The sequence below is a fragment of the Puma concolor genome, chromosome A1, assembly GCF_028749965.1.
Source record: "Puma concolor isolate L17-30 chromosome A1, mPumCon1.1.hap2, whole genome shotgun sequence".
Classification (NCBI taxonomy): Eukaryota; Metazoa; Chordata; class Mammalia; order Carnivora; family Felidae; genus Puma; species Puma concolor.
In genome coordinates this window covers 125,147,518-125,371,344 of record NC_141667.1, presented here as the reverse complement: position 1 = coordinate 125,371,344, position 223,827 = coordinate 125,147,518, and the positions used below count along the sequence as shown (strand labels likewise).

The following is a 223,827-nucleotide window of genomic DNA, read 5'->3' as shown; positions in this document are numbered from 1 at the left end:
ATATTTAGAAGACCTAGCTTACAGAGAGCTGATAGACTGAATGTAAAGACTAAGGGAAAGAGAAGAATCAAGAGGCAGGCCTCTAGGTATCTGAGTTGAGCAAGCAGATAAATGGAGATGCTACCTGGAAAGAACTGGGTTCTAGGATTGTACAGGGAATGGTGGGCAAGGAGAGTCAAAGAATCAAGAATTCTGTTTTGGACATGTCAAGTTTAAGATTCCTATTAGACAAACAAGGGGAGATGTCAGGTAAGCATTAGATGACTAAATTGGGAGCTCAAAAGAGAGGTCCAAACTAGAGATATAAACTAAATGTCTTCAGAATAAAGAGTATTTAAAGCTTGATGCTAGAGAAAATCACTTAGAAATGAGAGTGGTAGGAAACAGATCCCTGGGACCTTGAACAGGTAGAGGGCATGAAGACAGGAGAAGGAGCTGCCAGAAAAGCAGGAAGAAATCCATGAAAGTGTTAGTGCCCAGGAAGTCAAGTAGATAGTGTTTCGTTTATGTATGTATGCATGTATGTATTTATTTATTTATTTTTAACATTTATTCATTTTTGAGAGTGAGAGAGACAGAGCGTGAGCGGGGCAGGAGCAGAGAGAGAGGGAGACACAGAATCTGCAGCAGGCTCCAGGCTCTGAACTGTCAATACAGAGTCTGACTTGGGGCTCTAACTCACAGATCGCAAGATCATGATCTGAGCTGAATTCGGACGCTTAACTGACTGAGACACCCAGGTGCCCCAAGTGGATAGTGTTTCAAAAGCAAGAGTGGGGAGGCATTTGGGTGGTTCAGTTGGTTGGGCTTCCAACTCTTGATTTCAGCTCAGGTCATGATCTCATGGTTCATGGATTCAGTGGGACTCTGTGCTGACAGTGCAAAGCCTGCTTGAGATTCTCTCTCTCCCTCTCTGTCTGCCCCTCCCCTACTAGTTCTCTCTCTCTCTCTCTCTCTCTCTCTCAAAAAATAAATAAAAATAAACTTAAAAACAGGAAGGGTGGGACCAACTAAGTCAAATGCTACTAAGACACAGAATAAATGACTACTGAAAACTGACAAATTGATACAGCAAATGGTTCCAAGGGAGAAGCTAAGAAAGGTGAGGAAGAAGGGGTGCCTAGCTGGCTCAGTCAGTAGGGCATGTGACTCTTGACTTTGCAGTTGTAAGTTCAAGCCCCAAGTTGGGTGTAGAGATTACTTAAATAAAAATAAATCTTGAAAGGAAGGAAGGAAGGAAGGAAGGAAGGAAGGAAGGAAGGAAGGAAGGAAGAAGGAAAAGTGAGGAAGATAAGCACCACCTTATCTGTGGTTGCTGTGCTGCTGTGTTGCTGGGGGGTGGGGGGCAGGGGCGGGGCAGGGGAAGCCAGAATATAATCCTTAATTGGAATGGGGAAGGGAATGTTTAGAGAGAAAAATGAAAACCTTCAGACTGTCAACATCAAATATTTGTATCTTAGGCCACCAGTCCAAATGGGCAATTACTAAATCTTCAGACTGGAAAGATCATCGCTAAGCACAAAAATCTCTCCACATCTTCCAGGGAACTACACCTAAATATGCAAAGAGAAGGGCTTGCTGGCTAAGGGACCATCCCAGGATTTTATTCCTTCATTCATCAAGTATATATGGAGCCCCTACTATGTTAGGTGTCAGGTAGTCTAGGCTCTATGGAAACAGCAGAGAATAAAACAGACAAAACTGTCCACCCTCTGGAGCTGATAGTCTCCTGTGTCCTTGCACTTTCCTCTAGCCTTCCACAACCAGAGGCCCTGAAGCTATAGGACACAACTGTGCCCTGGCCTGTGCCATCACCCCCCTGAGCCCTGAAAGGACATGTAAAACTCTCCTTTTCAGAAAAAGTAAAGAGATCAGCCCCCTTGGCAGAGGGTGAAATTTCCCCAGGGCCAAACCCAGGCTGACAGCAGAGGCCCCACATCTGGAGCGCCATTAGTTTGGATGTCACTGCAATTATCACGTTGGCTGCAGACAAAGCCAAATCACAATTGAGGACAGGATTTTAAATCACGACTTTCCAGAGTCTCATTAGGTAATTGATGCTGATCACATTGCTTAATGGGGACCCATAAAATGCTTGCTATTTATATTACAAAGGGCAGAGAAAAGGCTCAAGTAACCAGATAATTGACGGATGATATGAGGGACTAGGGTGAAGGGGTGGGAAGAGACAGGGAAACCTGGTAAAGTTTCCCTGCCTGCGGATTTTAGCTTCTTATTGGTGGTGACTATTTGGCTGGATTCAGAGAAGACTCTGCCCTGGTCTTCACAAAGCCCAGAGCTGCTCTTCCCAGGAGCCAGGGACTGAGATAAGAATTGTCATTTAATAGGATTTTCTACAGCAGGCTAAATCGTTTGCTAAATGAGCAATTTCAATCATCCCTTCTCCATCCACTAGGAGGGAATTAAGCTCATTTCTCCAGCCTGTATCCCCACCTCCCATACCCTTACTCCCTCACAGCTTAGTAAGAAGGATGGTCTGGTTGAGATACAGAAGGTACAGATTATAGCAAGACACTTTGGGCCCACCTAAATTCACCAGATCATGAGGCTATAAGAGATCTGCAGCCCCATTCCCCACCCTGCATGCCCCCAAAGTATCCATTAAGATCCATGCACACCTGTCATATGCCAGTCTCTCCAGAAAGGAGATCTCAGGGCAGGCTAATTTCCCTAATACTCACCAAGAAAGGACTATAGCACTTCTTACTGCAGAAAAGTGGGGGGGGGGGGGAGGGGGGAGGGGGGGCACGACATTCATTTCTTTTCATTACTGAGATTTGGGGCTTTTTTAACAGGAACTTCCATTAAATTCCACAAATCAAGCATATAAATCATCCTCATATCTTCTAGTTATTTGGAAGAGATCTTAGGGAAAAGAAAGAAATGTCTTGGGGAGGAAGAAGCTGTACCATTTACTAACATATGAACTGAAATTGGGTTAATGGAAGATGCACCTGGTGATGGAGAATTCAGTGTTCCCAAGATTCTGTTTCTTGATTGACCTGGGGCCTCCCCACATCTGGATTCATTTCTGCTTATTCCATATGGATGACCACTGCTCTTCCTTAATTCTCTTCCTCCTCTTCCTCCTCCTCCTCTTCCTCTCCTCTTCTCTCTCTCTCTCTCCCCCCATCTCTCCTCTCCCTCCCTTTCTCTTTGTCTTTCTCTCTTTCTCCTCTTGTATGATTTTTCTGTCTCCTTTTGCATTGTAAGTGATAGATGGTGTCCTCATTAAGAGTGAGGGCTTTCTCTCCAAATTGATTTACAGATTCAACACAATCCCTATCAAAATCCGAACTGGCTTCTTTATAGAAATTTAAAAGCTAATCCTAAAAACACATAGAAATGCAAGGGACCCAGAATACCCGCAGCAATCTTTAAAAAAAAAAAAAAAAAAAAAGAACAAAGTTGGAAGACTCACACTTTCTGAATGCAAAACTTACACAAATCTGTATTAATCAAGACAGTGTGGTACTGATATAAGGATAGACAAGTAGATAAATGGAATAGACCTGAAACGTCAGAGTAAACCCTCATATTTATAGTCAGTTGATTTTCAAATGATTTTCAAATTTAGAGTCACTTGATTTTATGTCAAGACAATTCTATGGTGAAAAAATAGTCTTTTCAACAAATGGTTCTGGGACTACTAGATATCCATATGCACAAGAATGAACTTGGATGCCTTTCCTCATACCATACACAAAAATTAACGCAAAATGGACCACTGACTTACACAGCTAAAACAATAAAACTCCCAGAAGAAATTATGAGCAAGTCTTTCTGACTTTGGGTTAGGGAAAGCCTTCTTCGGTATGGTAACAAAAGCACAAGTGACAAGGGTAAAGGAAAAAGCTAAGCTGGATGTGACTTAATCAAAATTAAAATTTTTTTGTGTGTTTCAAAGGATACCATCAAGAAAGTGGGGGGGGGGACACAAAATGGGAGAGAATATATATCTCAGAATTATATATCTGATAAGGAACTTGAATCTAGAATATATGAAGAACTCCACATCTCAATAACAAAAGACAACGCAATTTTTTAAATGGGCAAAGGATCTAAATAGATATTTCACTAAAGGAGGTAGGCAACAAGCACATAAAAAGATGTTCAAAATCATTAGTCATCAGAGAAATGAGATACTATTTCACACCACTACAATGGCTATAATAAAAAAGATTGATAACAACAAATGTTGGATGGATGGAGAAATTGGAACCCTGATGCACCTCTGGTGGGATTGTAATATGCTACAGCTGCTTTGGAAAATAGTCTGGCATTTCCTCAAAAGACTGAACAGAGACTTACCATATGGGCCAGCAATTCCACTCCTAGATATATACCCAAGGGAACCAAAAACAGGTGTTCATACAGAAATTTGTACATGAATGTTCATAGCAACATTATTCATAACAGCCATAAAGTGGAAGCAATCCAAATTTCCATAAATTGATAAATGGATAATGTATCATAGTATTGCATGGTATTTCCATGCATATCCACACAATGGAATACTATTATTTCATTTCACTAATGTTAATGGAATATTATTTGGCAGTGAAAAAAATGAAGTATTGATAAACACTACAACATGGATGAGCCTTAACAACTTTATGCTAAGTGAAAGAAGTTAGTCACAAAGACCACATATTGTATGATTCCATTTATATGAAATGTCCAGAGAAAGTAAATCTAGAGAGACAGAAAGTACATTAATGGTTGCCTAGGGCTGAGGATATCGAGAGGAAATGGATAATAACTCCAAATGAGTACAGGGTTTCTTTTTGCAGTGACAAAAATATTCTAGGATTGATTGTGGTGATGGTTGCACAATTCTGTAAATATAACAAAAACCACTGAATTGTGCACTTTCAATGGGTGAATTGTATAGCATGCAAATTACATCTCAATAAAGATGTATATTTATATGTATTTACATATATATGAAGAAAAGCAACAAGAAATTCAAAAATCAACTAAAAATGCTGTATCAAATTGTTACAACTAAGTGATCTCATTGTTGTATTTTTTCAATGTTTATTTATTTTTGAGAGAGAGAGACAGCTAGAGACAGAGGCAGAGAGAGAGGGAGACAGAGGCTCCAAGCAGGCTTTGTGCCGACAGCAGAGAACCTGATGCGGGGCTCAAACCCATGAATTGTGAGATCATGACCTGAGCTGAAGTTGGAGGTTTAACTGACTGAGTCACCCAGATGCCTCTCATGGTTGTATTTTTTTTTTTTAATAATAAAAAAAAGACTCTCAAAACAAAAAAATCTGAGAGCTTTGCTAGCACATTTTAGTTCTGGCACCTGTTGACTCTGTGACCTTGAACAAGTTACTGAATTTCACTCAGCTCAGCTTTCCCATCTGTAAAGCTTTCTCATCTAGGGCAGATCACTGTGAGGATTAAATAAATTAAGATGTAAAGGGATCTGCCATATAATAAGTACTCAGTAAATGGAAAACATAAAGAGTCAGGGAATAGCAGTAACTAGAGAGCGAAGAAAGGAGAAAAAATAGTTTTTGTGGGCCAAGGCCACATCCATACATTTATGTCTAATGTTTGGCTGGGCTCTTGGGACATAAAGAAGTCCCTGACTTTGAGGAGCTGGAAGTCTAAGGAATCAGGCATTCCGGAAGAAAAATAATCCCAACAAAATGAGCCAGGCGCTATGATACAGTTATAGACAATTTGCTCAGGGTCAGAGGCAAAGACTTTTAAGGGAAATGAGACTTCAAGGGTTGTCCAGACAGCAAAGGGACAAATGGATCCTTGTCCCTTTCCCCACCATTGGTGACCAAAAGGATGTGAAGTACCCCTTTGTGGGGAAACTGGATAGAACCAACCCAACACAGGCAAAGGCAAAAGTCAAAAGAGCAGTGGCCAGGATGGGCAGTGAAGCTGGCACAGGAGGTTGAGGCTAGGGTCTGCCTCCCTGGCCTTCCAATAGGTGAGCTGAACCTTAGGAGCTCCTCCTCTTTCCCCTTGTTCCTAGCACCTCTCCACCCCTAAGCCTCGAGATCTCCTTTTCCCTCCCAACAGCCCTCTTTTGGGGAACAGCCCAGTGATCTGTGGGCAGAGCATGACACCTCCATCATTCCTCCCTCTACTGACTCATTCCTAAGACTGGGGGTGGCAGGAAGTGCCAAAGCCCCAGAGCTACAGCCCCATCCGGATTCTGGCAGCTTAGAGACATCCTATCTTTTTCCCCTCCTCCCCACTCCCCCGCCACCTCCCTTCCCAGAGCTAGAAGCTCTGACTCTTGACATTTCTGGGTAAGAAACACCCACCTCCCCCAAAACTCTTCTTTCCTTTCCATTGCCTCTTCTAGTCCCTCAACTCCAGCCTCTATGGGGCTGCTGGGTTCCCAAGAGAAGCAGGCACAACCCAGACCTAGGTACCCTTTTCTGGTGGAGGTGGTCAGGCAAGGTTTATATCCCCATGGCCAGGCCTTTGAGGAACAGGGCCTATGCTGTAGAAAATCTTCCAAGCAACACTTAAAATCACAATAAAATTATTTTATGACATGTTAAGTGCTTCACAAGTTTTGTTTCATTTATTCCTCCCAACAACTAGATGAGAAGATACTATTATCACTGTCATTTGGCAAATGAAAAAAATAAGGGAGAAATAATTTAGAAAGTAGCAGAACGGGGATCGAACCCCAGGACTCAGATATTGGGCTCTGAACCACCAGGCTCCTCTGCCTGTTTTGGGATGGAGAACAGTGTAGGCCTCTTTGAGCAGAGCCTCTGAGTCTTCTAGGGCAGCACATGCATCCCTGAAACTCTCTGTACAGCTGCCCTGAGGTCCAGAGGGGTAGAGGGCCTTGACCCCGGCCTCGCTCCTAATTCCCCATGGCTCTTGCCCCACTTTTTACTCCTGAGTGGTGAAAATGTGGTGGGCTACTCAGGATTCTCATCCCTCTCAAGAGGTTAACTTCCTATTAAACTCCTAGGACAAACATCAATGAGATTCTTGGGTTCCCAGGGGTTACCTAGAAAGAGGGAAAAAAAGGAGCATTGCTTATAGGTTCAGGCAGCAGAAGGAGGTTACAGATACCCAAGCATGGGGTCAGTCCAGGCTTGCAGAGAGAGCAGACATCTGTCACACCAAAGAGGCATGGAGATGGCCCACATGACAAGAGAATAATAATACCCTTGAATTATGTAGTGCTTTAACATTTCTCAGGCACTTTACAAAATTTGGTCCTCGAGATGACCTCCTAGGACCCAAGGAGGAAAAAAAGCATCTTTTATAAGCTGTCACCACCTATCAAGTTTCCCCCCTAGAGAGGGAAAGGCAGGAGACACACAAGGCAGTGAGTGAGTTAACCAAACCCAAGCTCCACTGGGTAATTGATAGTTTTTATGGTGTCTTTATCCTCAGACTCCTCAGATATCATATTTCCACTGGATTACCACATTTACATAACAGTGCAGAGTGAGAGACCCTGATAAATCTTCTCTGCACGGGGATGAATACAGTGGAAATGTACTTTGTTGACAGCAATTTGTTTTACTACACTACTGCCCTTCAATTTAGGGAGGAAAGAGCAAGGCTATTGCCCTATGAAGGGAGGGTGGAAAGGAGGGAAAGGAGAAAGGGAGGGAGGAAGAGGAGAGATCTGAAAAGACAGATGAATGAGAGGGAAGACACAGGGAGAAAGGGAGAGCTTTAGGCAAGATGGAAGGAAGGATAGAAGGAGGGAAGGAAGGATAATAGCAATGAGAGCTCACTCTGTACTAGGCACTGTGCTAATCGCTTCCATGGATTAACTCCACTAATCCTCACAGCAACCCAGTGAGAACAGTCTGTTATTATCTCCATTGCACAGATGACAACACCCTAGTTGGGGGCAGTCTCCCAACACCCCATTCTGTTACCCCCATTTCATTTTCTTCATAGTATTTGCCACTATCTCCAATGGGGTTATTAACTCACTTAAGTACTTATTGCCTTGTTCACAGCTCTATCCCCAGTACCTTGAGCAGTTTCTGACCCAAAGAAGATTCTCTTTTTTTTTGTTTAATGTTTATTTATTTATTTTCAGAGAGACAGAGCACAAGCAGGAACAGGGCAGAGAGAGAGGGAGACAGAATCCCAAGCAGTCTCTGCACTGTCAGCACAGAGCCCAACATAGGGCTCTATCTCACGATGCATGAGATCATGACCTGAGCCGAAATCAAGATTTGGATGCTCAACCAACCAAGCCACCCAGGTGCACTCCAAGTAGATTCTTAATAAGAATACTTCTCATAGGAATGAAGGGACAAGAAGCTCCTGGGGAGTACCACCCTGCCTCCCACACAGGGTGATGTGATGGCAAAGGTGGACTGAGGGCAGGTACTGGAGGTGCTCTCTCTTGCCATACACACGGAGGGAACTGTTATCAGCTGCTGTGTATTTAGTGAAGAAGAAATGCATTTTCTCCTCCATCCTTTCCAGCTGTTTTCTTTTTTTCTTTTTTAACTTCCCTCAGATGTTCCGCCCCTTTCTGTCCCACAATTAATTCGGCATCCACTAATTGTATCCTCCTCACTTTCTGTCTCTTATTCTTTTCTTTTTTTCTTCCCTCTTGCTTCTCTTTCCCATGCTTCTCTTGAGAAGAGCTCATCCAAATGAATTGAAATTGGTAATTTCAGAGGCCAACTTCTACTGTTGCATGTCCAGTCTTGTCCCAAAGCCTTCTCCCTGCAAAGGGCATTTTTCTCCATCTATAAAATGGACAGAGTTTTTTTACAGGGTTTTTGAACCAGTGCTGGTGGGCCTGTGAGGGAAGGGTACCAGAACCACAGCACTGACCCTCCTACATCCTTATCCAGAGAAGCCTCACCAAAGCCTTGAGGCCACAGGAAGCTATTACCCAACAGAGAGCTATTTCCTGTCCCAGCGTATATGCTATTTAATGTTATTTGCAGTAAATATGAATTGGGACATAACAAGCCTCGCTTTCCCTCTCTCTTTAGGATCTTGAAATTTCCTCAATCCATTGAATAACAGCATCTGCTGAGGGTATAAATGTCAAGGCCAATGGATAAGTGTAGGAGGACCATGTCACCACAGGGCTTGCAGTGTATCAAAGTGGCTAGGAATGTGGGTCCCAAGATTCAGACAGCTTCGAGTTTGAAGTCTGGCTTCTCTATGAATACACTACAGGTGGCAACGGTGGAAGTTGGGTGTCAGATGAGTCCTATGGTATTTTCCCCAAATCAGGCATTCTTGCTAGGCCTACCAGAGCCTCCTGTACCAAATCCTTGTAGCACTTGGCAAGTTGAGGTGGGATTATTTCTTGCAGGAAAGTTCAACCCACCAGAGTATGTGCTCCTCAAAGTCAAGAACTCGGTTTTTTCTCTGTATCCCTAGAGCCAGGCCACATGCTGGACATAAAAGAAGGACAATGTCCAGACTTTCCTTTTCTTCCAGAAAATAATTACTTATTTTCTTCCTCAAGGACACTATTCATTGAGACTTTGATATGCTTAACACCTACTGTGTGCTACATACCCTAACTATGTTATCTTCTTTTATCCTCATAATGGCCCTTGAGTTAGGGACTGAGAGCATATGCATTATCTCTCCCCTCAACTATGGAAAGAGGCTCCTTCTGGAAGAACACTGAGTTCTTCTTCGTTTGATACCCAACTTCTGCCCTTCCCATCTGCGGTATATGCATACAGCAGCCAGAGTGATCCTTTTAAAGTCATGTCACTGTTCTGCTCAGAACCCTTCAATAGCTTCCCATTTCATCAGCATAAAATCCAAATCCTAACTATGTCCTACAAAACCTTACATTACCTCCTTAATCCCCAGTGCACAAGCTTAATGACCTCATGCCCTACCATTCTTCCCCTTGCTGCCTGACATATTCTCAAACATCGCTGTGTACACTCTTGCCTCAGGCCCTCCTGGCTGTCCCCTGTGCCTACAAAGCTTTACCTTGATCTCTCCATGGTTTGGCCCCCTGCTTATTTCAAGTTTTGTTCAAATGTCACTGTATAAGGGAGGCCTTCCATGACTCCCCTGTGGTGATTTTAAAATATGTCCACAAAACCTCTGAGACTCCTCCCTTCAAGAGACAGAACTTCATTCCCCCCCAATCCCCTTGAGTATTGGCTTGATTTAGTGTCTACTTTCTAAATAATAGAATACGGTAAAAGTAACAGCATGTGACTTGTAAGACAAGGTCATAAAAGGCATTGGGATTACCCTAGTCTGGCAATGAGAAACCATCAGGCAAACTCAAATGTGGGGACATTCTACATAATACCCGATCAGTACTCTTCAAAATTGTCAAGATTATGAAAAACAGTGCTTGCTTTGGCAGCACATATACTAAAATTGGAACGATTCAGAGAAGATTAGCATGGCCCCTGCACAAGGATGACACGCAAATTCATGAGGTGTTCCGTGTTTTTGCCATCAGAGAAATGCAAATCAAAACTACAATGAGATATCACCTCACCCCTGTCAAAACGGCTAAAATCAACAATACAAGAAACAACCAGTGTTGGCAAGGATGTGGAAAAAAAGGAACACTCCTGCACTGTTAATGAGAATGCAAACAGGGCAGCCACTGTGGAAAACAGTGTGGAAGTTCCTCAGAAAGTTAAAAATAGATCTACCCTACAATCTGGCAACCTCATGAATTGGTATTTATTTACCCAAAGAAAACAAAAACACTAATTCAAAGGGATACATGCACTCCTAGGTTTATAGCAGTATTATTTACAATAGCCAAATTATGGAAGCAGCCTAACTGTCCATCAATCGATGAATGGATAAAGAAGATGTGGTGCGTATATATGCAATGGAATATTATTCAGCCACAAAAAAGAATGAAATCTTGCCATTTGCAACATTGTGGAGGGAGGTAAAGAGTATTATGCTAAGCAAAAAAGTCAGAGAAAGACAAATACTGTATGATTTCACTTATATGTGGAACTTAAGAAACAAAACAAATGAGAAAAGGGGAGAAAAGACAGACAAACCAAGAGACAAACTCTTAACTATAGAGAGCAAACTGATGGTTACTAGGGGGGATGTGGATGGGGGAAATGGGTGAAATAAATGATGGGGATTAGGTGTGCACTTGTGATGAGCACCAGGTCATGTATGGAAGTGTTGAGCCATTATACTGTACACCTGATACTAATATTACACTGTATGTTAACCAACTGGAATTAAAATAAAAACTTGAAAGAAAAGACGATGAGGGGCACTTGGGTGGCTCAGTCGGTTAAGCGTCCAACTTCATTTCAGGTCATGATCTTACAGTTCATGAGTCTGAGCCCCTCATTGGGCTCTGTGCTGACAGCTCCGAGCCTGGAGCCTGCTTCGGATTCCGTGTCTCCCTCTCTCTTTCTGTCCCTCGCCTGCTCATGCTCTGTCTTTCTCTCTCTCTCTCTCAAAAATAAATAAACATTTAAAAAAAAAGTTTTTTTTAAAAAGATGATGAAAAAGAAAGAGTAGGAAACTCTTATTGTTGATCAAAGAAGACTAAAGAAACATACTGACTGAACACAACATAATCTCCTGGACTGGGTACTGGAACACAAAAGACATTAATGGAAAAACAGGTAAAATCTGAATAAAGTATGTAGTTTAGTTAATAGTAGTGTACCAACATTAATCTCTTGATTTTGAGAAATGTAGCATGGTTATATAAGATATTAACATTAGAAGAAGCTGGGCGAAGTATGTACGGGAACTCTCTGTACTATCTTTGTAGCTTGTCTGTAAATCTAAAGTTATTCCTAAATATTAAGTTTTTTTTAAAAAGACATTGTGTCTTCCCCCTTGTTTTCCATCTTAGGAACGCACGTGCTGCCATGTCACCAGGATACTCAAACAGCCCCAGGAGGAGGGTGAGCACCTGAAGTGTCCAGAGAACAGCCAATGGAGTGAACCATCCTGGAACAGAGTCCTCCAGCCCCCTGTTGAGGTTTCAGGTAACTGCAGTCACATCTGACATTTTGACCGCAGCATCAAGAAAGTCCCTTAGGGGCGCCTGGGTGGTGCAGTCGGTTAAGCGTCCGACTTCAGCCAGGTCACGATCTCCCGGTCCATGAGTTCGAGCCCCACGTCAGGCTCTGGGCTGATGGCTCAGAGCCTGGAGCCTGTTTCTGATTCTGTGTCTCCCTCTCTCTCTGCCCCTCCCCCGTTCATGGTCTGTCTCTCTCTGTCCCAAAAAAATAAATAAAAACGTTAAAAAAAAAAAATTAAAAAAAAAAAAAAAAAAGTCCCTGAGCTAGAATGACCCATCTAGGCCATTTCTGAATTCTTGACCCTCAGAAACTGTGAGACAATAATTTATTGCTGTTTTAGGCTTCTGAGCTTTAGAGTAATTTGTTACGCAACAATAGGTAACTAATACATCTAGATAGGGGCGCCTGGGTGTCTCAGTCGGTTGAGTGTCCAACTTTGGCTTAGGTCATGATCTCATGGTTCGTGGGTTCAAGCCCCACATCGAGCTCTGTGTTGACAGCTCACAGCCTGGAGCTTGATTCAGATTCTGTGTCTTCTTCTCTCTCTCGGCCCCTCCCCAGCTCGTTCTCTCTCTCTCTCTCTCAAAAACAAATAAGTAAATCTTAAAAAATTAAAAAAAAATACATCCAGATAGTATACATTTAGATAGGTAACTATCTAAAATAGCCTCCTTCTAGTCACACTCAACCCTCCTTTCCAACCTCAATTTGCTTTATAGCACTTACTTAGCAGGTGACACCACATAACATGTTTATTTAACTTTTGTCTCTACCCTAGAATGTGAGCTGCATGCAAGGGGAAACTTTGTTTAGTTTATATCCCCTGCACCTAGAACTGTGCCTGACACATAGTAAATGTTCGATAAGGAATACTTGCAGTTATTATTTTTGGATAACAAGGGGTTAGGTAAAAATCCTTCTCGATCCTCACCCAGAAAAGACAAAAGCAAAAACAAAAACAAACCCAGCCCCTGTGGGTGGGGCTGGAGGATGGGGGCCAAAGTGGTTGAGGTTGAGGCAAAGTAGAACTAGGAAATGTGAGCAGAGACAAGTCTGAAACTCTGAGATCTGACTGAGTTCTTCATCTACCGAGAGACCTTAGACAAGCCTCTTCTTCCCTCTGGGGCTCTGTTTCTCCAAACATAAAATTCGAAAGACTGGGATGACCTGAAAGATCACTAAGATTTCTTTTAGCTCTAATAGTCAAAGATTCTATGGACTATCCCAGGGTGGGTTGGGAGGAGGTACAGGAGCTCAGTTCGGGAGATGGAGAAATGGAGAAGGATGAGCTCCTTCCTGGAGCTCACCTCCTGGAAACCTTTTCCCGTGTGATAATCTATTCCTTTGCCAAGGCCCAGCTCCCTACCTCTGCAAAGCCCACAGGCTGCCAATAATCCATTAACCAAGTCTTCATAACACGTTCCCCACACCGTATTATAACTCGACCTTTGTATCCGGGGGTGTCAGCTCCTAACAGGAATAAGTAAGCCCGTGGGCAACACACTCAGGCTTGCAATTCCTACCTTGGGAACTTAGATCCTAAAGGAAGGAAGGAAAGAGATAACAGGGGAGGAGGCAGAAGAGCAGGGATATGCAGGTCTGAAACCCCTTAAACCTCTGCCTTTTCTCTCCTCTCCTCCAGTCTTGGCCTCACCACCACGAGAAGCATGCACATCAGCCTGCCCACCCCTTTGCCTCACCTAAGTACTAGGTCAAATGCCATTTATTTGAACCATATTAACTTTCCCCTGCTCTTCCCTCCCTTAGCCCCCCCACCCTTTCCCCATAATAAACATACCCTGAGTCCCTTCCTAACATCTGTTCCAGGTATCTGACAGCTTCCTGATATTTAGTATGAAGACAGGTTTGAGGGGCATTTTTTCTCCCTAACAGCTCATGGAAAGGCTTCAAGAACTTGCTATGTTCTGAGAATCATAGGTGGTGGGATTATGTTTAGGCTGTAAAGTGAGGTTGGGAACAGTGGGATGAGGCAGGACAGGTAGGCAGGAATAAGCCTTGGTAGAGGATTTTGTCCCATAGGCCATGGAATTCTGAGGAATTCTGCATAGACTGGAACTCACTGCTCTTCCATTCAGCCCTCCTTACTTACATCCCTTCCTATCTCTCTCTGCCCCCAACCCCTGTCCCATTTGTCTCATACCAAAATGTTAATAACACCCAAGATTTACCGAGAACTCTCACTGTGTAAGTTTCCTGTTCACATTACCTCATATCCATCGTTCAGTACTGATGAAGTAGGCATTATCATCCCCACTTCACAAGTAAGGAAAATGACCCCAGTAAGTGGTTTGCCCTATTGCAAACTAAGGAAGAAGCAGAGCCCAACTGCTCAACCATTACACTGATTGGTCCCTGCTCTCTACCTTTTTTCTAATCTCTTCTTTGGGGGAGATGTCTGTAAGAAGGTCTTTGAGGCCTGGAGGCAGAACTGGGAAGCGCGAGTACAGGAACCAGACAATGCTGGAAGTGGGATCTCTGGGTTCTGATGGGACCTATCTCACCCATCCTTGCTCACCTCTCTGCTTGGCAGGAAGTGTCTCCCATTGTCCCCATTTCCTGACTTGACCCACTTGCTTACTCCAGTTTCCACATCCTTTTTCACCTCCTGACATACAGTTTGCCCTTGTCTTTCAGTTTCTAGGTGACACATTTGTTCTGAAAATGCCTAGAGGGACCAGGAAACTCTGGAACCTCTGCAGATAATTCAGATGTCTGGAGAGTATGGCTATACCTACCCTGTCTTCCCCCAACTCTAACAAAATGGGTGTGGACTGACCCTGGGTTTCCCAGGCTCTTCAGCAAAGGTTAGCTCCTCTCTACCTCATCTCCCACTACCTACGCCTGTGCCCTGTCACAGGCTACGTATATATATAACCCCATGCACTTCCCCAAATATGGCAAATTCTTGAAATCTTTGCATGTGCATTTTCTCTCTTTGGAATGCCAGCATCTTCTCTACTCCAAGTTTTTCTTCAGGAAAACTCCTAATTATCCTCAAGCTTTGCTCAAACATGATCTCCAGCCCCACTGATTTCATCATCACTCAGGCCATCATTTCCTGCCTGGACTGCTCCCTCACTAGTCTCTAGGATGTCTCCCTGGCCCTACACCATCCAGTGCCCACACTGCACCCACAGTAACCTTTATAAAATGCAAACATGATCTTATCACTTCCCTTCTTAAAATTTTCAAATAGTTTCCCATTTGCTGAAGGTAAAGTCATAACTCAACCTGGTTTGGGTGCTTCTTGCACCCCACTCCCACCCACTTCTCTTGCTTCGCATCCTCCAGCCCTACCCACCACCCTACTGGTAATCCAGCCAGATTTCCTGACACTTTTACTCAGGTCCTTGAAACTTGCCTGTTCTCTCTTGACTACATAATGTTCTCTTGGCTGGAACTCCCTTTCCTTCCTTTTCCCCCAGCTGATTTCTACTCACCCTTGAGGCAGATCTTGGCCTGGACTCACTTCACCACAGAGCCTTCCAGAACCCCCCTGATGAATCAAGCTGCCTCTGCTTTCTTGCCCTCACTGCCCATTATTTCCCCTACGACAGCATTTATCTGGTCCTTTACTACATATTTGTTTGCTCATGTGTTTCCCACAGTCAACTGGGCCCGACCTTATTCCCAGTTATAACCCAGAGTCTAGTGCCGGTAGACTTTCCAGAACAATTGTTGAATTGGTGAGTGAACAAAGCCTTCCCTGTCTTCACAGTGCAGACTCAGGCACCCACTGCAGTCTCTGCTACCACCACATCATACATACTATTCTGGATTATGGGTGATTGTTTCTCTGGGTGTTCCTCTCTCTTTATGGATGGGGATGGCACCTTGAATCTACTCCAAGGCCTAAAACAGAGGTCAGCACTCACCTTCCATTGTCTTCCTCTATTTTTTATTCTTATTTTTAACAAGTTTTTATTGAGTAACTACTACATACTAGATACTTTGGATACAGCAGTGAACAAGGTAGCCAACACCCTGCCCTTAGGCTCACATTCTAGTGTCATATATGGGTGCCTAGTGAACAGGGGGTTCAGGGGATCTCAGTCCTACTGGGAAGCCCCTGAGGGCTTTTGTGTCTGCAACTACAAAGCAAGGAGCACAGCCTCAGGGGAAAGAGAATATATTTTCTTGGTGACATCTGGACCTCCCTTTGTTTAGGTCTCCACGAGACTAGCCATCAAGCAGCAGCAGGAAGTGGGGGGGAGAGAGGAGGATGGAAGATGGTCTTGCAGCCCAGTGCCTACAACCACTTCATCCAGGCAACTGGCTTTTTTCTCTACCCTGGAACAGAGAAATAAAGAGATCCACAGAAGGAAAGACATAAATGGATAGAAATGACAGAGGAAAAGGTAAGGAGACAAAAAGTCAAACAGAGACATGAGGACGAAGAGGAGTCAAACACGTGGACAGGGAAGGAGATGAAGGCAGAGATAAAAAAGCCTGCAGGATTGAGCCCTGCCTGTCTCATTTGGGTCACTGGGGGGAATAAAGAGGATTCAATTTTGAGCTCTTGGGATTCCCTGAATGATCCCTCAAGTTATCTCTGGCCCCATCTGGCCTAGGAGGCTTCTGCCAGGGACCTACCAGCCTTCAAACCAGAATATACTCCATGCGACCCTCAGGAGTAGGGACAGGCAGTGATGAAAAAATACAGTTGCTCTGGGAACAGCAGTCCCTTATTTTCATCTTTTTCAGTAAAGATCATAGAAAAGACCCTGTGTTCACCATCTGTTTCCTAACTGGGGGCTCCAGGCTTTGCTCCCTGAGATGTGGGCCTGACAATATCTCAATCTGCAGGCACAGCACAGAAACTCCTCTGAGCTGAGAGCTGGGGAAGCATCCCCCACCCCCAGGAGCCCCCAGATGCCAAGCACGAGCCTGAGTTGCTAATAGTGAGTGCCCTGCTTTTGCCAGCAGCTTCAGCTGTTCGCTCCTGAGGCTGTGATGCCATCTGCTGCTCAATTTAGGAAACTGGATGACTCTGTCTGCACAACCAAGGGAGAGCAGGGCAGTTGGGAAGGGGGCCCACCTAGGTCTCAGAAGAGCCACGTCTTTGTCTCTGGACGGACCCAGTAACAGGCCTCCGTGACAGAGCAATGGTCTGTTCACTGTCACCATTCTCCTTAGACAAGGCAGGATGCCTCTCTTTCACAGGAAGGTACCTAAGGCTTCTGGAGAGACAAGGAGGTTGGCTCTGCCCTTCATCAAAGTCCAGTGTTGTCTTAAGGTTAAATTGCCCAGAGGGGTCTCAGCCTGCCTTTGAAGTTCTATAGCTTTCCTCAAAACATTTTGTTTTCTTTGCAGGTTTAAGTAAGATTATTCCAAGTTATATTAATTGGGTGAATGAAATAATGAGGCCAGGCCTAAAGGAAGTGGGGCTTTGAAGAAATGAGCTTGCTCATGCAGAATCCAAATAAGGCCTTCAGACTCTCAACGGGTTTCTGAAGTTCCTGCCGTGTGGTACCTTTTCAGGCCTCAACCAGATAGGGTTGTGAGCTCCAGTGTTATAGGGGCCACCTATAATGCCTGGCAGCTATTTTTGATATTTCTTGAAGTAATGGTTAGCTTGAGATTTCCCGCAAATCAGTTGAGGTAGCCAACCTCGGAGGTGATCCCCAATGATCTCCATGTCCTGAGAATCACCCACTTATAATCACCCTTCCACAAAGTACAAGCATTAATCCATGACCAACAGAATAGGACAGAAGTAATGGTGCGTAATCTCCAAGATTAGATTAAAAAAGACACTGTGGCTCCCTTCTCTGCGGCTGTTCCTCTCTCCCTCCCCCTCTCTCTGCCTCTTTCCCTCATCACTTATTCTGAAGGAAGCCAGTTGCCTTGTTGCTAACAGCCCTATGGAGAGGTTCATGCAGTAAAGAACTAAGGCCTTCTGTCAACAGCCACATGAGTGAGATTGGAAGCAGATCCTCTTAGGAAGCCTTCAGATGACTGCAGCCCTGGCAAACGGCCTGACTGCAAACTCATGAGCGACCCTGAGTCAGTTCAGCTGAGTTATTCCTATTTCCTTACCCTCAGAAACTCAGATAAATGTTCAAAGTTTGGGGTAATTTGTTATGCAGCAACACAATAAATCTGTCATATGGTATTATTATTATTATTATATCATGGTGTATCATCTGCATTATATCACTCCATTTCCTTATAACATCTAATATGTGGACCCCACCCCCTCAACCTCTTTAACCTCATCCCTTACTTACCCCACCCTCTCCCCAGCTCAGCCTCACCCAAGGCTCACTCCTGCTTCACTCAAGCCCTTTGAATTTGCTTTTCTGTCTGCTGGAGCCCCCTCCCAGCTACCCCTAAATCTCTGCACGATTGCTCCCTTATCTTGTTGAGGTCTTGTATTCACATGTAGCCTTTTATTTTTTTTTCTTTTAATAAATGTTTATCTATTTGTTTTGAAAAAGAGAGAGAGTGTGGGGGTGGGGGGCAAAGAGGGAGACAGAGATTCCCAAGCAGGCTCCACACTGTCAGCACAGAACCCCATGCGGGTTTCGATCCCACGAATCTTGAGATCGGGACCTGAGCCAAATCAAGAGACAGACACTTAACCGATTGAGCCACCCAAGTCCCCCACATATAGCCTTTTCAAAGTAGCTTTCCTTGACCCTCTGCACACCTGAACTACAGCTCCCATGTGTGCCTATTCTTTTCCCTAGTTTATTTTTATCCTTTGCCCTTATGATTATATAACATATATAATAAAATATATTTCACATATTTATCTTCTCATTTCTATCTCTCCCCTTGAATATATGCTCCATTTAGGCAATAATTTGTGTTTTTGTCTATTTTGGTCACTGCTCTAGCCCCAACACTTGGACTAGTGATTAGTGATACACATAACAGATGTGTACATACTCAGTTGAATAGGGACAAAATGTTACAATTCATCAATTGTAGTATGTATATCCTCTAGATGCCTCATATCACATGTCATGTTATGATGTCACATATATATTATCTTAAATGCAGTGTAAGGCAGTGCAGAGAATAGAGCCACATATAAGGAGACCTAGCTTTGTTGCTTGCTGGCTAGCTACATTACTATCAGCAAGGCATGTAACCTCTCTGAGCTCAGTTTTACTCATTTGTAAAGTGAAGTTATTATAACCTCCCTGTCCTACCTATAATGTAGATATAGAAATCAAATAATGAATGTTATAGTATTTTTTAAAAATCTAACACATAATATAGTTTCTGAAATGTTTTCTAAAGGTCATGTCACATGTCTCAGGATATGCTCTTGGGGATGGGGGGAGATAAAAAGGTCAAAGAGGTTTGGGAAATTTGGTTCCAATATTCTTTTTTTTTAATGTTTATTTATTTTTGAAAGGGGGGAGCACAAGCAGGGGAGGGGCAGAGAGAGAAAGAGAGAGAGAGAATCTGAAGCAGGCTTCAGGCTCTGAGCTGTCAGCATAGAGCCTGATGCAAGGCCCAAACTCACCAACCCGTGAGATCATGACCTGAGCTGAAGTCAAACGCCTCACCAACTGAGCCACCCAAGCGCCCCATTGGGTTCCAATACTCTAATGACTCTTCTTGGACATTCACACTATTAGCATATGAAAGGGTCTGAAAATCCTGCATGTAAGGTCTTTCCCAATGCACCTGGCTATACTTGGTCTTGATCTCTGTAATACATAATACACCATCTTTGTCATCAGGATAACATTGCTCCTTTAGAGCAAGAAGGAATTCTAAAGTTCCTAAAACAAATCCCAGTGAGGTGGGCAATGAGATCCAACAGGTGAAATGGAGACTGGGAGGAGGGAGGAGGAGAAGAAAAAGGAAAAGGAGGGAAGAGAGAGAGGGAAATCAAGAACAAGGGGAAGGAAGAGGAAAAAAAATAGTGAAGGAAAAAAAGGACAACTAAACTCATCCCCTGTGAAACGAAAAGAGTTCTGCAGAACAAAGGCAACCTGAAATTTCCCAGGAGTGGATGGCAGGAAGGGATCGGAGGGAGCTATCTACGAATTCTGATGCTGCCCACGAAACCCAGTTTATTCCTTTGAGTGTTGCTTCTGCCAATTTCCACAGGTGGAGCTCGGGCTTCCTTTTTGGCTCCAAGGAACCTCTGAAGCGATTTCTTCTTTATCAGAGAGGAGGAACCAGGTAAACCAATTGCTTCTGCCAATTTCCACAGGTGGAGCTCGGGCTTCCTTTTTGGCTCCAAGGAACCTCTGAAGCGATTTCTTCTTTATCAGAGAGGAGGAACCAGGTAAACCAAAACAGCAGCTTCTCGATTTAGTGTACTCACTAAGTGCCTGAAATGGCAGCTGCCATTTTTCCTTTCCTCACAAGCAATAAGCTTTCTTGGCAGCATCCATCTCCCCAGAGCACGCCTGACTTCAAAAGGAAGAGGAACTGCAATTCCTCCCGCAAAGATTCCCTAGGCTGAGTGGGAGAGGAAGAGGCGGGCAGGTTTATTCTTGACCTCCAAGTAGGCCTACCCTAGCCCAGTCCAGACACTAATAGAAAAGGAGATTCTGCAGCGCCCTCTGGCATCCACTCACACTTTCAGCCCTCATGGCTAGGAAGTCCTTTGTTATACCTCATTTCAGTCTTTTCCCTGTAACTTCATTTTTTACTGCCTTTGCCTTACCCCAGAAGAAGGGAGTGATTTGACTGTCATAAGTTGCATGTATAGAACAATTTACAGTATAACCAGTATAGTTATAACCCATATCTTTGGGCATATGATTGGTGAATACTATTCGAGGAACTTCATTTCCCACCAACTCAGAAACTGGGCTCTTTTTTTTTTTTTTCTTAATGTTTATTTCTTTATTTTGACAGAGAGAGAGATAGAGTGAGCAGGGGAGGGGCAGAGAGAGAGGGAGACAGAGAATCCTATGCAGGCTCCGCGTGATGTGAGGCTCAAACTCACAAACCGTGAGATCATGACCTGAACCGAAATCAAGAGTCAGACACTTATAACTGAATGAGCCACCAGGTGCCCCTCTTTTTTTTTTTTTTTCTTGTGTGATTCGTAGTGGGCTAGGGAGTCATGAGAAAGGAAGTGACATAGGTTGAGCACCTGCCTGGTCCCTTATATATGACATCTCGTTTCATCTTCACAACAACCTAAAATGTAGAGACTCTAATTCCCATTTTATAGGTGAAGGTACTGAAGTCCAGAGGTCACTTAAAGTCAAACAGCTGACAGGTAGGTGGTGGAGCCAGAATCTCATCGACATCTCACTCCCAAATCCATGTTCTCTCTACCTAAGGGGCTTGACTAGATCACACAGAAACCTGGGTCTTTGGTTGCTTTGCATTCCTTGTGAATATTAGGTTTATCCCCTAGCCCTACAAACATGCAGGGTACACTTAACATCAGAAAAGTGCAGGGGCACCTGGGTGGCTCAGTCAGTTAAGCATCCTACTTAGGCTCAGGTCATGATCTCATGGTCCCTGGAGACCCGCTTAGGGTTCTGTGCTGACAGCTCAGAGCCTGGAGCCTGCTTCTAATTCTGTCTCTCCCTCTCTCTCTCTCTCTCTGCCCCTCCCCCACTTGCAGTCTGCCTCTCTCTCTCTAAAAATAAACATTAAAAAAAAATTTTTTTAAAAGCACAAGTAACTCTCAAGTCTTTGCTGCGACCAAATCTGTACTCACTCTACCTGATGTCCACCTGCTTCACCAGATTGTAATCTCCATAATGGTAAGGATCATGTCTATCTTATTCATCATACTATCCCTCCCTAGTGCCTACCACGCGGCCTGCTACTTGGTAGATACTCAGTATGTGTTGACTGAATGAATGATGACAGAAAGAGAAGACTCCATAAAACAAGGTAAGAGAATGTGAGACAAACATTTAAAAGGCCAACATTCAATTTAAAGAAGGAGAAAAGAGGTAGCTAGGAAGAGGGTGAGAGACAGCAAGATAAGAAAACTCAGCACAAACAAGCAAGATAAAAATAGCCTCTTGCCACTGTCCTTTTAAAATTACTTTCTATATTTGAGCCTAAGTGACAAGTGAAATCTCCTCTGTAATTTCCCATGTGTTCAGCTTAATGAATTTCTGGCAAATGGTTTCAGCATCGGAGGGCCAATTTGGACATCATGGGGGTGGAGTTGGTGAGAAAATGAAGGGTATGGAAATAGACTGAGTCTAGAAACCAAATGAAGAGGTGATTGGAGGCATGTGAGGAGGGAGTCAAGTCTTGGAACTTGCTCAACATCAAGAAGGACTGAGAATTGGTCTTGCTCTAGCTGATGTCATTGTGATGTCTCCCTACATGCTACAGAAGGAGTCCAGAATCCCAAGATGGCCTTGCAACGATTCTTTGTGTCACACTGCCTATCTTCTAAAGAGCTTTATTTGTTTATATAGAGAGCATTATATTAATGATTTAATTTTAGCCATTGAAGGGAATAAAGAAACTGTCTTTTTCATGTCCATAAATCTTGTACACAGTAGGCATACCATAAATGTTCAACCAAATCATTATGAGGGAGTGAAGTTAGGAAGTAGGACAGGAATGCATAGTCTACTCCTCTGAATCTGTTCAGACTGCCCACCCGGATGCATTAACTTTCTCTGTATACTAAGGAAGGAGCTCTGAGGGGCCACAGGACCCAGAATAAAAAGTTTTTTCTAGTCCTTAAAATTGTAAATGACCATGCAGACCACAATTTTAATCAGAATGCATGTCTTTCAGCTCCCCAAGTATGCTTTTTCGTTGTAGTTTTAATAGCTTTATTGGTATATGTCATATATCATACAAGTCACCCATTTCAACTATAGAATTAATGGTTTCTTATTACACTCACAGATAAGTGTAACCATCACAATTTGAGAATATTTCACCACCTCAAAAAGAAACCTATAATCTTTAGCTATCACCCCCTCTTTTTTTTAATGTTTATTTTAATGTTTATTTTTTAATGTTTAATGTTTTTTAATGTTTGAGAGAGAGAGAGAGAGAGAGAGAGAGAGCATGCGCGTGCGCGCATGAGTGCGCACATTAGCAGGGGAGGAGCAGAGGGAGGGGTAGAGAGAATCCCAAGCAGGCTCTGCATTCTGAGTACCACCTCACAAACCATGAGATCATGACCTGAGCTGAAATCAAGAGTCAGATGCTCAACCTATTGAGCCACCAGGTACCCCAACCCTCCTCCCCTTTATTTATTTTCTGTCTCTACAGATTTTCCTGTTCTGGAGTTTCATATGAATGGAATCAAACAATATGTAGTTCGACGTCTTTAACTTAATGTAACATTTTCAAGGTTCACTCATGTTGTAGCATGAATTAGTACTTCATTCCTTTTTTTGACCAAATAATATTCCACTATATAGATACTCCACATTTTGCTTATCCATTTGTCAGTTAGACATTTGAGTTGTGTTTTAGCCCCTATGAATAATGCTGCTACAAAAATTTGTTTTTGTATGGACACACATTTTCATTTTCTTGGGTATATACCTCTAAGAGTAGAATTGGTGAATCATAAACTAACTCTATGTTCAATCATTTGAGGAACTGCCAGACAGTTTTTCAGAGCAGCTGCACCATTTTACATTCCCACCAGCAGCGTATGATGATTCCAATTTCTCTATATCCTTGCCAATCCAACTATGCTTTTGAGAAATAACAAGGACAACTGCAGGGATCCACTCTGATCTAGATAGCTATTACAGAGAAACAGCAAGAGGAGTAGAGTCCAGGGATGGAAGAGGGATCCCTCTTCTCCTGTAAGCTCTTAGGGACATCCAGAGGGAACACTGCCATCTTTAGTACTCTCTGTGATTCCCTGGGCTGGGTTAGCTGTCTTCTGACATCTGCCAAAGGATACCTATACCACTGTCTCTTTTCCCCACTAGATTGTAAGCTTTGGGCAGGCAGTGATCTCTAGTGCTCTGACTTTATCTGCAGCACCTGAACAGGAACTGGCAAATGGCAGATGTTCAGTAAATGCTAATTGGCTGACTGACTGAGTAAACGATTAAACATTTCTTTACCTGTGATTCTTGTCCAGGGAGGAGAGGAATGGATCAACCTCAGGGGCAAAAGCCTTCAAGAAGGGAAGCAAGGAAAGAATAGATGGAGGAGAAAGGTAAAGTCACACAAGAAATTTAGAGACCTAGTGTCCCTTAAGGCCAACCTTCTGATTATTATGAGGTCAAACTCGGAGCTAATGGACCTACCCTAATCCTTTTTTGCCTTTCATCTGGCTGCATTTTTTTTCTAGAAATTTCCCTTTTTCTTTTTTGTTATTATTTCTAACAATTTTGTCTTTGCAAGGATAAGAAAGTATAAAAGTAGTTGCTATTACAGGTAAAAGACCACATAAATCAACTCACCAAAACAAATTCAGAATTTTAAAGAATGGAGGTTAAGAAGGTTGACTATGAAGGATTTTTTTAACTAAGAAATGCAGAAACCATAATCTAGGTTTTCCTCCTTATCACACTGAAAGCCCTATATCTAACAAAGCTGACTATATTTTCAGTGACATAACAACATGACCCACCACTCAGCCTTATCCATGATGGCTGGCCTTCTTTCCACACAAATCCTGCCTCTTACCTGACTAATCTGTGTCCAGTAGTCACCAGGTCATTGGGTCCCTCTCTCTCCTTAGGTCCTGTATCTGTATAGCCTGAATCACTTCCTGTCTCTTCTCTGAAAGCACAGACGCATGCATATATTCACACAAACCTCATCTTTCCTTTTCATGAATCCTCAGGGTAGGTCTCCTTCTCCATTTCATGTGTTTGGAAGAAAAGAAAGCAAAATATATGAGATGCCAATGCAATTTCTCCTTTAGCAGAGCTTCACAGGACAATACCCACCCAATCTGCAGGGTTTTATACCTCTCATAACCATCCTTTATGAATATATTGTGACAGCCGGATGCGGGCACTGATTATGGCAGCAGTCTTCAGCTACATTCCTATTTAACAAAGCAGAGCTCCTGCCTACCGGCTCAACAGTGTTCATGTGCCTTTTTTTTTTTTTTTTCAACGTTTTTTATTTATTTTGGGGACAGAGAGACAGAGCATGAACGGGGGAGGGGCAGAGAGAGAGGGAGACACAGAATCGGAAACAGGCTCCAGGCTCCGAGCCATCAGCCCAGAGCCTGACGCGGGGCTCGAACTCACGGACCACGCGATCGTGACCTGGCTGAAGTCGGACGCTCAACCGACTGCGCCACCCAGGCGCCCCATGTGCCTTTTTTTAAATTATTGTATTTATGTAAGTCTTTTTTTTTTTTTTTTAATTTTTTTTTTCAACGTTTATTTATTTTATTTTGGGGACAGAGAGAGACAGAGCATGAACGGGGGAGGGGCAGAGAGAGAGGGAGACACAGAATCGGAAACAGGCTCCAGGCTCTGAGCCATCAGCCCAGAGCCCGACGCGGGGCTCGAACTCACGGACCGCGAGATCGTGACCTGGCTGAAGTCGGACGCTCAACCGACTGCGCCACCCAGGCGCCCCATATGTAAGTCTTTTTCCAACCAGAGCCTAAGTCCAACTTCATCAAACTCGAGGATTTGGGCTTGCCACTTCTCCAGTCTCTCTCTGGCCTTAGAGTCTAGTGTCTCTAGCTGCAATCAATTTAGCACTCACTCTAGCCTTTCTCAGCAGAGGTCTGTGAGGATTGGGGTGCATAGGAAACACATTTTTTTCCCATTATGATCGCTGGGAGAAGATAAGAAAACATGTTGGCAGATGCCAGGGGCAGTGGCTGATTCCTAGGGGTTTGCCTGGCAAAGGTGTCAGGTGCAGTAGATGAGCAGGCCTGGTAGGATGCCGTGGGGGCAAAGAAAGGGAGGGACTCCAGCTTTCCCCACCGTTCGGCAGGACATAATAGTATTGACTCCAGCTAATGAGGAGAGGAAGTTTTAGTGTTCAAAAGAAATGCTGGTAACCGGCAATCTGTCCACCTTGAAAATGTAGCTTCTTGGGCTGATTGTGCCACGGTGCCAAGTAACTCCGGCAGAGGAAGCGAGTATTCTTTAAATACTGCAAGTCAGCGAAGGATTCTACTTCAGGGCACCAGAGATGCTGTCCCACAGGGTTAGGCTGTAGGAGTGCCAGGCATAATCTACCCGAAAATCTCCTGAAAAGAACCGAAAAACAAGGCGACCTGATGGGCAAGCCATCAGCCGAGGGACAACCCTACTAGAGAAAGCCGGAAAAAAGATCTGCGTGGGAAATGAAAAAAGCTTACGCTGCACTTGCAGAAACCGAAAGGTGCCACACTTGTACGGTGAACCGGCACTCGGTGTGGGCAGGCAGAAAGCACGGCCTCCCCGGGACACTCCAGGTTTTGTCTTTAGCACGTCCAAACCCAGCGCCCCCTTCCATACGTAAATAACAAACGGGATGGTAGTCAAATACAGTCCTCGTTAGGATTCCTACACTTTCTACGCTGGGGCTCTAGCTTCTGTAAAGAGTATGCTCACCTCGGCCACCGCTCCCGCATTTTTCTAACTCGGCCTTTCCTGGGCGGAGCTTCCGGGCCCCGCCCACTGAGGGCCTGCTCAGCGTCAGCCCCGAGGCGGGGCTCCCCTCGGGTTGGTGCTGTCCTTTCCCCTGCGGCCTCTGCTCTGGCGGCAGTACGCGGGCCGAGCTCTAGACACGTGCGGGTAAGTAAAGGCCAAGTGGGCAGAAGCCTTGGACGTTTACTAGTTTGGGGCGAGAGGCAGCTGTGGGGAGGCTTCTTCCCAGGCACAGGACGAAATTGGGGTTCGTTCCATCATAACCCCGTGTTTGGAGGGCATCTTGAAGAGTCGCTGGGAGATGGTAGCCCTAGAGTCGCCCCTTGTTTTCTGCCAGCCCTCTTGTCCCTGGAGAGTCTCCTACCGCTGGTCTCCGAGATCCTCGCTTCCCTGGCGCCAGAGCCCGGAGCTTGGGAAGATTTGTGATGAGCACGTGTCCGGGTGGAGCTCGGTCAAGTCCTGCAACCCAGTCCCCTAAAAGGGGCAGGCTGTGTTTAGATTAGTTTTTAGACCTGGACAATGAGCCTATTTTACCTTTTCTCCCAATTGTTTGGGGGTGGTTAAAAGTGAAATTAAAGGATGGCTGGAAAAACATATGGTCTTAGATACCCTACTCTTATTATGTAAATAAGGTAAATTATAATTGTGAATGGGTAGGAATGTTTACTAACATTCTTGCAAACACTTGAGTTACTGCTTTCAACAACAGTTGAGGTCGTTGGTAGGAATGGCAGCATGTCTCCGTTTCCTTTCATACCCATTACTGCATCTTGTTATTTTTCTGGAGTACCGCTTTTATTGTGCTTCAAAAGGTCTCCTAACCACGTTTTCTCCAATCTAGTTTTAACTAGCCTTTCTGATTTGCACTGCCCATTGCTCTACCAAGGTAACATTTCCCCTTTTACTCCCCCTATTTATCATATCCTTGTCTGGAATGTAGCTTTTTATAACAGCAAGTATTTATTGACCACACACTCTAAAACATATTATATAGGCTTATATAAGCTTCTTAAGCCTAACAACCATCTTTTGTACAGGGTACCATTGATAACATTCCTATTTGACAGATGAGGAGACTGAGAGGTATAGAGAGGTTACTTGTTCACTGTTTCGTTTTTTTTAATTTTTTAATGTTTATTTTTGAGAGAGAGGGAGACACAGAATCTGAAGCAGGGTCCAGGCTCTGAGCTGTCAGCACAGACGCGTGCCGGGGCTTAAACTCACAGTTGTGAGATCATGACCTGAGGAGAAGTCAGATGCTTAACCAACCGAGCCACCCATGCACCCCACTTGTTTGTTCACTGTTACATAGTTGTTAGGTGATAGTTTATACTTGTTGACTAGACCATTAATATGCTCCTGTTGAGGGGTTCCTGGCTGGCTCGGTTGTAAGAGCATACAGTTCTTGATCTCAGGGTTGTAAATTTGAGCCCCCCCCACCCCCCGTTAGGTGCAGATTATATAAAACTTAAATCTTTTCTAGGGTCACCTGGGTGGCTCAGTCAGCTAAGAATCTAACTCTTGGTTTCTGCTCAGGTCATGATCTCACAGTTCATGAGTTCAGCCCTGCACTGGGCTCTGGGCAGACAGTGTGGAGCCTGCTTGGGATTATTTTTGCCCCTCCCCAATTTGTGCTGTCTCTCTCAAAGAAATAAAACTTAAAAAAATCTTTTAAAAAAATGCTCCTGTTGAACTGCTGTGGTACATAGGTAAAAAACATGTGAAAATAAAGCTAACCAAGGGAAAGCTTTTTGTTTTATTGTCTATTTCTCTGGCTCTGAAATAAGTTATGGGGTTTTGAGGGTAGAGGTCTTGAACTTTACACAAGTGTTCACTACTGTTAGCTGCCTAACCCGGAGTACTTGGATTGCAGAGGGGCCAGCCCTGGGCTTTGGATAGATGCAGCCCCAGGTGAGTGCAATTTCATTAGCCTGCCTTTGGCCCCAGCTGTAGGCAGCTGCCTAGGTTGCTGTGTACCTAGGCAAGTGTTACGCTGCTGGGAGAATAGCAGCCGTGATAGCTGGTTGGCATTCTGGGCCTGGTTCATTCCAACTCTGTTGTTAACTATACCAGGATGCCAGCATAATTGTTCATTCATTAAGGTGAAATCTGTAAGGGCATGACTTGGCAGGGAGAAACCTAAAAATCCAAATCTTTCTGAGTGGTTCTGGTTCAACAGGTTTGTCTAGTTGAACTTGCTGGAAACAGAACAAAGGTAATCAAGCCATGAAGGGATGTAGAAGTATAGGGAGGGGGCAACTTTTTATTTTTTGAGTACCTACCAAGTGCTCTGAATCAGGCTTATACAGGGAAAAAGTGCATGGGATTTTTGCAATTTTCACTGAAATCAAAGTGCATATCCCCCACTCCACCATACAAAGCTAGTCTCTCTGAAGGGAGTTCTATAGCTGCAGTGATCTATAGGGATGCTTTATTAAGGAAATGTTACGTGAATTTGCTTTAAAATTCTAGGCATTCTTCTCTAGCTCTTTAATAAAATATAAAAATACCAATTGATTGAGAGGCTTTACATAGTAGGCCTAGCTATAACCGTACTAATTTCTGCTTTAGGCTGACAGTATATTTGTGTTGGTTTCCCACAGAGTTGTTGCCCCTTCGGGGCAGTAAAATAACGAGTCCCTTTTGTAGTGATTTTGTTTTGGATTGCTAATTCTCTGAGAAGAGATGCTTTTCAGTTCTAGGCAAACACACAGCACTCATGGTGGTGCTGGAGATTGTCCAATAGGGCTGACTTAGTTGCTACTTCTGTGAAAAGTGCCATCCTAGTTTCCATAGAAGGAACTCCTGAGGATGTTGGGAGGTAGGGGAGTTATTTATAAAAACTAGTTTTGTTCCAACAATTGGCTTTCCCTAAAAAGAGTTCTCTTAGTTAAATGTTGAGTTCCTTGTGTGAATACCTCAGATGTTCATTGTGAACAGCCTTTAACATATGGGGTTTTAAGAATACTAGTGATACCTAGAGGATTTGGGGGAATGGTTAGCTTTAATGGTAATTATAGGCAAGAAAAAGACAATAGGAAATAAAATAATTCTGGAGGTATTGAAAATAGGGTAAATCGTAAATGGCAGGCAGCACTGCTTCCATTTCTACAGAAAAGAGGTTTTAGGAGCTGCTGTTTTAGTTAACACTGTTTAGTGTTCAACAGTGAAATCTTTTTCTTTTTAGGATGACTTGAAAGTAGGGCATCCTTGGCCTTACGGAAGAGAGTAAATTCACGACATGTGGACGGTCTGTATGGCGTTCTCAGGTAAATGTCCCTATTAATTCCAACACTGACTAATGCCTATGTGGCAGGCCTATTTGCTAGTTGGTATCCATTAGGAAACAACTGGGAGGCAAAATCACCTGTATTTGCCCCTGACAAATTCGGCCTCTTAGCAGTGAAAGGCTAAGTGGGATTTTGGTGGTTCTAGTCTGAAGGTGTATAGGATCTTTGAGATGATCTGTATCGTTCCATCTGAGGAATGTACAAGCAGATTATAAAGCCCAGGATAGGAAGGATGGCATATCTTGCCTGTTTGCAGCTAGATCCCAATCATGGCACCTGGCACATAGCAGGAACTCCTTGAATGTTGGACAAAATGACTAAAAGCATGGGAAAGGGGTTCCTGTTTCCTATTTGTCTAAAAGGCTTGGCAGCAAGGTCTGCTATCAGTGCTTCCAGGCTTCTGTTTTGCAGTCAACGTTGAATTCATTGGGATACCTGTATCCATAACTTCTACTTGGGGTGCCTGTGTATCTGAAACAAAGAAAGCTGTTTCAGGAATCATCCAGCGGTTGTCAGCTATCCAGGCCAGCATGATGCCTTGGATGGTGTTACACTGTTGGAAGAGCAAACGCTGACCTTCTTGAGGTCTGGCTTCAAGCACTGTTTTGGTGTTGTGGCTGATACTCTTGGGCAGTGTTTTGCACCTCTGAGAGTGGAGTAACTCCTCCTGTGGAGTTGGTCCTAGTCTGGGTGCAAACAATTTTTTTTTCTTTGAGGAAAGGACCCTGTCTTAAGGATACTTTATCATTCCTTTCCTCTTTGAATCCTAGATGCCTTTATCTGAGTGAGAAATCTGCCTCCATCAGAATCTCAGATGTCTGACAGCCCTGTGTGACACCAGGATAGGTAATATATACAGTCCTTTGTCATGTAGGTTCTAATTAACTTTCAGCCTCAGATGGGTGGTGTGAAATAATAGAAAATATATATATTGGCCTCTGCTCCCATTCTTGGCACAGAGCTGCTAAAACTCTTGAAATTCCCTAAGTGGTAAGAACACTAGGAGCATCTTTTGTTCTAATATTTGGTTTTTCATGTTGATGCCTGACTGAGCTTTTAAATCTAAGAACTTCCTGGGTGATTTAAATGTCTTGTTCTAATGAGGTGGTAACTAGAAAGACCAAGCACTGATTAGAAACTTGGAATTTTCAACCCCACTTCCATTCTTCAGAAAGGGGAAAGGGGCTGGAAATGGAAATAATTGATTATTCCCACATGATGAAGCCTCCATAAAAATCCCAGTAGTATTGGGTTTAGAGAACTTTCATGTTGGTGAACACATGGAGGGGAGGTGCTGGGAGAGTAGCACATCCAGAGAGGGTATGGAAGCTCAGCAACCCTTTCCACATAGCCTTGCCCTATTCATGTCCCATCTGGATGTTTATATCCTTTCCCATATCCTTTAAAAAAATTTTTTTTAATATATTTTTAAATATTTATTTATTTTAGAGAAAGAGAGTGCAAGCCGGGGAAGGACAGATGATCCAAAGAGGGCTCTGCATGGACAGCAGAGAGCTCAGCGCGGGGCTTGAACTCATGAACTGCGAGATCATGACCTGAGCTGAAGTCAGACGCTTAACCGACTGAGCCACTCCAGCACCCCTACCATATCCTTTTAAAATAAATTGGTTAATTGTAAGGAAACCGTTTTCCTGAGTTCTGAGAGCTTTTGCAAATTTATCAAACCTGAGGAGGGAATTTGGGGAATCTGTGATTTATATTGGTCAGAAGTACAGGTAACAAACTGGACTTAACGATTGGCATCTGAAGTGAGGGAGGAACAGTCTTATTGGACTGTGCTCTTAACCTGAGGGATCTGATGATACTCGAGGTATATGGAGAGTCAGAATTGGGCTAAAATGTACGACACCCAGCTGGTGACACAAATTTGCTTGGTGTGGGAGAAAATCCACACACATCCGGTGTCAAAAATGTTGAGAGAGTGGTAGTAGTGTGAGAGTAAAGGAAAAATACAAAGTGAGGTTTTCTTGGGGCACCTGGCTGGTTCACTAGGTAGGGCATGTAACTCTTGATCTCAGGGTCATGAGTTTAAGCCCCATGTTGGGTATAGAGCTTAATTTACACAGAGGAAAATCTTCTAAAAAGTAAGGTTTTCTTTACAGGTGGAAAAATTTACAAGTTCTAAAAAATTATAGGAAATATGAGAACATTAGAGAAGAATACTAAATCAAAAGTCCAAGGCTTAAACTAAGCTCTTATTTTCTAGAGCTCTGCAGTACAATACATGAGGCTATTTCAACTGACAAAAATTGAATCTGTTTTTCCATCTCAGTATTTAGTGACTGCCGTATTGGACAGCTCAGAGAACATTTCCACCTGTGTGGAAAGTTTTATTATACACTGCTGTTCTAGGGCAGGGGTTGGTAAACTTGTAAAAGGCCAAATAATATTTTAGACTTGTGTACCATATAGTCTCTCTTATAACTACTCTCAATTCTGCAGTTGCAGTATGAAAGCAGCCATAGTCATAGAAAAGTGTCAACAAATGAGCATTACTGTGCCCCAGTAAAACTTTATATTTTTTAAATTTTATTTATTTTCAGAGCAAACAAGCAGGGGAAGGGCAGAGAGATGGGGAGAGAGAATTCCAAGCAAGCTCTGCGCTGTCAGCCCCAGAGCTTTAAGTGGGGCTCAATCTCAGGAGCCATGAGATCATGACCCTGAGCTGAAATCAAGAGTCGGATGCTGAACTGAGCCACCCAGGTGCCCCCAATAAAACTTTATTAATAGACAATGAAATTGGAATTTTGTAAAATTTTTGGTGTTACAACAAAAAATTTTCCACCAATCATTCTAAGCTTGAGAGCCTTTCGAAAACAGATTGGCACGGGGCGCCTGGGTGGCGCAGTCGGTTAAGCGTCCGACTTCAGCCAGGTCACGATCTCGCGGTCCGGGAGTTCGAGCCCCGCGTCAGGCTCTGGGCTGATGGCTCAGAGCCTGGAGCCTGCTTCCGATTCTGTGTCTCCCTCTCTCTGTGCCCCTCCCCCGTTCATGCTCTGTCTCTCTCTGTCCCAAAAATAAATAAACGTTTGAAAAAAAAAATTTTTGAAAACAGATTGGCAGGCCAAAACTGGCCTGTGAACTGGAGTTTGCCAACCCCTGGTCTAGAAAATGAAATTCAGGCCTTGGGAATTGATAGCTCATTAGTAACAGGCTGAAGCTAGTACCAACATGTCTCTGAAAAATTCCATGTTACCAATACCTTTGCCTTATAGCAAGCCTTTATCATATGGTATTAAATACCTTTTATTATTTTTAAATGTTTATTTTGAGAAAGACAGCAAGAGCACAAGCATGAGTGGAGGAGGGGCAGAGAGAGGGAGACAGAATCCCAAGCAGACTCCTCCTTGTCAGCATGCAGCCTGACCAGAGGCTCCATCCCATGAACAATGATATGACCTGAGCCAAAATCAGCAATCAGGCACTTTAGAGGAGTAAAATGACTTTAGTAAATTATCCAAATAGAATGGTTCTCATTTTTTGTATTTGGAGTTCGTTGTGTATACTTTTTACATGGCTTACTTCTGTCATAGCAGTTCTCTTCATTTTTAATGTACACCTAAAGGAAAGGTCCTAAGAAAGAACACCAGTCTTCAGTTGCAGCAGAGCCTGATCACAGTTTCAGCCCTCGGTAGTGAAACAAATGGTCCCGAAGAAAAGAGGAAATCTTTATGTCATGAAGTCAGAGTTTAAAATCTGGGATCACTGGGTTCTTGGGTAGCTCAGTCGATTGAACTTCTGACTCTTGATTTAGGAGGCTCAGGTTATGATCCCAAGATTGTGAGATCAAGCCCAGTGTTGGGCTCCACACTGAGTGTGGATCCTGCTTAAGATTTTCTCTTTTTTGGGGCACCTGGGTGTCTCAGTCAGTTAAGCGTCTGACTCTTGATTTGGGCTCAGGTCATGATCTCACAGTTCATGGGATCAAGCCCTGCTTGGGATTGTGTCCCTCTCAAACTTTAAAAAAAAATCCCCCCCCCCACCTCAAAAATACAAAAAAAAAAAAAAAAAATCAGGGCACCTGGGTGGCTCAGTCGGTTAAGCATCTGACTTTGGCTCAGGTCATGATCTCATGCTTCATGGTTCTAGCCCTGCATCTCACTCTATGCTGACAGCCTGGAGCCTCTTTGGATTCTGTGTCTCCTCTCTCCACTCCTCTCTTGCTCAAGCTCTGTCTCTCTAAAAAATAAAATAAGATTTAAAAAAATTTTTTTAAATACAAAAAAATTAAAATATAGAACATTAAGTAAATAGATAAATAAGTTAATTAATTTTAAAAATCTGGGATCACAAGTTCCTGTGAGCATACAGATTGCCTTCCTGACCACTGTAAGTCTACCCAGGTGCAGAGAGGGGGTCCCTTTGTTGCTACTTGAAGGATAATTCATTGAAGTCAGTGACTGTATTCAATACCCCAGGAGGTTTCAGTGGCTTAATCATGCCCATTAAAGTAATATAATGGGATTTCCTAGTTGATGAGTGAAGTTAATTAGTCACCTACTACTCCCTGTTGAGTTGATTTTTTTTTTTTTTTTAATTTCCTGGTAAGGAAAGAAAAGATGAAGTAAAACATTTCAAAGGACCTTTTTAACCCTGAGCTGCCACCTCTTGTCATAGGAAGCAGTAGACACAGTGTCCCTCTTCATTGCTCTGCTTCAGTTTCAAGCCTCAGACCTGTACCATATCAAGAGGAAAAACTAAAGCAGGATGGGTAGGGGGCTGAAAGTATTGAGTGCCATTCCTGGTGCCTATCAATAATTTACTTCCTTTCCTTCAGGGTTGAAATTGCTGTCAACAGACTTTTGAATTAAAATTTTGGATCACCTCTCAAAATTTTAATCAGGAAAATAAAACCCTGGAGAAATAAATTCTGCAGGCCCCAAAGGAACATAAAAATGTGGATCAGTGCCTAGGAATTCACACAAAAGAAAACAATTGGGGAAGAGCAACTAATTAAGTACTTAAAAGAAGGACAATGACTTCTTGAATCTTGTTGCTTAATTAGGGTTTTATGAACAGCTCCAGTTAATGGACCTGTCAATATTCTCTTGGAAAACAATTTCACTGAATTAACAAATCAACGGTAATACTTAGAATGTCTGCTTAACAATTCTCTTTACTGCTATTTAGAAGGCCTGTTACTTTGGCCCTCCTGTACTCCAATAAAGGGCCTTTAGAATATGAGAACATTCTGTACTCCTTGTTAAGGGTGACTTTACTACTACCTCAAAAAAGGCTGATAAAATGGACCTTAAAATAGATTATAGAATAGTTGTAGATTTACAGGAAAGTTGTAAACATAGTACAAAGAATTCCCATGTACTCCACAACCCAGTTTCCTTTCATAAGAACATTTTACATTAGTATAGACATTTGTTACAATTAATGGGCTAATATGAATATGTTATTAACTAAAGTCCATACTTGCAGATTTCCTTAGGTTTTACTTAAATGTCTTTTGTCTGTTCTAGAATCCCATTGAGGATATTACATTTAGTTCTTATATATCTCCTTAGGCTCATTTTATTTTTATTTTTAATATTTTAATGTTCATTTATTTTTGAGAGAGAGCATGAGCAGGGAAGGGAATGCTCTAGTTCTCAGATGATTTGATTACCCTATGAGCTCACAGCAAAGGATGGGAATTTTTATCAGATGCCTGTAGAAGGGAGTAGCCAAGCCCAGACAGGCCCTAGAATCATAATGGGTTAGAGTGTGGAGATGCCCTCAAGGCATAAAGCCTCTGAGTTATAATCTGGAAAACTTAAGTCCTACCTTCTACTACCTCTACACTCCTGGCACTCTGTCCTTTTCTACACTAGGGTTCCATTTCTTGCCCCTGTATAATAGGACCTAATCATGATCTATTCCTCCAAGGAATCTTTATATTTAGTTTCTCAGATCCCTAACTTCTTTCTTCTGTAATCTCCAGGGCTGAGTTAGAGGAAGAGAATGACATATGCTAATCACACATCTTGTCAGAAGACTATTTAACCCACCCTTTTTATGAGTTTAGAGGCTTTATTAACTGAACTCCTAGACACTGGGGATAACCGATGAACAAGACTTAGTCCCTGCTTACCTTAACATGGCCTATCAGGGCATACACAGTCTAGCCCTTACCCCTCTTATCTTCATGTTTACCACCCTCAGATTCCCTTCAGGCCACACTGATTTCTTTCAGTCCTTGATAAGCCTTTTGCTACTAGGTCTCTATGCTTGGTATTTCCCCTTCTGGTTCCATCTTTTTTTCCACTTTGTCTCCTTTGAGATCTCAGCTCATATCATGTGTAGAGAAGCCACCTTCCCTGGGTATCTGAGTAACCATTACATGTGTCATTGCACCTGGCCTACCACAGAGCTAGACAGTCAGATGCCATGTGTCCTTTGAAAGGTATTATTCACACCAGCTTCTGTGGGTTTACATAATTCCCATAGAGCCAAGCAGCCTCAATTGTACTGACAACTAAGGACCTTCAGCTAGCTGATAAATACTACCTATGCGTCAAAATGTATCTAAAATATAGTAATGCTATAGGCCTATCTATCCTGCTTTTCAATAATTTGCCAGTAATTGAGAGTATGGACAGCACTGGTTTTATTCTTTAATAGTTTGAAGCAAAAATACCATGAAAACAAAGATGTCCAATTTCCAAAGCATTTTCTAGTGGACTCTGAAGATGTAACCTACTGCACAACTATTTAAAACTCAATTAAATTTCAGGGGCGCCTGGGTGGCTCAGTCAGTTGAGCATCCTACCTCGGCTCAGGTCATGATCTCACGGTCCGTGAGTTTGAGCCCCGCGTCAGGCTCTGGGCTGACAGCTCGGAGCCTGGAGCCTGCTTCAGATTTTGTCTCCCTCTCTCTGACCCTCCCCCGTTCATGCTCTGTCTCAAAAATAAAACATTAAAAAAAAATTTTAACTAAATTAAATTTCAAAAAGTATTGAATGAAAATAATGGATTTGCAGAGGATTTGTTCCAATTTGAAACATGCGTTAACTGAAATATATGTGTCGCCTTTTGTTACTTTTTTTGGTAATCTATAAATGTCTTCATAATTAAAGTGTGTGAAACAGCTTTGTGTGTAAATTATAACTAGAAGAACTTCTCTTACTAGCAATCCTTACATTAACAAGTAGGTGCCAGCTCAAAACTTATGTTATGACCAGACTTAAATGGATAATTTTAACAAGTGTACTCTGGGGTTTTATAAAAATAAATAACCTTTGAATCTATGGTTTTGTCATTTTAGGATATTCATGTAAATATACTGCGGCACATGTGGTGCTCTACAACGACAACATTGCATGTTGATCATGTGCCAGAATTGCTAAACTCATTCTATATATCTGAATCCTCTCAACAGCCCTACAAGGTAGTGCTGTTACTTGCCCAAGGTCACACAGTGGGTCCAGGAACTACTGTGTTCAATTAATCTGGCTCAGAAACTGGTATTTGATTTGAAACTTTCTTTTTTTTTTTTTTTTATTTTTTTTTTTTTATTTTTTTTTTTCCAACGTTTTTTTAATTTATTTTTGGGACAGAGAGAGACAGCATGAACGGGGGAGGGGCAGAGAGAGAGAGGGAGACACAGAATCGGAAACAGGCTCCAGGCTCCAGGCTCCGAGCCATCAGCCCAGAGCCTGACACGGGGCTCGAACTCACGGACCGCGAGATCGTGACCTGGCTGAAGTCGGACGCTTAACCGACTGTGCCACCCAGGCGCCCCTGATTTGGAACTTTAAAGTATGGTGCCCCAGGTCTTCCCAACTAATTCTAATAATTGCTTGCTTTCTTTAGTCATCAACCTCACTCAGACTAACGAATAATGTCTTGCAGGGACTACTGAAATGGCTGTTTCCATCTGGTTTCTTAAAACTATTTCAAGTGCCAAATACCTTCTTTCAGGCTATCAGCATCTTGGCCACTCTTGCTGAAGCTTGAGCTTCCTTTTGCTCCTGACGTTTAAAGAACAAATACAGCCAAACCCATTAGCCTGTTTTTAGCCCCCATCTATTTCATTCTGTCATATCACCTGTGAATCTCCTAGATTTTTTAAAATGTCCCTCTCTGGGTGCCTGGATGGCTCAGTCGGTTACGCATCCGACTTTGGCCCAGGTCATGATCTCATGGTTGCTGGGTTTGAGCCCTTCATTGGGCTCTGCGCTGACAGTGCAGAGCCTGCCTAGGAGTCTCTCTCTGCCCCTGCCCTACTCGCTCTCTCTCAAAATAAATAAACTTAAAATGTTCCTTTGGAAGGCCTTAATGGGTCACACATTCCCACACACAGGTTTGCCCTTTGATAGAATTTCTTACATTTTTATTAAAATTATTCAGTGCTAGCACTACTAAACTATAGGTTCAGTGAGGGTCAAAATAAGGATATCAAGACCTTTAAAAATTCCTCAAAGGTTTACTTTTTTATTTAAGTTTATTTATTTAAAGTGAGAGAAAGAATCCCAGGCAGACTCCGCACTGTCAGTGCAGAGCCCACTGTGGAGCTGGAACTCCTGAACCGTGAGATCATGACCTAAGCCAAACCCAAGTTGGACACTTAATGGACTCAGCCACCCAGGCACCCCAAAGATTGACTTTTTTATTTATTTATTTTTTTTTTTTTTTTAATTTTTTTTTTCAACGTTTATTTATTTTGGGGACAGAGAGAGACAGAGCATGAACGGGGGAGGGGCAGAGAGAGAGGGAGACACAGAATCGGAAACAGGCTCCAGGCTCTGAGCCATCAGCCCAGAGCCTGACGCGGGGCTCGAACTCCCGGACCGCGAGATCGTGACCTGGCCGAAGTCAGACGCTTAACCGACTGCGCCACCCAGGCGCCCCATAAAGACTGACTTTTTTAAAGGATGGGATTCAAGTTGGGTTCTCATTTTAGTTATGCATATATAGTAGTATACTTGCTAAATACTTGCATAAAGACTTTATAGATAAATATAAACAAATTATTACATGCAGGAAAGTCATTCCTAGATTATTTCAAGAATAATCTCCCGGGGCACCTGGGTGGCTCTGTCGGTTGGGCCACCGACTTCGGCTCAGGTCATGATCTCACAGTTCGTGGGTTCAAGCCCCACGTCGGGCTCTGTGCTGACAGCCCGGAGCCTGGAGCCTGCTTCAGATTCTGTGTCTCCCCTCTCTCTACCCCTCCCCTGCTCATGCTCTGTCTCTCAATAATGAATAAACGTTTTAAAAAAATTAAAAAAAAAAAAAAAGAATAATCTCCCTACATGCTAAAACCCCATTTGCTAAAATTGGTGAGGGTCAACATTCCTAACCTGTTAAAAGTATCTTACTCTAAATGGCTGTGCGATGCTTAACGAGGAACTCTAGAAGTGATCTTATTAAAAAAAGAAACCAGCTTTGTTCAAAATTACTATCAGAAGTAACTAGCATGAGAAAATTATGAATGGGGAAAGAAGTAAAATAAAAAAAAAATCACTTGTATATGAGGGGCGCATGGGTGGCTCAGTCAATTACGTGTAATACTGACAAGACCTTAAATGTAAATCCTGTGTTCAAGAAAGTTCAACATAAAGATAAATCTCCTAAAGAAAACTAAGTTTATAAAAATTCCACTGTAACAGGATGGAAAAGTAAGAATAACCATAACTATTGTTAAAACTTAGTAATAAAGTTTAACTAGCCGTATCAGATGTTAAAATGTTACAAAAAGAGTAAAACAGTGATACTGGCACTTGGATTACTCAATGAATAGAACCAGATAAAAGGAAGTCCAGAAATAGACTCTGAAACAAATTAAATTTAGAAAGTACAATAAGAAAGCACAATTTTTCCTTTATATAATTGCAAAGTGTAGTGACTTTGCCTTCTAAATTAAAAACCATGAGGAGTACTTAAAAGGAACGATGTGACTATTTTTAAAATTCTAGGGGCACCTGGGTGGCTCAGTAGGTTAAGTGTCCGACTTCAGCTCAGGTCATGATGTCGCAGTCCGTGAGTTCGAGCCCTGCGTCGGGCTCTGGGCTGATGGCTCAGAGCCTGGAGCCTGCTTCCGATTCTGTGTCTCCCTCTCTCTCCGCCCCTCCCCCGTTTGTGCTCTGTCTCTCTCTGTCTCAAAAATAAATAAATGTCAAAAAAAAAATTTTTTTTAAATAAAATAAAATTCTATATATACGGGCAATTTGCTGACTTATTTAGTAGAGCAGGTGACTCTTGATCTCAGGGTCATGAGTTCAAGTGCCAGGTTGGCAAAGAGATTGCTTTTATAAAAAGTAAAGGGGCACCTGAATGGCTCAGTCCAGTTAAGTGACTTTTGGCTCAGGTTATGATCTGTTTTTGAGGTGGAGCCTGCTTCAGATTTGGTCTCTGTCTTGATCTCTCTGTCCCTCCCCCACTCATACACTGTCTCTGTCTCTCTTCCTCAAATATAAACACGCATTAAAATTTTCTTAAAAAGTCACTTCTGTATTCTATTGGTCAAAGCTGTTTCTATTTACAGTGCCCTTCCAAATGCAGATAGAGGTGAAATTGATTCCATTATTATAAGAAGAGGGGCAAAGAATTTGTGGCCATCTTTGATAGCAAGCATATATATACACACACATTTATATATATATATATATGTGTATATATGAATGTACACACATTCATATTCACATATGTGTATATATATGAATGTGCATACACATAAAAAATGTTTCTTAATAGAAAATCCTTAGAATACACAAGAGATGGTTGATAGGTGGATTGCCTTTATGTTAGGGGAACAAGTTGGGGAAAACTGTTCTCTGAAACTTATTACATGTATACCTATTCAAAAATTCCTTCTTAAACCCCCTCTTGCTGCCCCTCCAAGTAGACTACAGCTCTGCTGAAGGCAGTACCATATAATGCTCAGAAGCTCTGGGTTTGGACTTATATAGAACTGGGTTCAAATCTTGCTTTTTGTTGCTATTTAGCTGCATCATGTGCAAGTTTTTTAATCTTAGTAAAACAAGAATAATGGTACCTTACTCTCAAAATTATGGTAATTATAAGGTATTATGAGCTGCTTAGTGATTATGTGGCATCAAAATGTATGTCCTCAGTATGTCTCCTAGTCAAAACTGAAAGGTCTTCATTATCAGCTCAAATCCAGGCTCTTTCCTGGTATTAAAGTCATGTAACATAGTTGTACCAAGCTTGTCACTTAGACCTTTCAAGGTCTTAGCAGAAATTCTTGCTTTTGCCTCATTATTTACCACACCTGGTGCACACCTCACCCACTCCCAAGTTACCCAAACCAATATAGCGCTCTTGGTCCATCTCTACTCACAGCCAGGCCTACCTTGAGGCCAGATTCCTTGTCCAATCTCCATCAAACTACGATCCTCAAAAGGTAGGCAATTTGTCGTTGAATCCACATCCTTGTACTATGTCCTTCATGAAACAGGCATATGATAAGCTGAAACCTTGTATTAACTTTGGTTTCCAATGTGTCTTTGCTGGTGAGCCAATAAGCAGATCCTCAATAAATAATTACTCAATGAAAAAGTTTGATTTTTCTTTGTATGATCACCAGATGGCATTACAGCCTTATACAAAAGCATGGGTAAGTGTGTATCTTAGTGCTAACATGCATTCATGTTTCTCCATGAGGAGCAGAGCCTCTTGTTCCATCTAAGAGCTGGAAACAACAAAGGGGAGTCTTAGCCTTTGTTGGAATCAAAGGCTCACCAATTAGAAAGCAGATGTGGTTTTGAATGGAAGGAAGATACAATATTCACTGAAGAATTTGGATCCCCCAAAATTTCATTCCAGAGCTAACTAGTAGGCTTAAACATTACTTACTCAGTTGTTTATTTATACATCATACATGGAGATGTGGGATTATAGTTCCACTCTTCATGGCTATTTAAAAGTTTCTCTTGTTTGACTCTAGCCCTCAGACATAACTTAGTCACAAAATTGAAGTCACCTAACTATAATTCCCAAGTCTTCAACCAAATCTAATGAAAACTCCACACCATCCTCTCTGCCTCTTGTTAAAATAAAAACATACCTCCTTTTATCTGGATCGTTTTCTTTTAGGAGTGTCCATTATGAAGGGTCCCTTGTCTAACCTCTTTTTTCAACCAAACCTTTCCTAAAATACCCTTTCTGTCAACATTTTTTTAATGGTTAACTTTGTTTATTTTGAGAAAGCAAGTGTGAGTGGGAGAGGGGCGGAGCCTGATTTCACAAACTGTTAGATCACGATCTTTGTGGAAATCAGGAGTCGGACACTTAATTGACTCAGCCACGCAGGCGGCTCTGTTCTGCCGTCATTTTAATTGTGCTCAAAACTCTCATAGGAAAACAAAAAATTCAACCCTGCTTTCTCCAGTCTCTTCATAGCCAAACCTTTTCTGCACTGGGTAATTTCCAGCTTCCTGTTTCAATACATTAAGTACCTACAGTCTGACTTTCTCTCACTGGAAGCAAGTCCATAATGTTAAGAATGATGTTCACGTTGCTAAATTTTTTGTTGGATGCTTTTAGTCCTAGTCTTCCCTATTGATAGCATTTCACCCTGTTGATGACTTGGTCCTTTAAGTATTTTGGCTGTTAAGGCAGTAAAATTTGTGTGCCTTCCTACTCTTCCCAAACCTTTCTGCTTCCCCCCCCCCCCACCTCTGTTCACTTGGGTCTCCTTTGCCATGCAGCTCTACCTGGTTAGTTTCTGAAGGTCCTAAGGCCTCTTTTTTCACTGGGCTATCTCCAGCTTATCTTTCAAATATCATTGCTTCATTTATACCATTTACTCAAGTGTGCCAGTAACCCACACTTTTTCCTCCATGAGCTCAAGACCCATAAATGCCACTCCTTTAAAATTGATGCCAAACATCTTAAGCCTGCCCTCCTGGTACTCTTCCAGAGCCAGTTAATTGCACTGCTAACCATACAGTTGTCATTCATCCACGACCCTTCCGTCCCTCAACTTCCATATTCAGTCAAATTGACAAGAGTTGAGTTCTGGCCTAAACTACTCTTCAAATTTCTACTGGTCTCTGGTCTTCATCTTTGCCCTCTCCACTATCTTCACAGAGTACCCTGAATGATTTTTCAAAGATGCGAATCTGATTCAGCATACTGAAGATTTTAAAAATTTGAGTGCTGTTAATTAGTATTTATGTTCACTTATTTACCTCAGCCATCTGGTGACTGCCTGTCCCTCTGCATTTAATTTTGAAAACCCAGGGAATTGGCCCTTAACTCCAGCTCTACCTGCAATTTCTCAGTCTTAGCTCAGGATTTTCACATATGCAATTCGGGAACCTCCATCAGCCTCAGGATTGTTTTACCTTCAGTCAAATTCGAAGTGGCGGCGGCGGTATGTTCGATGGGCTGGGTTCGCTATCTTCCGCCTCGATGACGCTCCACGGAATTACTGAGATTAAAAACAACGAAAATGGTATGGGTACCCTCGCCTGGCGCTTGCTGCCACTTGTCGGCAAATACGGAGGAAAATAATCAGAAGAGTAATCAGGTCTAACTAGTCACTCCTGCGACTCGCTTCTAACACATACCCTTATTTAAATTTTGCATCATGCAGTTCAAGGGTTAGGGGAAAGCCTTTATGGGAAATGGGACTCGAACCTGTAAACAGGTTCTCTATCCATTTCCCGCCACAGGCGGGCTACAGGATTAGAGAACAACGACCGCCATCGGCGCGAGCAGTATACGGTCACTGAGTAGGAGGAGGGGCCTGGCGCGCGCAGAAACGGGACTTGAGAGGGGGTGGGGTGGGGGAGAACTCTCTCGCGAGAGCGGGTTTGTTCTTGCAGCCGCTCCTGCCACCTCTTACCCTCGCCGTTGCTGCGGGGGATTGTGGGAGCCTCCGCGTCCCGCTCGCTAGGAGAGAGGTATCTCTCCTTTTCCCTCTCCCTTTCCTTAAGGTAGGCGTGAAGCGGGTAAGAATCGGGGTGGGGTGGCCGGGGGCTCTCCGCGTCCGCCGGGAGGAGGCAGCGACGGCGACAGGGGCCGTGGGGAGCCGGCGGCGCGCCTTTCTTGCTCGCTCCCGCTCGCCCGCTCTGCCTCCCTCCTCGCTGCGTATGTGAGCCGCCTGATCGGCGGCCGCCATGTTAGGAGCGCAGTGGCGGCGCAACCAGCCTCCTCGGGCGGCGGAGGTGAGCGGTCTCGGGGGGAGACACGCGGCCAGCCAAGGGCCGGGGGTGCGGCGGGAGAGTCAGGGGGCGCAAAGGGCAGCAGATCGACCGAGCTTCCCGCGTCCTAGGCTTGCTGTGGGCGGGGGCGGGACGACGAGCCCGTTACACGCGGACTGCAACGCTAAGGCGAAGGGAGGAGCGCTCGAGGCCTGAGGGACTGACTGTCCACTGGGGGCCTGCCGTTTGGGGAGAATAGTTAAAGCAGAGAAGTCTTGGAATAGGGCCAGCCCCAGATAGGTGTCTGTTTTGTTTTGTTTTTCCTGTTTGCCCCTAAAAATGTGCCGCAAAATGGAGGATTTCGCAGACTCTGAAAAGCTTAGTCGTTTGAGGAGCGTTTCTTTATTCTCTTGGTTCACGGCCTTCCCTGTGCTCTTCGCCCATCGCTTCATAGCGCCCTCTAAGACTCCCCTGTCCCCCGCCCACACACATGCGCGCGGGATTTTAGCTGGACCTCAGAAACAATTCCTCCCCACCCCCATCGCGTAAAAATGGCCGAAAAATGAAACGTTAACGCTTGTTTTTCGTATTGCGTCGTGGAGAAAGCCTCCTGCAGTAGGCTGCGACCCAAGATACTTCTTCTTGTTTAGAGAGTCACCTAATATTTCTTTTCTCTTTATTAAAATATTATCAGTCTGCGTTTATCTAGAGAGGATCGTATGTTGTGGGACCTTCCGGTTTCCAGACAAAGGGTTTGGAGTACCGTGGTGTAGGCGCATCGTTGTTCTTTTCATTGCTAGCTTTGTGCCTTGTTCGGTGTTTTACAGGGACTTTTCCCATGTGCCATGGAATAATTCTAAATGTTTTTCCTGCTCTGTGGCCCTATTCTGTGGAATATTCCTGTTGGATCAGTTACAGTTTTCTAGCCAGATATTTCTAGAACGTTTATGGCGATTCCGAAATTTCTAGTCTTCAAGCGCGCTGGAATAATGTGAGAATCGTTGATTCCTAGGTCTTAGTCATGAGATTTTGTCTTGATGATGCGTTCTGTGTGGTGACTAGAGCTTGGTTTAAAATTTTTAAGAAGTCGATAAAAGACAGTTTTCTTCCAGTTAAATTGAAACAGTTGTACTCGGCGGGAAAATTTCTATTTTAGACTATTTAAATAAAGGTTGAAAATATCATTTGGAAAAGTCAATGGCTCAGTCATATGCGCGGTCTGTCGTCATAATTTTTCAACGGTAATACTGTCAGAAATGAAAGTACAGATAGATTTTGTTGTTGTTGTTACATAAACTCTGTATTCCTTCTGCACTTAACCTGAATCTTTTTGCAAAGTTGAAATTGAACACAATTGAAGTGCTAAATGATTGTTGTGCTTGGTTATGTAAGATTAGGAAGAGATCTTGAGCCAGATGCTGTTTGTGGTGAAGTGCTTTAAATTTACATTTCTGCCCTTGAACTTAACATTTATGTGGTTATAACATTAACGTGTGTTTTACCCAGAGAGGAAATTTTCCCTTTATCTTCACATAACTCCCTTCTCAGCTATATGTAAGTGAAGTTGCCTTTACATAGCCTTTTGAACTAATTGGAAAGGATTTAACCACTCTTGACCTGATGACTATGTACGTTAAAGGAGCCTTTAAACATACTCATTTTATTAACACTTTTAGGGAAGCATAAAGGCTAAGTAATAATACAAGTCTGCTAATGATAGGCAAACAAATTTTAACAACTGAGGAATGTAAGTAAATGGTCTTACATGACTTCAGAAATAAAATGTAATTCAAATCTTTAATTTTATGAGAGAAGATTAAAGCCCAAGGAGGTGGTGGTAATAATAGTCAAATGGGCAGTGCTGTAGGTTTATTCTAGAACACTTGCATCTTGATTGGATATGTGATTCAGACTCACCTTATAATAAATAGGCTTGAAAATGGAAGGGCTACAAATGTCCATTGATGGATGAATGGATAAAGTTGTGGTGTGTGTATATGTGTGTGTGTGTGTTTGTGTGTGTATATATACACACACACACATATACACAATGGAGTATTACTTAGCAATCAAAAAGAATGAAATCTTGCCATTCGCAACTATGTGAATGAAACTAGAGGGTATTAGGTTAAGCGAAATTAGACAAATACATGACTTCACTCATATGAGGACTTTAAGATACAAAACAGGTAAGATACAAAATCAGATGAACATAAGGGAAGGGAAGCAAAAATAATATAAAAACAGGGAAGGGGACAAAAACATAAAGACTCATAAATATGGAGAACAAACAGAGGGTTACTGGAGGGGATGGGAGGGGTGCTAAATTGGTAAGGGGCATTAAGGAATCTACTCCTGAAATCATTGTTGCACTACATGCTAATTTGGATGTAAATTTAAAAAATTAAGAAAAACTAAAAATAATTAAAAATAAACTTAAAAAAGTGGAAGGGCTATACTTACAGGAATTTATTCTAAGAGAATAGTATGTAAAAGATTTGTGCACATATAGAGCGCCTGAGTGACTGTAGGTTAAGCATCTTACTTCGGCTCAGGTCGTGGTCTTGTGGTTCGTGAGTTCTAGCCCCGTATTGGGCTCTGTGCTGACCTGCTTGAGATTCTGTGTCTCCCTCTCTTATCTGACCCTCCTCCGCTTGCTCACTCTCTTTCTCAAAAATAAAAAATTTTTTGGGGGCGCCTGGGTGGCGCAGTCGGTTAAGCGTCCGACTTCAGCCAGGTCACGATCTCGCGGTCCGTGAGTTCGAGCCCCGCGTCAGGCTCTGGGCTGATGGCTCAGAGCCTGGAGCCTGTTTCCAATTCTGTGTCTCCCTCTCTCTCTGCCCCTCCCCCGTTCATGCTCTGTCTCTCTCTGTCCCAAAAATAAATAAACGTTGAAAAAAAAAAAATTTAAAAAAAAAAAAAATAAAAAATTTTTTTAAAGATTTGTGCTCATAAATGTTAATCTATGCTATTAAGCTTACTAAAACTCTGAAAGATTCAACACTTAGAGATCTGCTAATTACAGTGTGGCCATCAGATGGAAATCTATATAGTTTTTTAAAAGAATGTTTTAGCAAGAGTAATCATGGGAAAATGAATATAATATTACTTGGAAAGAAAATCAAAATTTTGGTGGTCCCCAAAATCCTTTTTTTTGGTTGTTTCTTAAAGGAATTTAGGAATAAACATAAAAATAGAGATGTACCAAAATGTGTGAGTTCTGGATGTTGGTGTTAGTTTTATGGGTGATTTATATTTCCTTCAATTTGTTTTTCTGAAATTTCCACAAGAAATTACACATATTTTTATATGGGGAGGGTGGTGAAACTTTTTTGTACATGGTAGACTGCTTAAAAGACCAATACTTTGTGTTTTGTTTTTTTAGGACCTCGTGTATTTTTGAGGGGAATTAAGATAAAAGTGAGCCAGCTTCTTGAAGTCTGAAGTGCAGAGTATTCAAAAGTGACAAAAAGTGGTGTTTATTCTGTAACATACTCTGGTTATTATGTGTAGACAAATGGAGGAATCTTAAGGCATCCTTATGTAAGAATATTGAATTTACCTTTATAGAAACTAATGGTAATTAGGTTACAATGTGAAGTGCAGCCATTAAACTATTTTAAGAATGATCAAAACCAAAGAATTGGGTAATGGTTTCTTAGATATTACTCTTAGTACATTTTTCAGTTAAAGATACTTTTTAAAAATATGTATATACTTTTTTTTAAATGCATACTTTTTTTTTAGAGTTGCATTAAAACTGTCCTACACTTGGGGCAACAGGTTCTGAGTGGACTTGACTTTGGGATGGACAGTACTGAGTTTGTTGAGGGTGGAGTGGAAGGGTTGTAGACAGTACAGATTTGCAAGTTTCTTCATACATAAATATATACACACATGGTTATTCCACGGATAACATTGCAAAGAAACAAAGCTCTGTAATTTATAATTCTTACCTATATATCGGGCCTTGTTGGATCATTAAAATTAAGAGTTCTGAAATTCGTGATTTAAAAATAAAAGTTTACACGTAGAAAATCTTAGTGGATCATTAAAACTAGAACAGAGAGAAAAGCCAATGGTTTGAGAGAATTGTAGGGATGTGGCCTTTAAAAGATACTTATAAGTGGTTTTTAAAGTTCTCTAGTTTTTGACTCACTGTAGCATGTATCTATTATAAGCATAAATATAAACTTATAGTACAATAGGAGTTGTATGATAAACTGCTATGTTATCTTTCCTGGCTTAAATACAATTACTGTGGCAGATCTGAGTAGATAGAGTGCCTTTGATGTGATGCAGCTTCCTTATTATTTCCAGCTGTCTATCTTTGATGTTCTGTGCATATATAAGGCTCAAGACTTGGAAATTAAAATTTATATGAAGTAGCAATGAAATCTTAAGTTTAATTTTTTTTTAATTTAAATTTAATTTAATTAAAATTTTTGTTTTAGGGGCACCTGAGTGTCCGTTAAGCGTCCAACTTCTCAGATCATGATCTCCTAGTACGTGGGTTCGAGTGCAATATTGGGCTCTCCGCTTGTCAACGTGGCAGCCCGCTTTACATCCTGTCTCCCTCTCTCTCTATGCCCCTCAAAAGTAAACATTAAAAAAAATTAAAATTGTTTTAAGTTAAAGAGGAGGACTGAGGCTTTTCAGTAAGGTTATGGCAGGAGAGGTGTAAGGCCTTCGTTTTGAAGGATGACAGGATAATTTAAAGGTAGATTGGCCTTAGAGAATGAAGGAGGAAGAGGAGGTTTAATTTGTTCACTTCCTCTAGCATCTGGTTCTTTTCTTCAGTGTTGTTTAGGTGACTACCAGTCTTTAAATCTGGTGTCATTTAAAGTTAACATCTGATTCAGTAGCAAAATTCAAACATTAATTCAAATCCAGCTTTGAGTAGAGATGAATGAGACACTAAAGTTGATGTATGAAACGGGGAGTACAGTGTATGTGTAAGGTTTATAAGCTCTTTATTGTCTTTGGGTCAGTCCTTTTGCATCTGAAGTTTTTCTCATTGGTTGTTAGGATCAGATGATGTTACATCAAAGTAGATGATTATTACGGTGCTAACCATGTGCCAGAAACCATTCTAAGTGTTTTATGTGGACTAATTTATTAAATGTTTACAGCCTTGTGAAATGGGTATTGTTTTTATTCCCATATTATGAATGACAGCAAAACAAATGTTAAGTGACTTGTTCAAAGTCAACTATTTTGTAGTAGGACTTGCATCCAAATCAAGGTATTTGGGCTTCAAAAATCTCAGTATATACCAAATCAAAGAGTTGAACAAATGTTTGTGGAAACCAAGAGAATAGAACATGAAGAGTGGAAGGAAAAATCTTAAGAGTGCGCAAAGGCAGCTTGAAAAAACCACTCGTTTTGCTTTCTCTTTTTCTTTAAGTTTGTTTTGAGAGTACAAGCCAGGAAGGGGCACAGAGAGAGAGTCCCAAGCAGGCCCTTCAATGTCAGTACTGAGCCTTACGTGGTAGGTCGATCTCGGGAACTGTAAGATATGACCTGTGCTGAAATCAAGAGTTGACGCTTAACCAACTGAACCACCCAGGGGCCCCTCATTTTGCATTTAAGTAGAGAAGTAATCTAAGCTAGTGTCAAAAGCAAATTGAATCCAAAATGGTAGGTAAATGGAATAACTTTCTATCCTGTATTGCTTTAATCTGAAAATGTTTAATGTGTGATTGAAAGTTGCTAAGAAAAAATTTTAAGTCTAGGAAGAAGAAAAATACTCTAACCCTGAATAGGAATCCCTCCTGATTAACATGTTTTCTATTTTAGCAGCTGAAGGCACTTTGCAACAAACACTTTTATCATTAGCCTAAGGATCAAGAAGTGGGCTAGAAGTTGAATCCAGGTCTGTAAAATGGATTAAGAATGATAATCATAAAGGATCTTTAAAAGGTTAATACTGGTTTTTCAACCTTCTCAGCACTACATTTTATAATGTTTTGTTTTCCCCTGTTGTATGAGGCACATGCTGCTTTACACAAAACTGAAATGAATAGAGCCATTACTTTATTTCCTGAGAATTTTACTATTCATTTTATTTTTTAAAAACCTTTAAAAAGTTACTCAAAGGTAAGCCATACTAAAGTGAGATTGTGGCACTGAAGAGCCACAGATTAAAGTATAAGGTTTTAAGTGGTTTAAGCTCTCTATATAAAAGATTGAATGGTTTCTCAGATACTAAAATATATTACTATATATATATTAATTTTAAGTATGTTCTACACCCAGTGTCGGGTTTGAACTCATGACTGTGCCATCAAGAATTCCATGCACTACTGACTGGGGCGGCCGGGTGCCCCTAAAATCCATTTATTTATTTTTATGGTTTGTTTATTTTGAGAGAGGGGGGAAAAACATGAGTCAGGTAGGGGCAGAGACAAGGACGGAAAGAGAATCTCAAACAGGCTCCGCGCTGTCAGCTTGGAGCTTGATATGAGGCTGGAACTCATGAACCATGAGATCATGACCTGAGCCAAAGTCAGACACTTAACTGACTGAGCCACCCAGGTGCCCCCATTTTTTAAAAATCAAACCCTTAAATGAAATACAAATTAGAAAATTTATTAAGAAAGTATATAGAGATGTGAACTAACATTAAAATGAAAATTTACTAACTTTGAAATGGAAACTGTTAGTGAATTATAAGGCCATTATAAAATTAATACGTGAGAAACTTCTAAATATGGAATCATTAACCTAACTCTATACTATAATTGGCAATGAGTCAGGTGCTTGGTTTAAAAATTCTGACCACAGGAATCCATGCTTCTGTGTGATTGATGACAAAAGTTAAGCAGCTTTCCAAATAATGCTTCTTTGAAATTACTAATGGTGAACTATCCCTGCCATCTATCTATTGGTGACATGATTAGGATATTTTTGCTGTGTTGGTAGTGTTGGTTGCTAGCTTAAATGTTATTTGGTGTATTTCACATGAATAATTTAACAAATCACAAGGGTGTTTCCTTCCATAGAAGAAAATTTCTTACATCCCTTTCGTGTTTTTAATTCAGAAGGGGAAAAATACTATAAGAAGCTACAGTTTTCTAGCTGTTGCTTATAAGTTTTTATAGGATTAAAGGTTTAAAATAATGCCAATATAAAGGTTTTCTTTTCCTGAGTATTTCTACAAACTTTTAGGATTATACTTGTGTTAAAATTAGTTTTTAAGAAGCGATTATTGCACAGAATTGAGAATATAGCTAAAGTTCCATATGGTAGTAGTTAGATATCTTTAAAAGAGCATTTAAAATTTTTGAATTTAGAAGCTGAAGGCTTTTTTCTATGTTTTAAAGAACTGAAGACCCCTTATGCTCATTTTAGTAACCCTGCAAAATAACCCTCTGAATGAATAATAGGACTAATAAGAAATTGTTATTTTACTTAGGAAATCTAGATGTGGAACAACCATTTGCTTCCCTTCACCCTGAACTAAAGTAAATCTAATGAAGATGGTTATTCATCGAAGAGGGACAGTTGAATGTTACTAACTGAAACTTCTTAACCATACATACAGTTCTTTGTTCAGATGTTGAACATGAAGTTAACATTTTTAGTAACATTTACACTTAGATCATGAACTAGGCTTAAACATTCTAGCTTAATTATTTAAATTATTGATTATTTTATTTAAATCAGGTTTCCTGATTTTAGGGTAGAGGTACTACCCTTTTTTGGGAGTGAAAGGTTTTTTGCATTGATGGGCATTGAGATTTTAAATGGACATACTGGATTTTGACATCACATTCTAGATTAGTTATCTCAAACTACTTTGAACTTTATTAACATCTATTGTAGCGTACTATGAAAAGGTCATTTTGTAATTATGGGGAAAAGACATAACAGTACAATAAGCTAACCTTTAAAAAAAAACTTAATTTAGTAAACTTCTCAGTGTTGTGCTGACTTTAGTAGGCAGTAGGTCTTGTTTAAATTTAAATTAGCCTTTTAAAATGAATTGTCTTTTTATTACCACTGACCACAAAGATAGTAAAGGAACTGTTTTCGTAAGTGCTCTTTGAACAGTGCTGTCATGTCTGATTTCTCTCCGTTTCTTTGTTCTAATTTTAAAAAAATAAGAATTTCACTCAAAAGTCTGACTTAAGTCACTTTTCACTTATAATGTCTCATGTCCTTGTGTGGGGCTACATTTAAGTTCAAACTCTGAATCTCAAAAATATTAAGGTTATTCTTACAAGATTACAAGTTGTCATGGGATTTACATTGTTTGTCTTGCTCTTTTTCTGAGTTTTTCTGACATCCATTTTCTGTTTTGTCTTAAGGTTATCTTTTACCTTCTCTTGTTTCCTTTTTGCAGATCTACCCCTTTCATACATGCTACAAAGAAAAGTAACAGATATTTGTAATCTAACAACCATTTCTTTAAAGTGTGATCAATTAAATTTTTACACATTCACTAATATTATTGTATAATTTCCCTAAGGGAAAGTAATAGTTCTTTAAAACAAACAAAAAAAACAACTGGTTTTTCTTTATTATGCAGCTTTGGCTGTAACATGAACAGCAAATTAATAGTAATGTTGATGCTTTGAAATACTGATTTTGAAAAACCCTCTAATGGTTTTGACCTTTTAAGAGAAAGTATACGTGAAAATTTAGAGGGTCCTAAATGTTTACACGGTATTTCAACTGCCATCCTGTGTGGCGTTTATCAGACATACCAAAGAAACTCATCCAAAAAAGTCCACTTACTCTTGTCTTTATTTTGTTATTCTTAAAGCAGAAGTAGTTTACATTGTAGATCTCATCAAGAACTAGTTTCTTTAGTATCTTTTCTCAATTTCATCTTTCTTGGTGTGCAAAAACATCTTCTGTAATTCCAGTCACCTCTGATAGCATTTGTGTCTTTTTAACTTTGTTACATCTTTTTGTAAAATCTAAGTCTTGCCTGCAACTTTTTTTTTATACTTCCTCTACCACTGTATGTCCAGTGTTTCCTTGCTTTATTGGATCATTGGTGGAATTGGTCCCATAATAGACTTGTAACTATTGAATATTGCCCAGTTTTTAATGTAATAAAGCTTAATAATATTAAACCACCATTGCTCAGGTGTATGGGTGATCAAATGTGTGAAACTTAACAGAGCAATGCTTCTTAATAGAATTATGTGGCAAACAACTTGAGTTAATCTCTGTATATAGTTGTGATTAGAGATAATTGTTTCATCAAGAACAATTGTTACGTGCATCGTTTGATATTTAATGAGAATCATTTGTAAATGCTTTGCAAATTCCTCTGTACCAATTTCTGAGATAAAATAATGATTTAAGGAAGATAATGAAAGTAATTTCATCCAGAAACATGTCTTGGGGGATTGTATTCAGAATTTAAAATTTCCAGGTGATTGAGCTGTTCTTGTGAAAAGTTAACAAATCTATATAAGCACAATATCATTTTCATTTTTATCTGTTTTGAGCTCTGGAGGTTCTGTAGCCGTGAATATTAAATGAGCTTTGATGGATGCTAACTTAGGGGGGAATTTCACTTCTTTAAATCACCTGTACTTCCTGTACCTGGGTTTTTTCTTGGGAGTTCTCCTATTTCTACATTGACCCTACTTAGTTCTCCTTACTTTTTTAAGATTAGAAATGAAATATGCACTGCCTGATATAGGATGGACATTAAGGAAGGCATTTAGTTATATGGCTTAAATTTGTGCAGAAATCCTTAAAGTAGGAAGTCACTTATTTTCCTTCACATCTGTCTTTACCTCAGATTGATTTTGCTGCATAAAAGTCTCAACTATTATGTTTGGTCTTAGATCTTATACTAGGTACTTGACACCTAAGCTTCATTTACTTGTGATTTTACTTGGTTCTTTCTGATAGTAATAAATAGGTCTCATTTTCTAAAGCAGAATACAACTGATTCATCTTTGACTTGCGGACCTTGGTTTTTTGTTTTTTAGTCTTTTCCTGAAACTTAAAACATCATACTATAGGGTGTATTTTTATTCTTCCAAAAGAAGAGACCCATCTATATTTTTATTTGAAATTTTGATGTGCTCAGACATCTAATCCTTCAATTGAAATGTTTTTAAATTCAGTATGAAATTCCCTTTAATAAACTTTAGCATGAAAGACTACTTTTTAAATATCTATATGCAGGCTCTGCATACATCTGGAATCTGTTTAAGATATGTAATAAATTCCTTGTAAGTTTGAGATCTTAAATGTTTTTTTTTTTTAATCAACATGATGCATAAGTTTTTTTTCTAAAAAAAACAGCATCTACTTAAAGGGATTTATGACTAAAACTGCTTATTTTTCTACAGAGTTGTCTGCTGGTTCTCAGCTTGAAGAAGATTCTACAGTCCTTATTGATCCTTTTTCTTGGCGTTACCATTTTTTGAAGCAAAGTTAACCTAGTTTGCTAGTTTGAGCTTTCTTTTTGGCCATCTTTAAAAAAATTTTTTTAAGTCTATAAACTAGACAAGAGATAGTTCTACAATGTCCAAGTCATTCCAGCAGTCATCTCTCGGTAGGGACTCACAGGGTCATGGGCGTGACCTGTCTGCAGCAGGAATAGGCCTTCTTGCTGCTGCTACCCAGTCTTTAAGTATGCCAGCATCTCTTGGAAGGATGAACCAGGGTACTGCACGCCTTGCTAGTTTAATGAATCTTGGAATGAGTTCTTCATTGAATCAACAAGGAGCTCATAGTGCACTGTCTTCTGCTAGTACTTCTTCCCATAATTTGCAGTCTATATTTAACATTGGAAGTAGAGGTCCACTCCCTTTGTCTTCTCAACACCGTGGAGATGCAGACCAGGCCAGTAACATTTTGGCCAGCTTTGGTCTGTCTGCTAGAGACTTAGATGAACTGAGTCGTTATCCAGAGGACAAGATTACTCCTGAGAATTTGCCCCAAATCCTTCTACAGCTTAAAAGGAGGAGAACTGAAGAAGGCCCTACATTGAGTTATGGTAGAGATGGCAGATCTGCTACACGGGAACCACCATACAGAGTACCTAGGGATGATTGGGAAGAAAAAAGGCACTTTAGAAGAGATAGTTTTGATGATCGTGGTCCTAGTCTCAACCCAGTGCTTGATTATGACCATGGAAGTCGTTCTCAAGAATCTGGTTATTATGACAGAATGGATTATGAAGATGACAGATTAAGAGATGGAGAAAGGTGTAGGGATGATTCTTTTTTTGGTGAGACCTCGCATAACTATCATAAATTTGACAGTGAGTATGAGAGAATGGGACGTGGTCCTGGCCCCTTACAAGAGAGATCTCTCTTTGAGAAAAAGAGGGGCGCTCCTCCAAGTAGCAATATTGAAGACTTCCATGGACTCTTACCGAAGGGTTATCCCCATCTGTGCTCTATATGTGATTTGCCAGTTCATTCTAATAAGGTGAGTTAATGCAACAGATACTTCTAATTTCTTTTACATTGTAGTGCCTATTCTGTATTTACCTATATCTTTTACTCTAATTCTGTAGTCTGGTGACACTGAGTTGATCGAGAATTTTTATACTTTTGAGAACACTTTATTTGGAAAGTAATTGTTTTTGAGCATTAAACCAGGGCTTTACATTAATACAATCTGCCTAGATAACTTCTGGCCACAAAGCTGTCATCCACTGGAATTATCTTGTTGGTTTTTGGCATCAATATGTTCTTCTTAATCATATATTTAAGCAGGTTTTTTGTCTGCTTTGTTGAATTGTTTTAAGTATTTTTATTTTTTTTTGCAGTCAATGTGCTCTGCCATTCAGGATGCTAGATTTCAGCTCTCCATCTGTCTTGATTGCTGATTTGTATGTAGTAAAGATGTATTCTTGAACAATTCTCTTTTTTTCCTTATCTGTGGCTACAGGGAAAGAGTTAATGTAGAGCCCTGGTGTTTGTTTCAGTATGTTTCATATTTTAGATTAGTTCATTCTTCTTTTTTAATTTCCCTTTAACCCAAACTCTCATACTATGACTGAAATTTTTCATCATTTTTTTTCTCCTTTTCCACAACTTTCTTAAACATGCTTCAAAACTCACTTTTTATTATCCCATGTTGCATCTGTCCCTTTAGAGACTTGGAAAAATCAACTACTGCAGTATCCTGCTCTATGTTCCTCATAAGCATATTCTTTTTCTGACTAGGCTTAGACTTCTGGTTTAGTCATTTGAGCAACAAAAAAATATATATATGTATATATATATATATATATATCTAATTCTCCTTTGCTTTAATTATCACATCCAGCAAAATGGGAGCTTTTTCAAAATGCCCTTTTAAATATGTTGTCCTTTCTCTTTGAATGTTTTCAATATTCCTCATTCTCACCAAGGTTTTTTTTTCGATATACAGTGCAGTTGACTTAAAAGTCAACAATTTAGCACTCCACTAGCTTGATCTATGATCTCTGACCGTCCATATTTCCTGATGTGCTGTATAGTTATTCTGCTTCACATGTTGCTACCATGAAATTGATTTGATGATTACGATGACAGGGTTTTTTTCTTTACAGTAACATCTGGAAGGGTCATTTCCTTCTCATATGTATCCCTTTAAAATGCATTTTTTAGTGACTTGATTTTTGAGTAAACTAAATCACAGATCATGAGTGATTTTGTTTTTAATATTCTATTTAAAAGTGTTACCAGTCACTCCCTTTTCTGTATTTGGATCTCAGTATTTTTGCCTCAGATAATTAAGAGACTTACTATATTTGAATTTACAGAGTACTTTAAAAAATATCTTTAAGAAGTTAATTCTTAGGTAAATATGTATTTCTATAATACAGAAGTCTTTCGTATTAATGTGTAAAGTACAACACAAAGAACATTTTAGTCTGCAAATAAAGTGAATTAACATTGAATGCTAAATTTAAATTCATAGATTAATTTTCAATGAAGACCTAGAACCCCTTCAAAAAAAGTTAGGAAATTTATTTGATAGGTGTCTTTAGTGTTGTCTTTTTTCAAATACGTTGAATAAAGTTGTCACCCTGGTGGGAGTTGATTTAATGAAATGGTCCACAAAACTTTGGTGACTCCGTTTTTTCTGTTACTTGTTGCCTTTTGCAGAAATAGCAATATGATCATTGTTCTCAGATAGGATCTCTAAATTCCAAGGAAAATAGCTAGTTACAGTGTCTCAAATGACAGTGATTATAAAGGACTTAAAATCTTAGCTAATGGAGTCATCATACATCAAGAGCTGTTTCTGGATATCTCCTTATTCTGACTTTGAGCAGTAATTTGCCTTTGTTGCTTGCACATAGAAAAAACAGTAAAATGACACAAATGCACTACAAGAAACTACAAGAGGGCTTTAATGAGAGAAAAGTTTCTGTTACTATATGTGATTATTCTTTTCTCCAATATTATTAACAAATAACTATAGTTAAATGGATCTAAATTAACAAAAGAACATCTTGAAAATATCTGATGAAACTTTGGATTCAAGAGTAAGATACCCTAACTAGTGCAAGAGGTATTTTTAATTTGTAAAAATGCTTAGGCCCTAGCTAGTTTTGGTATTCTGTCACAATATTGGGGACATTTAAGAATTACTTGAGGCTCTTTGATTGATTGATTGATTGATTTACAAAATTTGTATTTGTAAATTGAACCAATTTTAAGAATTTTAAGCATTTGGGTTCTCTTAATGTATTCTAGTTTCCTTAACATAGCTGATGTTTTCTGGGTATCTGCATTATTGAAAAAATTATTTGCCTTTAGTTGTGGTCCTTTCTCATTTCAATGACTTGAGAGAAAATTCCTGTGGTGAAAGTAGATAATGAAAATTTTTTAACATTTCATCCTGCTCTCTGGTATTGCTGCATAACTTGGAAAATCTGTTCTTTTCACTTAGTGGTAATAGTAAATAGCTTACATGATCAAAACTTCATCTTACTGTGTGAAATAAACTTTTAGGTTTAAAACTTGATCTAATTTGTCATCATTTGATATTTTAAATGACTTTCAGTGATGGTGTTGCTTTTATTTCTTTCTAGGTCAGTTTAGAATGTCAAGTAGCTTTTCTACACAACCTCAAAGTTCCCTCCTATTCCTTTCACTTAAAGAAAAGTACCCATTACAGCCTTTTCACTGTCTTGTCACTTGAGTTCACATTTTTCCTTTTAGTATTATTCTAGAAGCCCTTAAATTATTCTTTATTCTGCCATTCCAGAAGTGCTTCTCCAAATTATCCTTTCTTTGTATAATTTAGTTATCTCAAAGACATCAAGGCAAATATAGTTTTCCTACAGAACTTCTGCATTCAAAAAGGGAATCCTTTTTCTTTATTAATCTGATGTGAAAATTACCTCAATGTAGAATCCAAGGATACAGGTTTTTTTAAAAACAATTTCGTCTCTTAACCCTCACCTTAAACCAAAGATGGGGTGTCATAGTGCAGGTTAGGAATGGGTGGGCTTGGGAGGTACCTAAGGCTTCTTTGATCTTGGCCTGCCTTCTAGTGCTTTGAAAGACCAACCACAATTTACCATAAATTTGAACCTTTAAAGAGCATAGAGGATTCGATATAAATAGTTTTCTGTTCAACTGCATACCCTTTCCATCTCCTGAAAATTAGAAGTGTGCCTAATACAGTAACTTTTACTCCTCTCCCAGTACACTATTTCTCAAGGACATTTTAAATAAAATCTGAATATTTTTAGTCCAGAAAATTCTAAGTTATTTGTTTAATCCCTCTTCTGAATTGGGTGAACTTTACTTATGGTGCCTCTTGCTTACAGCCATTTTTAAAGTGTCCTCCAATAATTCAGTAGTCTATTGTTTTGCAAGTACAAATTTTTTATATCCCAAATAACTGGTGGTGGAGCCAGCTGGAGAGATTTCTTCAAGTTCCTTAGGTATTAGACATGATTTTTAAGAGACAATCTAGCTTGTAGAGATAGTGTCCATACTTGTTTCATGGGATTTTAGTTAATGCTATTAGGGAAGAGGAAGTATGTAGACAGTTGTAATAGACTTTTTTTTTTTTTTTTTTAAGAAATACCATTCTGAAGCTTTCCAAGAACGTATGTCTTGTAATTTTGTTTCTTGTTTTAGTTCAGCTCTAAGTGATACCCCCTTTTAAAAACATTGCCTGTATTTTTATGTTCCAAATGTAATGTGTTAGGTAGTGTGGATATTACAAAAATTGCCTCACTTTGTGGGAATTTATGAAACAATACTTTTATAAAGCAGGAATTCTAAAATAAGATAGCTTTTAGTACACTTTTTTCTTTTTTGAGCACTTCTTATGTCCCTGGCAATGTTCTGATAAGCAGTTTACTTTTATTAATTTACTCATTTTTCACAAAATTCTAAAAGAATATTGAATCCTAGCAAATTTCAATAACATGTACCAAGGATTCATATCTACTAAGTGACACCTTGATAATGGATCCTAGGCAGTCTGGCGTCAGAGTCTACTTTTCTTAACTCTCCTTGTCTAAAATGTTGATCATTTATATGTGGATTTATAACTAAAGAAAGTTTATTTGCTTAAAATAGGAAAAAAGTTAATCCCTTAAATTCAAAATTACCACAGAGGAGTACAAATACTAAAGAACATAATGTTTCCCTCTCTAAAATTTGGAAACAGAAATTCCTGAAATTTGCTTCTTTACTTTTGGGAAATAAAATAGCAGCTTAGTTTTTTTTATAAACGGGGTTTTTTTGTTTTATTTTTTTGGAAAAGCCATTTCTGTTGAATCTTACCTTTTTATGGCTGTAATACACTTGGAAAATGCCTCAAGTCTGGATTAAATGAAATATTCTATTTTTAACTAATTGTTCACATAACATTTCTAGAAAAGTAGAAGCATGGATATTTTATCATATTTAGAGTTTTATAAAGGCAGTTATATATATAATCCAGTTTGATCCACAGCAAAGATTAGACTGTCTAGCTGATGTCAAGGTCAGTTATTCTTGATCTTTATTAACTCTGTCTTTTCCCTGTCAGGTCTATTAGTATGTTAACTAAGTTATCCAGTTTTTCCAAGAATGTGCATGGCGTATTTGAGGGCAGGATCAAGCTGCAAGGATTAAGAGAAATGGTTTTAAATTAATTAACTGTGACTAATGAATGGTCACATGTTTCTACAGCCTATGATACTGCAAATAGATTAACTTTCTAGAATTTGAATGGTTCAGATGAAAATATTTTAGCTTTATTTTTGTTAATTCTACTAATTTACTTTACTGCAGGAGTGGAGTCAACATATCAATGGAGCAAGTCACAGTCGTCGATGCCAGCTTCTTCTTGAAATGTAGGAGTTTGAAATACCTTTAAAGCATCCATACCGTGAATCAGAAACAGCCATTGATTGGTTTTGGGAATTCATCATTTGCTTGTAATATCCACATTGTTATCACTGCATAGTTGATATCGACCAGGCATTACTAATTGAAAACAAAATGTTTAGATCTGGAATCTCATTTGAAATATTAGGTGCAGTGATAGTGGTATTTTATTATTTAATACTACTTGTAGGGCAAATAAACCTTGGTTCTTTTCTACAAATTGAAAGAATTTAAAATAGACTTAAAGATGGGCTTGGATGTGTACAATAGACTTAAACATTTTCAATAACCATGATACATGCTCTAAAAATAGTAGAAAAGGGGAAAAGTCATTAGAAATCACAAGTTAGTTGTCAAACAAAATCCTTCAAGATGTATTTTTTGCTTTTGACTTACCTTTGGTTATGATTTAAGCTGCTGGAATGGAATTGGATTCCTAAAGAATCTCCCTGCCTAAACAGCACACATAGCCATTCTTCACTAGAGTGCCAGTTTTCACATATGTTAGCTCTGTTGGGTTTTCTTTTCTTTTGTAGTGCCACAGCTCACCTCTATAGTGGGTACTGGTATTTAATATTGGAGAAGGAAAATCTGTGGTCAGTTCTCATTTCCCTGTAGATGCACATTTCCAATTCTCCATGCAGTGCTTTCCTTACTTACGACTTACCAAATAGATTAAAAAATTAAACTTCAATATATATTACCTACTTTTGCAATACTGAACAAGATTATTCTTGTTCATTTGGATTAATTTGATGTTTTTGGAAATATCTATGATGTTGTAAACTGTGATATTTCTAACACTTAGACTCTCATTAACTCTACTAATAAATAATCTCTTGTTTTAAAGGCCAAACAAGGCTATTTGTGAAAAGGACAGTTTTATTTTAAAGTTAATTTTCTGGTCTCTTTAAAGCTACCCCGAATGGAATCCTGACAATGATACAGGACACACAATGTAAGTTAAAATTTTTAAGCTGTTGTTTGTAAAGGAGATCATTATAAGGAATTCAGGTTAAACTTTCAAAATTTATAAACAAAAAATATTTCATGAATATCTTTATCGAATATGAGAGTTTGGTAAAAGTCACTGGGTAAAAGATTCTTTAGAAACTATATTATGCTAGTAATTTTTATTATGTTATTTTTGTAGCCTTTTCCCCAGTTACTTCACATAAAAATGCCTACAGAGATTGGAATTACAATCATAAAAGGGGTGTTTTAACAATAAATCTTAATTACTTCTGATAGACCTCTTTGTCATTTTTTATATTTTATGTCTCACATTACTAGGGGTGATCCATTCATGTTGCAGCAATCAACAAACCCAGCACCAGGAATTCTGGGACCTCCACCCCCCTCATTTCATCTTGGGGGACCAGCAGTTGGACCAAGAGGAAATCTGGGTGATTATAAAATTTGTTACTTTTCCCTAAGAACTTTCACCATAAAAATTAAATGTAGTGATTAGAGGCAAAAGAAGGCTCATTGAAATGTTATTAGAAAATAGCATCACATTAAAAGACATGGTTCTCCTGGTATTTTTGATAAACTCTGGTTTGTGTTGAAAGATGGCCAGTTTTCATACTTATTATAAGACTGAAAAAAGTAACTTTTTCTCCATAAAGGTGCTGGGAATGGAAACCTGCAAGGACCAAGACACATGCAAAAAGGCAGAGTGGTCAGTAATACAGCTTTTGATTTTACTTTATTTGCTGTTTGGGGAAATGTGATTTAACTTTTTCCCCCCTTGAGAGAGAGAGAGCCTGAGTGTACACATGGGGGAGGGGCAGAGGGAGAGAGAATCCTTAAGCAGGCTCCACAATCAGTGCAGAGGCTCCATCTCACAACTGTGAGATCATGACCTGAGCCGAAAATCAAGAATTGGACAACCCAGCCACCAGGCACTCCTTGCCCCCCCCCCCCGCCTTTTTTTTTTTTTACTTACCTTTCAAATCCTTGTGTTTTGAATCTGTGTTGTAATCCTTTATTATAGGGAGACTGCTATAATTTGAAAATAATCAGCCTTTTATATGACTTTGATAAACGTTTTCATTTTCATATACCCATACTATAGAGATTACACCTTGAGTGTAACAAATTTTGCTATCCAGTTAAGCACACAGTATTCTTTTTTAAAACCAGTCCAGAGTCTGTTTTCTGAATCTTCAAGATATACTCCAGTGAATCTGATTTCCTGTGTAGTTACAAAATTCTCTAGAATGCTTTGAGTTGTTTTAAATCTATTCTGGTTAGACTATGAAAGTCCTTTCGTCTTGATTCTAAAGAGACCTCTTGACTTGATTTTTTTTTCCTAATGGATAGGAAACCAGCCGCGTTGTTCATATCATGGATTTTCAGCGAGGGAAAAACTTGAGATACCAACTATTACAGTTGGTAGAACCATTTGGAGTCATTTCAAATCATCTGATTCTAAATAAAATTAATGAGGTATGAGTTGAAATCAGTGCCGTATTCATTACTAATATACTTCTTAAAGGTTTTTTTTTTGATTTTGTATTTGAAAAAGAGCTCCGTGTATTCTTAAATCATTAACATGGAATGTGATAGAGAAAAAAGCAAATAGTTGATGCACGTCAATAATAGTAAATTCTAGTCCTAACGGATTATTGAGTAACTTTATTAATTGTGATCCTTAAGCAGTTAAATTGTCATTACGTTACTATACGAGCTATAAAAGGATGGTAATTCTTTGAGAAGTGATTCCACACTTTTATCAAAATAGTGCCAAGTTATTATTTCAAATCCAGTAGACATAATAAATCACAGTTGAATAGCATGAAGGTAATCTGAGATGACCTTTAATAAAAGAGCAAATAGCAATTTTGGGATTTTTGTTCTTTCAGACTCTTAAAAATGCTTCCTAATGATTAAATATATCTAGAAAGACTTGGGTGGTGTTTCTGTTTTGTTTTAGAAGTATTAATTTTGTGCAATTTTAGGCATTTATTGAAATGGCAACCACAGAGGATGCTCAGGCTGCAGTGGATTATTACACAACCACACCAGCATTAGTATTTGGCAAGCCAGTGAGAGTTCACTTATCCCAGAAGTATAAAAGAATAAAGGTAATAACAATTCTTTTCCCATTTGTACCACCAACATTTGTACATCATTTTAATGTTTATTAACTAGCTATTTTAAGTTGCTACTAATAAATAGGATTATCTTAACTGTCAGTAAGTAAGTATGGCATACCTACCAACATTTGACTTGCCTTTTGTTTGTTTACCTATTGTTGTTTTCTGTTTATTATTTAGAAACCTGAAGGGAAACCAGACCAGAAATTTGATCAGAAGCAAGAACTTGGGCGTGTGATACATCTCAGCAATTTACCTCATTCTGGCTATTCAGATAGTGCAGTTCTCAAGCTTGCTGAACCTTACGGAAAAATTAAAAATTATATACTGATGAGGATGAAAAGCCAGGTAATACCACAGATAAAAGGTTTTTAAGATTACTTTTCAGTAAATCTCACTTTTAGGGGTTTTTTGTTTGGTTGTTTCTTGTTTGGGTTTTTTGTTTTGTTTTGGGTTGTTTTTGGTTTTTTTTTGGTATATATTTTTAGTGAAGGGGGAGGTAATTAAATTCATCTTCTCATAGATAAATTTTCTTTTTAAAAATTCAAAAAAAATTTTTTTTTTTTAATGTTTGTTTATTTTTGAGAAAAAGAGAGGGAGAGATAGAATATGAAGCAGGTTCCAGGCTCTGAGCTGTCAGCACAGAGCCTGACACAGGGCTCAAACTCAGGAACCATGAGTTCATGACCTGAGCCAAAATTGGAAGCTCAACTGACTGAGCCACCCAGTCTCCCCTCCTAGATAAATATTCTTAGCCTAACTGATAATTGGTGATTTCTTTAAGTCCTACTAGATTTTCTTAATGTATAAAGATAAATACTGAAAATTATAAAGTGGGAAGTAAAGATTTCCTTCTCTTGCCTAGACTAGTAACACTATTTGTTTTTAAAGTTTGCTTTCAAAAATATTAGTTTGTGTATAGTTATGCTGTTTTTTCTTCCCTCAAGTGGTATTATATCATTCCTTGTGTGGATTACATTGACTAAAAACTATAACAAATTTAACTTCTTGAGTTGGTGGATATTTAGAGTTGCTAGTTTTTTGGACTGTACCATTGGTGTTGCTTTGGACTTGGCAGCATGTGAATTTTTGCATATTCAGATCATATAATTGAAGGATAAAATTTCAGAATTAGACTTTTGGATCCTGATGTCTTTTTTACTTTGATATTGCCAAATTGGTCTTAAAAAAATAGTACCAATTTATAATCACACCATCATTATCCAAGAGTGCTTTAACTCTGTAGATGTTTTAGACTTCAAATTAAGTGAATTGAATGGGTGAATTAAGTTGTTAACTTGTATTTTTCATTTTAAAAATCCAGAGTAAGGAGAATGTTTATTTTGTTAACTCTTTTTTTTTAATATTTTTTAATGTTTATTTTTTAAACATTTATTTTTAATGTTTATTTTTGAGAGAGAGGGAGGGAGAGACAGAGTGGGAGCAGGAGAGGGGCAGAGAGAGGGAGACAGAGAATCTGAAGCAGGTTCCAGGCTCCAAGCCGTCAGCACAGAGCCTGACATGGGGCTTGAACCCACGAACCATGAGCCAGCCACCCGCCAAGCCAGCCACCCACACCTCCCCTTAATGTGTATTGTTTCTGAGCGAGAGAGTACGCACGAGCGGGAGAGTAGTGGGAGACACAGAATCTGAAGCAGGCTCCAGGCTCTGAACTGTCAGCACAGAGCCAGACATGGCGCTTGAATTCCCCAACCATGAGATCATGATCTGAGCCAAAGTCTGACACCCAACCCACTGAGCAACTCAGGTTCCCCTGTTGTTAAGTCTTTTTTAAGGGCATTCTGAGTTTGTATCTTTCCAGACTATTTTTTTTATTGTTTTAATGTTTGTTTATTTTTGAGAGAGCACAAGCAGGGGAGGGGCAGAAAGCAAGAGTTGGGTACTTAACTGACAGGTGCCCCTGTCCAGACTTTTTATTTTGAGAGAGAATGTGACAGAAGGGTCAGAGAAAGGGAGAGAGAATCCCAAGTAGGTTCCACACTGTCAGCACAGAGCCTGACGCGGGGCTTGATCCCATGACCCTGGGATCACAACCTGAGCTGAAATCAAGAGTCAGACACCGAACCTACTAAGCTACCCAGGTTGCCCCCATACTTTTTTAATTAATTTTTCTTACAGTATTTTGAGTAATAGCTTCTAAGCTAATTACTTTATCTTTTTATTTATATTACAGAAAACGTACAGAAAACATATAGATGTTTTAATATTTAGTGCTACTTTGTAATTGGGTGATTTTTAACTTTTACTGGGGTCTCTATTAAAAAACTAAATTTTCCTAACAGATGGATTAAAAAAATAATCACCAGAGTTAAATGCAGTTCTTTGAAAACTAATGTTCTTCTTTTTTTTTCTTTTTTCTTTCTTTTTTTTTTTTTTTTTTAAAGGCTTTTATTGAGATGGAGACCAGAGAAGATGCAATGGCAATGGTCGACCACTGTTTGAAAAAGGCCCTTTGGTTTCAGGGGAGATGTGTTAAAGTTGACTTGTCAGAAAAATATAAAAAATTGGTACTGAGGGTATGTAGTACTGGATTTGTCATCATTATAAAATCTATCTCACATATTTTAAGCCACAGCATTTTTTTTTTTTTTTTTTTTTTAAGATACAGAACAACACCAAGCTGAGGGCGAGGGGGCTGAGAGAAAGGGAGAGAGAGAATCCCAAGCAGGCGCCATGCTGTCGGGGAAGAACCTGACTCAGGGCTCGATTCCATAAACTGTGAGATCATGACCTAAGCCAAAATCAAGGATCAGATGCCTAATCAACTGAGTCACCTGGGCGCCCCACGCCATGGCATTCTTATAAACATTTTTGTTTGCTAAGAATAAAGGATTTGGTTTTTAAAAAAAAATTTTTTTTTAACGTTTATTTATTTTTGAGACAGCATGAACGAGGGAGGGTCAGAGAGAGGGAGACACAGAATCCGAAACAGGCTCCAGGCTCTGAGCTGTCAGCACAGAGCTGGATGCGGGGCTCGAACTCACCGCGAGATCATGACCTGAGCTGAAGTCGGCCGCTTAACCTGACTGAGCCACCCAGGCGCCCCAGGATTTGGTTTTTTAAAGATACCAACCTTTTTCCCCCCTGGTGTTCTTCAGAAGTGTTTTGTTTTTTTAATGGTATTGTGTAAGAAATGCCTTTATTGCTTTATTCTATTTAAAGATTTTATTTGAACAGAGCTCTGCTACCAAAATATTTATTATCCACTGCTCTGCTGCTTTGTTGAAATGTTGATTATAATGAACTGCTGACCCTAAGCAGCTTAAATTCTAAGGTACGGTTACAGAGCTTGAATAAGCTTAGTTGGTGATATAAAGGATGGTTATCAAATGTTAGTTAATTGGATAATCATATAATCTGCAAATGAACATATTCTAATATATTTATTTAACTTCTACAAAATTTTGTCTTGTAGATTCCCAACAGAGGCATTGACTTACTGAAAAAAGATAAATCTCGGTAATTTTGTTTTGTGTGTATATACGCTAGTATTTTAAACTTTGGTTTTCCAACTCAGAATTAATTGAGGGGTATCCTTTTGATTTCAGGAAAAGATCTTATTCTCCAGATGGCAAAGAATCCCCAAGTGATAAGAAATCCAAAATTGATGGTTCCCAGAAGACTGAAAGTACAACTGAAGGTAAAGAACAAGAGGAGAAGTCAGGTGAAGATGGTGAAAAAGATACAAAGGATGACCAAGCAGAGCAAGAACCTAACATGCTTCTTGAATCTGAAGATGAGCTTCTTGTCGATGAGGAAGAAGCAGCAGCACTGCTAGAAAGTGGCAGTTCAGTGGGAGATGAGACAGATCTTGCTAATTTAGGTGATGTGGCTTCTGATGGGAAAAAGGAACCTTCAGACAAAGCTGTGAAAAAAGATGGAAATGCCAGTGCTTCAGCAGCTGCAAAGAAAAAGCTTAAAAAGGTAAAGGGAGATTGTATATTGACCTGTTTGAACAGAAAACTAGATAAGATAAATGTTTCGTATTTACATTAGCAGGGTCAGATTAAAGAGAATTAGTCACTTATATTCGAAAAAATCAGGTAAATTTTTAAAAGTAAACTCTGCAATAAGTAGGTTAAGTAACTTTTAAAATAGATATAAAAAGGGGCGCCTGGGTGGCGCAGTCGGTTAAGCGTCCGACTTCAGCCAGGTCACGATCTCGCACTCCGTGAGTTCGAGCCCCGCGTCGGGCTCTGGGCTGATGGCTCAGAGCCTGGAGCCTGTTTCTGATTCTGTGTCTCCCTCTCTCTCTGCCCCTCCCCCGTTCATGCTTTGTCTCTCTCTGTCCCAAAAAAATAATAAATAAACGTTAAAAAAAAATAAATAAATAAAATAAAATAGATATAAAAAAGTGTCAACTCACAGGGAAATTTTTAGCAAGGAAGGAAATTGACTTTTATTTGTGTACTGTGGTGGTAGTGTGTAAGTACTGGTAGGCAGCCTGGTAGTCGAACTTTTAAAAAGATGGGATGTGAGTTTAAGTTAACTGACCCAAGATACTTAAAACATTCAGCCACTCATTTAAAAAGTGTTAGACTTGAAGAATTTTCCTATTTGAGAACGAAAAGCTTGATCAGATAATTCAATATCTGAAGATACTCAATATTTGAAGACCTTTTTTGAGAACACATAAAAGCATTTAAAGTGAACTCAAATAGACAAACATATGCATAGCATAAAGAGGAGTAAAACAAGAGACTGGTGTACTGAATTACCTATGATGAGGATTGGAGTATTAAAATGCCTTTGCATTAAATGGCTGTTACAATGAGATCTCAGTAATCTTGGTCCATTGGTTTTTGTAAGCAACGTTCCAGCTATTAGAAAACGAATTTTTATCTCCAGATGTTGATGGCTAGGTCAGATAAAGTTATTTTCCTTGAAGTGGATTGTTGCAGAATCCATTTGCAGTCTTAAGAGCTGATAATTATTGAGCATTTATTATATGCTATAAATTTTGTAAGCTCTTTTTATATGCTAATTAATTTAGTCCTCAAAGTAACTGTAAGTAGTAGATACCTTTGTTGACTCCATTTCATGAATGAATAAATTTGGCATAGAGAAGTTTAATAAATTGTCTACAGTCCTCCTGCTTGTAAGTGACAGAATCTAAACTTTAAACATAGGTCATGCTCTAGAGCTTGCTTTTTTTTTTTTAACCACTACACTATTTTAGACTGCATATTCTCTAAACAACAGTTGTATCCTAAGATACTGTCTTCCAAAGGATACCATTGAACTACTTTTATCAAATCACATTTTTGATACATAATCCCTTGTAGCATAATAGTTACAGCAAGTGTAGAATATAATGTCCTTATTTCATTTATTTTCTGCTCTTTTTGTGAGGCAAGCCTTTATTTAGTTTTAAAACTAAGTTTTTTTGTTTAAAAAATCTGATTTTGGGGGAGCAAGTCAGTATTTTGAGAAAATAAATAAAGACAAAGACGCTATCCCTTTCCCTTCAAGTAAAGCAAATGGAAGGGATGCTGCAGGATAATTGTTGCAGAGTAAATTTGTCTTTCTTAACAGCGTCGTTTCCCAGGGAGTATGGAAGGTTTTGTCACTCTAGATGAGGTTGGTGATGAGGAAGATTCGGAACATCAGAAACTTCGTAAATCGGGCATGACATTTAAATCTGGTGACAAAAATGATGATGGTTTGGTTGAAATTAAGGTGGACAAGATCGAGGAACTTGATCAAGAAAACGAAGCAGCGTTGGAAAATGGAATTAAAAATGAGGAAAATACAGAACCAGGTGCGGAATCTGCTGAGAATGCTGATGATCCCAACAAAGATACAAGTGAAAATGCGGATGGCCAAAGTGATGAAAACAAGGAGGACTATACAATCCCAGATGAGTATAGAATTGGACCATACCAGCCCAATGTTCCTGTTGGTGAGATTTAAGGCTTTGTTCTTCCCCTCTCACCCTCCCCAAGTTCTTATTAAATAAGATTTTTAAATTGGTCTTACATAAACTCTGATACCATTTTAAATCTTTTTCTCTGCAGAACATTTTGTAAATCTTAATACATTCTTCTCCACTTAACCAACTCTCATTTTGTATTATCTTTTGTTACCATTTCATAATATATTCTTTCTCCGCATAAAGGTTTCTGAGAACGTCACATTGCTTTTTCTTTATCTTTTGTATTTCTGCCTTTTTAAGAATGCAGTTAGGTGGGACCTTAACTGTCAATTGAGTACAATTAACTACTGATATCATGGCTTTTGTTTTGTTTTAGCTTAGGTTATATTGGACTTCTCACCAATATTATCTTGTTCAAATTACATTGACCGGAAAAAGAGATTTGACAACACTAATTAAATCTTCAGTTTACTAAATTTGTAAGAATGTATGTTTGTGTTCTAGGTATAGACTATGTGATACCTAAAACAGGGTTTTACTGTAAGCTGTGTTCACTCTTTTATACAAATGAAGAAGTTGCAAAGAATACTCATTGCAGCAGCCTTCCTCATTATCAGAAATTAAAGGTAAGGCTGAACCTAAAATAGAAGGGTTCTTTTATGAAAACTAACAAATTATGTAAATTTGTATAAAGTAAAATGTGTGTGGTACTTTCTGTAGACCCATCCTAGAGATGACACATTTACTTCTTTATTGATGGGCCTTAAACAGTTTAGTGGATTCTAGAAACATCTCTTGAGCCTTTTTCTATGGTACATTCAATTGAATAATTTTCTAGCCATGTTCTAAAATTCTGATGTAATTAAAGTTACTTAAATATTCTTTTTTTTTTTTTTTTTAATTTTTTTTTTAACGTTTATTTATTTTTGAGACAGAGAGAGACAGAGCATGAACGGGGGAGGGGCAGAGAGAGAGGGAGACACAGAATTGGAAGCAGGCTCCAGGCTCTGGGCCCTCAGCCCAGAGCCCGACGCGGGGCTCGAACTCACGGACCACGAGATCGTGACCTGAGCTGAAGTCGGACGCTTAACCGACTGAGCCACCCAGGCGCCCCTTAAATATTCTTGACTAAGCGTTGTGAGAGTGTAATTTCTCTAATTGGGAAGATCCTGGAGGCCTGAAATCCCAAGTGGAATAATGAAAAGCTTTTTCAACTTCTATAAAGTGCCATGTCTCTTTATACTTAATGATGTTTATATCACCTTTAAGTTGTTTATTAATAATGATATTTTGTGAGTTATATGACCAATGAGAGATAAAGGTAAAAGGATAAATGAATAAATAATAAGCATAACAAATTTCTCTTACTAGATTTTGAAATTCAGTGTTGTTGTTAGTGACTTTTTTAAGGACTATTGAAACAGATAATGGTATAAAACTTGAAAGAAGTTAAAGAACTGAATTACAGATAACCTGGTTTTTTACACTGCTTTCTAATACAGAGCTCATTGTATACTCAGTCATCAAATGTGCTCTGTATGTTGATTTAGATGGATAAAGATAGGCTTGAATTTAGGAAATAATTCCAGTTCTTGGCTATGTCACTAGTTTTAAATGTAAATGTTCTTTGCTATCTGTATGTATCTTCCCATTATGCCTATGAAAAAAGAATGGTGGTTAATCCCATTAGTAGCAGCAAACAAATAATACTTGTTTTGGTATTTAGCTGTATGGAGGCAGAAACTGTTACAAAGAAGAGTATTAAGACACAAGTTGTATCCTGGTATTTGATACTTTATAAATGATAGACTTGTAAATATTTTCTAGCTATTACAATTTTCTAGATATTTGTTCTATTGGAGGTGTTCTAAAGAGAGGTGGCTCTCTTTATTCTAAAGGAACTTTGTCAACTTCATTAAAATTTACCATGCACTACATTTTTGCTGATTATGATAATGACTTGATACTTTCCTGAGTGTTTTTTCCCTTAAGGATATAGTGGCTTTTAACCCTCTCAGCAATTTGGAGAAACTGTGATAGAGTTGAGAAATTCTACCCAAAAGTCAAAAAAACTTTGGATCTTTTAGATTTGTTGAGGGAAGGTTACTTATTAATGTTTTAGTATGTCCAAGAACCCTAGAAGTTACAGGTGTGTAATACAGGGGCCACTGCTTTTGTAAATGAGGTGTTCTGGGGGAACACAGTCACAGTCATTCAGTTAAGTACTGTTAATGGCTGGTTTTATTGCTGTAACAGCAGAATTGAGTAGATGAAATAAAGAACAGCCCACAGACTTAAAATAAATACTGCTGGCTGGCCCTTTAAGAAAATGTTAGTTTAACGGAAGGCACACTGAATAAATGCATGTTATTTTAACTAATCTGTGTTTTTGGAGCAGTGGCAGTTCTATGCAAGTATGGTCTTTGTTTTCTTAACTGTGTGAGTTAATATTAATTGCAAGTTGAAATAATCTTTTTTTCACATTTTATCATTCTCCCCCATATATTGTGTACTGTGAACTAGTTTAGTTTTGTACACTGACTTAACAAGAATAATTGAATTTGTAAAATATTGGTAAGGTTGTAGTTAAATTACACTCAAATTCTGAATAAACTTGGATAGAATATTTCATTTTGGAATTCACTTAGGTGTTTCTTACGTGATTTAATCCCTGTAATTTTTTTTTCCTTTTCAGAAATTTCTGAATAAATTGGCAGAAGAACGCAGGCAGAAGAAGGAAGCTTAAGATGTGCAAGAAGCTTAACAATTTCAAAGAAAATAATGGTTCTTTGTTTTTAATGTTAACCTTTTTTAAATACAATACTGGTAGTTAGAAGAAAACTATTGTACTCTTTTGTTTTAGTGGAAAAATATTAGATGTCTGTTCATGTGTTAAGTGTTACAGCAAAAATACATATACGGTTAAGTTAATGAAGAATTGTTTTTGTTTTATCAAAATGGTAACAGACAGAAGTACTTTGTAGAGACTGACTTGTAAGTTACTTAAGACAACTTGCACCACTAAGAAAAAAGAGACCTAGAATCATTCAGAGAAATGAAATTTAGTTCCACGCTTCAAAGAAATGTCAAAACTTTTGATTCCATTCAATAAAGAACAAAACCAATGGTATTTTTATTACTTTCATCTGAAACATTCCGCATTTTAATCTGAGCCTTTTGCAGACTTCTCATCATTTGGAGTTTGAAGGTTTTTGGTTGCGTTTTATTTGGATATCTTCATTAATATGAGATTGGCAATTACAATGCAGGTGCAGTTTTCTTTTAATGTCATGCTGTTGTTTAGGTAATAAGAAATACTAAGTAATTGGCTTTAGATTTTTGTAATTTTTTTCCCCTAAGTTCCTGCTAGATTTCGTATTCTAGTAGTCAATGTATTTTCAGTGAAATGTAAAAATATTCCCGTTCCCTTTGAGCAGTATTAATTTCTTGAGATCTTATTGCTTGTCACTTGAATCCTGTAGCTGTCATACATCTGGTATAAGCAACATTTGATTTTTGAAGTGTGTAGACCATCTCTTCATATTTCAAGATGTAATTTTACATTTCTGCATTTTAAAAAGTTTGGCCATAAACTAGACGCACGCTTCTAATTCATATACCTGCACATGTGACCTTTGTGAACAGAAATTTGCATGTATAATCTGTGTTTACTTGTAACTTTCTGGTAATATACTGCTTATATCTGTGGATTCAAGTTTCTGAAGTGAATACCAATAAAAAAAAAAAAAAACCTAGGCCAAGTTCATTGGTTATACATATTTGGAATGTTAACCAATATTTTTGTCAGTTGTGGTTTTTATTCACTGTTACACTCTTTTGCATGCTTTAACAAATTATTACATTTTTAATCTAGAGTGTTCTAAAGACTGCTACTAAAGAACTGAGTTTTAAAGTTTTTGGTGCTGGTGGATTTCTTGTTCCTGTTACATGACAAAAAGTGGTGTGTGGAATGGGGCTTTTAAAAACCTTTGGACATTAAAATGCTAAGGGTGAAGAAATGGTAAAAGCTTGTGTTTAGGCTTAAGTATAAAACAGTAAAGTTGGGAATAACATGGAATATCAAGAATTAGTTCTACTAGCTTTTCAAAATCTGTTGGGATTCTTGGTATAAGGGATTTATTACCTATTGTTAAAAAATAAATTTTTAATTTTAAAAAATACAAGAATTTCTAGGAATTCTTTGAAACTCTTAGATCCAGGTGTATTAAAAGATGAATCAAAATTTTATGGTATACTTCTCAGAGGCAGTTAATGTTTTTCTAATGTGACATGTACAAAAAATCCTTGCCAGTTTACTTCTGTAGTTTAATTTTGGCCTTTACTAATTACCAGCTTTTAATTCCAACTTAACTAACAGCAAGCAACCCAAAGTATTTTATGTGCATTGGAATCCCTAATTGTTTCCTGTCAGTGATAGCTTTTTTCCATAGGTCCTACTTTGTTGGCTGTACCAGGCTGTACAAAAAAAATTTAATGTCTTCATTTGATAACATTTAGGAAGTAGAAATTCTCATACATAAATTACCAGTGATAGATAAATCTGTAACAGCTATTTCCCAGATTATGGCAAACCTTTTTTCATGGGAATGTTTCCACGTAAACCTGCTGTCAAGTTTAAGAACATTTTGCCTGACACCATTTTAGCCTTTAGGTAAATCCTCTGTGAGGGAAAATTTTAGAAACCCCTTAAATTTGTAGTAGTAGTAGTATTTTTTAAGCCTATATAGCTCATAAATGTGGGATCTCAGAGTGACTCTGATAAGGCTTTCATTGACTAGCTGTAAAACTGATTAGGGTACCCTAAAAGTTTCATTTGAAATTTTATTAATGAGCAGAGTGAATTTCTGGCCACCAACTACACCATCTCCTATAGTCTAAATAAGGTTCTAAGGAAAATTTTAAGGTACTCTATTCCCTGAATTCCTTCTTAGAGGTTTCCTCGTGCCCCTCTTTTAGGGTGATGGGGAACACAAAATACAGCCTGTTAAGTGTTAATGGTAGGTATTAGAGTTATCAAAGAGGAATAGACTTTATTTTTTGCCTAGCTTTGTTCATGATGGGTTTTCAGTGGGTTTGAACAGTAAAATGTAACATTACTGAGTAAAGAGAATGATGTGTAGTGGAAACCTGCTGGAACACTGCAGAACATTATTTTAAAACAGTGGGGTGCCTCAGTTGACTCAGTGGAGCATGCGACTCTTGATCTTGGGGTTGTGAGTTCAGATCCCACTTTGGGTGGAGAGATTCCTTTAAAATCTTAAAAAGGGGTGGGGGCACATCCAACTTCAACTCAGGTCACCATCTCTCGGTGAGTTCAAGTGATTGCATTGGGCTCTGGGCTGACATCCTGGAGCCTGCTTTCGATTCTGTCTCCCTTTCTCTCTGCCCTTCTGCTCATGCTCTGTCTCTCTCAAAAATAATAAACATTAAAAAATTTGAATCCTGAAATGTTAGGTCCAGTCAGTGTGGGTTATTTAAGATCGCTTGTACTTGGGCTGGGAGCAGCTCTGTGTGGTCTCTTTTATTGGTCTCCATTATAGAATATAGCTTAGTATAGCTGAAAGCTCAAGTATTGAATGGTAATGAGTTTGGGATTGTGTTCTCTGGCAACCCTGAGCTGTTTGTTAGCTGGGGTTAAAATGCCCTTCCAGGGACACCTGGCTGGCTCAGTGGGTAGATCTTGTGACTCCCCCCCCCCCCCCCCCCCGCCATGTTTATTTGCAAGAGAGAAGGAGACAATCTGAAGCAGGCTCCACACTCAGCTGCCAACACAGAGCCTGATGTGGGGCTTGAGCTCACGGATTAGGAGATGTGACCTGAGCCAAAGGTGGAAGCTCAAGTGACTGAGCCACCCAGGTGCCCCTGAGCATGTGACTCTTGATCTTGGGATTTTAAGTTCGAGCTCCACATTGGGTATAGACATTACTTAAAACCTTTTTAAAAGCAGAATGCCCTTCACTTTGATGCTAGTCCTGTGACTGTTAGGCGTGAGGTCAAGACTTTTTAAGAGTTGGGGCACTTCAGTGGCTCAGTCAGTTGAGCATCCATTTCAGCTCAGGTCATGGTCTCAGTTCATCAGAACAAGCCCCATGTCAGGCTCCACGCTAACAGTGCAGAGCTTCCTTGGGATTCTCAAATTTTTAAAAAAGATGCTTAGAGTCAACACTAGTAACAAAATGATAGTGTGAATTATTTTCCTTTAGTTTGGTTCTCAAATGTTAGCATGCATCAGAATTACCGGGAAATTTTGTTAAGACGTGGCTGTGGAGCACCTGGATGTCTCAGTTGGTTAAGCATCTGAATCTTGATTTTGGCTCAGGTCATCTCAGGATTCATGAGATCAGGTTCTGTGCTCACAGCTTGGAGCCTGCTTGGGATTCTCACTCTACCCTTTCCCCACTCAAGTGTTGTCGTGTGCTCTTTCTGAAAATAAAATGTGGCTGGGTCACTAGTCACTAGCTGGGTTAAATTTCTAATTTGCTAGTTTAGGGGTAGTCTTGATAATTTGCATTTTTAACAAGTTACCAGGTGATGGTGATGTCACATAAAGAGGCCACACTTTGAGAATGATTGTCTTACCTGTAGCTGAACAGAAGTATTTTGGTTAAGCAGTTGAAATCGAGCCTGCTTTAGGAACTCCTTTGGAAGTGCTGCTTTTGCTACTGTTGCAAACAACTACCATTTGGAAGCCTGTGCAAAGCATTTTTATAAAAACTAATGGGAGATACTCCATTTCAGAACCCTAGATTACTGCTTTCCCAAGTGTGTCTTTTATCTTTTGCTCAGAACATTCGAGTCGTAATTTTCTGAGGACTTGGTACAATCACATTTCAAGGAGAGCTAGTGCGGCAGAAACAAAGTCTTGGGAATTCACTATTTTGCCTAACTGGATGTTTCTTTTCCTTTTTTCTCTTTTTCCACTGTGAATTACAACATAGTAACTAGTGAAAAAGCTTAGTAACAACTAGTTTGTTGAAGTTTCAAGTGAATAGCAAAATGAAAATAGCTACCTCAGTCCCTCAAGTATGTATAACTTGCTGATTGATTAACTGTCTTTGATACTGGGTGAGGCTCAAAGTGCTCATTATTAGGTAAAAATCTGAAGGTAAAAACAGGTATCAGATTACAGAGATTAAAATGAAAAAATTATGGGTGAGGACTGTTGGAATGTAATACTAATTTTTAAGATTATGTTAACGTACTACAGGATTTATCTTAAGATTTTTAGCACTGGCCTTTCTATGAACATAAAATTCTAGCCTTAGTTTATAATTTCAGCATAATTTAAGAACTCCGTAAAGCCAAATGTACAATGAAGAATGTGAAAATTAATGAAAAGGAAAGGCAGTCTATATTGGATGTGGTAGACAAAAAAATGGACATTAATGCCCACCCCAGTAGCATATGTAAACTTGGAGTGGGATGGCATTAAGTACAGCTTTGAAGACCTCTGAGCCATGATGTCCTTTTGCTCCATACGTGGTAGCATTGATAATGAAGTATTGGCCCCAAAGACCTGATGCAAAGTGCGATGTGCCGAGAGCACCAGGGATGTCCTACCTTTGATACAGGACAGTACTCAGGTTTCAGTCTTTGCACTTGTATATACAGTGTTAAAGCAGGACCAATTCCTATTTGCTCAACTTTGCTAGCTTTCAATCAGAAGTAGGGGTTTCTCGGGGTGCCTTGGGTGGCTTATTTGGTTAAGCGTCCAACTTCAGCCCAGCTCGTGATCTCACAGTTTGTGAGTTCCAGTCCCACAACGGTCTCTGCTGTCAGCACAGAGCCCGCTTCCTCTGTCTCCCTCTCCCTGCTCCACCCCTGCCTCAAACTCTCTTTCAAAAGTAAATACTAAATAGATAAAAAACATTAAAAAAATATTTTTAAAAAGCAGTAGTTTCTCATTGGCTATTTGACTCCAGATTTAAATGACTTTTGTGGGGCGCCTGGGTGGCGCAGTCGGTTAAGCGTCCGACTTCAGCCAGGTCACGATTTCACGGTCCGTGAGTTTGAGCCCCGCGTCGGGCTCTGGGCTGATGGCTCAGAGCCTGGAGCCTGTTTCCGATTCTGTGTCTCCCTCTCTCTCTGCCCCTCCCCCGTTCATGCTCTGTCTCTCTCTGTCCCAAAAATAAATAAACGTTGAAAAAAAAAATAAAAACATATTGGGAAAAAAATAAATAAATGACTTTTGTTCCATTTCTAAAAGTTGGCTATAGCAGTGCCTGGCTGGCTCAGTCGGTAGAGTATACGAGGCTTGGCCTCAGGGTTGTTAAAGTTGAGCCTCACGTTGGGTGTAGAGATCATTTAAAAAGTTTTTTAATCTAGTTGTTTTTGAGAGAGAGCACGAGCAGGGGAGGGGCAGTGATGGAGACAGAATCTGAAGCAGAGTCAGGCCCTGAGCTGTCAGCACAAAGCCCAATGTGGGACTCGAACTCGTGAACCGTGAGTTCATGACCTGAGCTGAAGTTGGACGCTTAAACGACTGAGCCACCCAGGTGCCCCAAGGGTGTAGAGATCATTTAAAAATAAAATCTCCTGGGGCACCTGGATGACTCGGTTGAGCATTGGACTTCGGCTCAGGTCATGATCTCGCAGTTCACGAGTTCAAGCCCCACTTAGGGCTTTGTGCTGAAAGCTCAGAGCCTGGAGTCTGTTTTCTGATTCTGTCTCCCTCTCTCTCTGCCCCCTCTCCCCCCACTTGTGCTTTGTTTCTCTCTCACAAAAATAAAACAATAATTATTTTTTTTAAGTTGGCTATAAACATCAAAAGGCTTTAGCAATTGGATTACAGCTACTTTCTTGGCAACTACAAATCTATATGGACTTTCGTTTTCTATTTTTATTGCTCCTGTTGTATCAGGATAATCCCCAGTTTATCCTTTCTTTATGTGCATTCTGTAGTTTATTTTGCGGTGTCATGAGAGCCTGTGGGTGGGAAGGTATTGCAGTTCATTAGTGTGATGGATGGTGAAGCTGTAGTGATACCTCTTAATTCATTTTTCTGATTGTGGCTACTTCTCACAAGCAGCAGGTATATCTCTGGCCTGGCTTTTTTTTTTTTTTTTTTTTTTTTTTTGAGAAAGAGCACAACCAGGGGAGGGGCATTGAAAGAGAGGGAGAGAAAATCCCAAGTAGGTTCCACACTGCCAGCATGGAGCCTGGCACGGGGGCTCAAACTTACAAACCATGAGATCATGACCTAAGCCACAACCAAGAGTCAGTTGTTTAAATGAGCCACGCAGGCACCCCATGACCTGTCATTTTAAGCAGCAGCTTTGAGCTGTGTAAAGCAAGCACAATGGGTTTGGCCAGTCTTAGGGGAATTGCCTCTGCCCTTCCACCTTCCAGTATTCTGTAGTATGTAGACACACATCCACCTTCTGCAGAAACCTTTACCTACTCTGCATCTTCACCTTACTTTCTAACTCCTGTTCATCCTGCCTACTCAACCTATACAAATTTGATCCTCCTTTTAACTAAGGATAGGTTTTTTTTGGGCGGGGGGGAGGGGTAAAATCTATATAACAATTTATCATCTTAACCATTTTTAAGTATACGGTTCAGTGGTGTTACATTCACTTTGTTCTGCAACCGTCCTCCATCCCCATAACTCTTCCATCTTGTAAAACTGAAGCTATCTATTAAGCAATAACTCTCCACCCCTTCTCCGGGCCCCTCACAACCATCGTTACCTTGTTTTTAGGATTTTGACTCTCGTGTTTAAGTGGTATCCTACAGTATCTGTCTTATTGTGACTTATTTCACTTAATGTACGTAGGTTTCATCCATGATGTAGCATATTGCAGAATTCCCTCCTCAGAGACTAATACTACATTGTATTTATATGCCATATTTTGCTTACCCACTAATCTGTTAATAGGCATGGGTTCTTTCCACATTTTAACTGTTAGTAATGCTATGAACATAGGTGTACAAATAATGTCTCTGAGAGCTGGCTTTCAATTGTTTTGGATATATACTCTGGAGTGGTATTGCTGGATCATATGGTAATGTTATTTTTAAATTTTTGAGGAACCTCCATGCTGTCTTCCGCAGCAGCTGTACCATATTACATTTCCACCAACTGCACAAGGGCTCCAGTTTCTCTACATTCTTGCCTTACTACGTTTTGCCTATTTGATAGTAGCTGTCCTAATGGGTGTGAGGTGGTATCAACAACTTTTCTAGGAAAAGATCATGCCAGTTACTGCCATGTGATGTCTATGTCTAGGACGCTTCTGGCACATGGTAGGTGTTCATAATTTGTTGCCTGATGCTCTTGTGTCCTCATCTGAATTATAAATATTCAGAGCAGGGGCCATTGCTAACCACCACAGTACAGTGCTAGGTCCTTTCTAAAGACTCGGTGATGCTGGGGTACATACTCTTCCCAGCTTCCACACGATACAAATGAGCATAGGGACAAGACCATTACCAAACTGCTAAAGGAACATAAGATAGATTTTATTTAAGGTGTGATTTTTTTTTTCTGTTTATAAATGCAATTGAGAATTCAGACTATATGGGGCACCTGGGTAGCTCAGTGGGTTAAGCGCCCGACTTTGGCTCAGGTCATGATCTCTCAGTTTGTAAGTTTGAGCCTCATGTCAGGCTCTGTGCTAACAGCTCAGAGACTAGAGCCTGGTTCGGATTCTGTGTGTCTCCTCTCTCTCTCTGTCTCTCTCTGCCCCTCCCCCCACTCGTTCCCTCTCTCTGTCTCAAAAATACATAAAAACATTTAAAAATAGAAAAAAGGGGCGCCTGGGTGGCTCAGTCAGTTAAGCGTCTGACTTCGGCTCAGGTCATGATCTCGCGGTCTGTGAGTTCGAGCCCCGCATCCGGCTCTGTGCTGACAGCTCAGAGCCTGGAGCCTGTTTCGGATTCTGTGTCTCCCTCTCTCTGACCCTCCCCCGTTCATGCTCTGTCTCTCTCTGTCTGAAAAATAAATAAACGTTAAAAAAAAATTTTTTTTAATTCAGAAGACAGTAAATCTTTGGAAATCTAAGGTACTTTTTATTCTAAGGTTTTGAAATCTAAAGAGACTATTACAGATACTGATATGCCATCAGATATTTGCATTTATACCCACATACACTTATTCTTAAATATATAATTTTAGAAGCTTATGTGTGCTATTTTGCAGTCTTTTTTTAAAATCAAGTATCAAACCCTACCAAGGGATATATGCATCTTTTTTAAATTTTTTTTTCAATGTTTTTTTATTTATTTTTGGGACAGAGAGAGACAGAGCATGAACGGGGAAGGGGCAGAGAGAGAGGGAGACACAGAATGGGAAGCAGGCTCCAGGCTCTGAGCCATCAGCCCAGAGCCCGACGCGGGGCTCGAACTCACGGACCGCAAGATCGTGACCTGGCTGAAGTTGGACGCTTAACCGACTGCGCCACCCAGGCGCCCCATATGCATCTTTTTAATAACTAATATTTTATTGTTACACCATAATTCATTTAAAGTTTAGAGTGGGAGCTTATTTACAGCCATCCTGGGACTTCATCACTATATTCTCTTCTGGTTCCTACTTAGATCTCCATCTCAAGTTAGTATTCATTTTACTAACTAAACCAAATAGGTTTCTGCACTGTATTTGAACTGGACCTCTAATAGTCTCATTGAAGTGTCTGTCCTTATAATTGGCAAAATGTTGATAGTGTCTGCTCTACTAACAGCACTTTGCATTCATAGATCATCACCACCACTATCCAGACATAGCATGAGCATTTTTGCAAATGAGCAGAGGGTCCTTTGAAGGATATCCAGAATATATCAAGGAAGTACTCTGGGCCCGTCAAGCTTCCTCAGCCACGATGGTGAACCCTCACTGTGAGCTGGGAATAGTATTTGAACTATATTCCCAATTTTTTTGTCTTTAAGTAAGCTCTATCCCCAAGATGGGGCTCAAACTCCCAAATCACAGTCAAGAGTCACATGCTTTTATCTACTGAGGCAGCCAAGTGCCCCAGGAATTGAAATCTTAACCCCTTTGTGTGAGAAAGACAGTGCAAGCCTTTAAATGGTTCAGATTAAAATAAACCAGGATTTACTGGAGTCCCTGGGTGGCTCAGTCGGTTAAGCATCCAACTCTTGATTTTGGCTCACGCCAAGATTTCATGTTTTGTGGGTTTGAGCCCCACATCGGGCTCTGCACTAACAGTATGGAGCCTGCTTGAGATTCTCTCTCTCTCTTTCTCTTTTTTCTGCCCCTCCACCACTGTCACGCTCTGTCTCTCTCAAACAAACTTTTAAAATAAATGAGAATTTATCAAAGATACTTTTCAATATTACTGGTATAATCAAGTAGTTTATACAAAGTCACAAATTCTAATATTTTGTGATTGGCTTCTAAGTGTCTGGTTCAACTACAGATTATATAAACATCTATTTTGGTTTTGTTCTCCTCACCTGTTCATGCCTCTTCCAGTCTCAGGTTGATAGTTTATCTTTCAGGTTCCTCGGATGAATCATATTCCACAGACCTGTAAAACCACACCATCTCCTTCTTCCCAAAGATGTTTGCCCAGCAAGCAACAAAGCCAAACCTTTCCTCCCAGTTTAGACTATAGCTCTGAAAATGTAGAGCCAAAGACGTTCACCCAGGGGCTATGGCAGAACAACTGTGTTCACTTCTTTGGGGCTTTGGATTGACCAAAAACAGAATTTTTTTTAAAGGTTTATTTATGTTTGAGAGAATATGAGCAGGGGAGGGGCAGAGAAAGGGGGACAGATGATCCAAAGCAGGCTCCACACTGATGGGAGTGAGCCCAACATGGGGCTCAAACTCACAAACCCTGAGATCATGACCTGAGCCAAAATCAGTCACTCAACCAACTGAGCCACCCAGGTGCCCCCCACCTTTTTTTTCTTAAGCAGATCTTCAATGAGTGAAATGGCCCTAAACGTGAGTAGCCCTCTTCTAGATTCCTTCCCGTGGAGGGAACTTTTTTTTCTTTTTTTCTTACTTTTAGTAGACACTAAAAGCATGTTGGGGTTTTTTTGTTTGTTTTGTTTTGTTAAGTAAGCCCTATGCCAACATGGGGCCAAACTCACGACCCCAGACCCCCAGGATCAAGAGTCGAAACCTCTACCAACTAAGCTAGCCCAGGCACCCCTCTGTGCTTTAAAAATTTTTTTTTCTTTACATTTATTTATTTTTGAGAGACAGAGTGAGACAGAGCATGAGCAGGGAGGGACGGAGAGAGGAGACAATCTGAAGCAAGCTCCAGGCTGGGAGCAAGCGTTCCGCACAGAGCCCAACGCGAAGCTCAAACCCACAAACCCACGAACCATGAGATCATGACCTGAGCGAAGGTGGACACTTAACCCACTGAGCCACGCAGGCGCCCCCGGTCTGTGCTTTTAATATTCAAATTTTACAAAAGTAAAAAAGTAAATCTCAGTCCTTTATCTTCCTTCCCCAAAGGTAAGAAATTACTTTTTGTGCCTTTCTAATACAGTGTATACCTATTCAAACATCCAATTGTTTTTACACATACCATACACTATACATTGATTAGTATCAGTAAAAATATATATGTTGAGGCTTGCCAATGATGATTGCAAGGATTAATGTATGGAAGGCAGTGCAACCAGGATAATGGAAGAGGAAACTCTTGGACCTTGAGGTCCCACTCTTCTATATTATCTCTGGACAGAATATTTCCTTTCTTAGCTACAAAGAAGATTTCATATATTGCCTGGGGATCATATACACATAATTTGCGACTGTGCGCAAAGATCTAGCTTCAGAGTGTGTGTATGTGTGTGCCTGAACCTGTCTAAATGCAGATGCTTGTAGACGAGTTAGTATCCTTCTGTTAGTTTGTCTTAGCTTATTGTTTCTATATATTTTTTTAAAGTTTATTTATTTCGAGAGAAAGTGGGGTAGGGGCACAGAGGAAGGGGGACAGAATCCCAAGCAGGTTCTTCTCAGTCAGTGAGGAGCCCTACCAACTGAGCCACCCAGGCGCCCCTGTTGTTTGTTTCAGGATCTCTGGATGTCATTGGGTGGGTGTCACTGTTAGTGTGACACTGTGTATCACATACATACACCCAACAAATGGGCTGTTGTTATCTAGATTAGATGTTCCTGTTTCGTGTCAATGTATTGGAGGTAACGTAGTCTGTAAGGTGTATTCTTCAGTCCTCAGCTCCCCCACTCACTGCACGCCAACATTCTTGAAAGACGGGTGTCCGGCACAGGCTCGGCCCAGCTCCAGTCTCCCAGAAAGAATGCGACACGATTTCCCGACTTCCAGTATACCCGTGTGCCAGGTATGCAGAAGAGGTCGTTGCGCATGCACAAGTGTGCAGCCTGGGATATGAAGGGAACGTTGGAGTCGCTCGTTCTCTCGCGCGCTCTCTAGTGGCTTCAGAGAGCAGCGTTGACAGAACGAGGGGGCGGAGCCCACGGCGGCGGAAGTGAAGTCACTTCCGGGCTGGGGTGTTTGTTTGGACTGGAGAAGGGAGGCGGCGGGCGAAGCGCGCGTCGAGCGGGGGAGCGGCGCTGCCTGTGGAGATCCGCGGAGGCCGACCGGATTCGTTGGCTGCCGTCCCCGCTGCCGTGCACTGGGTGAGGGGTTCCCTCGGGCGGAGCGGCCAGAAGGGTGCGGCGTCCCCGGCGGTCGAGGGACAGCACCTTGGCGACGGTTGAGGGTCCCCTGGGTTGTTGGCCACCAAGCCTTGTATGGCTTCCTTACTCCTTGCGTCTTTCAGTCGGATCTGAGGGATGAGCTGGGACCGACTTAGACTCTTTCTTCTTTGAGAAATGGCCGTCGCTTTTTTTCTCATTGTCATTATTATTTATGATTTGGATCTCGCAGCACTCTATCCGGGTCCTCGGTAGCGCGCGAGGGTTGCCGGGATAGCACTTTCTCGTGGCCCCCCTTCCTCCCTCCACTTTCTTCACCTCCCCCCGGGTACCCTTTTCCCCTGCCCCCCACTGCCGCTTCGGCAACAAAGCTCATTGTTTCTCCCCAGTTTACGCCTGCGCGTCGCCACGCGCAGCCCATACTTGCTGCGCGTGCGCGCTCCTCCCGTTGCCGGGGTTGGGGAAGAGAGGGGCGGAGGGACTGGCGGGCTGGCGAGCGTCCGAGGGGAGCTTTCTACAACAGTCCACTGGCCAGTACCTTTCGGATCCGCTTTCTCCCGTTTCTTCACCTTTCCTTACTCCTTATTGTTAGTTATATTGTTTCCCATGCTCCTGATAGAAGGGCTGGAATCCGTGCTCCGGAGTATTGGAAACCAGATGAACTTCAACGGCCCGTCTAATCACATTCTTGGATTCCGGTCCCCCTTTTTAATTTCTCTTCCACTATACGCTTTCTCCCCACTGCCACTAAAATTATATGGCTTGCGGTGAAGTTTGTTTTTTCAAAACATTTGTTGAAGCAGCCGGCAGTGGTATTTTCTGGTGACTCAAAAAGAGGCCTTTTCTGCTTCCTTTTGTTGTCTTGCACTCCCTGATTTTGCAGCCCCATCACCTCATGGAAACCACAAACTCTAGAAAGAATTTGGCTTTCAGTTTGCCGTGGGAAAAAGTCTAACAGCTGACAGCTTTTGACGTTACAACAGAAGACAAATACCCATTTTCGTGCGCTGGCTAATCTTGTAGTCTCGTGGCATGGTTTTTCACAAATTGCAGTTGAGCAGGTGTTGGTTTGCATTTTCAAGTTACGTTTATAAATAAGAAAAAGGTTTCTGTAAGGATTTAAATATGATTCCCAGTGTTTTCTGGTTTGTGCTTCTGATTCCAATTTGTGAAAGGATATTTGGGGCAAATTAGCTTGTTTATGGTGCTTGTTAATTGTGAACTTGTACAAAACTTAATTTTTTCTCACAAATAAGTGTCTACGATAAATAAAGATAGGTAACTTTGCAAAAATTACTGCCTATTTATCTCTTTCTTTAAAGGATGGTTGTTAAGCAATGGAAGTAATGTTTAAAGTCCTGGGAGCTTAGAGAGTTTTTTTATAATGTATATTACTGCTTAGGGTAGATGATCTCTACCCTCTTTGGAACAGAGTAAGTTTATCGTAGGCTTTTCCTTCAGTAGGCACTGTACACCTTATTCAGGTTTCCCCCTTTCTGACTGTAGAGAGTGATGCTCCACTTTTAATAGAAAATGTAAACATTTATAAAATGCTGTTAGCATAGCAATTTCATTGATAATGTGGGAGGTGAAAGAAGGTAGAAAATAAGGCTTCAGCCCCCTTTCTTTTGTGATTTTACATATTTTTGTAATTTACAGACTTTATTATAACCTGTGAAAAAGGCAGAGCAAGTTTTATCTTGCCCATTTTGAAATTGAGGAAATACAAGTTTGAGAAATTATTTTATTAGGCACATATTTCCACAGCACTTAGTAATGCCAAGCATTGTTCTAAGTGTTTTTACAAGTATTTAATCTTCACCCTCCCTAGGTGGTAAGTACAACTGTAAAATAAAGCTAACAAGTGAGAGATGTGAATTAACTTGTCCAGTGTACACAGCTAGTAAGAGCTGGAATTCAAACCCAAGTAGTCCAGAGATTATGTGCTCTTAACCATTTTACTGTTTAGTGACATACCCAGGATCTGGTAGGTTGTTAGTGGCGTATCTTAGTTTCGGACCCAGTGCAAGATTAAAGTTGCCCAGGCTATACCCTCTTGCATAGGTACATTAGTAATTTGCATGTGATACAGCCTAAGTTTCAGTTCCAGTAACAGTCTTTTTTTTGTTGTTCTAGATTTCCTTACTGTTTAGAGCAGTGCTGTCCAATAAGTACTAATAGCACATGTCTGTTGAGCATTTGAAATGTGGCAAGTGCAGCTAAAGAACTAAATTTTTTATTTTATTGAGTTTGAATTAATTTATTTTTATTTAGCCATACATAGCTGTTGGCCCCACCACATTCGATAGTGTGGATATAGAGGTTTGAATTCCTTCTGCTTATTTTTTGTGTCAGTTTTTATAAATAAGGCTGGTGTTTCTGATGTTCTTTGAGCTTTTATCCAGTAGTGATGATAGGCAGTGCTGACCCATCCTTACTCTCACCAGATCACCTTTGTTATACCTTGTTAAGATTACAATTATAGTCCTCCTTCCGGCACATTGTTTCACTCCTACAGGTTTTTGGACATGTGATTTTTTTTACCTTATACCTTGCTCTAACAACCTTTAATTGCTATAAATGTTTAATAAGCCCCCAAATAGATAATACTGTTATGTGCTAGGCTCTATGCATAGATACTATTATTATTACCATTTAATAGATGGGAAATCTGAGACGCTGAAAGGTTAAATAACTTGCCCTTGGGTTCCAGAGCCATTACTTTTAATCATTATACTGCCAAACATTAAAACAAAAAATTCAAAGCTGCTTACAACCTTGAGTGGAAAACAAGCAGAAGCAGAGGTTTCTTTATCCTCTTTCACTGCTGGAGAAACAACTAATTATAGTAATGTGTGTGTATGCAAATAAGGTTAAGGAGTCACAATTGTTCAAAATAGAGTCCAATGGAATAAGAAAAGGTGTCTGTGGAGTCAGATTAAGGAAAGAAGAGAGAACTGTATTTGAATTTTAATGTGAATACTTTAGAGATGAAACTAGGGAGAAGTTTCTAAAACTCAAAAGATTTCTATAATTTAAAATTTCATAAAGAATATAAAAGAATGGACATTGCTGGAAACCATATTTATTTGTTTACTTTAATGTTTATTTCTTTAGAGAGAGAGGGTGACAGCAGGGGAGGAGCTGAGAGAGAAAGGGAGAGAATCCCAAGCAGGCTCCACCCTCAGCTCAGAGCTGGATGCAGGGCTTGATCCTACAACCCTGAAATCATGAGCTCAGCTGAAATCAAGTCAGATGCTTAACCAACTAAGCCACCACACGCCCCATGAGCAGGATCTTTGCAAAAGAAAAACTAACACAATGAAAGCTGGAATCTTTGCAGATAATAGAAAAGACAGAAGTCTAAGTCTGTCCCATTTAATATTATTTAAATAGAAAAGCAAAAGACATTTTGAGACATGCAACAGCTGAGAAATTAATACTTTTGCATGACCTTTTGAAGAAATATTAAAGATGTCAAGTTAGGGGAAGATTGTGAATAAAAGAAACAATGATAATAATCTAGTAAAAATACAGACAATAATGTTAATTGTGTTTGGTTAAAAAATTCTAAAAGATCTATACCTAAAGAAAAACCAAACAGTATGGAACTAACACTGCTTAAATTATTTCCACAAAACAAAGGAGATGGAGTGGGAGGAAGGAAATGGGATAAGTAAAATCATTCTAAGGTTCTTTCCTTGTCTGGGAGCAGGGATTGGGTTGGAGACCCTGAACAAGGAAAAGCATTCTAAATGTCTTGAATTGTTTGGAGGTGTATAGAGCATGTTTTTAATGAATAGGAATCTATGTAAATCTATTTTAATTTCACAATAGATGTAAGTCACATTATCATGCTCTACACTTTAAACTTACAGTACTGATCTCGATTATATTTCAGACACGGGAGAGAAAACCAACTGAGATTCCTTAGTAGTTTGTAAGTCACAGAAAATAAATCTGATATTTTTTAAAATATGAGTTTAGGGGCGCCTGGGTGGCGCAGTTGGTTAAGCGTCTGACTTCGGCCAGGTCACGATCTCGCCGTCCGTGAGTTCGAGCCCCGCGTCGGGCTCTGGGCTGATGGCTCAGAGCCTGGAGCCTGTTTCCGATTCTGTGTCTCCCTCTCTCTCTGCCCCTCGCCCGTTCATGCTCTGTCTCTCTCTGTCCCAAAAATAAATAAACGTTGAAAAAAAAAATAAAAAAAAAAATAAAAAAAAAAATAAAATATGAGTTTATTACACTCACTGGTATGCAGAGTTCCTAAAAATAGGAAAATAAACACTACAGGAATACAATATGAGAAACTATAAGAAAAATTTAAAAATTATGATGGAAGACATAAAACCAACCTTCAGTTATCAAAAATGATAAATCTCTGAGACTGGTTCAAATAGTCTAACTCTTAGAGTATAGGACTTGAATAGACCACTTTCAGAATTTAACAGATCAAGTAAAAAAAAAAAAAAAAAGACCATTTATGTATCTATATTTAGATTTAGATATAAACGTAGATATGTAAATACATATTTTTTTGTACCTTAGAAATAGAAGTCACACATTTCTCTCTTTAGACCCAAGGGGTTTGCAAAAACCATAGTTGTCTGCAAACAACAATAATAAGCCCCAAAAGTGAAGGTTTTTCTAGCTGCATTTTAAAATATTTATTTTTGAGAGAGAACACAAGCAGGGGAGGAGCAGAGAGACAGAGGGAGGCACAGAATCCAAAGCAGGCTCCAGGCTCTGAACTGTCAGCACAGAGCCTGATTTGTGGTTTGAACCCACTAACCATGATCTCATGAGCTAAGTCAGACTTAACTGACTGAACCACCTAGGTGCTTCACTGGCTACATTTTATAACATAATGAAGTCAAACTAGAAATCAGGGCATCAAAGGGTAAACAAAAGAACCATTTGGAAATGTAAAAATATTCTTCGAAATAATCTCTGGCTCATTATAAATTGAATAATTTGTAAATACCTAAACTTGATGAGAACTAAATTCAAAATACATGGAAAATTTATAGATACAAATCATTTATTAAATGGAAGGTTGAAAATAAACACGTTTGTCGACTTAAAAATCAGAGTAACAAATTGGTAGAAATTTAGTGAAGGGAAAATAAAGTGAAAAAACAAATTGATAAAATAAAAATATGTAGAAAAAATGAATTAAAGTAGGGGCTTTGTTTATTAAAATTGAATTTTTAATAGGTATCCATTCAAAATTCAATGGATGAATGTAACAGTGTCTCTCCCCACCCAGTTATCTCTGTAGGCATTGAGTGTTGTTTTTTGACAGTTCTCTTTTTTTCTTCTTTAATGTTTGTTTATTTTTGAGAGACAGAGACAGAGTGCAAGTGGGAGAGGGGCAGAAAGAGGGAGACAGAATCTGAAACAGGATCCAGGCTCTGAGTTGTCAGTACACAGCCTGACATGGGGCTGGAACTCATGGACCGTGACATCATGACCTGAGCTGAAGTTGGATGCTTAACCAACTGAGCCACCCAGGCGCCCCTTAACAGTTCTTACTGAGCTATAATTCACTGCCTGTAACTCATTTAAAGTATACAGTAGAGTTGTTTTTAGGATATTCAGAGAGTTGTGCATCCATTACCACAATTTTAGAACATTTTTGTTACCCCAGAAAGAAACCTCATACTCCTTAGGTGTCATACAGTATGTAGTGCTTTGTGACTGGCTTCTTTCACTTAGCATAATGTTTTCAGTGTTCATCTATGATACAGCATGTATCAAGTATTTCATTTCTTTTTATTGTCAAATAATATTCTGTTGTATGGAGATACCACATAGTATTTACCAATTGGTGGACCACTGGGTTTTATTCACTTTTTGGCTATTATGAATAATACTGATATGGAAATTTGTGTACAAGTTTTGTGTAGGGCATATATTTTCATTTCTCTTGGATGTATACTTAGTATAAATATCGGGTTCCATGTTTAATCTTTTGAGGAACTGCTAGACTTTTTCAAATCAGCTGCATCATTTTAACATGCCCATCAGCAGTAAACGAAGGTTCCAATTTCTCCACGTTTTCACCAATACTTATCTTTTTTATTACAGCCATTCTAGTGTAAAGTGGCATCCCATTGTGATTTTGATTTGCATTTCCCCCACGATTAATGATTTTGAGTATTTTTTCATGTATTTATTGATATTTGTATGTTCTTTGGAAAACTGTTGTTTGCCCATTTTTAAATTGTGTCATTTTTATTGAGTTGTAATAGTTCTTTATATATTCTAAATACAAGTTCCTTATCAGATATGATTTGCTTCTCTGTTTTATATGTTCTCAGAGATTCTGTGCATTTGAAATGCACAGATCTTCCTCTTAATACATATATAGGAAGAGTTTATTAGACTCACGGGTATGCACATTGCAAACCTGGAGTTTTTTTTCTAAGATAAATCTCTAAATGAGGAAAAGGAACATATAATCAAATTATATGTAATGAAACAAGTTAGAATAGTTACACTCTTTGCAATTTTATAACAAAATTAAAATTGCGGAGAAAATGAAATTTTAATGAAATATAAATTACTGTAATTAACCAAAGAGGTAAAAAACCTGAATACACTAATCATAACAAGAAAAACAAAATTAAAGGTTGTTAAAGATATTTTAAGATCACTGAGCCCATGTAACTTTAGATTCGTATGTCAGGATCCCATCATTCTTATTATTCAAACTATTCCTGAATAATAACAATGGAAATATTCTAGTTCATTTATGTTTGTAAGCTGTTTTCTGCCAGGGTCTGGCATTCTAGCAGTTTTCTTTCAGTTTAGTTTTTTGCTTTTTATTACTGAGAATATGATTTTTCTTGTCACTTTTTTGAAAATAATGTTTTTTGTCTTTTAAAAATTCCCTTTGATATTCTACACTTTGACTCTTGTATCTTGGTTTGTAAATATTTATCTTTTCTTTTCTTTTTTTTTTTTTTTTTTTTTTTTTTTAAATTTTATTTTTGAGAGAGAGAATCCCAGGCAGGCTCCTCACTGCCAGTGCGGAGACTGACACAGGCTCAAACTCACGAACCATGAGATCTTGACCGGAGCCAAAATCAAGAGTCAGATGCTTAACCTACTGAGCCACCCAGGCACCCCTGGCCTCTGTGGTTTCTAATGTGAAATCAACTGTTAATCTTGTTTTGAGGATTCCTTGTATGTAAAGAGACACTTGTATTGCAGATAATCTCTTCTCTTTGTCTTTCAGTAATTTGATTATAATGTGTCTTAATTGTGGATCATTTTGAGTTTATACTGCATGGAATTTGTTGAGCTTTTGGATATGTAGAGTAATACATACAGATTTGTTATCAAGTGTGAGGAGTTTGGGGTCACTATTTTCTTTTTTTAAAGGTTTTATTTTTAGGGGCACCTGGGTGTCTCAGTCAGTCGTCTGTTTCTTGATTTCAGCTCAGGTTGTGGTCCCAGGGTCATGGGATCAAGCCCCACGTCGGGCTCTGTGCTGAGCATGGAGCCTGCTTGGGATTCTTTCTCTCTCCCTCTGCCCCTCTTCCCCTGCTTACTTATTCTCTCTTAAAAATATATATATGTATATATTTTTAATCAATCTCTACACTTAATGCAGGCTCAAACCCACAACCCTGAGACCAAGAGTCCCAGGCTTCACTGACTGAGCCAGACAGGCATCCCAAGAGGCCGTTATTTCTTAAAATATTTTTTCTGGCCCCTTGTCTTCTTCTGAGAGTCCCATTATTTGTACGATAGTTGCCCACTGGTCTCTAAGGTTCTGTTCATTATTCTTCATTGTTTTACTTCCCTCCCAAAGCTCATTAATGTCAATTGATTTATCTCTAAATTTGCTGATTTTTTTTCTCCTTGATCAAATCTGTTGTAATCCTTTGGTAAATTTTTCATTTCAGTTATTGTACTTTTCAACTCCAGAAATTCCGTTTGGTTTCTTTTTAATAATTTTTCTATATTGCTATTCTCTATTTTTTTCATGTTTGTTTATTTTGAGAGAGAGCACATGAGCAGGGGAGGGGCAGAGAGGGACAGAGAGAGAGACTCCCAAGCAGGCTCTTGCTCAGTGCAGAGCCCAATGCAGGGCTTGATACCACGGCCGCAGGATCACGACTCAAGCTGAAATCAAGAGTCAGACATTTAACCAACTGAGCCACCCAGGTGACCCCCCACCTTTATTTAATGTTTGTTTATTTATTTTGAGAGAGACAGCACTAGCAGGGGACTGGCAGAGAGAGAGGGAGAATCCCAAGCAGATGCTGCACTGTCTTCACAGAGCCGGATATAGGGCTTGAACCCACAAACTATGAGATCATGACCTGAGCCAAAACCAACAGACACTTAACTGACTGAGCCATCCCATCACTCCTGATACTCTCTATTTGATGAGACCTCATTACTATGGTTTCCTTTAGTTATTTTGTACTTGATGTAAAGTCTTATAAGTCCAATGTCTAGGCTTCCTCAAGGAAGTTTGTTTTTTCCTGTGTATAGGCCATATTTCTTACTTCTTTTCATGACTCCTCATTTTTGTTGAAAACTGGACATTAATATTATAATGTAGTGCCATTAAAAATCAGATTCTCCTTTCCGCAGGGTTTTTGTTCTGCTTGTTATTGATCTGTTTAGTGATTTTTCTGAACTAATTTTATAAAAGTTTGAGTTCTTTCTGTATGTGTATGGCCGTTGAAGCCTTTTAGCTTAGTGGTCAGATAGTTATTTAAAAAGAGATTTTCTGAGGTCCCTGGCTGGCTCTGTCTGTACAGCATGCAACTCTTCATCTTGGAGTTGTGAATTCAAGCCCCACGTTGGGTGTAGAGATTGCTTAAAATAGAATAAAATAAAAATCTTTAAAAGATTTTTCTTTGGGTGCCCGGGTGGCACAGTCGGTTAAGTGTCTGACTGTGGCTCAGGTCATGATCTTGTGGTTTGTGAGTTCGAGCCCTGCGTCGGGCTCTTTGCTGACAGCTCGGAGCCTGGAGCCTGCTTTGGATTCTGTGTCTCCCTCTTTGTCTCTGCCCCTCCTCCATTCCCTCCCTCTCTCTCTCAAAAATAAATAAACGTTAAAAAAATTTTTTTTAAATACAATGTTTCTTAAATACCTATGAACAAAAAAATTCAGTCTTTGTAGGTAGATTCTTGTTTATGTTGAGGCATACCTTCAACACTCAAGCAGTTTACAGCTTTCTTAGCCCTCATTTTATGTGCATATACTGAAGGTCAGCCAGAGTATAGGGCCTTCACAGGTCTTTTGTTTTTTTTTTTTAATGTTTATTTATTTATTTTGAGAGAGAGAGTACTTGCGGGAGGGGCAGAGAGAGAGGAGGAGAGAGATAATTCCAAGCAGACTCCGTGCTGTCACTACAGAGCCTGACATAGGGCTCTATATCACGAACCATGAGATCATGACCTGAGCTGAAATCAAGAGTCAGACGCTTAACTGACTGAGCCATCCAGGCACCCCTCAGGTCTTTTCTGAGCATGCTCCCAGCACTGGACTTGCCCAGGGCCTTGGTTCCCTAGAATATGCAGGAGCTTTTCAAAGCCCTTATGCCCAAAGTATTTACTTCACCCATCTTTTTTCCCATGCTTTTTTCTTGGTGTTTTGTTTGCCACATCTCTTCTTCCTTGCCCTAGGTGGCTTTGGCTGCTATATTTGCCTTTAACTGTTTTTAACAAATGCCAATCCGACACTTTAGAATCATAAATTTATATACACAATGGAATACGTGGCAATGAGAAAGAATGAAATATGGCCTTTTGTAGTAACATGGATGGAACTGGAGAGTGTTATGCTAAGTGAAATAAGTCATACAGAGAAAGACAGATACCATTTGTTTTCACTCTTATGTGGATCCTGAGAAACTTAACAGAAGACCATGGGGGAGGGAACGGGAGAAAAAAAAGTTAGGGAGGGAGGCAAACCTTAAGAGACTTAGAGACTGAGAACAAACCGAGGGTTGATGACAGGTGGGTGATGGGTATTGAGGAGGGCACCTGTTGGGATGAGCACTGGGTGTTGTATGGAAACCAATTTGACAATAAATTTCATATTAAAAAAATAAAATCATAAATTTTATGGTATTTGGACTATATACCCAATTTTTAAAAAAATATTTATTTTTGAGAGAAAGAGAGAGCATGAGCAGGGGAGGGCCAGAGAGAGAGAGGGAGGCACAGAATCAGAAGTAGACTCCAGGCTCTGAGCTTTCAGCACAGAGCCCAATGCAGAGCTTGAACTCACAAACTATGTATCATGACCTGAGCCAAAGTCAGACGTATAACTGACTGTGCCACCCAGGTGCCCCCTCCCCATTTTTTTTTAATAAGCTCTATACCTAGCATGGGGCTTGAACTCAGGACCCCAAGATTAAGAGTCACATGCTATATGAACTGAGCCAACTAGGTGATCCTATACGCAGTTGTTGGTTTGTTTTTTTTTAGTGTTTACTTTTTGAGAGAGAGACAGAGTGTGAGTTGGGGAGGGGCAGAGAGAGAGAGGGAGACACAGAATCTGAAACAGACTCCAGGCTCCAAGTTGTAAGCACAGAGCCCAACATGGGGCTCGAACCCACGAATCATGAGATCATGACCTGAGCTGGAGTTAGACACTCAACCGACTCAGCCACCCAAGCACCCCATCCTATACCCAGTTTTTAAAAACAGCAGAACATGCAGAGGATCCAGTATGAAGAATGTGGTCCAAGAAGGGTCAAGAACAAGTCATAGAAAAAAATTTAAAATTTGATACATCACGTTATATTAGAATACCTTATGTTCAATAATTGTAAGTTGTCAACATTCTGAAAGAAAATGATCCTTAACCCTCTGGCTTTCACCTGGCTGGCTGTAGCCAGAAATTTGGTCAGCAGTTGTTCCTTCCCTCAGCTGTCTAAGATACAAGATTAGTGTTTGGGCTCCAGTTTGTTCTTTTTGGTTTCAGTTATGATTTGTTTCCCAAATATTGCTTAATAAAATAGTTTTATTTAGTCCTTTATGGACTCTTTCTCTAGGATGTATGTCAAAGCCACAGCTTGTTTGATGAAGTGATAATGAGCAAAAAAGCTGACCTAGAGCCTTGTCAAATACAGGGATTGGGCCCTTTTTGCTAAGCACTGTTGATATTTTCTTTGTTTACTGGTAGGCATCAAAGAGAGAGGGGAGTCCTTTGGGATTCTCAGACTATAGAATTTCCTGAGCACATTTTTCATGGTTTACATAAGCTTGTGCTCATAAATTGAATGGACTTTAAAAAAAAAAATAGATTGCCTTTACATGTAGATATAATTTGATTACAGAGGCATATTTATTTAATTTTTTTTAAAGAGACATTTTATTTTTTTAATGTTTATTTTTGAGAGAGAGAGAGAGAGAGCACAAGCAGGAGAGGGGCAGAAAGAGAGGAAGACCTAGAATCAGAAGCAGGCTTGAGGCTCTGAGCTGTCAGCACAGAGCCCAGTGCGGGGCTTGAACTCACAAGATTGTGAGATCATGACCTGAGCTGAAGTTGGACGCTTAACCGACTGTGCCACCCAGGTGCCCTTGTTTTGCTATTTTTTTTGAGAGCACATGCATGCAAGTCGGGGAGAGGTCAATAGAGGGGGTGACAGAGGATCCAAAGCAGGCTCTGCGCTGACAACAGACAGCCCAGTGTGGGGCTCAAACTCACAACCCCGAGATCAAGAGTCACATGCTTTACTGACTAAACTAGCCAGGTGCCCCTTTCTTAGATTCCTTTTATGGACTTAACCTTAAGAGTACGTATGTATAATGAAAACTCATACTATTCATATAATGTGAATTTAGTCTCTTAAGCTGGGGCTGGGGTGTTTATATCCTGAAACACACAGGTATTTTCTGAAATACTGAATACTACAGACAGTAGCATCATGGTAGTGACATCTGTACTTGTTAAGAGGTCCTCAAATATAAGTTACTAAGAACTGCTGCCCTAGTTATTTATTATTGTATACATGTGAAAGAGAAGCAGAGACAGACTGAGATTTATGTGCTAAGGTGTGGGTAGAATGAAAATAATAGAAGGCACTATAAAAGCAGACAGGACAGAAAACAGAGAATGAATATCTTTGATAAAAAAGTTTTAAAAAAATAATGAATTAGGACTGGCAATACATATAGAGCAAGTGCTCCCTGAACCTTACCCAAGGAAAACACTATTTGTGGTAGGATGTTTTAGTTTTTAGTGTTTTTCTTGATTATAACTGGAGTAAGAACACCTGAAGTTTTTTAAACTCTATTCTCATATTAGGTATGCTGATTTCTTCCTTTGGCACAGGTCACGCTGCTGTTTGAATTTATGTACAGGTGACTCATGTAAACTCATTTTTAGCAATTTCATACTTAATGAATTGGTAGAATATTGTAGAATCTGACCCTTAAGTTTTACACTTTTGGCCAGCACTGTATCAGCTGGTTTAGATCATGTTATCATTTAATGAATAGTATATAAGAAACCCAGTCTACTGTATTAGATATTGTTGTGTTTTTACTCACATAGAAAGAGATTAGATGCTTGAACTAGTTGGAGTCTGGTAGTCCTTTGTGGCTGTGCACCTGCTTGCTGTTGCTTTGAAGGTGGGTGAGTCTATAGCCCTGGGAAGGAAGAAGTCATAGAAGCTGACTTATCCATAACAGGTCTTTAGGTCCATTGGTGCAGCAAATTTCAAGGCTAAGAGAGGAAGACTGCTTCTGATCCCTGTAGGAAGGGGAAGCAGGAAAAGAAATCTCAACATGGAAAAGGTCTCCCAGGAAAGCATAGGAGAAAAGCAGGCTGCAGTGCAGAATGCAGAAGAAGCCCATCCTTTGGGAAGTGGTGAAGGCCAGGAGCTTGGAGGAAATATTAGAACAGGTTGGGCCTCACCTGCCCATGATGTTAGACAGGATATGCCCAATAGGCTTGTCAGTAACCTTGATATGATAGATGGAGTTGCTGATGATATGGAACGGTTCATGGAGGAGATGAGAGAGATAAGGAGGAAAATTAGGGAGCTTCATTTGAGGTACAGTTTGCACATTCTTATAGGACATCCCCCTCATCCTGACTATCGTGATGAGTTTTATCTTCTGCCTTGAATGCTGAGGTTAATATTAATAATAAAACCTCCTGCTTCCCAAAGTAACGTTTTCTTGATGTACCCTTTGCTGTGAATCTGGTGTTCTGTCATATTTCTTTCTTTCTTTTTTTTTTTTTTTTTTTTATGAAGTTGTTTGTTTTTGTTTTGTTTTGGAAAGAGAAAACGGGAGGGGCAGAGAGAGGGGGAACAGAGGATCTGAAGCGGGCTGTCGTTTTTCTGTTTGGATATTTCATTTTGAGTTAGTCTGGAAGTTTTTCTGTCAGCAGGGGAGTTTCAGAAACTTGCATGGAAAAGTTTATTACATACTGTGAAGGTAGTAAAGCAGTTTAAAAAGCAGTCTGTAGATAAACTCTCTCCTTTAAAAGCATGCATATTGGGGCACCTGGGTGGCTCAGTCACTTAACCATCCAGCTGTTGACAGTTGTGAGATTGAGCCCAAAGTTGGGCTCAGCACAGAGTGTGGAACCTGCTTGGGATTCATTCATTACCTCTCTCTCTCTCTCTCTCTCTCTCTCTCTCTCTGTCTCTAAACAAACTTTAAAAATAGATGCACCTGGGTGGCTCTGTCAGTTGAGAGTTCATCTCTTGGTTTCAGCTCAGGTCATGGTCCCAGGTCATGGGATTGAGCCCCTTGCTTAAGATTCTCTCTCTTCCTCTCTCTCTGCCCCTCTCCCCAGCTTGTGCTCTCTTTCTAAAAAAAAAAAAGAATAGCACGCATATATGTATATGTATATACACACACACACACACACACACACACACACACACACACATATATGAGATTACTTGGCTTGAAAATCATTGTACAGTGGACAGATCCAGACATGGAGAAATTCGACATGGACCCAGAGATACAAAGCAAATAGAGAGTGTGGTATGAAGTCTAGAGATCCACAGCATTCTTTACCTTGGGACTGAGGAACTAAGAGGTTATTAAAAGTCTGTTTTCATTTGCAATCTCTGAGCTTTTTAATATCGCCTGTTAAAAGTAGAATTTGCTTTTCATAAAGTCACTTGATTTAGATCTTCCAGACCATGCTTGTTTTATAAAGCAAGAGATATCCATTATTTAAAAAATTGGTTGATTTGGGAATTACGTTCAAGCTGTTGATTACTGTCATTTGCTGTTACCACAAAGCACTAGATGAATCTAGGCTATTCTCAGCACTTTCTTAAATATTGAGATCATTTGAGAAAAAAAAAAAAAAATTAAACTTTCCACTTGCTTGGTTTATCATGTGCCTTAATACATCATGTGCATGTAATACCTAACCACAATTCCTGGAGATAATAGCTGCTCACTAAGAACCGAAAGAATGACTAACACAATTAACTATTGTTTTTCTTTTAAGGTTAAAAACGACAACTAACGCCAACCATGAAAGATCCAAGTCGCAGCAGTACTAGCCCAAGCATCATCAATGAAGATGTGATTATTAATGGTCATTCTCATGAAGATGACAATCCATTTGCAGAGTACATGTGGATGGAAAATGAAGAGGAATTCAACAGACAAGTTAGTTTTATGTACAAACATACTCTCTCTTTTGTAGCCCATAACAGCCCTCAGTACTTGACCCTGAAGCGTGTTTTATTTCGTCCCTTATATATGAAATATATGAATTAATGTGCCACTACTCCTCTTTTATTTGGATGCTGATTACTACCAGGTTTATCTGCTCACTGAAATAATTTAGGGAGGTTTTTTCAGCATTCCACCCCAGATATTCTTATTCAGGAGGACTAGGGTAGAGCCTAGGAAACCTTTTTTTTTAAATTTTTTTTTTTTTAACGTTTATTTATTTTTGAGACAGAGAGAGACAGAGCATGAACGGGGGAGGGGCAGAGAGAGAGGGAGGCACAGAATCAGAAGCAGGCTCCAGGCTCTGAGCCATCAGCCCAGAGCCCGACGCGGGGCTTGAACTCGCGGACCGCGAGATCGTGACCTGAGCTGAAGTCGGACGCTTAACCGACTGAGCCACCCAGGCACCCCGAAACTTGTTTTTTAAAAGCTCCAAGATGGGGTGCAACTAGATGGTTTATTTGGTGGATCATGCGACTCTTGATCTCAGGGTTGTGAGTTCGAGCCCCATATTGGGTGTAGAGACTACTTGAAAATAAAACTTAAAAAAATAAAGTTGGTTCCAGTGTACAGTTAGGTTTGGAATCCATTGCCATGCACCAATCAGATTGCTATTAAAAGAGTAGAAAGCAGGAGGAGATAGTCCTAGCTACTAGGGTACAGAATTGTGTTGTGTTTCACCTGAGGTTCTCAATCTGATGAGCCTGAAAATCTGCCACCACTGTTCTCTTTAGAGAATGCTCAGACATTGATGAATGTTGTCTTTTATTTCCATATTTCTGGCATCTGTTCCCATGTTTTGTCTAGTTCCTCCCTGATCATGGCTTTGGTAATCAGTAGTCAGCTGGATTCCACCATATCCAGTAATGGATATTCTGAAGTAAAACAGTGTAGTCTTAATTCAGTGAGAATCATTTGGGCTGTTTTTGTTAGTTTGGATTTGTTTTTAATTACCCATGCCTTGACCCTACCCTGTACAGAATTTTAGTCATTTTTGGTTGGGTTTAGGGTTTTCGCAGTTGTAAAGTATCACAGGTAATTCCAATAGGCATTCCTCAATGAAAGCACTCCTTTATTTAATACTTCCCCACTTTCTGCTACTACACATAAAGACAGCAAAACCTTAAACAGATCCTCCCTAGTCTTACAGTAAACGTTTTTTTTTCTTGGCACAGGAGCAGAGAAGAAGGTTAAAATAGTGTGTTTTTAAATGCTTTAAATTGCTTTTTTGGTTTCTGTTTTTTTTGTTTGTTGGTTTTTTTTTTTTTTTTTTTTTGAGAGAGGAAGCATGCACATGAGCTGGTGAGGGGCAGAGGAGGAGAGTGAATCCTAACCTAAGCAGGCTCCATGTCCAGCACAGAGCCCAGTGCAGAGAGCTCAATCCTACAACCCTGGGATCATGACCTGAGCCAAAATCAAGAGTTGGATGCTCAGCCAACTGAGCCACCCAGGCACACCTTAAATGCCTTAATTCAGGATATTTTAAATCATTCCTAGTGACACATTCCTAGTGACACATTACCAAGTGTGCTATCAGTGATGCTTTATTTATTATAAATCCAGATAGAAGAGGAGTTATGGGAAGAAGAATTTATTGAACGCTGTTTCCAAGAAATGCTGGAAGAAGAAGAGGAACATGAGTGGTTTATTCCAGCTCGAGATCTCCCACAAACTATGGACCAAATCCAAGACCAATTTAATGACCTTGTTATCAGTGATGGCTCTTCTCTGGAAGATCTTGTGGTAAAAAGTTATTTTTCATCTTTTTAAAAAACTAGCTCATCTTTCCCTTAAGTGGAAAAGCCAGCAGTATCTGTTTAACAAGAGTTCTACATTTCTTCCCCTTCAGAAATTGTACTGCTTCTTTCTATGGAAGCAGGGGCCTCTCAGTCTCACTTATGACTTAGAGTGACTTCTGGCAACACTCTGGAGCTAGTCTGAGACTGCTAACAGACTTCTTGCCACTACTTTTAGTTTTGATAACTATATTACCCTAGGATATGTAAATATCTTAAAGCTTCAATCCAAAAGAAGTATATGGTATGTCCATGTGACTTGCCTATACAAAAGTAGCTTGATGAAGAAGTTTTGCTCATTAATTTTTTCTTAAACATTTGGCGAAATTTGCACATTTTTATCTGAAAGGTGAGAATTTGGAGATTTTTTTTTTTTTCCTGCCCCAAGATTTTCATTGAGTTACCCTAACTCCATTTGGAACTGGGATTTAATATGGACTTTTACAAGCTTTTGTCAGAAAAGGAACAAAAACCTATTTACATTTTTACCTACTCTCTATGTCTCATTGCTGGGGACGGTAGGTACATTTGCAGTAAATTTTTTCAGGAATTAAGATACGTAGGCATCAGTGCTAGAATAGAACGTGATGAATCGTTTGCTAAAATTAAGATAAAATGATCTGAAGTCATAATGGTGACCTTTCTGTCCATATTGACAGTCTCTACTTTCTTTTACAATATAGTTCTCTGGGATTTACTCCTAGACTCACAAATATTTTTTGCAGTTATTTTTTGTTCACTGTGCATTGATTTCCTAACCTGGCAATATATCATCATTACCTGTGAAGGATTAAAACCAAAAATAAGTCCCTTAGCTAGATCCCAGACTTGCAAACCAGTTGTCTAGGCATAAAAAACACTCCTAGGGCATACTGCCAGCCTGCCCCATCAGGCATTTGGGAACCATTCTTCTAAAGGGCTGTATGGAGAACACTGAAATTTACATTGTAGTACAGATTTGTTGTAGTAAATGACAACCCAGTTGAGCAGATGTGTGATCTCAATAGTCTGTTGTGATATGCTTGCTTATGACTACATTAGTCATTCCACAAATAATCCTGGTTGCTCTGATGAGTGAAGTCCTTTGCTGGTCATAATGTATAACTTTAATCTGGACCCAATACAATTTAATTGTCTAGAAACTGGCTTGTTCTTCTTGGTCTATTTGAGATTGTTCTTGAATGTGCAATGCTTTTTTTAATTTAAACTTCACACTTTTAAAGTTTAGATAGATTTCCTTTGAGAGAAGTGAGAGTATGTCCTGTCCAAGGAAATGGCTGTGTATAAATTATAAAATTAATATTAAATTGTTGCTTCAAGATGTTATTTAATATACTTTGGTCATGAAGTAAGTGGCATAGGGGGATCATATTCAATCTAAAAGCCTACCAGTATTCTGACATTTCAGGCCCTGTAATACATTTTGATTTCTTTTCATTTTTATCAACTATGGTGGAGGCAGATTTCCACCTATTGTGGAATGTCTGACATGTCTGCTTAGGAAAGTCAAGATTTAGAGATCTAGAATACTGGCTCTTAAAGACTTTGGCCCATTCTTCCTCTAACTGATGCAGAAATAGGGTTCCAAAGAGAGTGACTTATCCAGGCTTTCATAGGAAGTTAGTTTAGAGCAGAGCTGGAATTCCATCTTAGGGTCTTCTCATTCCCCATGTAGTTTTCTTTTCCTTTTACAAACCTTGCTTCCTGTAGTAATTAGAATACAGCAGTTTTAGAAAGACAACTCTATATTTTCAATGAGGATCATAAGCAAAATTAATCCATAAACAATTCCCCAATCCACTTTAATCATCATTTCAATACTTGTTTAATATTTTTGCATAGTATGAAACTGTTAAAATCAAATATAGTTAAATGAACAGAATTCCTTATTCAGTGACACCTTTTTAGTTTGTGTGTAGATAGTGGGTTTCTGATTACACTTAAGCAAATTTAATTTCAATTTTTACTTTCTCTTTAGAAGGCTATAAGTTTTCATATATTATGTATGCGTATATATATATATATATATATACGCATACATAATATATGTAGTTTACTTCTGGTTCCTTCTTTCCCTTCTATAGATAAGATTTTTTGGGTTAAGTTTAACCGTACAACCTGAGTTCTTTTGTCTTACGTTTTTTGGAAGATATTTTTGCATGAGGATCTGGGTTGAATGCTTTTGAGTATCTGAAGCCATCTGTTAATGAACTTGATTTTTTATGTACTTATTTTCCAGGTCAAGAGCAATCTGAATCCAAATGCAAAGGAGTTTGTTCCTGGGGTGAAGTACTAAAATATTTGAGTAGACGGGGCCCTCTTTTGGTGGATGTAGCACAATTTCCACACTGTGAAGGCAGTATTAGAAGACTTAATTGTAAAAGCTCTCTCTTGTCACTGTGTTACACTTATGCATTGCCAAAGTTTTGTTAGTCTTGCATGCTTAATAAAAGTGCTGAGACTGTTATTAAGTAATAAGCTGTCAAACATTTACTGAAAATAGAATTGGCCCCATGGCTTGATGTGAAGACAGCGAGGAAAGAAGCACCAGTCAAGATGTAACAAAGCGCCAAATTAAAATGACCTCTAAATCTTCGTGAATTGCCTTTTTTGAGGCTAAACTGGTCCCTGAGCGTTAGCTAACCGTTGTTAATGTCCAAACTTTTTTTTTTTTTTAACGAGTAAATTTAAGTTCAAGTTGTTAGGCAAATTTCTCAGTTCAGACTTACTAAATTTGCATTTGTCACTATCAAGAAGAATTTCCTTTTTCTGAAGAAGGCCTTGTTAATTAATTTGAAACAATTCATTATAGACAAGTAAGTCTTTGGTTACTGAGGTTATAAGGTAATGCTCATGATGAGAACTAACCCTGGCTTTTATGGTATGTTATCACGTAAGAAATGTGAATCCTTCTAGTGTTAGATCTGAGGAAGTATTGCATCTTCTCAGGTGTCACTGCATCATAGCCATGCCTATGTGAAGTGCAACATTTGACCCACCATAATCCAGTTGAACAAAGAAATTGTAACATGATTTGAGTGGTGCTTTTCCTTGCTTTGTTAACCATCACTACAATGGTCTGCAGCACAACTTTTCTTTTAACAAAGCTAGAACAGTTTTGGCTTCTTAAACTTCATACTTGGGTAGGTTAAGCTGCCATACGTGTTCAGTGTGAATAGTGTTTAAGTTGAAAATATTGTAAAAAAATTATATTTTTTCAAAAATATTTAAAAAAATAAATAATAGTAGAACTGAGCTGATGGTTGTGTTTATTGGTGCTTGAGTGCAGACTCTCCTGTGGTGATTGATACTCACTGTATTGTGGGTTCAGTACTTCAGGACAACCCTACTGGCAAGAATTGCTAAGAGAGCAGGCTTTATTAAATTCCATAGTGTCAAGTGTGTCATTACGCATGTATCTGTCCAAAATGTAGCAGTAAAACAAACCTGATCTCCCCTTCTGTAAGCCACTGTGATTACCTCAGGCTGCAGTCAGTGTCAGGGCAGTTATGGATGTCCACCTTAAGAAGGTTTTTGGCTAACCAGTGTAATGGTAACCTTACTCTAGTATAATCTCCATTGGCTTCTGCCCTTCACAAGCCGTTGCTGTTCTGATTGGACTCGTATGCTATTTTGGTTCACCTGGACCATCCCTGTTTTCCCCTCACAAACTTATTTATATGTTTGTTCCTGAGGTGAAGTATTAAAGGAGTTTGTTCCTGGGGTGAAGTACTTTATTTTGGGATAATCATTATCTTGGGACAGGCTGTCAACCAACTAGCAATTCCCTGGTTCTACATACAATTCTACCTTATGGCCCTACTCAGTTATGCTTTTCTTGAGTTTGTTGGGCTCAGAATTGAGAAGGCCATATAGTCAGTCTGGTTCACATTCTTTGTGGGGGATCCTTTGGTGTGTCCAAATGCCCCAGTGTTTTTTAATAGCTACCTTAAAAGACAATAAATAGGTAGGTTGTTGTTTTTTTGTGGTTTGTGGTTTTTTTGTAATCTCAAGCACCTGGCTGGCTCAGTTGGTAGAGCATACAACTCTTGATCTCAGGGTTATGAGTTCAGGCTCCACATTGGGTGCAGAACTTTAAAAACAAAAAATAATCTCTACACCCAACATGGGGCTTGAACTCATGCCCCCAAGAGTCAGATGCTCTACTGACTGAGCCAGCAAGGCACCCCAAAACAAGTGGATTTTTAAGAAACTCTGAAGCAGAAATGATTCTACTTGGCTCTCTTTCTTTTTGGAGCTTTGATACAGCCAGTCCCCTATGTCTCTTAATAGCTAAGTACCACAAGTGGCACAGCTGGCTGCCAAATGTATGAAGCTTACAGATCCTTTTTTCTCTAAGCTTAGACAGGGGCAGATGAGTTCATTTCTACATAATGCCAAATTATCATAGTGCAGTATAACTGGAGATTATAAACTCCAGTAATGATGTAAGGTAATGATAAAGAGCAAAGACTATGGGGCACCCTTCTTCCCCTGCTCACGCTCTTTCTCTCTCTTTCTCAAAAATAAATAAACATTAAAAAAAATAGAAGTTCAGTTATTAAAATTAAAAAAAAATTTTTTTTTAATCTTTATTTTTGAGAGAGAGACAGAGCATGAGCAGGGGAGAAACAGAGAGAGAAGGAAACACAGAATCTGAAGCAGGCTCCAGGCTCTGAGCTGTCAGTACACAGAGCCCAACGTGGGGCTCGAACCCATGAACTGTGAGATCATGACCTGAGACAAAGTCGGACGCTTAACTGACTGAGCCACCCAGGCGCCCCACAGTTACTAAAATTACTAAAAAAAAAAAAAAAAAAAAAGCAAAGACTAGCCAGACTTCCTAGATGTGAATCCATTGATCATGGACAAGTCGCTTTTCTATGCCTTAGTTTCCACCTCTTTAAAATGGTAGAAATAATGGGGCATATGGCTGCCTCAGTCAGAAAAGCATGTGACTCTTGATCTCAGGGTTGTGAGTTTGAGCCCCACAATGGGTGTAAAGGAGTACAAAAAAAATTTCTTAAAACAGTAGTAATAACAGTATCTATCTTAGGATTGTGTGATTCGTTAATACACATCAAGCACTTAATATAGTCCTCAGCACATAGAAAGTTCTGTTTAAGTGATTGTTATTATTACTATTAAAAGAGTATTCTAATTTTTTAAAATGTTTATTTTTGAGAGAGAGACAGAGAGGGAGACACGGAACCCAAAGCAGGCTCCAGGCTCTGAGCTATCAGCACAGAGCCTGAGGTGGGGCTCGACCCCACCAGCCTCGAGATCATGACCTGAGCCAAAGTCAGATATTTAACCAAATAGCCACCCAGGCATCCCTAGAGTATTCTAATTTTGTTGGAACTTTTTTTTTTTCAAATTTTAGTTAAATGCTACTTAACATACAGTGCAATATTGGTTTCAGGAGTAGAATTCAGTGATTCATCACTAATATACAACACCCAGTGCCCATCCTAATAAGTACCCTCCTTAACACACATCACCCACCTCCCTCTATCAATCCTCAGTTTATTCTCTATTGTTAAGAGTCTCTTATGGTTTGTTTCCCTCTGTCTTTCTCTCCTCCTCCCATATGTTCATGTTTTGTTTCTCCCACATATAAGTGAAATCGTATGGTATTTGTCTTTCTCTGACTTACTTAGCATAATACACTCTAGCTCCTTTTGGAACTTTTCTTGTCAGGGAAACTACACATTAAAACTACTTAGCTGTTTAACTGGAATCAGACATCTGCATTACAGGTAGAGATGGAAAGTTTCAGAGCATCAGCTATTTCATTTTGAAGCCCTTTGGACAGATCACCCCATTAGGGCCTGTGTGTCATAGTTTTAAGGTAATTGAAGTCATCCTGTTTTGATTTTGGGGTTCTTATTTTATGATCATTATTGAAACAAGGCAGCATATATGAGAGGAGCCCAACGGAGGGCTTGAACTTGCAACCCTGAGATCATGACCTGAGCTGAGATCAAGAGTCAGACGCTTAACCACTGAACCATCCAGGTGCCCCTGAGAGGATTTTCGTGTTCTTGTGCATTGTCAGTATTTCTCAACCTATTCCATGTCATAAGGTATTATTTTTTTTAGCATACTGGAGTGCAAGGATGGGGCTATCTGTGGCTAGAGTTTATGGTTCATGGGCTGCAGTTGACCCATTTCCTGCCTAGATACTCAGACTGCTGAAGGGGTCAGTGTGTCAGCATACTTGTAACTTCTTAGTGACCCACATCAGTTGGGAAGTTCTGCTCTCATTATGAAATAACTAAGGAATTCCATTCAGAATCCATATTTTCACTTTGTACCCATCTACTTTCCCCTTAAAGACTGTGAAATAGGTCACAAAAGTGGAAATTGAGTAGTTTTGTTTTTCTTTGGTTAAAGCATAAGAATATGATTTTTCAACCCTCCCACAAAAGACCATCTAACACATCCTACCTTTCCTGGAAGTAATTTTTCAGACTTTGGTGCACGCAGACCCAGTATGTATATTATCTGGAGTGTCTTCTGGAACTGGATGCTGGGCTTTTGACCTTGAAAATCCTCTGAAGACTGGGCAGATAGGAATGTATTTCAGAAAGGCAATCCTCTTTACCATGCTCATCCCAATGGGGAAGTCATAGCTCTTGAGGCTGGTAGACATCTCACTGTTGGCATGGGCCCCAGCTTTCCACTGTATTAGACCTCGTTCCTCTGGGCTCCCTGGAGGAGGACAGAGAAATTACCAGGGCCAGCAACACTCTACTACCTCCCCTTCCCATAACCTAGTCCTAAGGCAGACTTCTGGAATCCATGGTCTTCATTCTCAATTATTTTCTGGGACTGAAAAGTTACTGAATCCACAATTCTCAGCTCCTAAGTTGGCAAGAGCTAGAGGAAACCCTAAAAGGTACTGGTTATACTTAGTATTTATTGTGTATCTATAGTGTACCAGGCTCTGTGCTAAGTGCTTTCATTTCTTTATCTCATTTCTCCAAAACATTCCTGTGGGAAGTATACAGGTACTATTATACAAATTTATATGATGAAGAAACAGGCAGAAAGGTTAAGTAATGGTCAGTTTACATCTCTAGTGTGGAGCTAGTGTGTGCTAAGCTGATGGGGACCAGATAGTGCCCAGACCCGCTTTGGGGCCAAGCAGGGATATTCACAAACACTATAATCATTATTAATATTCAATATTATGATTCCATATTTAGAAAATACACTTGCTTTTATAATACAAACCTCAGAAAGTCAAGCTACTAAGTAAAATCTTTGTTGGTAGTATGGATACATAAAAGATTATTTACATCTAGGGGAGTATTTCCTCAAGAGGCAGGAAAGCAGTGCGTGAGATCTCTGAGGTTTTTACAAGAGGGCTGAGGTTAGAGAAGACTGATACAGTGTGAGTAGAAAGAGACTTCCACTAGCCCCACTAGCATTTCTTGAACTAAATTACCCCTCTTAGTTTCTGCTGTGGATGGGGAAAGAAAGAAAATGCAAGGCGGCCCATCAGCAAAATGTGCATCACACAGAAGAAAGTTGTATACAGGTAATTCCATGATTAAGGACCGGCTTCTGATTTAACCAGACCTGGGTTTGAATTCAGGTTGGCAATTAGGCAACTTGAATCAGGCAAGTGATTTGATCACTCAGCTTCAGATTCCTCAACAATGCACACTGAAGGACTGTTGACGATTATGGAGCTCCCTGGGTGGCTCAGTCGGTTGTGTCTAACTCTTTGATTTTGACTCAAGTCACAATCTCACAGTTGGTTGTGCAGCTGAGCCCCTTGTCGGGCTCTGTGCTGACAGCGCAGAGCCTGCTTGGGATTCTCTCTCCTTCTCTGCCCCTCTCCTGCTTGTGTGCTCGCATTCTCTCTCTCAAAACAAACATTAAAACAAAAAAGGATTATGGGGCATAAGTATAATGATCCCTGGTAGTCATGGTTGCTGATAGGGAGTTGGGTTGAAGGATGGGAATGTGAGAATCTCAGCAAGGCAGTCTGAGGCTATTAAAATCTGAGGTAGCTTAATCCAGCTACCCAAATCACAAAGTCCGTCAGTATACAGTCCAGCTGATGCCCTCTACCTCCTCAGATTCCATGAGCATAGAGGCTGCCACTTCTCTTTCTCATGTCCACAGCCAGCCTTCTAAATGGGGAGGAGCGGGTACCACCTGTTAGTCCATGGGGTAACTGCTACCAAGAGTTCTCTCATCATCTGATGCTGTCTGGAATTCCTAAAAGTGCCATGGCACTTAGGCCTTGCCTGCCCTCCAACCCTGCAGCTGTGTTCAGGCTGGGAAGTGGTGGGCGATGGAGGGCCATCATCCTTCTACTTCCATCCCTCATCTTCCTGGAATGATGCAGTCTTTAACCTCTGCCTCCGTGGGGCTTTCCCTGATCCACCAGATCCCCCGAAACCCTCTACAGAGGCAGTATGGTGCAATTGTTGGGACACAAGTCCTAGACTGCATCAAATGGACTTGGTAAAAATCCCAGATTTGCAACCTGTTAAATCTTCAAATGCTGTGAACTTCGGTAAGTCACTTAACCTCTCTGATTCTGTTTCCTTGTGAAATGGTGTTGATAGTATCTACCAGGATAGTCTTTGAGAATGAAATGAGACACATAGTTTCATGCCTGACCCATAGTAGACCTTTGGTAAACGTTAACTGTGCTTGTTACTCATAAGCAACTGGTGACAGTTTTTATATTTTACAGGGAACATAAACATGAGCCAGGAGGGTTCTCAGGGACTCACTAAGTTATCTTCCACAATCCCTGCAAAAAGCCGTAACATCAAAGAGAAATAAATGTTAGGGGCTCTTCTAGTAGCTAGTATTATTTGGTAGTGGGTGTTGCCAACAAACTGATGCTTCATTTGTATCTGCCCTAATCTAAGAAAGCAAAGGCTACCAAAGGCACCCCTCAACCTGGCTATCAAGAATTGGAAGGAAACAACTCACAGGGCCCCAGAATGACTTCTCTAGACCCATCCTCTTCAAGACCTATGAGGCATGACTGTACCACTGTCTAGCCACTAGTCTCTCCGTCCAGCCAGTGGGCACTCCACCAGCCCAAACTTCCTGTTTCTCCTTGCACGTCCTGCATTGCATGGGTCCTGGCCACACTTCTGATCGAGGGACCATTTGTTAGAGTGCATGTGAGCCCAGCCTAGTTCTGTTTCCCTCCCAGAGGTGACCCATACCTGGCACTGTGTTGTCCAGTATGAAAGCGAGGCACCCACCCACAAACATCTCTGTGGTCAGCAGCACAGTCAGAATCTGATCCACTTCAGGAATGCCTGTGGAATAGGTCAAGGGCCAGTGGACATCTTGGCCTCACCTGAAGACCAGAGCTCAGGGACTTTGTCCCCACTTGTGGAGTTTACTGACTTCCTTGAGTGGGCAGGGAGATGAAGTGGTACAAACCCCAACTTTCTAACCTATCTATACCCTGTCCCACCCTTGGATTCAAATCCCAGTTTTGCCAATTGCTACTTATTTTGGGACAAATCATTTAACTTCTCTGAGCCTCACTTTCCTCTTCTGTAAGGTGGAAATGATAATACTATCTGTCTCCTGGAGCTGTTGTGAATATTAAATGAGCACATGTAAAGCTCCATAGCTGTCCATAGAAAGTGTCTTAGTAAAGGACAGTTGCTAATCACTTCTCAGCTTCTGGTTCACATCTAGAGTTGGGCAGGATCTGTGGTTCTGTCCTATGGTGCCTTTGACCGAGGGAGCTGTGCCCAGAGTCGAGCCCACCATACCTCCCCTATCGACCGAGATACTCAGACTAGCGGAGGCACCTGTGTTGATGACGCCGGGGTTGGACTCCAGGTAATTGGGCAGCGTGAGCCCGAAGAACATGGAAAATCCGAGCACGAACAGGTTGCGAGAGGAGTTCATGTCCACGAACTGCAAGTTGGATAGCCCCACAGCCGTAATCATGCCTGAGGGCGCAAGAGAACTGCTGAAGGCGTCCCGCAGGCCCGATGGGCTCCACCACTCCGCGACCGCGCAGAGACCCACGGCGCACACGCGGCACTCACCGAAAAGGGTGCAGAACATGCCCCCCAGGATGGGGTCAGGGAGCGAGGCAAAAAGGGCGGTGAATTTGCCAACAGTGCCCAGGACTAGCATGATGCCCGCACCATATTGCACCACGCGCCGGCTGCCCACCTGCAAGGGAGTCGGGGGGCAGGGTTAGACTCCAGGCGCGAAGCCTGACGGGATGAGTCGAGAGGACAGGAAGGTGGGCGGGGCCTGTTATAAAAGTGAGCACAAAAGGGCCGGGGCTTGATGCGGGGCGGGACCTCTCGAAGACAGGGCGTGGCTAGGCCAAAGTGGGGGAAGCTTGGGGCAAGTCTGTGGCACAGGGAATGGGGGTGGGTCTTTGTGCCGCTCCGGCTTGTCTTGGCACCTTGGTAATCCCTAGAACGCCAATGTTGGGACTAGACGAGGTGGACCCGTTGCCTGTGCCCAGCAGACCTGCGATAATGCAGCAGATGCCTTCCGTGAAGATGCCCCTATAAGGAAAGGGTGAGTTTGGGCCTCGGTCCAGCCTCTACCCTGGCTTATGTCCTCCCATCACCCTGGGCGGGCTGCTCGCCTTCTTGGGGACTGAGCAAGCTGCAACTATCTGTCCGTAGTACTCCCCACTCCAGGCCAGAGGTGGGTCTGGGAGCCAAGAGCCCACGTCCGAGCGCTAGTCCCAGGGCCCTGGAACTTACTCCCTTAGGCGACTCTGGGCTTCAATTTCCTCATCTGTAAAATGGGCACAATAAGGGTACCTTGTCTCACAGAGTCGTTAGATTGCATAAGAGAATACACATGGAGGGCTATGCACATGAAAGGCTGTCAATGACCGCAGTTTCCCTTAGGCGTCTTTATCTCAACTACTGGTGACACTCAGAGTGAGTGATGTGAGTATTCCATTTCATAAGTAAGGAGAATGAGATCTGGAAAGTATTAGTGACTTGACCAACTCCACACCTTTGAGACTCAACCTTGTCCCTACATTTGCTTCCTGAATGGCCCCTGAGGGATCAGATATTGGAGAGGGCAGGTGGCCATACCTGTTGATAGCATGTACTGGAGGGGGTGGTGCACCAGCCAGGCGGGCACAAGCATAGTAATCTCCGATGGATTCAATGATGCCGGCCAGTGTGGCACTGAACATTCCCAGGACAGCAGCCGCAGTCACTGTGGGCAGGCCCCACTGACCTGGATAGGGAGGGAGAAGGGAGGATGGGTGCAGTAACCTCTGGGATGCAGGGAGTGGACAAGACAGTATGTGGGGGTTAAGATGTCTCACGCTTGGGTGGGAGCTATACAGTTGTGGGAGCTTATTTGGGATCACTCAGAGTCATGAAGCTGGAGTGAGGCTTTGAGGAAAATACCACTCTGCCTGCCACACTATAAATGTACAGCTAATGCCAAGTGCATCACTGGCTGCGTTGGGATCATCAGGGACCATCATGGATGGTCTTAGCTGGAAGTGGAAGGGCCCAGGTGGGGTGTCTCACAGGGGTAGGGGATGCGGATCCAGGGCGCAATAGCCATGATGTCCCCTCGGGCGTCCGTTCGTGCCTGGAATCCATAAGCTGTGGGGTCTGAGGGCAGCACATTCGTCAGGGTCAGGATATAGCAGAGCAGCCACACGGTCATGATGGCCAGCACAATCTGAAGTGGGGTGGGGTGAGGGGAGCATTGAGGGCCCTGGAAGTCTTGGTCCAGGCTAAGCAGCCCCTACCGCAGCCCTAGCTCCAGCTCCAGCCCCAGCCCCAGCCCTAGCCTTCGCCCCCACACCAGCTCAGACCTGGACCCCAATACCTACTCTAGCCGCTGACTGGGACCTCACCTGTGCTCTGGCTCTAGCTCCTCTGCTGTCCTGGACCTGACCGCCCCCCGACCTTTGCCCTGGCCCCAGGTCCAGCCCCTGCCCTAGTCCCAGCCCAGCTGTCTGTCAGCTCCTCACAGGAAACATCTTGAAGATCTGGATGCGGAAGAGAGTGAGGCCTTTGCCCCAACGGTAGACAGGCAGCAGGAAGGTGAGGTTACGCAGGTACTGGGAGAAGAGGACGATCAGGAGAATGGAACTGGGGGCAGAGGCACAAAGGAAAGATGGCTGGTAGGCTGGACTGGGGCCAGGACATGAAAGGGGTGAAAGGGCTGGGGCTGGGAAAGATCAGGCTTAATGCCTGCTCACCAAGCTGAGATGCCCCAGTGGGAGCCAGCTCGGTCGCCAGCAGCTTGGAAGACAGAGAGGCCAATGAGGGAGACCGTGGGGGTGACCGTGAGAGGCCCTATGTAGCTGAGCAGGGCCCCAGGCAGCCCCATCAGCCCGATCACCACCTCCACCATGCTGGATACCATGATTGCACCCTGGACCTGGAAAAGCAAATAATGGTACTATAAGTCACTGTTTAGAGGCTATGACCTCTACATTAAAAAAAAAAAAGAAAAAAGGTCCTGGACCACCTCCTTGAATCCTCCAACTCATCATTGGCCCTCACTCCCAACTAGCCCCCTACTCAGGTCCAGATCTCTTCTACCCAGGTACAAACCCACCTCACGTATCCGTGGGTGCCAGATATGAGAAGTGTTCAGGGGAAGACTCCAGTTACCGTAGATCTCCTCTGGGATCAGAGACAGGGACACACACATAGCCAGGGAACACAGAGAAGAAGAGAAGGTGCTGCCATGAATGCAGTCTGGTGTCTGGACTCAGGACAGTTGCCCAGACTTCCAGGCCCCTGGGCCTCCCCTCTCCAGCACAGACCCCAGAAGTGTGCCCACCTTCTGGGGGGCATTTCCATCTCTCCAGACCCAGGATGGCTTTCGCTGGGACCAGAAATGCAAAGGCGCTGGCCTGGAACAGCGGCAGCCTGGAAGGAGAGGCAAAGAGCAACAGGACAGGGCCAGGGGAGGGCAGGGACACAGAGACAGCGGAGATGGGGAGAGAGGGGCACAGAGAGAAGGAAAGAAAGAATCACATCCAGGGACAGAGACACAGGGACAAGGGCAGGGCAAAGCTGAGAGAAGTCGCTGTGGCCCCAGGCAGGCCTCTAACGTTTTGGGGGCCCAAGGGAGAAAACAAATGCAGTCTCTGGCCTACAACATGCTCCCTTTCCTTCCCAACCCCACTTCCTGCACTGTGAGGGGCCATGTACAGGGAAGCAAACAGCTCAGCTCTTGCATCCAAGCCCCACTCACAACCTTCCTCCATCCCCCCATCACAAAAACAACCATCTTGTGGCCACCCAAGCCTAGAGCTGTGCACACAGGAGCAGGGGCCCCTGGGCAACAGGCCACTGAAGAAGCCCACACAGGCCCTAAAAGGGAGGAGTGGGTGGTCCTGATTACCCAGAGTAGGGCTTCACAGGAGGAGAGCCCAGCTAGGGTATATTCCCTTAAACCCGCAGACTTCTCGCCTTTGAGGAACGTCAGGGGCCTAACGTGGGATCCCAGCTTACGGGCTCTAAGGCTGGCTTGGGAGTAGGAGTAGCAGGTGGTGACAGATAGCAGCTTTTTCCCCCAAAGAAACAGCCCTCAGAGAAAACACCTTCTCCCACTGTGTGGATCACTGTGTGTGTTGAGGGTGGGGAGGCAGAGGCAGGACAGCTCACCGGATGCCCAGTGTGGTCTGGATGAGGGTGGTGATGCCCACGCAGGTGAAGATAGTACCGATGAGTTGGCTGACCATGTACTGGTCGCGGCCCACACACAGTGCCTCAGCCAGGAGGAAGGGCACAGCAATGGTGCCGCTGAAGCATGTCAAGTAATGCTGGGGGATGGTGGTGGGGGGGAGAGTGTATGAGGTGGGGCCCATAGGGCTCAAAGGGAAACAGGGGCGTCCTAACCATCCTTATGCCTGCCTCCGTGGGCCTGAACCCATGCTGCCCCTGGCAGCTCACCCAGGGCTGATACTCCTGCAAGGGATTCCCAGAGACCTACGCCTCACCTCTCTCTGGGTTAGTAATCTGCCTCCAAGTTATTCCTGTGGCTTCAGTGGAGTGAGTCCTCTTCCCTGTGACTGCCACTCTGCCTGGCAGGTGACATGTTCCTGGGGATAATCTCTCAGGCTCCATCAGACCCCCTCCCCACCCCTGCTTGGTGACCGTCACTGTTGCTGACCTTAGGTTTCTCTTCCTGTTACCCAAGATAAACTTGTTGGCCCGGAAAGGGGTGGGGATTCTGGGGAGCATGCAGAGTGGGGGTGGGGAAGCCCTCCCGAGAAGCCCACCTGGAAGCCCAGCAGAATGCACAGGTACCAGGGTGGCACATCCTCAATCTTGTACAACATGTCAAACTTGGGTTCTGTAGGCAGGGACATCGTGAGATCCCTCGTGGAGGTCCCTGCTGAGCCCAGGGACTCATGCTGGGGCAGCAGAGAGAAGGAACTCAGGGTGGAGTGATGAGGACCAGCTAAGTCCATTCTGCTCCAGAATCAATCAGGTAGCCCAAGTGGCTGTCAGATCCTCAGAAAGAGGTCCAAACCACACCCTCCCTCTCGGTTCAGCCACCCAACTGCCGCTTGGCCTGGCTACTCCCTGCTCGCTCTTCACATTCCTTTGTGCAGGGATAAGTCCACTCTGCTGGCTCCTGGAGGGCTTGGGACCAGGGCATTCCAACCAAGGGGATGGGCCCCTAAGTCAGAATGCCTTGGGGAGCAACAGAGGAGGGGACCAAGAAGGCTGAAGTCTGTGGACAGGCCCTCTTGGGCACACTGTGGTTTCACTCTTGCCCCCTTGGAGGTCCTCGGGGTTTCCCTGGCGGTGGGAGAGGTTGGGTCCCTGCTGGCCCTCAAGCTGGAGTCTGCCAGTCCTAAAGCTGATGACCCCTGCACCCACTGCCACCCACACACCATCCCCCAATTGCTACGTTCAGCTTGGGATAGTCACTCTCGATCAAGTTCATCAGAACTTTTGTCTCTTGCTTCCCGGGGAGAAGGCCTAAGAAGGCTCTCTAGCTCCCACCCAACCCTGCCCCCCCACCCAGGTCCCACCCGTTCCCCAGCACCTGTGTCTGGCCCTCGGGGTCCTCCTGGGCCCTCATCTTTGGGGCACAGGTGTGAGCGGTTCCTGAGGAAAAGAGGGGATTGGCTTTACGAAGGCCAAGAAGGACTTTAGTCCACACATCAGACATTGTTTGAAGTAAATCTGTAACCAGATCCCCAGCTCTGATTGCGAAAGGAGGACCTGGGTGGAGATAACGTATTAACTCTGGCCATGGTGGTAAAGGCCACCCAAGCCTCTGCCGTCTGAGCACGCCCTTCCCTGACTGCACCTGAGCCTGGGCATGGGACCTGTTCTTGTTTCCAAGAGAGGGTCAGAGTGCTGGTGAGGGGTGGGCAACCCCACCAACCCCAGGGTGAGGTGGTAGTAGCGGGGGGCATTTACTAGGTCACACTCTGAACAAGACTCTTCCTCCCCACTTATTAATAACAAGTTAATAATTATCATTACCATAACCACTGTCTTTAATGAGGAATGACTGTATGCCAAGCAATTGCTATGTACTGCCGTGTTTAACCCCAGGCACTAGGCGGTATTAACCTCTTTTATAGCTGAAGAAACAGATCTAGGAGATGTGATCTGACCAAGGCCACATAGGTGCATGATTTTAGAAAAACATTCCAAAAACTCAGGTTGGCCTGAACTCTGGAGCTCATGCTATAAATCAGCCATTAAATTTGATAAAGGCCTGCCCTCCCCACACAGCCACTAATCCCTCAGTTTCTCAGAGGCCCAAAACAGATGGGCCAGCCTTGCCTGTTCCCTATGTCAAGACAATGATTCCCTTCCCCTCCCGGGCAGGACTGGCTACATAATTCACAGGCCTCTGTGCAAAATGAAAATTTGGGACCCCCGTTCCAAAAGCATTATGAATTTTAACACAGCAGTAGTAGAATATTAAACCAAATATAAGGCCTTTCTAAGCACTGGGCTCTGTGTGAGTGCATGTCACTGAAACCTGCCCTCGACTCAGCCTGTCTTCTCCTCCTGGCAGGCCTACCAGCCTGATCATGGGACCTGGGGGCTAAAGGTGGTTGGGAGGGTCTGAGGAGCTGAGGCTCTTCAGCTGGTGGGGATGGACCTAAAGTTCCTGGTTCTGCTTCCCTCTGGGCTGCCCCAGCCCCAGCCCTCCAGGGCCCACCTACTTCTGGGTTGCTGTGCCCACGGCCAGGCCCTGTTCCAAGGACCCACAGGCAGCAGTGCTCTCCACCTGGGCAGCAGCTTCATCCCACGGCCGTGAATCCGTCGTCAGCTTCTCCAGTCCCCAGCTGTTCCTCTGTCTGCCTATCTTCTCCTCTCCCTTCTTGGCTCTTGCTGCCAGGTTTCCCAAAGTCGTCTGACCAGTTTGAAGCTTCAAACTTCTCCTTAGCATTTTCCTCCCCACCTGCCTCTCTCCACCCCAGTACTCCCCAGGGGGCTATGGATGGAGACTGAGCTCCACCCCTTACACTTAGGTGCACAAGTCCCACAGACATTCAGTTCAACCCAGCCACATGCCACACACACAGAAACAAGGCAGATATGTTGTACATGGTTTCAGGTACACAAACAAATGGATCCACTGAACTCAGACTGTGCTGCAGTGTATCTAAATCACTCCATGTAGGGGCGCCTGGGTGGCTCAGTTGGTTGAGCGTCCGACTTCGGCTCAGGTCATGATCTCACAGTCAGTGGGTTCTAGCCCCTTGTCGGGCTCTGTGCTGACAGCTCAGAGCCTGGAGCCTGTTTCAGATTCTGTGTCTCCCTCTCTCTGTGCCCCTCCCCTGTTTGTGCTCTGTCTCTGTCTCAAGAATAAATAAACTTTAGAAAAATTAAAAAAAAAAAAAACTTAAAAATAAATAAATAAATCACTCCATGTAATCACAGGGCCACACAGATCCATGTCATAGGATCCCATCTCCACACCCAATACACTGGCAGCTCAGCTGGTTCCTTGGGCCCTGGCTCTCTTCCTGGTGACTAGGGGTTCTCTCCTGGGGTGAAGGCCAGGGAGGAGGGGCCTCAGGCAGATAGGGACCAGGTAATGGAATGTAGGGGACCAGGCTGCAGTATAGCTCATAAAATCTGGAGGGGTCAGGTCCTGCCTGGGGCACCCCTATTCCTCCAGCAATGACTTCCCCCCCAATTCCCCAAATCTGAATCCCCTCCCAGCCCTGTCACTACTCAAACTTGGACTTGGTTTGAGCCTCTTTTATTTTCTAAGCCTTGGTTTCGGTGTCTGTCAACTGGGGATTAGAGTGTCTGTTCTGTCCACCTCCCAGGGCTTCAGCAGATCAGAGAGACACCCACAAAAGAAACTACAAGGTATAGCACTGCCTGCCCACAGGTTCCCAGACTTAGGTGGGGCCCAGGTGGAACCATTTCCTCCATTGCCAAGGAAAGGTCTCAGGCTAGAAGAATTTCTGGGGAGAGCGGCACTTAGAATCAAGATACTGAATCCAGCACGTTCCAGGAACCCTGCCCTCCGCAGTCCCAGGCAGACACCTAGGGCTCAATCATGCCAGCTAGGGTCAGAGGTAGAGTCTGGAAACTGAGCAGCTGCTGGGCATAGACCCAGTTAGACCAGTGTTCAGGGAGGGGCACAGATAGCAGAGTGCTAAGTAGGCGTGTCCACAGGTAGTCTGCTCATGGAGTTTTCCTTTTCTCTCCTGATGGATCTGGGTTTTATCATTCATATAACAGATTCCATATGCCTTTGACAGCTTGCTCACATTTCTAGCCATGACAGGTCTCACCTACCTCTGGAAAACTGTATGGAAGTGTATTTGGCCCTCTCTAGGTACAACCTCAGCAGAAATACCAAAGTCTGACTTTCCAGCCCCATGAGCACCTTTTGCAGACGGAAGGAATCAAGAAATGGAGGTCACTGGGTTTTATTTGAGTCCAGAAGGGAAGGCCTCGCCTCACACACACCAGGCCCCAGTGTTCTAAAGCCTGAGGAGGGGGGTGGTGGCCATGGCAGCACAGAAAAGCATGGCCTCCCTGCCCTCCAGGCAGCCTGCACAAAGGAGTAGGACAGATCCAGAGGAAGCCCAGCTCCCTTCAGGGGCTGACCAGGAAGGGGAAGGAGCAGTTGGACTAGAGCTCTGTCTTCGTGACAGGTGCCTCCTCTGAGCAGGCCCCCTGGGGGCCTCCACACAGCAACGCCTCCAGAGCCTCTCGGCCTTGTTGGTGGGCTTTGTAGATCTGGTCTTCTCCAAACTCCCCCAGGTAGTGCAAACATGTCATGGAGAGCCTAGGGGAGCCCAGCAAGAGCCTCAGACTTTGCCTGCCCCACAGGGGGCTGATCAAGGCTCCAAAGTCTCCATTCCACCCCCCATTCCTGCCATCACCTGGTGGGCCAGGGGCCCCCTGTGATCATCACGCTGATGTTTGGCTCTGGCCCCTTGCTGAGTCCTGGGCCCGTGAGACGTTTCACCTGGTTCACTTCTTGGACCCCGTAGCTGGAAGCAGTGGGGAGGAGAGATTCAGCATTAGTGGGAGCCCTGCCAGCAAGGGATCCATCCCCACATGAGGCTGAGCACACTGGGCATTTGCTGAAGCCAGAGCCCAGATTCTGATCTTCACTGATGGAAAACTGAGGACCAGAGAGGGAAAGCCCCTGGCCCAAGGTCACACAGCAACCATATATCCTGGCCACCTACCATTCTACTTGCTCCTAGCTCCAGAGCTCAGACTGCCTCACAGCCAGCCCCCTACCTTAGACCAGAGCCCTAGTGGATTGTGTGTCTGGCGTGAGTGGGAGAATGAGAACCTCTACCCATCATCCCTTCCCCTGGGGGAGGGTGGTAGGGACCAGACTTTTGACTCACCCCTGCCAGGTCTGGGAGCAGCTCCGGTCCAGGATGTCTGTGTATACTGATTCACTCAGCTCCTGCTGCCCTCCTGAGTCCCGGGTGTGAAGCTTGGCCTCTGCCTTTGCCAAATGTTGCCACATCTAGAACAAGGAGGGGCTGAGAGCCAGGACTTTTGGACTGCTCAGTGGTGGGAGAGGGGCAGACAGGAGCCTGGGTCTCCGGGAGAAAGTGAGGTGAGCCTTTTGAGCAGGAAACTCCTGTGAACAGGCTTCATGGCCCTCCCACAGGCTCAGAAAGCTGAGACTGGGTCTGCTGAGATAGGATCCACTTCCCTGGAATGGGGTGGGTGGGAGACTCTGAAGTGGAAATTTAGGCCTGAGCACTGGGCCTCCTTCCCCAGGGCACACCTGCCCATCAGCACATGATATTTTATTTTATTTTTTTAAGTTCATTTATTTATTTATTTTTTCAACGTTTATTTATTTTTGGGACAGAGAGAGACAGAGCATGAACGGGGGAGGGGCAGAGAGAGAGGGAGACACAGAATTGGAAACAGGCTCCAGGCTCTGAGCCATCAGCCCAGAGCCCGACGCGGGGCTCGAACTCACGGACCGCGAGATCGTGACCTGGCTGAAGTCGGACGCCTAACCGACTGCGCCACCCAGGCGCCCCAAGTTCATTTATTTTTAAGAGAGAGAGAGAGAGAAAGAATCCCAAGCAGACTCCTGCACTGTCAGTGCAGAGCCCGACATGGGGCTCAAGCCCAGAAAATGCAAGATCATGACCTGAACTGAAACCAAAAGTCGATGCTTAGCTGACAGAGCCATTCTTCTTCTTAAACCACAAGAAGGAAAGAAAAAAAGAAAAAAAAAAACCAGAGCCCAGTCTTCAATGACACGTGTGCTCATAGGCTCCCCTCCCCCCATAGAGATATTCAGGCATGCTTGACAGGCTTGTGCATGAACAAGAGATACACACATACTCATATATTCATGTACTCAACCCACATGCACACATGCACATATACACCAGTGCTCCCTGGTCATATTTTGGGAAGAAGCCCCAACCTGAGGATAAGCCTGGAAAAGAAAGAGTCCAAGGGGACAAGCTCGTGACTCCCTAGAGTCTCAAGATATTGTGGAATGGGTGTCCCAGATAATCTGCTCGCTGTTGGGCAGAGAGATGGGTAAACTGAGGCATGGAGGTTTAGGTGAGGTGAAGGTGGAAATATCATGGAAGGCTGAATCTAACTCGATACCCTGGGATTGAGAGTTTAGAAATCAAAGGCCAGGGGCGTCTGGGTGGTTCAGTCAGTTGAGCGTCCCACTTTTGATTTCGGATCAGGTCATGATCTCACATATATAAATAAATATTAAAAAAAAAAAAAAAAGAAAAAGAAATCAAAAGCCAATAGTAGAATCTGAGGTAGAAGGAGGGGACTGTCTTCAAGAGGGGCCTGGATAGGGTCAGGGGAACTGCTGGGGGGAGGTACTCACCTGGTAGGCCACCGCCCTGCAGGCATCACAGCGCAGGTGAGCAGGCATATGAGCTGAGTACTTCTCCTCATCGTCCAGCTGCGGGGCAGTGGCTGTGAGTGGAGGCCTGTCTCCAAGGCCCCCTGGGATGCCCCAGGCTCCCAGCAGCAGCAGTGTCAGTGTCAGTGACAGCCTCATGGTTTGTGGAGCTGGCTCAGTGAGCATGGGCTGTGGTTGGGGTGCAGGTGTGCATGTGTATGTGTGCAGTGGGGGCCGCCCCGGAACTCCTGACCCAACCAATGGGGAACCAACACCTCACCCCTCCCACTCTCTCCCTTCCCCCAGGGCCCTGAAGATGCCACGTGTGCACCTCCTCTAGTGGGATCCTTGCTTCAGCCAACTCAACTCCATTTCACAGATAGGGAACAATGATGTAAGGAGGGGGACTGAGCGTGGGCAAGAACACATAGGAGCTGATACCTCCCATGTCCTGGGATCTGGCAACTCAGTGGGCACTGTCCTGAGTACCTTGGGGGAAGAGGTACTTGGTTAGTGTTATTTTTATGAGCACATGAAGGCTCAGAGAGAAGTGACAAATCCAAGACCATACAGCTACAAGGGCCATATTGAAACTGGAATCCAAACCTGATTGACCCCAAAGCCACTGGCCACTCAGCCACCAGGAGGAATTAGGTCACAGGCATGGCTGCCAGCCTAGGGCTCCCTCCCTGGGAGGCAAGTTTGCTGAGGCAAGGATGCCACGGCACACGAAAGACACACATGGGCTCCTTCCCTGAGCCTGAGGGCCATACCAAGGCATGGAAGAGCATTATGGGGGGTGTTAGGGGTTGTGATAGGAAATCAGAAATCAGACAAGTTACACTAGTCATTCCGACCATCATGGCTCATTGGGTCAGTGATTTATTGCACACCAGGATGAGGTGAGGGGACCAGGAGCAGCCCAGGGCCCTTCATGTCATCAGAACCAGCATCTCTGGCCATAAGATGATGTTCAGGTTATTCTGACTCATAGTTCTCCTGGTCAGCTTCCAGTCCAAGGCAGAGAGGCAGACAGGTAGACTTCAAAGGACCCAGACCTCCCAGAGGCCTGGAACCTAAGTAAGGCATCCATCTCTGTCCCCAACAACTGCTTCTAATGGGAACTCTTCTTCCACAAACTCATCACATCATCACTTATCAGTTCAACAAGCTTCTGCCAATTCAAGCTCAGAACTCCACACAGACCCCCATGCAGAGCATCTCCTACCCCATTCATCTTTCTCAGGTCTCCTCAGAGGCTCCTACAATCTCAGGGCAATTAGAACACAGGCCCTTCCTTGCTGTGCCCAGCCTGCAGAGCCACCCCCTCTCTGGGCATGGTTGCCACAACTGTTACTGAGGCAGTTGAACCAGTTGAGGCTCCATGTCTCTGTCCCCGCCCTCATCCCGACCCCAGGGCCATCCCTTTTACTGCCAGCCTTAACTCATCCTCCATTACACCCAGAACCCAGAATGGTCAAGAGGCTCTGCTTGTAAGTCCTTCCTGATGATTCACTTCATCTGCTTTCCACTCTGGGTGGGGATGGCTTAAGCCCCCCCACTCCTGGCCCTAGGATGAGCCAGCTCAGCTCTGAGGGCTTAGAGAAGCCAAGTCAGATGCTGAGGTTAAGGGGAGGATGAGAGTTGGGGCTACCAGTTGGAGACTACAGCTGCCTCCCCACCCAACCCCCATCCCCAGGCTGACTGTCCATAACCATAACCACTTCCATGTTACTTCCTTGCTCTGCCTCCACCTGCTGTCTCAGCAGCTCTCCTTCTCAGACCCTGCCTGGCCTAGGGGCTGCACTGGCCACTTTCCCACACAGTCTCCCAGGCCAAGGCTCACACCCTCTTCCAAAGAATAACAAAGTTTCTAGCCAGAGTCCTTCTCCTTCCATCCCACCAGTGCTCACTAGCCTGCTCCACCTCAGCTGGGTCCACCATTCAGGGAGGGACAGACAGCTCACTACCTCTGGGAGCAGCCCAGCCCTCTGCTGCTCCTATTTCTTGTTGCCCCTAGCAAACCCCAACAGCCCCTCAAATTGGCTCCTGGGGACAACTCTTGAGACCCCTCACTTTTACACACACACAAACACACTACACTCTGGGAATGCTTGGGAAAGGAGTATACAATTTTGTTGGGGGAGGAAGTAGGCAGCCACTTTCTGAATTCCAGCTCCATCAGTCCCAAAGTTTCAGATACATTCTCTGAAGGTAACTTCCGGTCTGAAGACTGGATGCGATGAGTAAAAGAAAGAGGTGATAGAAGGCAAGAAGGGCAGGGGACTGGATGCCAGAACCTCCAAGGCTACCAACAGGCCCCAACACCATGGGGGATCAGACCTCACACTGGGAACAAGGACCCTTTGCCGGGCTGGGCTGAACCTGAGCTGTTGGGTGGAGCACAGAGGAGCAGAGGGGGTGCGGGGCTGGGGGTTCCACTCACTGGCAGATAATACATCCCGTCCAGGTGCCCCGCCTCAGAGGCCCAGGGTAGCGGGGGGCCGCTGAAGGCCGGCGGGCCCGGGGATGGCGGCATCGACAGGCTGGGGATAGGCCCATAGGCGGGCGGGTAGAGGCTGGAGCCCAGGGCCAGCGGGGTGTAGACGCGGCGGGGTGGCCCTGGGGGCGATGGCGGCAGCAGCACCTCTACATATTGCCCGCTCTCTGGGTCGAAGAGCAGCCGTAGCCGAGGCTGTCGCGGCGCCTCCACAAAGTAGTATCGGCCGCTCTCGGGGTCCACCAGGACCTTCCCCGGATACGCGGTCCCAGGTGGCTTCCGCGCCCCCTGGAAAGGGCCTTCTGGGGACCGGTCCATCGGTGGCGCTGACGCGGCGCGGGGCTGGGGCGGGGCCGTTCTGCCTGCCGACGCCTGGGGCTCCCGCGGGAGAGACGACTGGACAGCAGTCGCGGTCTCGGGGGCCACACGAGGCGTCTCCAATTTGGGTGCTATCCCAGGGCTCAAGCTAGGGTTCGCCTGAGGGGAGCTGGGACAGGGTGGTCTGGATGGTTGGGGCCCGGCTGGCCCTATGGGCGACTGCTGGGGTGAGGTGCGAGCGCCTCCTAGAGGGCTGGTCCGCCCCTGGCCGTCAGGGACCAGGCGCTGGACCTCCGCATCCCGGTTCTCTACGCCAGAACCGCGCACCAGGACTCCCCCAGGTCCCTCCCGCCGGCGGCCCAAGGCCAGTGCACCAGGCAGGCGGATCTCAGTGCGCGCGAAGGGTTTTGCCGTGCTGTTCTCTGCTCTCCGCCTCAGGACCCCGTTGGGCTGTGAAGCGTCCCGGGGGACTGTGTCGGGGGACGGCTCTGGGGGCTCGTAGGGGTGCGTCACGACAGGCAGAAAGTCCTTCAGATAAACAGAAGTGTAGTGAGCTGGGGCTGGGGACTCCAGCGCCTGGAACTCTTGTGTCTTGGATGAGCCGCCCTCCTCTCCGCGGGGTTCCGCCGGAGGCGCAGGCAGCCCCGAACCTGGTGTTCCCGGAGGAAAGCTTGGCGCGTACGTGGTCTTCACCATCTTGCGCACGTCGCGGGGCCGTGGAATGGCCACGCGCGGTCGTCCCGAGGCTGCTTCTCCAGGGCCCGAGACTTCCCGGTGCACATCGGCATCCAAGGTGCCCACGAGGCGACTGAGGGGCAGCTCGGGTGCATCCACTTCTGGCGACGGCTGACTGCCTCGGAAGGCAAGATTCCGCATCTCCCGCGTGGACGGACTCTGCGCGTCTGTGAGCTCGGGGGTCCTGGGGGAGGACGGTCTAGGCAGCGCCAGCTCCTCCTGTCCTATCCCATTTAGAGCTTCCGATGTAGGTACTATCGATGAGCCCTGCAGTGTGGGATCCCACGTCTCTTGGGGAGATGGGTTCCACGTCCCATTAGTACGATCTGGAGCCTCCAGTGAGGACAAGGCCGGCGGGGACGGGCTCCTATTGCCCTCTGCGGTATTCCCAACTGCAGGTTTCGGAACCTCCCACAGGGAAGGAGCTTCGGGGGATGGGCTTCTTGTTCTGGCAACACCCTGATTCCACTGAGAACGGATCGGTGGGGAAGGGCTTCTTCTGCTGACAGTTTCCTCGATAGCAGGATCCTGATTTCTCCAGGCAGAGGATGCCTCGGGAAACGACGGGCTACTTACTCTCCGAATAGCTCGATTCCACGGAGGCAGATTCTGGGGGGACGGGCAGTGAGGACCCCGTACGGTCCCATTTGGAGCCTGCCACAGTGGGGACGAGCTCCTAGGTTTTCCAGCCTTACTCAGAACCTCCCGGGGGTCCCTAGACTCAAAAGGCGGAGACGGTTCTCTCAGGATGGTTCGATCCAGAGTCTCTCGCGGGAACCGAGTCTTGAGTTCCTGACTGTGCGCCTCCTGAATCTTCTCCCCTGACTGCAGGAAGATGCTGGAACTAACCGGACCCAGCGGCTCGGTCCCCGGCGCGGGCTTGTCACGCCGAATCGCGCGCTCTCGGAGGCTAGGCCACGGCCGTGGTGCCCTGGCGGGGGCTGAACTATGATGCACGCGGGGTGGCCGAGACCTGGCCTCCTCCAGGACCTTTCGGGTACTGCGGGCCGTTTCCCGGGTCGCACACTCCAGCCGCCCCGTGGGCCCGAAGGTGGCGCTGCTCCGGGCAGGGGCCGCAGGGCTTAGTTTTCGGGCCAGTGCTGTCTGCACTAAATCCGCGGCTTCCTGCAGGCGGCCCAGAGACTCATCCAGGGAGCCAGTGCGCAGAAGCAGTCGGGGGCGCGGCGCGCCCGCCTCCCGCGGGGGGCTCCGGGGTCGGGGGCGCAGCTCAATTTGACGCTTGGGCACAGTCCGGGGTCTGGCGGGCTCGGCACGTTCCTCCAGCGCCACCTCCACACACTCGAACTGCGCTGGGGTCCCAGGACTTGGCCCGCTGGGCCGCAGCTCCAGGTAAGTGGCCCAGCGGGAGCCACCGTTCGGGGCCTGAGGCGTCGGTGTTGCTGGAGCAGGAGTCGCGGGCCCGGGTGGAGAGAGGCTGCGGAAAGCTCGAGCGGTGAGCTGTTGCACCTCGCTATCCGCCGCGTCGGAGCGGCTGAACAGGGCCCCGGCGCCGAAGATGACTTCCATCTCCCCCGACGGCAGCAGGCGCAGCTGGGGCTGGGGTGGCCGCGGGCCGGAGCCCGGGCCTCGCGGGAAACCCGAGCTGGTCCCGAGCTGCTGGCGGCTATTCTGGGCGCTGACGGACAGGCGAGGCTGCGCGCCCGCCCCCAGCGCAGGGGCCACCCCGGGCCAATTCGCTCGGCACTCCGCGTCCGGCCCAACGTCCGGGGGCTCTGGAGAACCCGGAGCCGTGTGGTAGGAACCTGACGAACCGGAGGAGTCCTGGCGCCGGGCGGGGACCTCAGGCAGGCGCCCTGGGAGCCCAGGCAGGGCTGGCGGTGCGAACGCGGTCAGCATGGTGGGGCTGGACGCCGCGCACTACCTCCCTCACGTTAGCCTCCGCCGGTGCCGCGGACGCCCGCACTGTCCCCGCCCCGCCCGCGGATGTCGTGGGGTCACCGCGCCTTAAAGCGGCCGCGTCCGCTCGCGAAGCGGTGGCGTCGCTAGCAGGAGAGACTTGGGCCCTAGGCTCTACCTTTCCAGCTTTCTCCCCTGGCGCGGGCCAGAAGCCCAGGGTGCGTCGCCAGGCTTTGGCTGACATGAAGGTGAGGGAAAGGCAGGTGTGCAACTTGAAGCCAGGGGCTAGGCCCATCTCCACTCCTCCACAGGCTAGGAAACAGGCTGAGCAGGGGTCTGCCTAACAAGGACCATGGTGGTATGGATTAGAATGTGAGCCAGGGGGCCAGGACCACACTTTCAGACCAGGCAACTCAGATCTTGTGAGCAATTTCATCTTCTCCTTAGCCCCCAGTGTCTTCCCATCACCTCAGTGCACCCCTTCTCCCCAGCCTTATCACTTGTACTAGCTAGAGTTCATAAGGGTGTACCCACCACCTTCCTTGACCCATCAGCCCACGATCCGATAGAAAGCATTGCTTGGTAAGCTCCCTCGACCCGGAAAGTTGTGCCAGGGCCTCAGGTAGGTGCTGTCCCTGGCTGGACCCATTGCCTTTAGTGGGAACATCCTGGATGGGGCTGGAGTGCATAGCTCTAGCATTCCCATTCTGCCTTGGCACCTAGAACAAGCCCTGGATGCCTATGTGGGGGTCTCCTAGGAACCTCTGGGGGTAGCTGTGGCCCCCTGTATAAAGACTCTGAGGCAGAAAGAGCTCTGTGCTCTCCCAGGCACTTGCAAGGCCCTCACTCCAGCACCCTGGGGACAGGAACAGATTGGGAAGGAGTCACCACCCGTCATAGCCCTGGGACAATGACAATGGGCACCATTTACCCTTAAACTTCTGGCTTCGAGTTCCTACTATGATTCAGGCTCCAGGTGGCCTTGGAGCAAACGCATCAGCACCCCCATCCCCATTGTACTCATCCTCACACTGACCCAGGTTAGGCTAGACTTGACAGATCTGACTCAGCCTCTGAGTGGGTCTCCTGCCTGGGTATGTCTCCATGATCACCTAGCCATCAGAGATGGCTTGTGAAAGGATCAAACCTGCCTGTCATCTAGCCCTGCATATGCAACTTTAGTGAGTCTTAGACCCTTCGCAGACTTCCCCCACCTTAAAAATAGGCATAGCATGGTCCTTTTCCCTTCCTTCCCTTTGGGAAGACTCGAGCTTCTGTTTGGGGGAAGTGTAAGAAGGTGCAAGTGTGATTCACAGGTATAACATAACATTGTATGATGGAAATTGATTTCCCAAATTCATTGTGGTCCTGAAACCCATGATCTTTGATGTCTCTGGTCAGGACTTCACACACACACACACACACACAGCCCTTCCTGCTCTATAGCCAAGTTGGGAGAGTTAAATTTACCAAGGCACTGGGAGTGGGGTGGGGTGTTTACAGGTAACCAGGGGTAACCAGAGCTGTTTACATAGGGAGGGATTAAATACCAAGAGTAGGAAGGACAGTGCCTATTAGATAACAAAGTAGTCCTCCCCTACGCTATACCACCACACTTTCACTCCCCCTACTATCCAAGGGAGGGAGGGAAGTGGCAGGGGCTGAAGACTTGAGCAGCATCCTTTTCTGAGCCAAGGAGTGGCCTGGAAAGTAGTGGTCCAAGGCCTGTCCCCCACCCAGTCCCTGGTAACTTGATTCTCCCTTTTGTCATGAAGGCCCAGGAGGCAGGCAGGGAGAAAAAAAAAGAGTGCCTTCTGCCTCTTCTCTGGGAGTCAGGGCACCGTGAGGCCTGACGTGGCAGAAACCCAGAGGGATGGGGACCCCCACAGCAGAGAAGGCAGAGGTCCAGCATTACAGCTACAGAACAGGAAGGTGAAGACAATTTTATTTTTCCCTGGGATGTTGGTGGCTCCGGGCCTGACGCGTCCCCAAGGCTTTCTTATGCTTCTGGTCCAGCACTTGGGCCATGTAGTTCTCCTGTTGCTTCTGGATCCGGTAGTCAGACATGTGATTCCTGCAATGGAGCTGGCTGGGCATGGGCTGGGGACAGTCTAGGGTAGGGACCAGAGAGCTGGCTCCCTACTTCCATCAACAACCCCCAGCCTAGCCCAGACGCCTCACCTGAAGATCTGTTTCTGCTGGCTGATAACTTGCTGCAACTCCTTAATCTCATTCTCTTTGCCATTAAGTATATCTTCTTGCTTTATAATGTGAGACTCAATTTCTGTGGGGGAGAGAGGCAGGGAGAAGGCGTGGTTCCCATCCGAAGGGCTCCTTCCTGAAATAAGGCATTCATTCCCTTATGGGTCTTTTTAGAACTTGGCTCTCCTGACCCAGGGGTTCTCCACAAGTAGCTGTTAACATCATGGTAAGAATGAGTTTATTATGGCGTTTTGATAGGATGGTGACTGAGCGGCACAATGTCTGCTGAATGTGTCAGTGACTTTACAACTCTATTCTGGACCAGGTGACTCACATGAGGGCAGGAAAAGGCCTCTGCAGAGAGGTGGACAGTGCTGCCAAAGGCAGGAGGATGAATGGCTCCTGTCCCTAACTGCTGCTGATCTTCACAGCTATCACCTCCTTGGCAAGACATTTCCTAGTTTAAAGTACAACCTCTCCCAATAGTTCCTATCCCTTTTTCCTGCTTTCTTTTTCTTCTTAGCACTTATACCTAATATACCACATATTTTACTCACTTTTATTCTCTACTAGGATTTACATCCATGAAATCCATAATGATAAATATTACTTAAATTTACTGCTTTAACCCTAAGGCCTAAAATCGTACCTGGCACATAGAAGGTACACAATAAATTTATGTGTGGAATGAATGACCAGGATATCCTCTGGGGAGTTAGGACTTAGAAACATCACTTAGTTCAGTCATCTCAATCCAACCAGATGTACTGAGGGCCAGCTGGATGCCCAGACTTGTGCTAGGGCTTAAGGAGAGAAGACAGGGCCCCTACCCTCAAGGAGGCAGCTCCTGAAAGAGAGTTAAAACTCAGGAACTGATCAGAGAACAGAGGGTGATGTTTTAGCAGTGTTAATATTGATGAGACAGTATTGCTACTTTGGGCAAGTTGCCTCCTCTTCTAGACCCATTTTCTCATCTGTAATATGGGGACAGGGACAGCACAGGGGCATGAGGTGAGAGGAGACAGTGGTGACAAAGCTTACCCCAAATTAAGTGCTCATTAGATGCAAGGATGATTTTTGTGTCTTGCATCAAATCGAAAGAGGTTGTAGGGATGGGGGGGAGGCAGTGCTTCATTTACATGAACTGACCCTTAGGGAGCTCTGGAAAATTCTGATCCTCCTAGAAAGAAAATCCCACCACCTTTAAAGATTAGACAAACATTAACTAGAACACAAGGTCTAAAAAATGTAGAAATGCTGAAGTATTTAAGGTTTCAGAAGAGAAGATTTGGTAAAAAGTTAATGCACAGCATAGAAAAGAGGAGACAAAGACACAGGAGAAGGAAGAGAATGAAAATGAGCTCACTCGGTCATAGGACCATTCCTATTGAACCTTCTTCCCCAGGTCACGCAGATTGATTGATTGTGAAGTTCTTTTGGGAAAAGGCATCAGAAATTTATGTGAATCTTTTAAAATAAATTAGAGATGAATTTAAAATAAATAGCACCCACAGAGAGAATGGTTAGAAAATCCCTTTGAGAAAAATAAGAAACTATGTAAGTATAAAAAACAAACTAAAACCACAAAAAGGGAGGTTCCCCAACCTGGCCAACAGGCCAGGGGGAGGCTCAGGTCATGAGATTTGCTCAGGTGAGGGCTTGTGTCCCACTGGAGGGGTCTGGGACATTCTGGGGGAGGGCAGCCAGGTTCCATCCCCATAGCATACACACACACACACACACACCTTCCACAAGCAGACATAGAACCCCGTGGCCTTGGCTGATCTCTAGGAAATGCTCGAGTACCACCAGAAAAGAACTCTAGGTTTCTTTTAGGGAAGTATGGGGACAGGCAGAGAGACAGGAAGGAGTGGGGCCTGGTGGCCTTGGGTACAGAGGCAGTGACTGCCTGTTGGGCCCCAGGAGGCCCTACTGAGAGCCCTTGGTCAAACAACCACAAGGCCTGTCAGCCCACCTAGTCAAATCAAGATATCGGCCTGTTGGCATCTTATTAGAGTACTCACCAAGGGAGAGAGAGGGATGGATTGGTGGGTATGGGGTGCCCAAGACTTCAGGTGACAATCCATCAGAAGGGACTCTGAATCTCTTTTGGAATTGGGCTCTGGTCTCTGGCCTACTCAAAATCTGCTGCAATGTATGAAGCAGATGTTGCATGTGGAATTCAGATCTGTTCCTTAAACCAGGTAAGGGGAATTTAGTGTTCTGGGAAACTGAAAGGCATTCCTGGGATCTAGAGACACTGGGTGGCTGACAGAAAGTGCCCCACAGCTCATGGCACCAAGTGAGCCAACAAGGAGCCACATACATCTGCACAGAGCAGAGATGAAAACTAATGGCCTATGGACATATTATACTTAGCCTATACAATAGTTTTAAAATTTCTAAATCAGTTGCCAACACTAAAAAGTCAGAAAAGTTTCCATGAAAAACTGGCTTCCAGTTTCTTTTTTAAGGGTCTGACAATACTGCCCCCCTCCTCCCCAGAGCAGAGGCACTAAGCCCTTGAGAGAGGGCACGGCTCTTCCTGTCACCACAGTCCCTACCCCTCCCTACTGGGTCCCTAGCAGTCAGCTCCCAGATAGGACTGTACTTGCCCTGCTGTTCCTCTTGTAACAGGTATGAGTGAAGTACACTATTTCTAATACCCATCAAAAGTGGGAAAACAAAAGTTGGACTAAAAGGTCGTATGTTTCAAGAAAAATGGGAGCGAGCCCATTCCTTTATGGCCATGCAGAATATTGTACACCAACTGCTTCCCTCATTTCCGTGGCCTGCCTGGTCCCTGAAGGCCTTTGCGATGGTGTGGCCCGCCTGGGCCTCCTGGTATCCTCAGCCGGGGGCAGAAGTTGGGGTGAAACCCTGCCCTTGACACAGGCACTGCGCTGTTAGGGAAGAGCCCATGTATGTAAGCGTGGGGGGGAGCACGGGCCTCCCGCCTACCATTGCACTTGGTGATGAGCTGGTCCTTCTTACTGGATTCCTGCAGGGCTCTGCTCTTGACACTGGAGAGCCTGAGTGGAGAAGATAAGACAAGAGAGGGTGGGAAGGCTGACAGGCAGCCTGGACCCCCAACCCTTCACAACCCTTTGAAAGGCCCACTCACGCTTTTTCAAAAGCCAGCTTCTCTTTCTCCAGCTGTTTGGATAGCACCTCTACCTCTCCGAGGGCAAACTGCAACTTCTCCTCTTCCTTGGCCAGGAGGACCTTGGTCTTGGCATGGGCAGCTTTCTCTTCCTGCAGGAACAGAAAGCAGTGACCTCATTACCCCTGAGCTACCCTAGGTCTCCTAGGTTCCATTAACAGCTCCATTTCTCAGACAGGCATATAGAAGCCAGGGTACAGGAAGATTCTGTCCTCACTACTAGGGCAGGAAGCTGTCAGAGGCCAATAATAACTGTGCCCATCCATAGGGATCCCAGGAAATGGGGGAAGATCAGGAGCCCACAGAGGCCCTTACTTACCACCAGCTTCTTTTCCACTGCCTGGAACTCTTCTTTACTGACAAAATTTTCATCCTGGAGAACCATCTGCAACAGAGCCTGGCTCAGGGAGGGCCTGGGGCTGGTGTTGAAGGGGTACTCTCTAGGGACCAGGACCAAGGTTAGACAATGGGATGATACCCAGGGCACCTAGGATGAGACTTGGGCTCTGAACAGGGAGAATTTGGTTCCATAAGATTCACAGAGGCTCAGCTCTAGGTCCTGCCCTCAAGGAGCAACCAGTTTGATATAGGAGATAGCCCATGGCCAGTACTTCTAACACAGTGTGCACTATGACGGAGAAGCACAAAAGGCTGTGGTGCCCAGAGGAGGCCCCTGGTCTGGGGAAGGGTCAGACCTGCTTCTGGAGAAGGGGTCATCAGACATGAGCTCTGACTGGTAAACAGGGGTGGGCAAGAAGAGGGGGTGGAACAGAAAAGTGTTCTAGATGGTGAGAACATACATGCAAAGGCCAGCTGCAAAGAAGAGCTGGGTACCCTCAGGGAATTGCAGGTAATTGAATGCCTAGAGCTGCACGCACCCCTCAGGGTGAGAAATAGATGTTAAGTCAGTTTTGTTTCTGAGATGGAGATATCTCCCAGCTCTCTTATCAAGATAGAAAATAAAAACAGAAAAACCATGAACTTCAGCTGGCCAAGACTTTACCATGCCTGTCCAGGTAATCTGTGGCTCCAATGCTTTGAACTCATGAACTAGGATTTGACTCAGAAGGCAAAAGCAAAGGGGCATTAAAGGGTCGCAGGCCCTTAAGTTAACATGTGCAAGGGACAAACCTGTGCTTACTGCACTCAAAATGGCGCTGCATTAGACACTGGGGAGGAGATGTCCATAATGGAAAACGCGTTATAGTTTCAATACCTGCATCTGAGAACCCCGGGGAAGCCAATGAAGTCATCTCCAATTAGAAGTGGGGAAAGTGAGGCTCAGTGAATACACGGGGAGATATCTAGTAGGCCTTACACAACCAGGCAGAGAGTAGAAAGCAACTTAATTTTGTTTAAATTCCCTGGAAAATAATCATGAAGACCTTGACCCTTTTTGGCTCCACCCCTACCAGCCAGAACATACTCGGGCCCCGCCTCCTCCTGATGACGCCATTGGCAATGTGCTCTAAGCTCGACATCGGGACAGGGTCTGGCCCCGTCCCCGCCATTTAGGTGTCCGGTCCGGCCCTCCCCCAGCTCTTCGGGCTGCATACCACATTCCTCAGCTGGTGAATCAGTTCCTCCTGAGACTCGATCACGTCCCGCAGTTGATCGAAAGCGAGACACACTGATCCTGACCCCCCCTGCGACCACCCGAGGGGCGTCGCCATCTTTCCCCCCCGCCAGCTCGTTGGAAATGTCTCTGGGCGCCTCACCCACCGACGTTCACCAATGAGAATGGGACGCCATAGAGCACCTTGGCAACCGGGGGCGGGGACTTTCTTTGTTAGTAGGGATGGAGCCCGCCTCTTAAAGCAGCCACTCTCTTAAAAGCACAGCCTTCCCGTGGAGGAAGTTCTAACAACCCTTAGGGATTTAAGTTTATAGTTTATGTGCACACCTGTTTTATCTTGTGTTCGTCACGCAGACCTGAGGAGCAGACGGGGCACGGTTTGGTGAACAGCCCTCACTCAGACAAGGCCTTTAGCCTTATCCCAGGGCCTGTTAAACTGCAAGACCTGTGAAGCAAGAGCCAGCTAAGGCAACTCCTGCATTTTTAACGTTAACAGCCCTCTTTCTCCCACCCTAATCTCTGGATTTCACCCAGAGTATGAGACTCCAGGCTCCTGTGATTTCTTTTACAAGTACGAATACATTTAGTGTTTAGGTAATCTGAACCCAAGCAATGAAGGGAAGCACAGACCAGAAAAGGAGAGTGGCCTCACCTAAGATGAAGAGTCCTCATACTCTGGTACCAAGTTGTTGGTAGCCACATTGGAGCCAGGTGCCACCATGTCAAAGTGCCGGGGACGGCCCTGAGAGATCAGGAGAACTGAAGAGGGGCATGCAAGACACGGAGAATGGAGGTAGACAAGGATAAAGTGATCACACATCCCCATTGAGGATATAGGGGGATCATATCCCCATTGAAGGCTTTCTTCAAAACCCAAATAAGGTTAAATAAGCTTAGGAAAAATCGGAGCGAATATTCACTGAGTATTCACTATTCTGTGGCACCATTAAGCTTTTTCATGTAATCTTCACAATAACTTTGGGAAGTAGGTTATAATACCCTTAACCAGGTTCTATGAGAATGAGTAACTTGCCAAGGTCAGGTTTTAACACAGAAAGTTTGATTTCAGAGTCCATGTTCTTAACCATGATGCTGTGTTACATTTTTGTTGAACATATTGGATACTAAAGTTATGGAAATTGAAACCCCCCAGGCAAGAAATGACTATATTAAGGAGTTTGGAAAAAGTATTATCAGTGACCAGGAAGGGAAGCTGAAAATTCAGGTGGGCCACTCAGGCTGCTCCCCAAAGCTCCTTAAGGACCTATTTTGGGGTTGGAATTTGTGGCCTGATAAATGTGACCATTCCTGTGAGTCTCCCAGTGGTAGCCCTTGTTTTATCTTTCCTTGTTTCTTGTTTTTGTTCTCACATCCTTGAGAGCAAGGCCTTTTCTGTTGACCAATCTTAAAGGGCCTAGAGCAGTACCATCCAATAAAATGTAGGTGATGGATATAGTCTATATCTGCACTGTCCAATACTGCAGCCACTAGCCACATTTGGCTGTTTAGCACTTGAAATGTGGCTCATGAGACTTGAGGAATTGTTTTAAATTATTAAAAGTTTTGATTAGTTAACATTTTAATTTAAATAGCCATAGTGGCTTGTGGCTACTGTGTTGGACAGCAAGGGCCTAGAAGGTGTCTTGTAGGTTGCGTGGCTCAGCACAGCGCCTTCTTGGAGTTTTGTCTATTGAATGTGAGTGTTCATCTGAATCACCCTGGACAAAGCTGCACATTCCTCTGGGGCAGGAATACCTGGATTCCCCCCTTGAACTGTCTCTTCTCTCTCAAGTCTTTAATGAGATGCTACTTCTTTTTTTTAAGTTATTTATTTTGGGGGAGAGAGAAAGCATGAGCAGGGGAGGGGCGGTGGTTGGGGGAAAAAGACTGAATCCCCAGCGCAGAGCCTGCTGCAGGGCTTGAACCCACGAAACCATGAGATCATGACCTGAGCCAAAATCAAGAGTCAGACTCTTAACCAACAGAGCCACCCAGGCACCCCTGAAATGCTAATTTGATAACCCTTGCCATTCACATTCACCTCCAGAAGTTGGAATAGGCTGCCCCTCAGGGCAAAACTCTGCAGTGTAGTAGTCTCCACCAGCCAATTCCCTGGGGAGGGAAGGTTGTGAGCAAGAGAGAACCCTGGATCCAGGTCTGCACCCTGCATACCAGCATGAACATGACAGATTGTCCTCTGGTTGAGGACTGCCACAGACTCCCCCTCTGTATGTCAACAAACACTCCAGGCTCCTGGCCAGCCAGGGCTCAGTAAGACTCAGGATGGCATGACATCACAAACAGCTCTGTGATCCTGCCCCGGAAAGTGTGGCCTTTCTGCACAGCGTTGTCCTTCTGGTTGATGTTCCCATTTTCTGTTGCTGTATAACTAACCACCTAAAATTTACAGCTTAAAAAAAAAATCATTTTGCTCAGGAATCTTCCATTTAGGCGGGGTTCAATAGTGAAAGTTCATCTCTGCTCCATGATGTAGTATCAGATGGGATTTTGGTGGGGGGACTGGGAAAGGAGAGGCTAGAAATTCTGTTTCCAAGGTGGCTCATTGATATAACTGGCAAATTTAGTGCTATCAGCAGGGAACGCATTTGAGCCTGAGGACCAAGTTTCTTGTCCCTCTCCATGGTCTATTTAGGCTTTCTCATAGCATGGTGATTAGGTTTAAGAGAAAGCATCCAAAGTGATAGGAAATGGAAGATGGCCGGGGCACCTGGGTGGCTCACTCGGCTGAGTGTCCGACTTCGGCTCAGGTCATGATCTCACAGTTTGTGGGTTTGAGCCCCGCTTCGGGCTATGTGCTGACATCTTGCTCAGAGCCTGGAGTCTGCTTCAGATTCTGTGTCTCCTTCTCTCTCTGCCCCTCCCCTGCTTGCTCTCTGTCTCTCAAAAATAAATAAATGTTAAAAAAAAAACTAACAACAAAAAAAAGGAAATGGAAGATGGCCACTTCCTTAAGGCTTAGGCCTAAAAAACAGTACAATGTAATTTCTGCTATTTTCTATTTGTCAGGAGGCCTCAGGGCTCAGATTCAAGGAGAGGGGACACATCCCACTGTAGTTTCAAAGAATTTGGGCTGCACTTCCAGCCAATGTGCAGATGACTTGTCATTTCTTTAAGGTTCAGCTCAGATAAACCCAGAATGAAACTTAGTCTAGTGGGGGAGACAATCATCAAATAAATACTTACTTAAATCCTAAATTAAGTCATTATCCAAATAAATAACATTATAGCTATGACAGGTGCTGAGAGGAATGGGTATTTTTTTAAAATGTTTACTTATATTTAAGAGAAAGAGAGAGACAGCACAAGCGGCAGAGGGGCAGAGACAGGGAGAGAGACAGACAGAATCTGAAGCAGGCTCCGGGCTCTGAGCTGTCAGCAGAGCCTGTTGTGGGGCTTGAACTCACAAACTACAAGATCATAACCTGAGCTGAAGTCAGACGCTTAACTGACTGAGCCACCCAGGCGCCCCTGTATTTTTTTTTTTTTTTAAGTAGGCTCCAGGCCTGACGTGGGACTTGAACTGACGACCTGCTATTAATAAGAGTCATATGCTCTACCTAGGGGTGACTCTGCTGACAGCACAGAGCTCGCTTTGGATCCTCTGTCTCCCTCTCTCTCTGCCCCTCCCCAGCTTGTGCTCTCTTTCTCTCAAAAATAAATAAACATTAAAAAAAAAAAGTCATATTCTCTTTTAAATGAGCCAGCTAGGTGCCCTGGAATGAAAGTATTTTAAAGGGAGATTTTGCCCCGTCTGGAGTGTCAGGGAAGGCTTCTGTGTGGAAGTGGGATTTTGAGCTGAAACCTATTAAGATAAACCAGGAGGCACTTAACAAAGCAGGCAGGGGCAGGTGAGTGGGAAAGGGTTTCAGAAAGAGAGAATAGTATATGTAAGGTCCCTGGGGCAAAAGGGATTGGCAGAGTGTAGTAATTAAGAGGCTAGTATGGGGGCACCCGGGTGGCTCAGTCAGTTTAGCGTCTGATTCTTGATTGCAGCTCAGGTCATGATCTCATTCTCTTCTCTCTCAAAAAATAAAATTAAAAAAAAAAAAAAACTCAAAAAAAGAAAAAAAGGCTAGTTTGGCAGAAAAGAAAAAGATAGATGTACAGGGCAAGCAGGGTCAGTGGCGAGAAACTTGGTAGAAACTTGTTAAGCATTAGACCCCGTAAAGAACTTTGATGGTTTTTATTCTTGGAGCAAAAGAAAGCTACTGAAATATTTTAAGCGAGAGGGTGACATAATTTATGCTCTGGGAAGATCTCTCAGGTTGCAGCAAGGTGTACAGATTGGAAGTGGCCCTGAGTAGATGCGCAGAGACTACTTAAGAAACTATTGCAGTTTTTATCAGAAAAAGCGGCTGGTAGTTTGGGAGTCAGATGGTGTCAGAGGAGATGAAGAGAGTAGTTGGATTTAGAATGTTCTGGAGGTCAAACTGATAGGATTTAACGAAGGAGGGGTTACAAGACAAAGGAAGCCAAGGTGTTTGGTTGTCTACTGCTGCAAACTACCCCAAAATGTAACGACTTAAAACAGTAACTATATTGTCAGGGCTTGGTGGGACAGGTTATTTCTGTTCTGCCCATCAGCTAAGGTGGCCCAAACAGCTCAGCTTGGATCTTCTGTCTGGGTTCTCAGTCCTTGCTGCCAGCTCACTTGTTTGGTTCTCCTCTCCTCTCCTCTGCCTGGTTTCTCCATGTGGTTAGCTTAGTGGTCTCAGGGTGGTTGGACTTACATGGCAGCTGACTTCTCCTAAGTGCAAAAATGGAAGCTGCTAGTTTTGCCACATTCTTTTGGTTAAAGATCAAAGGCCAGTCCAGATTAGAAAGGGGATTATGCAAGGGCACAAATATTAAGCATGGTCCTTTGGGAGACTTCAAATTAAGTCTACCACACGGTTTCTTGGCTTTCTGACTTTCACACCTGGATCAATGGTGGTGTTATTCATGGAAATGGGAGCACTCAGAGTATTTTTCTGTCTTCTCTTAAAAAAAGAAATCACTGCAGGGACGCCTGGGTGGCTCAGTCAGTTAAGCATCCAACTTGGGCTCAGGTCATGATCTCACATCTGTGGGTTCGAGCCCCGCATCAGGCTCTGTGCTGACAGTGCGGAGTGTGCTTGGGATTCTCTGTCCCTCTCTCTCTGCCCTTCCCCCACTCTCTCTCTCTCTCTCTTAAAAATAAACATTAAAAAAAATCACTGCATTCTGTAAGAAGGATGATTATATTTCAGGTCTCTCTCTCTCAGAGTTGATTTCACTGAAGCCTCAAACTGGATCACATTCCTGTTAAAGAACCTGAAGGTTTTCTTGATTTCCCCTTTGACATTCATCCCACTGGGGAGCTAACTTGTCTGAAGTTAGCTTTGCCCTCAGATATGAGCTTCAGGAGCTGGAGCTGTGGTGCTGGGTCTCACTTATTCCCCAACCCCCATCCCCAAAGCTCAGCCCACTGGACACACAGTAAGTTCTCCATCTTTGCTGAATTGAATCTCATCTCTATCTTTCTTCAAATGAAAGATATTGTTATGAACCATGTACTCTATATTTTGAATTTGTGTTTTTGTTTAGTAATCTCTACGCTCAAAGTGGGGCTTGAACGCATGACCCTGAGATCAAAAGTCACATGCTCTTCCGACTGAGCCACACAGGCACCCCCATGTACTGTATTTTTTTTTTTTTTAGTATTTATTTATTTTTTTTAATTTTTTTTTCAACGTTTATTTATTTTTGGGACAGAGAGAGACAGAGCATGAACGGGCGAGGGGCAGAGAGAGAGGGAGACACAGAATCGGAAACAGGCTCCAGGCTCTGAGCCATCAGCCCAGAGCCCGACGCAGGGCTCGAACTCACGGACCGTGAGATCGTGACCTGGTTGAAGTCGGACGCTTAACCGACTGCACCACCCAGGCGCCCCTTTTTTAGTATTTATTTTTGAGAGAGAGAGAGAGAGAGAAAGAGACTGACAGAGTGTGAACAGGGGAGGAGCAGAGAGAGAGGGAGACACAGAATCTGAAGCAGGCTCCAGGCTCTGAGCTGTCAGCATGGAGCCCAATGCAGGGCTCGAACCCACTAGACGTGAAATCATGACCTGAGCCGAAGTTGGACGCTTAACTGACTGAGCCACCCAGGAGCCCCTGTACTGTATTTTTTAAACCAAGACTTTCCTAAATATGGGTCGTTGGGAACAAGGCCATTAGGGAACTGGGATAACACCTGATTTGGGGGCTAAGTAGTTTAGCTCTGTAGGTAGGCTATAATATCCTGCAGCTGCTAGCATCTGATAGACAAGAAATACAGAATTGGTGATGCCACCAATGTTATCTATTGTTCTAAACATCAATAATTCCACTGATGGATGAGGAAGACTGTAGCAGAGGAGAGACACTAAGCCTTCTCTAGTCCAACTGGCTCCAAGGGAGTCCAGCATTCTGTGGTGCCTAAGGGTGCCATGGACAAGGGTAAAAGAACAAAGGAAAAATATAGAGCCATTCTTTTTATATAAAATCGTTTAATTTCTTTCTCCGTTAAAATACACTCAATCCAGATGCAGTGGATCAGGTGACCAGAGTTCTCAAGATTCGTATTCCACCAGGAGCTGATTCCACCTCTGTCAAACCTGGCTCTGGTCACAGAACATTCACATCTTTAATTCCCAATACTGAGTGTGATGCAAGTGACGTCGTCAATATCGAACACATGGGTATATAGTTACGTGGTGGTCACTGCACGAGGTATCAACAATGCAGGCTCAAACATAGGACGTAGAGTAACTTGGCCCTTCCCCAAAATAAATATATTAGAGCACTAAGCTTATACCATAAATAAGTCCAAAATAAATACTAATTAAGAGCTAGCTTCTGTGAGGAACAGGGCATGCAGAGACAATGAACTTGCAGGTGTGGCCAGTTGTAACAGAAAGCTTCCGGAATCCCAACAATGCCTCCTCACAAAGTCAGTCCTGAGCATGAGGATGAAAATGAGAACAATGCAAGGCTTGGCCAGGCTGCGGGATCCCATGTTCCAGTGGGGTTTGGAGTTCAGTGTAATTTCTAACAGTTTCCAACAGAAAGCATAGCAGTGGCATTTTCTTACCAGTCACTTGTCCCAAGTTGTGAGGCCTGGAGCTGATCAAGGAAATTCAGAAGTTTTCTGGTTTGAGCAGATGAACCTCAGGGTTGCTAATCTGGGGACATGGATTCCTTGAAGTTGCAGTGTCCTCTGTGTGAGAAGGGTTTTCACCCTCCCCTCCTCACTGCTGATCAGGCAGCGTGAAGAGCACTTTCATTCTCATGAATGGGAGCTTCACCTTCTGCTTAAGCCACGAGCCCTGCTTTGCCCCACTTCCCCACCTCACACATCCCCATTCTGCATTAATGCTCACAGAAACATGTAGAGCTGCACGCCAAGACAGCAAGAATAAGCCTTACCTAAAGAGTTTATATGTGATCAGGAAACCTTCCAGAAGATGGAGGCAAGAGGAAGACGCTTATTTTACCACCATGTGGACAACCCATCTAAAATAGAACCCAGGAAGTCATAGTTTAGCCATATTTTGGACCATACGAAGTAGATTAAACTATTCTTCAGCAAAAGGCAAATACTGTTCTACTGAGGAAAGCCAGATGTGAGTGTTGTAGTCTATTAGGTAATAAACACAACACTACCATCAGTGCTTTAAAAACAGACAAGAGACCTGACATTTAATGGAGTTAGTTTTGCCTCTATTTAGTATCATCACAGATAATTCATCTCTGCCATGAAATCTATGTCAAGTCAATTTAATTATGGCCCATTTTCTAGCAGAGATTGGAGTTGGGGAGAGAAGAGCTTTGATTTTCATGTGTATAGGAAAACTTTCCATCGGCCTGTTTGGCTCACAGGCATATTGTATAGTATAAATCCCCTCAATTACTCAGAAAGGATCAAGGAAGTCCCCCAAACCAGAAAGATAGATCTAGTTGGGCAGAAAAATCTGGCGTTTCTAGAACTGCTCCCTCCCACAGCTGAGCAGTTGCCCCCTACCAGCCACCAAAGATCCACTCTTCACCTCTAGACCCATCTCCTGACCCTGTGGAATGTCCATGTTGAACCATACTAGACACATCTGCCTAAATTATGGCTATGAATCTGAAAGGAGAAACTCTACTTTGGAAATCAGTTTTAATAAGGGAACTTTTCTTTCATCCTGGAGTCCAGACTACAGTCACCTACTGATTTTCCAGGTTCTGATTCATAATGATCTAGGCGGTTCAATCCTGGCAGCTCACCTTGGCCAGGCTAAGGGATCCCATGTTCCAGTGGGGTTTGGAGGGCCAAGAGGGCCCAGAGGGCCCAAGAGGGACAAGAGGGCCCAGAACCACAAGGCCAAGGAAACAGCTTACTTCTTCCTTGTCATCAGTGGGAGTGGCTACCTGCCTTTGAGTGGCTATTCTGCTTTGTATACAGAATTATTTTAGAGAGGGTCTTGTTTCTAAAGACCAAGGAAGAAGTGTCCTGAATGAATGCAGGACTGCCATAAAAAGGATACAGGGTTACAGTGTCAGGGGGGACCAGGGCATCCTAAGATTATGCCTTAACAATCTGGCTAGAATCACCAGACAAATGGGAATGATCTCACACTTCCTTCTTGATAATCAGCCTAGCTCTGCCACTACCAATTGTATGACTGGGTCAACCATTCATCCTCTCTGGGCTAACAGTCTCTTTCATAAAGAAAAGGAGGGGGCGGGGGGAGGGTAACATGTCTCCTTCACAGCATTATGAGGAGGCTAAAGTAAGAAACTATATGTGGGAGCCCCTGCTTCATACCAGGCACTCAATAAATGTTGACTACATGGAAAAGTATCTCATATAACAAAATGTAGGGCATTGGGTTAAACACAGTGACTGCTTGGGACCAATACCAGACCTCCAAAGCCACAGAAACAGGGTCTTTCCCTTCTAGATCTAGGCTTGAGCAACCATCCTGGTTGGCTGGCAATGCCTATTCTTAGGTCTGACTTCTCTGGGGTGGAGGGACTCTGGTCAAATGTCATGCTGCAAGAGGAAACTCAGTCTTGCATTTTTACCTTTATCTCCGTACCCCTGCTCTCTGCTGCTGAGTTGTCCATGGAACTGTTTCACCCAATAGCTTTTACTTTCTGGACCCTCGACAAGAGAAAGGGTTAAGGAAGTAAAAGAAACTCAAATCAGGCAGTTTGCTAATGCTAGTAACTTTGAACAGAGATAGGCAAATGGGAAAACTATTGTCCGTAGTAGCTGACATCTCTCCACATTCCCCTTAGAAAATGCAAGCATGGTGGGCCCATGTTCCAAGGGCGGAATGCTAGGGGACATGATGACTTTCATGAGGGGAGAGGGATCATTCTTCGTGCACACTGTAAACAACTAATATTAAGCTGCTTTGGCTACGCCTAGGAATGGCTGGGCATTGAGATTTAACTGAAGAAGGGAAGGAGGAAGAATATGTAGATCTGCTCTGGGATGCCTGAATCCCAATCCTAGAGGCAGGGTAGGCACGGAGCAAGGGGACTACATCAAACGCTCTGCCGTTAATTCAACTTAGATGAACTGTTCATGGCCCCTGGAGCCAATCCCCAGGAAAGATTCTGCGATGACAAGTCTGGCTCCATGCTCAAGTGCCTTCAACTCTGCCCACCAAAGTTAGCAAGTTGTAAAATGTTCATCATTTCTTAATTTTGTATTATAAAATGGAATTAGGAACATAAATAGTAACAAGTAGCAAAACCCCGACCCTGTGTAGGGCCATCATCCTCTCAGCCACCTCTGCGTAGGCCGATAAGTTTGGAAAGTTTTTCACAGTTTTCAAGTTTCAGTGACTCTGCCTTCTGTTTCAATCGTTCATCTCTGTATAATCCTGCCAAATTTGTCAATTCCGACTCTGAAAGATAAAAGAGGTAACAGTTCATCAAGAGAGTTAACCTCCTTTGTTTCATTTCAATATTTCTGGAGTCAAAGCCCCTTTTACTTTATTTCATGCTTTTTCTTTTAATTAAATTTAGGAAACGCTTACTCATTTATTCAAGAAACCTGAATCCAGCAGCTATACTACACCAGGTGCTAAGGATTAAAGGACACCTGTGGTCCCAGAGTCCTACAGTATCCGTGCTCAATTATAAAAGCGCCGGACTTAGTTCTTATCAATAGAACATTTGGCACCAGACTTAGGAAACATGCACGTGTGCAGTAAGAGGAGACTCCGTTTCGTGGCCTTCCTACGAATGGCATTCAGATGGCAGTCGGGAGAGAATGGAGGCCAATCGCCCGTTCCTGTCATCTGAAACAAAGACAGCTGCTCCATTCTGTCCCCTGCATTGCTGGATCATAACTCATACATGCTAACTGACACAGAGCCTCCCTCCAGTGGGTATGCCTTCTATAGAAGGCCAAGTTGCTGGCGGCTTTCTTCATTCCCTCACCACATGTGGGGTCTCTAACTCAAAGGCCAAAGGCAGCTGGGCTCTTAAAAGTGAAATCATCTGGATCCAGTGACCTTTGGCTCCTTGACTAAATGAATTTCATTTTCTCTTCATGGTGGAGAAGGTCATTCTATTTTTAACCAGAATATAATCTCCGCTGTCTTTCCCGACTCAACGGTGGTTTGGCTGCCTCTATTTTTCATTCCTTTGTCAAGTTTCAGAGACGTTCTTAGGAAGGAAAGCCTGAAAAGCACCCCCAGAGACGTGTTGTGTATTAACAGGATGGAACGCTTGGATGGGCCGTGTGGCTTCTGAAAGCCTCCGACAGCAGGCAGCTACTCCGTGTTTAAAGGACCATACTTGTGAAAATGCTATTTTAACCATTTTGAAATATGTCTATCCATTCTGAATCATCCTGCCAACAGATTTTGTTTTTCTTGGTGGAACGAGAGGCACCTGTCTCTGATTAATCAGCAAACTGACTAGAAATAGGAATTAATACTTAGCCAGGGGGAACAATGGGCATTGGTTTCTGAATAAGTTTCTATCAACACAAAACACTGTTTGGCATTTCTGCTCACAATGATTCTATTTACACCAAGTAAGGCCCAAAGTGCAGATTAAGTGCAGGACTCCAGGGTGAGGGGTGGCCACGCATGAAAACCCTCCCTCTACAATGGAGGCTCAGAGCCTGGGCCCTAGCCCAGCAGTTGCTTGGCAAGCAGTGTGCCTCCTGGGCCCAAGAACAATGCGCTCTCACCCCTTGGCGAGGGTGCCCGCACTGCCTGCTAGTAGGAGCTTGCCTTGGCACAGTCATGCTCGCAGGCTCTCTGGAAAACGTATGCCACACCCAAATGAGAGCCCTCCGCTCCTGAGGCCAGCCCACTGCACTAACTCCATTTCTCTGGCTTCTCTGGCATGTGGGAAACCTGTTCAGGAGGACTCTGTAAAATGAGTCTATGCCTTTGGTCCTCTGGAGTCACAGCTATGCCAGTATACGGAACAGATTTCTGTGGCTTTGTTTTTCCTTGCAATGATTTCCTTACGTTTTTTGCTTGCTGAGCTTACCTAAATGCCTTATTGCCTGGAATCTCACTCTACAAAACACTAAGGTCTCATGATTCTTAGTATTTTCTACACTGAAGCCCACTCTAAGAGGCTGATAAAGGATAACTGTACATATACGAATGCTTTTCTCAAACTATCACACAGCTTTTCATAAGGTTCATTAAAACCAAGTTTCAATGCTCCAGAGGTTGAGACCCCTGCTCCAAAGCAATGACTTTGCAGCAATGTCAGTGTTTCAAGGAACCAGTCCCAAATGCCCATTACTAGGCTTAGAGAAACTTCTCTCCAAACTGCCAGTGAATGCTTTTGTCCTTCAATGAGTAAAAGGTCAATTCAACTAATATGTTACTTTTGACATACTTTGTCAAAATTCAGTAACTTCTAAGTAAAAAAAAAAAAAAAAAATCTGTAGGAGGGGCATCAAGAGAACAGCTTTTCTTCACAAAATGTTTCCCTTGACCTGTGATAGAAGGACAGAGTATTGAGGCTTCCAGGGAAACTGACTCAGGAAAATTGCTTCAGAAGCACGTCCCAGAACCTCTCCCAAGAACACTCTGCTCTCATGTGGTCAGGAAGACCACAATGGATCCCAACCATCCTCAGGATCCAGCCACATGAGACAGTTCTGCATCCAGGCTAGCAAGACTATGCAAGGCCTGGACTCCATCAGGAACCGGGTATTTAATATGTGCCAGATACCATGCTAAGCATTATACCCATACCATCTTCTATAACCCATACAGCGTCTCTAGGAGGAAGTGCATTTCATCCCCATTTCAAAGCCTAAGCTTCTAGCCACTGTGCTACCCTGCTCCAGGGCATGGAGAGAAATGCTCCTCTGCCAGGCAGGGCCAGGATCTCAGCTCAGCTCTGTCAGGCCGGGAGGCAGATCCTGCCTGTTACTTTTGTCCCATCACCCCAGTGGCATGGCCACTTCCCCTGGCATTGGGTTTATTATCTAGATGCAGCTGTGAAGGAGTAAACAGGGCAATCAGTGTTCATCGTAAGGGATTACTCATAGAAATTCACTCAGATTAAGCATTCTAAGGCAAAACAGAGAAAAGAGATGAACAAAAGATTTAAAAAGACAAAAAAGACAATGGCTAACTTTGCTAAAAACAGTTTCCATTCGGTATGTTGCCAAGAGTGAACTTTGTTCTCAAGTGGGTTTATTTTTACAACCTCCAAGTGCTAAATTTAACCTTGTTGGCTGCACTTGCTGCTGGATCCGGAGGACAGATGCCGTTCATTCTCAGATGGCATTTGGGTTGTGCGGAGACTCTGGACAGCCACCATCCTTAAATGCCAGAAATAGACTTTTAAAGGGTGTGTGCTGATCACCCCCTGTTCGGAACTTGTGGGTACATGCATCATGCTTACCCACTGGATTCTTATTTATACCCAGAGAGGACCAAAGCCCTGAAGCTAGCCTCAGGGAGATGGGGAGATAAGCCAAAAAACGACCTTGGATGTAATCCTTACCATAAGATCCAGCTGGGGAGTGTACGTGGGTGGGTGTGTGTTTGACGAATGTGAAATACAGGTTTTCATCCAGTTCTTGTGCAAAGCAACAAATTCAAAACCCTCCAGGGCACAGTACAATGGGGACTTTTAGGACACACACTGTGGCCTTCACCTGACTTAGATCCATGTTTTAAATGCCTTTCTGTCAAAAGCCTTTTCTTGCTCCAAAATTCTTTCCTGATCTTTGAAACTTGCAACACCTAGTTTGACATGAGGTAGGGTAATTCCTGACCCCTCAGGTTTTTCAGTATTTTTCAATAAATTTTTGAAGCAACTTCCCCCTGCTTAATTTACCCTTTCATCCCATGGTAATTGCCTATCAAGCTCCTAGTGCACGTGAGGGTTCAGGTGGGCTCTGCCCTACTGAAATAGAGGGCAGACACAAGGTCCCTAAAGGCCAGGGTAAGGACATTAACCCCCGTCTGTGATTCTTAATCCACAAACATTTTCGTTTTTTCCAGTCCTGAGAATCCTCTCTTCAAAAGCTATTGGTTGGGCACCTGTTCTGAATCAAGGACCATGCCAGGGGCCTGGAACACGAGATTGGTAAGCCATGGCTCTTATCCTCAGACAACCCACAGTCCAACAGTGAGATAGACATTTACCTACAGAACACTAACACTGAAGACAGTACTGTGTTAGCAGGATGAACAAAGTGTTTTAAGAACACACAGGAAGGAGAGATTAACTTGGGGGTAGGGTGGGGATGCATGATGGGTCAGCAAGGGCTTAGCAGCACTGTGACAGAAGAGCTACTTTCATCAGGCACTGTTAGACATTTAATAATACCCAGTAATACTGTTTTAAAAAATGAGTTAGTTTGCTTTTTAAAAATTAACCAAAGCCAAGTTTTTATAAGATACGGGTATTAAGGTATGCATGTGTGTGGTGTGCACATGATTGTGTATGTGTATCTGTGGAATTCAAACGGGATGAAAAGTGAACCTGTTGGCTGAGAGGCAGGACTACCCCTGCTACCAGCACTCCCCATTAACACTCGGTTGGAACTGGAAGCCACCTGGCAGACCCTTTTACCCCCACTGTCTCCAGAGAGGGAAAAGAGTTCAAGGCCTGCTCAAACGCACCCTTACTGAAGGGGCAGACCCAGGAGGGGTCAATTTTGATCTATGTGGCCACAGCCAACTAGAACTGGCTTTTGGTCTGGCTCAAAAACTTGGTCTGGATCAATCAGATTTCCCTGTAGGGAGTGTGGAATTAGGAAAGTGGACCAATCGAGCTAGGACTGAGAACTTATGGAGGAAGCTTGTGATGTAGAAAGGGGCCAATAACTAGTGGGGCTGTGGAAACTGGGAGAGTGATGAGGAGGGCAGCAACCAAAGCCAACCAGGGCAAAGCCAGGTTATGAAGAAGGAAAGCTTGAAGAAGCAAAGGCAGGCAGCTGGCAGAGAGGAGAGGCGGGCAGATGAACAGAGAGAGGTGGACACTCAGAGACACACAGATAGGCAACTAGGGCTGACTGACTAAGTTCCTAAGGTTTCCAAGTCCTGGCCACATGGATCCTGTCAATTAACTTCACTTTTTTGTAGTATCCTGAATGGGCCTCTGTCCACATAAACAGGTATGACTCAAACAAGGAGAAAGAATGGATCCAGAAGCTGGGAATGCCTTGGGTTGGAAGTACGACCACCAGTGAAAGCCCCTTCTAGAACATCTTACTTTGTTGTTTCTCCTTCCAACAACTTGTCTGGATGTAATCAATGTAATCCTTCTCTATCGTCTTCTCCAGGTCCCGTAGAGAGGCTCCTCTGTAGGCCTTCTCAAAGTTTTTATCCACAAAGTAAGGCACCTGCAGGTTCTGTGTTTCTCTAGAGATGGTGTAGCCCAAGGTCCTGAGACAAGGAGAGAGAGTCTCGGGTAAGCTTTTTATATTTGGCAATATCACTCTTAGCACTGGCTGCATAGATGTCATAACCATAATCACATTTTCATAGGGCAGACACAAGTGTCAATGTCTAATACACCTAACATTTATAATTTCCCTAGCAAAGTAATGACTGTAATGTCATCATTATATGAGCATGTCATACTGTGAATTCAGCTTTGGTATGGTTACTTTATTCTCTTAAAGGATTTACCTCTCTTATATTGCTTTCTGTGCTAAAAGTTAAACGCTGAATGTTTAAAAAAATTTTGTATATTGTGCAGGACCTAGCATGGTACTTGGCACAGAGTGGGCTATTGGTAAATGTTGGTTGAATGAACTGATTGTTACAGTAAACTATTCACACATAACCAAATAGCTTAGAACCAACCTAGTATCAATTTTTAGGACATGTAAAAAGTACTTCACACATAGCTGCTAAGTGAGAACTGCAAAAATATCAGACAAAGATTTTAGTAATGCTTTTGCACTAACTCTCTGTGGGTCTGATCTGTCCAATGGCATATGGTGCTCAGAAACATCAGCAGGTCTGGGTTAACTAAATACTAACCATAAGGAAGTATAGAAGGGATCTCAAATTCAAGTTAAAACAATGTGATAGCAATATGCAAAATCCAAGCTAGTTTTACTCAACCTAGACAAATTCCATCTCGACTGAGGTATATTTGACATTTTCTCAGCTTCCTCCTTTCATCTCTCTACTTAAGGATCTTGCTGAATGTCTCAGTGTTTAGGCCATGACTTCTCTCACCTCCATCTGGGAAGGTGTTAGCAGGGCAAGTTCCTCCCTGCCGCAGTAGCTGCACAAGAAAGGAGGTAGCAATAGCAAATGGGAACATGGGAAGTCAGAAAATAGAGGGAATCAGGCCAGTGTGACCTGATAGTAATAACTTCTCTCTGATTCTCAGCTTTCCTTTATGTAAAATGAAGATACTGATCTAGAATACAGTCTTCATTCTACAGTGATCACCAGAAAAGACTTTTTTTTCCCCATTATGCCCCAGGGCTTCCATATTTTGTAAGTTTTTAAAAAAATTTTTTTAGAGATTTTATTTTAAGGGACATCTGGGTGGCTCAGTCGGTTAAGCGTCCGACTTTGGCTCACGGTTCGTGGGTTCGAGCCTCACATTGGGCTCTGTGCTGAAGCCTGGAGCCTGCTTTGGATTTTGCGTCTCCCTTTCTCTCTTTGTCCCTTCCCTGCCCATGCTCTGTCTCTGTCTCTCAAAAAATGGATAAATGTTAAAAAAAAATAATAATAAAATATTTTAAGTAACCTCTAAACTCAATTTGGGGCTCGAACTCATAACCCCGAGATCAAGAATCTAATGCTCTACTGACCCAACAAGGTGCCCCCATTTTGTAAGGTTTTTGTCTGCTAAACTATAATAATGAGTAATGACTCATTTCTCATTTAACTTAAAATAATTAATCCAGTGATTCTCTAACGTTAGTATGGACCAGAGTTATTTGGAGGGCTTATTAAAACTCAGATTGCTAGTTCTCATCCTCAGAGTTTCTGATTCAGTATACATGGAGTGAAGCTTAAGAGTTTGCATTTCTAACAAGCTGGCAGTTGATGTTGATGATGCTGGTCTGGGGACCAAACTTTGAAAGCTGAATTAGTTGAAATAATTAATTGAAGAAACAAAAAATTCCTATCTGAGCTCATAATTTGCATGCAATACAAACATTACAATGAATTTCTATATTTTCAGTAAAAGCAAAGAAATGTGATACTATGGTTTGACTTTGTAGCCTCGTCATGAATAAATGTCCTATTCTTGCAATTACTTAAATAGAAAATAGTCACTAGATCTCAGATACTTTTTTCCTGACCCAGAGGGGTCCAGCGATTCAATCACAAGCTCAATTCGGTCCTTTCTAAATCTCACATGGTATGACAAGAATTTAATCTGAAACTGAAGTTAGTCTACTAATCTTTCAGAAACCAGTTGCTGCTGTTCTGCGGCTGATCAGATGATGTCGCTGTAAAACAAAACAATCCATGTCCTGAGCACACAGGAAACTGCCTATAGTATTTTTGAGTCTCTGCTCTTTACTATCCAGCTGTTCCTTTAAACACAAAATCAGTGTTTTCTACAAAGGGGAAATGAAATGTTAGCATCGTACCAGCAAAACGTTCAAATCTTTCACCCTCCAAATTGTTGTTAAGAAAGATTTAAAAATATTTGACTTACGATTTATAGAATAGACTATATGGGGGATTAGCAGCTAGCAGCTGAGTAATAACAGATATAATCACAATCACCAGAACTGGAAGTAACTGAATAAATGCAGAATACGTATTCTGGAAAAGAGGAAACAATATTTGGTATAAGTGGTCTTCGTTAATATAAAGCTTACAGAAAATAGGATAGTTTTCCCAAAGAAAATACAAATTACTGCAATGTACTGCACAAAGCCCAAGGCTTCTAGAAGTCTGTACTTTCTGCTGAGAAGTACCAAACACTCTGTCCTCTGTGCTGAGAAGGCTGAAGGAGACCCACCCAAAACCTATATTGACACACAGTAATTCTCATGCAGCCCCCTTTTCTAAGACCAGTGAAACAGACACCGCTGGGTGAGTCTGCCCAGACTGTGACCCTCAAAGGGCCATGTTAGTATTATGTAGCTTTGTTGCCTTGGCCACAGCTGAATGGACTGGGGACATCTAACCCCAGCAGGGATAATCACATTTTCCCTCCTAGGAATTTGGAATTGACATTCACTTTTCACTGCTAGGCAGTCATCTGAAGGACACACACTCTTAGGCAGTGGAGGCTGCTGTTTGCAAGAGGAAGTAGAACAAGCCAGGCTGCTTAGAGAGAATAAAACAGATGCAGAGAGGCAGTAGAAGTGGAGACAATCTGGCCACAAATAGTCTGGCGGTATAGGTGCCTGACTGTACCTTAGTTTCTGGTTCCTGTCTGTCATGAGGCCCAGCTGTGCGTCCTGCCCTTGAGCTTCATGAGACCCCCTAGATCCCTTACTTTAAATTCCCTTTAGTTCTGCGTATTTTGAAGGGGGTTCCGATTTTCTGCAGGGAAGAAAATCTTGATGAAGACAGCCCCACAGGAGAACTGATTTCCTGGAACAGCCACCAAAGGATGGGTGGGGAAGGAGGTACCATTCGGGCCTATTTGAGCCAATTATCCACCTCTTCCTACCACTGCCTCTGCTTTCCTAAAACACATTTTATCAACATAACTCACATTGAACTTCTAAATCCTGATCATATGCACCATAAAAGTCAGCTCAGTACAAGTGTTTATGAGCAGCAGTTCTGCTGTTCTCCCTCGGTACCTGAGGCTTTTCTTCTTCTTCTTCTTCTTCTTCCTTCCGTGCCTGCATCCTCTCATGTCGGTGCCGCCGGCGATAATAGTGACTATCATCTGTCACATTTGAAAACATATGAATGTTTCCTGGAAAAGAAAGAAAAACATAGCAGGGCGCCTGGCTGGCTCAGTCGGTGGAGCAGGCAACTCTTGATCTAGGGGTCATGAGTTTGAGCCCCACGTTGAGTGTAGAGATTACTTTAAAAAAATAATAAAATAAAATAAAAATAAAATAAAAATCATGCTTGCACATGCAAAATTCAAAAAGAAAGAAAAAAAAGAATTACATAGTATAGGATATGGCAAACACTCTTTCCTTGCTTTTTCTAAGCTTGTTCCCAGTTTGTTCCCTCCCAGGTTCTTTGAGGGTAGAGTATTGTCCAATTTTAGTCAGTAGAAAAATAAAATAGTAGGTAAGCCAAGTGAACCAGTTAGAAATGGAATGTGCTTAGCTCTCCTGCCTTTATTTACATAGTCCTTTGTGGGGCATCTGGGTGGCTCAGTCAGTTAAGCTTCTAACTCTTGATTTTGGCTCAGGTCATGATCTCACGGTTGTGACCCCACATCAGGCTTTGCACTGGGCGTGGAGCCTGCTTAAGATTCTCTCTCTCTCCCTCTGACCTTTTCCTCCACTCACTCACATGTGCTCTCTCTCTCTCTCTCTCAAATAAAATAATAAATAAATAAATAAATAGTCTTTTGTAACTAGTGAGTGAGAGAACCCCAAAAGGCCAGTAAAGAAAGAACATTTGGGCCATGAATCCTGTCTGATATGCTCATGTCTGCTTCCTTGCCCAATATTAGATTATGTCACTAGTATCTTTAATAGCAACTCATAAAATTCAATTTACTTCCTGGACATTTAATTATTCCAACTTCCAACTCTCTAGGGGTATTTTTCTAACTTTTATCTTTATATAACTGCTATTTTGCAATAATGATAATAGGCATCTTGCTATTTATAAAGCACTTAAAAATCTAATTCTCGCAGCAGCCCTATGAAGCAGAGGTTATCTGCCCCATTTCTCAGGTGAGGAAATAGGATCAGAGAGACCAGGTGATTTGGTTAAAATCATGCACAGTTGGAGGCTGGAGACCTGCCTCAAACCCAAGCTCATCTGATTCCAATTTCTTGCTCTTCCCACCATACCATAGTCTCTCTATTCAGATCCTTACACAGGAACTTGCTGAGATATAGAGATAGAGAGAGAGAGATAAATTTTTTTTTTTATTTAAAAAAAAATTTTTTTTTTTCAACGTTTATTTATTTTTGGGACAGAGAGAGACAGAGCATGAATGGGGGAGGGGCAAAGAGAGAGGGAGGCACAGAATCGGAAACAGGCTCCAGGCTCTGAGCCATCAGCCCAGAGCCTGACGCGGGGCTCAAACTCCCGGACCGCGAGATAGTGACCTGGCTGAAGTCGGACGCTTAACCGACTGCGCCACCCAGGCGCCCCAAGAGAGATAAAATTTTAAGTGATAATTTTGAAATACTAACCTGTAGGAAAATGTCCTCCAAAGAAGACATTGAATAGTTCTTCTGGAGTGATGTCTGCTTCGAAGTCCCTGTAATAGCTGTAAGGTCTGCCTCGAGGGGCAGTAAAAGTCACCTGTTCATCTCCATATTCATCATAGCGGAGTCTCTTGTCAGGATTACTCAGGACTGCAAAGGCATTTCCTATCGCTGCAATCAAAACCCAAAAATACCTGAGTACACAGTCTTTGCTGTAGCTGAGGGTGATCACTGTAGCAGCAATGAAGAGCCCAGAGTTGTTGGGTGCTGGGTGACTTCACAGGGGCCTAGGGAAAGTGCTTGGGCCTAGAGAGTTCACCAGAGTTCTTGCCCTTGACATTTTCCACAATATAGTTTGATATTGCTTCTGGCTAGAAGCAATACTGGACTCAAAATGAGCTAAAAACTACTGCTTTCATTCATCAAAAATGTGTCCTTATTTCACTTGAGAGCAATTACTTTATGGTTGGAAACAGTTCATACATAAGCAGTTGTATTCTAGGGTGAAGTCATAAACAGTTTCCTGAATAAAAGAGTCAGTACAATTACAGCTTGGCTAAAAGCAAAGTCCTTGGGGCACCTGGGTGACTCAGTTGGTTAAGTGTCCGACTTGATTTTGGCTCAGGTCATGATCTCATGACTTCATGAGATCGAGCCCGAGTCAGGCTCTCCGCTCACAGCATGGAGCCTGCTTGGTATTTTCTCTCCCTCTCTCTCTGCCTCTCCTTCCTCAAAATAAATAAACTTAAAAAGTAAATAAATAAAAGCAAAGTCCTCACTAATCACAGTCTCGTTTCAGCTTACTTTAGAAAGTGGTCTTTAGAAATTAAGAAATATAGGGGCGCCTGGGTGGCTTGGTCAGTTAAGCGTCCAACTTCGGCTCAGGTCATGATCTCACAGCTTGTGAGTTTGAGTCCCGCATCAGGCTGTGCTGACAGCTCAGAGCCTGGAGCCTGCTTTGGATTCTGTGTCTCCCTCTCTCTTTGCCCCTCCCCTGCTTACACTGTCTCTCTGTCTCTCTCTCTGTCAAAAACAAATATTTAAAAAATTTAAAAAAAAAAGAAATTAAGAAATATATCTCCAATGTCTTAGTGATGGATCAAAAACTGAATAGATTACACAAGCTGACCATCATCTCCCTATGCACAAACATACAAATTTTGTCTATTTCACTTAAACATAAAATCAATACCACTAATCAAAGAAACCTTGAAAAACAAATCTTTTTTTTTTTAACATTTATTTATTTTTGAGAGACAGAGACAGAGCATGAGTGGGGGAGGGGCAGAGAGAGAGAAGGAGACACAGAATCTGAAGCAGGCTGCAGGCTCTGAGCAAGCTGTCAGCACAGAGCCTGATATGGGGCTTGAACCCATGAACTGTGAGATCGTGACCTGAGCTGAAGTCGGATGCTCAACTGACTGAGCCACCCAGGCACCCCGAAAAACAAATCTTTAAGACATCCCCACTCCCTACCTTTAATTCAGTCAACACTATCAGAAACATAGTCAGAAGGAACATTTCTTTATGATTCTTCTAGTGAGGGAATTATATTAAATGTTTATAGCAATAAAAAAGCTAAGCAGAGAAAAAACCAAAAAAGGCTAACTAGAGTTGCTTCAACATTACATCCCTTGAAATCTGACAGATATCTCATAGATATGACATTGATCTATGAGATACTTTACATGAAGATGTAAAGACAATGTGGGTTATCTATTTGTTTCCATGTAGAAACTGTGGGGAGGATAAGATTCACAATGGCACATCAATAAAGGCAGATTGTCCTTTGACATAAATGTTGACTTTTAAAGTGTTCTCAGAGCTATCATGTTTTTCTTAAGAAAAATTCCAAATCAACAGAAACGTTGAAAAAATAGTGAAAAACACCCTTTCCCTTGATTCATAAATTGTTAGCATTTTGCCACATTGCTTCCCTCAACTTTCTATACACACATACACACATACATAAATACATATAGTATGTATACATTTCTTTTGCTGAACCATTTGAAAGTAGGCTGCAGATATTATGCACTTCATCCCTAAATATTCCAGCACGTATCTCCTGAAACAATCTTCTACATGATCACAGTACTGTTATCATAGCTAAGAAAATTAACATCAATTCATGCAATTCATGCAAGGTCTGTGTATTGCATTGCTTTTATATCCCTTTCATTTCTTTTCATCTAGATTAGTCCCTCCACCTTTTCTACTTTTCATTATATTCACTTTTTTGAAGAGCAGGTCAGTGTTCTTTGTAGAATGGCCCATATTTTGATTGTTTCCTCATTATTATTATTTTTTTAATGTTTATTTATTCTTGAGAGAGAGAGCATGAGTGAGGGAGGAGCAGAGAGAGAGAGAGAGAGAGAGGGAGAGGGAAACACAGAATCCAAAGCAGGCTCCAGGCTCCGAGCTGTCAACACAGAGCCCGATGTGGGGCTTGAATTCACAAACCGTGAGATCATGACCTGAGCCAAAGTCAGACGCCTATCCGACTGAGCCACCCACACACCCCAATTATTTCTTCATTATTAGATTCAGGTCAAACATTTTGGCAAGAATAGCACAGAGGTGCCATAGCACATAATGTTAGGTGGGGCCAGTATTGGTGACAATAAGTTGGATCACTTGGTTAAAGTGGTGACAGCTAGATATCTCCAATGTAAAGGAATTTTTCTGCTTTGTCATCAGTAAGTATTCTGGAGGATGATACTCTGACATCATGGGTCCTATTCAACAAAAACCCATCACAAGCAGTTTTAACAACCATTGATAATCCTTGACTGAATCAATGGCTTCACTGGGGGTGAAGCTGTTAAGTAAGATTTTTATTTACGTATTAAGTATAAAAACATATTGTTACAGAGAAACCAAATATTTTTTTTCCAAAAGAAATTAAGATAAGTGAATGAAAACAGGAGGGAGCCATGCTGATTATTACTATTTAAGAGGTGAAAGGAAAAAAGGCCCTGTTTATAGCATTATAAAACAATTACAGGGGAGGCTGAAAATGACTTGTGACCAAATATCATAAGAAGGGCAGAATTAAACATTAATTCATGATCAGACCTTTGAAAGCATCTGTCGCTCCAGGAGCACAATTCTTGTCAGGGTGAAATTTCAGGGCAAGTTTTCGGTAAGCTTTCTTAAGCTCTTCATCACTGGCATTTCGAGACACTCCTAAAATTTCATAGTAATTTCTGCATTTCTTGATCCTAAAAAGACACATCAGAAACATGTATGTCTACAAAGTCCCCTTTTGTGCAATTCACTGTAAAATAGTACCTTGATCCTCCGGTATGTGAGCCCCAAAACAAACCCAAGACAAACCTAAAAGAAAATTGGTGAATACATTAATGAAACATTCAAATTGATTAACAATGTCCTCCTCCCACCAAGAGCGTAATGCCTTTCCAAGTATTTTTACATCTAATATTTTATTTTTCCTAAATCCCTGCAAGTGGGTAGAATAAACATGCTCATCCTTAAATCAAGGTGCAGGCTAAGCCCCTGAGAGTTGAATCACAGGATAGCAAAGCCAGAAGAAACATCTAATCACCCTAGTTATTTCTCTCTCTCTTCTCTCTCTCTCTCTCTCTCTCTCTCTCTCTCATTTTCCTTATGGCTACCTTTTAAAACTTTGTTTTAAAAAGTTAATATATAGGGGCACCTGGGTGGCTCACTCGGTTGAGCATCCAACTCTTGGTTTTGGCTGGGGTCATGATCTCATGGTTTGTGGGTTCCAGCCCTGCGTGGGGCACCACACAGCGTGGAGCCTGCTTGGGATTCTCTCTCCTCCTTGCTCTTTCTCTGCCCCTCCCCAGCTCATGCTCTCTCAAACACAAACAAACAAACTTAAAAAAACTTACTGCTTCCCCATTCCCTGCCCCTCAATCTCCCACCCTACGGACAACCACTATTAGAAGTTTCCTGTGAATGCTGTGTATAGCATGAGTATGTGTATAGACACGTCTCCACATTTTTCTAAACCTAAATAGGAGCATATTGTAATTACTTTTATACATCGTTTTTTAAAAAACCAACAGTTTGGGGCACCTGGGTGGCTCAGTCAGTTAAGCTACCAACTCTTGATTTCAGCTCGGGTCAAGATCTCATGGTTCCTGAGATTGAGCCCTGGGTCATCTGGCTCCACACTGATAGCATGGAGCCTGCTTGCGATTCTCTCTCCTCTTCTCTCTCTGCCCCTTTCTCACACACTCTCTCACTCAAAAATAAATAAACATTAAAAAAATTTAAAAAACCAACAGTTTAGCTTAGAGATTGATCTATAACATACAGAAATGAGTACAGGATAATAATGTAGACCAGAGTGGCAGTCCTGGACTTTTTTTTTTTTAAGTTTATTTATTTTTGAGATAAAGAGATAGAGCGTGAGTGGGGGAGGGGCAGAGAGAGGGGGAGACAGAATCTGAAGCAGGCTTCAGGCTCCGAGCTGTCCGCAGAGCCCGACTCAGGGCTCAAACTCATGAACTGAGAGATCATGACCTGTGCTGAAGTTGGACACTTAACCAACCGAGCCACCCAGGCACCCAAAGTCTTGGACTTTTTGATCTCTGAAGTTTTGTTTGTTTGTTTAAGTTTATTTACTTATCTTGAAAGAGAGAGAAAGCATGACTTGAGGAGGGGTAGAGAGAAAGGGAGAGAGAGAATCCCAAGCAGGCTTTGCACTGTCAGGGCCAAAATCAAGTCGCACACCACCCAGGTACCCCAATCTCTGAAGTTTTTATACTCCTAAAAATTACTGAAGTTCCCCAAAGAGCTTTTGTTTATATGAGTTGTATCTATCAATATTTATCAAATTAGAAATGAAAACAAGAAATTTTAAAACATGGTGATGATATAGCTGCATATCAGGTAGCCTCTCAAAAATTCCACAGTACAATCACGAGAGAATGAGAGTGAAAAAGGCAAATAATGTGTTTATATTATTATTAAAGTTGTTGTAAACTTGCAGACCCCCTGATGGTTTTGGGGTTTCCAAGCCACACTTAGAGAAATGTTGTGTTAGAGCATGAACTCTGGAGTCAGGATGCCTTGGTTGGGATCTTATCTTGCTGTGTACTTAACCTCTGTACCTTGGTGTTATCTTCTGAAATGGGCTAGTAATTTCAACTATGCATCATGAGCTGTTATGATTTAAATGAAGTATTCATCAAAGTGCTTGACAGCATGTAACACATAAATATTGGCCATTATATATCTATGTCATTCTTTTCAAAAGCTGCATATTATTGTATTTTATGGATTATATATATCCCCTAATCACGGGCACTTAGGATGTCTCCAGTCTTTTGCAACTACACAGTCCATTTAGGCAGAGCCTTGCTGAAGAGTTCAAAGTAAGTCAGCATCGCAGGCTGGACTGTAAAGCAGAGTCTGGAATGTCAGTCATGGTCCTTTCCCAAGAGCTGCCCATGGGGATCCTTTGGGTTCCCAGCCCAGTTTCCAATCCCTGCTTCCGTGGCAGATACTCCTCTGCCTCTTTATCTCTTCTGTATAAACTTTTATTTGTCTAAAAACAGCTTTATTGAGCTATAATTCATATATCACAAAATTCATTCTTTTAAAATATACAATTTATTGATTTTTAAGTACATTCACAGAGTTGTGCACCCATCAACACTACCTAATTCCAGAAATTTTCATTACTCCAAAAGAAACCTCATACTCATTATTAGTCAGGCCTCTTTCTACTTCCCAACCTCTAGCAACCACTGTCTCTATAAATTTGCCATTCTGGACATTTCATATAAAAGGAATGATACAATATGTGGACTTTTGTGTCTGGCTTCTTTGACTAGCATGATGTTCAAGGTTCATTAATGTTGTAGAATGTATCAGTACTTGGTTCCTTTTATTACCAAAAAGTATTCAGTATTCATTGTATGGATATTCCCAATTTTGTTATCCATTCATCATTTAATCAGCTTGCAGGTTGTTTCCATCTGGGGGTATTATGGATAATGCTGTTTGAACATTCATGTTTTATGTGGAAGTATGTTTTGATTTCTCTTGGTACACACCTGGAAGTGGCTAGGTCATGTGCTATGTTTAAACTTTCTGAGGATCTGGCATTCTATTTTCCAAACTGGATGTACAATTTTACATTCCTACAAGTGATATACAAGGGTTCCAATTTCTCCACATTCCTATCAACACTTGCTATTGTCCATCTTTTTGATTATTGCCATCCTAGTGGGTATGAGGTGGTGTGGTATCTCATTGTGGGTTTCGTTTGTATTTCCCTAATGACTAATGATAATGATACTGAGCAACTTTTCACATGCTTATTGGCCATTTGTATATCTTCTTCTTCTTCTTTTTTTTTTTTTTTAGAGCCATTTGTATATATTCTTTGGAGGAATGCCTATTTAGATCCTTTGCCCATTTTTATCTTTTTTTTTTTTTATGTTTAGAGAGGGTGCATACATGAGTGGGGGAGAAGCATAAAGAGAGAGGGAGAGACTGCTTCGAAGGGGGCACATGAGGGGCAGGGAGAGACTCCCAGGAAGCCCTGGGAGAGGCTGGAACTCGCCAGCTGTGACATCATAACCTGAGCCGAAATCAGGAGTCAGACGCTTAACCAGGCATCTGAGCCACCCAGGCGTCTCAACACATTTATTAAAGACAATTCTTTGTTCTGTTAAATTGCCTTGCCTTGTTTTTTTTTTTTTTTTTTTTGCCTTGTTTTTTTAAAAGTTATTTCTACAACCAGTGTGGGGCTCAAACTCAGGACCCCAAGATCAAGAGTCACATGCTCTACTGACTGAGCAAGCGAGGCATCCCTGCCTTGGCACTCTTGTCAAAAAAATCAAATGACCCTAAATATAAAGACTTACTTCTAGACTCTCAAGTCTATTCAATTGATCTACATGTCTATCCTATGCTAGTAAAGACTTACTTCTAGACTCTCAAGTCTATTCAATTGATCTACATGTCTATCCTATGCTAGTCTATGCTATCTTCATTATTATAGCTTTGAAATAAGTTTTTGAATTGGGACGTGTGACTTCTCCAACTTTGTTCTTTTTAAAGACTGTTTTGGCTATTCTGGGTCCCTTGCATTACCATATGAATTTTAGGATGAGCTTGTTAATTTCTGTAAAAAAGGCAGTGAGGTGATGGGAGGGTAAGTGATGGGTATTGAGGAGGGCACCTGTTGGGATGAGCACTGGGTGTTGTATGGAAACCAATTTGACAATAAATTTCATATTAAAAAAAAAAGGCAGTGAGGAATTTGATATGTTGAATCTACTGATCAATTTGAGTAGTATTACCATATTTCCAATATTAACTCTTACAATCCATGAACACAGGCTATCTTCCCATTTATTTAGATCTTTAATTTCCTTAAATGAAGTTTTGTAGTTTTCAATGTACATCTTACACTTCTTTCATTAAATTTATTCCTAAGCATTTTATACTTTTTTGATGATGTTGTAAATGAAATTGTTTTCTATTTTTGGATTGTTCATTATAGGGTATAGAAAAACAATGATTTTTGTATACTGATCTTGTATTTTGCAACTTTGTTGAACTCATTTATTTGTTCTAAGAGTGTGTGCATGTGTATCCCTTCGGATTTTCTATATTGTATCATTCATCTGTGAATATAGTTTTATTTATTTCCAATCTGCATGGATGATTTATATATTTCTTTTTCTTACCTAAGTGCCCTGGCTCGAACCTCTACTAAGGTTGAATAGAAGTGACTAGAGTGAACATACTTGTCTTTTTCTTGATTTGGAGATCATGCAATTGTTTACCATTAAGTATGATGATGTTAGCTGTGGGTTTTTGGTAGATGGTATTTATCAGCTGAGAAGCTTCTATTCCTATGGTGTTAAGCGCTGTTATCATGAAAGAGTGTACGAAAAAAAGAAAGAAAATGTTGAATTTTGTCAAATGCTTTTTCTGCGCCTATTAAAATGATCATGTGGCTTTTGTCCTTTATCCTATTAATATGGTGCATCACACTGATTTTCATATGTTAAGCTCCTGGGATAAATACCATTTGATCAAGGTATATAATCCTCTTCATACGTTTCATACGTTTTTATATGTCGCTAGAATCTATACCCATAAGGGATATTGATTGATAGTTTAGTTTTCTTATGATGTCTTTTGTCTGTTTTTAGTTATAGGGTAATACTGGCCCCCTAGAATGATTTGGGATGTATTCCTCTCTCTTTGTATTTTTTGTAATAGTTTATAAAGGATTAATTAATTCTTCAAACATTTGGTTGAATTCACCAGTGAAGGCTTCTGGACGTAGGTTTTTCTTTGTAGGAAAAAAAAAATTTTTAAGTTTATTTATTTATTTTGAGAGAGAGAGAGACAGCATGAGTGGGGCAGGGGCAGAGAGAGAGGGAGAGAGAAAGAATCCCAAGCAGGTTCTGTGCTGCCAGTGCAGAGCCCGACTATGGGGCTGGAACTCACAAAACCATGAGATCATGGACCTGAGCTGAAACCAAGAGTTGGATGCTTAACCAATTGAGCCACCCAGGCTCCCCTCTGTGGGAAATTTTTTGATGTTAATTCAGTCTCTGTATTTGTAGTAGGTCCATATGCTTTTTTCTTTTTTTTTAAAATATTTATTTTGAGAGAGAGAGTGTTCACATGCAGAACCAACTGAGCCACCCAGACATCAGTCTTCTTCTTTTTTTTTGAGCGGGGGTAGTAAGTGAGCAAGGGGCAGAGAGACAGAGAATCCCACGAGGGGTAGAAAGAGAGAAAGAGAGAGAAGTGGGGCTCAACTGAAGTGGGGCTTGTGTTCACCCAAAGCAGGGCTCGAGCTCACCCAATGTGGGACTTTAATTCATGAACCATGGATCATGACCTGAGGTGAAGGCAGATGCTTAAGGACTGAGCCACCCAGGCACCCTATCTTCTTTTTCTTCTTGAATAAGTTCAGTAGTTTGTCCCTTTCTACAAATTTGTCTGTTTCATCCAGGTTATCTAATTTGTTGACATACATTTGTTCATAGTATTCTTTTAAAATCTTTATTACTACTGTAAGACTGGTAGTGATGTCCCCTCTTTCATTTCTGATTTTAGTTATTTGAGTCTTCTTTTTCTTGGTTAGCCTAGCTAAAGATTTGTCAATTTTGTTGATATTTAAAAAAAACAACTTTCAGGGGTGCCTGGGTGGTTCAGTCAGTTGGGCATCCAACTCCTGATTTCAGCTCAGGTCATGATCTCAGGGTTCATGGGATCAAACCCTGAGTTGGGCTGTATGCTTTCAGCAGGGAGCCTGCTTGTATTTTCTCTCTCCTCTCCCTCTGCCCCTCCTGCAGCTCACTCTCTCTCTTTCTCAAAATAAATAAATAAACATTAGAAAAAACAAACTTTTGGTTTTATTGATTTTCTGTTGTTCTAACCTCTATTTCATTTATTTCCACTCTGTTTTATTTCCTTCATTCTGCTTGCTTGGATTTAGTTTATTCTTTTTACTCTTTTTCTGGTTTGTAGAAGATTAGCTTATTGATTTGAGATTTTTAAATATAAATGTAAATACAAATGTAAATAAATATATACATACATATATATATACATATATATATATATATATATATATATATATATATATATATTAACATTTAGAGCTATAAATGTCCTTCTAAGTATTGCTGTAGCTGTATCCTATACATTTTGGTATGTTGTATTTTCATTTTCACTCATCTCAAAGTATTTCCTAATTTTTCTTATGATTTCTTCTGTGACCTATTTGTTATTTATGAACATACTATTTAATTTTCACATATTTGTGAATTTCCTAAATTTGCTTCTGTTGTTGATTTCAGAAACATACACTGTATGATTTTAATCCTTTAATTGTCACTTGCTTTGTGGCCCAACATCTGATCTATCCTGGAGAATGCTTCATGCATACTTGAGAAGAAATAGATAACACATTTTGTCAGGAACTCTACATTAAAATCACTCATTTTGTCCCATCACAGACTCACCTTTGTACCCCAAGCAGCTGCTCCTCAGTGTAAGTGGAACTCCCCTCACCCTGCCGGGTTTGGTTCCACTCATTCTCAGACTTCTTTTCCTTTTGCATTTTCATGCAGTTACAGCAACCACAGGGGTCATGACTTTCAGAAGGTCTATCTTCTGGGTATTTGTTTCTTCTAACTGCATCAATGTAAGCTGCAAAGCAATAGCCCCTCCATTAGGTCTCATTCTGATCTGCAATCAACTTTGCTACCTGCCCTAACTATCAGGGAGGCTGCCTGTAGGCATGAGTGTGAGGGCCAAACCTCTGAATCATAGTGACTTTTAAGCATCCATATAAAACTGAACAAACATCTTCCTTGAGAAGACAATATAGTAAATATGAAAGCAACCATGAAAAACATACAATGCCAGAAACATGAAGCATAATAACGTCCACAGCAAATATTCAGCAAATATTTTGAATCCGAGCCAGAAAAGGGGCATAAGAGGCGTGTGCTCAATAGCTTGCCTTTCAGGAGGTGTCTGCCCAATACTCTGCCTTTAGTGCAGTGCAGGAGAAGCCTATTTTTCTGTGATCCACAGTCAGAAGTGACACTACTCATAAAATAGTTTTTTGTTGTTGCAATGCCTCCTACCAGTAAGATTTAAAGTAGGGTGAGTTCAGTCCTATTATTATTATTATTATTATTATTATTATTATTTAAGTTTTATTTATTTCAGCAACCTCTACAGCCCACATGGGGCTTGAACTCAGAACCTGAGATCAAGAGTCACACACAGGGGCACCTGGGTGGCTCAGACAGTTAAGTGTTTGACTTCAGCTCAGGTCATAATCTCATGGTTCATGAGTGTGAGCCCTGTGTGGGGCTCTGTGCTGACAGCTCAGAGCCTGGAGCCTGCTTTGGATTCTGTGTCTCCCTCTCTCTCTGCCCCTCACCTGCTCATGCTTTGTCTCTCTCTACCTCTCAAAAAATAAATAAACATTAAAAAAAAAAAAATACAGTCACACATTCTTCGACTGAGTCAGCCAGGCCCTCCTCAGTTCTTTTAAACTAACATCTATAGAATAAGACACTTGGTAGGTAGATCAAGGAGATGTACAGATAAGACTTACTTCTGACCACAAAGAGGTTATAGTTTGAAGGGAAAAGTTTCAATTAACACCTGAGAGGATGTAAAAAAAGGCCATAGCAATCCAGTCAAAGAAGGCAGATCTGGGAAAGGCTTTAAAACATCTCTCCTGCCGAAAATCCCTTAGTGACTACCCAAGGGACTGCCCTTCCCCCAAATTTCATATCATAGTCCCAGCCTACCTTTCCAGCCTCTTCCCTCACAACATGCTTGCTCCTTTACAGTCTATGCTCTAGCCAGATCAAACACCTTTCAGATCAGCAATGCTTTCTCTTTCCTCTGTGCCTTGTACATACTGTTCCCTCTGCCTGCAACATTCTTCCTCTAAGTCAGCCTAACTCCAACCCATCCTTCATGCCATCATATATAACACTTTCTCCATAAGGCCTCCGCTGACACCCAAGCTGTCAGTGTGCTTCTCAAACCTACGATCTTGCTGTATAGCCCAGGACTTAGTGGCTCTGTTTTATAATTGTCTGTTTACCTGTCATACTCCCTCAGTGGACTCAGAGTTCTGTGATCTCAGGGGCCCAAATCGATGTCAAATCCCTGATGCACAATCAGCATAATGCTGGGCACATAATAGGTATTGAATCAACACTCTTTGCTTGACTGCAGGATGGAAGAGGTCAGCCTACGGGTCCTGATGCGGGCTGCAGGGACAGGACCAAACGGAGAGGGAGAGTCAGGCGGCCTAGTTTGGCGGCGAGGATAAGGGCCTGAAAAGCAAGTCCGGGCGGAGGGGGTCCTCATCACTCTGCTAACCTTCTGGACACCTAAGCACGGACGGGGCCCAACCACCGTGGGCCCTAGGTTGGGCACTAGCGGAGGCGGGGCTGGGGGCCGGAGGCAAAAATGTCATCACGGGTGACTCTGGGCTCCTGGACGGTGCCTTTGCTTGAGTCAGCGCTCCTGATTTCCAGATCTCAGCCCCTGCCCTGGGGGTCCCCCGCCTAATTCGGAATACTACTCAGGCTCAGCATCTTATCATAGGCCTCCATCCCTTACCTCAGGCCCAAGAACTTAGCCCTCAGGCATCTTAAGGAGCCTCATCCCTCTCCTGAACTTTGCCTTGTCCCACCCTCCGGCAAGGACCTGGTACCTTCTGTCCAGCGCTCCCCGCTGCCCAGAGTCGCAGCCATATCGGTCCCCAATCAGCAGGTCGGCCGAGCCTCCCCGGCGCCCGAGGCTGAAAGGGACGGGGCAAGAAGCGCGGGGCATTCTGGTCATTGTAGTCCAACTCATAGGAGCTGCGGTACATTGGACTACAACTCCCGGCAGGCTCTGCGCGAGGGGCCAGCAGAATTGTAGCTGTACGAGGGGCTTGGTCTTTGGAAGTGAGGTTTGTGGTGCTTTGTTGCTGCTGGTTGGCTGATGGGCTACTCGGACCACACTTTGCTTCTGTGGAGTGGGGATAATGGCTTCGGCCTCGCCTAACACTGGGGACATTCAAGGAGGCGCGATGAGATCCTGCCTGGGAAAGATGCTGCAAACTAGTCTAGGGGTTGATAGTATGACTATTCATCTCAGGGATGTCTTTTAAAAATATACGCTAATGCCTGTTCTCTGCAAATTGTGTTAGGTCCTGGAGATTGAGAGACAAGTTTTGGGGATGCGAATCCAATCCTGATAATTTAAGAGCCAAGAAAATAGAAAAGTGAGGTCGATTTACGTAGTTAGAGAGCAGTCTGGATACACCCCTTTTCGTCCATCTGCTCTAGCACAGCATCATTAGAGGGACCTCTAGGTCCCTCTAGGGGCAGGGACAGAGAAAGAAGAAAAGGGCAGGCACTGGAGCCGGCGTTAAATCCCCTATCTTTGCTCTTCCTTATCCTTCACCCATCCCATCCTACTCCAGGGCACCGCTGAGACTTTTCTCCTCTGTTCCACCCCAGTCATTTCCTTGGCCATTCCTTTCTTTTCAGAAAACCTTGGAAATTAGTAAAAGACAAGTGAAATATTCCTGCCTTTTCCCACTCAGGTCTGCATGGGGACCACCAGCAAAGAATAAAAGCAGTTCTCAGTGTTATTACAGACTCAATGCCTGCAGCTGAGTTGGGATGGCTAAAGATCAGGTTTCAAACGTGAAATGTGATCATATACATCCACAAACAAAAAATTACTTAGAATTCATTGAGATCTTACCAGGAAGACCAAAACAGTGTGCCAACTATGATTTCAAGCAGCAGCTATTTAGGAGGTTGGGGCGGGACAGGGAGATGAACAGCCTGAGACACAAACTGATAAGGTAAAATCCTCCAGTCCTATGGAGTTCTCTGCATTCCGTGCAGTCAGCTGTGGCCTTGGGGTGGATGAGATCAGTGTGCTCACAGAAGGGTGGGTCCTAAAGAAGCCACTTGTGTTCTGCAGACAAGGGACCTGATCAGGGATATACATTAGGTGGTTGAATGTAAAAAGGTTATTTATTTGGTTTTGGGAAATTAAACAGACTGCTCTAAAATATGGACAGGGGAAGGTAGGGTATGCCTCTGAGTCCGGGGGCACAGGGCTAAGGTCTGGTGGTACTGAGAGATGTCAGAGTACTATGAAGTTAGAGGTATCTGGTTGGGAGTGGGGGTGCTAGAGCCCTGTAGGGAGTAATTGGATTGAGAATTATGGGCCTACTTAGGTGTAGAGTCCAGGATCAAGAATGCTGGACAAGATTTAGAAAGCTGCAGTTTTGTGGAAGTGTTTGATACCTCAACAACCTTTCTCATTATTCTCTAAAACCTCACTTCCCACTCCTTTTCTAGACAACTGACTTAGTCCTAGATCAGTAAAAAATGACTCAGCATGGCAACCTTCTCAGATATTGCCATGCAGATGTACCCATTATCTCATTTATACCTCAATTAACACTTCTGGATGAATCTTTCTATGACTGTAGCACTAGGACTAACTTAGAACTCCAAACCTCAACATTTAGAACACTTCTGTGCCAACTTTGGCTGAAGCACACCAACCACTCAACAAAATAATTCCCATTATCAAATTCAGTCTCTGGTAAAAAAGGAAGCTATGGGCTCAGAAGGTTCAGGATGGTGGTGCTTGGGGAAAGTAACCAGCAGGAAGAGTGAGGAAGCAACTGGGAAGGAAATAAGAGAAGAGAAATTGGGATCTCTAAGGCAGTTCTCAAGGAGGACAACGTAAGTGTAGAAAGAAATTCAAAGAAGTGATAACGGACACCCACAAATCCAGAGGGAGACTGCTGAGCAGAGCCACACAATGATTTCCAACAGATTCAAGTAGAATTGAGTAGCAGTAACCTGGCTTGGGGGAATTGTGTGCATGAAGTAGGCCAAGAGGCCTGCGATGATCCTTTATCTGCTAAACTATTTTATGTAGGGCTGGCCTCAAATATCTATCAATTTTCTCTACTTACTTTTAGAAATATTTGTTGAACTGTAGTGAATTTTTGGTGGTGATACTGAGGTTTGCCTTGTGCCCTATATGATTGAGATGCTGCCCCATCTAGCCCTGGAAGAAAGATACTGAGTAAATGATCCCTCTGTCCAACTGGGCCTGTGTGCCTGAGTTGATTTGTCAGTTGCCCTCCCATAAGATGGGGGAAGAAGCAAAAGAAAGACACCCATCCCACCACCTGTTTCTGCTTTGAGCCCTTCTAATCCTATGTTAGAATAGGGAGGAAGCTATCTTGTAAATGGCCACCATCCTGTTGTCTAGACATCAAGGAAGAGATACTGTCTTAGGGAAGCTGCAGGGGCTGCAGGAGGCTGCGCTCAGATTTCCTGTCAGAGGTGGGGTCTTGTATTTGCATAAATAGTAGGATCCTCCAGCAGAACTCCCTCTAATATAGTTTGCTAGAGAACAGGATTCAGCATTAAGTGAATTCATCCTTGACACCTTCTCAAAAGATAGCTATTTAGCAACAGGAAAATCAACATGGCTAATGTATGACGGCAATGTCGGTTTCAGAGTAAAAGCCATGCAATCTCATATTAATACCAGTTCACTTCCTCTCCCCCAGATATAAATACCTTATGACTAACAGCTCATATTTGCAGGACATTGTCCAGAGTCAGGGGGAAGTTTGTGGCCTTAGAATGGAGACATCAACTGAGTTACCTAGAGTGAAACTCATGTTCTTGACCTAATTAGTCCAGTATGATAAGCAGCTGAATTAAGTGTCCATGGCAGCCAGAATAACAATAACTGTTCCAACAGAATCCAATACTTCTAGACATTGTTATGTCATCAGGAGCGTTCTATCTCAATGATGGAGTTTTTTTGTACCGGATCTGACTAGGAAGTCATGTGCTTTTTGCAGTGTGGCTTGAATAAATATATCTGAGCTATATTTTTAATGCTGTAGTATTGCTGTTATAGGTTGGAAATAGGCTTTAAGACTCTGAGATTTGAATGCTGAAGGTTTACTGGTGATTGCTCTCGGGAAGAAGAGCTGTGAGGAGTGAGGGAAGCAGGGTTGGGCAAAGGAGAAAATTGAGGGAAGAGGTTCACATCCTCCTGCCACCCCCACCAACCAGTCATCAACCAGCTATGAGCCCCTGGCAGCCAACACTCTTAACAGCTGCAAAAAAAGTGCCCTGATCTTGAAATGGGACCGGGATGGTGTTACTCCACATTGTCTGCTGCAGTTGCCGAGTATTTTTACTTCCCAAGTATCTCCACATTTACTCTTCCAATTTACCTACCAAGTAGCTACCAAGGGCCAGGTAGGGATCGTTCTTCCCTTAATACACAGGGAAATCTAAGTTCGGAGAATGTAGAAGACTTGATCAGACTCCCCTAAGACTTGTCTCTGGTTTTCACCCAGAATGATCTCTACTCAAAAGATTGTGTTCATTTTTTCTTACATCTAGACTGTGTAATATGAGGAGCAGAAAAGATAGTGAAGGCCAAATAGTCCAGCCACCTTGTTTTAAAAGTAAGAAAACAGGCTGGGAAATGGGGAGTGATTGTGCCAAGTCAAGTTGCAAGTATGTTTGCACAGCCCAGCCTGGATTTCCTGCACTCAAGAGCCAGTTTTTATGCCCTCCAATGTGTTGGGCCCGGTGTGCCAAACAGGAACTATAGATGTGAGTAGATTTCAAGCCTTGTCCTAGAAGATTTTAGAGTCCAATAGATTTTTCAGTCCACTTGAATCGTTGCAATGAAACAGAGTGAAACGTTTTCTTCTAGGCTTTCTCTCTCATATCAGTTTGCAGAGTCTAAATCCAGAAGAAAATAGCATATTGTTGCTTCTCTTTGTTTTGTGAATTGCCAGCTAGCAGATATTTAGAAAGTTAACCACTCAGAGGCACCTGGGTGACTCAGTCAGGTAAGTGGGTAAGTGTCCAGCTCTTGATAACTGCTCAGGTTGTGATCTCACAATCGAGCCCCACACTGGGCTCTGTGCTGAGCAGAGCCTGCTTGGGCTTCTCTTTCTCCCACTTTCTCTTTGCCTCCCCTGTGCATGCACATGCTCTCTCTCTTTCTCTCAAAATAAATAAATAAGCTTGAAAAGAAAGTTAACCACTCTGTTCAGACATACACAGATGAGTCTTCCATTGAATTTCCCTAACCAAGACACATTTCCAAACCAGGACATGGTAGAGGTTACTAAGGAAATAGGTAACTGCTTCCTCTTCCTTCTTCCCTTTAAAAGACTTTACAGTGTTTGTTACCCTTTATTTTATTTCTAGGACACAAAGATAATAGGGTAAAGTGGGTGCATTTTGGCTTATGAAGTCACAGACCTATCCTAGTTGCAAACCTCACCCATGTTATTCCCACAGCTTAGGACCGATGTAAGGCATGTCCACCCTGGGGCAGGCAGAGGACATTTGCCCTCATATTATTCAGCTCTCACTACTGGAGTTTCCTAGTCAGAATGCACTGTGCCTCTCATGTTCTCGCCCTCCAGGTTCAAAACTTCTTTCCTGGTAATGATTGGTCACTGCTTACAGCTCCCTTTCTCTCCCCTGTATTGAAGTGATTAGTTAGTCACCTCATTCCTACTTAATAATCCAGGTGAACTGTGGGGGACAGCTGGTTGGCTCAGTGGATAGAGTACATGACTCTTAATCTCAGGGTCATGAGTTTGAGCCCCACGTTGAGTGTGGGGTCTACTTAAAATAAAAATAAAAATAATAGTAATAATAATAATCCAGATAAATGGAGGTGGACCTTAGAAAATGTTCTGTCCACCGCCCAGGTTTCTCAAAGAGCTCCTTACAGGGGCAGAAACTTGGATACATGCCTTGCCCAGGAAAAGAGGCCCCAAAGCTGCTAGAACCCTGTTAACAAACACACATGAGAGCATAGACCTTCAAAGAAATTAGACTGCAGGCCAGAAAATAACTTTAATTCAAAGTAGCAAGGACCACTCCTCTTCGTCATTTTCCTTGCTCTTGCTATACAGACTCCTCCTTCCTGTGACTGCGAGCAGGTGGGAGGAGCAGGCTGTGTTTCTAGAATGGCTGCCCATATGGGAGTCTCTCCTATTGGTAGCTTGCTCCTAGATCTGGAGGAATGCTAGTATCCTTTAGATCTTGAAGTGTGAAATAATAAAATAATTTATGTGTGATTCATTGCCTCTACCAATCCCATCGCCTTCCTCTTTACGGTCACAGGGCAGCTGCGTCATCTTTGGACCCATGAGGACCCAACGTTGCTTCTATAGAACCTGCAAAATAAATAGAGTATGAAAAAGGGGGACCTTGTCGGGAGTGGCAGCCTAGGGAAGAAGAGAGAGGAGCCTGGGTCTTTGAAAGTATCTCCTTTCTGGCTAAGGAACTAGAGCCTGAGGGTAAGAGAAGGAGGAGAAGGGAGGAAGGAACCAGGAAAAATGTACCTTCTCTGCTGTGTGGCATCCTTTGCTGTTATTCATGTTGATATTCTTCATGGAGATCAGGGTGATGCTTTCTTTCTCCCCATTGGCTGTAGAGCAGCTAGGGGTAAGAAGGAACATGGGTTGTAAGTGGAGGAGCAGGAGGGCAATGTGGTGGTCAAAGAACTGTGGGGTCAAGCATTGGAACTTTGAACATTGTTTCTATAAACCTCTATTTTGGTGGTGGAACATAATGAAATGGGAGTGTGCTTTGAAGCCCAAAACACCTGTATATAAATCTTAGTTTTGGGGGTGCCTGTGTGGCTCAGTCAGTTAAGCATCTGGCTTTTGATTTCAGCTCATGTCATGATCTCACAGTTTGTGAGTTCAAGCCCCACATCGGGCTCCTCGCTGACAACACGGAGCCTGCCTGGGATTGTCTCCCTCTCTCTCTGCCCTTCCCCTGCTCTGCTCTCTCTTTCTCTCTTTCTTTCTCTCTCTCAAAATAAATAAACTTAAGCAAAATCTTAGTTTTACTACTTACAACTTGTATGATCTTGACCAAGTTACAAATTCTTCAAGTCTCAACGTTTTTAAACATACAAAACACAGTATATCCTCTTTGAAGAATCGCTGTAAGGATTTGAGATAATATTATAAAATATCTACCAGAGTGCCTGGCCCATATAAGGTGTTCAGTAAGTGGCTCCTTAAATAAAGTGTTTTCTAGTTTATTTATTTATTTTTAAATGTTTATTTACTTTTGAGAGAGAGAGAGAAAGCACAAGCAGGGGAGGGGCAGAAAGAGAGAGAGAGAGAGAGGGAGGAAGACACATAATCTAAAGTAGGCTCCAGGCTCTGAGCTGTCAGCAGAGAGCCCAACTCAGGGCCCAAACCCATGAATCGTGAGATTATGATGTGAGCCGAAGTTGCATGCTTAACCGACTGAGCCACTCAGGCACCCCCTAAGTGCTTTCTTATTTGAATAGGTTTATTAGAATCTGAATTCCTATACTTTTCCTGAGGGGGTTATATAGGGGGTTATAGAGCCCTGGGGCTGAAGAGTTCCAGTTCATTTCCTGTCACCCGATTGTTTTATTTTAGGGTTGCCCCTGTCCTGCCCGCCCCTAGCCCTGGCCTCAGTGCAAGCTGTCAAGATTCCATGCGTGCTTATGCGTGTGTGTAAGAAGAAGTCAGGAAGTATCAGTTCTCTCTCAGAATGGGGGACTGAGAGGTCAAATGAATGATTCCTCCCTTCCACCTCTGACAGTCTTACCTTTCAGATAACCCTGAACTCCCAGGTTTCTGGGGATCTGTAAAAAATCCAAAGGCACAGATTGGGAGTCACATGCTGCAACCCAGAAGACCAGCCTGTCCTTCAAAGCCCACCCAAGTGGATTACCCTCCCATTTCATTAGCGATGCCTATGTGCCATTCTTTTCCTCTACTACAGGCTCAGTGTCCATCCCAAAATGTAGCTCTGGGTCCCTCAGCTGAGGGGAAAGTGGGGCCCTGAGTGGCAGGGCATGTACCTTCAGACTCCTTGTTCTTCCGACACTTAAACCTTAGACTGACCACACTCACTAGGATGATCACCACAACCACCAGGATGACAATGAAGCTGATAACACCTGAACAGGGAAAAGGACAGGGTAAAGGAGAGTCAGAGGAGGGGCCAGAAGGGGGTGATAGGAGTACAAATCCCCTTCCCGGCTAAGTGCTGTGTAGGTAGGCTCTGAGAGAAAAGTGAATTCCCCTTCTCTGCCTAACGAATGAGCTCTTAGCCAGCTGATCCTGGCCAGAGTGAGCCCCACAGCCTGGCCTCAGCCTCTCCTAAGAACATGGAACTCAACAGAGCCCCAAAGAGCTGCCTGGAGGGAGGGCCAGGGGAGGCTCTTTCCCACCAGGGCCTTCTTCATCAGCCAAACCCTCCTGGAACAAATAGGTGAGATTTCAATTTGTGTTTCTAGATCCAGAGTCCAAGTCAGTACAGGAACTGCCACTCTCTGCACCTTCTCCTCCCTCTTACCAAATGCGGCCACAGTGAGCACCGTCTCTGATGTGGGGGTGGGTAAGATGGTCGAGTCATCTCTTGTCCTCAGGCTCATGGTGGTTGATGTGGGAATAACATCTTGAGAAGTGTCTAAAATGGAGTGGGGATGGGTGTATCAGTGAAGGGACTGGCATAGCCTACCAGAGAGAGAGTTAGCTCCCCTCCCACTTCCCCAGGTAAAGAATTGCAGAAACAGGTCATGCCCTCCCAAAAAGACTTCCTCCTTGCTACTCAGACTAGTTCTCAGGAGGATGGAGGTCAGAACTGGGTGATGTGGGTTCGGGTGAACTGCACTGCTGGTTGCTCATGTTACTAGTTCCAGGGGACTCTAGGCTTCCCCTGTTATTCTTTTCCCACCATCCCCTCAGGGCCCATTTATGTTCCAGAGACAGGAAGCCAAAATGGGCAAGGTAGAGCCCTCTGTGTTTTGCCAAGGGTTGAAGTGGGAGGAAAAAACACACTAGATATTTATCCCTACGCACTAATGCAACAAACCGGGCAAAGGGCACAAGTTTCTGGCCCTCTTCAAAGGTAGTACGATCACCCATATCTTCCCCCTTGTCAGCTCCTTTTTTTTAAAGATTTTATTTTATTTTTATTTTTAATGTTTTATTTATTTTTGAGAGAGAGAGAGAGAGAGCGTGCATGCACATGAGTGGGGGAGGGGCAGAGAGAGAGAGGTGGACAGAGGATCCAAAGGCGGCTCTGCGCTAACAGCAGTGAGCCCAATGCAGGGCTCAAACTCACAAACCATGAGATCATGACCTGAGCTGAAGTCGGACTCCCAACTGACTGAGCCACCCAGGCACCTCTAAAAGATTTTATTTTTAAATAATCTCTGTACCCAATGTGGGGTTTAAACTCATAACCCTGACATCAAGAGTCTGAAGCTCCACCAGTGGAGCCAGCCAGGTGCCCCCCCCCCCCCCCCCCCCCGTCTTCCACTCATTGTACTGCAGGTCTGATAGCTATTCCATTTCCTTATCCACACACTCACTGCCAAATAAGTTTGTGAGTGTAAAATAATCCCAGAGCCAAGGGTTAGGATGACAGAAAGGGTCAGAATGCTCTTCACTGAGAGCGTGGACAGGACATACTGCTACTGCTTGGGACACCTGGGTCCGTGCCATGACACAGCAGGGCCAGGACAGAGGCGTCCACTCTCTCCCAGCTCTTCCTCCACACTGCGGTGTGAACCCAGAAGCATGTAGCCCTTGTCCAATCTCTTCTGCCTCCATTTCCATCATTTTGAGTTCTACCCATCTCTTTCCCCTCCATGGCTTTATCAGTCCTGAGTCCAGGCTCCTTTTATCTTCATTGTGATCAGGTCCAAGGCTCTGTCTCTACTTCCCACCAAACCTCTCTCATTCCCAAACCAGGCTGCCACTCATGTGGATCCTGGCCCAGAGACGCCTCCTCGAGGGGCAGAACCTGGGCCTCCTGAAAAGGGGGAGAAGGACCCCAACCAGTCATGACCCAGTGCTTTTCACCCCCGGCCCCAAGTACTCACCAAGTCTTGATGTGTACTTCTGTGGCTGAGACTGAGTCAGGCCCAACAGAGACTGGGAGTGACCATCCACGGTGCTCGTGCTCTGTGTCCTGGGTTTACTGGCTGCATCGAGGACCTGTGAGGGCTTCTCCAGAGCTGCCGTAGATAAGGAAGCATTTGTGGACCTGCTCAGGGCCTTGGCCAGCGTGTACACAGAGGGCCCTCTTTAGTCCAAAATTCTCATTTTCTTTACTGCTTTCAATTCCAGAAGGAGCCATCCTCTCTTCTACCTTGGCCTTTACCTGTACAGTTCCCACTGCCTGGAATATACCTTAGCACTGTCTACCTCACAATCTTCCTCTGGTTAACTCCCTCTTGGGCCTCAGCTTCTGAGGACACTGTAGCATGTCTTTCCTGGCTCCCAAGGAAAGGTTGGGAAAGGCTCCCAACCTGGCTCCCAAGGAAAGGCTTCCAAGGTTGATATTTGTCCGGGCTCTTGCAGCAACTTCTTTTTTTTTTTTTTTTAATGTTTTATTTATTTTTGAAGGAGAGAGAGAGACAGAGTGTGAGTGGGGGAGGGACAGAGAGAGAGGGACACACAGAATCTGAAGCAGGCTCTGGGCTCTGAGCTGTCAGCACAGAGCCTGATGAAGGGCTGGAACTCATGAACTGTGAGACTATGACCTGAGCTGAAGTCGGACTGTTAACCGACTGAGCCATTCAGGTGCCCTTCTTGCAGCACCTTCTCCTTCTGCTCATCACAGCCCTTCCTACCCTGCTTTGTGGTTGTCAACATGAGATCCTGTTTACTTGTCTGCTCCTCTACTAGTCTGATCCCTCACTGGGCCCTCCCTGGAGGGCATCTGGATCTGAGCGGCAGAGTACCTGAGGTCTCAGTGCTGGCCAGAGGGCTTGGGCTGCTGGGCTCTGAGGAAGGGCTGTCTCCTGAAAGGACAGAGGCAGTGGGAGGTGGAGGGGGGCAGGTTTGGTGACACCACACTCCCTCACTTATTTAAGAACCCTTGAGTTCCAAGCAGGTCTGAAGGGCTGGGCAGGGGGTTAGGCAGGGGGGAAGGACTGGCCCCTCGGCAGCCACACTTACTCACCTGTGCTGGAAGAAAGTGGCTCTGTGGTCAGACTTTGACTGCTGAAGGCTCCTGAAATAAATCATCTGAGGCTGAGGGTCGCTGCCTCCTATTGCTCTGTCTCTCTCTCTTCTTCCCTGTAACTGGAGTTTTCTAGTCTTTCTCCTTGCCGCACCCCTGACCCCCATCCATTCATTTCCCTCCTCTTTCAAGGCACATGTGACTAGGCCATGCTCAAATACATCCAGAGATGAACTCAGCCTTGGATGTCCCGAGAGCCCTGGCCCCAGCTCTAATCACCTGAGATCTGTGCTCCTCTCGCCCTTCCTAAGCTGCCAGGCCTAAATGCCAGAGCAGGCCCTGTGTGTTTGGTCTTACCCTGAAGGCTAGATGTCTGTATTGTCATGGGTTGGGAATGGTGGCCTGCAAGAGAAAGCAAAAAACACTTTGACTAGCTTGGTGAGTCTCTTGCCCAGTGCAGAGCCCACAGAAGAACCCAGGCTTTCCAAGCCTCCCATGCTGGAAGGCAGACACACTTGGCAGAGGGCTGAAGAATGTGGCTCTGGCTCACAGTGCTGGTTTCCTCTAACCACGACTCAATAGCACCATCACCACCACCTTGTGGTTCAGTGTCCCAGAGTCCTTTCCATCTCTTTAATCCCGTGTGGGTTTTATACCAACCTGACATGAGGTCAGGTGAAGGTTATTTCAAACTAGTGATTTGTCCAAGGACAGAGGGCCAGTGGCCTGCTACATCTAGAAAAGGACCTAGGACTCCAGGTCTGTAGGCTGACGTTCCTGCTACGCTACCACTTAGCCATACATTTTCCCCGTGCATACTGTCATCTTGGTCCTGCTCCAAGGGAAGGGGATGGAAAGATGGGGTGAATAAAATGAGGCTAGGGGCTGGGGTAGGTATCTCCAGCTGGAGGTAGGGGTCCACACAGCAAGTAAGTTCTGAGGTATAGATAGGAGCCAGGGAAGCTCTGAACAAGCAGCCAATTTTACCCTCACAGGCAGAGGCTACTTCAGAAATGGCCATTGTTGGCCAAACCCAGGAAGAAGCTAGTTACCAGGAGGCCCCAGTCGGAAGCCATCATTGGCTTTTTTTTTTTTTTTAATGTACATGTGTATGTCTGTGGGCCTCCGTGTAGATGTGTATGTGTGCTTGTGTGCCCATATGTGCATCCCCTTTGTGTGTGGGACCTGAGAGGTCAAGTTGTGTTTGCTCATTTTCCACAGTGAAATCATTCTTGAAACCTGTGAACAATGTGAAAGGAAAACAACGTGGGGAAGTGGAGCCGCCCAGCTGGGTTCCCGTCCCTCTGCTCCTGCTGGGACTGTAGCCTCTGGCCTGGCCCTCGGGCTCCCAGGCCCCTCATCCACAGGGAAGCTCCATGCCTGGGCCTGGGTGAACAGATGCAGCTGGGGGCCAGGGCCCGCACAGCCTGTGGTGGCTTGCTGAACTGTTTATTTTCCTTAGCCACTGCCTCCCTCCATGGGGCTATCACTCGGACAGTGTGGAATTAATCGTTTCCAAGCCCAAGCTTGCCCAAACCCTGACTGTATTTTTCCAGGGCACCAGTCTCTGGTAGCCCCACCTGCTCACTGGGTGGGGTGTCAGAGGGGTATTAAAACTCGTAGGTGTCCGAGGCTAGAGAGAACTCTTCCCAGCTGAAAATGACCCTGGAAGAACCCTTTCAAGTCACATCTTAAAAACACCTATCAGTTACTGATCAAGCATATCTAAGGTACCATCTAAGTCCTATAAAGTTATAACATTAGCTTTTAGTGGGTGGACACTGTGCAGTGCCTTCCCGCATATCTGGAAGCAAAACTAGCATCTTGGAAGGAGTTCCAAAGTCACAAGCTCCAAGTTCCAGTAGCCTGTGTTCTCTGTCTTCTGGCCCTGACCCCCTACCAGAACTTTCCATCACCAATAGATTCCTCTGTGTGAAGAGGAACTTCAGCCACATCTGTTTCTACAGGCCATGGTGCCTCTGACCACTGGGCAGAATAACCCCGGCCACATAAATTTCTTATTTTCCCGTATCCCCTCCCTAATCCCTACCTGCTTCACGACCTTCTAGCCTCTTCTTCCTCCCCCTCCACCATCCTCCTCCCCTGTTTTCCTCAGCAGCATAATGTAATAGTTGAAAATCACGGCTTTTGAGTCTGACAGGTTTGAGTTCAAGTCCTGACTCTACCACGTACTGTCTGACCAGGTTCTCAGTCTTCTCTTCTTTAACGTGCAAATGAATTTCATACCTCAAAAGTGGTTGTTAGGACAAGAAAACTCAAATGCTAGACTTTTTAAGTTTTTGCCCCATTCTTTCCAACCCTCCAAGTCTCTGTGGATCCAAGTCAGGTCACCTTGTGGGCCTGTATATCCTCAAAAGGATTCTTCAAGGGAGGCAGTAGGTATGCTGTGATCTTGGGATGAGAGATAAGGAAACTCAGGAAGCAAGTGTGGTTTATGTAGAGTTTACACAGGGCATTCTCAGCCCTGCCACCTGCCATTTGCCTGGGACAGTGTCCCCTCATGAATCTTGCCTTTTAATCTCCTCCTCTGCCATTTCTGCAGTTGCTACAATAAGCCTGGTGCCCCTGCCCCAGATCAAGCGTGGGACTCTGCCCACCCCCAGGAGACAGAGTACCAGAACTCAGTCCCCCCTCACCCCCCACCAAGAAAGGGCCATCCTCTCTCCCCATCTAAGCACTTTGCACTCTTTTCTGCTACTCTGAGGGCAGACTCCTAAGTCTTCAACAGAGGCCTCATGGAGAGTGAGTTGGGGGTGGGGAAGGGATGACCAAAGGGAAGTTGCTGCCCTGTGAGTCAGAATCTCCTGGATTTCTCATGGTTCCCAGCAACTGCTCCTTAACTAGAACCCCCCTTATGAGCTGCTTTACCATTCGTCAGCTAGCAGAATCGGGTCTCAGAGGTATTTCCATTCATCTCCTCTGGAGGGCATCTCATCCAGCCCCCTGGCCGAGGATGTTGTATACATCCTCTTTGGCAAATAGTTCTTTGTATCTATCCTGCATCCCTCTTGCTGTGACTTGAGCTTAAAGTCAACATTTGGAATTCCCAGGTTGTTACTCCTCATGTAAAAGAAGAAAAAGGATCCCCTGTAAAGCCCAAGGTGTAGACAGTTTTGTGCTAGAATACTCTGGAAGGAGCTTCCGGCCTCAGTCTCACATCAAGACAGTCAATTCCCACATTTCAGGAGGCCAGCCTCTATGGGGGCTCCAGTTCACCCTGGAAATTTTCCCACAAAAGGATTTAACCACATGTCTACTTTACCTTTGCCTGGTAATGACCCCTCCCCCCCCCCCAATTCAACTCCTTCGTTCCCTTCATGAGAAGCGTCTGGAATTTCCCTTGGGCACAGGCCTGAATGGAGAGCATGTGAGGTATACATTGTGAAGAAGGGACAGTCACCCGGGACTGCCAACCGCTGGAGGGGAACTGCTGAAGCGGAGTGACAAATGCCTCTTACCTTGGAGTAGGAGGAAGCCAAGGATCACCCAGCACAGCTGCATTGCTCCAACGGTCCCCATGTCAGCTGGGTCTGTGGCGGGCAGGCAGCCGCTCCACGGTGGCTCTGTCCATAGTGGAAAAGAGAGAGGGAGTGCTGGGGCGGGGTGGGGGGTGGGGGCTGGCTCTCTAGCAGCTTCCTGTCAAAGAATAGAAGGAAACAGATTGGGACTGGCTCCAGGGGCCCTGATTAGCCTGCAGCCCAGACGGAGGATGTAAGGCTGAAGCGGCAGGCACTGTGCCTGGGGCTCTGTGGGCCAAGCTAGAGCCACTATGGTGTCCTCTAGGGCCTTTATACAAAGATCAGCGATGACAAAGTGGCTCTGTGACCCCTCTCTTTCCCTCTGAGGGGTCCATCAGGTCCCTCCACTTATCACCTAGAGGCTTTTGGATGTTTTCCTGGAGTCTAACTCCAATCCCTCCCCAGTCTGTTTCAGACCAGGTCCTCCTGGTCTCTCCCATGACTGAGCCCTAAAGCTGGGCCCACCAGCTGCCCAGGCTTTGTAGACTCTGAATATGTCACACTCTCCTTCCTCCTCAGGGCTCCCAATGCAGATGGGACTCCCAACATCTTTCAGGGAGGCCATACAAACATTATTATTATTATTATTATTATTATTATTATTATTATTTTTAAATAATCTCTACAACCCACGTGGGGCTTGAACATACAACCCTGCGATCAAGAGTCACATGCTCCACCGACTGAGCCAGGCAGGCGCTCCTATTGTTATTCTTTTTTTTTTTTTTTAAGTTTATTGATTTATTTTGAGAAAGAGAGCAGGGGAGAGGCAAAGAGAGAGAGAGAAAACCCCAAGCAGAGTCTGCACTGTCAGTGCAGAGCCCAAGGCAGGGCTCAACCTCACAAACCGTGAGATCATGACCTGAGCTGAAATCAAGAGTCAGATGCTCAACTGCTCAACCAACTGAGCCTGAGCCAGGCAGGCAACCCCCCCCCCCCCCCCCACCATTTGTTACTCTTAATAGAAAAACAAGGGGACTACATTTATTTTAAAAAGAAAATATTTTTTTAATGTTTTTTTATCTTAGAGAGAGAGAGAGAGAGATCAAGAATGGGGGAGTGGCAGAGAGAAAAGGAGACAATCAATCCAAAGGCGGCTTCAGGCTCTGAGCTGTCAGCTCAGAGCCCAACACGGAGCTTGAACTCACGAACCACAAAATCATGACCTGTGCTGAAGTCAGACACTCAACCAAGTGAGCCACCCAGGTGCTCCAAGAGGACTACATTTCAAGCCTCCCCCGTCCTCAGCTCTCCCCTCACCTCCCCTCTCCTGGAATCAGGTGTTCCCTGTGTCCCAGCAGCACCCTGTCTTTAGCATCCATCCCGTGGCACTCTCTTGTGCAGATGCAGGCCAGCAGTGTCCCTAGGACCTGGCACAATGCCTGTGATATAGCAGGTCCTCAGAACATATTTACTGAACTAAACTCAAAAGATTTAAGAGCAGAGAAATGTTACACACAATTCTACTTCTTTAATAGAATTTTATCAGATTGTGGATTTCCTTCCACTCTATGCATTCCCGGTGGTGACAATATGCACATATATATGCAATCATATATTGCATTGATTGGTGTCCTTTTCTCCCTTCGTTTTAATTTTTTTAATGTTTATTTATTTTTGAGAGAGAGTGTGCATGTGTTTGTGTGTGCGTGTGCATGCGCACATGAGTGGGGAAAGGGCAGAGAAACAGCAAGTCACAGAGACAGGCTCCAGGCTCTGAGTTGGCAGCACAGGCGCCTCAATTTTTTAATAAATATTTTATTTTATTTTATTTTTTATTTTTTAATGTTTATTTATTTTTTGAGAGCGAGAAAGAGAGTGCAAGCAGGGGAGGGTCAGAGAGAGAGGGAGACACGGGCTCCAGGCTCTGAGCTGTCAGCACAGAGCCCGATGCTGGTCTTGAACCCACCACCATGAGATCATGACCTGAGCCAAAGTTGGATGCCCACCTGACTGAGGCACCTAGGTACCCCTAAATATTTTATTTCGGGGAGACTGTTTGGCTCAGTCAGTAGAGCATGTGATTCTTGATGTCAGGGTCATAAGTTCAAGCCCCATGTTGGGCCTGGAGCTTACTTAAAAAATAATAAATAGAGGCGCCTTGGTGGCTCAGTCAGTTGAGTGTCCAACTGACTGGCTCAGTTGGTAGAGCATGTGAACTCTCGATCTCGAGGTTATAAGTTGAAGACCCATGTTCTATGTAGAGATTACTTAGAAATAAAATTTTTAAAAAATAATTTTTGAAGTTTATTAATTTTGAGAGAGAGAGAGAGCAGGAGCAGGGAGGTGGGCAGAGAGAGAGGGAGAGAGAGAGAATGCCAAACAGGCTCTGCACTGTCAGTGGGGCTTGAACTCATGACCTGCAAGATTGTGACCTGAGCCAAAACCAGTCATCCCTCATTCTTTCCCTTGTGCATGCACCACCCTCCCTTCCAGTCTGGAGACCAGATCACCCCTGGGAACTCTCCTCACCCGATGGCTTGATCTCAAGAGGCAAGATGTAGCCTCTTGATTCCCTGTCTCTCAGCCAAGCTGTTCCACACTCTGACATTCAGGGATCCCACTCAGATCTCCGAGCTCACTTAAGCCCAGGTCACTGGGCTGTGGACCTTACCTGCCAACTGAGTGAGACAAGTGGCTGGCTGGCCTTGAATCCAACTAGGAGACTGACACTTCCCAATGCCATCCAAGACCTCAGCCAGAGGGAATGTGGCTTTTGCCACAGTCCAGGGCTTCAACCACTGCTCTTTGCTTCCTGCCTCCTCAAGACACATGTCCCAGTGCTCTCACAGACACCACCACTGGGGCTCCAAGTCCCTGAGTCCAAAAGCCCGGTTCCTGATCCTGCCGATGGCTAACCTCTCCTTTCCCTGGTGGGCACTTTTTGTGACTTGAACACATTGAAGCACACACATTCTTAAATGAAATTACATTTCAGGCAAATGCAAAGAGGCATATAGAATTCATATTTGTAAAAACCAAAGAAGAAAAAATCCAAAGAGAAAAAAAAAACAGCCTTGCATGGGAATGATAAACATCACATTCAACAAGATGGTTATCCATGGGGTAAGAAGGAGGGGTGTAGTCAAGGAGTAGGGCTTCTATGTTATTTGTAATATTTTAGTTTTTAAAAAAACTTTGAGGGGCACCTGGGTGGTCCAGTCGGTTAAGCATCCAACTTCAGCTCAGGTCATGATCTCACAGCTCGTGGGTTTGAGCCCCTTGTTGGGCTCTGGTCTGACAGCTCAGAACCTCGAGCCTGCTTTGGATTCTGTCTCTCTCTCCACCCCTCCCCCACTTGCACTCTAGCTCTCTCTCTCTCTCCAGAATAAATAAACGTCAAAACAAATTTTTTTTTAATAAAAAAATTTAAGGGGCGCCTGAGTGGCTCAGTTGGTTAAGCGTCCGACTTTGGCTCAGGTCATGATCTCGCAGTCCGTGAGTTCGAGCCCCGCGTTGGGCTCTGTGCTGACCGCTCAGAGCCTGGAACCTGTTTCAGATTCTGTGTCTCCCTCTCTCTCTGACCCTCCCCCGTTCATGCTCTGTCTCTCTCTGTCTCAAAAATAAACGTTAAAAAACCTTAAAAAAAATTTAAAACAACTTTTTTGAAATAAATGTGACAGACTCTTGAGCTGGACAGAGCTGGTGGTTGGAACAAAGAGATTGAGTACATTATACTCTACAATTTCCAGTGTGTTTGATACACAGTTTTTTTTTTTTTAAATCAAAGAAACAGTGACTTCAGGAAATCAGTTGGGGTGGGGAGTCGGCATGTCATGGTGGAGGGTGGGGCGTAGTGGGGGTGCTGGCAAGGTGTCTGGGATCTAGTGGAAGAGGAGTAGGCAGCTAGACCCAGGCTCCTGAAGCTGGCAGGGAGCATGGAGGGAAGTGCCAAGATCAAGATCCTATCACAGTTCAGGGTTGGGACAGGGGAGTCCTAATATTCACGAAAGTGAAAGCGCGGGAGAGACGTTGAGGGTGTGTGCGCAGAGGGTGTGTGCCTGGTAAACCCCATAGACGTGGCAGCTCCGGGTAGGGGCCAACCAAGCTGGGGTGGCAGGTTCTTCCTTGCCCTGCTGGCTGCCAGTCCCCAGGGAGCCTTGCACCAGGCGGACAATGCACCAGGTAGACTCTTGGCTCACCCCCCTCCTTCTAGGCTGTCTGACTCCCTGCAGGGGCCCCAAGCCTTTCACCAACCTGAGCTTCTCTTTTTTCTCCACCCGTGCCCTGAGAGCTCCAGAACCTCAGGGAGCCCAGAGAGCCTTAGACTTTCAACTGGGGGTGGGTACTGAGCTTTCTACATGCAAAGCGACAGTGTTTGGGTGGGACGGGGTAAACAGTGTGACTGAGAAACTAAAGGGAGAGTGTTCTAGATAGCCTTCCCTGGACGGAAATTGCCTTTCCTTGGGGAGGGCCAGGCTGATGACTCAGGTTTAGGGGAGAGGCTCCACTCCAGAGGGTCTGCCCCTGATGGTCCAGCTGGGGAATAGGAGGCTAGGGAGAAAAGGTTTCTTGAGCCTATGGTGACCTAATCAGCCAGCTCTGGTGTTTATAGTTTGGAGGTTTGCTACCTTCATGGCAATGCATCCCACCCCTACTCAACAGTTAGCAGAGTGGAGACAGACAGACATGACCCCCAACTTCTGGCTGGAATCCTGAAAGAGGTAGAGGCTGGCATGGATTCTCCTCAATCCATCCTGGACAGAGTCAGGAATCCACACGGGGCACCCCCTCCCCTGTAGGTCCAGATCCTGAGACCCCCAACAGGATCATACATTATGGGCTGAGGTATCCCCTTTGCTTCATCCCAAGCTTTGGGGATTCCTGACTCACTTTCCTTTCACCCTCCCCCAGGGTACCACCCCTCTGCCTTCTGTGTGAGTTGAGGGTGATGGGAACCTGAGATGCTTGACATATTGACTCCCTTTTCCCAGGGCTTGAAGAAAGAGCTGCTCACTGCCCACTGGCCAGGATGTGGGATAGCAGCCCCTAGTGTGCTCAGATTCCTGACCTAGGACATATTATCTATTTAGGAATTTTACTGGAGGCCTGGGAAGAGAGAGCATTGGGAGGCGACGGACTTGGTGGGCTGAACTCTATATGCCAGACTGTAATGAAGACCCTCTCCATCCCTTTCTGAACAACTTTGTCTCCCTATCTCTGTTTCTTTTTTCTCTGTATCTATCTCTCTGTATCTATTTCACTCCTATCCTTTTATTTATCTCTCTCTTTTTCTTTCTCTTCTTCTCTTCGTGTTTTTCTCTTTCTCTCTGTATCCTGCCCCCCCCCCCAACCCGTCTTTTTCTTTAATTCTCTCTCTTGCTACCTGTGTGTTTATCTGTATGTTTCTCTTTGTCTGCATGTCTTTACTCTGTCTCTCTCTTTTTTTGTCTCTGTTCCTCTTTGTCTGCCTCAGGCTCTCTGTCTGTCTCTCTCAGTTCCCTCCAGGTGTCTATCTCTCTCTAACTTGCTCTTTTTCTGTGTGTACATGCCCATGTCACCCTCTCCCTCTGCCACTCCCCTACCAGGCTGGCCGCCATCCCTGGTCTTCTCCAGCTGTGAACGGGTCAGCGGGGCAGGAGCCCCAGAGGCAGCTCCCGGATATGCTGAGTGGGGCTTGGGAACCACCTCGAGGAGATGGGCTGCCCCTGCTCACTGTCATCGTCACTGCCTTTGTCCTGCTGGCAGTCTGTATTGTGGTGGCAGTCCACTTTGGGCCAAGACTACATCAGGGCCATGCCACTCTCCCCACAGAGCCACCAGCCCCGAAGCCAGAGGGCGGCATCTACCTCATCCACTGGCGAGTGTTGGACCCCTGGGACAGTCATGAAGATGCCCAGCAGGAACCTCCTGTCCCTGGCTCCTACCCTGTGCCAGATGGGCCTACGCTCAGCATTGAAGAAGTCACATATCTATAGGAGGAAGACTTTGAAAAGCTGGACTGACCTGGCTCAGAACAAGCAACTGGACAGAGAATTAGGGCAAAAGAAAATTGGGTCTTGGGCATCAGAGCTTTGGAAGGGCACACATGGACTCAGCAGGAGCTGCTCTCCCTGCAGAATATTTATAGAGAAAGCCCTGATGTGGACAGGAGAAATAAAAGAAACTTGAGGGCTTTGCCCAGAAACCTGCTGCTGTGAGCATTCCGAGTGCCAAAGGCCACCTTTACAAAGCTACCCTCTCCTTTTCAAGGACCATCAGATCCCTGACCAAGTCCTCACTCTCTCCTCTCATCCCTAATCTCCTTTGCTTTTGTTGTTAATGTGAGTCCAGCTTGAAAGATTCCACCACCCACTCCACCTCTGTGCAGGGATATCAGAGTCTCCCTGTGGAGGTCCTGTCCCCAAAGCCCCCAGGTCCTGTGAGGGCCAGCCAAGGAGAGGGAAGGCAAAGAACCCAGGGGTCTGCCTTTTCCAGGACTCAGGAAGAGAAGGAAAATTTGCTGCCTTTCACTGATTGAAAGACATCCCTTTGGCTTTTGGTGTCTAGGCCTTGTCAGCAACTTCCGAGGCCCTTGCAAAGCCCCAAGCACCAATTCTAGCTCCTCAAAATGCTTTTGAATGCCTTCCACTGTGTTGGGGCAAGACCCTGTCTCGCCTTCCCAGTGTGGGATGGGGGGATTTGGGAGATTCCCATTACCTCCCCTGTTCTGTGTGTATAGGCCTATTGGAACAGGCCTAAAACTTATCCCTGGACATTTCCCAAATCCGGAACCTTCCAGTCAGTGGGAAAACAGGAAAGGAAGAGGAGCTTTGTGGAGTTTGTTTAAAGGAAGGAAGGAGTGAGGAGAGGATTTATAGGGGGTGGGGTGTGCATAGGAATTGTTAAGATGCAGGAAGACAGAGCTGAGCCTCCTGGTGGCTCTCTGGAAAGGCACCCTTGCCCTGACACCTTTGAATCTCACTCGTGTGCTGTCAAGAACACGCAGACAGGCATTTATGGAGAGACCTCTGGGTACTTTACCCTGGAGAACGCTTGAGGACAACAGACCAACACTGGGCACTGCCCTTGGTGAAACCCTAGCACAGTCAGGAAGGGTAGGAAATAACAGAAGACGAAGAGGAACAGAGGTGGAGATTGTAATGTATACAGAGGACTGGCTTGCCTCCTTTGGGACTGGTGAGAGGCAACTATAATGTTAATAGCTGCTCCTTCTTGTAGTCCAGCTCTGTGCTGAGCACCCGGCCCATCTGTGGACCTGTGGATATTATATTGTTCCCTCCTCACCTTGGGAGGAAGAGCCACTGTTATCCACATTGTATAGTTGGGGATATCAAGATACCCAGGGGGACACAGGTACTAACCAGTGAAGGCAGGTTTGAACCTGAGCTGTCAGACTCCACAGCCTAAGCACCAAGTTGGGGGCTGGATGGGTGGGGGAAGGTCATTTTGGAAAGGCCCTTGATTCTGCCCTCGTTTCTAGGTACAGGAGTGACTGATGTAATGCTGGAGGATCCTCACATCTTGGGGACAGAATGGCTAGGACAGCTGTGAGGAAGAGGAGATTGCATCCCCCTTTACTCCCTTGGCTGTGTCATCCTTGGGGGCAGTTGGTTCCTTCTGGCAAATGTGTGTCTATGTGTGGAGTCTTTCTCCACAGAGACGATGTACACAGAAATTCATATCGAGTGTTTGTGATAAAAACAGAAGTGAGGGGCACCTGGCTGGCTAAGTCAGTAAAGCATCTGATTCTTGATCTCAGGGTTGTGAGTGCAAGCCCCACATTGGGTGTAGAGATTAATTTAAAAAATTAACAACAACAACAACAACAACAACAACAACAACCACCACCAGAGGTGAGAGGTAGGGAACAAATCCTGGGTAGAACAGGTGGAACTGGTAGAAATGGGCTGCCTGTCTTCCCAGAGAGGGGCAATTTTTCCACTACAGCGTTGTTACAATGGCTCAGTTTTAACAGTGATGGCATAAGATACAGCAGGTGCTTGGCTGTGTTGTCCAAGGTCCCCCAGAGTGTATCCCATCTCCACACACAAACGCTCTTCTCCCCCCACCCTTTATCCCTTTGCAGGCTCTATCATCTGGGGACATTCATGCAGTGCCCCCAGCTCCTTTGAGCAGCCCCTTGCCTGGGATCCAGCTGTGTACCCCTCATGGCATCTGCACACCTGCTCAGGACGCTCTGTATTCCCCAAGCCTCCCACTAGGGACAAGAGCCATGAAAGGGCAGGCAGATGCCATGGGGTGCGCTACCTTCTGCACCCTCAGCCTGACTGCTGGGCTCTGTTCACGGTGAAATGATACTCACCACCACTCTGTCCTGTCCTAGAATAAGGAGGGGTATAAGGAAGTATGTCTGTGCAAGTGGATTTGGACATTTCAGACAATAAATGCCATTCGCTTGTATCAGAGTCCAGCCAGAGAAAAATGGCATGCTCAAATTGATAATCTGAGGAGTGTTTAAAAGGGGAGCTGTTAGACATAGTTTTATTTTTTTTAATGTTTATTTTTTCTTGAGCATGAGAGACAGAGCATGAGCAGGGGACAGGCAGAGTGAGAGAGGGATACAGAATCTGAAGCAGGCTCCAGGCTCTGAGCTGTTAGCACAGAGCCAGACATGGGGCTCGAACTTACGAGCCGTGAGATCATGACCTGAGCCAAAGTCGGACGCTCAACTGACTAAGCCATCCAGGTGCCCCAAAGGGGAGCTGTTTAGAAAGGGCAAGTATAGGGAAGCCACAAGTGGACATTACCAGGACCTGGTAGGCCTGAGCAGCATGGGGAAGGGGTAGGTAATGGAACCTGGGGATAGACAGGGCTACTGAGAGCATGGCAGAGCCGTGACTTTAGGTCAAAGATGCAGAGAGCCCATAGTGATCTTGATACTGCAGGGAGGGATCTGGGGGAGTAACTACCCCTATATCACCCTCCTCCTTCCCTCTGTTCTCCTAGTGGGGCTCCTCATGGATTGAGCATGAACAGAATCCAGAGAGCAAGGGACCCTGGTGATGCCATCCCAGGGAAGAGGAGGCAGAGAGGGATAGAGAGACAGTCTAGAAGGTCCAGTGGAAGACACCTGATGTGTCCCTTAAGTTTACCTGGCATTTAGAGTTTACAAAAAAGTTCCAGACAGTCATAGTCCTCACAACAACCCTGTGAAGTAGGTAGGGCAATGATTATAATCCTATTTCATAGATGAGCACACTGAGGTTCAGAGAGGCAAAATAACTTGCCCAAGGTCATAGGATTCATCTTGAGATGTTAAGTTCAGGGACCATCTCTGAGAGGGTCCTTGTGGGAAGAAATGGTTCTTCTGGCCATTCAGCTGCTGAAGAAAGCTCCTCAATCCGGAGTCTTGGGAATCCAGAATCTTGGGGAGCATTGGGAGTGCAGACCAGGTAACCCTGGGCTTCAGAAGACATCTGTACGGAGTGGGAGAGGCTGTTCCATGCCACTGATGAGGAGATTGGGCTCTTGGGACAGCACAGAGGGATTGCGTACCATTGAGGTCCCCACACTGCCCACAGTGACCTCCCTTTCCTCTTGCCGAAGGTGCCGGAGAATCTCCTGTGACAGGGAGAAGTTGCTTCCCTCTTCGGGTTCTGGAACAGGGATGGAGAAGGTGTGGATGAAGACCTCATATGTTCTCATTTTAACATACCCTGAGGACTGCTGGGCAGATCCTCCAAACCTTCTTCTCCCGCACATCCCAGCACCCCCTCCCCTTCACTAAACTCTGGGGCTAGAGTTTCATGGAATTCTAGAGCTAGAAGTGGTTTTAGAGATAACAGAATTCCACCTTCCCAGTTTTCAAGATGATGCACAGAGAGGGGCAGGGACCTGTCAAAGTCACACAGTGATGCAGTAGCAGAGCTGAGGCTGCAGCCCCGATGTCTTTGCTCCTGACCTGGGGCTCTTCTGCTTCTTCTGGCATCCCTAGATGAAGTGAGGCGCCCCTAGAACCCATCTCTTTACACTCCACCCAGGACAAATAGCTGAACACCTCAGAAAGCAGTTGAGTGCCCTAGGTGGAGAGGTAGGACCTCTCCCAGGGAGGAAGAATGCAGGGCTTGAATGCCTTGACCACTTGGGAAGGCCCAGGACCTGGTGCTGTCGTATCTATTTCTAACCCCTCAGGACACCTGACTCTTCCTGCCCTATAGCCTATCAACCCCTCACCCTGGTAGACAATGAGGCGGCAGTTGTTCTGACACTCAGGGGTGTCTGCCAGGATGTCTTCAAGTATTCGGCAGAAGAGTTTGGCCTGCTCAAGCCGATCCTCCCGGCTAAAGCCAGCTCGGCCATCCTGTGACATGGCAAAAAGGGTCTGCAAGGGGGTGGCGTACTCCAGAACACAGATGCCTGCCTGGAGGAGGTGAGAGGAATACAAGACTCAACCAGGGCCCAGGCAGACAGACTCTGGACCCTAGTGCCACTACTGGGGCCCCCCTCCCTCAGCCTGTAGAGATGGAGCACTGGGAGGAGGTTACCCTGATGGGATCTATGCTGTCTGGTGGTCTTTGCTCCTAAAATCAGGACCAGGACTTTGCTAAATTTATCCTTCACAGATCCTCCCCCTCAGATCCCAGGGCAAGGCCCATCAAGTCACCTGCTGTCAACTGCTCCAGCTGGAAACGAATTTGGGAGCCGGGCCCTGGGGTGCAACCTGTTCTTGGTTTCCCTCAATCTATGTGAAATCTTTCAGACATTTTCAGAACCTCATCTAGGACAGCTCTATGGTCAAGTGCAAGGTATACTCAGGTTGAAATCATCCACTGTCTTGCTGGTTCTCTGAGTCTCAGTTTCCTTATCTGTAAAGTAGGGGTCATAACCATCCTTACCTCACAAGGTGGCAGTGAGGGTTAAATGAGGCGGTCACATGAATACCATCTGGTATGCAGTAAGTGCTAAATAAAGGTTACTTATCATTGTCACCATTCAGAGCTGAATCTTGGCACCAACTGGAGAAATTGAGGCTCAGAGAAAGGCAGTGAATTTTTATCAGTGCTTGGCCAGCGGTCAGAATTCTGGTGCTCTGGGCCTGACTCCTCCTTAGCAGCACCCACCTCACTGCACACTCACCTGTTGCCCGTTTTCCAGAAGCGCATAGACGCTGTTGGTGTAAACCCGGCCCTTGATGCCAGCGCGGTCAGCGCTTTGCTGGGGCAGCTCATACAGGAAGCGAATGTTGGGGTCGGCCACACTCATGTCATCAGGCACTCCACAGTCCAGTGGGAAAAGGATGTGCAGCCGATGGCTCCCTGTGCCCCGTAGTATGTTGTTGTGCAGCTGATTGCATGTGAGTACCCGGGCCGGGAGCCCTGGGGTGGAAAGGCCCGAGAGGTCATTCCTACTAACCCTGTCTGCCACCTGACCCGGGATAGAGACCAGGTCATTGGTCCCCTCAATGTGCGGGTTCAAGAGAACGAAGGGTCCAGTCCACTTGCATTGTGCAGGAACCAGGAGGGGCGGAGCATTCAGGTACCCTTTCCTTCTCTCCCTCCACCCCCACCACCTCTCTCTCGCCTCACTTGTCCTTTGTCCAGATTTCTGGGCCTGCCCCACTCCTTCCCACCACAGCTTTTAGGGCTTTGAGAGGCAGGAAGAGCCCTGGGAGGTTACATTGGCAGCATTTCCAGCTGCACGGAGTCTGGCCCTATCTCCAGACGTGTTTCCTAGCAGAAGCCCTGGTGACAAGGGCAGATAGCAGTGAGATACGGGAGAACTGTGGTCTGGGCCAGCAAGTCAGAAGAAATAAGACCTGACACATGGGCTCACAGTGGAGAGGTCAAGCGTCCCTGCTCTGGCCAGACCTGGGTTCAAATCCTGTCTCCTCCTCTCACTAAGCCATGCGACTTTGGAGAAGTCTCTTCACCTCGCAGAACCACAATTTTCTTATCTCTAAAACAGGAATGTTGCAGGCGCCTGGGTGGCTCAGTCAGTTAAGTGTCCGACTTCGGCTCAGGTCATGATCTCACAGTTCGTGGGTTTGAGCCCCATATCAGGCTCTGTGCTGACAGCTCGGAGCCTGGAGCCTGCTTCGGATTCTGTGTCTCCCTCTCTCTCTGTTCCTCCCCTGATCTCACTCTGTCACTGTGTCTCTCAAAAATAAATAAACATTAAAAAAATAAGATAAAATAAAACAGGGATGTTGGGTATTCGTTGCCCACAGGGTATGAATTAAAAGGCAAAATGCACAGGAAGGACACAAAGCATGCCGTAAATATTCACTGGAAGAATTCGTGGTTAATGAGGGAGAAGTCACTGTTCCCATGGTTAACAAGGGAGAAGGAGTATGGCTCTAAGTGCCACACTCCTTCCTGTAAATCAGGCATAATAACATCCTTCATACCTACAGAATTGCTCTGGGAATCAAATGATTTGTTAGGAATAAAAAGTCTTTGAAAAATACAGCAAGTTCTAGAAACACAAGAGGTTTTATGTCTAATTGTATGTCTTAGAGACCTAGAGAGAGGGGCATAGAGAATGACTCACCTGGCAGGATCAGCCGCAGGTACCCAATGTAATATGACCATGCCAGCCCATGGGCCACGTTGAAATTCTTTTTTTCACAGACTGCAGAGACCTCAGCTGGGGCTAGGCCCTAGACAGCAGTACAGGGCAAGGAGGCCTCCATGAAGGGTAACTGGAGCCCTCCTCCTCAAGAAGATTTCCCAATCTGCTGCCAACTTACTTCCTTCTCTGCCATTGCTGGACCCACTGTTACAGACCTTATAGGCTCTACTCTAAGGACCAACCTCTAAACTAATCCCACTCCCAGTGCTGAGGTCAGAGTAGGTCATACTAGCTGCAGCCTCCATTCGGCTACACCCTCCACCTCTCTCTGTGTCTTACCTGGAGGTCCAGGAGGATGTTCAATGCCTGTGAGAGGCCCAGGAGGGCAAGCATCCAAGTGAAGGGCAGGTCTGTGCTGGGGAGGGTGCTGTAGAAATAACAGGAGAGCAGCAGCAGGGCCCCACTGCGAACGGGGCTGCCCAGGCAAGCCTTTGTAGCTCTCCAGTAGCTGCCCTGGTACCTGCAGGTGACAGTCAAGCCCCAGGCTCCAGCCCAGCTCAGCCAGAGAGATTCAAGGAGGGGCAGGGTCGGGGGTCAAGGGAGTGAGACACATTGGGTGCCCAGTCACCACGGGTAATAGAGTCACCTGGAGTGGAGGTGACACAGCTCCTCAGTCAGATGGCAGACCCCCGTGAACAGCAGTCCCAGCTGCAGGGAGGCCAGGTGGAGCACCAGCCATCGGAGAGTATGGTCCGGGGACTCCCCCAGCCTCCAAAGGGCTGCCAGGCAGACTGCCAACAGGACCAAAGCCGCCTTCTGGGCCCCCATGCCCCTGGGCCTCGGGATGGATGGGTGCAGGCCAGTACGGGGCATCTGTGGGCACCAAGAAACCCACTGTTGTTACCCTCTCACTCCCCTACCGCTTTGGGATAGGTTGCTTTCTCCCTGGTGCCCAGCCAGAGCCAGAGGCTGCTCTTTGAGAAGCCTCTAGGACAGGCCGGACATACAGCATCCCAGAGCTCCAGTCTAGGAGAGACTTGTTGAAACAGAGCAGGAAGACAAGTGCATGTGCCCCCCCACCTCCGGCAACACACACACCATACCCAACCCTGTGACACCACAGGAGTAGTGAAGAAAGAAAGTAGCAACCGTCCCAGACCCAGACCTGAAAGTGTCCTGTGAGGTGCCACCCACCTAGAGGCTGTTGGGGACCTGGACTTCCCTCTTTCCAAAATCCACCCCAGGGGAGACTTTAGTCAGCAAAGGTGACACCGCAGTTCAAGGGGTGCAGGCAGGGCAGCCAGAAGACTTCCACCCAGCTCTGGCTCTCGGGGGCCTCAGCCTCGGAGCCCTTGCTCCACTGCTCCTGATCCTACCTACCTTCTACCTCCGAAACCCCGGGCTGTTTCTGGAAGATGACAGGGAAAGAAAGCCCCGTGAAATGGCTCCCAGCTATAAAGGCCAGCCTTTCTGGGTACAGCCTGAAAACGAAACATTAAAAACCAATCATAACTTTTTCCACAGCGCTCCAGCCCTGGCGTCTTGCCAGACCACAGCCTAGGGGAGGAGGGTATTTCCGGCTCCCCAGGGAAGGAGGAAGGGCCCCAATAAGCCATGCCCCAGTCTTGACATGGGGAGGCAAGCTTGCAAAGGCCCTTGTTCCATTGCCCTTTGCTACCCCTGAACCGAAGGTGTGCACAAACCCGTTACAGTCCCCCGTGGCCACAACCCTGACCACCTCGAGCCCTCATGATCAAACACCCTCTACCAACACCCAGGCAGGACTCCATGCGACCAGACCGACACTCCCAGACGCACTACACCATGCTTCCCTGCCTGATTATTTTTATTCTGATTTCCAGATGCAGATCCTCTTTTTCTGAAGACTGTGATATCAGGAAGGAGGTGGGGAGAATGAACAGTTATTTCCCGTAATGACAGCCTTTCTAGTAAAGGGCTTTATGGCAGCAGAAAGCCCACAGGGGAGTGGAGTTTTGGCTCTCCACAGGAAGCAGCCACGCCTATGACTTCTCAGAGAGAACCCTGCAGTTCCAGCCAAAAAAGCAGTCAAGTGGAACCTCATCGACAGCATCATCATCATAAGGTATTCACCACGCACCAGATATTATGCTAAGTGTTACATATATTATTTACTTAATCCACTGAGCAACCCTGTCAGGTAGGTATAATACTATTCCCCATTTTGCAGACGGGTAATCTGAGGCTCAGTGTGGTGAATTGCTTGCTCTGTGCCTTGATTTCATGAGAAGGGATAGAAGATTGACCAGGACCAAGTTTCATGCTTAAGATTTCCCCTGGGGTGGCAGAGGGAGTGTCTCAGGGCTGCTCTCTCGCAAACTGATAAGCTGATTTGATTTGAGGATGGCGCAGACCTCAGGAGTGGGATTGGGGGGCACCCACAGAGGGGCAGCAGTGTATTCCTGCCCAGGTCAGAGAGTCTGCGCCTGGACCCTTCCCCACATCGCAACCGGAAACAAGATGACACCCCACATTCATACATGACACTGGCCTCCCAGGAACAAGGAGGTTTCCTAAAAACTCTTGTTTGTGAAAATCACTTCCTACAAATGGAGGAATTCCTTAAACCTTCTCTTCCCTGTAAGTGGCTCACAAAGGGGCCCCGTGAGGCGAACAAGGACTCAGCTGCTTCAAAAGCAAAGAAAATGAAGGGCGCCCAGAAGAAGGCCTGAGCAGAGCCCTCCCAGAGCACAGCTTCACACCTGTCCCAAGAGTCAGCTGTGCCCAGCAACCTGTTCCCCCAGGCTGCCTAAGACCCACCCCTCCCAGGGGTCACCCGCCGCCAGCTCTGCGCCCCCACACGGGTCGTCGCTTCCCCCGTACCTGTTCTTCATCCCACCCCTTCTGCTGGAGGAAGTTCCTCCATTTGATAGGCCAGGTAGGCACTATGCATCATAAGCCTTAAAAAACGTGTGATTGTGGACGTAGCAATCCACTTCCAGGAACCCTTTGTCAAGGAATAATCAGACAAGCGCACAAAAATGCCCATTTTTTTCAGATGTTCATAGCAGTGTTGTTTACACGGAAAAAAACTGAAAGTTATCTAAATGCCCAACAGTTGAGGAATTATTAACTAAATTGTGATTCACCTTACAGTAGAAGGTTGGGCAGCCTCTAAAATGATGATGTAATTTTGTATTTATTGACCCTGAAACAGGCTTATTATATATTTCTTACTGGAAAAAAGCAGCATACAGGACAATTAATCGCATTTTAAGAAACTTACTTTGCATGACAAAATGTGTGGAAGCACATAGTTCAAAATGCTAACAATGATTATTCTATACAGTAGGAATGTAGGTGATTTTTAGTGTATTTTTCCCTGTTTGCTCATTACGTTTACTTGGGTTTCTTTTCCCAATGTGGAACATGTATTGGTTGTTTCCTGCTTCGAGTATGCTTTAAAAGGAAAAAAATCCCAGCATTGCCTCAGGGCCTATGGGATAGGATTGCTGGAGAATATGTCAGGCCCGGTCCTGTTGTGACATGCACAGCAGGGCAAGACAGTGGGTCTTATGCAACTGCACCAGTGATTAACTACAGCTGCAGAGGGGGAGGGTGGGCTTCTGTTCTTTTTCTGAAGGGAACCTGGAATACCCAAATCTAGACTTCCAGGAAGAAATGCCATTTCAGCTGAGCTTGGAAGGAGCAAGGGAAGAGTGGTGGAGAGGAGTGCCGGTGAAGAGCATTCTGATAGAGCAGCTGGTGCGAAAGCCCTGGGGTGGGCAAGACTTTGGTCCATGGAAGAACAGAGAGATGGCTGGCATAGCTGGAGCACGAGATCATGTTGGGGTTCTGAATTAGTTTCCTAGGGCTACTGTATCGAAGCACTATAAATGTGGTGGCTTAGAACAACAACAAAAGTTTTTTAAATTTTATTTATTTTTTTATTTATTGAGAGAGAGAAAGAGAGGGTCTGAGCAGGGGAGGGACAGAGAGAGAGAGAGAGAGGGAGAGAGAGAATCCTAAGCAGGCTTTACACTGTCAGCGCAGAGCCTGATGCAGGGCTCCATCACCCAAACCGTGAGATCTTGAACTGAGCTGAAATCAAGAGTCGGATGTTTAATCAGCTGAGCCACCCAGGCACCCCCAAAAAACAGAAATTTGTTAAACAGAAATTTATTCACAGTTCTAGAAGCTGGAAGTGTGCAATGGCAGGGCCATGCTTCCTCTGAAGTCTCTAGATAAGGATCTTTTCTTGCCTCTGCACCCTTCTGGTGCCCCACCCACCCACCCGCCGTCCGGCATTCCTCGGTTTGCAGCTGCAACCGTTCAGTCTCTGCCTCTGTCACAGGGTGTTCTTCACCCGTGTGCCTCTGTCTTCACCTTGCGTCTCCTCTTATAAGGACACCAGTCCTGTTGGATGGGGCCCACCCTGATGACTTCATCCTAACTTGATTACATCTGCAAGGACATTATCTTCCAGGTACTGGGAGATTAAGACTTCAACATATCTTTTTGGAGGACACAATTCAACCCATAACAGGGTCAATAGTGTAAGAAGGGGATGGGAGAATGGGTCTGTGACCGGGGCCTCGGGGCCTACAGCGTGTCACAACAGCTGTATGCATGGGATCTTCCTCACCACTTCCTCTGTTCTGACAGACAGAGACCTCGAAGCTCTTCTGGGCTGACCATCTGGCATCCAAGGCGGAAGCCAAGGGTCAAAGCAGGGAAGTTAGGCCCAAGTTTCAGGCTGCCTGGCTCACAGGTTGCTGCCCTCAGGCCAGTGTTGCAGACGGTAGCATTCTGTTCCACAGTCGCCCTTCTCTTAGGGCCTCCTCCTCACTTCCTGGTAGTTGCTTCTTCCCTCCAGACACTCCACAAGTGCTTGTCTGGGCCGGCACTATGTGTTTCTATTTCTAGCCCCATTACAGTTCCCATGGACCTTGTCATCAGTGTTCCTGGGAGAGAAATAAACCCCTAAACACTCATTCAGGGGACCCTGAGCCTGGGACAGAGTGTGAGTGGGATTGGAAGGCCTCTGGCTTCTGAGGTTGCCCACACAATCCCTTTCATGTGGAAAGGTCCTGGAATCCTGCTAGGATAAGGACGACATGGTGTCATATGGTAACTCTATGTTTAACTTTTTGAAGAACCAGCAGACGAGTTTCCAAAGCAGCTGTGCTATTTTGCATTCCCACCAGCAATGCATGAGGGTTCTAATTTCTCTACATTCTAGCCTATACTTGTTTCTTATCTATCTTTTTGATTATAGCCATCCTAGTAAGTGTGAAGTAGTATCTCGTTATGGTTTTGATTTACATTTCCCTGATGGCTAATGATGTTGAGCATCCTTTTATGTGTTTATTGCCATCGTATATCTTTTGCAAGAAATGTCTATTCATATACTTTGCCCATTGTTAAAATTAGGTTGTTGGTCTTTTAATTATAATAATAATGTATTATTGTAATTATCATAAGAGTTATTTATATATTCTAGATGCAAGTCCCTTTTCAGATATGTGCTTTGCAGAAATTTTCCCCTATTCTATGGGTTGTCTTTTCACTTTCTTTGTGGTGTCCTTATATCACAAAGTTATTAACTTTGATGAAATCTAAATATCTATCTTTTCTTTTGTCACTTGTCCCTTTGGTACTATATCTAAGAAGCCATTGCCTCATCAAGGTCACCAAGGTTCAAACCTATGAGCACCTGGGTAGCTCAGCTGGCTAAGCATATGGCTTCAGCTCAGGTCATGATCTCATGGTTTGTGAGTTCAAGCCCTGATTTGGGCTGTCAGCGCTGAGCCCGCTTTGGATCCTCTGTTCCCTTCTCTCTCTTCCCCTTGCCCTGCCTCTCTTTCTCTCTCTGTCAAAAATAAATAAACATTAAGAAAAAAATTTTAAAAACAACAACAAAGATTCAAACCTATGTTTCCTTCTAAGAATTTAATAGTTTTGGCTCTTACATTTAGGTCTTTGGTCCATTTTGAATTTTTTGGATGTGGTTTGAGTGAGGGGGTCACAGTCATTCTTTTGCCTGTAGATATCCAGTTGTCCCAGCACCATTTGTTGATAAGACTATCTTTCTCCATTGAATTGTTTTGGCACCATTGGCAAAAATCAATCGACCAGGAATGTGAGATTTTTTTTGTGAATTCTCAGTTCTTTTCCACTGATCTGGAAGTCTATCCTTATGCCAGTTCGTACCATCTTGATTACTATAGCTTTGTAGTAAGTTTTGAAATCAGGAAGTATGAATCCTCCAACTTTGATCTTCTTTTTCAAGGTTATTTTGGCTATTCTGGGACCCATAAATTTCCATATGAATTTTAGGATCACCTGGTCAACTTCTGCAAGGGTGCCAGCTGAAATTTTGACAACGTTTGCACTGAATCTATAGGTCAATTTGAGGAGTATTACCATCTCTTTTTTTTTCCTAATGTTTGTGTTTATTTATTTAGAGAGACAGCATGCAGTGTTGGAGTAGGGGCAGAGAGAGAGGGGGAGAGAGAATCCCAAGCAGGCTCCAGACTGTCAGCGCAGAGTCTGATGCAAAGCTCAGTCTCTGAACCGTGAGATCAGGACCTGAGCCGAAATCAAGCATTGAAAACTTAACCAACTGAGCCCCCCAGGCACCCCTCTATTCTGCTTTTTCACTAAGGAACATATCATAGGCATATTTGTGGGTCAATAAAAATAAAGTCACATCATAATTTTTGGTGTGTGCCCAGTATTCTTTAGTATAGAATTATGAGTCATGATTGAAGGAGCCACCTGTTATTGGGCCCTTAGATTCTTTAAAATTTTTCTTTAAAAAAATTTGCAATGAACATAAGGAGGTGCATCTTTGTGCGCTTTCTTTTCTGATTATTAGGAGCGATTCTCAGAAGTGGGATTGAGGGGTCAAAGATTATGTGTATTTTTTGAGCTTCTGATGGACAGTACCAAAAGGCTCACTAGATGTAGGCTGTTTGCTTTAGAAGCAAAATAGAGAAAAATGAGCAAATAGGTAACAACCCAAACTTTCAACACCACGGGATCAGTTAAAATAACGATGGTACATGCATAGAGCGGCAGGGTAAGCAGCTGCAACAAATAATGTACATTTGCTGACACTGAGGGACACTTAGAGGATACTTTGAAGTCACAGAACTGGTTACAAATAGTTCATATTAAGTAAACTCTGGTGCCTCCACTCAATAAATACTCTATGGCTCTTTAAAAATTGAAGCAGCTCCCTGAGGGGCTCAGTCTGTTAAGCATCTGACTTCAGCTCAGGTCATGATCCCACAGTTTGTGTGTGAGTTTGAGCCCGGCGTCGGGCTCTGTGCTGACAGCTCGGAGCCTGGAGCCTGCTTCGGATTCTGTATCTCCCTCTCTGCACCTCCCCAGCTCTCTCTCTCTCTCTCTCTTTCTCTTTCTCTCTCAAAAATAAATAAACACTAAAAAAAAAAAAAAAAAAATTGAGGCCTCTCCTTATGAACTGATATGGAAATATCTGAGAGATTATAGTGAGGTGAAAGAGCACACTGCAGATCAGTGAATGTGGAAACAACACGGTAGCTGTGCATATACATTTGTAAGAAGATGGTGAAGGTGGTGAACTTCAAGGAGGGCCACTGAGTGGGCACAAGTGAGAGAGGGAGACTCACTTGCAGCTGCATGTCATTATGTGCTTTTGTACCTTTTAAATTTTATATTGTGTGCATTATTACCTATTCAGACATTAAATAAAATAGCAGTAAACCACAATATTTGTATTATGATCCCATTTTTATTTTTTAAAGTAGATATGGATATTTGCACGAGAAAAACTCTGGTTGTAAATACAACATAATGTTCATAATGGTTACTTTGGAAGGAGATTTGGGGTACCTGGAGGTTTAAAGAGATATCCACAAATCTTTGATATTCCTCCCTTCAAAAGGTGGAGACTAATCCCCTCCCAAGCATGGGACTAACTAGACCATAAGTCAGTGTGGCTTCTTCTTTATTCTCTTTCTTGGATACCTTGTTCTGGGGACAGTCAGCCACCATGTCATAAGATACTCACGCAGCTATGGAGACGTCTAAGTTGTGAGCTTCAAGGCCTCCTACCAACAACCAGCAACATCTTGTCCGGCACACAAATAGGCAACCTTGTCAGTGAAACCCCCAGCCCTGGTCAAGCCTTTAGATCATGGCAGCTCTGGCTGACATCCTGATTGCAATCTCATGAGAAATCCTGAGCCAGAACCACCCAATTAATCCACTCACTCCAAAATTCCTGAATCTGAGAAACTGTGAGATAATCAGTGTTTGTTGTTTGAAGCTACTAAGTTTGGAGGTAATTTGTTACACAACAATAAATACAATAATACAAGGTAATTTTCGATTTTCATTTTGTTTATTTTATTTAGAAATGTTTACTGAAATGAACACATATTGTTTGAGTAATCAAAACTGAGAAAGAAATGAGCCAGAGAACAATGGAAAAACAGCTAAGAAAGAAAGAAAGAAAGAAAGAAAGAAAGAAAGAAAGAAAGAAAGAAAGAAAGAAAGAAAGAAAAAAGAGAAAGAGAAAGAAGGAAGGAAGGAAGGAAGGAAGGAAGGAAGGAAGGAAGGAAGGAAGGAGGAAGGAAGGAAGGAAGGAAGGAAGGAAGGAAGGAAGGAAGGAAGGAAGGAAGGGAGGAAGAAAGGAAGAAAGGAAGAAAGAAAAACAGCTCAGTCTGAAGTTCATTAACTCAGCTGCATGATCCTTACATGGGCACACTCTGGCCTTCTAGCAGTTTGAGTGAAGCATCCTAAGGGCTTTAAAGGACCTCAGGTGCACTTCGACTTGCCATCAAAAGGCTGCTGCCTCCCTGGCCTGTGTTCATGGGAATGTAGTATCTGCATCAAGGATGGTGACCTTGTGGATCTCCCAGACCCCACATCAGATCGGAGCTGGGCATTAGACACCGGTTTCTAGAAGCTGTTGAAGGGCTGGAAGTTGTCTCATCCTTCTTTTGGGGGGCCCTTGTCTCCTAGCACCTTCCTCACTTGTGCACTCCGACAAGACTGGGCCTTGTCAGTGTCCCAGACACTCCATGCTCTCTCTCCCTGCCTAGATGTCTCTTCCTGTCCCCTGCGCTGTGCACCAAGCCTCCCCCCTGACACTACATGATGCTGCATTTCCCGGCAAGCAGACTAAGCTCAGGACATGAGCAAAACCCTCCCAATTGTTTCCCCAAAATTTTCTTTAAAACTTTGACATCTGAACAGCCTTGAAGCTGTTCTCCTTTGCCTGACCACAGAGAGATCTCCCCAGGAAGACTTCTCAGACCCCATGCTAGGTGAGGGCCTTGCCTTCTGCTCTGTGTCAGTCCAGATCTTTCCTATTTGGGCCTTGTGCATGTTTTATTGTTACTGCTGGTTCGGTTGCTGGTTTCTTGTACAGTCTGTAAGCCTTGGAGGGCAGCATCAACCTTGCTTATTCTCTGCTGTGGCCCCAAGGCCTGACGTAAGGTAAATGCTCTGCATGCAGTCATGAATGATGAACAAACAAATGAACTCAGGACACCTGAGCAATCTCTTCAACTGTCTGAAGGGCTGTAGAAGACAGAAAAGCCTTCCTCTTTGTAACCATAGAAGGCAGAACTAGGACAAATCCAAGTGAGTATCAAATTTTGGTTCTTTTTTTATTTTTTTTAACGTTTGATCAGTTTTTTTTTTAATTTTTTTTCAACATTTATTTATTTTTGGGACAGAGAGAGACAGAGCATGAACGGGCGAGGGGCAGAGAGAGAGGGAGACACAGAATCGGAAACAGGCTCCAGGCTCTGAGCCATCAGCCCAGAGCCCGACGAGAGGCTCGAACTCACGGACTGCGAGATCGTGACCTGGCTGAAGTCGGACGCTTAACCGACTGCGCCACCCAGGCGCCCCAACGTTTGTTCAGTTTTGAGAGACAGAGACAGAGCATGAGCGGGGGAGGGGCAGAGGAGAGAGGGAGACACAGAATCTGAAGCAGGCTCCAGGTTCTGAGCTGTCAGCACAGAGCCCAACGCAGGGCTTGAATTCACAAACTGCGAGATCATGATCTGAACTGAAGTCAGCTGCTTAACCAACTGAGCCACCCAGGTGCCCCTAATTTTGGTTCCAAATCGGGAAGAATCTTCTAATAATATAGGCTGCCTAGGAGGTGGTGAGCTGTGATCACCAAAAGGGTTTACAAGAAGCCTGGTGGGCTCTCTGTGAGGGATGGGCTACAGAGAGAATACTGGACAGAATGTGTGAGTTCCTACGATCCCAGACAAGCTGGGCTATTGAGGAAGTCATGAGGGTGTCTTTTGGTGGGGGAGGGGCAAGGAGGTAAATTTGTTTTTTCCACTTGAAGAACTTGCTTGTGATGGAGACTGAGTACAGCTGGTCTGGTTCACCCATCCACATTTTCCCATCCCAACCCGTCTTTTCTCAGACCCATGAAAGGCTGTGTGGCTGGCACTGGTGACACCTGGTGGCCATTTGGACTAGGAGAGAGGCAGTCCTACCACCTACATGTCCATCTGGTTCATGGCTATATCTCAGGGTCTTCTACAATGCTTGGTACAGACGAGGCCCTCACGTTTGAGGAATGAATGAATGAATGAATATAGATGGTAAAGAGGAGGAAGAGATTGCCTGTATGGGTCTGGAGACCTAACCAGGAGGACCACCCAAAACAGCAGAAATCTGGACAATTGATCCACTCAGAGATATACAGACAGAAAGGCCTTTGCTCTATCTCCTTCCTCCCTCCTCTGTGCCTGTCCTGTGTCCTGGGGGCACATGTGAAGTGGGGGGAAAAGGCTATTTGGGAGAAAAGGCTAAAAGACTAAAGTTAACCCAAAGCTGCTCCTGCATCTGAGCTTAATTTTGCTCTAGAGCTATGAATAGAGACCTCTGGGCTGGGTTAGAAGTGCCTGAGTCAGGCTCCTTTCAGAGAGAGGACATTGAGGCCCAGAGAGGGCAGGAACCAGCCTGAGGCCCTGCAACCAGACTATAGCAGGGCCAGGACCCACAGCTTCAGTTCCTTAGGTCAAATCATGGCATTTGACCACCTAAGATAGAAACAGAGAAGAAAGGAACAATTGGTGTGGAGCCTAGAGGAACAAGTACAAGTTCCTTAGCCTGGCAAGCAGGGCTTATCTGCCCTTGCTGACTCTCACACGCGCCTCCCCTTCCAAGGGAGGAGCTCTGCCACGACTGTCCCCCCCAAACCAAAGTGTATCCCCTTCTGACTCATTCAGAGCCCTCCTCTCAACCGCTCTGCTTTATACCCATCCCTTCAACTGTATGGATGGGCTTAACCTCCCTGAGCCTCAGTTTCCTAATCTGCAAAGGGATTGTTTAAGGTGTGAGAGACACTGCATGTCAAATGTTTGGCATGTGGTAAGCATTCCATAAGAATCATAGCTGCTATTACCGTTGCCGTTGTAATTAAGAACCAATTCAAGTCCTTTCCACAACCCCCAACTAGATGGAGACATCTTTGAGGACAGCAGTTAGAGTACCTTGACTCTGTACCCAGAGAAGACCCAGGACCCAGCAGTGGTCTGTGTTGGCTCTAGATGGCACCTGATGGCTGGTTTCCCTTAGTGCCTTCCCTACAGCCTGGGCAGGGGCTGACCCTGCTGTCTGAGGCTGCCTCTCTGGCTTTCATTCCTGAGGCTGTAGTGAATCATTGGTATGGAGTGGGCTTGGGATTTCACTGATGGGCCAAAAAACAAAAGACAAAGTGCTGCCAGGGGTACAAAGATGCCATCCCCAGATGTTCTGGACAGTAAAGGGGGGGGGGACTCAAAACCCCCAGCAGATGAGGAAGGATAGGTCCATGGGGCCACAGAGAAGAAAGCTGATATACAGGCACAGGTTCTCCTTGGCTTCCTTGGGGCGTGTGTGTGCCCCTAAATGAGACCCCTGTAGTATGTAGTAGTATGAGGGGAAATGGAAGGGCCCACTCCCCAATCACTCTCTCTTCTGCATCCTCAGGGCTGGCTTATTCTGGGTTGTTCTTCTTTCTCACACCATCATGCCAGGTCCTAGGGTTGTCTTGAACAGGAGTATTCCCAGATATTCATTCATTCAATATTCAACCAGTATTTATTGAGTCCCTTCTCTGTGTCAGGCACCTTGCTATTGGAGCTTATGTTCTGGCTGGAGGAACAGACAAAGGAGCAGACAAACAAAAGTCCATTTCATAAGTGCTACTTTTTATGGGACGCTTGGGTGGCTCAATCGGTTAAGTGTCTGATTCTTGATTTTAGCTCAGGTCATGATCTCAGACTTCATGAGATTGAGCCCCACTTTGGGCTCTGCACTGACAGTGCAGAGCCTGCTTAGGATTCTTTCTCTCCCTCTCTCGGTCCCTCTCCCACTCGTCCTCCCCCCACCCACCCCCCAGCTCTCAAAAATAAATAAATAAACTTTAAAAAACCCTGCTGTTTTAGGAGTAAGCCCAGGGCTTGTAAAGGGCAGGAGAGAGGTGACCTTTAAACTCAATCAGAAGGACATGGGGGAGGTATACTCTCTAGGCAGGGGGAACCCGTGTACAGGCCAGGGGGCACAGAGACCTGGCATTTTTCAGAAGCTGCAAGAAGTGGGTCAACCAACAGAGACTTGTTAAACATGGGTGACACTTCCAGGAAGTCTGATTTGGTGGGCCAGAGTCCGCCTGGTCAACAAGCTCCACTAGTGATTTCGATAAAGGTGGGACTGTGGCTCAACATGTGGGAAAGGCATTATGAAAGATGGGCTGGAGGTCACATAGCCATGCTGTGAAAAGCTGGTAGGTCAAATCGAGTTTCATCTTTATACTAAAGGAACAGGAAGGCCACTGAAGAGCGTTCATCCTGGGAACCAGAGAATCTTTACAAAGATCCGTCTGCAATGTGGAAAATGGGTGCAAGAGAACTGCTGGCTGAGATGGCCTTCCAGCCTGGAGTGGATGTTGGCCTGAATCAAGAAAGAGGCAGTGGGGACAGAGAAGAGGCTGGATTTGGGAGAGGAGGTGGAACCGGAGCATCCACAGGACCCGATGATGCTTTGGCTGTGAGCTAAGGGAAGGTAAGCAGCCAGAGGAGAAGGGAATGGGTGAGAGAACCCAAAATTAGGTAAGGCAAGTTGGAGGAATGTGAGGAAGGGAGGAAGGGATCCAATATGGAATCTGAAGGGTCTGAGAGGGGCAGGTCACGGTGGGCGTGCCTGCTGCCTGAGGACGTACAGGATAAGGGTGGGGAAGGTACGGCACATCGGGGACCCTCAGCGCCCCACACTCGGTGCGCGCTGAGTCCCCAGTTGGACAGAGGTCAGACGGGCCCTGACTGCAGCTAGGTTCATACCCTTCCTCTATCCATTTGGTCTTCTCCTCCGGCTTCTACCATTCCCGGCATGCCTCGGGGGCGGTGACTTCATGGGGCGCGGGTGCCAAGGCCCCGGCCTCCGCTAGGTGGCACTGCTCCCGTCAGTCCTCTGCCCCGCCTGCCGCGCTCTGTTCTCCGGGAGGATCGGGAGGACCCGCCCGGCTCCGGCTCCGCCTCAGCCTCCGCCTCCGCCTCCCGCTCCGCCTCCGCCTCCCGCTCCCGCACAGCTTGGGCGACAGGTCTGGCCCTGTCCTGCCAGAACGGTCAGCCTCGGAGCCAGGGCCATTGGCTGGCTGGCTCTGGACCACCCTCCGGGCTTTTGCCCAGAGATTGGTTTTTTGCACGTTTCTCAGGGTGCGCAGGTCCGAAACCTGGGCACCATTCTTGAGATCCCTGCCATCCTCACACCCACATCCAGGCAGTTGTGGAGTGTGGTTGGCCTTTCTGCCTTCTCCAGAACCCTTCCCTGAACTCTGCCCTCTCTCAGATCTGCCAGCATAAGTAAAGAGACTCCAGAATCAGCTCCTAGTTCTGACCTTGAGCAAACAATCCTTCCTTTGCTCCAGATTCCCTTAAGATTAGATGGAAATAGTAATACCATCTCATAAGATTGTTGGGAGCCCTAAAGAATCATCTTTTTCATTATAAATCAAGTGGTCGATACACATCAGCTATTTGAATATTTCTTTGTGTTGCTGGAATACACTCACTGACCCAAACTCTTCAATGGCTTCTGACTGCCCTCAGGATCCAGTCCAAACTTTTAGCTTGGCCTACAAGGCCCTTTCAGTCTCATTTCCTGTCATTTCCCATCTCTTCCTCCCCCACATCCTTTGTTGTTTTATCATAGAATTCTCTGTGCCTTGACCTGAATACACTTTTCCCATTTTCTCTCCTCACTTTTGAAACCCATCTCAAAAGCCTTCCTGTCAAATACTTCCCAATGGTCCCAAAGTTTTAAGATGCCCAGAACTGGCATTATCAGAAACAAAATGGAAAGACTAAGGAACAATATGTCACAATTGTAAATATGTTTGAGCCCTCTGTGCTTATAGGGACAAAAATAGCTGCGGAAATGATTGAGCTGGAATATTAAAAGCAAAGAGGAGGAAGGAACAAAGAAAAGAAGTTTCCCCCACCCTTTAGGCCAACAGGTACCCAGGCCCTGAGGAGTCCACCTCCCCAGGAACCAAATCAGGTCTCTAGACAGAACAGGTTTATAGCTTCTTGGAGGCTATTGCTACACACCTATTTAAGCGGCTTTTCCAGATGTGGGAATGGATGCCCCCGAGTCACCTGCCTATTGACATCTAGTACCCTGAAAACCAGAGGCTAGCACATGTGAGGAGACCAACCAGATCTGGGACAATGCAAACTGATGGAGGTCTGAACCTGCAATCTCTGTGGGTAATCTGGACCCCAGCAGACCCCTGTAAATAACCTGATAAGCCAATGCTTACACCCAATGTCCTTCAGCACTCCCCCCTCCTAAACCAGGTCACCCAAAGCCTCCCCTGAATGGCGCCAATCTCATAGAGGTGAGGGACACAGAGTGTTAAACCTCTTCTGAATCATCTGAGTATTTCGCCAGTACTTACTAATATGTGTTCCAGACCTTGGTCTGGGTAATGGTCAATAGATGGGACAGATAGAATAGTGTCATTTTTGCCCTCTTGGGACTCATAGTCTAATGGCAGAGATGAGTAAGCCATGAAGACAAGATGTGACAAGTGCTGTGGGAGGATTATGTGAACTGAGGACAGGCAGTGTGGTGCAGTGCTTAGAGGCCTAGACGGGCAGCAGATGCTACTGTGAGAGTGCTTAGTGCTAAACATGACATGACTCTTGATCTTGGGGTTGTGAGTTCGAGCCCCATGTTGGGTGTAGAGATTATTTAAAAAATAAAATCTTAAAATTTTTTTTTACCCAAGAGGCTGTTGAAGATGCAGAAGTCTAGTGTCCAGCTTATCCTCTAAGCCTTCTGCAAGCTTCCCAACAAATATGAGCTACCCTCATTAAATCTATGTAGTTATCATTCATAGTACCCCAGAGTAGAGATAAGCATCCTCCCCTCCCCCTCACAGGTAGCCTGGGTACATCACCTGAACAGAGGACAATGGAAAGGGAAGGGTGAACAATGGGAGAAAGACATGGTGGAATGCACCTCTCGAGGAAGTAGCCCAGACCTTTAGGATGCCAGAGAACACCAAAGGGCCCAGCAGGTGGAAAAGGGCTCCTTGAGGACCTGTCTTGGGGGTCTGTTTGCATGAGAATGAGAAAGCATCAGTTATCCAAATCAGAGAAAGAGAAGGGGCTACCAGCCCTCCTTGGCACTGTCAGGTTGTGTCCCCAACTCTCAAGTTGATCAAACACACTACCGCTGATACCAAAGAGTATCAAAATAGGGACCACAGAAGTGCTTGGGTCTTCTTTCTTGCTACTGCTTTTCTTTTGACCCAAACTTTTAGATCTGCTAGGGTTTCTTATTCTGGAGTTCATTGGGCCATAGGGAGACAAGAACTCATCCAGAGGCTAAATATAAAGCCAGTCCATCAACTCCTATCTCTAACTAAGTTTTGCCAACTCCCATCTCTAACTAAGTTTTGTGGGCTTTTGCTTCTCATTACAGGATAAATATATGCTCATTCACAAATAAATTAGAAACCATAGATAAGTAACAAAAAGAAATTTTTCAAATAAATTTTATCATTTTCCTTAAAAATATGAAAACTTTAACAAAACATATTCTGCACATTTGCTCCTATCACTAAAACCTTCTTCTGCTGCACAGTTTGTAATGGCTGGACTGTTGTGTTTGAGAGACGTGTGTGTGTGTGTGTGTGTGTGTGTGTGTGTGTGTGTGGCGCCAATCACCTAAGCATTAGACTCAGAGCTTGTTTCTGCTTCTCTCGCTCTTTTTTTTTTTTTTTTTTTAATATTTTTGAGAGAGAGAGAGATAGTGGATGGGGGGGCAGCACAGAGAAAGGGAGAGAGAGAATCCTAAACAGGCTCCGTGCTATCAGTGCTGAGCCCGATGCAAGGCTCAGACCCACAACATGTGGGATCATGACCTGAGCTGAAACCTAGAGTTGGACGCTTAACTGACTGAGCCACCCAGGCGCCCTGAGTTTCTGCTTATAAATAACACTGAGAGGACTATCCTTATCACAAAATCCTTGCTAGACTTCTTAGTTATTTCAAGACACATTTCTGGGTGTAGACTTGCTGGATCAAAGGGAGCCCATTTTTTACTATATTGCCAAAATACAGATGGGCCTACTTAGTGTCAGATTTTAGTGGTCAAGTTAGGAGATAACACTGCTAGGAGGTGGAGAGGGGTGGTCAGGAGGAGAGGAAGCCAGCCTGGGTTTGCAGCTATTCCTAGGGAGCCCTGGGTTGTGAAACTAGAAAATAATCATGGAATCAGTTAGTTTCTCTACTCCGTCTTCCCTGTATGCTGTCCCAGTTCCCCACCAACCAGGGCCTCCCCAGGGGTCTTTAGGAGGAGATGGATAGGTCCCTGAGGAGTGGGGGATTAGGGCCAGCAATGCTAAACTGATGACCTAAACCATTCTGCTTTCTCTCAGCATTTGATTTTAGGCATTGTGCTAAATGATTTACAGCCATTATGTGATTTAATTCTCACCAAAGCCTGAGGAGGTATTATTGTCTTTATTCCCAATTTATGGATAAGGACACTGAGGCACAAAGGAACTAAGTGATTTGGCTAAGGCCATAGAGCCAGCAGGTAGTAGAGGAAGAGCTCTGAAGGTACAACGTTTCTCCCACACTCAGCCCTGCTCCATGGACTGCCTGGAATGGATCCAGACTTGGTCACCCTGGGAAGGAGGAGCTTGGCAAAAGAGGGCTTGAAGCTTCTGCCTAGGCTACCTCCCAACGTTCTCCAGGAGTTGACCCTGGGATAAGGGAGACTTACACAGAACCCCATCTGGCACTGTTGACCTTTGACCTTTAGGTGGATTGGCTAGCTCTAGAAAGGATGGAGGAATAGCTGGGTTGGGAGGGATTGGGGAATTAATCCCTTTGTAACCCTAGGAGGGTCTTGAATAATTGGCCAGACAATGATTGATGATGGGAGGTATTGAAAATCCCAGTGGGTGGACCAGAGATGAGAGAGGGGCCTGGGAAAATCTGCTGATACAAGGAGGTCAAGGGAAGCTGAACTATCAGCAGGAGGGGAAAGATGGACAGGTTTGGAAGTGCAGCCTGCTTGGAAGTAGAGAGCCCTGGTTTCAGAGTCCCAGCTTGGGCTTTCAATGCTAGCCCAGCCCTTTTGTTGCCTTGTCACTCTTAGCAGTTGGGGACCTTAAGCCTTCTTTACCTTATCTATAACAGTATCTTCTGCCCAAGACAGTTGTGAGAAGTTTGGTGCCTAATAAACACTCAATAAATGCTAAGCTATTTTTATTACCAAGTGTTGAAGATCTGGTACTGTGTGTGGTAAGAAGTCATTGTTATGCATTGCTTGGCCACTTCTGAAGGCCCAGCCCAGACATTCCCTCAAGGGTGGGGGATCAAAGGAGGCCTGAGGGTCCTGAATGTGAAATTGCCTTAGGAAGCTCCTGTACAGTAGCCAGGAAGACCTTTATGTTGATTACTAAACCCTAGAGGCCCAATCCCAAACTTAGCCAATTACCCTACTGGCCCCTTCTCTGGGAGGGGTCAATAGTCCCCCTGGGGACTTTGCAAGAGAAGTACAAAGATTTGGGTGGAAATAGGTGAGAAAACCACATTCAGAAGCTGGACCAGGTGAGAATACCCGATCTAACCCCCCACCTCAGGATGCCAGCAGAGAGCAGCCGGGTCTCCACAGATAGATGCAGGGCCCAGAAGGAGTGGCAGGTGCCTGCACTCCCACCCCTCATGCCTCCTTCTCTCCTCCACAGAGTTTGACAGACTGTGCATGGAATCAGGGAGAAAAAGCAAAAGCTATGGAGGGGCTTAAAAATGACCTCTCCCGCTACAGAACTCAAGGGAATGAGCTGAACTGGCTATAGAACGGGTTGAGATTAGATAGACTACAAGAGAGATTTTGCTTCTCTCCCAACAGCAATGTTAAGTGATGCTGTTGGAGGAGGGTGTGGCTCACCAAGGGGACCCCACACACATACACACATGCTTGACTTCCTGTCTGGTTTTAGTGTCAGCAGCTGGCCACACTGATCTTGCTTTGGTCACCCTGTGAGTGTGACAGGCCTCAGTTCAGCCACCCATTCCCAGGAGCCTAGCAGTATTTGGACAGGCCTGGTACTCTCAAAGGGCAATTTGTTTGCAGGCTGTGGTCTACAGGATGACGAAGATGTCTTTGGGGGAAGACAGGAAGAACTGGCACAGAACAAATGCTGGCCCTGGGACTTTTGAACCACGAAAGCTAGTGTGGCAGAAGGAGAGGCCACAGCTGTTTTCCCCTGGCTCACAGGCTTTTGCTCTGCCTGCAAAGGCAGCCTCACTTCACCCAGGCCAGGTTACCTACCACCTCTAATTTAGGTTTCAAATGAGACAACTCCTTCCCAAGACTCCTCTGAAACCCACCAGCTGGATTAGGATCCCTCCACTGTGCTCCCTGTGCCTATCCCTACTAAAGCCTTTGTTCCTTCACCTGGAAACTGATTATTCAACTGTAAAATAAAAATGATATTCACTTTGTAGGATCGCTGAGAGGATTTAAATGAGGCAAAGCTTAGAGTCAGGGTTCAGCAAAAATGATTGCTATTTTTGTTGTTGCTATAGAGTTTATGCCACAGGATTATAATTTTTTTGTTTGTTTATTTATTTATTTTGAGAGAGAGGGAGAAAGAGAGAGGGAGGAGCAGAGGGAGAGGGAGACAGAAAATCCCCCAAATTTGCTGATAACGCAGAGCCCTATGCATGTCTCAATCTCACAAACCATGAAATTGTGACCTGAGCTGAAGTTAAGAGTCAGACGCTTCACCGACTGAGTCATCCGGCGTCCCAGGATTATAATTTCTTTTTTTTTAATGTTTATTTGTTTTTGAGAGAGAAAGAGAGACAGAGTGTGGGGGGGGGGCAGAGAGGGAGGGAGAGAGAGAATTCGAAACAGGCTCCAGGTTCTGAGCTGTCAGCACAGAGCCTGAAGCGGGGCTCAAATTCACCAGCCGTGAGATCATGAGCTGAGCCCAAGTCCGACGCCCAACCGACTAAGCCACCTAGGCATCCCTAGGATTAAAATTTCTTATGTATATGTCCCAGGATTATAATTCCCCATGTATCATGGTCTCACTTAACCATGAGCATCTTCAGGTCAGTCTTATTCATTGTATCCCAAGATTCAGGCAGGAGGCTTGGAACACAGTAGACACCCATTCATTCATTTACTCAATTATTTATTCATCCATGGAACAAATATTTATTGATCCATCACCTGATATGTGCCAGGCATAGTTTAGGGGTTGCTAAGTGCCCAGGAACTATTTGTTGAAAGGATGACAGAAAACTGAGGCACTCTTGAAAAGATCACCCTCAATTTCAGTGGGGTAGTAGGATTCAGAATCTCCACTCTATTTCCTAATGTTAAATGTTCAGTGGGTGGATTTTCCCAGCCTTTGTACTTTGGCCTTCCTTCTAAAGCACACCTGAAGCCAACAGAAAGCTCTGGCTACAAAAACGCAGAAATGTAGGTCAGTGGGCAAAAGCACAGTCTCTGGAGTCAGATAGACCCAGGTCTGATCCCAGCCACACAAATCCCTAGCTCTGTGGCCTTGGGCATGTTACTAAACACCCCCCCCCCCCCCCCGCATCATTTCCTCATCTGTAACATGAGGAACATAACAGTACAGAGATAATGATCTGCATAAGGTGCTGAAACAAAGTGTCTGGCATACTTGGTGAGTGAGTGTTCAATAAATAAGATTATCCAGGTTCTCATTGTTAGAAAAGAAGGAGGATGAGTTGGGAGTAGAAGTTTTATTATCTTTGGGTCTCTTTTCAGGGGATTATTCAGGAGTGGGATTGGATGCCATCATTAAGGGAGAGTTGCTTCAATGGGTTGTTTCAGCATGGCCAGAGGATAGAGGATGGTGAAGGTCATGGGGAAGGAGACCAACTAAGCTTTAGGACCAAATACTGTGTGCTTTGGGGCAGGATCAAGTGTCTGTCTATAACCTAATTACCCTCAGCTATTTGGGTTATGTGTATGACCATGGCATGCATAGTTGCTGTGATCAAATGAAAAATTTGGGGAAATATTTTTAACGTGTAAAAAAAAAATATGTTTCGTGTAGAAGGGGCTCTTCTAAAACTTCACAAATAAAAAATTACAATTGGCCAATAAATATGTGAAAAGTTGGGGCGTTTGGGTGGTTCAGTTGGTTAAGCATCTGAGTGGATCTCAGCTCAGGTTGCGAACTCAGGGTTGTCAGTTCAAGCCCTGCTTTGGGGTCTGTGCTGGGCGTGAAGTCTACTTAAAAAAAAATGTGAAAATAAATTACCATTTATTTATTACTAATTAAGTAAATGTAAATGAAAACAGGTTTTCATCTTACAGACTAGCAAAAAATAAACAGATTAAGGTCAAATATACAATTTTAAAAATGAGTGAAGAACTTGAATAGATATTTCTCCAAAGAAATACAAATACCCAATAAGCACATGAAAAGATGTTCAACATTATCAGCCATCATAAATATTATTTATTATTATTATTTTTTAAGTAGGCTCCACACCCAATGTGGAGCTTTGAATTCACGACCCCGAGATTAAGAGTAGCATGCTCAGGGGGCACCTGGGTGGCTCAGCTGGTAGAGAGTTCAACTTTGGCTCAGGTCATGATCTCACTGTTTGTGAGTTCAAGCCCCGAGTCGGGCTCTGTGCTGATGGCTCAGAGCCTGGAGCCTGCTTTGGGTTCTGTGTGTGTGTGTGTCTCTCTCTCTGCCCCTTCCCAGCTCATGCTGTCTCTCTCTCTCTCTGTAAAATAAATAAACATTAAAAAATTGTTTTTAAAAGAGTAGCATGCTCAGGGTGCTTGGGTGGCTCAGTCAGTTAAGTATCCAACTCTTGATCTCAGCTCAGGTCATGATCTCATGGTTGGTGGGATCAAGCCCCGTGTCTGGCTCTGCACTGCAGCTCAGAGCCTGCTTGGGATTCTCTCTCTCTCCCCCCCTCTCTTTATCCCTCCCCCACATACATGCTCATGCTGTCTCTCAAAATAAATAAATAAGCAAACTTAAAAAGAGGGGGGAAAAAAAGAAGTCAAAAGCTGCAGTAAGGGGCACCTGGTGGTTCAGTCTGTTAAACATCCGACTTCGGCTCAGGTCATGATCTCACCATCAGTGGGTTCGAGCCCCGTGTCAGGCTCTGTACTGACAGCTCAGAGCCTGGAGCCTGTTTCAGATTCTGTGTCTCCCTCTCTCTCTGACCCTCCCTGTTCATGGTCTGGCTCTCTCTGTCTCAAAAATAAATAAACGTTTAAAAAAAAAAAGCTACAGGGCGCCTGGGTGGCTCGGTCGGTTAAGCGTCCGACTTCGCTCAGGTCATGATCTCACAGTCCGTGAGTTCGAGCCCCGCGTCGGCTCTGTGCTGACAGCTCAGAGCCTGGAGCCTGTTTCCGATTCTGTGTCTCCCTCCCTCTCTGCCCCTCCCCTGTTCATGCTCTGTCTCTCTCTGTCTCAAAAATAAATAAAACGTTAAAATAAATAAATAAATAAATAAATAAATAAATAAATAAATAAATAAATAAAATAAAAATTAAAAAAAAGCTGCAGTAAACTTTTTCAACATTGGCTGCAGTAAATTTTTTCAATAAAAGCTGTCTGGATGTCTCAAAAAAGAAATAAAATAAAAAATAAAAATAAAAATATATAAAAATAAAACTGAAAAAGGGAACATACTCTACTGACTGAGCCAGCCAGGCATCCCAATAATAATAATAATAATAATAATAATAATAATAATAATAATAATTAAAAAAAACAGATAACAATAAGTTGGTTTCAATATGGAGAAACTAGAATCCTCATACACTGCAAGTAGGAATGTAAAATGGTACAACTGCTTTGGAAACAGTTGGTCAGTTTCTTAAAATGTTAAAAACTGAATTTTCATAGGATGCAGCAATTCGACCTCTAGCAATCTACCCAGGAGAAATGAAAACGTAAGTCCACACAGTCCTGGCACATGAATGTTCACAGCAATGTTATTCACAATAGCAAAAAAGTGGAAACAGCATTTGTGTCGTTTATTAATCAACTGATGAATGCACAAATAAAGTGTGGTATATCCACACAATGGAATACTATCTAGCAATAAAAAGGAACAAAATACTGTACATGCTATAACATAGATGAACTTCAAAAATACTATGCTCAGTGAAAGAAACCAGACACAAAAGAACACATGTTGTGATTCTATCCATATGAAACATCCAGAAAAGACAAATCTATGGAGACAGGAAGTAGACTCTTGGTTACCTAGGGCTGGGAGTGGGATTAAGGAGTGACTGGAAATGGAATGATATAAATATTCTAAAATTAGTTTGTGGTGATGTTTGCATAATTCTAGAAATATACTAAAAATCATTGACTTGTACACTTGAAATGAATGAATTTGATGGTGTTATAAGTTATATTGCAAAAAATCTTTAAAAAAGAAAAAGTGGAGGGGGCCTGGGTGGTTCAGTCAGTTAAACCTCTGACTCTTGATTTTGGATCAGGTCATGATCTCACAGTTTCGTGAGTTGAGCCCTGCATCTGTTAGCACAGAGCCTGGTTGGGATTCTCCCTTTCTCTTCGCCCTTCTCCTGCTTGCGCTCTCTCAAAATAAATAAATAAACTTAAAAAAAAAAAAAGAAAAGAAAAGGATTGCATTTATTTTTTTATTTTTTTTTTTTTTAAAAGGATTGCATTTAATGACCAACATATTATTGGAAGTGTTGGGAAATAGGTAACCTCAAGGCTTTTCTAGAGAACGATCTCTCCATATATACAAAATTTTAAAACATGCACATCTTTTGACCTAGCACTTTCACTTCTAGGAATTTATTCTAAGGAAATGGACAGTTACTTGGGCAGAGACATTTGTATGAGGATATTTCCTGCGGTATTGTTTAGTATACTGAATATTTGGAGATGACACAAATGTCCTCTATCAGGTAATTGATCAAATAAATATGGAAGGCTATGCAGCTCTTAAAGAGGGCTGGGTAAGTCTTTATGGAAATATGTTTATTGATATGCATTTTTATTATTATGGAAAATTTTCAACATAGGCAAAGGTAGAAAAAAGATTATAAGGAGCCCTCATGCAGTCATCCCCTAGCTTCTGCAGTTATTATGAAGTCTCATTTCATTTGTACCCCCACTTGCTTATTTCTTGTATTATTTTGAAGCAAATCCCAGACATGGTTTCATCTGTAAGTATTTCAGTATGTATCTCTGAAAAAATAAAAGACTCTAATTAAAAAATCGCTACAGGAGCACTTGGCTGACTCAGTTGGCAGAGCATATGACTCTTGATCTTGGGGTTGTGAGTTCAAGCCCCACATTGGGTGTAGAGATTACTTAAAAATAAAATTTTAAACAAACATCACAATATTACCACACTTCAAAAAATAGTAATAAATCTAGGGGCCTGAGCCAAAATCAAGAGTCAGACACTTAACCAACTGAGCCACCCAGGTGCCCTTAGATATCTTTTTTGATAGTTTGTTTAAATCTAAATATAAATAAGTGCCACACATTATGATTGATTGATATGCTTCTCAACACTTCTTAAATATTTTTAAGTTTTGGGGTGACTGGGTGTCCCAGTCGGTTAAGTGTCCCCCTCTTGGTTTTGGCTCAGATCATGATTTCACGGTTCGTGGGTTTGAGCCCCATATCTGGTTCTGTCAGCCAGGGCCTGCTTGGGATTTCTCTCTCCCCCTCTTTCTGCCCCTCCATATCTCTTGCTCTCTCAAAATAAATAAACTTTAAAAAATATTTTTAAAAATATTTTTAAGTTTTATTAACAAGTAATCACATGCCATACAATTCACCCATTTAAGGAATACAACATAATAGATTATAATATATCTGCAGAACTGTACATCCATCAGCACAATCAATTTTACACTTTCATCCCCCTGAAAGTAATGCCCTCCCTTTGGCCATCATTCCCCAATTCTCTCATCTCCCCATATCTGCTTTATATCTCTATGGAATTGCCTATTCAGACATTTCATGCAAATAGAATCACAATATGTGGTCCATTGTGACTGGATTCTCTCTTTGAGCATGTCTTCTTTTCTTTTTTAAATTAAAAACATTTTTTAACATTTATTTATTTTTAAGAGAGAGAGTGTGAGCGGGGAGGGGCAGAGAGAGAGGAGGACAAAGGATGCAAAGCAGGCTCCATGCCTGAGATGGGGCTCAAACTCACAAACCACAAGACCATGACCCAAACTGAAGCTGGACACTCAACCGACTGAGCCACCCAGGCACCCCCACTCTGAGCATGTCTTCAAGATTCATCTATGTTGTAGCACACATCAGGACTTCATAACTTCTTCTTGCCAAATAATATTCCATTGTATGGATATACCACATTTTGTTTACCCATTCATTAGCTGATAAACATTAGGGTTGTTTCCATTTTTTTTTTTTTTTACTGTTATTAATAATGCTCTTTGAGTATGTACAAGCTTTTGGTAGGGACTGTTACGTGTGTGTGTGTGTGGTGATTCTTAAATATCCCCTGGTTTATAAGTTTCCTCCATGTGTGTATGTGCGTGTGTGTGAGATTGTGTTCACTTAAAATTTATTTGCTGAAGATATTGTGATGTTTGCATGCAGTTTCTCACAATCTGGATTTTCCTGGTTGCATTTACAAGGGGGTAGTCTTGACCTCTTTTCCTTTGCATTTCCTGATACTTTATAGTTAAATGTAGAGATTTGATGGCAAGACTGGGGTGCCTGGCTGGCTCAATCGGTAGAGCATGCAACTCTTGATCTCGGGTTGTGGGTTTGAGCTCCACATTGGGTGTAAAATAAAATAAAATAAAATAAAAATAAAATCTTACAGAAAAGACTACTTCATAGTTGGTTGTGGTATACTTCTATCAGAAGGCACATATTGCCTGGTCGTCTCTTCCTAACATGTTAGCATCCATTTACACTCCATACCTCAATCAGTTAATTCATTAGAGATTTCAAAATGTTGAAATTCTAACAAAAGAAAAATTTTAAGTCCATTACAGAATGGAATACTACCCAGACATAAAAAGGAACAAATGTTGATACATAAAGTTGGATGGATCTCAGGGACATTATGCTGAGTGAGAAAAGTTCATCTCAAAGGTCACATATTATGTGATTCCATTTATATAAAATTCTTAAAGTGACAAAATTATAGGGTTGGGAAATAGGTTAGTAATTGCCAGGGGTTAGAGACGTTGGGGTGAAAGGGTGGTGGTTGTGACTATGAAGAGGTGCCGTGAAGAAAATCTCTGCTATAATGGAAAAGCTCTGAATCTTGATTGCATTGATGGTTACAGGAATCTGCACATGGGATAAAATGACATCAAACTTTACACATTGTAGCAACACCAATTTCCTGGTTTTGATACTGTACTTTAGGTAAGATGTAACCATTGGGGGAGACTGGATGAAGGGCATGTTGGAACTTTCTATACTATTTTTGCTACTTCCTGTGAATCTATAAATATTTCAAAAATAAAGTTGAAAACAGTAAATTTATAGAATCTTATGTGTATGAGTTCACTTATGTAAAAACATTCTAAGTAGCAGTTGTTATTTATTATTATCCTCATCTTATATTTGAGAGAACTGATGTCCAGTTAAGAGTTGATTGTCAAAGTCAGCCTGTATTCTTAAGCACTATGTCCTGCCTTGTGTACGCTTAGCCATACAATATTACATTAAAAAGTTGGGACAGACACACAACATTTGTTCCAGTGGTTATTCCTGGGAAGGTAGAATTGGGGAAGAGGGTTTAATTTTCAGTTCATAGGTTTCTGTATTGTTTGACTCATTTACAGCAAACATATGTTACTTTTATAATAAAAATATAAGATATATTTTCAGTTGGAGGGAAAAAAGGAAAAGCTAGTGAGGCACCCCCTCTTTGGCACCCTAATGATGGACGTGGGTTATCCAACAGTCACCACCATTATTCTGAAAGATAAAACTTGGCAGGATGGGGTCCCTTTCCGTGCCCTGTTTTGTGTTCATCCCTTTGGCTTTCCAGCTTCCTTTGGGCCCAACCATCCCTCTAAATCCGTGTGGCTCTTGGATTGCACATGGGGCTGACTGTAGGGAAAGGACGCTGTTTGGTTTTGTTCCCCGCCCCACCCCTCCGGAGGGCTGAGGCTGCCCACGCAGCAACCCCGGGGACGGACAAAGCCAAAGGCTGCAGGGAGGAGCTCGGCTCTAGCGGGGGCTTTCTCCCTTGCGACTGACGGTTCTCAAAACCTTTCTCGCCTGTCAGGTCCCCCGTGCTTGGTGTCCAATGGCTTACTTTTATGGAAACAAGAATCTTTCCAAAGGAATTCTTCTAGGGCATCGGTAAAAATAGACGTTTAAAAAGCGGTAACGTTCACGCGGACGTTCACCGCCAAATCCCAATTTTTTCCCCGGAGGAGTGCTGATGTTACAAGGTCGCAAGACTATAGCATTAAAGTTTTGTCTGCTTTCTTGTTTAAACAAGATGGATTTCAACCAAAGTTCAATTTCCTTAATGTAAACTGGAGGGAAATCAGCACCACCATCATCTAGAGTGGGCCCAATTGGCCTGAAACCTTTTGCGTGTTCTCATTTCATGTTCTTTACCAGAGGAGAGGAAGGGAAGGCCACAGAATGCCCCTGAAATCAATGGGGTTATTTAGGAAATCCCACAGAGGACAAATAATTTTTTTTCTGTTTCCTTTGTTGTTATTACTTGACATGGAACTCAAACTCATGAACCATGAGACTATGACCTGAGCCAAAGTAAGATGCTTAGCCAATTGAACCACCCAGGGGCCCCACCTTTTTTTGTTGTTGCTTTCAATAACAAAACAAATCATGCTTATTATTTTAAATGTAAAAAATGTAAAGCAAAAAGTAAAAGAACTTTCCCTCACTCTCCCCATGCAATTCCCCAGGAATAACTAAGTAATCACTGTTAAAATTTCCATTTTCATCTGTCTAGATCTTTTTCTTTTTTAAGTTTATTTATTTACTTAAGTAATCTCTACACTCAACGTGGGGCTGTAACTCAGGACCCCTAGGTCAAGAGTCACATGCTCTTTGAACTATAAAAGGCACTACTGGGGCGCCTGGGTGGCGCAGTCGGTTAAGCCTCCGACTTCAGCCAGGTCACGATCTCGCGGTCTGTGGGTTCGAGCCCCGCGTCAGGCTCTGGGCGGATGGCTCAGAGCCTGGAGCCTGTTTCTGATTCTGTGTCTCCCTCTCTCTCTGCCCCTCCCCCGTTCATGTTCTGTCTCTCTGTCCCACAAATAAATAAACATTGAAAAAAAAAAAAAAGGCACTACTGTCTAAGTCTTTTTCTATGCATATTCCAACACATGTACACACAGACACAAACACAGACACACACAATCAGAATTTCATGAAGATTAAAAAAAAAACAAACTTTAATTGAAGTATAACAAACTGTGCAAATCTTGGGGCACCTGGGAGGCTCAGTTGATTGAGCTTCTGACTCTTTATCCCGGGCTCAGGTCTTGATCTCACGGTTCATGGGTTCGGGCCCCACGTTGGGCAGGCTCTGTGCTGACAGTGAGGAACCTGCTTGGGATCCTCTCTCTCCCTCTCACTCTGGCCCTCCCCAGGTCGTGCTCTCTCTCTCTCTGTCTCAGAATAAATAAATGAACTTGTAAAAAAATTGTGCAAATCTCAAGTGTACAGCTCCATAACTTTTATATATGTATACGTCATTGCACATTTCACTGCAGTTTTTGTTTTTTTTTTAACTCAACAATATTGTGACATTTATTCCATAGTGGGACGTATGGATCTAACTCATGCTTTTCATGGTAGCATAGTATTCCATAGTATGAATCTGTAATCAGTGCTCTAATTAGCCTCTCCCAATTGATGACTAGTTAGGTTGTATCCAAGTTTTTGCTTTTATATGTTATTAGATTTTAAAACTCTAACTTTTTTACTTCATGTAAGAATAATACATGCTCAGTATAAAACACTGGATATTTCAAAAATGTATGGCTTAGAAAGCAAAAGTCCTTAGGGCACCTGGGTGGTTCAGTTGGTTAAGCGTCTGACTTTGGCTCAGGTCATGATCTTCTGGTTCATGAGTTCAAGCCCCACATCGGGCTCTGTGCTGACAGCTCAGAGCCTGAAGCCTGCTTTGAATTCTGTGTCTCCCTCTCTGTGCCCCTCCCCTGCTTGTGCTCTGTTTCTCTCTCTCTCTCAAAAATAAATATTTAAAAGAATTTTAAAAAAAGAAAGCAAAAGTCCTTCATAATCCCCTCTCAGGTAACCACCAAATACAGAAGTTATTTTCGGCATATACCACATATATCATTTATATTGTGTTATCTCTGTACGCTATTGAAAACATAAATAGGGTTATACTTTTTTTTTTTTTTTTTTTTGCTGCTAAAGCCATTGGATTTTGAATTCTGGGTCCTTGTCTGCTTCCCAGCAGGGAAGATGCCAGGCCCTTTTAAGCTATAGACTCTGAGAACCAGGTTCTCAGAAATCGGGACTTCAATTGCCACCTGTTCTGCCTCATTGTTCTTAGACCTTCCCATTCCCCCTCCAGGACAACCTTTCTCCCCAAGGGTCCTGTACTTCTCTGGAACTCTGAGTCCATTTCTGTTCTTATCTTTACAAATCTCTCCCTCACCCCCCAACACACATACATGATAAATATATGACTTATCCACATCCTTTGCTATGTAAGCCACTTTTACAGATACATATATCCTTTATTTACAAAGTAGGCTTAAAAACTAACACAGTCACATTTTAAAGTTGTTTCATCTTTCCATTTGAATAATGCCAATAATACTAGTAGAATATACAAGTTATCCACCAATGAATACTAAGAGATTCAGTGGACAACTTGTATATGCACAGCCTTCCATTCCAGTGTTCCTTATCTTCCCACCTCCTCTCCAGGACACAGAGGGAGTTTGGGAGACTGTCTTTAGATTGAATGGCCAGACTGTTTTCCAGGCTGAAAGCCTCCAAGAATGCCCCTGATTAGAGTGTGGGCTGAGCCTGCAGTTAGGGATCCACTCTATGGATGCACTCTCATCCCTTTGTTGTTGGTCCACAGGAAAGAGCAGTGGTTGAGGGCTCTTGGAACCCAAAGCAGGACACCAATCCCAGTTTCACAGGGACTGAGCTTGTACACTTCCCTCAAGGAAAAAGGTGAGCAGAGACCAGTCTTTTATGATGCTGCTCTTCTCAGGAACATTGTATCATCATCATCATCATCATGGGCTACTTGATGAACACTTCCTTCAGGCCAGGAACTTGATATATACATTTCATTATTTAATCTCATAATCCCATGAAGGTGTGAATATGGCCCCTATTTTACTGATGAGAAAAGTCAAGTTTCAAGAGGTCAAGTAACCCGTGCAAACTGCACACTATGAATAAATAACAGATTAGGTCTCAAACCCACTGACAGCAGAGCTCTGGCTCTAAATCACCATGTCACTGTACGACACTACTTCTTAGCACCAGTGACCTCAGTAAAAGGAAGAAGCACAAGTGTGCATAACCAACTTCTTTTTTCAGACTATTTCACCAGGAGGAAGCCCACATTTGCATAATGGTATCTTCTCAAGGACAGAATAGGGACAGTATTTCTCTTTCCTACTAGAGATTTTGAACCCCTCTATACATGATTTAGACTGTGGTTCTGTGACATAAAGTCTTGGAATACCATGGAATGCTTTTGTTTGTTTGCTTGTTTGGTTAAAGAAGCGGCCGTCTTGCCCAACGACATGTGAGTATAAAGGTTGTTTTCTTGAGCTGCTCATTATTCAGCCAGTCATTCATGAATTCATTCAACAAGTGTCTTTGATATGCCAGGCACTGGGGATTAAAAGAGGAACAAAAGAGACAATATCTCTGCTCTCCAGAAACTGACAGTCTATTGAATGAGACAATTGTCCAACAATTACAATAAAATATGATCAATCTCTGATGGTAGGACTCTAATCTAGGGGCACCTAACCTAGTCTGGAGTGACTGGTCAGGAAAGCTTCCTGAAAGATGACTTTTAGGCTAAAACTAGGCTGCCAGCAAACATAAGAAAGTGTTATAGGAGGCAGGTGGCAAAGCTAGTGTCATTTCTTTAGTTAGCAGTTCCCATGAAGTAGGCAATGGATATAGGGCCAGACCTCAACAACAGAATAATTGCTGGTAGCAGCACACCCCAAAACATATGTAACAAAAGAGAGTGGCTGTACAAAAAGAATGTAAAATCTGGTACAATTCCTTTGCTACCACTATTCTGATTTTTGACCTTCAAAAAATGAGCTATTTCAAATGCACAAAGCCTAGGGGCGCCTGGGTGCCTCAGTCGGTTAAGCGGCCGACCGACTTTGGCTCAGGTCGTGATCTCACAGTCCATGGGTTCGAGCCCCACGTCGGGCTCTGTGCTGACAGCTCAGAGACTGGAGCCTGCTTCAGATTCTGTGTCTCCCTCTCTCTCTGACCCTCCCTCATTCATGCTCTGTCTCTCTCTGTCTCAAAAATAAATAAATATTAAAAAAAAAACACACAAATGCACAAAGCCTAGCTTTCCAAGGAAATAGATTGATATCTAATAGATAATCTCTAATAGCCTCAAATGGTGGTGCTCTCTCAGAGTTTGGAATGTGTGGGAGACATTTTTATGTTTTAAATATTTTTTTTTCAACGTTTATTTATTTTTGGGACAGAGAGAGACAGAGCATGAACGGGGGAGGGGCAGAGAGAGAGGGAGACACAGAATCGGAAACAGGCTCCAGGCTCTGAGCCATCAGCCCAGAGCCCGACGCGGGGCTCGAACTCCCGGACCGCGAGATCGTGACCTGGCTGAAGTCGGACGCTTAACCGACTGCGCCACCCAGGCGCCCCAGATGTTTTAAAAGTACACCTTAGAAAATATCACCAAGAGGGATCATACCGATGCAGCTATAAAATCAACTCCTGTTTACCGAGTACTCCTTCCTCAGTCATTCTAATAAGACACAATGAACTTGCCTATAGAGGCTGATATCTAAAAATAAGGAGTTCCCAAATTGTTTGGGCTGTACTCTTTACTCAGAGCATAGCAATCATCTTCTCTCTGGCAAGAGAAAACTTTAAATACAAAAATGCTTGCACTACTGGGTTCACAGCCAAGAGGGGAGATCAAATGTAGTGTGCTCACAATTTCAGTAGGATAATGGAAGGTAAACTGAGGGCTCTAAGATCCATGTGGGTTGACAGGGAGGAAAAATCACTCCAAGGAGAAATGTATTCTATAAGAAGATCTAGGGACGCCTGGGTGGTTCAGTCAGTTGAGCGTCTGACTCTTGATCTTGGCTCAGGCCATGATCTCCTGGTTTGTGAGACCCTGGGTCAGGTTCTGTGCTGATAGTGTGGAGCCTACTTGGGATTCTCTCTTTCCTTCACTCTCTGCCCCTCCCCTTTTATCTCTCTTTCTCTCTCTCTCTCTCTCTCTCTCTCTCTCTCTCTCTCAAAATAAATAAGTAAACTTAAAAAAAAGATCTAGGGGCGCCTGAGTGGTTCAGTCGGTTAAGTATCAGACTCTTGGTTTTGGCTTGGGTCATGATCTCGTGATTTATGGGTTCGAACCCCACATCCCTCTGTGCTGATAGTGCGAAGCCTGCTTGGGATTCTCTCTCCCTCTCTCTCTGCCCCTCCCAAGCTCTCTCTCTCTCTCTCTCAAAATAAACTAAAAAAAATTCAATTTTGTTTTACAATATATATAGCGTGTATATATAGAGATATACACAATTTACATATAATAAAATGCACAGATGTTTAATGTTCAGTTCCATAGGTTCTGATAATTATATATGTATATGTGTGCATGTGTGTGTGTGTAATCTCCATCTA

General features: G+C 43.6%; 11 protein-coding genes, 4 long non-coding RNA genes and 2 other non-coding genes across 45 annotated transcripts; 8 read left to right on the top strand and 9 right to left on the bottom strand.

Annotated features, from left to right (window-relative positions):
• Nucleotides 1-10,338: 10,338 nt before the first annotated feature.
• On the top strand, nucleotides 10,339-10,445 carry LOC112861761 (U6 spliceosomal RNA). The gene has a single exon (XR_003223663.1). It is a non-coding gene; the product is annotated as a U6 spliceosomal RNA (small nuclear RNA).
• Nucleotides 10,446-15,918: 5,473 nt separating this feature from the next.
• On the bottom strand, nucleotides 15,919-25,025 carry LOC147584432 (uncharacterized). 3 transcript variants are annotated; one of them, XR_015249857.1, is made up of 3 exons: nucleotides 24,606-25,025; nucleotides 24,038-24,090; nucleotides 15,919-20,976 (listed from the first exon to the last, which is right to left on the bottom strand). It is a non-coding gene; the product is annotated as an uncharacterized LOC147584432 (long non-coding RNA). The 3 variants fall into 3 exon arrangements; XR_015249858.1 differs by having other exon boundaries at nucleotides 15,919-16,325; XR_015249856.1 differs by having other exon boundaries at nucleotides 15,919-24,090.
• Nucleotides 25,026-26,532: 1,507 nt separating this feature from the next.
• On the top strand, nucleotides 26,533-31,458 carry LOC112861705 (uncharacterized). The gene is made up of 4 exons (XR_003223655.2): nucleotides 26,533-26,671; nucleotides 29,712-29,793; nucleotides 30,585-30,660; nucleotides 31,264-31,458. It is a non-coding gene; the product is annotated as an uncharacterized LOC112861705 (long non-coding RNA).
• LOC112861867 (small nucleolar RNA SNORA74) lies at nucleotides 30,316-30,515 on the top strand. Its single transcript, XR_003223743.1, has one exon. It is a non-coding gene; the product is annotated as a small nucleolar RNA SNORA74 (small nucleolar RNA).
• Nucleotides 31,459-33,849: 2,391 nt separating the features above from the next.
• On the bottom strand, nucleotides 33,850-43,612 carry LOC147584431 (uncharacterized). The gene is made up of 3 exons (XR_015249860.1): nucleotides 43,432-43,612; nucleotides 43,137-43,222; nucleotides 33,850-34,014 (listed from the first exon to the last, which is right to left on the bottom strand). It is a non-coding gene; the product is annotated as an uncharacterized LOC147584431 (long non-coding RNA).
• On the top strand, nucleotides 43,225-73,166 carry MATR3 (matrin 3). Of its 9 annotated transcripts, none has more exons than XM_086702909.1 (16): nucleotides 43,618-43,730; nucleotides 49,737-49,812; nucleotides 54,263-55,349; nucleotides 60,158-60,219; nucleotides 61,170-61,211; nucleotides 61,547-61,659; nucleotides 61,882-61,934; nucleotides 62,579-62,704; nucleotides 63,217-63,342; nucleotides 63,535-63,702; nucleotides 65,760-65,891; nucleotides 66,791-66,834; nucleotides 66,924-67,299; nucleotides 68,911-69,277; nucleotides 69,755-69,876; nucleotides 71,946-73,166. In XM_086702909.1, exons 3-16 carry the CDS (start codon nucleotides 54,438-54,440, stop codon nucleotides 71,994-71,996), a joined length of 2,694 nt encoding a protein of 897 aa, XP_086559035.1. In that variant the 5' UTR covers nucleotides 43,618-43,730; nucleotides 49,737-49,812; nucleotides 54,263-54,437; the 3' UTR covers nucleotides 71,997-73,166. The 9 variants fall into 9 exon arrangements, with proteins under 9 accessions (XP_086559044.1, XP_086559034.1, XP_086559035.1 ...); XM_086702911.1 differs by having other exon boundaries at nucleotides 49,737-49,859; XM_086702908.1 differs by lacking the exon at nucleotides 49,737-49,812 and having other exon boundaries at nucleotides 43,585-43,730.
• Nucleotides 73,167-83,699: 10,533 nt separating this feature from the next.
• On the top strand, nucleotides 83,700-103,615 carry PAIP2 (poly(A) binding protein interacting protein 2). The gene is made up of 4 exons (XM_025925026.2): nucleotides 83,700-83,855; nucleotides 98,335-98,498; nucleotides 100,128-100,307; nucleotides 102,600-103,615. The coding sequence occupies exons 2-4, from the start codon at nucleotides 98,361-98,363 to the stop codon at nucleotides 102,654-102,656; spliced, it is 375 nt and encodes a 124-aa protein (XP_025780811.1). The 5' UTR covers nucleotides 83,700-83,855; nucleotides 98,335-98,360; the 3' UTR covers nucleotides 102,657-103,615.
• SLC23A1 (solute carrier family 23 member 1) lies at nucleotides 94,348-116,819 on the bottom strand. 6 transcript variants are annotated; one of them, XM_086702832.1, is made up of 16 exons: nucleotides 116,526-116,808; nucleotides 115,385-115,446; nucleotides 114,609-114,743; nucleotides 113,992-114,149; nucleotides 113,162-113,250; nucleotides 112,934-113,001; nucleotides 112,572-112,753; nucleotides 112,341-112,461; nucleotides 111,889-112,045; nucleotides 111,439-111,586; nucleotides 110,784-110,889; nucleotides 110,413-110,542; nucleotides 110,170-110,313; nucleotides 109,567-109,662; nucleotides 106,811-107,074; nucleotides 94,348-96,603 (listed from the first exon to the last, which is right to left on the bottom strand). In XM_086702832.1, the coding sequence occupies exons 1-15, from the start codon at nucleotides 116,605-116,607 to the stop codon at nucleotides 106,830-106,832; spliced, it is 1,923 nt and encodes a 640-aa protein (XP_086558958.1). In that variant the 5' UTR covers nucleotides 116,608-116,808; the 3' UTR covers nucleotides 94,348-96,603; nucleotides 106,811-106,829. The 6 variants fall into 6 exon arrangements, with proteins under 6 accessions (XP_086558958.1, XP_086558957.1, XP_086558960.1 ...); XM_086702831.1 differs by lacking the exon at nucleotides 94,348-96,603 and adding an exon at nucleotides 100,091-102,064 and having other exon boundaries at nucleotides 116,526-116,805; XM_086702834.1 differs by lacking the exons at nucleotides 94,348-96,603; nucleotides 109,567-109,662 and adding an exon at nucleotides 100,091-102,064 and having other exon boundaries at nucleotides 116,526-116,813.
• LOC112861644 (protein BEX5-like) lies at nucleotides 96,275-97,314 on the top strand. The gene has a single exon (XM_025925027.2). It carries the CDS (start codon nucleotides 96,639-96,641, stop codon nucleotides 96,978-96,980), a length of 342 nt encoding a protein of 113 aa, XP_025780812.1. The 5' UTR covers nucleotides 96,275-96,638; the 3' UTR covers nucleotides 96,981-97,314.
• A 1,418-nt stretch (nucleotides 116,820-118,237) lies between the features above and the next one.
• On the bottom strand, nucleotides 118,238-121,061 carry MZB1 (marginal zone B and B1 cell specific protein). Its single transcript, XM_025924458.2, has 4 exons — nucleotides 120,674-121,061; nucleotides 119,193-119,317; nucleotides 118,713-118,823; nucleotides 118,238-118,615 (listed from the first exon to the last, which is right to left on the bottom strand). Exons 1-4 carry the CDS (start codon nucleotides 120,875-120,877, stop codon nucleotides 118,459-118,461), a joined length of 597 nt encoding a protein of 198 aa, XP_025780243.2. The 5' UTR covers nucleotides 120,878-121,061; the 3' UTR covers nucleotides 118,238-118,458.
• Nucleotides 121,062-121,557: 496 nt separating this feature from the next.
• On the bottom strand, nucleotides 121,558-126,175 carry PROB1 (proline rich basic protein 1). Its single transcript, XM_025925034.2, has one exon. It carries the CDS (start codon nucleotides 126,099-126,101, stop codon nucleotides 123,036-123,038), a length of 3,066 nt encoding a protein of 1,021 aa, XP_025780819.2. The 5' UTR covers nucleotides 126,102-126,175; the 3' UTR covers nucleotides 121,558-123,035.
• Nucleotides 126,176-127,918: 1,743 nt separating this feature from the next.
• SPATA24 (spermatogenesis associated 24) lies at nucleotides 127,919-133,181 on the bottom strand. Of its 4 annotated transcripts, none has more exons than XM_086702881.1 (6): nucleotides 133,023-133,181; nucleotides 131,786-131,851; nucleotides 131,428-131,558; nucleotides 131,265-131,335; nucleotides 128,283-128,385; nucleotides 127,919-128,201 (listed from the first exon to the last, which is right to left on the bottom strand). In XM_086702881.1, exons 1-6 carry the CDS (start codon nucleotides 133,137-133,139, stop codon nucleotides 127,934-127,936), a joined length of 756 nt encoding a protein of 251 aa, XP_086559007.1. In that variant the 5' UTR covers nucleotides 133,140-133,181; the 3' UTR covers nucleotides 127,919-127,933. The 4 variants fall into 4 exon arrangements, with proteins under 4 accessions (XP_086559007.1, XP_086559009.1, XP_086559010.1 ...); XM_086702883.1 differs by lacking the exon at nucleotides 133,023-133,181 and adding an exon at nucleotides 132,683-132,938; XM_086702884.1 differs by having other exon boundaries at nucleotides 128,030-128,190.
• An 8,022-nt stretch (nucleotides 133,182-141,203) lies between these two features.
• On the bottom strand, nucleotides 141,204-168,139 carry DNAJC18 (DnaJ heat shock protein family (Hsp40) member C18). Of its 5 annotated transcripts, none has more exons than XM_086702867.1 (10): nucleotides 167,965-168,139; nucleotides 165,069-165,155; nucleotides 164,451-164,619; nucleotides 162,841-163,027; nucleotides 155,921-156,066; nucleotides 152,828-153,013; nucleotides 151,298-151,416; nucleotides 150,193-150,302; nucleotides 147,769-147,941; nucleotides 141,204-142,961 (listed from the first exon to the last, which is right to left on the bottom strand). In XM_086702867.1, exons 3-10 carry the CDS (start codon nucleotides 164,455-164,457, stop codon nucleotides 142,837-142,839), a joined length of 1,053 nt encoding a protein of 350 aa, XP_086558993.1. In that variant the 5' UTR covers nucleotides 164,458-164,619; nucleotides 165,069-165,155; nucleotides 167,965-168,139; the 3' UTR covers nucleotides 141,204-142,836. The 5 variants fall into 5 exon arrangements, with proteins under 5 accessions (XP_086558993.1, XP_086559003.1, XP_086558997.1 ...); XM_086702877.1 differs by having other exon boundaries at nucleotides 168,053-168,126; XM_086702871.1 differs by lacking the exon at nucleotides 167,965-168,139 and having other exon boundaries at nucleotides 165,069-165,176.
• LOC147584430 (uncharacterized) lies at nucleotides 147,840-205,428 on the top strand. Its single transcript, XR_015249731.1, has 3 exons — nucleotides 147,840-147,966; nucleotides 193,280-193,521; nucleotides 204,224-205,428. It is a non-coding gene; the product is annotated as an uncharacterized LOC147584430 (long non-coding RNA).
• On the bottom strand, nucleotides 170,265-179,039 carry ECSCR (endothelial cell surface expressed chemotaxis and apoptosis regulator). Of its 5 annotated transcripts, XM_086702887.1 has the most exons (10): nucleotides 178,884-179,039; nucleotides 175,762-175,806; nucleotides 175,405-175,455; nucleotides 175,184-175,243; nucleotides 174,320-174,454; nucleotides 172,786-172,899; nucleotides 172,289-172,387; nucleotides 172,033-172,069; nucleotides 170,781-170,877; nucleotides 170,265-170,612 (listed from the first exon to the last, which is right to left on the bottom strand). In XM_086702887.1, exons 1-10 carry the CDS (start codon nucleotides 178,942-178,944, stop codon nucleotides 170,604-170,606), a joined length of 708 nt encoding a protein of 235 aa, XP_086559013.1. In that variant the 5' UTR covers nucleotides 178,945-179,039; the 3' UTR covers nucleotides 170,265-170,603. The 5 variants fall into 5 exon arrangements, with proteins under 5 accessions (XP_086559013.1, XP_086559015.1, XP_086559014.1 ...); XM_086702889.1 differs by lacking the exon at nucleotides 175,184-175,243; XM_086702888.1 differs by lacking the exon at nucleotides 175,762-175,806 and having other exon boundaries at nucleotides 178,884-179,023.
• Nucleotides 182,767-185,074, top strand: SMIM33 (small integral membrane protein 33). Its single transcript, XM_025923922.2, has 2 exons — nucleotides 182,767-183,068; nucleotides 184,472-185,074. Exons 1-2 carry the CDS (start codon nucleotides 183,060-183,062, stop codon nucleotides 184,859-184,861), a joined length of 399 nt encoding a protein of 132 aa, XP_025779707.1. The 5' UTR covers nucleotides 182,767-183,059; the 3' UTR covers nucleotides 184,862-185,074.
• On the bottom strand, nucleotides 188,175-193,313 carry STING1 (stimulator of interferon response cGAMP interactor 1). Of its 3 annotated transcripts, none has more exons than XM_086702844.1 (7): nucleotides 193,190-193,313; nucleotides 192,798-192,898; nucleotides 191,757-191,937; nucleotides 191,397-191,505; nucleotides 189,984-190,222; nucleotides 189,081-189,267; nucleotides 188,175-188,503 (listed from the first exon to the last, which is right to left on the bottom strand). In XM_086702844.1, exons 1-7 carry the CDS (start codon nucleotides 193,205-193,207, stop codon nucleotides 188,313-188,315), a joined length of 1,026 nt encoding a protein of 341 aa, XP_086558970.1. In that variant the 5' UTR covers nucleotides 193,208-193,313; the 3' UTR covers nucleotides 188,175-188,312. The 3 variants fall into 3 exon arrangements, with proteins under 3 accessions (XP_086558970.1, XP_086558968.1, XP_086558966.1); XM_086702842.1 differs by lacking the exon at nucleotides 193,190-193,313 and adding an exon at nucleotides 192,064-192,290 and having other exon boundaries at nucleotides 192,798-192,923; XM_086702840.1 differs by having other exon boundaries at nucleotides 192,798-193,219.
• Nucleotides 205,429-223,827: the final 18,399 nt, after the last annotated feature.

Excerpts from the sequence above, each read along its gene's own strand:
- MATR3 (XM_086702908.1), top strand. The coding sequence starts at position 54,438 with ATGTCCAAGTCATTCCAGCAGTCATCTCTCGGTAGGGACTCACAGGGT. Across the intron at positions 55,350-60,157 it reads TGCCAGTTCATTCTAATAAG|GAGTGGAGTCAACATATCAA; the intron begins GTGAGTTAATGC and ends ACTTTACTGCAG. Across the intron at positions 62,705-63,216 it reads TTCTAAATAAAATTAATGAG|GCATTTATTGAAATGGCAAC; the intron begins GTATGAGTTGAA and ends GTGCAATTTTAG.
- LOC112861644 (XM_025925027.2), top strand. The coding sequence starts at position 96,639 with ATGGAAAAGGTCTCCCAGGAAAGCATAGGAGAAAAGCAGGCTGCAGTG.
- PAIP2 (XM_025925026.2), top strand. The coding sequence starts at position 98,361 with ATGAAAGATCCAAGTCGCAGCAGTACTAGCCCAAGCATCATCAATGAA. Across the intron at positions 98,499-100,127 it reads AAGAGGAATTCAACAGACAA|ATAGAAGAGGAGTTATGGGA; the intron begins GTTAGTTTTATG and ends TTATAAATCCAG. Across the intron at positions 100,308-102,599 it reads CTTCTCTGGAAGATCTTGTG|GTCAAGAGCAATCTGAATCC; the intron begins GTAAAAAGTTAT and ends CTTATTTTCCAG.
- SLC23A1 (XM_086702832.1), bottom strand. The coding sequence starts at position 116,607 with ATGAAGCTGCTGCCCAGGTGGAGAGCACTGCTGCCTGTGGGTCCTTGG. Across the intron at positions 114,744-115,384 it reads ACCCCGAGGGCCAGACACAG|CATGAGTCCCTGGGCTCAGC; the intron begins GTGCTGGGGAAC and ends CTGCTGCCCCAG. Across the intron at positions 107,075-109,566 it reads ACTGGACAACACAGTGCCAG|GGAGCCCAGAGGAACGAGGT; the intron begins GTATGGGTCACC and ends GTCCTCCTCCAG.
- MZB1 (XM_025924458.2), bottom strand. The coding sequence starts at position 120,877 with ATGCTCACTGAGCCAGCTCCACAAACCATGAGGCTGTCACTGACACTG. Across the intron at positions 118,824-119,192 it reads TGCTCCCAGACCTGGCAGGG|CTACGGGGTCCAAGAAGTGA; the intron begins GTGAGTCAAAAG and ends CACTGCTTCCAG. Across the intron at positions 118,616-118,712 it reads GGGGGCCCCTGGCCCACCAG|GCTCTCCATGACATGTTTGC; the intron begins GTGATGGCAGGA and ends GGGCTCCCCTAG.
- PROB1 (XM_025925034.2), bottom strand. The coding sequence starts at position 126,101 with ATGCTGACCGCGTTCGCACCGCCAGCCCTGCCTGGGCTCCCAGGGCGC.
- SPATA24 (XM_086702881.1), bottom strand. The coding sequence starts at position 133,139 with ATGGCGACGCCCCTCGGGTGGTCGCAGGGGGGGTCAGGATCAGTGTGT. Across the intron at positions 131,559-131,785 it reads CAGTGGAAAAGAAGCTGGTG|GAAGAGAAAGCTGCCCATGC; the intron begins GTAAGTAAGGGC and ends CTGTTCCTGCAG. Across the intron at positions 128,202-128,282 it reads CAGCAGAAACAGATCTTCAG|CCCATGCCCAGCCAGCTCCA; the intron begins GTGAGGCGTCTG and ends GACTGTCCCCAG.
- DNAJC18 (XM_025924960.2), bottom strand. The coding sequence starts at position 165,108 with ATGGCTGCGACTCTGGGCAGCGGGGAGCGCTGGACAGAAG. Across the intron at positions 163,028-165,068 it reads CGGGGAGCGCTGGACAGAAG|CTTACATTGATGCAGTTAGA; the intron begins GTACCAGGTCCT and ends ATTGCTTTGCAG. Across the intron at positions 147,942-150,192 it reads TATAGTCTATTCTATAAATC|GACCTTGGGCTACACCATCT; the intron begins GTAAGTCAAATA and ends TCCTTGTCTCAG.
- ECSCR (XM_086702887.1), bottom strand. The coding sequence starts at position 178,944 with ATGGGGACCGTTGGAGCAATGCAGCTGTGCTGGGTGATCCTTGGCTTC. Across the intron at positions 172,900-174,319 it reads GAAGTACACATCAAGACTTG|ACACTTCTCAAGATGTTATT; the intron begins GTGAGTACTTGG and ends ACTCCATTTTAG. Across the intron at positions 170,878-172,032 it reads AGTTCAGGGTTATCTGAAAG|CTGCTCTACAGCCAATGGGG; the intron begins GTAAGACTGTCA and ends TCTTACCCCTAG.
- STING1 (XM_086702840.1), bottom strand. The coding sequence starts at position 193,033 with ATGGCTTATTGGGGCCCTTCCTCCTTCCCTGGGGAGCCGGAAATACCC. Across the intron at positions 190,223-191,396 it reads CCTGCGGCTGATCCTGCCAG|GGCTCCCGGCCCGGGTACTC; the intron begins GTGAGTCATTCT and ends TTTCCACCCCAG. Across the intron at positions 188,504-189,080 it reads CCGCCTCATTGTCTACCAGG|AACCCGAAGAGGGAAGCAAC; the intron begins GTGAGGGGTTGA and ends TCCCTGTTCCAG.